Here is a 282293-nt window from a genome sequence, read left to right on the forward strand (position 1 = left end):
ACAGGATTAGTTTAATCTGAGTTCAAGTTACTTAAAGTTAGACCCAAAAGAGTGGTGCAAGATGAATTCCTCTCCAAAGGTGCCCATGTCCTTCCACTGATGATAGAGGAAGCAGATGCAAAGAGATCAGATCAGGGACTTTAACTTTTAGAGAGTGAACATCAAGTGGGATTAATCCCTCTTTAAACTTCTCTCCCCACTCCTAATGGGCAGGTAAGTAAATATATGGTACACAGGTGGGAAAGGCTGCAGAATTACTTAGAAGGAATATTAAAAACTGAAAGAAAAAAACCCCGTATTTTAAAAATAGCATCTGCACTCTTCAGCTAAATGAAGTCCCAGCCAAAGGGTAGAGGAGGTTGGACGAACATGAGTTCAAGGGAGACAGGCAAATGTTCTTTCTGAACATTTGTAAGACTGTAAGAAACAGCACAAGTCCACCACAAGTGTGGGGTGCTCGTGGTTGTATCAGCCGCCACACATTAGCTCTGTTAAATGCGACATCCTTCATCAGCTCCACCAGCTCCTCATTGCAAAGCCCCTCCATGTAGGAACCCAGACTTCTCTCACAGGACGCCCGAATCTCAGCTTGAGGAGCTCTTCTGCATGGCAAACCTGTCGCTGTACCTTAGTTACCTTATTTCTTAAGAATACCTTGTTTTTGAGAAAAGCCTGCTTTTCCTGGTGCGGTCTACCTAATGTCGTGGGAGCTTGTATCAATCTATCTCATAGAAAAGTAAAAAAAAAACCCAAAACTTAACCCCAAAACGCTTATCCCTTTAAAGGGGAACGTTTCAAGGATTGGCCATATTCTCGTCACAGTGCTCCTCTACCCTGGGCTTTCATTAACTGAGGCATTCCACTCAAAGCTTGAAGAGCCAGTGGCAAAGCAGTCAAAGGACGGAGGCATGAGTGAGCTGTGCCGCCTCACTGCAGGAGGCTATTTAGCTACCATCGTTATTCCAAAGCAAACATCAATTTAAAAGACCACGTTAAATTCAACAACAAATCCCAGTAATGAGAAAAGTGCTGCTCCTCCCAAAATCCATGCAACAACAAGACGGCAAACCACAAGCCTAACCCAAACAGGCTGAAAAGTCAGGATGTCCGTGAAGACTTCTTTACTGCCTTCCCAGAAAATACTCAAGATACTCAAAGCACAAGCTCTCAAGGTAGAAAATAAGTGGTCAAAATCTGATGAGCCCAATTGCTTAAAATCAGACTAAGTAAAGCTTTGGGACATGAGACTGTGAGGCTGGTTGAGAGGCGTAGGCTCCATTACTGTAGGAAACAACAAAGATTTGGCTGTCTACAAAGATTTGGCTGTCTACTGTGGTTTTGCCCCATGGATGTTAATGTCTGAGTTTCTCTGATGAATTGTGGACAGAAGAAGGACAGCAGGAATGTTTCCTCATTCTTACACAAAAGAATTTGCTGTGTGACTGGTGAAAACAGCCTGTGATCTCCACATTGTGTTAGAAAATCACCCTTGGCTCCTCTTGTACTTTATATGTCTTTGCTAGGAGAGGTGAGTGTTATTCTCCAAGAATCAAAGAGAAAGTTGAGCAGCACTACCTTGACTTTGGAGAGTTAACTTTTAGATATCTATATCAGACAAAGTGAATCTTACCAGCAATATTTGTTCTGTGCAAACTCTTAAAAATCTGTGGAGCTTTGGATTTCCTGAAGTATTGACACATTCCAACGCTGTTCTATTCCATCTTGAACTTCCAGCTTGGAGTAACAGCTATCTTAATTTTTTATTCCTTCCTTTCATGCCAAGGCATCACAGCTTATTTTCCACAGCAGTTGTCAGAACTGTTTCTCTCATCTGAATGCACCTGTAGTTTGTTTTCCCAGTTGGGTCACCTACATAAAGACTTTGACAGTGGCTTTGGGAACTGAATGCATCTTGTTCATTGGGTCATGCAAGGACACTGATTGCTGGAGCAGCTCGTAGCTTCCAGATTCCAGCAGGATGTTCACAGAGCAACCCACAAGATCTGTGTTTTGTGGAAACGGGGGACGTCTCAGCACTGGATCCTTGAAATTAATCCACTAAAATCTCTTTGGAGGATGAGAACAAATGATGTCGGTTTTATGCAAGAGCGATGGGTACACTAAAATATTTCCTCTCAAAGTACAAGGTAACAGACATTGCAGTTCTAGGCTTTGAATTGTTTTTATATGTTGCAGCAAAAATCTGGAAGAGGTGCTGAAGGACGTTTCAGTACCACTTTGGAGGGGCTGGGCAAACTGATCTTAGTTGTTTAAGGCTGTGCTACTTTTGCTACAGGCTTACCTGAATTCACAAGCTAAGCAAAATTGACTATGATCAAGTCTGAATAAAAGACCAAGACTAAAATTTATTCTAGAGCTTCAGCAGATGGCACTTCCCTACTGAAACCCTGAATTGGGGAAGAAGATAAAAACCAGATTGTTTGAAAATGCTGCTATGCAAACAAGGTGTAAATTTGCCATTAAGGTTCCATTGAAACGTGCTGAAATAGAAATTGTAATGTCATCGACTCATAATTTGAACATGGATGTTCTTTTCCTTCCACACCCATAAAGAGTGTAAAAACCAGAAGATCGCCTTGACAGGTAAGCAGTCTGCAAATTACATTTTAAAAATTGACTTTGGTCTTGAGATGCTGAGAGACTGATTACCTGAGCAGACATTGATGCTTGTATTTAAGTTAGTATCTTGGACTTCTTGTAACGTCAAGACAGACACAGACATTTCTAGGATACGATTCATCCAACAAAGTGCAGGCAGCTGCTTTACAATGACAGGAATTGCATCCCAGAAGCACACATTCCTTTCTAAAGCCTGTAGAAGTGGCCTCCATTCAATAATCTGCTCATGTGGGGCATCCACACTATAGATGTTTAATGTCAGGTGAGATGAATCTCACCTTAGGTTGCAAAGTTATTCATTTTTGCATCTTTTTGCCTCCCACGGCAGCCAGGATGTTATGGAGCAAGCAGAAAGCTCAAGGACCAGGAATCACTGATATGGAAGAGATCCTCACTCAATATCTTAAAACTTCAGAGATTCCTACTGGAGCTCTATGGGAGACCTTTTCAGTTCTTCTTAAAGAGCAAGAGGAAGAAGTAAAATTGCCCTGGGAGAACGACCGAGTACCAGCATCTTGTCTCACACGTGTCCATGTACGGTAAAGAGGAGTGACTAATTGTCATGGTGATGGAGACGATAGATCCCTTACTAAAGAACAGTAAATAAGCCATGTGCTAAATTATGTGCTTACATTAAACAATAAGCCATGTGCTTATATTATGGCTACAAAGACAAAGTTTCGAAGAACTTAAATGGCAGCATATTCTCATAGTGCCTACAAAACAACTAACCTAAGATCCTACCATGAGAGCACAGCCTGGACACAGCTAAGGGAAGAACATCTGGCTGTTAAAAGCCTGCAAGTTTGAAGGACATATTTTCTCCTGGAGCTCCTCAAGTAGCTAAATAATCTGCAAATGTAGCAATGGGACAGGAAAATAATTAGACTTTGATGATTGCTTAAACAGTTTTTGAGATTAGACCAAATGAGAAGCGAGCAGAGAATAGTTTCTTCAATTACATGGTACATATTTGGAAAGGAATCAAATGTATCTCAAAGCAAGTAGGCTGGAAATGGTGGTGCTAATGGATGGAACAGCAGAGCTAAAAGTTTTTGTCCAATGTCCCACTATCCCATCAGGAAGGCTGAAGCAACACTGGGCTCCAAGCAACATCTCCATTGGCAATTTCAGTCAAATAGTTCAATGTAGGGAAAGTCGGGACTGAAATGGTTGTATCAGAGTAACGATGTTATACATCAGCCATGCAGAGATAACCACACTGATGTTATCAATATTCATCTGTATTCCTCACTGATACCGACCTCTCTTTCTTGCATTGGCTTGAAATTCTCCATTTTAAAAAATGATGCCTATTGGTATAATGTTTAATACCAGATTCACTTCGGCTGTCTTTTTTCTCTGTGTAAACCAGGCACTTCTTTTCCTGAGAAAGGAGCTGTACCGCTCCATCTAGCGTTCTAGGTGAGCTCTGCTGTTTGAATTACCTATATTTGGCTGATATGGATCGAGGTTGCTTGTGCCATGATGTAAGGAGGGGCAAATGCAGTCGTTTTCTCCAATAAAAAAGTTTCATATTTATAGAAAAAAGTAATAATGCAGAAGCATCTGATGCACTGAATACAGGCCCTGATGGAGCGAGGAAATACAAGAAACCCAGAGAGTTGTGCAGACATCTCTTTACCGGATCTATGAACTCTTAACCCAATCTTAAATTGCCATACCAAATATCTACAAAGGGCTTGGTTGATGCAAATTCTTCCAGTGCTCTTGGCTATGAGTTTTGAGAAAGCACAAGGCCGAGTTCCTAGTAAGCATCAGAGCTGAAGAAGTATTTCAGGAAGAAGGCAAAGAATTACATTTTAAATCAGTCTAGGACCAGGGGGAAGCGATCATTCCCCTAGCCTCAAATATAAGAAATTATTGCAGGAAAGCGCAGCCAGCTCTGAAGCTGCTGAATTCTGCAGAAATATCTTGCTTGTCAGAAGGAAATGGACATAAACATGGTGTATTTTACACCATTAAAACTCATGCAGCACTGTGAAGTCTTTATTTATTTAAGTCAGTGTAACAAGGCCATATGCTCTCCTTGAGGCTCCGTTGGCAGCATAACAAAGAGAAGACATGGAGCAAAAGATTTCTGGGCTCTTCCTGGAACACACTGATCCCCTTCAGCTCCCATGGAAAGCAGGGATGGTATTTTTGGACTTAATAAGAAACCTTTGGCACCTTGCAAAGCTGAAGTCTCTTTCTTCGGTGTGTAACAGGGATAAGAACGGGGTGCAGGCCAGAAGGATGAAAAGGGCCACAGGAGTTTGTTAATGTGAGTGACAACGAAGAAACAAAATCCATTGTAAAACACTTCTAAACCCTTCCTAGTAATGTTTTGGCAGCTGGTGTTGTCTAAGGTAATACAAGAAGCATGGTTTAAAGGGGGAGTATTTTAATAATAAAATATATATTTCTAGTAAAAGATATTCTCTCTCCCTCAAACCTTGTCTTTCTTATTAAGCAGGGTTCTTGGTTGCAGGTCTAGTCTAATATTTAAAGTACCTCCTCTTGCCTATCACACCACAGCTTGTCATGCCATTTAATTAGCAGCTGGCTAATTAAGTTCGTGTTGACTATAATAAACACAACACTGCCAGGGTCAATTCTTTCTCCCTCTGACACTGTCCCTTAGCATCCAAGACAGGGTGCCCACATCCAAAGTGCCTGTTGTCTCCAGACTCCCAGCTAAATCCTCAAATAAGGGATTATTTGAGTTAATGCCAGCTGGACCCAGCCAAAACTGCGCCAAGGACCTCGCTTAATACTGAACAATATTGACAACTTAGTGCCAGTGCCTGTACCCACGTCCTCCACTGTTTCATTTATTAGTGTGGATGTGGACAAGGAACCCAACAGGAACGGGTTAATAATCTGTGGCTCTTACCAAGCCTAGATATCTTCAAAGCACATCTAAATGTTACTCAGCCCCTCGCTCTGCATCTCAATGGTACATAAAGGCTCTGCTAGATCATGAGGTGAGACCCTGAGCAAGTCCACCAGCAAAGTACCTTGGTTGTTCATCAAGAAGACTGAAATTGACTGGGCAGCATGATGCTCGTCTGGTGCCCAGGCAGATCTGTAAGAAATTCACTGCCAAGTGATGTCACCGGTGTTGAGCTAATGATCTAAAGATGGACTGGCACCAAGAAGATATGGTAGGTAGGTATGAGTGCCCTCGTACCTATTGCCATTGTCGCCTCAGAAAAGTAATTCAAGGTGCATGTTTTGAGACTCAAGCTAAGCCCAGAGTTGGGACAGGCCTACTGAGTAGAGGGAGGATTATCCTTTCAGCATCTACCAGCCTTACACCTCCTCTTTGTATATCTAGTTAAGGTTGTGGTCAAGCAGGACTGTGGACTGGATGGCATGACCGCTTTGGTAATTCCAGGCTAGTTCTCTTCAGGTTTAAGATGATCCATTGCTTGTTTGAACAACCTTGTTTTCGTGACAGTGTAATGGCCGTAACAAATAAAGCTTCACAGATGCCACCTCGGGCATTATGTCCTTAGCCCCCTTTGCTAAGTGAGTCTGTATTTCAGAGAAGGAATTTCAATGGGCTAAAATTGTAGCACTTTTTTCTATATATTTTAAGTTCTGGTTTCTTTTGCAGGATCTTCTGATGGTGCACTGGTCTCCGCTTCAGTGTATGAACCTGGTCATATGTCCTGATGCCCAACCATATAGCCATTAAGGCACCCAGAAGCCCTCAAACCATCTTTTCACCTTCATACCTTGGACACAAGTCTGCTGCTTAACAGCATGGACATCTCCCTCACCTGGTGCCACCCATCTTGACTTGACCTGAGCTGTGAGTGATCCAACTCTGACTCTGTGTGGGGCTCTGTGCCTCCAAACCTCAGGAAATAACCAAGAGAAAATAAAACAGAGTTCCACAGGCGAAAGCCTCTGTCAATACCCCGCTCTCTAAAGGATCTCAGGAGACCCCTGACGCAAATCAAATCTGTAAAGGCTCCATTGCCAGAACCTGCTCAACCCTTTATGCAAATCTTCTCTTTAGTAAGTAAAACAGCAGAAGACATTCCCAATGCTATTATATCCACTTGTTATAACCCATCCGTCATGCAACAGCCAACAGAGAGGCAACTCCTGCTCAAATAGCACAACCTTCTCACCAATGCCTGCTGCTACTCCATGCCAGGAGAAATGTTGGGTCAGCTCTGCTGAAGCTGGTAAAGGTCTCCCACATTTACAGAGTAAGGAGGAAATTTTGCTCATGATACAGCTGCCAAAATAAATGGGACCTTTATATAAATGAACAGTGCAGATAGCACAGCAGTGAGCACAAAGCTAGAAGAACCACTCTTTCCTCCACAGAGGTATTGCGCATGATGGAAAAGACACACAGAGCTACTCAGTAAATCAGAGCTGATGCTACAGCAGGACATACAACCTCAAAGTCAGCATTAACAAATACTCATGCTATGACCACAGTAGCAAAGCGACAAGAAGACGTGACAAGAAAATGCTCCGTGACCAAACCCAAAGGCATCCCACTAGCATCAGTGGAAATACTTGTGAGAGTAAGGGAAGAAAATCTGGGCTCCTTTCAGACAAAGAGATGAAGAAAAATAAATACTTAAGGCTTTCCCATTTCATCAAACAACTTGCTACCCCTCCGAACACCTCAGGACACCGTTAACGCTACTTCAGACATTTGCAACAAGGATAAACCTGGCCCCTCGGTAACATTGATCAGCGTGACCAGCTCAGATCCACAAACGATTTGCACAACCTAGTCCTTCACAAACCACATTTCACTGCAGACGTGATAAAAAACAAGCTGTCTCTGCCATGTACTGAAAAGATTCTTTGTCGCTCAGATCTCCTTTTAGATCTTCTTGACTTTACAGTAGGTCACAAAGAGAATAACCACTAAGTGCAAAATTCAACCCTATTTTTAAAGCAAATAAAGAACAAATAAGGCCAGGAATCCTGCACGATTTCTGAGCAGAAATTAAACAGCTGCATCTCTCCCTTTTGCCTAATGCAAGATGATTAATGAGCTGATATCAAGGATTATATGTTTCATGTCAAAATTTTGGGATTATAATGTTCAGACAGGCAAAGAATGAAATAACATAATGGAACCTCAAGAAAATTGTAACCATTTAACAATAATTGTGCTTTTTTGGTGTCTCAAAACGCCCAAACTTTGTGAAGTCTCATTATTTCAAAATAAACCTTTCAAAAAGCTCAGTAGAATGACAAAATGCTCCAATTCAAACACACGCTTTGGAAGCATACGTTTCATATAGATATTTTTCTCATTGTTAGATTTTCCTATTTTTTTTTTCAAATCAACTCCAACCTGCAATTCCATCTGCTATACAATCTCACGAACACATCTGTATTTCATTCCATATAGACAAAATACTACACCATAAAAATAGAAATAGCTGGGAACAGGCAACAAAAATCATAAAAACAAACCAAAAGCCAAGCCAGATTTGTACAGACACCAGATCAGAATGAAGAAAAGAAAATGCTGTTTGTACTGAACACTTGTGCCAATTTTAGAGTGAAGACTACGCAGAAGGGGCCTTGTGAAACCAACTCTAAGTATGTGCTTTGCAGTCCTGTCTTGTGCTTTAGGTGAAACCCAATAGCATTTTCTCCACTGAGATTTATTCATATTTGGGTTTCATTTCCTGCATTTTTTCTTTCCTGATGGAATAGCTGGATTTGAGTTCAGTATTATTTTTCCTTCTCACTTAAAAAATATACATCATACTCCATTTGTGTCTAATTCTTTCTGATTACTAAGTTTTTAATTGCTTTAACAAAGCAGTGGGGGGGAAATATTACTTTCCCCATAGTCTGGTGAAAAGGAAATGGAGAGGATTCCCCTCATTTTGCTCCCAGTAAAGTCAGTGTGTGAAATCCATGGAAATATTTTCTAATCAAGCAAAGAGTCTCAATGCCTATTATTTTATTTTCCTAATTCCGGGTGTCGTGAGCAGCATGAGGGTTGAGGAAGGATTGCACTGGGACGATGTGGGCTTTGTCCCCTCACATTTCTGGCATCAGGATCAAGCTGTGATGCTCTTGGAAAGGCTTTACTGGGAATGAACAGATGAGAGGTCCTGTTCACCTCAACAGTCCTCCCTGACACCCCTGTCCACGCTGTAGGACTCAGCCAGCATTTTGTGTCAGATGTTGGTCACTACGCTATTGCTGGCTCATCACTGGGTCCAAGGACACAAGCATAGGAGAAGGAGGTAAAGTCCTGTTCATTGTACCAGGAGCTCCCATCTTCCTCATCCCTTCCATTGACAGAGCACAAGGTACCATGTAGTTCAGAATAATGCCCATGACCAAAAATCAAGACAGTTTTCACTCAACAGGATGATATTTGTGCACTGGCAATGGGAATCCTTGACCTAGGTTTTAGACCATGAACCACCTAATGTGAGCTCATCTTCTCAGCTGTATCCAGAGAGATGGGGAGACACAGCTATCCTGAGGGAGATGCATCCCACATGTCTTATCTAAGTGTTTTAACATGCGTTGAATTGTCCTAGGGAAGTTTTTGTCTCTCCATTTGACAGAAAGGACCAAGATTAGTGATGCTGGGTCAATGAATGCCATCACACACACAACTTTTCAACAGTGGGAGTTAATTTTACATGAGTGTGGTCCTCATGCTCAGTTATTTCAGAGAATGAATCCCCTCTTGACCCAAATGGAAACAGATGAACATATTCTTCCTTCATCAGTTCTAACAGCCCCTCTTTTTTTGCCCCTTCTCCGCCTCCTGCCAAATTCCATGTTAAGATCAGACAAACTAAAATTGAAAGATCAGGACTGCAAATCACTTTCTTTCAATTTTGCTGTTTGATTCCAGTTACAAACAGGCTGTATTTGGGATGAAAAAAGGTAAACCAATTCATGTTTGACAATTCTGGTGTCTATCTCACATCTCAAAAATAACACTTAATTGGAAAAGTAACAGAAATAATAACCATTCACTCATGAATACAATATCGATTCTAGTGTACAGGAAAATAGGATCCAGACAGGATTTTACAACTAAGAAGGGAACATTACAATGAAGATTATGACATTTTATGAATATTTGTGTTATAGCTTTGAGCTTTATTGCAAAGCAAAAAATATATATTTGTATATATATATATATTTTTATCTACATATCACCTCTGACATTGTATACAACACTAAATCACAAGAAATCAAAGAAATCATAGTGAGGTAGATACAAAACAAAGGGATGTTGAAGAATCCAGCTGCTAAATTTGGCTTAACGCAACTGTCATTAACATATGTATATCCAACACAGCAGTGAGCTTTGATTCACAGCTTAATCAATGAATCCTACTAATATTGATATTGATATTAGAGCCCATTTAGAAATAATGCCATTCAGAAAGGGGGAGAAAAGAGGGTGGAAGTAAACCAGAAGTGTTTTCTATGAAGTAGTCATCCCCAAGGGAAAATTTTCCATTGATTTTTCATGACTTTTAGTATTGATAAAACAGCTCTGAGAAACGGCCTGTGGTCTAGTGGTGCTGGTAGTGCATGAGGGTAGACAAAGAGGGAGGACTCTACAGCAGGGGAATCTACTGGGGTTGATAAGCAAAAGAAAGATAAACCATTTTCCCTCCCTTTTTGATGGCCAAGGGGAAGCAGCACACCCTGGGAACGCTCAAGGCTACATTCACCAGTGTATGCTCATGGATATTGGCTTGGACTTGTTGACGATGGCCAACGAAACAAGGCTTCCGTAGAAGGGCAGCCCCTCAATGGATTCTGTTGCTCTTTTCAGGCAAGAGCAGATACGTGGCAAGAAAGGTGGTACCAGTGGAGTGACCAGGCACTGGTGTGACCGGTGTTGGGATCTGGTGGGATCTGGCTGCTTGGTCCGCACTCCCACAAGGAGACTTGTTAAGGCACCTGGTTGACTGGGGCTCTTCAGTTAATTCTCATCACAACATCTTGGGAGGGATTTGGAATAGCCTTGGGCTTCCTGGCTTTCAAATCTAGTCTATTAATTCAGGACAATGTGTACCTGGTGCTTCCAGAGGAGAAAAGACATGAAGATGAGAAGCAGCAAGTTTAACTATAGTAAGGGGGAACCAGGCTGGATACAGGAAAACCTTTCCAGTGATGTTGAGTGTAAGGATGGTTGGGAAAAGCTCTTCTTTGGGCCATGGGACCATCCTCTTCTATGAGATGGCATGTGCAGCAATGGAAGGGCATGACAGCCTCATATCCCAGGATGCAGGAGCCACATATTATCAGGGATGCGAGAAGCTCTCAGGTGCTTGACATGAAACACAAAGATAAGTTTGAAGCTCTGAATGAGGCAGCCCCTTTGCTGCTGCTCAAACATCTCCTAATCTTCTTGCAAAAGTAGGAAGTGATGCCCTGAAAGGAGAATAATTCCCCAGCTGTTCTGCAAACTGTGGCAATCCGAGCCTTATTCTCATGTCATTTACAATGCCACGGCTGAATTAAAGAAAACAAGAAGAATTGACCAGAACAGATTGCTAATGAGCAGGAGAAGAAGCCAGAGTTACCAGCTCGCCATGTGAATCTACTAAACAAGTCACTGTTACAGCTCAGATTATTCCTTTTGCTTTTTCACCTAGCCAAAGAATGACCTCATCCTTCAAGAAAACACCCAGAAGGTTATTGCTTGTGCGTTCATTTTTAAGTTTGCTTGGTAATTTTTGTGAAACCCTAAAATGACCAGAAGACCATCACCAAAAGTTTGTATCCCTTCAGAAAATCAAATGTCCCCCTCTCTTGAGCAGGTTGCACTCCGAATTGCAGCCTGAGACCCTCAGTCCTAGGAGGGGAGTGCCTGATGTCGATGTGTCAGCAAGCATGGAGCTATGCTGATGGAGATAACTGTGAATGTTTGTTGGTAGAGCTGAAAGAGGACAAGTCTTATGCTAAGCCACGGTGGGAAATAGTTTGGAAGCATAGTAAATCCTGTCCACTTCTTGTGGGATTCAACTCATCAAAATGTAACCAGCTAAAGGGCACACAACCGATCTAAACTGGACACCAATTGGGATGAATCCCTACCTGGAGGTATCTTGTTGTGTCTCTTGAGTATGGACGGGTCCTTGACAACTCACTGGGTACCCAGCTTTTCTAGCTAAATTAGATCTCATGCTCATACAGGCAGCAGGCAAAGTGCTTTGGACAAACAACTCCAACCAGAGGATGTGTGTGTCAAGAAATATGCTCTCTTAGGGTCTGAAAGCTGCAAGTGGCTTGTAATTGCCCAGAAAGCAAATGTCTCCTGCTGTTTGCCAAACACACTCCCAAAGATTTGTTTCTTTTTTTTATGTCGGAAAAAGGCATTGAATAGAAACACAGATCTGCTTTTATTTTAACCCTAATGGGTGCATTTCTTTGCTTTGAAGGGGCTGGGTAACCTGAAAAGGAAGAATAAAGTGCCAAGAACCCTCCACATATTTCTTTCCCTTACACAGATTTTCTTGGTGAGTCCTGGAAGGAAAAAGCCTTTACCATTTCCTCCCTTTAAGAAACTGGAGTGTATGAACTTAAAAGATTTTAGCAGCAAGATTATACATTGAGTCAAACTTGCCCTCTGGGTTCCTCCAGTCACGGAATCTACCAATTAGAAAAGTATCTTTTGGGTTTTTTTATCTCAAGGCTTTAGTACAAACTGCTAACTGGGACATAGGGTGACTCCACTTGGCCTCCTTAGGTGGGTGTCTCTCAACACTACATTTTCAGGGAAGGAAATTAGGTGTTCTGCCTTAAAGCGAGCCAGGTTAGGGAAATATTGTCTTATTTGTGTGTGGGATTAACCATTAAAACAGCCCAGAGATGCTGGCATCTTAACAGCAAGTCCAAGGGACAGCTATAGCTCCTGGCAAACACCAGCCACAACCTGTCAGTACAGGTAGATGGAAGAACCCACATTTGTGTAGGAAGAGCAGGTAAGTAGACACTTGAGGCAATGCATCTTATGCCATCAAATAGATTGTAATGTGTAAAGCTGGGTGAGATGTCCTGCAATAAGTGATTTAGGTGCGAATGCTGCTTTCTAGAGAGCTGAGTTACATGAAGCGCTCACAGGAGGTTTCTGAGGCCACCTGGATTTATAGATCGACCAACCGACTGCCAACAGCTGTAGCCATGAGGTTGTGCAAAATGGCAAGACTGCCCCCAGCTTTTCCACTACAGTTGTTTTCAAATAAATGTGGCTTTAACTTCAGTAGGAAGGCTGACATGAAGTTCTTGTTAAGGGTTCAAGCCCGAAAGACTGGCTGAAAGAAGCACCCATGCTGCCATAGACTGATGTGGACACTTGTGTTCCCGTTGACACATGGAAGAGGTGCCTCAAATCTCCTCATCCTTCTCTCTTTCACTGGCTCCAGTAAGAGCCATTTTTGTATCCACAGCTCTGTATGATAAACAGCCCAGATGTTTGTTTGGAAGAACTTCACTAAATCAGGTGTCCAATGAGTCAGAAATGGGGTTTCATCTAAAGAACTCGAGGTCATAGGATCATAGAATATCTCAAGTTAGAAGGGATCCCTAAGAAGTGAGATCATCAGGTGTGCATATAGTATGTAAGGCAAGGGTGGGCTAACAGCAGCAACCCGGGTTTTGCCCTTTGCCTAGTTATTTTAGAGGTACCATGGCTGAGGAAGGTCCAGATAAAGGGATTTGAAGAGTGTTAGTATGGTGTCCTTATATGACATAAGGAAGAAATTTTTTACAATGAGCATGGAGAGACACTGTCCCAGGTTGGCCAGAGAGGTGGTGGATGCCCCATCCCTGGAGACATCCCAGGCCAGGCTGGACGGGGCTCTGAGCAACCAGATGTGGGTGAAGATGTCATGTCAGGGGGTTGGACTGGATGACCTTTGAAGGTCCCTTCCAACCCAAACTGTTCTATGATTCTATGGCTCTCAAGGATGGGGAAGCCTTGAGTCAAAGGGAGGAGAAGAACAACAGTCCTCATTTGAAACATAACGATGAGGAGACGCAGGTCAAAGCATGGCCAAATGAGGCAGCAGTGGACTTTGCTGAACAGAAGAGAGATGGAGGACAAGGGGTAAGTTGGTGAAGATCTCACTGTAAACTGGCCTGAATCACCTCCCACTGGTATTGAGGGGGACCCTGTGGAATTTGCAGAGAGGGACCATGAGTGCAAAGTGCTTCAAGGTTTGATAAGCATCAGCAACCCCAGCTGGACAGGCACGGAGAAGGGGGAGTGACACGCTCTACGTTGCATGGTGAGTTGGTGGTGGGCATGGGACATGGCAGCCACAGCTTGTGGTCCCGTGGTTTCCTGAGCTCATCACTGGATGACCCTGTTTCCTCACCCACAATCTCTCCTTGGCACCCACTGGTAATCTGGAGTTGGGAAAGAAAGGCTATAAAGGCTAAATTCACACAGGAATACCCACTGTGAATAACAGGGGAGGACAATTCTCTACCTTTCCTCTAAGGACAGGCAAGAAGTTAACCCAGTAGAGCCAGGCTATTTATTATCGCTTGAAAACCTTAAAGAAATACAAACCCCTCTACTTTTATGGTCTAGATGGGCGTGATCATGTGTTTGGATGTGTGTGTATATTATACACACCCCAACATGGATATATGCTATTACGTATTTCTATAATATATAATATAGGATATAATACACACACGCGCGTGCACGCGTGTTAGATACTCGAACATCTGAACTCCCCTTAATCAAAACTCTCTTCTTTGAAGGTCAGGTAACACTCACTACATTTTCTATATAGACAACTTTGTACATACAAGTCGTAAAGTGCGTTAAAAAGCGCGTAAAATTTTCTATGTAGAAAACTATATACATATAGCACACACATGTACTAAAACACTTGAAGTTAAGCCAAATTTCACCTTCATCTTCACATCCCCAATACCTACGATACAAAACCAGAATTAAAAAAAAGAAAAGAAGTACATAAGGAAACAAATTTGAAAAGAAATAAATCCTAAAACCCAGGAGAGAGAAAAACGAACCAAGAAACAAAACCAAACTCAACAAACAGTCAATAGAAGCCTGGCACATGTAGAAAACATCGATTCACTTAGAGAACATAAAGAGGGTCACGTTTGAACCTCCTTTTTCTTAAAAACAAAAGCAAAGCAAACCCCTTTTGTTTGTCTGTTAGCTCCTATTGTTTGAGATAAGTCACAGTAGCACTCTCACCTTGAACCAGAGTTTGGAACTTATTGTGTTTCTTTGTACAAAAGGAAAAGCGGTTTAGGTTATGGAAAATAGTTGGGAAATTTGAGGTTGGAGAGAGGAGATAGAGAGAGAAACTGGAAGATTGCATAGTTGTGAACAGTGGCTTCTCATCAAGGTGAAAAAGTGCATCATCTGATAAAATAGCATTTGATTATTAGTTTTTGTTCGGTTCCATATGTTTGTTTTTCCTCAGTCAACTGTACATGTCACACATGAAAAGGTATATACAGCACACACACATGCGAACATTAAACGTCTGACATTGAAACAGCCATTCTTTAAATGTTCCATCAGGTTTGTTTTTTTTTTCCATGCAAATTTGTATTCTTTTTAAATACATTTTTTGCTACATCCTAAGATCACAAACTTGTCTAAGCCCATCTCATGTAATTTTGATCATTAGCAACACAAAAAGGGGAAAAGCACCAGAATGGCTCGGTTTGATCACCAAACCTCTGCTTTGACTTCTTTCTTGTTTGTTTTTCATTCCTTCACTCACTGCTGGTTATTTGCTTTTGATTTTCTTTCTTTTTCTTTTCTTTTATTTCCTTGTTATCATTTGTTTGCTTTAATTTTTCAGAGATGGGAAAAACACAATTGACTTTTGTAAGCATTCTTGAGGTAAGAGTTATGATCAGCACCTGAGGCAGGCAACAAAGCTTCCAAAAGCATTTGAGAAACAAAAGCGTGTGTCCAAACACCGCCACAAATGTCATAAACAACAAAACAAACCAAACAATTGGGATGCATATTCCAGGTTTCCGTGCTTGCTAAACTCCCACCCTCTTTCCTTTTCCCAAAAATCACAGAGAGAATTAAAAGGAAATCGAAACGACTCGGCACATTCCATCTTGCACCAGCCGAACGAAAAAGGACAGGTGTTGTGCATTAAAACTGATGCTTCAAAAGCTTTTCATGCTTGCTGCCCGCCTCAAGTGCATTTTAATATATGTCTGATCATTTACATTTATATAGGAAAGTCATATTTGTTACACTTTATACAGGATCACTTCATTTTTGTCCTCTTTTAACCTTTTCACTTTTTTGTTGTTGGTTTTTTTTTGGATAAAGAGTTGGTTATAACAATCTACAGTAAGGCTGCACAGGAAGAATTCTGTGTATTTTCTTTTATTTTATTTTCTCTAAGAACCGAAGTATATAAAATGAGGTTTTGATTCTAGCACCTTTTACAGTATTATTGGTGTTGCTCCCTTTAGTAGAAAATACCTTCCCTCCACATCTGCTCTATCATCTACCTATAGTTTCAGCAATACTTCATGGGTAACGACAAGGTGACGATTGACCCAACCCAGCAGTCCCTTGACAAAAAGAAGTCCCTCCCCTGAAGTCAGGCAGAACTACTCGCGTGAGCAAAGCAAACCACCTTCCCCAGCTTCCCTCCTCCCGGAGCGAGGGCTGCAGCCTCATCTCACGTGGAGCGACGTGGGAAACCGAGCATCCGAAGAGAAGAATAAAAATAACACCAAGTTGCTGTCTCGCTGGGGAAGCTGAGATGGAGAAGCTCGCTGGAGGGTGGTTTTGCTAGAGGGGAATAACACCGCTTGCGGCTTGGTGGGTTGCATCGCCTCGATGCAAAGAAAAGGCAAGGATGCTGCCCCAGAATCCTGCCCTGGGATGCTGTCCTGGGATGCTACCCTGGGATGCAGCCATGGGATGCTGTCCTGGGATGCAGCCATCGGATGCGGCCATGGGATGTTACCCCAGGGTGCAGCCATGGGATGCTGTCCTGGGATGGAGCCATGGGATGCTACCCCGGGATGCAGCCAGGGGATGCTGTCCTGGGATGCAGCCATGGGATGCTACCCCGGGATGCAGTCATGGGATGCCACCCCAGGATACAGCCATGGGATGCTACCCCGTGATGCAGCCAGGGGATGCTACCCCAGGATGCAGTCATGGGATGCAGCCATGGAATGCTACCCTAGGATGCAGCCATGGGATGCTGTCCTGGGATGCAGCCATGGGATGCTACCCCAGGATGCAGCTATGGGATGCCACCCCAGGATGCAGCCATGAGATGCTACCCCAGGATGCAGCCATGGGATGCCACCCCAGGATGCAGCCATGGGATGCTGCCCTGGGATGCAGCCATGGGATGCTGCCCAGGGATGCAGTCATGGGATGCTGCCCCTAGATACCACCCCACCATCCTCCTTTCATAGCAAGAGGAGACCTCCCCATGCCACGGCGGGAGGAAGATGTGGCCCTTGCAGCATATGCTGGCAATGGGGAGAGCTATTTGGAGAAACTGCTATGGTGCAAAACAGCAGCTTTCACGGAGTGCGTTTCTGGGAGCAGGGAAGGAGAAGGGAGCTGAAAAATGAACATGGGTCCTTGCCAAGGTTGGAATGCTTTACAGGACGTTGAGTTGTTGGTTTCACTCGAGCAGCGTATCATCCTGCAGGGGAATGGTCCATTCCCCATACAGCGGCATCAGAACCTCAATTATATATATATAATTATAACTATAGCAATATAACTATCTATCTATATTTATATATGTATACATTAAAGTCTGTTACTGCACTGGCACATCATACAGAGGAAAAGCACTGGCGCTGCTGTTCGATGCAAGTGGTTGCCTTGACTGAAGTCCTGTGAAGGGTGAGCACCACAAGAAAAGGCACCACAAGGTTTTGAGAATTCAGATGTCACTGCCCCAACACAGCCGTTGGCAACAAACACACAGGGCTTTCTGGAGTTAATGAGGGCAGGTGGGGCCAGGCCACATTATGGCCTTGCTGACAGCAGAAAAAAACAGGGAATTCCCAGAAAAAATAGTGGGGTTCATGCAGGGTGGCCAGTGCCTTGGTGAAATCAAGACCAGACTTTGGTCTTTGAAGGGGCACGTTGATTTTGCGAGCTCTTATCTAGCACTTTGGACACTTTCGAACAGCCTTTGCAAATTAAAATGGCAACGTCTTGCCATTTTCAACATGCTTACACCAGTGAAAGGAAAGCAGAATTGAACTTTAAATGCTGAAAGCATTATCTGACCTGACATGGACTTGCCTCCTGGGATGTGCTGGGTGCCTTCAGCTTCCACTAAACCAGGAGAAGTCGAAGGTGCTCAGCGAGTCTGATCTTATCCCGCTATGGAGCCCTGCCCTGAATATCTCAATCTGTCATGCCCCAGGAGCCCAGAGAAGAAATTGTCCTGGACAGAGACCACGATCTTGATGGATTTACAGATGTCCCACCAGACTGAGATGAAGATCAAAATCTACACACCTGGTTTTCTAAGGTCTTAGCCCACGTTTCTCATTCACTCCTTACTCCATCAAAACCTCTATTGCACTAAATAATCTGGGTAGACCCTTGCTCTAATTCTTTTGCTCGTAAATTCGCACATGAACGCGTGCGCACTTTGCCCTCCAAGATGTAGAAATAGAGGAAGATTTGGGGAATAAAACCGAGCACATACTCAGAGCAACAAGAAGTTGCTACAGACACTGTCTCTAAACAACGGGCTTCCCATGCGTAAGGTAATTGCTTGGTGATCGAAAAAGAAAAAGGAAAGACTCGCAGGCACTCTATGCCAAGTTAATAGCACCAGTTTTGCATCGTGTTGACACCTGTCAGCCCATACCATCTAAAGCACTCGAGCTCTTCAGACAGCTGCTGACAAGCCGCCTGCCCCTGCTCTCAGTGGCATCGCATGGCGACAAGGGCAAAGCCACCCAGAAATGTCCTCGCTGGATGCGAGAGAAGGGTCAGGTCTACCCTCGGCCACTTCGCTTGGCCAGCTCAGAGCTGGGGTTGTTGACCATCCTCGTATCTCCCGACAAGCACCATGTGTGCGGCTTGCTGGCAGCAGCTAGAAATGATGCTGAAATGCCACCTTGGGGAGAAAGGAGTTGTGTGTGGTAGGACTTAAGTGGTTTTCCTTGTTCATTCAGACCGACTTTTGGGGGTCTAATTGGGATCCCAGTCTCTCTAGACCCTCCAGTAAGGATGGCTCAGGTGCAGAAGTGACCTAAGAAGGAGCCAAGTCTAACTGTTGGATCCTTGATCCTAACTTGGATGGACAGGTATCTTCACCTGCAAGCCATGCTGGGTCAGAACGGCACTGGATGGATAACTTCAGATGAATGACCTGGGTCTAGAATGGGCTGAGTTTGGTTAATAAGGCAAGATTCAAGGCATGGGCATGACTGAGTTTCAAGCTTAGCGAACAAAAGATGTATAATACTTCTTACTAGGAAAGCTTAGACCATTATTTCTGTCTGATGTGCCTGATCGAGAGGGTCTAGGGTGAGCAAACCCTTTCTTTGGAAGATTTCCAGCCAGACAAGATTTAGGGTGGGAGAATAAGCCACAGAACTGCCTGTGGCATGGGCTCTTGGGAATGCACCTGATGACCCATATGCTCTTTCCATCTCTGCTTTCTCCAGCTCCACGACCCAACGGGACTGTGCTAAATCCTGACTTCCCAGTTGACTTTCCTGAATGCTTCCTAATGGGAGAGCGGAGCATTTCAGGGGATGGAGAAAAGTACTCCCCCAAAATGTAGCATGGTGTCTTGGATAGGTTTGTGCTAGTCCTGCTTGAGAAACTCAAATTCAGATCAGCCTGTCTGTCTGTCTCTGCTAGGCTGCATGGAGACATGGGAAAGGCTACATGATGCATTTCTTTGCCCTGCTCTACCCAACTGTCCTGAAGTGTTTTTGATGTTAAGGTCTTGAAGTACTCCATCAACACCTACTAAATAATTGGGAAACTGAGGCGCAGAACAGTTACACGACTTGCCCAGGGTCACACAAACAACCGCAGTGAAACTGAGGGCTGTTTTGGGGCAGACCCACATCTCTCTGTGTTTCGGTAAAGTGCTTAGCACAAGGAGGTCCTAAGCCCGGCTGCAGTGCCATTGTGCCTATTGCACGGCAAATGGAATATATTCAGTGATTACAGCTTATTGCATTCAAAAACATTAGAAAAACCCAGGGAATTTGTTCTCCTTGAATAAGGCTTATCTAAGGAATCAAATGCAAAAGTATTTTCCAGGTTTTGAATGTTAACGATGAGTTCCAGGAGCAATTAGTCAAATTTCGATGTTTATGGGCAAAGTGGCACTTCTGAAATCGAAGTGTTTAAATTGTGGTATTCTCTATGGCTGTGCCAGTTTTCCAGTGCCATCAAAATTCGCTAATCAAAAACGCTCCTAGGATGAAAGCTGATTTGAGAAGACACTGTGAACTTTCAATCGGAAGGTGCTCAAGAGCTTTGCAAGAAGTACCTAACTAGTCTGTTGTCCCAGCAGCTTCACAGGGTAGATGAGGATCCTTCAACCCACATTGCAACACCTGGGGCAACTACAGCAAGGCTGGAGATGGGATCAGTGATGGAACCCAAGCAACCATTCCCATATCATGTGCCCTGGGTACATATTACATCTACCAGCAGAGACAACCCTAAAATCCTCTTGGCTTTCCCAACCAACAGCCCATGGCAGAGATGGAAAGAGAATGTATATCTTCAGGCACCACGATTTTACCTTCCATGCATAATGGTGCATCCAAAAATATGCACACCAAAGGGATGATATTCCCATGCAATCAAAAAGTCTTTCAAATCCTCCAAAATGTATAGCTTTGCTGTGAAAACCCTGCTTTTAGGGCAGTTCCATGATGGGCCATGCTATACCATTGGCTTTAGTGGAATGGTCTGAAGTTGGTCCAGTGACATGAGTGGAAGCCACCAGGCCGAGATGTGAAATAGTCCTTCCCTGAGTAATTTAAAGACTTTCCAAACTACTTCCCATTCCTTGTTGGAACAAAAGGCTGCAATGGTAAAACAGTTTGCAGAGTGGACACATTAGCCAAAACCATTGCTTTTTTTTTTTTTTTAACTCATAGAAAAATGTTTTCTACCAAAAAAGTTTTAGATCCATTTTGGGGAGGGAGCACGTTTGGTAACTAATGGCAGAATTTGATGTTCACTGTTAAATCTCTTCCTTCTCACTCTCCTTAAGCAGAGAAGATGGGGGCCAAGAGATTTGGCTGTGATACCTATTTAGAAACCTTTTAAGAAAATACGCACCACAGCTCTCCTCCAAACAGCTACAATTGCACCCAATTTAAGGTTTGTTTAATTGCTTGACTAGTACTAAGATGTCTATGGATAAGTGCGAACAAGTCCACTTCTACTACTTATCCATCGTAAATTTGTTGACTGACACCCAGCCTCCGGTAATTGTTGAAAAAAGCAGATTATATGGGAATGGTGTGACACTGTAGTAATATGAGGGGGTTGCCTGGGGAACACTCGGTGTAGAGTTTCTCTTGAACCAGCGTCAGCTCCAAGAAAGTCCATTGAAATCAAGTGGCTTCAACGTCAGGCTACTGAAATTTCTGCAGGTGCGTGTCCCTGCATGTACTCGTATGCCCTCAAAAACTGGTATAAAATCCTGAAGCGAACAGATTGCAGGTGTAATCAGCTGGCATTTGTCCTGGATCTTTGCTACTTAGGAAGGAGCAGTGTTTGCCTTTAAGGTGGAGGAAAGTGGGGGTGAAGATGAGGTGGTGTTCAGCTGGGCCTGGCAGCAAGTTTTATTGGTAAATATAGCTAGAAACAAAAATATGAGCCGCTCGTCCTTGTGACTGATGAATGGGAATGACATCTGGAGAGAAAAAAATAATCATTCCCTTCGAGTGGCATTTGGCATTTGAATTCTAAGGGCTTTAAATCAGATTTGGAGAGGGTTTAATCCTTGCAAATGAGGTCCCATTTTGCTGCGTGTATTAACAGGGCTGTTCTCAGTGGTGATACTGGTGGAAGGGAAAATCTCAGGAAAGACCAGAGGCTACAAAGCTCCCGTGTGGGTCGGGGCTTTGCCACACTCAGATGGCTCTGCTTGGAAAGAAACTCCTGATTTTGTCCACGTTTTCCCTGGGTCTTGACAAAATCTACAAGCTAAAATGGGAAATCTATTCACACAGGTTAAGGAAAAAACCAATAATGCCCAGTTTGGGATCCCCTGGCACCGGCAGAAATCACTATTTTTAGCATAGGGAGTGTAATGAGGCACCTGGACATCAATGGAGCTTTACTGATTTATGTCGACACTGCTTTTGGCCCTCATTTTTGGTCTGATTTTGGCTTCCACATTTCTTAAGAAGTGGAAGATCTGGTGATATAGCATTTTCTCAAAAGGATCTTCAGCTTCTGATGGCCCTTTGCCCTCGTTTTTACTTTAAAATCCCCAAACAGACACAGAATATTTATTTCAACCCTGCTTGCAAACCCCAAATCGCTAGCACCTCGCACCAGAAACTACCTTCCTCATCTCAAAAAGCCCTTTGGAATTCACAATATATTAATATATATTAAGACATTTATACCGTTGCAGTAACACTGCATGTATGCTTTTCTATATTTCCACAGGCTTGTGTATATAGACACAGACATACACGTTGATTAATCCCTTTAATCCTGAAAATTCACAGCCACTCACTTCGCATCAGACCTGATATACAGTTGGAGGAGTTCTCTCTCTCCTCCCACCTTTTTACCTTTGCAGTTAAAATTGCCATTGAAGTGGGTCAAAGCTCAGCACCCAGGTGCAAGCACAGTACATTTTCAGGAAAATTAAAGGGCAATTTATTGATAAGGTGACATTTTTGTCCCTTTTTAAAAAAAAATATATATATATATATAATGCCCTCAATACCTTATAGGCTATATCCTATTTATTTCCACGAGGTGGGCGACAACGAGCTTTGAAAACAGCCTGCATTTACATCTTTTTGTTTGATCTCCTGGGTACACATCAGACTTTACTTGCTTTCAAAACCACACTTGCCCTCTCTCATCCCTCTCAGTCCATCCCAGTTCAAGACACAGATGTGTGGTGCTTCTTAGGACAAAAGAGGGGAAAATCTGTATGTTGGCCAGCATTTGGTTGGGTCAAACAAAGCAGTTAGCATAGCACCGAAGGAGTTACATTGCTGTTGTGTTTGTTTTGTTTTATTTTTACCCAGCTTTAAACTTTTTGGAACAGAAGCAATAAAAAGAACCCAGAAGCACTAAGCTGAGTGCTTAAAACAGGGCAAATAAATGCTGGGGAAAAGAAGAGGGAAGGGGCAGACCCAAAGCTGATGCACATGAGCAGTGGCCCATCTGCTAGAATAGGGCTTCTGAATTTGCTCTGCCTTCAGAGAGAAGATCTGCAGCTGCCTGGTTAGTCATGTGGAAGAGCCTGGCCCAACGTAGCCACAAGAATTTGAACCACCTCCCCATGGTGGCCACAGAAAAGGGACAGGGAAGGTATGCGGCAGGTCAAGATGGAGCTGGAGAGGAGGGTTTCCTAGCTTTGTTCTTGCTTCATGCAAGGCAAGCCTTGGGTTCGAGAAGACAATGGCCACCCTGAAACACCAGCTGGTTATTCAGAACAGGCCAGAATTCACAGTCCTTACTCAGGAGAGAAAACAAGACCCAACAACGAAACCCAGGAGTTTTGCCCGAGTAAGGAGTGCATGAGTAGACTTCAAAAAGCTTTTCTAAAAGGGAGCGGGGAGTCTTGCCTCGCATTGTGTTTCCAAAAGTGACATAATATAATGGTCAGGACACTTGGACAATAAAACCACTTGGCTCAAAAACAGAAAATAAACTTCCTATCACATGCTTGTTTTTTTTCTCCCTTCTGAATTATCTGACTAGTGGCAATTTTGGAGCGATGAACTGGATCCCTTCCCTCCTTCTAAAGAAAAGTTATCCTGGGGGTTCAAACCAGGGATGAATCCGCCTCGATGGATATATCATCGACAGTCAAAACTCCCGTGGACGGCAAGGGAGGTTCTGCCTGTGGGAGGATGGTGAAGGCAGGCCTGGTTTAGGCTCTCTGGATGTGGCACAGATTCTTCTCCAGGAAAGCGGGTACTCGGAGAAGAGTCGCACATGAGCGGCGTTGAGTCTAGTTTATCCTTTCACAACCCACCTTCACCCTTCGCGTAAGGAAGAAGTTCAAAAAGAAAAGCTACTGTACGACCAAGTGAACCGCAATTATTGTGCTGTCTTAGGCAGTCGAGAAACTTAAAAGGCAAAAAAAAAACCAAAAAGAAAACAAGATTTATCAGTTGAGACTCTAGTTTTGCCATGCCTACAAGAGTCCTCAGCAAACAGTATACCAGCCTCCCAAATAAGGTCCAGGCTATTCCAAAACAGCGTGAGCAAATTTTTCACTGTATTCAGATGGAAGCTGATGACTGAAAGATTAGTGCACATTAACCGTGGCTGATGAGAGCGACTTTTAAAGAAATTCAAGTATTCGTCAGTAAGCTGTTCGGTTCAGAAATACTTTTGTGATCTCTAGTTTCAAGTTTCCAGAAACAGAAAGGAAAAGGGAAAGGTCACCTGTTGTGTAAGAAAACAATATTGCAAACAGTGCTATTACACTTGACCAGGAAAGCAAGGCTATTCAGTTGGCGCACGACAATTTTCTCCATTCCTTGCTTTTTTGGGGGAGAGAAAAGACTTAAGATTGCTTTCTCAACACACGCAACGCACCAGTGGGTTTTTTCCTTGTAACAAACCCCTTTACTGCTCATTCCCGATAACAGCACGAACCCAGCAAGAACGTCATTTTTACGGCGCACTTCCAGCACCTCTCACACGCATTTTACTTAAGCCTCACAACACCCCTGTGAGGTAGGTAAATATTATTATACCCATGTACAGATGGGTAAACTGTAGGCACAGAAAGGTTAAATCACTTGCCCAAGGTTACACGGCAACTTCGTGGCAGAGCTGGGATCGAAACCCAGGAGTACTGTCACCCAGAGATCTGCAATGACTTTTAGACTGTGGTGACTTTCTACGCTCGCTGTAAATGACCATCTGACAAACACGGTGTTGCACAAATCCCAATAACTCCGCGCATTACAAAGTGCCTGATTTTCAAACAGTTGCCTTGCTGCATGTGTCCCAAAGGGAGGGGTGATAAGTGAAGTTTATGCTCTCAAATAATTCTTGTCTGCTTGAAATACTCGGTTCTGGTTTGGTTTGTTGTTTGGTTTGGGGGTTTTTTTTGGTGTTTAGATTTTTAATACACAACGATAGTCCACATCATTTTATCAACAACACCGCTTTCCAATTGGGTTGTGTGTACATCTGAATACACATTAAGATCCAGATGGTTTACGCAGATTTATTTTAATTGTCACCAACTGCCTCCCTCCTTATCAGTGAAGAGCCAATGGAACATATGCAGCTATCTGTCATCTCATTTTCTTGTTTTTCTCATTATCCCACTGTCTGAGCTTCAAGTAAGGAATAAGGGTTGAACACAGGCAATATCTAACACAGCAGGAAAGCTCCTACCTTGCTTCACATCGCACCTCAACAGAAAAGAGCCACCACATCACTATTCCCAAGTCCAGACACAACAGAACGATGAAGCGATTCCGAACGTGCTCATGGAGAAATAAGTGGATTGCAACAATCTCTAGCAGTACCCAAAGGTCTGGAAATGCGTTCTGCACACAGTGAAAGGTTTGCCCACGTCTATTTGGGATAGCCTCAAATATTCTCGTTCAAACCAGGCTGAGATTCTCTGCACCAGAATACACCTGAGCTCCAAGGAAAAATAAAACCAGCAATCATAACCCTGGGAAACTACCATCCCCAAAGCCCTGGGGCTTTAGACAACTGCCAAAATAACAACATGCAAGCTTCAGCGAGCAAAAGGTACACAACCGAGTTCACATCATCCCTACCATCTAACATCAACTACTTCAGCTTCGAACGGGATTGGCGTAGACCTTACTTTATTGTGGTTATTTGGGTTTTTGTATTCTGATTTTTGCATGACCACATTCGATCTGAATAGAATCCAGAGAAAAGCAAACCCAGTGAAAGGAAAAAAATCACAGAAAAACCTGTCTCCACAATTTTCCGCTGACCCCGGCAGCTTCCAAATTGTCTCTTGCCCAAGCTGCCCAGAAAACAGGCACTAAAAGGTTTTGCAAATGCACAGTAGTTAAGTTTTCCTTTTCAAAGCACCTCTGAGCTTCAATGAAATCGTGCTGGACACATCTCAGACCACATTTTCTTCGGGAGGTTTAGTCATGCTGCAGGTATGGGGGTGACAAGGTGCGCCATGCACTTGTGTGGAGGGATGACGAGTAGGGATAAGTTGTGAAGTGAAGCTTGTGTGCACAAAAATACACTTAGAGAGCACAGGATGACCATGGGATTATTATTTTCTGAAAGTCAATAGCAATGCTCCCCTTGTGAACAGCACTGGCCAGGTTTTAGCAGCCCGCTGGCTAAAGCTTGGAATTAATTTTGCCCTGTTTCATCTCGTCAGCTTTAAATAAAAATACATGCAAATGACTACTGACTTTTGGCAGGTGTGGAGAAGGACAGAATGAAGCAGACAATTAGCTCCAATCCGAAACACTGAAAATATCTATATTAACACTTGAAATCGGTGGCTTGCTTGCACTTTCCACTGCTAATTATACAGCACTGGCTTCACTCTGCAGTTCAGGTTGGATGTGCCTTGTGTGGGTGGCCAAGCATGACAAGGGCATGGGCAGGACCTTGTAATTTCTCTGTTTCCATTGTTGATTTGGTCCGGTCTGAATCATTCCTGTCTCCGAATTAGCAGCCTACAGATGTATAACAGTATTGTGCAAAGCACCCCGGCCAGCTGACATGGGTAGAAAGACGGATGGATGGGTTGACATCGGCACAATAAAAATGATGCTGTTTGCAAATAACCTCAGCAAAAAAAGAAAGAGAACAAATTGAACTGAAAAAATACCTTGTCCATTGAATCAGGCTGAAAATAGAAAAATGCCAGAGCAGAGCTGACGTGCTGAATCTTGGTCTGTGGCGTATAGGTACATCTTTATTAGTAAATTAAGCACTGCCAGGATCCATTCTGGCCACGAAGCCAACTGACAAGTGCTGGCCACTACTAGACACTTTCACCCCCAATATAGAGTGACTGCATCCAAAATGATGACTGGGGATGGTCTCTGGCCAGTGTCAACACCCACGCAAGCTGTGTCCGAGCACAGGACTCATTGGAGTGCATCAAAACCATGACAGGGAAGGTCTGAACAATATATTAGTGGGGATGGTGGAGTCCTCGTGCCCCGGCTTTGCTCTGGCACACTGTAGTTGTCTGGTTTAGATGATCCCAGGTTGAATCCAGCAGCACAAACATGCCAGAGAAGTTTCCCGCTGATCTTGTGATGTGAATAAATATGGACTCAACCTTCTCCATGACAGTGTGAAAAACCCCTCATGGAGTATCTTCTGGTAAGAAGGTGGGACATGGTACGACTAACCTACCAGGGAGAAGCTGAGGAGTTAAAAATCAAGTGAAACCAAAGCAGGTCACTAAGCGTCCTGCCAAAGTGCACACCAAAAATCAAAGGGACCCCGGGCAAAGAACCCGGGGAGGCGAAGACTAGACTCAGCATCAGGATTAGGACCAATAAAGAGCTGGGGGTAATTTGGCTCCCCAAGCTTTTGGCTTGGCAAAAGGCGCTGTTTGGCAACAAGATCACAGGTAATCCCAAGAAGAAATGGCCACCACACCATGAACTTGTTAGGTGTGGTGGTAGAGCACATGTTTTACGTTAAGGCTGTTAATGAAGTCCTTTGAAAAGAAATAGTTCCTCAGGGTTGACACAGGCTCTCATTGGAAATCTTTTGCTAAATCAAGATGCCAGTAGATGTCATTCAAAGAAAAGACATAGCGGAGGCAGAAAGTTTATGCAACTAAGCATAATGAAACAGTTTTAACACTCAGTTGAGGTCCCTGCCTTCATGGTTATTCATATCACGAGCCATGAAGAAGGAGGACTTTGGAGCAGGAGTGTGTCAAGCCCTTCGTCAAGCTGGTTTGGTTGTGAGAAGTTAGCACTGCATTGAGAGGTAAGGTCACTTCTAGAGTGTTTTGCCCTTCCACTCCCATAATGGGGTGGAGAGGACGGCTGTTGGTGTGGTGGTCTGGAGCAAGGGTACGTTCCTGAGGGAAGGCAGGCCGCAGATGCTCATAAGAGGCAACGATGAAGGGTTTCCTCAACTCCTGATGGGTCCACCTCGGCTCGTTGACTCATTTCACTGTCCTGGTACGAAGCGGCAGGGTCCAGCTGTTCAGTGGAGCCAGGGGGTGGCATCACATCTCCAAAACAGACCTCAAGGTTGACAACTTCGTGGAGGGTGGACCTTCTCACGGTGTTTTTGAAAAGGAGGACGCTGTCTCCTGGAGGAAAGGTCCCCGAGGAACAGCAGGGTTGTTTGCCATCCATTCCTTTCTCATGCTTATGCCAATGAGACGCAGATGTTGAGAGGATACCTCTTCACAGAAGGACCAAGGAGAGTCTTTACATGGGGCATGAGGCACAGGGAGCTGGATCAGAGTAAGTCTGCACTAGTGGTGCAGGTAAGTCAAAAGAAAGTCCTGGGAGGAAAAAGGTTTGTCTGTTGCTGTGTTTTTATGACTCAACAGCTGAGGACAGCAAGTTCACTTCACAAATTACCTCGTTTTACAGAGACAACATACTGATTAGGGAAGAAATAGAGTGAAATGTTAGTAGAACATTTGAGAAATGACTGGTTATGGGACAGACAGTAGAGAAGGGAAATGAAGGCTTTTCACAAATATATATAAGTATTTTTATATATATATATATATGTATTTATGTGCACAGTAAACAAGGGACTGGGAGTTTAGACGGGAGATGACAAGACAAAATCCCTCCCTTTGCATGAAAATGTGACCATCACGTTGGTTGTAATCAGAGCCCAGAAACAATTGCCTGAAATGGAGTTTGACTGGGAATTACAGTACCAGCGACAATTTGGCTTCTTATAAATTTTGCCGTGTGTCTATAGTTTGGCGTGAATCGGTCCTGCCCTCCTTGGAAGGGACAGACACCAGTTGAAAGTTTTCATTACAAAACAAAAGCGAAACAACAGAAGAAACCCCAATGTTTTCTCAGAACACTGCAAAGGATCACTGATTGACAAAAATGGTTCTCTTCAGGTATATTCAGGCGAAGAACGCATTCAGCTTCTTTAAACTGTTATATAAAATTGGTACTAGTTTCTTATAATAAAAAAAAATTGGTACTAGTTTCTTATAATAAAAAAAAATTCATCAAATAAAAAAAATCATAATAATAATAATTAAAAAATATCTCCCCCATGCTGACCTTCTCTTCGGAATAGATCAGCATGGGGGTTTTGCACCCTAGACAGTTACAGTATTTCTGGAATAAAAAATTGCAATTACACAGAGAAAATACTACAGCATTCACTTAAAAATATCTCATTTTGTTGTTGTTGTTTTCCCCCTCCCAAGCAGAGGGACGGTGGGATTGAAAAGATGCCCTGAAACGGGGATATTCCTTTAAAGGAGCAATACTCTCGAAACGGAAAAGGGTGTCGCGGAGAGACGCAAACCTGTGATTGAACTCGAAACAAGCGATTCCAGCACAGAAACAAGAACCCGAGAGATGTGAATGTTCAGACAACCGAGCGGGTTATTCGGCAATGTCAAGACAACCGCGCGACCCTCGGCAGGTGACCGTCTAGGCTTTGCCATCATGGGAGGTGGCAGCATCTCCTTGCGGTGAGAAGGCTAAGCTAAACCACGATGCTCTTGCTACGCTCTTGAGTTTCCTCTGGTGTTGTTTCTTGCCATGTACTTACAGCAGAGGGTGACACGAGACAGTTTTGTGGTTTTTTTGTTTCATCAGCAGTTCCCCACATGTACCGAGTTGAAGAATTCTCAGCTAAATCACAACAACAACATCAACGAAAATACAAAGCACCAAATCATCTCGAGACGTGAGTCAGTTTACAGGTTATTACCGTTTGAAGAAGTTTGTTGGTTGTTTTGTTGTTGTTTGCTGTTTTTTGTTGTTTTGTATCTTTTTTTTTGTTTTGTTTTAAATCCCGACTTTTTCATGTTTTGTTTTTCCTTAAAAACAAAACAGAACAAAACAATAAAATCAAAACCCCAAAACCCCCAAATGGAACGAAGGATGCTTTACAATCACTTTAAGGCTCGCACTGAATGAGACATGACAGGTCTTACACGAGATTACAAATAATACATGTATGCCTTTCACAGCCTTAAAATGATACAGTAGGTCAAATTATTTTGCCAGTCACTGATCAAGTATTGTGCCTTTAAATTGACTTGCTTTTTGCTACTATGCTGAGTTTTATTATTACTGAAATATTTATTAGATATGTATAAATGTACTTTAGTATAATGTTTTTGGTATATAATTTCAACGTTTCTTATTTTCCAGAAATCAAGGTGGCAGGTCTTATTCTGGGCTCAGACGGTTGATATTTGCTCCACTGAAGTCAGTGGTGCTTTAGCGTGTGCAATGGTCGGAAACAAGATCAGATACTGTAATACCACATTAATCTGGTGCAAACCGACCAGATTTGGCCGGTTTACACGAGGAAAACAGTTACATGGTGGGCTCGCCTTTACAACACAACTCGGCTCACAGGCTTGGCCAACTGGTGTTATAAACGCGTTTCCAAATTGAGTTACAGACCTGATTTTGTCTTTCAGCTGTTGGAAAAATCAAACTCCATTGGGGCTTTGCTTTCGTATCTTTAGACATTTGGGTTTTTTCTGCTCAATCCAATACGAGCGACAAAATTGTTTTCATACATTTCTCTCTTTTTTGTTGTTGTTGTTGTTAACTTTTTTCTTTTTTTTTTTTTCTTTTTTCTATTTTTTTTTAACATTAAGGATTGTATTTCGGTTGGTTGTTTTTGTTATATCTTTTTCCTGGCATATCATCATCAAAGAGTTTTGCATGAGAAAGGTGACAGTACTTAATGAAACTCAGCACCTAAGGGCATAAGGCAGTTGTAGGTTTGTTTGTTTGTTTTTTTATTTTTCAATCAGCACCAATCCCATAAATAATATTCTACACTTGGTGTACGATATAAAACTGATGTGGAGATGCCTCCTTCTCCACCTGTGAATCCTAGGTGTGGAAGTTGAAATACTCTTTCTTGTGTGTAAAAAACAAAAGAAAAGTTTTTCTTTTTGTTTTTACTTACAAAACATAGAGAATATCTTTTTTTTTTCTTTTTTTTATACATACAGCAACCAGAAAGAAAGCTTATCTGAAGGTTTGTGTTTGTTTCATGATCTGTGTTTACCGTAAACAAAAATAAGGTCCCCTCTTTTACTTTTGCTTTAAGGAGCTTTTAAAGTGAAGATTCATATTGTAGCAACTCATATAAGAGAGGTCCATCTCTATACCTAATACCTACAGCTGTGGGGGTGACATACTGGAGGATGTTGATAGTTCTTCTTAACCTCCTGTCTACAAAATGAGCATCCCATGCAGGGTATCTTTTTCTCGGGATGTCAATCTTAATGAGAGGCCCCTCGGGGGGGTAGGGTCGCCCAGATGGAGTAGATGGTACCATTGCTCTCACCTGGAAAACGGGCAAGCAAGTGTCAGCTGTGAGTTCCTCCTGTTGCTCCGTGACCGCTCTGGTGGGCGTAGCCTGGGCCCCCCGGTACCCAGGGGTTTGGGGTGCCATGGGCTCAACATCGGGGGGCAGAGGAATGCCCCAGAGCAGCTCGGCGCAACAGGAGCTGACTAAGATCTTAGCTCTTGGCCCCATGGGATGCAGCACACCATAATATAACAGCATCAAAGCTATCCCAGCAGCAAAGCTAAGAAAGACACAACACAGTGCTGGCACGGCATATGAGTCAGTAGTGTCAGGATCTCTGTAAAAATACCAAAGGAGCGTCAAGGCAGCGTTCTCCGTCAGGACTACCGTGTAATACGCAAACATTCTGTATCGAGTCCGCCCTTCCTTGACATTAAACCAGCAGAAAATGTACACAATCCCTACCACCATGTTGAAGAGGATCTCCTCCCACTTAGACATGCAGAAATCTGTCCCACCATGGATGATCCAGAAAGCCATGGCACACCAATGGACCACTACAAAGATCCCAAAGTAGAGCTGGAAGATGGAAGCAAAGAGAGCAAAAGAAATAACTCGGGATGAGATGGTGAAGAGGCGCCAGAAGACATGGATGAGGGCCCCTCTGTAGCTCATACTCTTCTTGTCGTCCCTAGAGTCCCGAAGAAGCTTGTGATAGGAGGCTAGCACCCAAGCCAGGGACATCAGGGAGGCCACAGAGGACACACCTGCCGGAAGACACACAGATCCACCGAGTTAGACAGGAGGTTTGGTTGAAAACATCATCTGCTCACTAAATTATTGCATCTGGGACAGGCTCAGTAGCCCAAGGGTTCAACTCACGTCAGGTTGTCCTTACAGTCTAGAGGAGAGAAATACAGAAATATCAGTGTGGGAATTGGAAACAGTGCTGCATTCAGGAGTTCTCTGACACACCACATGATGCTTTATCTTCATGAGCTGTTGGCTCTGCCACCCCACCCCAGCTCTGCTCGTCTTACAGGGAACAACCTCCATCCTCATCCCGATTAGATCCACATTTGAGAATCTGAAATCCAGATTCCATCTAAACGCTGCAGCCCAAGTACAAAGGTTACTTTCCGTAGCAAGGGGTCGACCTTGGAGTGTACCATCGCAAGAGCAGGACACCTATATTCCTTGTAACTGCATGGATCTTTTTTATTCTAAAATACAAGCAACATTCACATTGACTTGCACTTGATTCTGCCCTAATTGGGAAGCCCCATTTGCCTTTGGGAAAAATAGATGGTTGTTTCTTTGTCACCCTTGGTCCCATGAAGATGAATACACAAATACAGGGAACATCAACGCACATCAATACCCTCCAAATGGTCCCAAAACAAGGAATCTGATCCCTCCAGCATCTCCCCTGCCCTGTTTCCAGGATGGACTGAAGACCTGCAGGGGATCTCCAGCCTTGTGTCCTGCATGGACCACAGATCCAGATTGAAGTCACGTCTCATTCTACTCCTGATGGGACCCACCGGAGGGACCTGGGATCTGGTCCATCCCCTTCCCATGTTTGGGACAGCTTGGGGAGCCTTTACCAGCTCTGCCCAGTGCACCCAGACCCTGCGGTGCTGCTCCCATTAGTGGGGGCATTGCCTGCCTTGGGGTCACCCTTGGTTCCCAACTCACCCCCCTGCGCCCTGGCATGGGGCAAGCACCCCATGATATTCCCAAGGGGCCTCATCTTATTCCCCATCACAACCAACACTCAAACTATTTATTTGCTCCGATGATAAAACAGTGCCCCATCACACTCCAGGAACTATGTAATACTGTTCATTATGGCAAAAAAATTGAGCAACTCATTGAGCAAAGTATAATAATAAAAACTAATTGACAGATTCCTAGGAAAAGAAAAGGCCACTGGCATCTCATTCCTTTGCTCCCACTGCTGCTCACTGGACAAATGCTCTGCAGGTCAGGGAACAGACAATGGACTAAGATCCATTTCTAGGAAGCTCAGTAATTTGATAGCTGAACTTTGATTTGGCCTTTGCCAAAGATTTCACTGGGAGCATCGCCTATAAAATCTAAAGGAAAGATCCGAATGGTTTCAAGGAAAAAAAACAATATCAAATGCCCCTCCATCTCTGATGTGTAACATAAGCACTTGCTGCAGCTGCTCACGGTTAAAAAGCTAAGATATCTGAAACTCCTAAATTTCTTCTCCTTTATTTTCATATTTCTCTCTGCCCACAAGGACCTGGCTCCCATGGGGATGGAAGGAAGATCCACCGGCTCTTCAGACCACACACTACAGACTTTATTTTGAGGAGCCAACCCAACAGTGCCGTGCATTAGATTTACCCCTTCCAGCTGTGTCTGGAGGGCAACTGATGGAGAAGGTGGCCAGGAAGGATGACAGACCTCCATCTCTGCCCCTTGCCAAAGTTCTCCTAGCCTGCAGGTCCACCAAAACTATGCCTTTCCATCAGCTCTCAAGACTCTCTCCGAATACCTTGCCTTTGGGTTCTCATGTGCGTTGGTATTTCAAACTGAATTTTTTAAAGTAACAAACCACAAACCAGTAAGATCAGCGTCCTTATCACAGCAAAACTTTAGTCCATGTTTTTTAAGAAAACACAATTTTCCCCGAGTTCTAAGTCCTCAATAAGAAGCACTTGCGTATAGAACTTGGGGACTCTAACAGATGGAAACTTCAAAAGTGAATAGACTAAGCCTTGAATAGATACAAATGAGTTTTACCTTTAACCTACATTTTTGGTAGACATAATTGACAGTTTTGGAAAGCTGAGCAGTGCCGCACAATTCTTAAGGTAAGCCATGCTATTTGTATACGTGCTGCTTGTTGAAGTATTTTCTAGCTATTCAGTTTATAAACTTTGCATGCTTAGAAAATAAAAAAATCATGTATTGTCTTATTTTAGTGCTGTTATCCTGGAAACTTTTGTGGGATTAGATGTACCTGTATACCCACAAGGAGACAGATGTGTCACACTGGCTTGAAAATGTTTCTGTTGGGTTCATTTATTCTATAATAGAGAGAGGAATAAAACACACCAGAAACAAAACCCCAGTATACACATAAAGGCTTTTCCCACTGTAACGTTTTCGGTACAGAAACCTACACTAATCACAATCTCTGCTGTAAATTAGACAGAGCTGGCTGATAGTGTGTGCGTTGAGTCACTCACAGTGCATGGTACCACGCCTGCTGATAGTCATCTGAACATCTCCTCGAGTCAACAGAGAGAGGCAGACACCCCCAGAAAGTGATTCACCCTGTCCTAAGATCCATGTGTGGGACAAGGGGAGGTTGACTCATGCTCCCAAAGTGTCTGACTCCATCCCTTGACAGGAGCGCGGGGACTTGGAACACCAGCAGTCAGGTGGGATGAGTCCTACCCTTACAAAACAGTTCGTTGCCTCCTCATCTGCACTGAGATCTGAGGCGGGGAATGAAGTATCTCTAGACATTTCAGCATATTCGTGCTGTTGTTTAAAAATTAATGACTGTGGTGAATGCGAATGTTGGCATTCTGGTAACGAGTGGGATCTGGACCTGGGTGTCAAGGGGTGCGACCAGTAGGTGGACATCAACAGGAGCCATGGAACAATATGAAGACCTCTCAAGTACTTCTTACTGTGTTGCCACAGAAATTATTCCCTGGGTATTTTATACACACTTAAATGACAAGCATGGCTTGGCTTTTGTCATCTTGACCATGAGTTTCTCATTCCCATCTTTCCCTGTTACTTCTAGCCTGTGACATATTCATACAATGTTCTCACAGACTATGGGATAAACTGCTCCTTTCTTTTCCACTTCTCCAGGTCTTATTTCTAAGCAACTATAGCAATCTCTCCAATTATAACTAGAACAAAAAAGTCCTGGTAAGTCATATCACATGGGAAATATTTTTTTTTAATTTTGATTTTTGACTTTTTCACATGGTGACTGACGCACCTTCATCAAGCACGAGTGGGCTTCAACTCCTTTCCAAGGTTTGTTTATCAAAGGCTGGTTTAAAACTGAAGTCACTTCAAAAAACCCACTCCCACTCCTCCCACTCTGTGCTGAGTCTTGGGAATGGAAAATACCCTCCACGCATGGCCACATTCCAGTGGGCATCCTTAAACCAGGAGGACATCAGCTACCATGGGGCAGGAAGGTGATGGGATCTGTGGGATCTGTATCCCACATGCCCATAACAAGCCAGACTGGCAAGACTGGGGTTATCTCCTAACTCTCTGCACCAGGCTGTAAAACAGCCCTTGAACTCCTCCTGTCACCTGCTAGGAAGCAACGAGTGACTCACAGGCCATAGTCACCACCATTGAGGAGTCAAGCCCATGTGTCTTGAATGACACATCACAAGAATTCGTCCCCCAGATGCCTTTAGTAATGTGCCCTGAAGTCCTTACGATGAGACATCTCCTAACCTACGTGCAGCATGGTGAAGTAGAGCTTTACAACATCCCCGTTTGACAGAAGAAGTGCTAAGATCTGAAGGATTTATCCAAGGTCTCATACAGAATTCGTTCTAAAGCAGGTAACAGATCTCTTTCACATCACAGTGCACCTTGCATTTCAGACAGGATTCAGCTCCTACTGTAGAGACTCACCTTGGGGTGTCCACGGGCAAGTGATATCACTTAATGGAGAATTAAGGCATAGTGCAACCATCACAGATGGGAATCCAGCAACATTTGAGATGCTCTAGGATATTCCAGACCTCCATGTGGAGCTGGCAGATGTGACAAACTTGCACACAGAAAACAAGAACATTTCTGAACAGGGAGCTGGAGTGAGGCAGGGTACTCAGGGCATCCCAAGTGACACCTGGCAAGAGTTAATCCAATTGTCTCCTGAGTCATTGTAATTACTAGAGCCAGAGCTGTGTGAAGATTGTTGTTTAGACCCTGTGACTCCATTGCCAATGTCTCCACTGAACACACACTGAGCTTGGACACTCTTATTGTGTGGAGACACATCCATCAAAGACACCTTTGTTTAGGTGTCTGAATCTGGAGATGAACTCACCCATCATCTTGAACTGCTTTGATGCCGACTTCTTGCCTTGGTAATTTTGCCCTTCTCAGAGGGACCTAATGAACAGCCCACAGTGGTATAATAAATACACATGGCATGGAGACAAAGCAACAGTAAAGCATAGAATCATAGATTCACAGAATAGTTTGGGTTAGAAGAGACCATCAAAGCTCATCCAGTGCCACCCCTGCCATGAGCAGGGACATCTTCACCAGCTCAGATTGCTCAGAGCCCCGTCCACCTGGGATGTCTCCAGGGATGGTTCATCCACCACCTCTCTGGGCAGTGAATGGTGAAGAGAAACGAGAAAGCAGCAGCAAATAAAGCAGCTATATAACAGGCTAAACTTTCTGAGAAGAGTGTTGGACCAAGGAATAGAGTCTCTGAGAAGGAGAAAAGAAGAACCATTGCTTGTGATCATGACAACATGAGTGGACTAGTGTATAACGCAGGTAACGATCTGACACCCGAGGAGAGGACATGAACCATTCCGAGTTCAAGGGAAGGTCCTGGAGCCTTGCAGAAGCTCGCAGGGGCAGGTTGAATTTCAGCCGGTTTCAGTTGTCGTCCTCTGGTTTCTACTGATGGCCCAGAAAAAGAAAAGGACACCGCAGAAATACAATGAAAGTCTTTGAAAAATCCAGAGCCACAAGAGAGAATCAAAGCAATGACTCCCTTTAAATTGCTGCAGCTCTTTTTAGAGCCCATATATGTGCAGGAATAAAAACAGTGGATGGAAAGCCATCCCAGTCTATCCAGCCTATTCATGCTATGCAATTACACATGGTTTTACATCTAGTCTAATAAAGTCTGTAGACAAATCACAAGCACACACACACATACAAATATTTAAAATGAACAATATATCCATTTTCCCCTTACTTGCAGTGTTGTTCAGCTGAGGAGAGAGGTTTTTCACTAGGGGTATGTACGCCTTTCATCACAAAACCAGCTGCAGGTTATCGGCTGTGAAGTAATTTGAATGCACTCGCTGTAGCATATTCCCCAAGTATTTACTGTGGTGCCTGTCCCTTTAAAACTGAAAATGATGCTGAAAATGGTGCTCTATTTCTTTTTGACATTAATTCTCCTGAAGACTCTACTAAAACAAAATGGGAAGGTACCAACATTTCTCCCGGTTGAGCTGGACAAAAGAATATTCAGTGAGACAAGAAACCCTCCATCAACCCCTGTGAGGAGGCAGCGCTCGCTTAATGCCAAGTGTCACGTCTCAGTCCCTCCCCACCACCCCCTGGCTGCTCGGGCCTCTGTGCTGTGAACCCTGTTATGATATTTTCCCCTTTTGGGTGGCACATTCCTCCCTGGAGCTCACTGTGAACTGAGGAACAGGTTTTCATTTTGATACGCACAGGGCGAAAATGCATTTATATACAAAAGAGAGCCAGCCAGATTGTGCTTTTGTAACAACATTGCCTGAACGTTGCTCCTCCTTTCTTTTTAAGCTGTCTTTTATTTATTTGCACCAGAGTAAAAGGGATCAGAATCAGACCCCAGGTCTGATTTTTGTTTGTTCCTGCTGGGGTTTGATGCTTGAGCTCTTTTTTAAATTTTTTCCTTTCAGATGAGGCCATGACTTTTGTCTTCTTTCCTTCATTTTTCCTCTTTGTTCCTCACTTTGAACATGGGAAAATATGGATCATTACCAGCATATAAATAATAAAGGGCTGCGCAGACCATTTCACCATTCATTTTCCTCATAGGATTTCAGGACAGTTCCTTAACCAGTTTCTCCATTGTGCCACCAGTCCATTATATCACAGAGAATCCCAGGCTGGTTGGGTTGAAGGGACCTCTGGAGATCATCCAGTTCAACGCAGCTGCTCACGCAGGGTCACCAGAGCAGATCACACAGGTGGGTCCAGGGGGTTTGAATGTCTCAGAGCAGGAGACTCCACACCCGCTCTGGGCAGCCTGGGCCAGGCTCTGGCACCTCTCAGCAAACAAGTTTCTGCTCATGTTCACATGGAGCCTCCTGTGTTTCAGTCTGTGCCTGTTGCCCCTCACCCTGGCGTTGGGCACCACTGAACAGAGTCTGGTCCATCCTCTTGACATCCAACCTTGAGATATTTATAAACATTTATGAGATCCCCTCTCAGCCTTTTCTTTTCTAGGATGAGCACTATTCTACCTCTGGTGAACATCACTTCTAAGCCTGACCCAGGAATGTCCTCCTCACATCCATGAAACACCTCTGTACTCTACTCAGAGCTGGAGTGACCAGGGATGACAAACCAGAGCCTGACACTGAAGAGGCATTACACCGTGTCCTCTCCTTCATTCTTTTCTCATGAAAAATGCTGTTGGTAGCGTTAGGAAAAGGGTGAGTTTCAAACCCTCGGCATCCTCGCTAAGAGATCTTCTGAGACCTTCCTCCAAGGAGCATCACAGCCCTGTTCTCCGCAGGACCTGATGCCCATAGGACAGAGCATTGCAAGTCCATAAGAAACAGAAATCTGCTGGTGACAGTATGGGAAAAGCAGGAAGCAAAGATAAGTAACTCAGATCAGGGACCGATCTCCACATAGGTCTGGAGAATGAGAAGAAGGTCTTCTACCACTGAATCCCACTGGGACTTCTTGACACGACACAGCATTGAGTTTCTATATGGCATAGTCCATGTTCCAGCTAGCACAAAGAGGGCTCTTCCGCATTAGACTGGAGGAACATCCATTTTCCCCAAACTTTTATTGTGAAAGTGTGGAAATCCATAGCAATGCAACTTCAGAACAGCTTTCTCTCCCACCCCTTGCTAGTTAAAGGATGGCTCATGTCCTGAAATGTGAATGCTTCCTAAAACCTTTTCTTTTGGCTCAATTAAGATGCCCTCGCTGACCCCAGAAACATTGGATCTGTTTTTAGTTCGCCTCCAGCCTTAGCACTGCCTTGAGGAACCAAGGTCCACAGGTGCGCTACGAGTCGTGTTTCAAAAGGACTTGGTTTTTCTCCCCTTTCATCCTGCTGCCTTTCAGTTCTCCCAAATGCCCCTTTTTCTCTGCTGCTAGAAGAGGTGACCGGCCACATTCGTCTGATCCATGCTCTCATTATCTCGACTGCTTCTGTCATGTCTCCTCCTATTCATCTCCTCTGTGAACTTGGGAGCTGCCAAACTGGCTCAGGCCCCGAGGCCGTTTGGTCTTGTATCTTCTCCTGGATGCAAGCCAGCGACTGATCCTTCTCCGGGAGGCACAAGCACCCCAGGCCAAGCAGAAATGGGATAATCTGCCCTCTTGTTTTGGACTGTCCTTGAATACCCTCAGTCAAGTGTCAAATCTCCTGTTGAAAATGTTGGCTATCACCCACTACATAAGGACTGGCAAGGCTTCCCCATATTTTATAACACTCTTAATGAAGATCTTACTTCCATCACGTGCCTCAGTGTTTATCCTGCCCAAGGAGAACTGTCTGAGACATGAGTTGCCCTCTGGAAACACCTCTCTGTCTCTTCATTGACTTCACCTGGAGTGCGGATGATCACACGGAGGTGAGAAAACAAGTAGAAGTGAGTAGATGAAAATTACCCCACATAACAGTGGTCTGGCATCCACTTAATCCCCACAAGAGCTCACAGGAGATCCCTAAGTCCCAGCAAGGTGAGGAGAACCGAAAGGAGGCTTGGGGAGACTTGTTCCTGGCTCTGAGATAAGCAGAGTAGTCAGACCAAACATAGCATGGGCAAACTTGAGTTAGACGATGCTATGACTTGACACCACTGAAGACCAAGCAGGCAAAACAACTCCCCAACACCTTCCTGGTGAAAGAAGAGTGCTGTGACCAGTCAGAGGACTTAGTTAAGTTGCATTTCCATGAACACCCAGACAGACTTATCATCATCCTCAAGACAGTGATAGCAGAAAGATGAAAAGAAGAAAAGCCCTTTCTATATCAATGGAAAGAAAGCTGATCTCAACAGGCCATACATACTCAGTCCTCATAGGCATGTAAGTCCACTATTTGCCTTCTATCATTGGAAATTGGCCTTGTCCCTTTCCTAGGATGCTGACTGCAGGTACCTCAGGTTTTGCCTATTTATGTAAGCAAAAAAGCTGCTGACATCTGTTTCATAGCTGAAACATTTCTGGCAGCACTCAGCTGAAATCTCAGTCCTAGTATATATGCACAGGTCTTCAAACAAACCTCATCTCACTTGGCTAATCGGGATCTTTGATCTTGTATAGTGGCTTACACCAGATAACGGCTCATACGAAAAACCCAAACCAAACCAAACCCCAAAAATCCCAAACAAAACCAGAGAGGAGAAGGGCACATGGAAGCCCAGGCCTTGAGAGAACCTGAGTTACTGTGGTGACATCTAAACTAGAAAATTAGAAACAGAGCCAGGACTGTTCATTGACCCTGAGCCCAGCTGGCATAATCTACTGTGTTCATAATGTTAAACTTTCCTTGACTCTAAAACAGAGTAGTTGTATCCAATTTACCCTTGGGAATAGTCCCTGGCCTACGTGAAGTCCTTTTTCTATGCCTGGGAAGGCTTTGGGAAGGTTCTACCTGGCCAAAACTGCAACAGGTTCCATGTTAACAGAACCACTTGAGTGCCAGTGCTTGGGGTCCGGCACCATTTGCATTACAGGTATAGGCATAACCTGTGCACAGTCCTCTGCCTATCACAAACACAGTCATGTAATCCCCTTCATCACTTCAAAAATAACGGAGAAGACCTGTGGTTCAACTCCTGGAGACGGAGCCTCTCATATTACCAGATTTTCCAGGCTGGGCTTTTTGGAAGAGTAAATTAGTCCAAACAGCTCTGGTAAGCCCAGGCATGGTCTCTAAGGCTTAGATAAGGTGTAATTCAGACTCATAGACAGAATTATGCCAGCCAAATTTTATTTTTTCAGTATAGGTTAATCCTTCCAGGACTCTGGTCTCAGCTATGCTCTCCAAGCTATGTCTTGGGAAAATGCCAGCGTGACTCCATTGCAATAGCTAGATGGGCAAACCATGCCTTATGGAGAAAAGCCGCCTTCTGTTTTTTCATCCCTGGTCACTCCAGCTCTGAGTAGAGTACAGAGGTGCTTCTGAGGTCCCCAGAGTCCCTGATGGGAGTCTAATGGTGGAGTTAAAGGAAAATAACTACAAAATCATACTTTTCAGGGGGAGCAATGCATGACAGGTGTCTAAGACCACTTGGGAATCTGGGATGAGTTTGGTGAATAGTTTCAGTCCTAAAGAAGCTAAGAGAAGAAGAGAAGGAGAGGAGAGGAGAGGAGAGGAGAGGAGAGGAGAGGAGAAGAGAAGAGAAGAGAAGAGAAGAGAAGAGAAGAGAAGAGAAGAGAAGAGAAGAGAAGAGAAGAGAAGAGAAGAGAAGAGAAGAGAAGAGAAGAGAAGAGAAGAGAAGAAGAGAAGAGGAGAAGAGAAGAGAAGAGAAGAGAAGAGAAGAGAAGAGAAGAGAAGAGAAAAGAGAAGAGAAGAAGAGAAGAGAAGAGAAGAGAAGAGAAGAGAAGAGAAGAGAAGAGAAGAGAAGAGAAGAGAAAGAAGAGAAGAGAAAAGAGAAGAGAAGACATATGCAAGACTAATCTTGCTTTTGTAGCCCCTTTCGATGTGGCATTATTATGACATTATTTATGACATGGAGCTGTTTATTTTGAAATCATTCCTCCATTTTGAAACTTCCCATCGAGAAAAATATAAAGAAAAGAATTCACCATCTCCCTCTGGCCAAAAGCAAACAGTTCCACTTCAGTGGATGCTGTTTGGGAGGTGTTCATATAGAAAAGTTCTTTGTGATTTTTGGCCAGTAAATCAGAAATCTCATTCATCTTGCTGATGGTGTCCTTGATGCTGGTGTGGGGCTACATGTGGTGGTGTTTCCAACTAGAACAGCTGTTGTTATCACTTAAAAAAAAACCCAGGTTCCAGTATAAGTTGGGGAATGACCTATTAGAGAGCAGCATAGGGGAAAGGGACCTGGGAGTCCTGGGGACAGCAGGGTGACCATGAGCCAGCACTGGGCCCTTGTGGCCAGGAAGCCAATGGGACCTGGGGTGGGTTAGAAGGGGGTGGTCAGTAGGTCAGAGAGGTTCTCCTGCCCCTCTGCTCTGCCCTGGGGAGACCACACCTGGAATCTTGTGTCCAGTTGTGGCCCCTCAGTTCCAGCAGGACAGGGAACTGCTGGAGAGAGTCCAGCGCAGCCACCAAGATGCTGAAGGGAGTGGAGCATCTCCCGTGTGAGGAAAGGCTGAGGGAGCTGGGGCTCTGGAGCTGGACAAGAGGACACTGAGGGGGGACTCATTCCTGGGGATCAATATGGAAAGGGGGAGTGTCAGGAGGATGGAGCCAGGCTCTTCTGGTGACAACCAGTGATAGGACAAGGGGCAATGGGTACAAACTGGAACACAGGAGGTTCCACTTAAATTTGAGAAGAAACTTCTTCATGGTGAGGGTGTCAGAGCCTGGCCCAGGCTGCCCAGGGAGGTTGTGGAGTCTCCTTCTGTGCAGACGTTCCAACCCGCCTGGACACCTTCCTGTGTAACCTCATCTGGATGTTCCTGCTCCATGGGGGGATTGCACTGGATGAGCTTTCCAGGTCCCTTCCCACCCCTGACATTCTGGGATTCTGTGTGAAACTGGGGGTTGTGTAGCCTGGTAACCCACACGCCCTGCAGTGAGGACTCAGGCTATCTTACAAAAGTGCCAATATCCCTCCAGGATCTTCCCACCATCTCCTGGTGCATCCTTCCCCAGTGCATCCTCCAAAGGGCACACTGAGTCTCATGTGGACAGGGCTGCATTGATATTCATAGAGACGCTCATCACTAACAATGGTGTGCATCTCTGTCTTCTAATGCCACAGGAGTAAGAGACAGTCTGATCTGAGCCTGGACTAAATCTGTCCAGGTACCAATCACATGGGAAAAAAATAACCTGCAGTGGAAATGTTCTGGGAGAGCAGCGGCCAGGATTTCCTGGGCACAGTTTGGGTTGTTTGGAAATAGAGCATGAGAACTCTTATACATGTCTATTTTTGCCAAAGGCTGTATGAATTGCCAGTCTATTCAGAGCGAGGTACCCTCTGCACAGTCATCACTGTAATGAAGACTTCAGTTAAATTCCTGTTAATCCGAATGTCTTTAACTTGCCATCTCAGAATCACACTGAAAACGAACCCCATCCGAATCCTCGTAAGTGAATGGCCACAGACAAGAGGATTTGAAGCTCCTTGAGAGACCCCAAAAGATTTGACTTCAAATGCTCCACCAGGATGTCCCAACAACACCCCCAGCAAGGACAGTATTTAAATCTATGCGTGCAGAGCAAAATCCCTCTTTGTAGGCAATGTTACAAGGCAGTAGAGTCTATCACAGAAACCTAGTTCAACCTGAAAGGAACACAGCCAGCAGAGAAGGGTACAAATCATCCCTATAGACTTCCATTGCTTTTTCTTGGTGAACGTTCTGGTTCTTCTTGTGCTCACTTGCTTCTGACCTCTGTTCAGAAGTCAGATTAGCCTGAGCCTTCTATCTGCATGGCCATCACCGTGGCCTAGAGGCATCCAAATCTTACCAGGCACCTGAGATGGGAAAAAAGTCAACCTATGCTACCTTTATAGTAAATATGGAGAAATAAGAACCACCTTTAGCATGGATCTGCCACAGATCTTTAGAGTCTAAAGACACCCAAGTATGACTGTGCTGCTCTTGGTTAGATGTGCAGTGTTGTGTGGTTGTTCATTGCTGACATCTAGGTCTTTTCCCTCTACTACTTAAAATAGTCTTACCCAGAGTAACAGGAGAAAAAAAGCCCAAGCATGTGGTTACTTTAACTGGGAAAAATAGGATAGCAAAATCCAAGTGGAGTTACTTTTGGAGGAAAAATCATATTGCACATTCAACATCTGGTTCTTTGTGAAGGACACTTTCGACACAACTTTTAGTGGCCAATTATTTGCACAGATTCTTGAGTATGTTGAATATCTTCACAGACTCCAACTGAGTCACTCTCAATTTATACTGTGCAAAGATCAGAATGAACCTCCTATACTGAGATTTTTCAGACCTAACGATATTTGAATTCTACAACTAGGAACCTTTAGAAGAGAAAACACACCTTATCATACTACTATAATGGATTGAAGTAATGGGGAAAAAACCCCTTTGCTAAGGAAAACAATATATGGCTAGATTTAGAATAAAATCTTTCCCCACTCATTTCTGTGTTCTGGGTAGGGATAATTTGCACGAAACAACATGGCAAACACACACAATATACTTACATTTTAACTGTACATTTTATATTTTTTACAACATCTTTATCCTGGCATTCTTTTGAAATTCAAATTAGAACCAGGGCCATTGAGAAGAATTTATATATGCCTAGCACAAGCTGAAAGGATGTTATAACCTTGTAGGTAGGACTAAAACACTGTGAAAAATAGGGGAGCACACCAGCACTGGAAAGAAAAGCCCTAGGAGTTCTGCTCTCCGCTTCTGAACATATCCATGAGCATCTCTTTTCCCCAGCACAGGTCTGGGGCAGCTTTTGAACCTGGGACCTAGAGATCGGTAACCAAGCAAAGCCTAATTCTGTTGACTGCTACATCCATGTCATTATTCTGTCTCAGCCTCCAAAGCAGGGTGGCCCAATCCAGATTGCTTGTTGGGAATCGTCCTTGGACTGTGCTAACACCAGAGCCAAGCCTGGAAATTGTTTGGGTTGGTTCTAGCTGCTGTGGGCTAAAAATGTGCTAAAGACTGTGATGATAACTGAACCACTGAGATCTGGTGGCTGTGCTCGTGTTCTAATGTGTTTCAGTTTATTAGGGCAGATGAAACCCAACAGGCTCGTCACCAGATTGAGGAAGCAACATCTTCTGCCAGGGCTTAGTGAAGGAACATCCTGCTATAAATACAGCTCCCACAGCCAGCTCCTTGGAGACGAGGCAACATCAAGGCAATGTTTTAAACAGTCTGTGACAGTATGATACACGGATCCTGCAAACCACCCCTGGTCAATGGTTTGACCTGGACACAGAAAGTTTATAGGCCATGACAGAAATAACTCCATTGCAGTTCTGGAAATGCTTTTGACCTGATGGGGAAGAGGAAGGAAACTCAACTTGGTTCATACTCACTGGCCAACGTAAAGGATCTTTATTCAGTGTGTTTAGCAGAGATGCATCAGCAGCGAACACACTTTGCTAACCTTATGGTTTGTAAATCTTTGTTATTGTGTCAGGGGCCATTGCTGGAGTTGTCTCAGCCTAATTGCAGCTGAGAGGACTGGTCTTCTGAAAGATGGAGACTGGCCTACCCCTTCTACAGAGAGGTGGCATCATTAGAGTGAGTCTGGTAGAGCATTTCTGTGAGGGGGGGGTGACAAAGTGACAAAAATGGATGTGGTGCATCTGGTGCTGCCTTGCAGTGGGGAAATAGAAGGCACCAGGGACATTGATTTCCAAAGAAAACAGCAGGAACCTGTTTCTTCCTCTGCTTCCCGTGCTTTGTACACTCTGCAAATATCTAAGTGATGTGTAGCAGGCCAGAACTCAATGACACCCCAGTGTCCACCCATTAAGTCATGCTCATGTTGGCTTGTGTCTCCTGGGTCCTTTTGTCTTCTCAGAAGCTCATGTGTGTACAAGATGGGGTTGAGACTGCTTCTTCAACACATTAATGAACATCATCTTCCCCAAGGACAAGCTGAGATCCAACCAAGAATCCGTTCTCCTACTGCAAATGTCTCTTTGCACCTTGGGGTGTATCAGATATGGGTTCCTGTGACAGGGAAATGGCTGTGCCTGGTGGATGTCCCCCATCAGTGATCATCCGTGTGCAGATGTGAGTGTACTGAGGGCACTGAGAGCATGAGGTTGGTAAATGCCACTTGGGACAAAAGTCATTTCAGGAGATTTCTACTGACTCAGTAAATCTGCTGCACTCCCAGACTGAGGACTGTCACTCCAAGCTAATCATACAAAACAACTAATAGCTTCTGAAACAAGAAAGTCCTTTCCTCCAGCAGTCAGCGATTTTGAGCCAGTTGCATCAACCTGGACTGCTCCATCTACATCAAGGGAAGAAGTACAGAGAAGTCCTTACCCAGCATCTTCTCCATTTCTTCTGTCCACCTCAGTGTCTCTGTGCCCTCTGTTTACTCACAGTTAGCAAGCTCTCCTAGATGCCTGATGTTAACCCCAGAGCTACACACTAGAGTAACCTGAAGACAAAAAGAGTTGAATTTCCATGTGTTTTGCTAACCTATTGCACAGCAGCGTGCAACCACCTTCTCCTCTGCGCTCATCACCAGTCTGACATGAGATGTGTGTCTCCAAAAAGTCTGCAGCATAAAATCACCTGAAAAAAGTGCCTTAATTTCCTGGCTGGGATCTGCTTGGCACTAACTTGCTCCCCAGGAGCCTGTAGTATGGAGATGCTCTCCAAGACCTTAGGCTACTCAAACCTCTTCCTCTGTGCCTCAGTTTCCCAGCTGGCCTGCAGCTCCTCAGAACAGCATGGGCTGATGCTTGTGTAGTGCTCTGATGATGTAACCCTCTCCAAATGATTGCCACAGCCTTACAGAAAGCCTAAAATTGGCAGCACTGGCTACCTGCCAGTGCTGTCCCGTGAATGGTGACTCATCTTTATTGGCTGTGCCATGTCATACGTGTGACGGTGGCACGTGGTACGGAACAGAAGGTTTTTTTTATCAGCACCCCAAAATAACAAGAGCTACGGCAAGGTGGTGGATGGAGAAGCCGCAGGTGGGGATGGGCTAAGGGATGACATCTCTCTTTGGGTTTGCTCCAAAGCCTATTGGAATTTAGAAAGCTGTCACTGGTTCCAAAGGCTGCTGGGCCCAGTCCTTCCCCACTGCGCTGGGACAATATGGTTGATGATCGGGCACGCTTTCCCCGTGCCGCTCGCTGCCCGCGTGCCTCAGGCTTGGCCTGCTCTCAGCACGCCAGGGCAAGACGTCCTCGGTTCCCACTGCCAACTGTGGAGATGGCTTTTTGACGCTGCTGGGAACTGGCCGGGGATCAGCGACTCGCGTCAAGCAGGGCACCAAATTGCTATCTGTCATCTGGCTTTGGCGAGAAGGAGGGGATGGCAGGAACAGAGCCATATGCCCCAGTCTGGCAAAGTGCTTGAGTCATATGAGTGGACTCTGGGAGAGCTGCTTATGCGTCTGGAGCTCTCTGGGCATTTTGTGAGGTGCCTCCTCGGTCTGCTGATGAACATTTAAAGGGAAACTGTGGTTGAATCAGGACAGACTTTTAACACAGGTTACGCCGGTTCCTCTCTGCCAAGCCCCTTCAGCAAGTGCACAACTGGTGAGGTCCCTTGGCCCACATGTCAACGAGCAACTGTTGTTCTGCTTATGCAGAAAGGAAGAGTAGGCGCCGATCTCTTCTCTCTGCTGACCAACAATAGAGCCCAAGGGAATGTCAGGAAGATGTGCCAGGGGAGGTTTAGGTTGGACATGAGGAAAAGGTTCTTCACCCAGAGGTGCTGGACACTGAACAGGCTCCCCAGGGAGGTGTCACGGCCCCAACCTGACAGTGTTCAAGAAGAGACTGGACAACGTCCTCAGACACACGGGGTGACCTGTGGGGTGTCCTGTGCAGGGACAGGAGTTGGACTCAATGATCCTTGTGGGTGCCTTCCAGCTCAGGACATTCTACGCTTGATTCTATGATTTTATGCCTCTTCTGTCACAGGGAACCAGGGCTGGATGATAGGTGCTTCCCGTTTATTTTATTCCACAAGGAATGTCACAAGACGGAGCGAGAATATGTCTTAAACCCCATGGGCAAAATTTTAGCATCTTTTTTCTTTATGATCTGTCTCACAGCCCAAATCAAAGCCCAGAATGTGACTCTGGTAGACCTTTTACCCACCGCAACTCCTGTTACTGACAACCCTATGAGGCAAAGACTTTCTTAGACATACATTGCAGTTATCTTGCTGTATGTAAGGAAAAACACACTGGTCAGAAAAGGGAGGAGGAATTCTACTGCTGGAGGAAAAGGACTTTGCTTAGGCATGCATCAGTGTCTCAGCCAAACAGAGGATGTAGATGACATGGTGGTCTGTTTTGTACCGAGCCCTCTGGAATCTGATGTCTGTATAGAAAGGGTGAACCATGTCTTATTTAGAATTGATAACTCTGGTTATGGGACTCTGCACAAACAGGGACAACTTTGTGTAAATGATGTCACAGAGATTTGAATCTGGGGCTTTGGATTCATGTTTCAGCATTGTTGGAATGTCTATTTTTAATTACACCCAAACGTAAAGAAATCTGCAGAAAACAGGCAGCAGCACCCCACAACAAGCACTTTCCCCTTACACATATCTTTACATCCAACATGGCATTTCCCACCCATAGTCCTCTGTGGCTGCATCTCTACTAAGAACCGAGTATTTGCAGGGATTGTTCTCCAGCCCTGGGGCCAGCACGCACACCCAGGCACCACCCACACCCCATCAAACTGGATATTAGGAAAAAATTACTCATGGAAAGGGTTGTCAGGCATTGGAACAGGCTGCCCAGGGAAGTGATGGAGTCACCATCCCTGGAGGGGTTGAAAAGGTGCATAGACGAGGTTCTTAGGGACATGGTTGAGTGCTAGAGTTAGGTTATGGTTGGACTCGATAATCTTGAGGTTTTCTTCCAACTGAAATGATTCTATCTATGATCTCTTGCCATCCAAAGGTGGCCACACCCAACAGCCTGTTGGGAATGGTCTCTGGTCTGTGTTTACTCCTGAGGAGTCCTTGGGGCTTGTTTGGCTTAGAGTTAGCTGGTCCAAGCCAAAACCATGTCAGGCCCATGCCAATGGGGTAACAGCGGTGACAATGGCTGCCCATTGCCAGTGCCTCTTCCACTTGCATCCCAGCACTTCATTTCTGCTGGGCTGTCTGATGGATGTACCTGCTCGGCTCAGGACAGCTTGAAGGATCTTGCACCATCTTCTAGTGCTACTTCAAGGTTAGCAGTGTTACCTGCAGGATGAGCTTTCATATTTAATGAATGTCTTCCACTTTCTGTGGAGACACGGGAGTTTTAGTCTCCTCAGTGACATTCAGCACAGTTTTGATCACTTCTGAAAAACACACCCTTGAGCTGAAGGCTCCCTTTCTAACCTGTCTGCCCTAGCTGAGAAGGTTACTTTGATCTTTGGTGCCTGAATGGAAAGGGGACTGAGTAAAAAGCAACCCATTCATTTGTTGTCCTTTAGATATGGCTTTGTTTTTAGATCTCAAACCATTCCTCAACACGTCATGGTGTCTTGGGACATTTCCTACCCTATGAATATATCTAACATGACATTTCAGACTGTATGTGGTTCGCAGCATATCCATTATTCACAGCATATTATTGGTTAACCATCAGCCTGCCATCAGGTGAAAATTATCTGACAAATTTATCTCCACATTAGATTTAACTCGTTATCACCTACAGAGAAAACACCTTACTCAGACAAAGGACTGTTTAACTTTAGGTTGTCTCATCCCAAACCCGTTCAACTCAACGGGGAATTCCTTCTCTGGGCAGTGAGGACAATGGTTGACCCACCCCTGCTGCTTGTCCTCCCATAGCCCACAAAGACCCATTAATTCTCCTAAACTAAATGACAGCGAAAAGCATCTTGCAAAAAAGGACTGGCCCTGATCATAAATGGCCTCTAGACATAGTACAGAAAGAGTGAGGACATGGTGAAACAAATAAGACTTTGCTTTGGGACGGGCAACAAAATTTGGCTACATCATTTGCGAACTCCAAGATAACCCTTTAGCCCACACACATCTCTAGCTGAGATGTCTAAAAACTCCTTTTAGTGCACAGCTTGTATCACTCTGCTTAAAAGAGAAAAACTGAAGCTAGTATTGCTTTTTCTTATATATCCGAGCAGCTTCAGACTACTTATTGCCGGCTGCAGAGAGCGCGGACACCTCGCAAAATCCCAGAGGTTTCGACCAGGTTTATGCCGCAAAGGCTTACGCCACAAATCTCTTCCAGATTACCAGCAGGGTTATAGAGGAGATGGGCACAGCATCGGTGGATAGACAGTCCTTTTTATGGGGGAAACCCCGCGCTGAAAACTGCAGCCTCACACAGACAAATTCCCAGCAAAAACAATACGTAAAGTCCTCGTGACGTGAGTGGAAGGATGTTAGAGGCTCAGATAAATCTCATTAAGCAGCCACATGAAAAAAAATAAGTAAAAGGAAGCCTCTGTAAGATGAGATTTATGCTTAAAAACTGGAATCCCTGTCATCTCACTAACTGCCTAGAAGTTGGGTGTCTCTTTAAGCTGGTTGTATGAGCATCTATCCATTCAGTGCAGAGGAATAGTTGTCTCTGCAGGGTGAAGTGGGTTAAGGATGGTTTATTTTGAAAGAAGAGAGGTGGATTATCTGCTAAGAGTGATTATAAAATGAAGATCTGGGTTTCTGCTCTTTTTTGTTCTGGTTGTTTTTGTTTTAGTTAATATTATGTTTCCCGCTGGAAATACACTGTGTTATTTAAATCGGGGAAGTGTTCTGGCCGTTGCTCTCCAGGAATCTGAAAGCGATGGCCACCCTTTCATCCTGTCCTCTCCAAAATCTCAGGGACAGTTATCGTGAGCAAGAGACAGGGCTGCATCCTCTTCAAAGTCCCTTCAAAGTCCCATCACCTTCAGGTTGTTCAGCCTGGAGAAGACAAGGCTCCAGGGAGACCTTTCTGCACTTAAAAGGGGCCCATAAGAAAGACGGGGACAGACTTTTGAGCAGGGCCTCTTGTGAAAGGACAAGGGATGATGGTTTTAAACTAAAGGAGGGGAGATTCAGGCCAGACATGAGGAAGGAATATTTGACACTGAGGGTGGTGAGAGCCTGGCCCAGGTTGGCCAGAGAGGTGGTGGATGAACCAACTCTGGAGACATCCCACGCCAGGCTGGACAGGGCACTGAGCAACCTGAGCTGGTGCAGATGTCCCTGCTCATGGCAGGGGGGGCACTGGATGAGCTGTGAATGTCCCTTCAACCCAAACTATTCTATGATTCTAAGGAGAGGTCTGAGTGCATGACCTGGCTTCTGTCTAGATTTCCTGGAGCGTTTCATCTCACCTCCTTCAGCTGCTTTGGGTACAGGCTGATCCATGTTTTGGAGGCATCCTTCCTCCCTCACCTTCTGTTGACTCTGTTTCGGACCCAGACAGCTGTGGCTGGAGGAGATGAATCACTCGCTAAGGTCCTGCATACCAACACCAGCTCCTTCCATATGCATATTCAGGAGCTGATGACGACCCATTTGTCCCAGCAGCCGCAGCACAAAGTCCTCCAGCTCAGGCTCTCAGTGTGCACCTTCCAGGTCAGATCTGCTCACCCAACAGAGTACACCGAGTTCTTAACTTCTTTTGTCTCCGTGCTATTTTCTGCTCTTCCCGAGTCATCGGGTGACAGCAGTGAAGCTGAGATCTGCCTTGTGCTAGGGATATGTTCAAGGAACCAATCCTGACCTTTGTGAAATCTCAGAGGTGTTGTCCCAAGCTTTATTGACTTGTCCTCAAATTCCATCCCCAGCACTTCTGCTGCTGTTGGTGTCACACCATGCAGGAGACACTAACTTCTGCATGAGCAGGGTCCCATTAGTGACCCTGCTCTGTTCTTTGAGACCTGAAGAAGCAATAAACACAGGTCCCACCCAACCCTTTCAAAGAGGGTGGAATGACTCTTGGGAAGCCTGGTGAGGCTTGTCTTTCTTCTACCCACCCAATATATACAGAAAGCAGGAAATAAAGCATTAGCTTGATTGCATCCCCTCCTGCTAGTTCTCGCATTGCTCCTCTGCTCACTGCAGCCACCACAGAGAAGATCAGCCCTTTTTGTCACTGTGCTCCAGAGCATCGATACTCTGGTTTTGAGTAAAGACCTCCAGTATATTCACTCTTCTCTCCTCAACAGCTGCCTTAACATGGGAACTAGGAGAATAAAAGCAAAACTTCCTGGTAGGCATTCAAGTAACTCCCTTTCTAAAGCTCCTTAAATAGGATATGGAGACATTAGCTGACCCGTGTGGAGAAGACTGGAGTGTGGTTTGGCTTTCTGCACTGGACTTGGCATCGCAGATTTAAGAGGACTGGGGTTTGGAAGGGGGATGTATGCCATATAAAATGTTAAACTGACCTTGTCCCAGCACTCTATGAATCAGTAAGAGACTGTGTAAACCCTGTGGAAATAGCTGGAGTCTGGACGTCTTAGCGTGGGCTGTAATGGGGTTTATAAGCCCTGCTGTGGGCCGTTTTGCCAGTGTGCATCTCTCAGTGATGCAGCCGAGCATGTCCCTGCTTAGAGGCAAAACTGGCCTCTTCCTGTGACAAAACACGCTCACATACACATGATGCACCAGCAGAGACTTGATTTGATTTTTAAACACACTGCCTTCCTAACAATATCCATCCTCCTTTGCTTTCTGACTGCTCTAAGGGAAATCTCTGATGCTGCCTCTCATAATGGCTCCCCTCAGCATTTAATTTCCTTTTACATAATTAGGAGGAGGAGGAGGAGGAGGAAGACACGAGCACTGAACCCAGCTCTAGGAAACCTTGCGCCTGAGCCAGGAGCGCTGAGCAACCTCCGCTGCTCGTATCCCGAGATGCGCGACCGCATCCCTGGCACAGGCAACAGGGTGAAGAGGGTGCACTGGGGACCCCGAGAGCTCGGCTGCTGGAGCGTGGCAAGCAAAGAGCCCTCCAGGGCTTGAGGAGGCAGGCGGGGACGTGCATCGCCTCGGAAGAGAGAGCGCCTTGCCTTGCGAGAGAGAGCGGCGTGCTCGGTGTGGTGGAGGAACAGAGGAACTGCATAGCTGAAGAAGTGGAGGCGGGGAGGACTGGAAAATGATGCAGCTTGTTCGGTGGATTAGGCAGCCACGCCTGGAAGTGGTAAACTGAAAGAGCTGCAGATTTGGAAGCCTAAAGGGATTATTCGCCCGCGTCGGCCGACTTGCAGCACAGCAGAGGCCGGCGAACTTCACCCAGTGCTTTCTGCAGTGAGTCCAGCCATCTGCAAGCCTCTTAGGTTATGATTTGTACATTTTTAGTAGGGTTAATAGTGTTGGAAGCAGCAGGAAAAGGGTGCTGGCAAATGCGAGCAGTTCTAGGAGGAGTTGCAGAAAAGCGTGTTCATCATGTCAGCACTTTGGAGGCCTGGAGAGCTTGTAATGAGAGGTTTCAGAAAAAGGCTGCATAAAAAGGAGAAGGGAGGCCTCTAGAAACAACTGTGATGGACTTGCTTAAAGAATGAAGGATGGGAGAGCAGTTCGACTTATTGATGCTCTAGATAGTGGTGACCTTGGTCTAGACAGCTAAATCTAACCCTGAAGAGCTGCCCGGTTCCAATCCCAGCTCCAAGAAACTCTGCAGGTCTGACAGAAATGGTGAGCCACAAACAGGCTGGTTTTGGGAAGCCGTGTGTCATCCTTGGTGCGTGTATAGGACAGGAGCTGAATAACCCAGAAGGTCATCAACTGATACTGCTGTTGGTCCTTGGAAGGGACAATTGTCCCTTGAACTGGTGACTGCTGGCAGCCAGCATTCCCATGGGCATGGGCTGGTAGAGCTGCTCACCCCAGGGCTGGGACAGGGACATCTGCCTGTTCACTGGGGTGGATGCCCTGTGCTCAGGACATCACTTCACCAAAGGGCATCAGAACTGAAAAACTCGTATCTGTGGTTGCTTCCAAGCCTCTGCTCATCTATTTACCTTTGCAATGCTACCTGCACTACAACATCTCTGTCCCTACACAATCCCCTCTGCTGCCTTCTCTCCTCTTTTTTTCTTGGACATAGTACCAATGACTAAACCTTAATTTCTGGGCACTCTTCAGAAAAGGTTCTACAGCATTTAGCTACTAAAAAAACCCCTTACACTACACTTAACACCATCAGAGCATTGCACAGGCATTGAAACATTTGCCCTCACAACACAAATTCAAATTTGGCCAACGGTATCATCTTACTTATGTAAGGAGGGAAACTGAGGCAGAGAATGATTGTGTTTGCCCAGGGCCAGGCAGCAAACAAATGGTGACACTCGCCATAGCACTGACCACCTGCCTTCTCCTGACAACATCATAATTTCTTTAGTCTGGACTGGGTGTGGAAGAGCTGAATCTCATCTTTCCATTGATTTATTTTATTTTATTTTATTTTATTTTATTTTATTTTATTTTATTTTATTTTATTTTATTTTTATTTTACTTTATTTCTCAGCAGAACAAGCAGAAATTTTACCCAGCGAATGCAGCGCGGAGCTGGAATGAGATTTGTTCCAAGTGGCAGCCCCTTGCACACCAGGTTGCGTAGGGCGGAGGATTTAACCAAAGATCCATAGGCAGCTCAGGTGGGACCAGAGTGGGGAGTCCGGGAGGATGGGGAGGGGGACACGAGGGGGTCACTTACATGGTAATGTTTCTGCACGGTTCTTTTGGATCATTATGCAGAGCTGTAGCACCAGTTGAGGGGCGCTCTCGAGGAAAGTCTCCAGGAGGCGCAACATATTTACGTCTGCATATTCGTACATCATAGCCCAGTAGAAACGCCGCTGGTGTTCCTTCCGCCTCTGGCTCTGGATCCCCAGGTACATAGTTCGGATATACCTGCAGGGAAGAGGAGGAAAAGCTGAGCGTGAGATTTAGGCAGGCATCAAAATCTGAAGGGGAAAGAGCTGTGGGACAGATGCATGGGTAGAAGGATGTCGTCTGGGTGAAGTGGATTCTGGACTGTCTACACAGCTACATTTTGTGTGGCAGGAGTGGGAAATCTTTTGCTTGCTCCACCCAAACCATAGAATCATAGAATGGTTTGGCTTGGAAGGGACCTTATAATGTAGTTCCAACCCCCCTAACATGGCAGGGACACCTTCCACCAGACCAGGTTGCTCAAAGCCAAGTCCCACCTGGCCTTGAACACTTCCAGTGATGGGGCATCCACCACCTCCCTGGGGAACCTGTTACAGTGTCTCACCACCCTCATGGGGAAGAATTTCTTCCTTATACCTTATCTAAATCTACCCTCTTTCAGTTTAAAGCCATCACCCCTTGTCCTGTCACTACATGCTCTTTTAAAAAGTCCCTCTCCAGCTTTCTTATTGGCCCTTTTTAGGTACTGGAAGGCTGCCCTAAGGTCTCCCTGGAGCTTTCTCTTCTCCACGCTAAACTCCCCCGACTCTGTCAGCCTCTCTTCATAGGAGAGATGCTCCAGCCCTCTGATCAGCTTTGGGATCCTCCTCTGGACACACTCCAAAAGGTCCATGTCCTTCTTCTGTTGGGGGCCCCAGAGCTGTGAAGCATGGAGGTAGGAAATGCTCATGAAACATTTGCCTGAGAAAACAACTCTCTCACTTTGTTCTCAGGATGAGAAAAGTAGACACCACTTGACAAATGTTGGCCGTGACACTTGGCGGTGGCTTGACACGTCATTTAAGCCCCTTCAGCACTCTAGTAAGGAGCTTCCCTTACGGACCCCAGAGACTTGACCCCATTTCATCGCAGGTGGAGCAATGAAACATCACCTTCACCTTCAGCACATGTGTGACCCACAAATGCAAAATGCCACAGCTTGGTCAGCTATTGAGACTTCGTGCAACGTTGGACGAGAGGGAGGTACCTCATGCATGGTGAACAGGTACTGCTCTATCATCTGTTTCCATCTCACACATACAAGGAGACCTGTAAACCTCACCCTGGGACACAGCTTATTTTCAGGGAACATTTGTCCAACCATTGTAAATTGAGCTGATCAAGTCTGGGTAGCACAAGATGCCCAGATGTCACACGACTCATGGCATTTAAGACAAGAAGCATCTCCTAACAAGGTCCTTTCTAATGCTTGCTGATATTAATGACCTAATATTGTGGTTTTTTCCCTCTCGTCCTGAGCACTGGCTGTAACCTTGTGCTCTGAAATTCGGGATGGGAATCATTTCATTTAACACCGACCATGAAGTCAGTCAACTGAGCTGGTCAATGGAGAGAAACGTCCCCTCCCGAACTGTTTGCCTGTCCCAGCTCGGATGGCAGCACGACGGCGGGACAAAGTGCCTTCTGGAGGCTCTGGGAGGGGTTCACAGCACAAACTGGGGTTTCGCCAAAACGATTAGGTCATTCCTTGCCATTTGGAGCGAGATCACACAGCAAGAAAGAGCAGGAGGAAAGGACATGAGCCTCGACAGCCTCTGTATCTTCAAGTTACACCCAAAGACAGGGACCTAGGAGAGAAGCAGAGGTAGCTCTGCAAACCTTGCCCTTTTTTAAGCACCTTGTCCTTCTCGTTCGCCGATTGCAAGCACAGAAGAAAAATCCCGAAAGAAGACGCAAGGACACACCAAAAAAACCAATAACGCAGGAAAGCCACCAGATGGGGCTCGACACTCGAGAAAACGCCACGCCAGTCACATCTGACACTGGTGTGACATCCCCAGCAGAGCCCCAGTGGGCTGGAAATGCCCCTGAACCACCTGCTGTCCCATGGACACCAGTTCTCCTCCCACTCCCCAATATGCCCATGTATTCTTCATGTCCCTGGAAGATCCAAACCCAGAAACTGCAGCATGACACAGGGATCCTGCCTTCCCTTCACCCGTGCAACAAATCAAGTAAACGTAGTTTAGCTGGAAAGGCAAAGTTGGGCAGAACAAGATGTAATGGCTCATGGAGAAAGCCATGAAAAGGAGCATGCAACTGGTTTTTATAATATCACCAAAAAACAAGGTGGTGGTGCCCATAAAGTGCTGCCCATGGGGAAAGACAAGACAGCATCACCTCTGCCAAACTCTTATTCACCAAATCTGTCCTGTAGTCTTGCATGGTCTCCCCTTCCCTAGTCCTGCTCATACCTGAAACCTAAAGTCCTCTTCTGAATGTTAAGTCACTAATTCATCCTCATCCCATCCATGGACAAGGAAAAGAATTTATTCCTTTTCACCCTACAGCAGTTCTTTACCTGTTTACACATAGTTACCCTGTAAACCCTTCTTTTCTCCAGACTAAAAATACCCACCATATTTCTTTCAGTCCTTTTTCACAGCTCACATTTGCTAGACCTCTGCTCTTCCACATTGCTGTCCCCACCGCCTGTTTCCAGGTTTTGCTTATTTTTAAAGCCATATTTATTTTCCAAGCCCTCCAGGTTGGTACAATCACACTGTAACAACGACATTCAATCACTAAAAGAGATTCAGAAGGAACTAACAGAAGGGACACCACGTCCTGCGATGATTTCTCCTTGATCTCTAGGAATTCACCACCATCCACACAGTTTAAACATAAAGGTTTCAAGCTACTCATGGAGGTAGCACACATAAAAAGACTTAAAAATGCTTTGGATTAATTATTGCCTCTTCCTGTATCCATCAACAGCAGAACAATGGTAATGACAGCAGCCCCAAATTCTCTTGGCTGTTGAGGCTTTTGCAAAGGTCAACTTGTGTATTGTGGCACTTTCATAGATGGGGAAACTGAGTCACGGAGCACTAAGAGGGCTCTCCCAAGGTCTTCTGGCAGATAACCCAGATCTTTTAGTGCTGTCCCCAGCCTCTAAAGGCCACATCACAAACCCGCAAGTGAAGAGCCAGCTGCTGGTCCTCCATCCATGGTGCACATACTTCTTGATACCATAAAACCCAGTCCTGTCCAATCTCATCTGTACTGGGAGACCCAGCAGGACAAACCTGCCCTGATCCAGCTGCCACATGGGACGGTGACCTCGGGAATCCCTTTGGCCAGCAAAATGTCACAGACTCCCAAACAAACAGCACGCAAGCAAAACAGCTTCCAAGGACCATGTGGAGCAGAAGGTAAATGAACTTCCCTCTGTACTCACTTTTTGGTCCATGAAAGAATGTGGTGCTCTCTTCTTAGCATCCTTCAGACCCAAATCTGACAAAGAAGGGAAAGGGACGAGTGAAAACCCATTCCTCCTTGATGCCAGTTGATTGGGAGATTTTAGCAGGGAAAGCAGGAGGGGAATTGGGAAAAGCTGTGTTTCTACCTGGTAGATTTTCAACAACTAATAAACATCTGTCTAATTAATCAATATAAACTTTCACCCAGCTATAACATTTGCAATGCTCGATCTTATACCCAAACATGAATGTATAGCGCTGCTGTAAGCAGCTTCTTCTTTGGGATATTTTATTTACTTGTTTGAGGGATTTTTCCTACTTTTACTAACACTGGTTAAGTGTAGACAAAGTGTAGAAAAGAAAAAAATCAATGTCATTTCACTTCAAATTCGTTGTTCTCGGTCAAGCTGGTAGCAAACAGGATTCTATAATTAGACTTTCAAATCCATACTCAGGCCTGATCTTCAATCTTCAGCAACACGATGCTTCCTCTTATGTCAGTGAAAGCCATTCACCACCCTGTGCTTTTGAAAATCAGGCTAATTTATTTATTTAAGAGCTTAATTTTGGATACAGGAGTCTAACTTCAGGCTTTTTATTTTTTGAATGCCGGCTATTTTTATATATGAGTGTGTGTATTTGTGTGTACGCTCGTATTTTTAGTTCCAAGCCCCATCATGGCTTCAAGAGCTAGAACTAATTTGGGATTGGGACGGGGGATTCGGGGCGATTTTCTTTAAATGCACAAAGGATTGGCTGTCCCCTCTGTTCTGGCAGCGTTCCCAGAATTCCTCTCGTCTTAATTACCCTCACGCTTATTTACTACGTATGTCACAGTAGCACAGAAACTGCCCTGGACAAAGTCACTGCTGTCCCTACGCCAAAACACGTTTTTAAGGAGCCAAAGCCATCGGCTCCAGATATGTGGCCAAATAATCTATGGAGAGAGCTGGAGGATGCCACCAGGAGATGCTCCTACTGTAAAAACAAACAAACAAACACACAAACCACCAAACCACCCTAAGTGGCCTAAGAAGGCAAATGGTACCTGGGGTGGGTTAGAAGGGGGTGGTCAGCAGGTTAGAGAGGTTCTCCTGCCCCTCTGCTCTGCCCTGGGGAGACCACACCTGGAATCTTGTGTCCAGCTGTGGCCCCTCAGTTCCAGCAGGACAGGGAACTGCTGCAGAGAGTCCAGCGCAGCCACCAAGATGCTGCAGGGAGTGGAGCATCTCCCGTGTGAGGAAAGGCTGAGGGAGCTGGGGCTCTGGAGCTGGACAAGAGGACACTGAGGGGGGACTCATTCCTGGGGATCAATATGGAAAGGGGGAGTGTCAGGAGGATGGAGCCAGGATCTTCTGGTGATAACCAGTGACAGGACAAGGGGCAATGGGTTCCAACACAAGAGGTTCCACTTAAATTTGAGAAGCAACTTGTTGGGGGTGAGGGTGTCAGAGCCTGGCCCAGGCTGCCCAGGGAGGTTGTGGAGTCTCCTCCTCTGCAGACATTCCAACCCGCCTGGACACCTTCCTGTGTAACCTCATCTGGGTGTTCCTGCTCCATGGGGGGATTGCACTGGATGAGCTTTCCAGGTCCCTTCCAATTCCTAAAATTCTGTGATTCTGTGAAGTGCTATGGGAAAGGATGCTTCATGTGGATGACAGATGTGGCCCAGCAGTCTCAGCAAGGACCATAGCAGAAATGTCAGGAGACAGGATTATGGAGCCAGAAGCTCTGTCTAGACCATTAAACAAAGGAGACCAAAGACTGGCCTCTGTCCTTGGCCAGCTGGCATGACTCGACTCCGTGTGGCTATGTCCATGCTAGTTGGCCTTGGTCAAAATTGTCAGAGACTCTGGGCTGACAGTTTAACAGGGTGAACTATCACAGGGTCATGCCTGTGCCTTGGCACTGCTCGATTTACAGAGGTGGCTCCGAATATCACCAGCGGGAAGTGTAGGAGGATGCCTCAGGCAACAAGCTGGCTTGAAACAAAGAGGATGCTGGTGTGTAAGAGGGATGCAGGAGCACAGAAAGGCACATCAGCACAGGCCCTGGGCTATGTTTTGAGGAAAGAAGAGTCCTGATGGCCTGGCCCACACAACCACAAGCTGACCAAGGTCAGGAATTTCAGGTTATATCTCTAATAGTCAAAGGACAGGAGACTGATCACTTTTCCTGGGGCAAATGAGCCAAGACTGACCACAGAAATGAACTCTCTCATCCTCCAAAACCAAGTAGCTGCTTCATACTCTGCCTTGGGAACCATCCCTGGCCCCTATGGAGTCCTGAACCCTACCCAGGTTATGATTACTTGGGATAATGCTAGTAAGCCTTGGCCAATCAAGTGATTATACTCACAATTTAGCAGCATGATGAAGCGATAGTGCCCATGAGCAGGTCTTGAATTGCCTAGTTTACTAATACAGGTCTATGGAAAGATGGAAAGAAATAGGGTTTGGGATACTCATACCACTCCAAACAACTCCAGGTTGGGAAACTCTGAGTGCTTTCAGAGAAGAAAACCATGGCTTAAAAAATAGGAGAAGATGCTAGAGAAGCCAGAAATGGACCTCTAGGGAAAAAAAGAGTTGAGAAAATTAAGTCTGCTGAGCAGATTGCAACTTACACCTGAAGCACCCTTTGGATGAGTAGGATTTATCAAGACCCAGAGGGCTTCAAGAACAATACCCTTCCCAGCATCTCATTAACCTTCTCTGCTTCTCTCTGAATTAACCTACTTTGCCATGGCACTACAGGAGCGTGGTTATGTTCTAGGTGCTCTCCTTGGTGAGCAGCAGGTCAAGGGAGGTGATTCTGCCCCTCTACTCTGCTCCAGTGAGACACCACCTGGAGTTATATGTCCAGCTTTGGGGTCTACAGCACAGGACACACATGGACCAGCTGGAGAGGGGCCAGAGGAGTCCCAGAAATGATCCGAGGCTGGAAAAGCTCTGCTGGGAGGACAGGCTGAGAGAATTGGGGTGTTCAGGTGCAGAAGAGAAGCTCTGGGGAGACCTTAGTGCAGCCTTTCTGTATTTAAAAGGGGCCGATGAGAAAGATGGGGACAGACTTTTGAGCAGGGCCTGTTGTGATAAGACAAGGGGTGATGGTTTTTACACTAAAGGAGGGAGATTCAGGCCACACATGGGAAGAAAATGTTTACACTGAGGGTGGTGAGAGCCTGTTCCAGGTTGGCCAGAGAGGTGGTGGATGAACCATCCCTGGAGACATCCCAGATCAGGCTGGACGGGGCTCTGAGCAACCTGAGCTGGTGAAGATGTCCCTGCTCATGGCAGGGGTGGCACTAGATGAGCTTGGAAGGTCCTTTCCAACTCAAACTGTCCTATGATTCTGTGATAAGTGTCATGGTAGCAACGCACACCATATGGATAGACACCATCTCCCTCACCATCGCACACACCAACCTTCTCCCTGGTGCTCACTCCTGGAAGAAGAGGGGTGGAATGGGCAAGTTATCCAGCTGTCAGCTCGCCCTCCTGCCATCTCCTCCACAGACACCACTGCCAACTCTTGCATAGGGCCATTATCCTCATGTGCTAGAGGGTGTTCACGGATTAAAAGCCCACTCCTTGGAAGGGAGGAAATGAGGACATGTGTGACTGCTCAGCTGGAAGGCTTGCAGCGGAGGCTGCCTGAACGTACCCTTAAAATGAGGTTATGTCAGGCCAGATCTCAACTGGAGCGAGCTGGCATCCACAGGGCTCTGGCAATTTACACCAGCTGTGGCTTTGGCCCGCTTTTTTAATTTTAATGAATTATTTTCATTCTAACAGATACAAAAGGAATAGAAGACGCAGCACTCAAGCAACAGGGGAGCATGAAAGTAAAATGCCGCCTATTAAAAAAATCAAAAATCAAACGTAGAATTGCCATCGCAATTAACGTGCTCAATATCAACATTTGCTAGCGATTTTTTTTTCCCCCTTTGTTATAATGTTGCAAGTTAGCAATAAGGATTCACAGGTGGATAATTATCATTCCTAGTTTGAGTATCGAAGTAGTAACTGTGGGGTCCCATCCAGGTGCTGATATACATCAGCTTCATCTGGCTGCTTCCATGGCATTGAACTTCTCCAGAACAAGGAGCTGCATCCAAACCACCTCTGGGGAGTGATTCCTATCCTGGGCTAATCCTCAACAGTGTGCAGGACTTATTTATGCCACTGGTAGTGACCTTGGGCCAAAACCTTGCTGGGGACCATTGCTAAACTGGGAAAGGTCACTTGCCACCTCAAAAGCAAGAAAGGGCACCTTAAATCTTCTCATAGGACTAAGCAAGCAATGCTCAAACCCTGTAATCCAGCACCCTCATAGGTCATCCAAACCACATATCATCGTTTCGATGTGCCCTGATTTTCAGTATGGCAATTCTGAGGGCTTTCTGAAATCTCGCCATTTTCGGCATTTCTTTGTATGGTTTATACCTAAGAATGAATAAAACACAGCAAAAAGGGTGTTCATCAAGTGTTTCAGCCTTGTGGTTTCTGCCCTCTCCTGCCCACTAAACGTGCTTCAGTATACAAATACTCCTTATTTAGTTAATTGTTTCTATCAGCCCCTGCTAAACAATTAATAAACTCCGCTCGGTGCCTTGTCGTGCTTATTGGAGGAGAATGTCACTGAACAAAAAACAAGCTTATCCCATGCTTTAGAGACACTTAAAAAGTTTAAACGTGTGACACGACATCATCCATGAGTTGTATAGACTAGCAGGTCACAGGGGACACCGTCTTTCTTTTGAAACAGACTTTATCATCATCTTGGTGCCCAACCTGGGACTCCTATATGAGACGTTATCCACCTTTTCACCTATCACAACATCGCTGTGATCCAGGATCAGCCTCAGGAGTCACTCACAATAAGAGGAGACAACAGTGATTTCATCAAGGTGAGAAAATTGGATTACTTGGCTTATATTAACATTTTTTAGTAAAATTGTACCACAGTTTACTACATCAACCTCTTTTCACATTTTCTAGCATCCAGACATTCCTGTTGTCTCGTTATTTCTCTATAACTTCTCTATGAGTGAGATTCTCTCTGAGTGAGATCTGTTCCCTTTAAAGCCAAACGGTCAAGTCAAGTCAAACATTCTGAATACCCCTAATTCATAGACATGACAGCCACCACTTTGGGAAAATACCGGTCGTCATGTGAATTCAAACCCCTATTCTTTAAATGGATGTACTTGAGAGGGGATGATACTTGAACGTCCATTTATATTAGGACGTCTTGCTTTTTGCAAAATACTATTTGCAACTGAAATATCTACTAGAAAGAGCAATAGTGCCAGTCTTCTGCTGTGTGGGAAAAACTGTAATAATAGTTTAAGTTTGTTTTAAAGCATGGATGACTTTACTATAAACCAATCACAAAAAAGGCATCTGATTTATTTCATAAAACATACGCTGGGGAGGCTCACATCATATAGTAAGAGAATAATTTAGGCTGGAATGGACCTCTAGTGTTCTCTGGAACAAGAGGTTGGCCACGGCCTTGTGCAGTTGAGTTTTGGATATCTCCAAGGATGGGTACTCAACAACCTCCCAGAGCAACCTATTCCACCACTTAACCACAATCATTTCAGAAACGATTTTCAGCCCAAGATAATTTTCACTGTTTAAAGCCAAGTCTACAAATCACCCTCTTCTTGAAAAGAGTCAATTCCATGAAATAGTTGGAGATAGAGACAATAAAATCATGATGCTGCAGGATTTTTAGGATCCAGTTCCTGCAGCTTTGGTGTTTGCAGGCTGATTGGACTTGTGGCTGATAATTTGGGGGCTCTGATACACAAAACAGGGAGCTGTGATTGATAATTTCAGAATAACGTCCTCAGCTCCTCTGAAATTATTGCTTTGGTTGCAATGCCAGCCCAATTGGACATACACCTCTATCGCCTCCTCCGGGACATGGTCCACGGGCTTTGTTCAGTGCCTTTTTTTACTGATGGTTCCAGCAGATACTTGGGAGTGTGGTAACACATGGTAGAGCTGTAGGGGTGCACTTCATCCTGCCAGCAGATACCAAGGTCATAGCCTTCCAGATGCATGGGGCAGAGAATTGAGGCAAGGGCATCACCGCAGCTAAAGCCCCGGACACCAACAATGCTTGAGCTGCCTGTACCCGTGTTGCTCATCTGTGACTGATATTTGTGACTTTTCTCCTTTCCTGGCTACAGAGTAGTTTTTTGTGGCTTACAGACTGAATGATCACCATCAGAAGAAGAGAAACGAATGCCAAGAGGTTGTGGAGTCTCCTTCTCTGAGACATTCAAACCCACCTGGATCTGCTGTGTGATCTGCTCTGGTGACCCTGCGTGAGCAGCTGGGTTGGACTGGATGATCTCCAGAGGTCCCTTCAACCCCAACCAGGCTGGGATTCCTTGATAAAAAAGTGCGAGCTCTAAACAGCCCAATTTTCTGGCACTGATTTTCAAACTTCCACAAATCTGGACTGCTGCTGAAATATCCATGCTTAGCCAGAACCTGGCCAACTCTTCTTTATTTGCAAAACCAGTCATGAGCGTGTCATTGGCATAGTCATTGCAACCTTAGTTTTGCAAGCAGCTCTGCCTAGGCAGCCTCTCCTTGTGTGCGTCCCCATGGGCTGCGGGGTTCCCGGTTAGAGAATCCCTATTTCTATATCTTTGCTCAGTAAATCAACATAACAGAGAATAGCTTTGTAGCAGGAGCTACTACAGTTTTGACCCATGCAAGTAGAAATAATGTTTTCACTTGTCAATTATTTCACGAGGAGTCCTAAAACAGGAAAAAAAAAACCCAAAGACCTCTTCAGCAGCAGGATATGAACGCCCTTTTTTCAATTTTAATGTGGGAAGCATCTCCGTGCTGCTTAAAGGAGCAGGCAGGGTAACAGGGGCTGCTGCAGAGGGTATCAAAGTGACAGGCGCTGCAGAGACATGTCACAGTATCTATCACATGTGGGATGGTCTCGCATCCTAGTGCTGAACCAAATGCCCTTTTTTATCACAGGTTTCACCCCCAAAATTAGTTATGAATACTTAAGCCCCAGTCCCTTTCCTATTTTGCACATACTTATTTACTTAAAGTGTACTCCGACACCTACTGCTATCGCCTCCGGCAAAGCCTTCTGTTTTAAATCAAAGCTGTTAAATAGCATCACATGGAAAGAAAGAAGTTGAACTCAGACTGAATTTTTGCTTCAAGTGTGTTCAAGCTAATAGGTTTTAATGTCAGGACTTTCCTTTTGGAAATAAAACTGGTTCCAGTCCAGTAATCTCTACAGGAACAGATGCAGCCGAAGGCCTTGAAAGTAAGCGGAATCTTTCGATTGACTTGTCTTGGCTCCAAGCAAGGGAAATTTGAGGGCAAATCCAGAGAAATGCCTGAGGGCTCCCAAAATGTGAGTATTGAGGTTCGTAGGGACATGTATTAGAGGTGGAGTTGATGGTGTGAGGTTAACAGTTGGTCTTGATGATCTTGGAGGTGTTTTCCTAGCAAAACGATTCTATGATTCTGTTCCAGGGTATGATGCTACAGGGACACATGGGAATAGTCAACTTGTCCTTTCTATAGGAAGGGCCACATTGCAGTACTTAATCCAGATGGTCTTGGGAGGTGATTTGGCATCACATGGACTCACCAGAGCCACAGGATGTCACAGGAGAGGAGAAGTTTGCATTGCTCTGGGAGGCCAGTGAAGACAGGGACACGTCTTCACTTCCTCAAGCCTCCAAGATGCCTTAGTGGAGGATGCAGAGGAGCGGAGGGGAAAGCGATGGGTTTAACTAGCTGGGAGATGGAGACAGACTGTGGTGGTTTTCTCTTCTAAGGGTTTTCCACTTCCTGAGTGATTTAACAAACCAGTTTGGGGTAACAGGACCAAAGATATGAACAGAGACAGCAGGTTGCCTGAGGTCTAAACCCTCAAAAACTGATGTGGGCCCCAGAACCAAGGAGGAATATGACTGGGAGCTTGTCACCTCCCTCAGATGGATAAATTTCCTATTCCCAGGCTCTGGGTGCTCGGGAAGATGAGAGGGGTCATGTCTCCTGCTGGGAGATCAGGGAACTGATGTGATTGGTAGGATAGTATTCACTGAATTTACACTATTTACCCTCTCTCTGGTCATCAAGGTCACTGACACTGATGCAGGACCAGAAATCACTAGATAAGACATTTCCATACAGCAAAATCTCTCCAGACCCTCATGGATGCTGGATTTGTAGGGCTGAGAAGAGGAACATTCCAGGAGACACTCTGCCAGTAAAAGAAGATTTTTTAACAGCACGCCAGTAAAACACCAGCTAGGAGCAGTTTATGAAGAGAGGACCCTGCCTAGGAACAAAGGGGCTGAGGGACAGGATACCATCCAGAGGGACCTGGACAAGGTTGAGAAGTGGGACCATGTGAACCTCATGAGGTTCAACAAGGCCAAGTGCAAAATCCTGCACCAGAGTCAGGGCAACCCTCAGTATCAACTGAGGCTGGGGATGGAGGGATGGAGAGCAGCCCCCAGGAGAAGGACTTGGGGTGCTGGGGGTGACAGATTGGACATGAGCCGGCAACATGCACTTGCAGCCCAGAAAGTAAATCGTATCTTGGGCTGCATCACAAGGAGCGTGAGCAGCAGTTTGAGGTTGGTGATTCTGCCCCTCTGCTCTGCTCTGGTGAGACCCCCCTGCAGTGCTGGTCCAGCTCTGGGTCCTCAGCACAGGACACACATGGAGATGCTGGAGAGGAGCCAGAGGAGCCCCAGAAATGATCCGAGGCTGGAACAGCTCTGCTGGGAGGACAGGCTGAGAGAGTTGGGGTGTTCAGCTGGAGAAGAGAAGCTCCAGGGAGACCTTAGTGCGGCCTTTCTGGACTTAAAAAGGGCCAATAAGAAAGATGGGGACAGACTTTTGAGCAGGGGCTGTTATGGCAGGACAGGGGGTGATAGTTTTGAACTAGAACAAAGGAGATTCAGGCCAGACATGAGGAAGAAATTTTTGACACTGAGGGTGGTGAGAGCCTGTCACAGGTTGGGCAGAGAGGTGGTGGCTGAACCATCCCTGGAGACATCCCAGGCCAGGCTGGACGGGGCTCTGAGCAACCTGAGCTGGTGCAGATGTCCCTGCTCATGGCAGGAGGGGCACTGGGGGAGCTTTGGAGGTCCCTTCAACCCAAACTATTCTATGACTGTATGAAAAAAGCCCCTGCCCGCTGCGGAGCCGCCAGGCTCAGAGCTGTGGGTTTGCTGCCAGCTGCAGTGTGCTCTGCCCACCGCCGCATCCCCTTCCTGGCACACACCATTGCAGAGCAAAGCACGGGGGCTCCTCAGGGCCAGCAAATCTCCGGGCAGGGCTCAGCGGCGATCAGGAAAGCTGAGGTCCACCCCAGCCTTGCAAGGCACTGTCACAAACCTGGGACTATGGGTTTAGCAGCACATCCCCGGCTCATCTGTGCCGCAGGGGTCAAAGCCATCCCCGGAGCAAAGCTCCCGACGCGGCAGCTTAGCACGAGGGTTGAGACTGTCACCTTCGTTTTGCTATCCGTTTGAGAAGAAGGAGCTAAGAACTGGGTGAGCGCCTGTGAAATCCTGGAAGAACAGCCTCAGATCCCATCTATTTTTAGTTTCGCAGAAGCTGTGCATACATTAGCGAGGGCCTGCCTTCCTCTCTCGGTGTGCACATGGCTCTGAGAAATCGCACGGCATCTTCCCTGCCTGCCAGGAAAGAGTTTAACCCTTGTCGCCTGGCTGCAGTCGGCTCCATCCAGCTGCACCTTGGGACTGACAGTTATGGGGACCAGATAAGGGGGTAGAAAGGTCTTCACGACCATTTTGACACTAGCCAGCTAGAGGAAGAATTGGGGAGGGGGGGTCTTTGCCCCATGGCCCTTATATCTTTATATAATACCTGGTGAGAGGAGCAGGATTCTTTGGTATCAGCTAGGGACTGGAAGGAAATCTCAGAACAGAAATGGCATCTGTCACCTGTCACCATCAGTTCTTGCTGGGAAACAGCCGTGCTGTTCAGAGGGGTTCAGAGCACTTGCAGGACCCAAGAGTTGATGCCTCAACTCCAACGACCTGTCATGCTGGCCAAGTTGGATGACATTCTTGGACTGCCATGTTTTGCCTTCAATACACACACCACAACAGGTTGTCCAGAGAGGTGGTGAATGAACCATCCCTGGAGATATCCCAGGCCAGGCTGGACGCGGCTCTGAGCAACCTGAGCTGGTGAAGATGTCCCTGCCCATGGCAGGGGTGGCACTGGATGAGCTTTGAAGGTCCCTTCAACCCAAACTGTTCTCTGATTCTATGTTTCTATGAAGTGCTTAATCCTAATCTGCAACCTTCTAGCTATTCAGTCTCCTGGGAAACACGACCTCATCACCACACATGCTCCTCAGATGCTTGGCATTGCATCTCCATCCTCCCACTGGCTGCGTCTCCACTGGTCCAGACACATCATATCAGAAAAGCCATTGCTTGCACCTGTAAAGGGTCTGTTCAGCCTGGAGAAGAGAAGCTGAGAGGGATCTGGTCAATGGGCCACATCTGCAGTTGTGGGTCCAGTTCTGGGCTCCCCAGTTGAAGAAGGACAAGGAATTACTGGAGAGAGTCCAGCAGAGGGACACAAAGATGCTGAGGGGTCTGGAGCATCTTTGTGATGAGGAGACTGAGAGAGCTGGGGATGTTGAGCTGGAGAAGAGAAGCTGAGAGGGATGTGATCAGTGGATCAGTATCTCAGGGTGGGTGTCAGAGGATGGACCAGACTCTGTTCAGTGGTGCCCAACGCCAGGGTGAGGGGCAACGGGCACAGACTGAAACACAGGAGGCTCCATGTGAACATGAGCAGAAACTTGTTTGCTGGGAGGTGCCAGAGCCTGGCCCAGGCTGCCCAGAGCGGGTGTGGAGTCTCCTGCTCTGAGACATTCAAACCCCCTGGACCCACCTGTGTGATCTGCTCTGTGACCCTGCGTGAGCAGCTGGGTTGGACTGGGGGATCTCCAGAGGTCCCTTCAATCCCAACCGGGCTGGGATTCTGTGATAAAGGGGATGAGGTCAGGGATACAGCATGAGACCACAAACTCGACGAAATGCACGATGCCTTTCAACACACTATTAACAGAAAATAATTGCAACGTTTATTTCTAAGCTGCTTCCTTCACAAAAGGACGGAAAGCAACGCCTGCATGAGGTGCACGCAGACGATCTCCGTGCTTCACACCCTCCGTGCATGTCAGCTCCGCTGCCCATGCACTTTAACATTTTCCAGCTCTTTAATATTTATTACCTCTGCCGCTTTGTATTACTCATCAGCTATTCCTGGCCAGAGGAAATGCACTGGCGGGTTCCGAAGCGTGTACGTCCTCTGTTCTTTAAGGGGGCTATAAGTACAACAGCAGCCTTGCAAACACGCACACGCTGCGCTGTATTTGGGCACCACAGTCTCCCGGGGCTTTCGAGGCATCGGGTACAAGAGAATCAAATGAGCTGAACCATCCCCTCGCCGCGGCTTTTCAAAGGCCACAGGGATGTCCTAAGCCACCAAGGAGAGGAGACACAGCACTTTTGGAAGGTGTAGGAGCCCTCACCTCGGTGTATTTCTGCTGATCCCTGCAGAAGCACACCTTTCCCCCTCGGCATGCTTAGCAAGTCCACAGGAGCATCCTTCCCTGCTTTCCTTGCAGCTATTTTCCACGTCTCCTCCCAGCCCTGTGATTAACCACCAGCCTGCCAGCAGCTTTGCCTATTTGCAGTATTTCTTCCAGCTGCTGGGGGCTCAGGGGCTCCCAGGAAGGATATATAATACAATAAAGCAAATCAAGCTATTCAGGAGCCTATGGGTGGCTGCACTTGCAGCTGTTACATTTAATAGGTAACTCCTAATTAAGACTGACTCTAAACAACATTACAAGACTTTCTAGTGGTCATGGCCAGGAGAAGAAACAGCCTATGTACTGTATTACCCAGTATTTTTCTTTTTTTTCCTGTTCTACTCATTTAAAAGGAACTTTCTGCTTGAAGCTTAATAAAAGTGAAGCCACCTGACCACGTCCTTGCTCCACCACCCCCTGGGTACAGTTGAGCCTCCTTGCGCCGGCAGACAGTTTATCCAAGTGGCACAAATGCGGTCACAGGAGCTTTCTACCAGGGAACAGCATCTGGGCTGCGAGGTACATGATCCCGCAGCCCAGCCCAAGGGACTGATGTTCATGCACAGTTGGGTGCAGAAATGGGGGCTGAGAGGTTAAGCGACTGTTCCTGAGCTAGTGGGGGTATCACAGAATAATTTTGGTTGGAAAAGATGCCCAAGATCATCGAGTCTAACTGTTAACCTCACATAACCCATGTCCCTAAGAACCTTTGCATCTTTTAAACCCCTCCAGGGATGGCGACTCCAGCACTGCCCTGGGCAGCCTGTTCCAATGGCCAACAGCCCTTTCTGGGAAGAAATGGTTCCCAAGATCCAATCTAAACCTTTCCTTGTTCAGCTTGGGGCTGTTTCCTCTTGTCCTAAATATATCACAGGTTACACACCCAGGGAAAGAAATTTTACAGGTACCAGAGGATGCTCAGAGGCAACTCCTGCTGATGGGGTGGCAGAGTTCATCCCACCATCCTCCCACATTGTAAGTCTATCATTACTTGTGCTGGTGAAAGGATGCTGCTAATAAACCCAGAAGGACTCCAAAAGAAATAGTCTACTTTTAAGTATAAATCAACGCTTACACTGTCATCTAAAATATATCCTTCTGGATAAAAGGCACAAAAAGATTAATTACAAAAAGAGGCCAGCAACATGTAGAGGTTGGTTGGTTTTGTCCTCTTTTTTTATTTTGATTTGAGAGGTTCTTGTTTCCCTGTTCCTGCCAGATGGGCTCCTTTTCTCCTTTTGGAAATGCAAGGTGTGCGCCTAATACAAAAGAAAAGAAAGCCTTTCATTTTCACACACGTCCTTTCGACCTCCTGCTACTCAAAATGCTTCCCCAGCCCAACGCAATGCCTCTCGCATCCCTGAGACAGCCGACGCAGCTGCCTTGCACCACGCCGAGGATGTTCGCATTAACATTGACTATCGTAAACGCTTAGACGAGATATATCTCAGAAGCACCGATAAATTGCTGAACGCATTGATCCAGACGTGACTCAGGAGTCACCACTGAATAATCTCTTTAGGCACCTTCCTCGGGCTGAGTTTCTGCTCTCATCAGCAAAGCAGAAGTCTTTTCCATCTCGCACTTCTCCAGGGGAAGGCCAGCTTAAATGACACGTGGGGGCTATTGATTGCTGTAACGAATGAATGGATTTTCCCTTTCCATGCTCACACCACCCCGTTCCCTCTCCTGTGGCATAATTCAGTGGCTCTGTCATTTACTGCCCAAATGCCTGTCCCACGTGCAAGCACACAACCTTTCCCCGATGGCATTGCAGGCTGCCTCCAAAGCCCTGCCCTTGGCTTCTCTGTTTTCTCCTGCCTTTTCTGATCTTGCAGAGTGTTGCCTCCTGGAGGGAGGATTAACCTCATGCAGCAAAAAAATGCTGTGCTTGCAGCCCAGAAGGCCAATCGTATCCTGGTTGCATCAAAAGGAGCGTGGCCAGCAGGTCAAGGGAGGGGATCCTGCCCCTCTGCTCAGCTCTGCTGAGACCCCCCTGCAGTCTTCTGGAGCCACAGAAGCAGATCCAGCTCTCCTTGAATGGGATTTCCTTTCATCTCAGTGATCCTTCCCCTGTACTCTGCATTGGGGAGGCCACACCTGGAGTATTGTGTTCAGTTCTGGGTCCCTCAGCTCAGGAAAGGGATTGAAGTGCTGGAGCGGGTCCAGAGAAGAGCAACAAGACTGGGGAAGGGACTTGAACACAAGCCCTATGGGGAGAGGCTGAGGGAGCTGGGCTTGTTTAGTCTGGAGAGGAGGAGGCTTAGAGGTGAGCTCAGCACTCTCTAGAACTACCTGAAGGGCAGTTCTAGCCAGGTGGAGATTGGTCTCTTCTCCCAGGCAGTCAGCAATAGGACAAGGGGCCATGGGCTTCAACTCTGCCAGGGGAAATTGAGGCTGGCTATTAGAAAGCAATTCTGTGCAGAGAGAGTGGTCAGGCATTGGAATGGCTGCCCAGGGAGGTGCTGGACTCACCGGCCCTGGAGGTTTTCAAACTGAGATTGGACATGGCACTTAGTGCCATGATCTAGTCAATGGACTGGAGTTGGACCAAGGGTTGGACTCTATGATCTCTGATGTCTTTTCCAACCCAGTTGATTCTGTGATTCTGTGTGATTCTGTGATTTCCAGAAAGCCATTCTTTCCATCCCAAGATAAGTGTCTACAACACCTCCTACAGATTTCCTGTCTCCTTCCCTCAACTACAGAAGAGTTCAGATAACTAGCTGAGATCTGATGGCTGATACCATATGTCTCCCATCTCCTTGGCATCACTTTCCCATCAGATGCCTCACACCTCCTTGCCATCATCTTGATATGTCGTTTTGAGGATTCACTTGCACTGGATGCACATGTTGCCCCATGGAAGAGACTTGGGGGACAGGGAGATTGGGGCAGTGGCAGGGACCATGCTAACAGGTAGGAAAGGATTCTCCTGTGAGAAGTTTACATTAAAATTGAATGCATTCCCATCTGACAGCTGGAGCAGGAGCTCCCAGAGCTCGCTGTGATAATTTTTATCCCAGCCCTCTCTTGACTTGGCCACTCTTTTTCTTTGTGGGAAGATGACACATACCATGAATAGCTCTCATCTAGAACAGACCCTGTCCAATAGCATCCATGTCCACCCAGAGCAGCAGACTTGCCTTTCAATGAATGTTCCCACGGAGGACAATCCCACACACAATCCCCTAGATGGCTTCTCCAAGGCATCCCTGAAGAAACTGGAGAACAAGGGCAACACTCATTGGCATCTGAGACTGTTTCAGAGGGTATCAGAGGACATATTTCTCTTGGGGTTGGACTAGATGACCTTTTGAAGGTCCCTTCCAACCCAAACTGTTCTATGATTCTATGATCAGAGATGCCCACGGCCTGCTGGCAGGTAGGAAACAAGGCATGCAGAAGACCTGTGATCTTCTAGACCCAGAGCTGAGGGTGCACAGGGACACCCGCAGCATCTTGAATGGTGCTGGGTTTATGGTTTGGACAAGAGCACACAGCTCCTGGGTCTCAGCCCAGAGGGAGAATCTGCGACAGCAGGCCACCAAGCCAGATAGGACAACTCCACCCTGACAGATGAGAATGCAGGCTCTCCTTCTTTCCCATGTTATTAATTTCTTCATCTACACTTTGCCCATGGGGAGCCACCCAATTTATTCACGTCACGCCTGGAGATCTTGCCCTTCCCTGGCCCTGCTACCCACTGCACGCACAGCTGGAGGAAACCCTCGCTGTGAGACTGACAGCAGAGTCTGCATGTCCCCGCAAGCCACAACCACCGGGACCCTCTGTCCTTGCAACCTCCGGGGCTGCTGGTCCTCCTGTCACCAGCTCTGCCCTTTGACGGAGATGTCACTGCTCACTGCTTCGCAAAGAGAAGTGGCACATAAAGGAGGTTCAGGAGCTCGATAAAGGAGTTTTGTGGGCAGCAGAGAGTGGTACATGGGCAGAATACATCTCTCTGAACGACTTCGCTTATTAAAGCAGTACAGTTTTGGGCACCTCACGTCAGGAAAGCCCTTGAGGTGCTGGAGCGAGTTGAGAGAAGGGAACGGAGCTGGTGAGGGGCTGGAGCACAAGTGTGATGGAGCGGCTGAGGGACCTGGGGGGTTCAGCTGGAGAACAGGAGCTGAGGGGAGACCTTCTGATCTCTGACCTGCCTGAAAGGAGCTTGGAGCCAGGGGGGTCGGGCTCTGCTCCCCAGGAACAAGCGCCAGGAGCAGAGGAAACGGCCTCAAGTTGCGCCAGGGGAGGTTGAGGTTGGATGTGGGGAACAATTTCTTCCCCAAAGGGCTGTGGGGCATTGGAACAGGCTGCCCAGGGCAGTGCTGGAGTCACCATCCCTGGAGGGGTTTAAAAGACATATAGATGATGCTCTTAGGGACATGGTTTAGTGCTAGATTTAAGTTAAGGTTCAACTCGATGACCTCAAGCATCTCTTCCAACCAAAATTATTCTATTATTCTGACCACTATTTTTAGAGATGTTTTGTTCTAGCAAGGGGTAAAGTAACTTGTCCCTGGCTGCAATGCAGAGTTGAGAGACCTGGGCACAGAACTCAGGAGTCCTGGCTCTCAGGTATCACTGTTATTTATACTGTGGCAAAGCTAAAAGGCTTCTGCTGAGATCAGAGTTTGATTGTACCGAGTCTGGTTCATACACATAGCAAGAGACAGTTCTTGCCCTAAAGGATTTACAATCTAAACTGACAAGGACAGAAACACAGCAAAGGAAAGGATGTGTTATTAACAGCAGGGGACCGAGGCATTGAGAGATGCAATAAATCGCCTGCGGTCACAGAGGGAGTTTGCAGAAGAGCCAAAACCTGACCCTTGATTTCCCACCAATGCGGTCTTGTCTCAGCTGTCAGGGAAGAAGCACAGTGGGAATCCAGGTGAGTCGAGAACTTTGCTGATGGTTCAGGTGAGGCCAAGACTCCTGCTTAAAAACCCCAGCCCAGCACAAATGCGTCCATGTCCCTTCCCCATCCTTATTTGTGCATCACTAGGAGAGAGGAGAAAAGCCCCCTCTGATACCACCACCACCAGTGTCATTGTCATTCCCTTTGGTTCACCCCTCCGAGTCCTGTTGAAGTGGTCAGAGATGAGGCTGATAAACCAGTCCAGGTACTTCTACAGCCTGGCAAGAAAGGAAGGTGAACCTGAAATCACTTTTCCTCAGGGAAAACCTGCGCGAAAGGGTGGGCTTCAGGGGACACCTGCCTGAAATGGCAAGAATGGCAAGAAGATGTGCCAGGGGAGGTTTAGGTTGGACATGAAGAAAAGGTTCTTCACCCAGAAGGTGCTGGACACTGAACAGGCTCCCCAGGGAGGTGTCACAGCCCCAACCTGACAGTGTTCAAGAAGAGACTGGACAACGTCCTCAGACACACGGGGTGAACTGTGGGGTGTCCTGTGCAGGGACAGGAGTTGGACTCCATGATCCTTGTGGGTCCTTCCAGCTCAGGGCATTCTATGGTTCTATGAAAGAGTGACCCTCAGAAAGTTTGCCATGTTGGGCACAACACCGTGCTAAGACTCTGGTGAAACTTGTCGATCGTTTCTGAGTCTTGTCAGGGCATCTTGAAGCACGGTGAGTTTATCCCACCTGTCCATGCACACGCGCCCTACAACACTCTATGTCCACATATGTGTGAGAAAGCACATGCAGACAAATACACTCTGCCTACTCAAGCAGAGGCTAGTGCTACTTTTTGGAGATTTGACCACCGATATCAATTGTTTTTCCATTAACCTTTGACACGTAGGTATGGATTTGAACCATAGTAGTGATGCAAAGGAGATTTATACCGAAAAGCTATACCGTGGAACCCCCAAATCTGACGATTTTAATATAAGGTATGGAAGGATTTGATTTCAGTCGATATCAGTAAATTTAGTTTCTTGCATTGTCACATCCAGTCTCATGTCTCATTTAGCTACTCATTGTCAATTTGATCAGTTTTGGCCCCAAAGTGACTCAAACTCTCTAACTGTCCAGAAATTGTAATGGTCAGCCCTGCAGGGGAAGCAGCATGGTGCGGTTGAAGTTTGGACTCTCAGGAGTGACATACACCTACATAAATGGCAACCAAAATAATAAAATAGTGGTTTTGGCAGTTAAAGCTGTTTTTTTTAATGAAAATAAATGTCCAGTCCCACCGAAGCAACTTAAAATTTCAATTGCTGAGCCATACTGCATAGGAGGGGGTAACAGAAACTGAGAAATACGTAGGACTCTATCTACACCCTTCATGACTCGGCTCCAACGTTCCTGGCCCATACTATACATTTTATGGTCATTACACCGGTTTCCCTGCTGAAGTCATAATCATGAGGGGTCTAAGCCCTCAGACAAGCTATAATCATAGAATCATAGAATGTCAGGGGTTGGAAGGGCCCTGGAAAGCTCATCCAGTGCAATCCCCCCATGGAGCAGGAACACCCAGATGAGGTTACACAGGAAGGTGTCCAGGCGGGTTGGAATGTCTGCACAGAAGGAGACTCCACAATCCCCCTGGGCAGCCTGTTCCAGTGTCTGTTACCCTCGCTGTGAAGAAGTTTCTTCTCAAATTTAAGTGGAACCTCTTATGTTCCAGTTTAAACCCATTACCCCTTGTCCTACCATTGTTTGTCCCCAAGAAGAGCCTGGCTCCATCCTCCTGACACTCCCCCTTTCCATATTGATCCCCAGGAATGAGTCCCCCCTCAGTGTCCTCTTGTCCAGCTCCAGAGCCCCAGCTCCCTCAGCCTTTCCTCACACGGGAGATGCTCCACTCCCTTCAGCATCTTGGTTGCCCTATGCTGGACTCTCTCCAGCAGTTCCCTGTCCTGCTGGAACTGAGGGGCCCAGACGTGGAGCCCATAATGAAGGAAAACAGCATAAAACAGCATAATAAACAACAAAACCTGTATTTCTGAGATCACCCTTGTCTCCCTTTGGTCATCGATTTGTCCTGTTGCGTAACTGCAATTTTTTTGCTTGCTGCTCTGAAATCCACACTGGGTTAGAAATGGTTATGCTATCAATAAATAGCTTACTGCTGTGGGTGATCTCAACATCTGCATGTAAGCCTTCGTGCACAGCCACGGCGATGGGGAATTCAGACGATCTGCCTCACTTCATCCTCTCCTTGCAGCACGCCGTGGTGGGAGCAAACATTCCCATGAATTATTCGTGTCAAATCACAGCGTCCCCGCGTGCTCCCGAGCGCAAACAAGCACTCGCCTTATGCAATGTTTACGGAGCAGAGGCGTTAGGTGAGGAACGAGTAGTTTTAGGGCTTGTGTCATTTATCGGCCCAAGAAAAGGCATGGTTTTTCACACCGAGCTTTGCTCCAGTCTCTAGGGCCTCATATAAAGTAATTAACTAAACATTTCAAGGTCTTTCTCTCGTCCTGAGGCCAGCAGGCAGAATTTGGCGACGGCCATGCTACTGAACCCTCTGAGCCTTCAAACCAGGGTGGGAACATCCAGAGCTTGTGGGGAATAGGATGGGCAGGGGGGGCTCCAGAAAGCAGGGCAGCTGCTGCAACCAAGCAGAGTGCTCTCATAAACCAGGAAGGACAGGATGTAATAGCGCCTTACGTCGATTTATTGTACAGATTTAATATTGTCAGTCTTGCCCCACAGGAAAGCATCTCTGGCTCTGTGAGCTTAAGCCAGTCTGAGATAGGTGTTGCCTCTACAAAGCCTTAGTCTTGCACTACATCCTGTCCCAGGGCACTGGCAGACTGCTCATTCCTCTGACGAAGGGTAAAGCCTTCAGGTCAAGACCTCACAATTCATTACTATGGCTTTAGGAGGGTCCTTTGCCCTAATTTTCTCGACAACACAGGCTGCTTATGTGTGCATTGAGCTCCCGATGCATCCCAGCATCAAAAACCATCACCCTGGTTGAAGCGGACTTTGTTTGAGCTCAAGCCCTTGGCCTTTGCAATTTGGCCCCTGCCCTCTGCCTTGGCTTAGGCCACCCCTGGTGAAAGTTCATTGAGTATCCCAGCCTCTGAGTGGAAAATGTGGCTCATTTGGGAAGCACCAGACGGAGGGCAGCTGTCCATGGACAGAAGTGGTCACAAGGAAGGAGCAATCCTTCATTTTAGGGATATCAAAGACAAGTCCCCAGGAGGCAAAGCTGTGCCTGAAACTCTTGCTGTTGCACCGAGTGAAGTCAGAGATCTTAGTATCATAGAATAGTTTGGGTTGAAGGGACATTAAATGTCATCCAGTGCCACCCCTGCCATGAGCAGAGACATCTTCACCAGCTCAGGTTGCTCAGAGCCCCGTCCAGCCTGGCCTGGGATGTCTCCAGGGATGGTTCATCCACCACCTCTCCGCCCAACCTGGGACAGGCTCTCACCCCTCTCAGGCTAAAAAATTCCCAGGTGGATGTCACAGCACTGTCCCCACCAGCATCATTTCAATAAACCCCAAAGCAAACCAAGTTATGATAAAACGGCTTTTCTGCATGGACTGGGTTGCTCTCAATCAAGGTCTCTTAAAAGCACGTTCCCCAGTAACAGGACTCTACCATAATGGTGTCACCAAAGCCTGGCATTGTCACCCAACAGCCCGTGATCTTAAATAATGTATTTTCCTTCACAGCTGTGAAAACTGCAGTGCCTTCACCCATTCTCCTGAATAATGGGAGTATTTCTGCGAGCTTGCCATGGTAATTTAAAATCAATTTTACTTTTGTATCCCATTATAACTTTTGCTATAGGAAGTAAACGGTTTAGCAAATCATATAATGTCTGCAAAAACAACAAAGCGCATTAAATGGTGCACTGCAAGGTTTGGTTGGTTTTCAATGAGAAAAAAAAAAAAAAGATGTATGTATTTTAATTTAAATACGTAATTTTGTAGCACATCAGCTTTGAGAAACACAGGAAAGGCAGGTGAATCTGGAACGGGCCATGACATCCACAGGAGCCCCAGAAATGATCTGAGGCTGGAACAGCTCTGCTGGGGGACAAGTGAGAGAGTTGGGGTGTTCAGCTGGAGAAGAGAAGCTCCAGGGAGACCTTAGTGGGGCCTTTCTGTCCCTAAATGGGCCAATAACAAAGATGGGGACAGACTTTTGAGCAGGGCCTGTTGTGATAGGACAAGGGGTGATGGTTTTGAACTAGAAGAAAGGAGATTCAGGCCAGACATGAGGAAGAAAATGTTGCCCCTGAGGGTGCTGTAACCCTGTCCCAGGTTGGCCAGAGAGGTGGTGGATGCCCCATCCCTGGAGATACTAAAGACTGAGCTTGTCCCCAGCCAAGGCTGTGCCAGCCTGCACGTGTGGGTCAAGCAATGGGGCTGTGGGAGTTTAGGTGCCACCTGTACATATGTCCCCTTTGGAAGAGCCAGAATGGCCAAAGCACCAGCCTGTCATGTGCACGATGGTCACCGCCCCAAAACCCAGCGCTGTGGGGGGGTATTAATGGGTGGAGGTGATACATAAAGCTCACTGCAGCTTGTCCAACTGCAAATTGTGTTGGATGTGATCTGAACCCAGATCTTTGTCTGGCTGTCAGGTGGCATCACCAACTGATTGCAGAGTATAGTGGAGGACCCTGCTCATCCTCCTGCATTTGGGGAATGATGCTCAAACCCTCTGATGGTGCTGGTGTGAAAGCCAGAACTGTATCTTCCATGGCTAACGAGCTGCTCCAGCACCCCTGGACTTACGGGGCTGGGTTTTTGCCTGTTTTCCCACTGGTAAGCAGAAATTGCAGAGGGTTATCACTCACCTCCAGCCCCTTCCATGACCATCAATTAAAAAACATGCTAAAAAGGAGAAAAAAAAATCACCTGTCTGAGTTCCTCCATTTAAATTACTCGAGCCATTCAAAAGCAAGGTGTTCATGCTGTCCAAACCTACAGATTACCAAGCCCAGCTCTTTAAATGCACAAAAATAAAGGCATTAGGCTGAGCCTTCATCTCTTGTCCTGATGATGTCTGCTTTCAGCCCTTGCTGTCAGCAGTCCCCTCCTACCATCAGAGGAATTAAAGGTGGAACTGGCTCCTCCATGACAAGTAACAAAAGCGCTGGCTCTTCACTCCTGAGCCGCGAGTCATTAGGAAGTTTCTGCCTCTCTCCCAGTTGCACGTTAATGAGCGGAGGGAGAGCCAGGGATGGTTTTGCTCTGTGTTTGAGAATCAGCTTGGGAGATGAAACCTGCCGTTCTGTGGTTTGCACAGGACAAAGGTTCCCCTCTCAGGCTCAAAAAAAACCTCATCAAAACTATCAGGAGCAGCCTCATCCAAAGGATGGAGAAGGAGGGATGGGGATGGATGGCTCCTGCAGAGCCTGGTTGCAGAATAACAGAATCACAGAGCAGTTTGGGTTGGAAAGGACCTTCAAAGCTCCCCCAGTGCCCCCCCTGCCATGAGCAGGGACATCTTCACCAGCTCAGGTTGCTCAGAGCCCCGTCCAGCCCGGCCTGGGATGTCTCCAGGGATGGTTCATCCACCACCTCTCTGCCCAACCTGGGACAGGCTCTCACCACCCTCAGCGCAAAAACCTCCTTCCTCATGTCTGGCCTGAATCTCCCTCCTTTAGTTTAAAACCATCACCCCTTGTCCTGTTGTAATAGATATTCCTAAAAAGTCTGTCCCCATCTTTCTTATAAAGACCATATGGATCAGTCCATGCATCTCCCCTCATTTCCCTGGAGGCATTTTGTAGGTGAGGATGTGAATTTTAGTGCAAGTTGACTTCGGGATTGACACCAAGGGCAGCCAGTGCAATCGTCAAATGGGCAAGCCAGGGAGGATGTTTAGTGCAGACTTAACAAAAACCTCCTCAATGGTGTGGAGATCCTGGATGGGAGAGGACATCTGGTTTGCCTTCCTCATCTTGGCGGCATTTGTAATACAAGGGCAAGATGGTAAAATCATGACATATGGGACAGAAAGGAGATGTCTACACCTGCAAATTGCCTTCTACCTCTTGGACCCCTCTTCTCTGTACGTGCTAGGGCATGGGAGACACACTCCGTCCCCATATGGTCATTCTTGGCCTCAGCACTGGTGAGGCCAAACCTCAAATCCCGGGGTCAGTTTTGGGCCCCTCACACCAAGAAAGGCCTTGAGGTGCTGGAGCGAGTGGAGAGAAGGGAACGGAGCTGGTGAGGGGCTGGAGCACAAGTGTGATGGGAGCGGCTGAGGGACCTGGGGGGTTCAGCTGGAGAACAGGAGCTGAGAGGAGACCTTCTGATCCCTGAAATGCCTGAAAGGAGGTTGGAGCATGGAGGGTGTTGGTCTCTCCTCCCAAGGAACAAGTGATGGGATGAGAGGAAATGGCCTCAAGTTGCTCCACGGGAGGTTCAAATTGGATACCAGGACAAAATTCTTCCTGGAAAGGGCTGTTGGGCATTGGAACAGGCTGCCCAGGGCAGTGGTGGAGTCACCATCCCTGGAGGTGTTTAAAAGATGTGTAGATGAGGTTTGTAGGGAAATGTTTTAGTTCCAGTGTCTCATTAATGGTTGGACTCAATGATCTTGAGGATCTCTTCCAACCAAAATGATCCTATGACTCTATGGGATATAGAGCCAGAAGACCATCTTGGACCTAAAATAAAACCCCTCCAGTGAAAGCCTTTCCATCATCAGTGTTTTCCCACCCAAAACAGTTGCTTTTGACAAATGGGCATCTTCCCTTGGGGGAGAACGAGCAGCTTCACTGTAAAATGCCTTGCTTGAGTTAACGAGTTTTTTACCCAGGCACAAACATGCAGGAATCCCCATTCCTGCCATGTCAGTTGGTGAAAGCACAACTATATGCCTAGAGGTCTGGGCTCTGTAAAGCCTCTTTAGAGCTGGTGGGGTGTCCCGTAGGTTTCCTGGCGTACAGTGAGTCCTGGGGGATTACTCATGCGATGCGACACCACTAGGATGCTGTATGGGCAGGCACGTGGAGAAGTACAGTAACAAATGAAAACCTCCCTTGCCCCATCCGCTATCATCCCAAATCAGCGAGAGGCTGCCTGCGCCCGGGGTGCGATGTCCAAGACAATCACGGCTGACAGTGCCTTTGAGGGACACTGTCACAGAGTTTTAGGCTCACCATTCAGTGAGAGAAAGATTTCGTGACCGACTTCATGGGAAAAAGCCTCTTTGCAGACAAGCTGGGAGCGCGACCTGCAGCCGGTGTGGCTTAACCCCTGGTTCCCACAGCCCCACACGGCTGTGGGATGGTACCACCACCTCTGAGGGTGAGGAATGGGTCAAAGGGGCAGTAGGAGAGGTTGAAGAGGAGACAGGCAAGGATGAGAGGGTCTATGTAGAAAGATCTTATTAGGTGGATGGTGACAACGACAGTCCTGGTGGGATCATAGAATCACAGAATCATTTTGGTTGGAAAAGACCCTCAAGATCATCGAGTCCAACCATTAACCCAACACCATCACTAACCCATGTCCCTGAGAACCTCCTCTAGACATCTGTTCAATCCCTCCAGGGATGGTGACTCCACCACTGCCCTGGGCAGCCTGTTCCAATGCCCAACAGCCCTTTGGGGAAGAAATTGTTCCAAGACCCAACCTCAACCTCCCCTGGTGCAACTTGAGGCCGTTTCCTCTGCTCCTGGCGCTTGTTCCTGGGGAGCAGAGCCCGACCCCCCCCTGGCTCCAAGCTCCTTTCAGGCAGTTCAGAGATCAGAAGGTCTCCCCTCAGCTCCTGTTCTCCAGCTGAACCCCCCAGGTCCCTCAGCCGCTCCCATCACACTCCAGCCCCTCACCAGCTCTGTTCCCTTCTCTCCACTCGCTCCAGCACCTCAAGGGTTTTCTTGGCGTGAGGGGCCCAAAACCGACCCCAGGATTTGAGGTCTGGCCTCCCCCGTGCCCAGCACAGGGTGACGATCACTTCCCTAAATTATTTGCGTTTGCTTTTTCTTCCAAGAAACTCCTGCATGCTTTCCAGATGCTGTAAAATGTGGCTTCTATGTTGTAACAGCCCTTTTAAGGTATTGCACTTTATCACCTCGTGGAAGCTCCATGAATCATATACTCTCTTTAAGTCTTGTGGTCTTTAGACCTCTGATGACCATGGCGTAAAACCAACAAGGAGTCAAGAGTTGTACCCCAACAGTCACGTGGCCAGTGTGTATCAGACCTAAGTCTTAGAAGTGCCTGAAAGTATCTTGAGATATCAACTGCTCCATCACCACCTTCATTGCCCTTCTCTTAACTTGCTCCAATGATGCTCTTGGCTCCTCCTTCTGGTCCGTGTTTTTTAGTGGTTTGTGTACTACAGGTCAACATCTGGACAGAAGATGTTGGCAGCACCTTGGGTTTTGTGGTGAGCGGATAGTCAGTGCCTGCTCAAGATATCTGGCTATTCATGTCTCCAACATCAGATATCTGATGTCAACTGGGCTTCCACTGCAGCCAAGGGAGAGCAAGGGGCAACTACAGAAGGTGACATCTCACCAAATCAATCTTCTTCCACTGAGCCATCCTCTAGAAGAACGTCTCTCTCAGACGGAGAGTGGGAGGATGAGGTGGTACACAAAACTCATGGGCAGAGGAGCAGCAGTGGCTGCCAGTGCTTCCGACGGCTGCAGGGGATGGGGCTCCTTCCAGGTGGCATTTGGGGACCCACCACCCACACGTCCATCCAGTCTGGTAACACACGGTGCTCTTTATATTCAGCAGGAATAAAAAGGTGGTTGTCTTTTTTTACAGCAAGAGCCATCTGATGTGTTTCAGAGGCCTGCTTTAGGCTGGGATGAGTTATGAGTTTAATTATATACCTCATTTGGAAATATCTCCATTGCCAAAGTACCAAGTCAGGTGAGGTGAATCCCATCTTTCTCGTCCAAATCTGTTTTCTGACACTAAATCATAGCCCCACTTTGATCCTTCCCGGGATTTTGCCCACAAGCCCCTTTATGGAAAGACTCTGGAATGAATTTTTAAACAGTTTTGATTCTTTTTGTTTTTAAATTTATGAGCACCACACAGGACTATGTATCCCACGGAAAAATATATAATGAAGAAATAAACCACACACACATACACATACCCTTACATGTACCCTTAAATATACCCTATCTATAGGTTCACATATATGTATAAGATCATATGCATCCACATCTAGGCTTTTATACTGATTATAGGTGTACACACGTGTGTATATATATATATATATAGATAGATAGAGTTATATGGCATATATAAATAAATTAATAAAAAACTGATTTATGACCTATATATTTACATGAATAAATAATATGTGTGCATATATATCATATATATGACCACACATGCGGTTTATTTATTCATTCATACCTTTACACAAACAATCTCCTGCTGGTGGAGTACGTCAAACCAGGAATTGCTGTCTGATCTAAATATGGGAAATCACCTTTGAGGTCAAGCTGGAATAAATACATGAGTTTTCTGAAGATTTTGTGTAAAAGACTTTTGGAATGATTTGGGAGGATTAGGGAATGCCAGTTCTTGGCAAAATTGCTCTTCCTGGTTGTATTTTACTTGTAAAACTTTGTATTCACTGAATGCCACTCATAGTGATGGGTGGGATGACCCATTATGGTATAACATATTATCATGGGAAAATCATTTTAAAATAAATAAAATAAATAAAATAAATAAAATAGGGTGGCTGTAACTTAATACAGATTAAATCATTGTCTTTGGAAAGGCAAAGGATGTCTCACTGGTGACACAAGGAAGGAGCTATGTGCTGGTACCCCTTGTTGCAGCTGAAGATAAGGAGAAAAGTCACTTTATTGGGTTTCTGCTCCACATGGAGGCATCAAGTGACCATGGCCAAGCTCTCACTGTCCTTCCCCATCCCCACACTGAGGTGTTACATGAGCTGGACTTGCTCAGCCATCCCGTCCCTACATCCCCTTCACCCCAAATCCCACCTCCCAGCCTTTGTTCTGGGAGGTGGTGACTTTATATCTGACCTACAAATGAGAGTGGAAATGACTCATTTTGTTATATACATACACACACACATCCCAGGCTGATGTGTATATAAAGGAATGTCTTTCATATTAATTCATGAATCAAAAATAAGCTCAGACGCGGATCTGGCAAATTCAGTGGTTTTAGAGACATTCCCATCCTGCCCGCCCTGCCCTGGGATTTAGTTCAGATTTTGATAAACTCATAGAATAATAGGATAATTTTGTATGGAAGAGACCCTCAGGATCACCGAGTCCAACCATTAACCCACCCCTGGCACTGCCCCATGTCCCTGAGAACCTCATGTCCGTCTGTCCAACCCTCCAGGGATGGTGACTCCAGCACTGCCCTGGGCAGCCTGTTCCAATGCCCCACAGCCCTTTGGGGAAGAAATGGTTCCCAAGACCCAACCTCAACCTCCCCTGGTGCAACTTGAGGCCGTTTCCTCTGCTCCTGGCGCTTGTTCCTGGGGAGCAGAGCCCGACCCCCCTGGCTCCAAGCTCCTTTCAGGCAGTTCAGAGATCAGAAGGTCTCCCCTCAGCTCCTGTTCTCCAGCTGAACCCCCCAGGTCCCTCAGCCGCTCCCATCACACTTGTGCTCCAGCCCCTCACCAGCTCCGTTCCCTTCTCTCCACTCGCTCCAGCACCTCAAGGCCCTTCTTGGTGTGAGGGGCCCAAAACTGACCCCAGGATTCAAGGTCTGGCCTCCCCAGTGCCCAACACAGGGACGGTCACTGCCCTGGGCCTGCTGGCCACACCAGTGCTGGTACAAAAGGGCAGCTGGCCAGAGAGGCTCATTCATTAATGCTTAAGGGGGGAAAGCAGACCCAGAACATGGCTCTGGACCAAGTGCAAACCAGGGCAAAGAGGAACAGCTCTCCACCACAGCAAAGGATGGATGTGCCACCCTGGATAGCCAGGGAATGATGCTCCAAGAAGGGCTGAAGATGAGAAACAGCCAGGATAGAGCTCTTTGCCTCTCCTGGAAAATCACTAAAGCAAGCAATAGTAATTGGAGAGCTACTTGTAAACTGGGCATCTTCTCCTCTGCTAAAAGCTTTGCCTGTAGCACTGAAGGTGCAGCTTGTGATAAATATATATATATATATTAAAAACATCTGTTCTGACAAGCGTGAAGCTGGAGAGCAGAGAGGGAGGGAAGGAGGCAAGGCGGGTAGGAATCATAAATCAAAATGTTTTGCTGTTTCTAATTAAATCCACCAACCCGTTTGCGACAAAACCACGCTAGGTCAGTGGGAAGAGATGAGAACGAGAAGCTGCCACTGCCTGATGGCCATGGTGGACAACCACTCCCTCTGCAAAGCTCCACGCAGGAATATGGTGGCCTCGGTGTCTTTACACCATGTCTTCAGCTTCAGAAAAACCTCCAGTCGTCTGTGCCAGCCAGAGAAAATGGGAGAAGGCAGAGAGGAGAGGGGGAAAAAGCACTGCAGGCTGTAAAGGAAGGGCTGGACAACCTTCTCACCGCACCGTGTCCTCTCCAGCCAGACATCTGCAATGTGCTTCTGCCAGCCCTGAAGCCACTGTGGCTTGTTGCAACGCGGGAATGGGTCAGAAGGGCAAATCAGATAAAAGACAGGGCTGAGAAAGGAAGAAAACAAAGCAGAAATGATGCTTCTGGTTCACTGTCCAGGACGCTGTGTGATGTGTGTTTGTGATCCTCGCTCATCCCCAAAAGGATGGAGCAGAACTAGAAAAGGCTCAGAGAAGGGTGGGGAAGGTGATGAGAGGGATGGAGCAGTTTCTGTATTGAAAGTTGTCATACAGACCAAAACTCTCCACTTCAGAAAAGGGACAAATGATTTGATAGAAGATAAACAGCTGTAAAATCATGAGAGCCCTGCAATGAAAGATTTTCCTAGAATGGAGTAACATGTGAAATAGGTGACAGTTGAAATCTAGCAAAGAGAAGGCTCTTTTCCTTTCTACTCTGCCCAGTTAAACTGGGCAACTCCTTCTCCTGATGCCAAGCATTTTGGAAAAAATAACAGGCAAATTCAACCACTGAAGAAAATTCTGTTATTATAGTAAATCAACAGCACCACATCCAGCTCAGGAAGGCCCTTCAGGAGCATGCTGGGATGCAGCATTGAATACTTGCCTTGATCTTACACCATCTTGCTGTTGCTTGACCCGCGCTTGATGGGCTTCAAAGCTGCCCAGCCCAACACAACTGCTGTTTTTTTCAATGCCAAGCCTGGATCACTTTATGTTTCTCAGCAAATTCCACCCAAAAGTTGAGTTGGCATCTGCAGGGCAGCCTCTGCTGAACCTGCTGTTTGTGATTGCAGCAAAAGTACGAAACATTCCGAAATCTTGTGCAGTGGTGGATTTGCCCTGGCTTGCCCCTTGCAAGCTGCCCCACTTGAAGCTCCAAACTTGGCCAGGGAGCAGCTGTTAAGGCTGAGAGAGTTGGGGTGTTCAGCTGGAGAAGAGAAGCTCCAGGGAGACCTTAGTGCAGCCTTTCTGTACCTAAAAGGGGCCGATAAGAAAGGTGGGGACAGATTCTTGAGCAGGGCCTGTTGTCATAGGACAAGGGATGATGGTTTTAAACTGAAGGAGGGAGATTCAGGCCAGACATGAGGAAGAAATTGTTTGTGTTGAGGGTGGTGAGAGCCTGGCCCAGGTTGGCCAGAGAGGTGGTGGCTGAACCATCTCTGGAGACATCCCAGTCCATGCTGGACGGGACTCTGAGCAACATGATCTGGTGAAGATGTCCCTGCTCATGGCAGGGGTGGCACTGGATGAGCTTTGAAGCTCCCTTCCCACCCAAACTGTTGTATGATTCTATGAGCTGTGCTTTGTGCCCATCCCACCTTCTGCTTGCAAATGTCATCAAACACTCATTGCATGTTGGGGCTACATCATGAGCGGAAGGTGCTGGGAGGCATCAAAACCTTCTCCTATAGTCTTGTCAACAGGGTGTGGTGCATCAGTCCTAAAATCCTACAAACAACCTACATCTCTTTGCACTTTCTGGACCTTTGCTCCCTGCCTTGTGTGTTGGCTGCTGAATGGATTAGGGGACCTTTATCAAAGGCTGATGTTCTCCTAGTGATGGTATTGATTGTGATAAGAAATCTGTTGGCCTGTTAGAGAGAAAGAAGGAGGAGGTAAAAGAGCAAGCTCTGGAGAAACACACTGAGGTTACTACCACTCTTTGCCAGAAAAAAAGAAACACTGTGAAATTTCCACAGGCTGGTTGAGGTGCTACATTAGTGCTAAATATTGCTGTGAAGTGGGCAAAGGGAGTGTGACAATTAAATACTTAATAAATGACTGTTTGGGGTTTTTCTCTTCACAGATGCACAGACTGGGAGGTGGTGTAACAGGATAGTAATGAGCTTCTAAAGTGATTGCACCTAGGGCAGGGAATTTCACTTGAGAACATCATCAGATCCCTGTCTTGTGTTTTGGCTTCCAGAAAGCCATCCAGGTTTGATTTATCCATGCAAATAATGGGGAGAAAAAAACCCCTCATGGTCCCTGTTGGTGATCTGTTCCTATTGCTACCTACCCACACTGCTCAGAGACGTGGAACTTGTTTCAAGCTGGAATTTGACTGACATCGCTTTCCAAGCACGGGAGCTCACCAGGTGATCTTATCTCCTACAGCAGATATTGCCTTTCCCACAGCGAGTAACTCATGGTGCCCATTGAAGAACCGGCTGTGCTTTTAGAAATCAAAAGTTCACCCACTGAGGCTGTTCTGACTCGGGAGACAGGAGCCATGGGAACCATTGTTAATATTTCACAGTAGAGTGGGTTGATATTTTTTAATCAACATTTCCATGCTTTAACTTCACTTCTATTTTATTTTTATCCACCTCCTTTCTCCCTGTATTTTCAGAGAACAAAAGGAAAGGAAAAAAGAGGACTTTTTAATTAAACTTTTGAAGAAAAGTATAGTACGAAGCTGTTCTTTATATTGCAGGAGATAAATCATCGCAAACATTTCCAAGAGCCCTGCCGGTCCCTACTGTCTTTGGCGCCCTGTGTCAGTGCAATGACACATCAGAAGTGACTTGTGGCCCAAGACTGAAGGAGGCCACCAGATCACAGAATCACAGAATGGACTGGGTTGGAAAAGACCTCAGAGATCATCACGTCCAACCCTTGGTCCAACTCCAGCCCATTGACTAGATCATGGCACCAAGTGCCATGGCCAATCTCAGTTGAAAAACCTCCAGGGCCGCTGAGTCCAGCACCTCCTTGGGCAGCCATTCCAATGCCTGACCACTCTCTCTGCACAGAATTGCTTTCTAATAGCCAGCCTCAATTTCCCCTGGCAGAGTTGAAGCCCATGGCCCCTTGTCCTATTGCTGATGCCTGGGAGAAGAGCCCAATCCCCACCTGGCTAGAACTGCCATTCAGGTAGTTCTAGAGAGTGCTGAGCTCAGCTCTGAGCCTCCTCTTCTCCAAACTGAACAAGCCCAGCTCCCTCAGCCTCTCCCCATAGGGCTTGTGCTCAAGTCCCTTCCCCAGTCTTGTTGCTCTTCTCTGGACCTGCTCCAGCACTTCAATCTCTTTCCTGAGCTGAGGGGCCCAGAACTGAACACAATACTCCAGGTGTGGCCTCCCCAATGGAGAGCACAGGGGAAGGATCACTGCCCTTGTCCTGTTGACCATGCTAGTTTGGATACAGGACAGGACATCATTGGCCTTCTTGGCCACCTGGGCACACTTTTGGCTCATGTTGAGCTTCCTGTCCATTAGTCCCCCCAGGTCCCTTTCTGCCTGGCTGCTCTCCAGCCACTCTGTGCCCAGGCTGGAGCGCTGCAGGGGGTTGTTGTGGCCAAAGTGCAGCACCCGGCACTTGGCCTTGTTGAACTTCATCCCATTGGAATCAGCCCATTTTTCCAGTCTATCCAGATCCCTCTGCAGAGCCCTCCTGCCTTCCAGCAGAGGTCGACACTCCCTCCCAACTTGGTGTCATGAGCAAATTTGCTGATGATGGTCTCAATCCCCTCATCTAAATCATCAATAAAGATGTTAAACAGGACTGGACCCAACACTGACCCCTGGGGACACCACTAGTGACTGGCCGCCAGCTGGATGCGGCCCCATTCACCAGCACTCTCTGGGCCCGGCCCCCCAGCCAGTTCTTAACCCAGCAGAGAGTGGGCTTGTCCAAGCCACGGGCTACCAGCTTTTGCAGGAGTATATTATGGGAGACAGTGTCAAAGGCTTTGCTGAAGTCCAGATAGACCACATCCACGGCTTTCCCCTCATCCAGCAGGTGAGTCTCCTGATCATAAAAGGAGATCAGGTTGGTCAGACAGGACCTGCCCCTCCTAAGCCCATGCTGGCTGGGTCTGATCCCTTGTCCATCCTGAAGGTGCTGTGTGATTGCATTCAGAACTTAGTTGTCACCACCTGCTTATCAGACTAAGGAACAGAGACAAGGCACCGTGATGCTGGACACATCTTGGGTACCTCAGGCAACCGACGTGCATGTCACAACCATCCTTGCGTAGATGAGGTTCTTAAGGACATGGTTTGAAGGTGGGCTTGGCAGTGTGAGGTTAACGGTTGGACTAAATGATCCTAAAGGTCTTTTCCAACCAAAACGATTCCATTATTCTGTCATTCTGTGATCCTATCTTGATGAGTCACACAGGTGTGAAACAGACCCTCCGTCTGGCCACAAGATCTTCTAAACAGACAGATTATTTTTGTGAAGGTAAATCAAGGTCTTTAGACCGACGCTTTTTCATCTGAACTTCTTTACGACAGTTCATGCTATTGTTTTTGCCCACTTTTTAATAATTTTGTAGCAAGCTTCAGGAATTAACGTGGGCAGGGACATGGCCACTATTTTGGAGGGTAAAAGAGTTCAATAAAATGGATGTGTCCAAAAGGGTCTGTTTTATTTATGAAGTATATATGTAGCCAGAATTTCCCGATCTGCAACTCAACACGGTTGGCTTTCTCCCAGAAATATCTTCTTATAGTGACTGGTAGAAATTTTGTCTAGAAGAAGAACCAGGACTGGGATACACCTCTCAGTCACTAAAACTACTCAATGTTTTGAGGTCTGATCCACATTTTTCAAAGGAAAATTCAACTTTTAAGAAGAGAAAGCTTAAAGTCTCAAAGAAATGTCATCATATTTTTTTTTTTCTAGAAGCTGTGATTCAGATGCTTCATATTTTCAGTCTCAATAGGACAAGTTTTCTGTGCCTCCTCCCCTTCATGTGTGGCTCTTGGTGCAAGCAGATGGAAGAGAGGTCAAGTTTGTCCCTAAGCACAACATTCCAGTGTAGTCAAAGGGGGAGAAAAAGGAAGAAATGAAGGAAACCTGCAAGAAACCCTGAGGAGCCTGTAATCTACCCCTTGAGATAACTTTGAGGATGCCACCAAGCCTCCTCCTGCTGGTCCAGAAGGGCATGGGGCTCCCGTAGGTCCTATATCCAAACCAACATCCCCACAAGGACGTCTTAGAGTATCTCAAGTGATGCTTAGGTACCCTTATGTAGGCAAAATGCTGAAGCTGAAAAAACAGTAAGCAACAAATAAGGCAACAAGCTGAACTGAACCATAGGTGATTAAAATATGTGTCATCTTCTGAGTTAGTTACCCCAGGTCTTTTCTATAATCAACTGAGAAATGCATTTGTGCTACTTTAGATACGTTTCCCCCCATTAACTGTAAAGGGAGCCAAAGTAAGAGCTCAGAAATAAGTGTCTACATTGTGGTGGTTTTCCCCTGGTTAGATGACTCCTACTATTTTTGTCTTGTTTTTCCCAAAGGTAGATGTCCCTCTGCTCTGTTCACACTGTTTATCCAAGAATCCTAATTACTGTATGTTGTAGCCACCACTGCTTATGTATCAAAAATATGAATGCCCTGAGTTTTTTCAAAGCATGCAGAAAAATTATGCCTTGTTCTTGTCTATAGTGGAAGGCATGGGCTACTACACCAGATGAGAAGTGATCCCCTATTAATAATACCTTACTTTCTATTACACTTCTCACTTAGGGTGTCACTGTGGAGCTTCTACTGCTTCTGCTCTGCTGTCAGGGATGGGCCAACTCTACATGGGCTGAATCAACACCACCGAGAACTGGGATGGAGAACAATAAAGATGTCAAAGAGGAATATTTGAGGAGAAAATAGATAAATAAAAGGAAAAAAGTCCTCTGCTCTAGACTAACAGTAGACTAATGACAAAGGCTTCCTCCAATCCTCCTCAGTTGGCTCATTAAAAACCACTGAACACAATGAACTGATTAAACTCTTCTTCACCGGTGCCAGTGAGGGTCCCGTCATGCTTCCATGAGCTTTGGAGCAGCATTTGGGTCACCAGACCCAACTCTTCTAAGCAGTTTGGCAGCAGTAGCCTGGACAACAGTTGGTCCAGCTAATGGGCAAGACGGGGAGGGATGCTCCCCCTCCACACCCTGGCAAGGGAGATCCTTGGATCTAATGGTTCATATCTTGGCCTGCTCCCCCTTGCGCAGGAACATTTGCCTGTCAGATTAATAACGCAGTCAATGCAGCTTGTCACCATGCATAAGGTGAGCTGTGATAAGCCCAGCATCCGATAAAGCTGTCTTCAACTCTGACAGCCAGTGTAATTTCCCAGACTGTTGGCAGTGAAGGAATAGAAAGAAATGTAATGGGACTCTTCCAAAGTATTTCTTGGGCTTGCTGATCCCATCAGAAGTGGTGGGGAAAGAGGCAAGTGAAGATCAGGATCAGTAACAGGTTGCAGCGTGGAATGGCAGCCTGAAATCCCCGCAACAAAATCCTCCCATCTGCTTTTGCTCAGACATCAGGTTGGGTTGATCATAGAGTCATAGAATCAGCTTGATTGGAAAAGACCCTCAGGATCATTGAGTCAAATCATTAACCCAAACCTGGCACTGACCCATGTCCCTGAGAACCTCATCTATACGTCTTTAAAACCCCTCCAGGGATGGCGACTAAGGGTAACTGCAACGGACTTCTGCAAGTACTTGGCTTTGCGTCATGCAATATAGAATCATAGAATCACTTCGGTTGTATGAGACCTTCAGGATCATCGACTTCAACCACAAACTAACTGTAGCACTAAACCATTTCCCAAAGAACCTCATCTGTGTGTTTTCTAAACCCCTCCAGGGCTGGTGACTCCAGCACTGCCCTGGGCAGCCTGTTCCAATGCCCCACAGCCCTTTGGGGAAGAAATTGTTCCCCACATCCAACCTCTACCTTCCCTGGAGCAACTTGAGGCCGTTTCCTCTGCTCCTGGCGCTTGTTCCTGGGGAGCAGAGCCCGACCCCCCTGGCTCCAAGCTCCTTTCAGGCAGGTCAGAGATCAGAAGGTCTCCCCTCAGCTCCTGTTCTCCAGCTGAACCCCCCAGGTCCCTCAGCCGCTCCATCACACTTGTGCTCCAGCCCCTCAATATTCAGATGGAAAAGGAGCAAGAACACAGTGAAAAAGCTTTTCCTGAAATTCAGTCTGAACCTCCCAACATCTCAGAGAAATATCACTTAACTGAAAAACGGCTCGAGGGAAGGGAAGTGATGTGTGAACCTGGGTAACAGTTTTGCATTGGAAGTAAAAAGGCATCAAGAAAAGGGCAGGAAAAGTATGAGAATTCTAGTCTGACATTTTAAAATCAAGTGTTTTCATCTCCCCTGCCAGCAGTTCGCTCAAAATAAAATAGGAAAATCACCCTGAAACAAAAGAACTAAAGGAACTTCTTTATTTGTATTTAAATATCCAAAAGCAGATGGTGAGCTGCGCTGAACACAGCGGCAGTAAAATCAGGTGCGGATCGCCCTCTATTCATTTTTCCTCCTGAATTTCCAGCCCTGCTTGAATCCACCCCTCCTCTGCAAACCACGAGTTCCGCGGCCACACCAGCATTATGTCATCCTGCGAGGAGGAGCCGGGCAATTCTGCAGCCACTTCTTTCCTACCCCTTTTATTCAATCCCTTCTCGAACAGCATTGCTGAAGAACTGGAAGCAAAAACCCGCAGGGGAAGGGTTATTACAAGAGGAGATCCCACGCCAGGATCTCCCCCCGTCAGCATCCCAAAATTAACAGCGCTGCGGTGCAGGGCTGAGAGCGGCTGAACTGCTTCCCTGGCTGCTGTTCACCTGCCGCGTAAAAGCCAGATCGCTCTCGCTTGCAAAAAAACACCCAAAACAACAAAAAAACACCCCATGTGCAGCAAAAGGTGATGTCATCCTTTCCCCGCTCCTGAAATCCAGCTCCTTGCTGATCGAGGCTCGGCGCTGGTGTTATTAACAGTCCCTTTTGACACATCCTGTGCTCTGATGATTCCTCTATTTCTTCCTTTTTTTTTTTAATATTATTTTTTATTTTCTACTCCACTTTTCCCTTTTTGCTGCAAAGTGACCAAGCTCCTGAGAATCAGGTTGATTAAATTTCTGAGCCCGGCAGCTTCCCTGGAGTCCACATAATTTATGTAAATACGAGAGATAAGAAACGAGGGGGAATCACAGGAAAAATGGAGCATTAAGCCACCAAGATCCATTAAATTCTCCATCACCCTTTTCAGAATCTCAATGCTCAGCCGCACCACCCTTGTGTTTTGCCTCTGCCACAGCAGCACGGATCAAATTAACACACGTCGGGCTGAGGAAATCCACAGGATCAGCCTTAGCTCCTGCCTAACATGCGGGTTTAGCCCTGCCTGTAATGAATCAGTGCACATAACGAGCCCTGTTTGATAAAACAGGTGGTGCCGCTGGTTGCAGCCTTCTTGCCTCTCTGTATCGCGATGCGACGCCAAGCATCTGGAGCTCCCTCCGGGTAGAAGCGACACAGGGCACACCCTGACGGATTCATGAGCGGAGCAAGATCAGCAGGGCTGCTCCATTTTAGGATACTTAGAATCATAGAACCATAGAACGTCCTGAGTTGGAAGGCACCCATGAGGAGCAGAGTCCAACTCCTGTCCCTGCACAGGACACCCCACAGGTCACCCCGTGTGTCTGAGGACGTTGTCCAGTCTTTTCTTGAACACTGTCAGGTTGGGGCTGTGACACCTCCCTGGGGAGCCTGTTCAGTGTCCAGCACCTCTGGGTGAAGAACCTTTTCCTCATGTCCAACCTAAACCTCCCCTGGCACATCTTCCTGACATTCCCTCGGGTTCTATCGTTGATCACCAGAGCTCAGCCCTGCCCCTCCTGCTCCCCTTGTGATGAAGCTGCAGCCACCATGAGCTCTCCTCTCAGCCTCCTCTTCTCCAGGCTGAACAAACCCAGTGACTTGAGACCCTCCGCACTCCTTTGGAGTATATTCATGCTGTTGGGTAACGCGTCTTAGTCCACTGTCATGACCAGATGTAACAGTTCCTGAAGTCTGTCCAAAACCAGGCTTTCAACCCAAAACCTTGCAAAGCTATGCCAGGAATAAGGTCAGCAGCCTGTTGCCCTCCTTTGTGCAGGCTCTGCCCTTCCTAAGCACCTTGAGGAGCTTAAACCCCTTCTCCAGCCAGTTCATCCCTTAGTTGTGTAGCTACGGCTTCACAGCCAGCAAACATCTCCATGAAATAGTGCCAAGACATCAGCACTACAGCTCAGTGGTATATCTTGTTAAACTGTTCCTAGCACTGTATTGGCCCAGAGTAAGAAGCAAAGGAGGCGGCCTGGATGAGACACAGTTCCCAGTTGGCAGGTGGGATGAAAAGACTCTGAGATGATGTTTCAAGAAGGATGCCTGGAGAAGAGAAGGCTCCAGGAAGACCTTATTGTGGCCTTTCCATACTTAAAAGGGGCCGATAAGAAAGATGGGGACAGACTTTTGAGCAGGGCCTGTTGTGATAGGACAAGGGGTGATAGTTTTGAACTAAAAGAGGGGAGATTTAGGCCAGACATGAGGAAGAAATTTTTGACACTGAGGGTGGTGAGAGCCTGTCCCAGGTTGGGCAGAGAGGTGGTGGATGAACCATCCCTGGAGACATCCCAGGCCAGGCTGGACGGGGCTCTGAGCAACCTGAGCTGGTGAAGATGTCCCTGCTCATGGCAGGGGTGGCACTGGTGGAGATTGAAAGGTCCCTCTGATTCTACAACAGGAATAGGAGACAACAGTAATGGCATGGCCAGATTGCACAAACTGGCCTCAGGGCCAGAAAACACATCTGAAAATCTACTCTTAAGGCGCACATCGACTTGGTAAGTGCCATCCCAGGCATGGTGGCAGATGTCTACGTGGGGACACACACACCTACCACCTCTGCTGCTCCCACGCTGGGCTGAGCTCAGTTTGTGGAAGAGCAACACCACAGTCATCACGTCCACAGTCAACAGTGGTGCTCAAACCTGCTCTCACAAATGGCAGCTGAGAGCGTTTCTGACAGTGCCGGGAGCCTCGGGGCAGGCTGCGCCGTCTGGAAGTCACTCAGACCCAGACACCTCCTCCTATACACAGCCTCCTGCTTCCCCGGGATTTTCAGTCCTGCACAGAAAATACAACTTTTTATTTAAGCTTTGAGCTCACAGGCAGCACTTAGGATCATAGAATCATTTTGGTTGGAAAAGACATTCAAGATCATCACATCCAACCGTTAACCTCTTATTGCCAAGTCCATAATTAACCCATGTCCCTGAGAATCTCCTCTAGACATCTGTCCAACCCTCCAGGGATGGTGACTCCAGCACTGCCCTGGGCAGCCTGTTCCAATGCCCCACAGCCCTTTGGGGAAGAAATTGTTCCCCACATCCAACCTCAACCTCCCCTGGCGCAACTTGAGGCCGTTTCCTCTGCTCCTGGCGCTTGTTCCTGGGGAGCAGAGCCCGACCCCCCTGGTTCCAAGCTCCTTTCAGGCAGTTCAGAGATCAGAAGGTCTCCCCTCAGCTCCTGTTCTCCAGCTGAACCCCCCAGGTCCCTCAGCCGCTCCATCACACTTGTGCTCCAGCCCCTCACCAGCTCCATTTCCTTCTCTCAACTCGCTCCAGCACCCCAAGGTCTTTCCTGTAGAGACGTGAATTACTTTTCTTAACAATTAACTCTTAACTCTCCAAGAACAGTGTGATTTTAGGATGCTGAAGCCTGAGGAAGAACATTGCAAATCCTGAGTGGTGATGAAGTCCCAGAAGTCAGCAGCTCTCACTCAGCCCTGTCCCTAACCTGGATGCTGCAGCGCTACCTTGGGTGTTTCTGCTTACACGGCAGACCCAACCCTTGGTGCCTGTGCCCAGGGCACGGTTAACTACTCCAGTAATCAAATATCAAATTATAGATCTTTCAATAGTCATCCAGGATCAAGATCTAATTAATACTACAAATGAGCTAATCATGTGTGATGAAATCTTCTAAGAAAATCACGCCCAAGACTTACATTGTGTCTGAGCCGCAGATACTTTTGGCAAAGCCCCAAAGCATAGACTAAAATAATGAAGATTAGACGGAGTGATGGGCTTGAAAAAATGAAACTGCACAGGTTTCAAGGAAGGAAGACTACCTATAATCTGCAGCTGGATTATTTGAGACAAATTTGATTTGACAGATTCCCTTGAAATATCTAATAATTTTGCAAATTACTTTGCCCCAGCACTCAGTGACCAACGATTGAAAGAGACCGACGGAGTCTCTCCCTTTGCCTCAGCAAAATACCTTTGTTTTGAGCTGTGGGCACATGAAACACGCTACCAAGACCGCCCTTGATCACAGCCAAAAAAAGGCCAAGGAGAAGTGACAAACTGCTTGAACTTCCAAACCAACCACGGGAACAAGACAGCACAGTCTAAAGCGCCCTGTAAATAATGTGTGAGCCTGACATTTAGCAGAGTTTGAAAGGTCTGTTCCTTGGCTCCGTCCTGCCCCATGGATGCATCATTTGCTGTGCTATCATGCTAAAAATGACTACGGTCATTAGGAACAATTTATGTTTAGGAAAATAATTACGGTCATTAATGGGGCTGAAAGCAGACGCCATTAGGAAGCAGGAGTGGAGTTGTGACAGCCGACCGTGCACGCAGCGTGATTGACGTACACAGCAATTATGGTGTTCACATGATTAGGCATCCCCACTAGCTCAAGTTAAGGCTCAGAAGGAAGCCAATAAGTGATATGTCCAAGGGATGGCTGAGAAACACCAACAGGATCACAAAAAACCAAGACACGGCAGAGTCTTGGAGACCTGGCAGGACACACAGCATGGGTGGCACTCACCAACAGTCACCGTTGACCACCATGGTGTACAAAATGTCCTTGCAGTTTAAAATCTATTGAAAATATTCAGTGAATGGCAATAGTGACTCATAAATTAGGTAATGTCTGGATATCGGATCACAATTTCATGGAAATACGATGTCTGCCATACCTAAGCCAGGTATCTAATCAGAGAACCATAGAATGTCCTGAGTTGGAAGAGACCCACAGGAATCATTGAGTCCAACTCCTGTCCTGCAGATGACAACCCCTAATTCACACCATAGGTCTGAGGGCATTGTCTAGTCTTTCGATCAGAGAATCATAGAATGTCCTGACTTGGAAGGGACCCACAGGAATCATTGAGTCCAACTCCTGTCCTGCAGATGACAACCCCTAATTCACACCATAGGTCTGAGGGCATTATCTAGTCTTTTGGCCAGCTGATGGAGTAGGTAGGACTAAGCACGGGTAGCTGCATGCATGAGATGGCTTATCCTTTGGTGTAGCTCTTCCAGTGTTAAATGGTGAAACAAAATCTGCAAGCATCCCATCGGGATCACATCTTCAGGGCAGGTCACATGCTCTGACCCAGGAAACACTGGTCTGAGAAACTCAATGAGAAGGTCCTGCCTGGATTTCCTTAGACTCCTGTGAAAAGCATGGGATTATTGTCAGTTAATAAAGCTCATTTGAGTTGTCTGGACAGTCTCCTAAAGATTTGATCTATTACTTGACAAAGAGAGAATTTGGAAAGGATACTGATTAGTGAAGTTGGCCGATGGTTGATTGATATCTACACTAGTAATACAAATATGTACTGTTTTCATTGAGACCAAGTAGGAAGGGAAACTTATTTCAGCATATGGCTGTTCATATCAAAGGCAAGTCTCTTACATGCCTGAAACAGTAGCCTGAAGTTGACCTTGTTGGGTAACCTGGCCAAACATACAAGTTCCAGGACATGGATGGCCAGGGTTTAGCTCCACAGAGGACAGCAGTGACATTCCAAGGGTGATTGGACCATTGTGCAAAGCCACAAAGCCACTCAAGAACAGTCATGCTCATCCAGGTGCCATCCACTTCTTTACTACTCCATGGTTCAAAACACCTTCCTCTCCCTTAACTCCAAATCCAAAGGTCATCTACTCCCCTCAGTGTCCAAGTTATACTCTCGGGGACCAAATTTCCAGCTGCCTCTGTAAACAGACTGAAAAACATCCTATCCCTTCAGCAGTGAAACGATTGAGCATGTTTGTGCCCCTGCTCCATTGCAATGAAAAGGCACATAAGTCAGCTCAAGCTCCCCACTCTAATCATGTTCCTTACAAGTATCTGGTCTTGCATTGACTTCCAGGCTGAATTTTGCCAATTCAGCATCTTGCTGTGATTTAACTTAGAATCATAGAATCATTTTGGTTGGAAAAGACCTTTAAGATTATCTAATCCAACCATCAACCACGCACTATAAAGTCCACCACTAAACCATGTCCATGAGAAACCCACCTACACATCTTTTAAACCCCTCCAGGGATGGTGACTCCAGCACTGCCCTGGGCAGCCTGTTCCAAAGCCCCACAGCCCTTTGGGGAAGAAATTGTTCCAAACATCCAATCTAAACCTCTCCTGGCACAGTAAGTCCCTAAACATCAGAAGGGTAATGGATTAAGGATGCAAAGTGCTCAGATGTTAGCAAAATAAACATGGTGGTGCTTTGGACTTCAAGGTTGACTGGATCGGAGAGAGGATTACGATGGTTGCAGTAGGCATCATGTCAAGGTTAAGTCGATATTCAGGTGTTCATGCTGCCTCCCGGGCTTCAGAATTTCTATAAACAGTTAATTTAAAAAATAGGCCATTTAGTTTTGCAAACATGGAGCCCTTTCACACTGTATTCCAGCAGGTGGTACATGCAACATGGTGGCAAGAGGCAGCATCGCCAGACTTGCAACATGGGAAAGACTAATTAACAGACAAGCAAACCAGCATCCAGAAAGTGAATCTGAACTGGCAGCGTGGAGAGATTAAGGCAATCAGGAGCATAAGCTTGCCAGGGAGAAAAGCCCCCATACAGGCATGGGAAGAAGAACTGAGGCCAACTGCAGAGGTGAACATGGATGATAATGATATTTTTTTAAATGACTGCATTGTTGGGGACAAAGTTGTATAAGAAGTGGATAACAGTGGTGACAGTGATAACTCCCCCAGAAATAGCTATTTGACGATTTTGAGACCCAATGGCAAAAGGAGCAGTTGACTAGACAATCTCCCAAGGTCCCTTACAACCTCGAATACTCTGTGATTCTGTGAAATGCCTGTGGTGGAGAAGGTTGTGTCCATGGACTGTAGTCAAGCCCAAAGCCAAAGAGACACATAGAACCATAGAACTGTAGAACAGTTTGGGCTGGAAGGAGCCTTTAAAATTCATCTAGTCCAACCCCACTGCAATGCCCAGGGACATCTTCACCCAGATCAGGTTGCTCAGAGCCCCATCCAGCCTGGAACATGGGCTCAAGGAATCACTTGCAAAGCAATGGGAAGGCAGCTTCGTTTGGAAAGGCAGCCAAAAGTCTGAAAGCAAAGACAAAATGCAGGGAAATTCCACCAACTTGCTTCTCACAGTGAATTAGGCAACAGCTTAGCACAAAGGCAGGTCAAGAAGCAAGACTGTCCTTCCTATTGAGGTTGGCTCCTTGCAATGTGGCCACAGAGGCAGGTAAGAGAAAGCCGAACCAGCCAGGTTTGCATTAGTAACCTCTGGGCCCTGCAAGCCACCATTCATCTGCAAATGGAAAGATATTAAAAAAAAGAGGAAAATATGAATAAGGGAGGTGTAACAGCCCCTGTGGAGCACTGAGCAAGTCAAGCTGTAGAAGGAGGAGATGTCCTAAAGCTATCTGCCTGCCTGAGGCTGGAGACCTGTGTTCACTCCTGGCCGCCCAGAAAAGGATGTGTTTAGAGATGAAACTACTTAATTTTTAGAAGCATTAAGCCTTTTGCCATGCTGATGCTCGGGACAGACCAGGTGGTGGTCCTTGGTCCATGCATGCTAAGAAGAGCAGGTCAAGGTGGCATCTTCACAAGCCTTGTGGGCAGGAGAAGGTGGATAACTCCTTGTCTCTTCACTCTTTTCTGTAATTATATAAACATCAGGAGGCAGAACAACTTGCCAAGACATCTTCAAGCTCCAGTCTTTCCAAGGCTCCTGTTCTGTCTATCTGGATTGCACTGCTCCCACTTCCATCTCCTCCTGTCCCACACCCATCCCCTTGGCTCACCTGGAGCGAGGAGGCCTACAAAGGCACTTCGAGAGATGCAATGGGCACAGACAGCAGCAGTTGGACCACTCACAAGCCCCAGTTTTGCCATGGGGGGAGTAGATGTGCTGGAGAAGCATCTCTTGACATGGAAGTGCCCATCACAAAACAGGGAGCCACATGTCCCCCTTGGTCAGGGGTGTCAACCCAACTAGCGTTCCTCCAGATTTAGGGCAGGATTCTGAAATCATCCCCTCCTCTCTCCTCATAAGGAAGGATGGGGAGAGATGGGCTTTTGTGGATAGGGCTCTTTTTTTGGTGGGGGTATTTATATATTTGGCTGCTTAACCAAAAATATATGAGGGACGAGCTTTTCAAATTCTCTCAGAATCAGCAACACTCTGCTCCTTCATTGATTTCGGAGGTATAACCCCTGTTGACTGCAATGGCAGGTGAGATAACCCAGCACTGAACCGCTTTGGAAAATCGGTCCCTAAGAGCATAAATTCCATTAATTTTTTTTTAAAGATTTTTATAAAAACTATCACCGCACACATTATCACGGGCTTTCAGCATAGCTCCCACAAAGCCAAAGACATTTTCACTGCATCTTTTGAGGCGGTCATAAAGAACCTCCTGTCTGTGTTACTGAGCTCTTGTAGATATTTCTTTGTCCTGTACTTGCGGCTGTAGCCTAACAGTTGTGACAGATTTCATTTAAGGGCCTTTATTTACAGCTATGATGCATTCTCGTTTAATCTGCCCTGTCCATCCCACTTCAGATATTACACGTGGCTAACTCTACTCTGGCTGGTTTGCTGGTCTGCTGCTAAGAAAAGGACAGGAGACACAAGGAGCAAAACCTGGCATTAGAAAGTTAATGACATTTTCTCTTGCATGGGTGAGCAGTGGGTGTCACATTGGTTTCCCTGCTGTTGAGTTTTCCCCGGACACTGGGGCAGAAAGAGCTGAGCAGACTGCAAAGGTGGGCATCATAGAATCATAGAATGTCCTGAGTTGGAAGGGACTCATGAGGATCATCAAGCCCAACTCCTGTCTCTGCATAGGACAACTCCAAAATTCACACCATGCTTCTGAAGGAGTTGTCCAATTGCTTCTTTAATATTATCAGGCTTGGCGCTGTGACCACCTCCCTAGAATCACAGAATCAGAATCACTCCGGTTGGAAGAGACCCTCAAGATCATCGAGTGCAATCACAACCTAACTCCAGCACTAAAACATGTCCCTAAGAACCTCATCTAAACACCTTTTAAACCCCTCCAGGGATGGTGACTCCAGCACTGCGCTGGGCAGCCTGTTCCAATGCCCAACAGCCCTTTCCGGGAAGAAATTATTCCCAAGATCCAACCTCAACCTTCCCTGGTGCAACTTGAGGCTGTTTCCTCTCATCCTGTCACTTGCTACTTGGGAGAAGAGACCAACACTCTCCATGCTACAACCTCCTTTCAGATAGTCATAGACTGGGGAGGTAGACCCTGTCAGAGCAAGATGTAGTCTTGAGTCCTATTGCTGACCACATCTCGCTGGCACTGGCACCTCTCTTGTCCCTATTCCCATAGTCAAATTGACCAGAGATGGTGGGATGCCACAGACTGACGTGGTGTGGGCATCTCTCCCAATAGATGAGCAACCCTCCCTTGGTCATCCAGGATCTAAGCAGTGAACACCATCATATGAACATGAAACAGCAGGGTGTACAGTTGGACAATGTTCTGGAACACCTTGTTGCTGGAGCTGTAGTAGCAACTCATCCCTGCCCATATGGGAAGGCAGATCTGGCCAGTGTGAAGCACAAACCACCTGGACCACTTGTCATTCTCCTTAACCCAAGGGCCAGGCAATGTAGGATGCCCAAGTTGGTCTCACCTTGTAGGTGGTGTGATCATGATCCCATTGACTGAGATCTGGCAAAACTCCTGCACATACTCTGAACTGAAAGGACATTTCAAGTGTTTGAACCTGGGCCTCAGACTAAACTTTTGACGTGTTGCATTGCCTCCAGACTCAAACACTCAGGACTGGTGCTTGACATTCAACATCCCTGCCACTTCTGGCAGCTGCCTTGACTTAGGTAGGTGAAATGGAGATGCTGTTCAAATTTTGTCTACTTTCTGTCTGCTAAGACAAGGTCTCATCAAGCCACATGCCAGATGTGTCAGCACTTCAGGACACACACCGTTAGAGGAGTCACAGCATCCGTCTCCTCAGCCACCAGCTGCACAATGACTTCTGCTCCACACTGAAGCCACCAGCTTTGAAGTCTGGTGCGTTGCACCCCATCTTTTGGGACAGCAGAAAAGCTGTGTCTGGGGACTGCAGAAGTACGAGTTGGACTAGATGATCTCCAGAGGTCTCTTCCAACCCCAACCATTCTGCGATTCTGTGAGGTACAGAACATCAGTACAGAGGGAGTACCAGGAGAGAGACCAACATCTGCAAGTCTACTTGTAAGAGCTCACACGAGGAGGCGCTAAAATGGATAGTTCTTTTCTAAAGCTTGATCTAAAGCAAGTTTGGCAAGGCTAGTTCACCATCTTTGTGATTTAACCTCCATTCTTTCCAACACGCAGCTCAAATCTCCAAATCCTCTGAGCAAGCAAATCAAGCTACAATGAAAAATATAAGCAATTAGTCAGTGGGGCTACAGAGTTAGACCCTCCTTCCTGCCTACAAGCACCTTGTTCTGTAAAGTGCCTAGAGGTCCCCAAGGAAGAGCATCCATCAGAGGTGTGTGTCCATCGCAGCAAGCTACCTTTGCAATGTGGGTCTTGGGAGAAGAGCAGCCTACCCACCACTTCGGCATCCTCCATCCTCAAACCATCTCCCCTCCACTTCATGAGCATGGCTCCTCTTCTTGCTGCAGACCTGGCTGAGAAAGCCTGGCTAGTATCTTCACGTTAGCATCATCACCACAATCATTCCCCTAGGGAGCACATCAAGAGGAAGCTAATGTGAAGAGATGGGCCTCACCATCATCTGTTCCAAAAGTGACAAAGATCTCTGGTCATCTGAATCTCTTGAGGACTGAGTCCCACAGCCAAAGGGCAGCTACGCGAAAGGTCTGACCTCGCTGCATTTGAGAAGTTCACCCCAGGCCTCGTTAGCGCCAGTTTCCCTGGGGAGATGAGCTGTCTTGGTTGGTCACATCATGGGGGCAGAAGACAGATGATCTTACAGAGAGTTTTCCCTCCCTGACTTCATATATTTTATATTTCACTAATCCTGGTGCTTTCCCACTGTTCCAGAACAACCTGTGTACAACAGCTCCTGCCATTTCTTCAGAGCAAAACCTGGATGGGGTTTCAAACCATGAAGAAGCACTTTCGTCTTTGATCTTCCACCTTTAAAGTACCACCCCAGCACCACCCCTGCTCTGTGTTAACTCTAAAAGTGCACCTAAGAACCACTTGGGCCAACACTGTTGGTCCTGGTACTCCCTAATTCACCCATACACCTGTAGTCTGCAGGTGGCTCACCAAAATGATGGAGCAGTTGATATCTTAAGATACTTTCAGGCACTTCTAAGACTTAGGTCTGATACACACTGGCCACGTGACTGTTGGGGTACAACTCTTGACTCCTTGTTGGTTTTACACCATGGTCATCAGAGGTCTGAAGACCACAAAACTAAAAGAGAGCATATGATTCATGGAGCCCCCTTGAGGTGGTAAAGTGAAATACCTTAAAAGTGCTGTTAAAACATAGAAGCCATACTTTACAGCATCTGGAAAGCTTGCAGGAGTTTCTTGGAAACAAAAGTAAGCCCAAATAAATTAGGGAAGTGATAATCTCATTGTACTGGGCATTGGGGAGGCCAAACCTCAAATCCTGGGGTCAGTTCTGGGCCCCTCATGCCAAGAAAACCCTTGAAGTGCTGGAGCAAGTGGAGAGAAGGGAACGGAGCTGGTGAGGGGCTGGAGCACAAGTGTGATGGGAGCGGCTGAGGGACCTGAGGGGTTCAGCTGGAGAACAGGAGCTGAGGGGAGACCTTCTGATCTCTGAACTGCCTGAAAGGAGCTTGGAGCCAGGGGGGTCGGGCTCTGCTCCCCAGGAACAAGCGCCAGGAGCAGAGGAAACGGCCTCAAGTTGCGCCAGGGGAGGTTGAGGTTGGGTCTTGGAACAATTTCTTCCCCAAAGGGCTGTGGGGCATTGGAACAGGCTGCCCAGGGCAGTGCTGGAGTCACCATCCCTGGAGGGTTGGACAGACGGACATGAGGTTCTCAGGGACATGGGGTAGTGCCAGAGTTGGGTTAATGGTTGGACTCGATGATCTTGAGGGTCAGTTCCAACCAAAATGATTCTATGAATCCATGACCACTTGTTACCAGGCTCAAAAACAGATGTGGGTTGCTCTGTGTCTGCTTGTCCTCATGCCACTGATGCCCCACAGTTCCACTCTCAGAGAAATATTCACCTCTCTTCTCCCCATTTTTCTGATAGCAGAGTGATTTTCTTTACATTGCTCTGGAGCTGGAAACCTCTTTGGCAGAGAAGGGGGTTCTGTGTTCAGGCACTTCACTCCAGATTAATTACTGACAGGACCTCTTCTTTCTCCATCAATAAATCAGGACTCTTCTAGTCTCCTTTGGGACTGTTCAAAAGGCCCCTTCCTGCAGCCAGGCAGGAATTTGTTTAATTCATGCCAGTGGGGACTTTTTCCAACAAACAATATTGCATTCCTGTCAAGCTGAGGAACGAAACACGAAAGGGAAGACCCACTCCCCATGGTGGTTTGGCACATTTCTGTGGTAGCCAACGGAAATCACCAGGTATCTGCCAAGTTCCAAACTGTCGCCTCACTCACCAACATGATGTCTGATGCAGGGTTGGTGAAATGAGGGATTCAGCAATGTCCCTTCTGGTTCTGCAAGCTAAATTTTCCCAAAAAGCTAAATATTCCCAAGAAAATGTGCAGTTACCTCTCAGAGATGCCTCCTGTGCACTCGATGTGTTGGTTTTCTGGAATGATACCTACATATAGAAGGTGAATTAGTACTGACCCAAACAAGTCTCTAAATATGGACCATCCCCATCAGAGCTACTAAATAGGTTCTTTTTTAAAAAACATTCACCTAGATTGGTTCTTAGGATAAGTAGATTTGCTCACAGCGCCTGCTATGAAATTTCAAATTTAAAGATGATTGAGACACAGAGAAAAAGAAATCAGCAAAAACATAGATACACTAAATAGTGATTCATTAATTCGTACACCAAGCGTTAAAAGAATTGGTAAATGATCAGCACTACACACCCAGAAAAGAGCTCTCCCAACTCATAGGTTACTGATCGATGGAATTTTCTCTGCAGGTTTATTTTTGGGGGAATAAAATCACTCTGATTACAGCAGGAAGAGCGTTTAGAGTAGAAGAGCTATTTGCCAGTGGTCCTGGGGGCCCTTACACTATATCACATCATTGCAACATAACATATTACCACACATCAGCTGAGACTTGGTTATTGCTCATGTGTGTGTTTTTCACTCCGAGGTAGGAATTGCGATTGCTATATTGATATCCTCCTCTCTGATACGTAAAATTAAGCTGAATTCCTTTGTATTTTCTATGGGCTTGCCTGCCTATCCAGTTAGTCACCAAAGCTCAGCTGATTTGTGCTAATTTCTTAACCTGGTTTCGTGGCGGGGTCCCAGGTGGGTGAAACTAATTTGAAATAAGGTGTGTCTGATTCTAGAATAAGAGCATCAACACAGGGAATTAATTATGAGCCACTAATGTCAAGTACATAGTCCAGAATAAGTCCTTGGATAGATGAGGCTTAAGGCCATCTCTAATTTTTCTCAAAAGCAGGTTGGTTTTTCTTTTGGTCTGTCTCTTGATCTGTATATCAGGAGATACACACACACAGATATATATATATATTCTATATTTTGCCTTTGCCTCATTTCAACCTCTGATCCCTCCAGATCAGCTCTGTCAATGGGATGCTCAGTGTGCAAAGTCCCTCATACACTCCTGACTTGATCTTGCTCTTTAAGTCACTAGGTTAATTTTGTCTAAAAGAAGCTGCTCAGATCACAGTCCTCACCTAACCACAGTTTTTCAAGCTTTTGTAAAGACTGAGTCTATGTGAGCACCCTGAAAAACTGAACCAAACCAACAGAAAGTGTGATTTGCACAGTGAAATATTCCGCATTCAACCCCCTGTGCACACGCCCTTTCCCAGTATTATTTCTGTTTATTTTATTTCATTTTGAGTCTATTAGGGACCATTTGTTCCAAATATTTATATCTGGGGTTTTAACTCACCTATCATAGAAGACATTTGAATGTCTCTGCTGTGTCCACATGTAAATTCAACATCTTAAGTGTCACTAAAACTCATCTATCTTCAACCCTGGTTTCATTTGTATCATACAGACTATCAGTGGGGTTACACTGAGGTGGGAACCATCAAGAGCCTCCAACTTCAGACACAGCCACCCCCACCGAGAGGGATGGGGACATCTAGGGTTGGAGCTCCCTTTCCCAGCATAGGAGGTCCATGGGCAACCAGAGCATCTTGAGAAGATCAGGGAATGGTCCCCTCATTAGCTATAAGCCTTGTTCAACTCCAGGTCCAACCACTGCCCTGTCACAGCAACCTCTTGTGCTGGCCCCACTAGAAGAGTTTGCAACTCACATCAATGTAAGCCTGTGAAATTTAAACCTGAGAAGCTTTCTTGGCATGAGGACATTGGACTGTGGGTATGCTGGTTTGCAGAAACGACCCTTTTATGCTGGAAAGTTTCAGAAAGCTTGTTAGAGATGATGACGGAGACACAGTAATTCTGTTCAGTTTGTCATTTATTTGCTCAAATTGTTTTGAAGTTAGAGATGAAGTGCATGGGCAGTTCCTAATTGCAATATAACCCTGACAAAGTGAGGATACTGAACTCAGTTTGACTGGGATGACTCGTAGAGCCACCAAGAATGACACTGTGACATACAAATGTGGTAAAGACGTCCTTAAAAAAATCCATGTGGACAGCAGATAAAATAAAGGGACCATACTGGGCAGATCCTTTGGAGATCTCCCAGATGTAAGGTGAGGTTTCTGGCCCCTGTGTCAGACTGTGCAATTTCTAGTAAACTTAAGAACATGAATTATTGCTTTGACTTTAGCAGTAAGGAATCATAGAATTGTTTTGGTTGGAAGAGATCCTCAAGATCATCAAGTCCAACCATTAACCTCACACTGGCACTAAACCATGTCCCTAAGAACATCATCTATGTGTCTGTTTAACCCCTCCAGGGATGGTGACTCCACCACTGCTCTGGGCAGCCTGTTCCAATGCCTGACAACCTTTTTCATTAAGAAATGTTTCCTAACATCCAATCGGAACTTCCCCCGCTGCATCTTGAGGCCATGTCCTCTCATCCTGTCACTTGTTACTTGGGAAAAGGAAAGGTAATTCCATGCCTTGATCGCTGCTTAAGTAAATCTGTGATTCCATTTAATGGTTCTGGTGTCACTAGTCATAAATAAACCTAACAAAAGTAACAGTTAATTCAACTGATGGGCAACATCTATGTCTGCAGGTAGATGGGGTTGGAAGGGACCTCTGGAGATGCCCCAGTCCAACCCAGCTGCTCACGCAGGGTCACAGAGCAGATCACACAGGTGGGTGCAGGCGGGTTTGAATGTCTCAGAGTAGGAGACTCCACACCCGCTCTGGGCAGCCTGGGCCAGGCTCTGGCACCTCCCAGCAAACAAGTTTCTGCTCATGTTCACATGGAGCCTCCTGTGTTTCAGTCTGTGCCCGTTGCCCCTCACCCTGGCGTTGGGCACCACTGGAAAGAGTCTGGTCCATTCTCTGACACCCACCTTGAGATATTGATCCATTGATTACATCCCTCTCAGCTTCCCTTCTCCAGCTCAACAGCCCCAGCTTTCTCAGTCTCCTCATCACAAAGATGCTCCAGACCCCTCAACATCTTTGTAGCCGCCACTGGGCTCCCTCCAAGTACAAGCAGACAGAGGACACTTCTCTACAACAAATCCAGGGTAGCTCACCTCGCTCCCCCCTGTGACTCAGTTTCCCCTCATTTTCTCTAGTAACCTTCTCAATATCCATACGGAGCAGACATCATCAACCATCCGTGCAGCCTACAGATGCATTCCACCCAGGGACTCCAAACACTTACCAGTCTCCTTGAGAAAGTTCACACCTTCGGGTGACTGCCTTAGCACACATGGACTTGCTTTTCTCAAGCTTGTGTCACTGTCCCACCTCAACGCAACCCACCAGCCCCCAGTGGCTGAAGGACAGTGATCCAGGACAAGGCCATGGCACTACACCACACCACCAGGCACTGCTCTAATACAAAACTATAGACACCAGAAACCAAGAGAGCACTCAGCAGACTTAGATGAAATTCCTGAAAATAGAAAAATCCTGATTTTGGGTGCAAATTCTCCTACCCTAAGAACTCCGTAAACTTTGGTCTCTCCTCCTTCCCATTAACCCCCTGTCTTTTTTAAGAACCGAAAGACCGACAGAGCTTAAAAAGATGAATTACCTGATCTGCATACTCAATGAAGCTCAAACGGTTCATAAATGCGACATGAGTTTTAACAGCATTTAATGGTATGCATTAATTAATAATTCTTTCAAGATGTCAAACATTTGTAGATTTTAAGTTTATAACTTTCAATAAATTCAGTGGGGCTTAATGAATTCCTCCGGATTTATACAGCTTCTGAAACATGCTTCATCTCAAACAAATTCGGTAATGGATACAATTTTAAGACAAAGAGAAGAAGGAAGGAAGCAAGAAAAAGGGAGGGGAAAAAGAAAATGTATTAATGGGAAATAGACAAATCATTTTGGCATTTTATATGATATTTAATTGATTTTTTGAGTGGGTCTGTGGAAGAACTCTTGAGACAACAAGGGATGTGGAGCCCACAGTCTGAGCAACTACCGTCTGTGAAAAATTTGGGGTCACCCTTTTTAATAAGGGTGGGATGAAACAGTCCAGAATAGGGATTCATCCCTGAGTAAGCAATAGAGACCTGAAATGGTCAAACTGCATCCATGGGGTCAGGGTGGACACGGATCAACACTGGGCTGACCCAGGACACTTGTATTATCAAAAAAGAATCCAAAAGGTGAATATCTCACTTGTCAAAGGATTTTCTTCAGAATAGATACAGAATCTCAACTTCCTTCTCCCAGTCCAAGAAGAAATAAGAGCTGAGGAATTAACATTTACTCCTGGACAGAGTTTGATTTTCTGCCATTTCTGGAAATTTTAGTAATTCAGAAGGCGGCCTCTTTACGTCTCATTTACCAGTGCGAACTTAATTATTTGTGTTACGATAGTAGTTGCGTGCCCTTCCTTAGAAAAGGGATAACACACAGCTGGAGTCAGCCCTCCCCAGAAGATTTATGGTTATTAGCAGAAGAGATTAATTTACATCCTCCCGTAGCACAGAAGCACCCAAGATCTCAGCCAAGGTGCTACAAAGGGAGGTTTTCCAGCTCCCATCAGGAGTAGGAGTAGGAATCTGGGCAGGAACAACCCCAGGTTCCAGTGTAAGTTGGGGAATGACCTATTAGAGAACAGCGTAGAGGAAAGGGACCTGGGGGTCCTGGGGACAGCAGGGTGACCATGAGCCAGCACTGGGCCCTTGTGGCCAGGAAGCCAATGGGACCTGGGGTGGGTTAGAAGAGGGTGGTCAGTAGGTCAGAGAGGTTCTCCTGCCCCTCTGCTCTGCCCTGGGGAGACCACACCTGGAATCTTGTGTCCAGTTGTGGCCCCTCAGTTCCAGCAGGACAGGGAACTGCTGCAGAGAGTCCAGCGCAGCCACCAAGATGCTGCAGGGAGTGGAGCATCTCCCGTGTGAGGAAAGGCTGAGGGAGCTGGGGCTCTGGAGCTGGACAAGAGGAGACTGAGGGGGGACTCATTCCTGGGGATCAAGATGGAAAGGGGAGTGTCAGGAGGATGGAGCCAGGCTCTTCTCGGTGACAACCAGTGACAGGACAAGGGGCAATGGGTTCAAACTGGAACACAAAAGTTTCCACTTCAATATGAGAAGAAACTTGTTGGGGGTGAGGGTGTCAGAGCCTGGCCCAGGCTGCCCAGGGGGTTGTGGAGTCTCCTCCTGTGCAGACATTCCAACCCGCCTGGACACCTTCCTGTGTAACCTCATCTGGGTGTTCCTGCTCCATGGGGGGATTGCACTGGATGAGCTTTCCAGGTCCCTTCCAACCCCTGACATTCTGGGATCCTGTGATCCTGTGAGTGTACACCATGTTTTTCTGAATGCTATCCTCACCCTCCAAGGAGGAACTGCAGAAAAAAAACCCACGTGGTCTATCTTAGTCACTGAAGTGATGGGGAAGTGATGAATCATTTGAAGAACATCCCAAATCCCATGTACCCATGTTGTGCCTTGGCCTCAAGGATGCTGCTGCTCATCAAGCTTTGGAGGTCACTACGGATGGTCAGATTTCATTTTCCAACTGGGTGGTTGTCCACCCTCAAGGATAGCATTGTTAAAACCTGCTGTTTCACTGGAACATTCCCATCTTGAGAAATATCTGAAACCTTCTGTAATCAGGATAGGAGACTTCTTTTTTTTTTTTTTTGCATTAGGACTATTAGCTTCTAAGGTATTGCTTTTATTTTATATGTTTTGATTTTTTTTGAATCAGAAGGCTGCGATAACAGCAAAAAAAAATGGCAGCAAACATCTCAAAAAAATCAGTTATAATATGTGTATGTATATGTCTCTATATACATCTGTATCTATATTTTTATCCATATCCCCACAGTTATCCACATACACACACACTCTAATATACAAATTTTGCTAGTATGATTTCTGAAGCAAACTACTTCACAAACCCAATTCCACAAGCGCATCTTAAAGGTCGACTTCTTACATCTATTTGCTATGAATACAAAGTCTGGATATTCCAATTCCTCCCCACACCTTTGGTAATTAGAAGTGTTGGGGAAGTTCTTTGCACAGAGAAAAGCAAAGTGAGGGGGGGACAGGGCTGAAGGCAGAGGAAAGGAAGAGAAGATAACTCATCCTCATGGGTGAGCCACGCGTGTGAATGGGGTGTGATTTGAGCTAAAACAACTTCCCAAGCTCACGTCGGAAGAAAGACAAGAGGAACTATAAAACCAGTGAGTTTCAAGAGGGGAATGAGCTTCTGCTCTGGCTTGTTCAGGGAGTTATTGATTCTCCCATGCATCTCACCAGCCTTCTAGTTGAGATCACTCATCCCACTCCTACGACATACTGGATATATAAATCTCAGGGGACAGTCAGCGAAATGCTGTCCCTGCCTTCACAAAGGCCACTCAGTGAGGGACAAGCAAGTCCTGCTGCAGGGCATGGTGGCTGCTCTAAAGATGATGGGGTTAGAGAAGGAACTGCAGGGGCACACGCAGCCACTGCGGGTTTGATAGAGGGTTGGCGCTGCCTTTTCTGAGTCTCCATCGCCTCGCGGCAGAATCAAAACGGCACAAAAATCAGAGAGGAGGCCCCACAGAAAAATACGATGGTGCTCATGTCAGTCAGGATCTTCCCGCAGATTCACCAGTGGGGATATGACTGTGGTTCCCCAAGGTCTTCTCCAGTGAGTTCATAGAACGAATCACAGAATGTCCTGAATTGGAAGGACCCACAAGGATCACTGAGTCCAACTCCTGTCCCTGCACAGGACACCCCACAGGTCACACCGTGTGTCTGAGGACGTTGTCCAGTCTGTTCTTGAACACTGTCAGGTTGGGGCCGTGACACCTCCCTGGGGAGCCTGTTCAGTGTCCAGCACCTCTGGGGGAAGAACCTTTTCCTCATGTCCAACCTCAACCTCCCCTGGCACATCTTCTGCCATTCCCTCGGGTTCTGTCACTGGTCACCAAAGAGATCAAGTTTGCATGCCTAGAAAGGCAAAATGAAGAACTTGCTGGATTTGCACCCAATAACTCTTTCTGAGTGAGCCCTTGGATTTTGCATAAGAAAGATCCGAGAAGGTTTAAGACCCAATCTTGTCTCTGGAGAGACGTGTATGAAAGCGGGTTTGGGAAACACCCCTAGGAAGCTCGTGTTGGTTTTCAAGGGCCCGATTCACACCACAGGCTCCAGGACGAACTCTGTTAGGGGGGTTCAGGAGCACCTACATGAAAGTTAGGGGTCACTGTAATCTATGTGCTGCTTCTTCTCACTGTCCTCTGAGAGGCTCATAGAAGAGATAGCCCTGAAACCAAAGATCCATCTAGAGGTCACTTCTCTCCAGCAGTGACCAGCAGCAGGTGCCTAGGGAAGCTTTATAAGGCGACCTTCTCCTGTGCCCACCAGAAACTCCAAAACAGCACCTCAGGGACTCTCTAAGGTACAGGCTGCATTGGTATCCACCAATGGATGTGCCCTCCATGGACATCTGCTCTGTGTTCAAAGAGACTTCCAGTCCCAACCACCACAGCACCCTGCAGCACCAAGTGCCACCACACGACATCCTGCACCACCACGTGTTTTTCTGAGGCTTGTTCCTGGTCATTCTGCTGATTGTCCCTGGTCCTTTCACTGCAAACCTTCATGATTTTAGAGAACAGTCTCAGGCAACTCTGTTCCCTTTGATTCTTGAAGTCATTCATCCTAAAGGGAACTGAGTCTTCACAAGGCACCTGGTCCACAGCCCCAGGCTGTGAGCCCCAAATCAGACACGAGTCCCAGTCTCAAATTAGCTACTGACCTTCTAAAGAGTGTTGCTTTCCTTGTATGACCCGAATCCTTCAGGACAAGGATTATAACGTGTGCTTCTGTCTCTAAAAACGTAGCACAGCAGGGCTGCAACCTCAGCCTCTGCAAGCTCCTGTCACGCAAACCAAACCCTAGCAGATGCCTCTTCGGTTTATCGTCAGGTAATAAGGATGACACCTATGGCTTCTTTAAAGCAGGTACAGACCATATCTAGCTTCAGTCCTGATTTTCTTCCCCAAACATTTCCCATTTTCAGTAACCTATGCAGTCGCTTGCCCATGTTCTCCACCCAGCTGTGTCCACCATCACACACCTCAGTGACAAAACAGGCCAAATTCCCGGTACAAAATGCCCTCCTGTATTCTGAAACCTTATTCCCTTTTCTCCTCTCATTTTGTCCCCACTCCTGGTCATCACTAGTGACAAGAAGAAAGGAGCAAAGCTGCTCTGGAGCCTGTATCCCAAACTGGTGCACCTCCTGTGCCTGTCCAATGCAACTGCTGCAATGTAGGGTCTGTTGTGATAGGGCAAGGGGTGATGGTTTTAAACTGAAAGAGGGGAAAATTAGGTTAGATATGAGGAAGAAATTGTTTACACTGAGGATGGTGAGAGCCTGTCCCAGGTTGGCCAGAGAGGTGGTGGATGAACCATCCCTGGAGACATCCCAGGCCAGGCTGGACGGGGCTCTGAGCAACCTGAGCTGGTGAAGATGTCCCTGCTCATGGCAGGCGGAACTGGGGGAGCTTTGGAGGTCCCTTCCAACCCAAACTGTTCTGTGATTCTATGAACCTGGTTGTGTGTCTGGCTCACTCCCGTCACTCCTTGGCTAATGCAGATCAGTTGCTTGGACTTGCAGCATCCTGGGAGCTTCTTGGCTACCAGCTTAACTGGGCAGGCTGAGTTAGGAGACAAACAGAGGAAGCGAGTCTGTAATTGCAACAGAGGGGAAAGCTGCAGGGGAGTTTGTCTCTGAATGACTAACAGGAGCTGTAAAGGGAAGAAGAGGCTGAGGGAAAACCGATGAACAGGAGCTTGACCTGCTTCATTGCACGGGCTCCAGCCACGTGCTCTGGAGAAGGGGAGGCAGGTCTCACTGCTCACCCCTGACTTGGCACAGCAGCACCAAAGCACTTTGCTGTGGCCACCCACTTGCCAGACCTGGCCATGCAAATCAGACCTGGTCGGGAACTGCTATTGAGGAAGATCTTGCCAAGGCCAGAGCACCCTGATATTTTCTCTCTGGCCACCAATGATAGAACCTGAGGGAATGTCAGGAAGATGTGCCAGGGGAGGTTGAGGTTGGACATGAGGAAAAGGTTCTTCACTCAGAGGTGCTGGACACTGAACAGGCTCCCCAGGGAGGTGTCACGGCCCCAACCTGACAGTGTTCAACAAGAGACTGGACAATGTCCTCAGACACATGGGGTGACCTGTGGGGTGTCCTGTGCAGGGACAGGAGTTGGACTCCATGATCCTTGTGGGTCCTTCCAACTCAGGACATTCTGTGATTCTACAATTCTATGATTCTATGATTTTGGGTTGCTCACCTTGCCTAAATTCAAAGGGATCACCCTGAGGAAACATGACTGGTCGGAGGCACCTAGGAAAGGAAAGCTTGAAGGGCTTTTGGGAAAGAGATCAAAGTTTTCCTACAGCGCCTTTTTCTGCCCTATGTTCCCTGTCCCCCTTGAAGGCTTGGGTACGCGTTGTTCTGAAGTTGGGGCGATAAAAAAGAGTCTGTGGCCTTTTTGGATAATATAATAAGGACTTTGATGCTTTTCGGACGTCAGCTGCTGCCAGTAATCAGCGCTTCCCAGCTGCTGAGTCACAAATAGCTTGAAAAACGTTTCCAGTCCTTGCTTTCGTGAGAGCTAATCCCAGGACAGGCAGTCTTAAAAAAAAACAACCCCCAAATTACCAGAATGGCCCTAGAAATCTCTTTTAAGGAGATTAGTTAGATATCAGTTCTGGATTGTCTGTAGCTCGTTGCTTTCTTCACTATGTTCCCACCTCCTCTCTTTTCCCCGGACATCTCTACATGGTTGGAAAAGGTCATTCTTCTGTCCCTCATCTTGTCGTTGTGCTGGTAACAAATGTGGCCTCAACCTCCGCACCAGCCTCATCTCCAGCATCTCGGGACCTGGAATTACCTCCTAGAATTCCCTCCTGGAATGGGCTCTGTCCTTCTGCTCCCTCCCATACCTGCCCTGTCCCCTCTCAGTGTCTGTCCCTGCCAGAAGACCAGATAAAACATTTCATAAGCACAAAGATTGTGCTTTTTTGCTTGTTCGGTTGGTTGGTTGGTTGGTTGGTTGGTTGGTTGGTTGGTTGGTTTTCTGGGGGAGCAGAGATCTTTCTGTGTGGCGTTGTCCACAGATTTTTTAAGTCACCTTTCAAACCAAATATCAAACCTTGGCACATTTTTCTGCAAGACATTGTACCCCAGTGTCCAAAGGACTCATCTAGGTTTGTCTCAAGCTTGTTCAAAATTGGTTTACCAGTCGTACTAAGAAGAAACAGAAGAAAGAACCAGCTCCATTATGACACTTTAAGTGAATGCCAAGCATGCTGCAAGACTTGTCATCATTAATCAAGCAGAAAAAAGGCCAGCTGAAACCAACACAAGCATGTCCATGCAGCTGTTTGCATCAGTTTGAATAAAGATATACATATATTTAGAGCTACTTCTCCAGCTCTGGCCCTAAATGCACTTCCACACCACCAAATCCTCACTCAGCAAAGTAGCGTGGTTGCAACAGAGCTGGACATTGGAGTTGGCCCTTGGACTGGGATAACCGCCAGACTCAAGCCAGCATCCACTTTGGTTAGTCTCTTCATCCAGGTCAAAGTTGTGTTAGCGACCATGGCATCATTTTCGTAGAGTGGATGACTGAGCTCCATAGCACCTCTTAATTTGCTCATGTCAGTGAAATGAAGCCGATCTCCATCCTTCAGGTAGGGCAGGAGATGCCAGAAGAACTTTAGACCACTGCAACCCCATGTTGTCATGGTGGAAACTACACCTGATCAGCTTGGTCCCAGTTAACAGCTACTATGGCTGCCTTGGTTGGAACTGCACAGCCCCAGTTAGAATCACAGAATGGTTTGGGTTGGAAGGGACCTTCAAAGCTCATCCAGTGCCCCCCCTGCCATGAGCAGGGACATCTTCACCAGCTCAGGTTGCTCAGAGCCCCGTCCAGCCTGGCCTGGGATGTCTCCAGGGATGGTTCATCCACCACCTCTCTGCCCAACCTGGGACAGGCTCTCACCACCCCCACTGTCAAAAATTTCTTCCTCATGTCTGGCCTGAATCTCCCCTCCTTTAGTTTAAAACCATCACTACTTGTTCTATCGCAACAGGCCCTGCTCAAAAGTCCATCCCCATCTTTCTTACTGGCTCCTTTTAAGTCCAGAAAGGCCACACTAAGGTCTCCTGGAGCTTCTCTTCTCCAGCTGAACACCCCAACTCTCTCAGCCTGTCCCCCAGCAGAGCTGTTCCAGCCTCGGATCATTTCTGGGGCTCCTCTGGCCCCTCTCCAGCAGGTCCATGTCCTTCCAGACTCTCCAGAGTTAGACTGAAGCTGCCCCAAGGCTGGGAAAAAGGGAGAGGAAAGCTCAGCCTTCCGGGGCAGGTCCATAGCACTAAACTCTCCTTCCCTCTGACAGTGTCTGGTTGTATTCAGACCACTTTGTGGCTACAGTCATGGTGCCCGGCCCATGCTTGAACATTATGTGGGTCAGTGCTCACAGGCCTTGCCCAACCAGTGCCATGATAAACGAGCAATGGAAACAGTCAAATGGCAAGCCCTGTGTCAGGGTCCAGACGCTGCTGGTTTTAACGGCACAGACACCCTATGTCTCTCCCCATGTCCCTCTGGATGACCCACTGATCTTCCCCTCTCTACTTGTGACCCCAGTTTTCCCGTCCCAGGTTGTCCCCAGGTCCAGAAACCTCATATTCCTTTGTTTCCCAAGGATTCAACATTTTAAGCAAACCCAGGACATGGGAAGACACGAGACATCCACACGGAGACAGCCCAGCAAGAGCAAAAGCCTCTATAACTCAACAGAGAATATTTTTAACATTAACAATAATAACCGGATGGCCTGGCCTACAAAATCCTGCCACAGGGCATCCATCCCAATGTGGCAACGCTCCCGAGTGGCTGCTGGGACTCTCTGAACTAAGTTTAGCCCTGAAATGAGCTCAGACCCCTTGCTGAGGTCTCTGACTCATGGTCTCCCGGCTGAGCCGATGGAAGAAGTTGCTGCTTCCCCCTCCAGCCTGATGTCCATGACTCCCTTGCCACGGGTGGACTTCTCCGTGCCAGAGCAGAAGATGCAAATGCACCCACGGGACGTGTTGTGGGCTTCACGTCCACCTCGGGGTGACGGCACGAGGCTCTGCTTGTGCTGGAAGTTTCAGGTCCAAGGGATAGGTGACTGCCCTGGGTTGCTCCCCACTCTGTTTTTGACTTTGTTGCTCCCATCTGCCTGTTGCATGTGAAAAAAATATAGTGGCTGGAGTCAGATGGCATGGAGAGCTTAGAGCTGGGGTTTTGCCCAGCATCACCCACCCAGGACCATGGCATGTCCTTGCTGGACCCTGGTCAGGGCTTGCAGCCAGTGCCAGCCCAGCAGGAGATGTCCAGGGAAGGGTTTTGCTGTTCCCCAGTGGTGCTCCTGGGCGACACCCCAACATCACCCTGGGGATGGGGATGCCCATGCTGTGCTCATCCCCCTGTGGCTGTCCTGGCTGTGACTTTCCACATGGAACATCAGCTTGGCCCTGTCCTTCCCATGTCACAAATCACAGAGTCATAGAATCATTTTGGTTGGAAAAGACCCTCAGGATCATCGAGTCCAACGGTTAACTTCACACTGGCACTAAACCATGTCCCTAAGAACCTTGTCTAAACACCTTCTAAACCCCTCCAGGGATGGTGACTCCAGCACTGCCCTGGGCAGCCTGTTCCAATGACCCACAGCCCTTTGGGGAAGAAATTGTTCCCCATATTCAACCTCAACCTCCCCTGGTGCAACTTGAGGCCGTTTCCTCTGCTCCTGGCGCTTGTTCCTGGGGAGCAGAGCCCGACCCCCCCTGGCTCCAAGCTCCTTTCAGGCAGTTCAGAGATCAGAAGGTCTCCCCTCAGCTCCTGTTCTCCAGCTGAACCCCCCAGGTCCCTCAGCCGCTCCATCACACTTGTGCTCCAGCCCCTCACCAGCTCCATTCCCTTCTCTCAACTCGCTCCAGCACCTCAAGGCCTTTCTTGGTGTCAGGAGGTGCCCTAATACCTGGACAAAGTACTAATTTGAAAAGCCCGAGCCTCTAAGAATGAGTTATTGCCATGGTCAGAGTTGAGCTCTGCCCCTGTGCGAGCTAAGAGCCGCCTGGGAGGCCCTCAAGGACATCTTTACAAATGAGATGTGGATAATAAGGAAACAAATAAGGTATATATTGGGGGGGAACACCCCAGGAATCTCACAGCCATCACTAGGAACATGCACAGGCCAAGGGGAAGGAGGGGCAGTGAGGAGCGAGCTTGCTATTTTAAGGACAAGCTCCAGTAGTAAAGTAATCATCTCCCGAGCAATGCTATTTTCTGGATCCGTGCCCTCGAGTCAGCACGAAGCCACCACGCTTTCTATTCCAGTCACACCAAACGCTTCTCACCAATCTATCCATCTTAATCCCAGCCCAGCAGCCGCACAGCCCCGCCGGGGTGAAGGGGTGCCCGGGGATGGGGGGTGCCAAGCTGGGTGCATCCATCCCAGCCCACCCTTGGTCACACCAGACCATCCATCCCCTTTTCTCCAGCTATGCGAGATGCTTCTTTGATCTGCATCCTCGCTGCTGCTGCTGGCGCTGGACAAAATGCCTCACACGTAATCAGCTCCCAGCCTCCCTCTCCTCCTCCCTCCATCCCCTCCTCTAGCGCACCGCTGCTACAGATAAAGGGATCGGTCCTGCAGCGACGCCGGGGTCATTTCGGGAGCCGTCGCCGCTGGAACGGCGTGTTTTTGCACGCACAGAAATCCCGTCCCCGCTGCAGCACCGAGTGTCGGGCCACGGGCAGCCAAGGTGCCAGGATGCTTCACCCAATTTATGCACCTGCATCCGTCCCCGCTGCAGCACTGAGTGTCGGGCCACGGGCAGCCAAGATGCCAGGATGCTTCACCCAATTTATGCACCTGCATCCTTCCCCGCTGACACCCCGGCACCCCGCAGGCTGTTCGGACACCATGTCCCCCGCCTTATGGGGGTGAAGAGCCTGGTCTGATGTCAAAAAGACGCGTGCATGACCCGAACACCCGCTCGGCACCCAGACACACGCATGGCGCAAAGCATCCTTCATCCCCTCCATCAGCACCGCGTCCCATTCCCGCATCCCTCCCCGCGCGCCTCCCAGCCCATAGCATCGAATAAACCCGTTTTCCTCTCTTTTAATTAGCGGCGCGAGCGCGCTGCCTGTATAATGAGGCAGGAGCCGCACTTCACGCTGCAAGGATTTCCCCGCAAACTTCACCTTCAAAAGCCCAAGTCCCCGAAGCCCTGAGGCACAAGGTTTCCTTCTGCTTAGCGCTAACAAGTGGTCAGAAGCTTGGTTTTTTTGTACTGTTTCCTAAATATAATGTTCCTTCAGAAGCCCCAGAGATTAAAAGCCCGGCTGGCATCTAAAAATGATGTTTATAGGGAGCACAAAAGGATCTGGACTTTAAATAAGCGTATATACACACACAGATGCAACATGATTCCATGTAAAAACACACAGAAGGACCTTCACGGATAAAAATTAACCTTTATTTATGCTTCAGGAGGAAAGCTGCCCTGGGGCTGTGTGTTTCCACTCTACCCAGACAATACCCAAGTGGTAACCATTGCAATAAAAAATATACCGCATTGAAAAGCCTGATCCACCCAGGCAATTTTGGTAGGTTTTGCACCCCACTTCGAAGCCCATTTTTTACCATCAGAGTGCCCAAAAGCCCCAAGCTCTAAGCCGTGCCTCCCTCTGTGCCTCAGTTTCCCCAAGCTCACTCTGTGCCTCAGTTTCCCCAAGCGCCTCACAGGCTCAGCCCCAGCACCCAAGTCGGATGACATATCGTCACATATTTGCGACATGTCCAAGACCTATTTCTGCTAAAATAAATCAAAAATCAAAACTGAGAAAATGCTCAGGGCAAGATGATTTTTCTTTGAGGGGGGATAATTTTTTATTTTTGAGAATTTTCTGAAAAGAACCGTTCACAAGAGATCTAAAGTTTAAAAACATGAGCTCAAAATTCTCCCCAAAGCCGTGGACCAGCTCAAATAGGGACATTAATCAACATTGTTCATCAAGAGCTTTGCAGCCCTCAGGTGATTCAGATTTGGTCTTTACATTCACTTCCCCATTTGCACCTTTTTTCCCCCATTCCTCACCCCACGAGTGAGGATTTAGGTTCCCTAACAGAGTACATATAGATACATATATATCCACAAATGATCCTGCTACAGTCATTCCAGGTCCCCGGGACTAAATTGGAGCAGGTCCCCAGGAGTCACTTGAGCAGCAGAGGCAGAATGCTGCAAGTTCTACACCCTGCAGCTGGCAAAATAATAATAACAGTAATAATAATAATAAGCCATGTCCAATCAGCCCTAATATCCATCACCACCATCAGGTTCAATGCGAGGATGAAGAGCTGGAAGCGTATAAATATGCCTGTGATTTCCACCGCATTTAGAGCCTGATTGGAAATCCCAGCGGAGACACGTTTTCCAGCCACGGCTGCAGCTCAGCCGCTTCTCTGAGCCGCTCTCTCGTCTGTCCCAATGTCTGACCCTCCTCTTCCTCACCTCTCACCTGAGCTGTGCTCCAGGGGTCATGCCGGGCTGCAGGCCAAGCCATAGGGTCAAAGCCCAAATGTCTCTTGCATTAACAAAATTAAGGACTTGGCTCTACCCTGTGTTAGTGACCCCGACTGCCACGGCGCGGATTTATCCTGCTGAGGTATGGGCACGGAACCACGGGCTCAGGTCAGCAGATAATGCTGCTGTACCTTGAATCCTGGGGTCGGTTTTGGGCACCTCAGGCCAAGAAAGGCGTTGAGGTGCTGGAGCGAGTGGAGAGAAGGGAACGGAGCTGGTGAGGGGCTGGAGCACAAGTGTGATGGAGCAGCTGAGGGACCTGGGGGTTCAGCTGGAGAACAGGAGCTGAGGGGAGACCTTCTGATCTCTGAACTGCCTGAAAGGAGCTTGGAGCCAGGGGGGTTGGGCTCTGCTCCCCAGGAGCAAGCGCCAGGAGCAGAGGAAACGGCCTCAAGTTGCGCCAGGGGAGGTAGAGGTTGGATGTGGGGAACAATTTCTTCCCCAAAGGGCTGTGGGTCATTGGAACAGGCTGCCCAGGGCAGTGCTAGAGTCACCATCCATGGAGGGTTGAACAAACAGAGATGAGGTTCTCAGGGACATGGTGTAGTGCCAGAGATGGGTTAATGGTTGGACTTGATGATCCTGAGGGTCTCTTCCAACCAAAATGAGGATCTCTTCCAACCTCAACCTCCCCTGGCGCAACTTGAGGCCGTTTCCTCTGCTCCTGGCGCTTGTTCCTGGGGAGCAGAGCCCGACCCCCCTGGCTCCAAGCTCCTTTCAGGCAGTTCAGAGACCAGAAGGTCTCCCCTCAGCTCCTGTTCTCCAGGTTGAATGCCCCCAAGGTCCAACCATAACAAAATTAGCTGTTACTGTTGGTATTACAGCATCTTCTGGTGGGTGATCCGTAGAATCATAGAACAGAATCATAGAATCATTTTGCTTGGAAGAGATCCTCAAGATCATTGAGTCCAACCACAACTTAACTCTAGCACTAAACCATGTCCCTAAGAACCTCATCTAAACGCTTTTTAAACCCCTTCAGGAGTCATGGGGATGGGGACAGTGAGAATTTGGCTTTACTTCTCCATTCCTCTCTCTGGATTCTCTTTCTTTCCTCACAAAGAGCCTGATTTTTTTTTCCTTTTTTTAATTTCTTTTTCCTTTTTTTTTAATGCTACAGGGAGGAACGGGTTGACTCGAAGAAGAAGCCGTGCAGACAGATCCATCAACTTCATCCTTGTCATGGGGAGGACCCAAATCGGCCAGCAACCGAGCCCCGGCGTGGAAAGCATGAGCAAGATGTCTTTGCCTTCAGGGGACCTTTGCATTGAGGGACAACAGGAGAAGCCCTTGGTTCCCCTGCCTCCCCAAATCCTCCTCACTCTCGGCATCCCCTCTCCACCTCCGCACCAACTCTCTCGTTACCGTGACAACGGTTGGCTCACACGAGCGTCTCCAAGATGCAGCACTCGCCCACCCCAGCACAAAGCAGAGCCCTTGGTGTGTGTGCATCCTACGTGGGATTTTGTGGCGCCACCAGCAAGCCAATGCCCTTGGGCTGGGTGCTTAGAGGAAGCTCCAAACCGCAGTTGAGTCTTGGAGCAGAAAGAAGCTTGTTAGGTTTGGGAACATCTCCTTTACCCAGCTCCTATGAAAGACTATCAGAAGGGATGGATGCTGAGAGCAGTTGGGATGCAGGAAAGGCAAAATGGCAAGCACTTGCAGGGTTCAGGGAAGAGCTGATGCTGAGATTACATCTCCACAATGGAATAAATCCTTGCTGGAGCCTGGTATCCAGCCCTGAGGCCTGGCCATGTCCACACTATCAGTCTTTCTCACCGTCCTAAGACAGGTGGATGCAGCCCAGCCATTTGTTGGGGATGGTCCAGCTCTGGGTCCTCAGCACAGGACACACATGGACCTGCCAGAGAGGGGCCAGAGGAGCCCCAGAAATGATCCGAGGCTGGAACAGCTCTGCTGGGAGGACAGGCTGAGAGAGTTGGGCTCTTCAGCTGGAGAAGAGAAGCTCCGGAGAGACCTTAGTGCGGTCTCTATGGAGTTAAAAGGGGCCGATGAGAAAGATGGGGACAGACTTTTGAGCAGGGCCTGTTGTGATAGGGCAAGGGGTGATGGTTTTAAATTAAAAGAGGGGAGATTCAGGCCAGACATGAGGAAGAAATTTTTGACACTGAGGGTGGTGAGAGCCTGTCCCAGGTTGGGCAGAGAGGTGGTGGATGAACCATCCCTGGAGACATCCCAGGCCAGGCCGGACGGGACTCTGAGGAACCTGAGCTGGTGCAGATGTCCCTGCTCATGGCAGGGGGGGCACTGGATGAGCTTTGAAGGTCCCTTTCAACCCAAACTATTCTATGATCCTATGGTCCCTGGCCCAAGCCAACTCCTGAGCTGTGCCAGGGATGGTTTGGGTAAGTCTCAGCTGTTCAGGGCTAACACAACTCTAGGGATGGCAATGAGATTGTAAGAGAGAAGACTGAACCCAGCCCTTGTGTCCTGACTCTGTTTCTTTTACAACTTACAATAATCAATCACTCAGCCACGGCAGGGCCTGGGCAAACCTGAGCACATCTCCTGGCAGCGCTTTTAATTCATCGGTGCCCTGGCTGATTATCAGGGCAGGTCCCCAAAGCAGCAGCAGTGTCTTTCATCAACAAATGAATTTAGATGTTGACTCACATAACACCCTTTCAGTTGCTTGCCCTCTGCTCCACGAGATAAACTGGAATCAGAGAATCATAGAATCATTTTGTTTGGAAGAGACACTCAAGATCATTGAGTCCAACCATTAACCCAACTCTGGCACTACACCATGTCCCTGAGAACCTCATCTCTGGTCTGTCCAACCCTCCATGGATGGTGACTCCAGCACTGCCCTGGGCAGCCTGTTCCAATGCCCCACAGCCCTTTGGGGAAGAAATTGTTCCCACATCCAACCTCAACCTCCCCTGGCGCAACTTGAGGCCGTTTCCTCTGCTCCTGGCGCTTGTTCCTGGGGAGCAGAGCCCGACCCCCCTGGCTCCAAGCTCCTTTCAGACAGTTCAGAGATCAGAAGGTCTCCCCTCAGCTCCTGTTCTCCAGCTGAACCCCCCAGGTCCCTCAGCCGCTCCCATCACACTTGTGCTCCAGACCTTTCACATACTGTCTGCTTTGGCTGAAGAGTCACCGAGGACACAAAGACACCTCTGAGGACACCGCTAGAAGTGTTTGCAGTGAGCAAGGGCTATGCCGGGCAAAGCAGACAGATAGTGGGACAAAAGAGCAGGGAGGATTTGGATTAATGTAGCTGGAAAAGGGACAATGAAGAAGTGCTCAGAGTCTGAGACAGGATGTGCAAGTTATGTGGAGCAATCACCAGCTCTGCATATACCTGAGTGATGCCAGGGAGGATTAAGCAGGGAAGCACCCTCGCCCACAATAAGCACAACTTGTTAAGTCATATTGCTAATGATAAAAAAATGTGGGAGCCTTGAAACCTGCAGCACAAGTCAAGGAAACATCCCAGTCTTGCAGGACTTGTCCCCATCCTTGGCTCCTTGGCACTGAAGAGGTGTAAGGAGGACTTTGCCAGCACCGTCCTTGGCACAGTCTTGGCCCAAACCAAGTGCTGTCCCAAACTGTCCCACCACATGGGTCCAAATAGGACCCAGGACCTGGTGCTACACAGAGCAAACATGGATAGGTTGTCCATTTGGTTTCAATCTTCCATCTCCACAAACATCACCAAAATAGGCAGATGGGTAGAAAACAGAAAGGGAGACAAAGGGCATGTATTTCATCCTCCTCTTCCCAAGGAAAAGACTGTGCCATGGTCTCATCACTGCAGAAGGCAACAGGGAGTCCAGATGGGATGGAGAGCACTGAACAAGCTTCATCTGAAAATTGCACCTTTTGGAAAAGCTCATCACAGTAAGTCTGGGAAACCAAACCCAGCCAGAACACTCTGAGACAACATTCTGACCTCCACTATAGCAAACACAGGAACGGGAAAGGGGGAAGAGCAGGATGTGCTGAAAGGGAGGTGAGATCCACAATAAAGATGTGGGTGTAGGACGGGGTATGATGATTTATTATTCTCATTCCCATTGCTTTATGCAAACCTGATGTGGAGGAAAAATCCCTCTGCTTTATAGTTAGGGCTCAGGGCTGGACACCAGCAATGAGGGAGTTATCTATACCGCTGCCTGCCCTGGCCTATGGAAATAAATCAATGGAGAGGAAAACACAGCTCAGTGTGAACCTTGGACCATTGGAGAGGGAGCTAATTAGCCCCCCTGCTGCTAATTATTGCCATGAGATCAAGCATTTTGTGCTCTTTGGAGAATGCCAGCCATTCAATGGGAAGACAAGGAGGGGTCGGAAAGCAAAAATAAACTAAAAAAAGCAATGCACTGTAGCTGTTGGAATTTGTTTGCAAGACCACTTTATTGGTGGCAAGAGAAAAGAAGGTTCTTCTGCACTGCAGGGGTCCTCATCGCTCAGCTTACTAAGAGGCAGCTTGCTGGCGGTGAGGCTACTGCTGCCAGCTGAGGTTGTTGTCACAGAATGGTTTGGGTTGAAGGGACCTTCAACGCTCATCCAGTGGCACCCCTGCCATGAGCAGGGACATCTTCACCAGCTCAGGTTGCTCAGAGCCCCGTCCAGCCTGGCCTGGGATGTCTCCAGGGATGGTTCATCCACCACCTCTCTGCCCAACCTGGGACAGGCTCTCACCACCCTCAGTACAAACAATTTCTTCCTCATGTCTGGCCTGAATCTCCCCTCTTTTAATTTAAAACCATCACCCCTTGTCCTATCACAACAGACCCTGCTCAAAAGTCTGTCCCCATCTTTCCTACCGGCCCCTTTTAAGTACAGAAAGGCTGCAATAAGGTCTCCCGGAGCTTCTCTTCTCCAGCTGAAGAGCCCAACTCTCTCAGCCTGTCCTCCTAGCAGAGCTGTTCCAGCCTCGGATCATTTCTGGGGCTCCTCTGGCCCCTCTCCAGCAGCTCCATGTGTGTCCTGTGCTGAGGACCCAGAGCTGGACCAGCACTGCAGGGGGGTCTCACCAGAGCAGAGCAGAGGGGCAGAATCACCTCCCTACATCTGCTGCTCACACTTCTTTTGATGTTTTAGCATGTTTTAACATGCCTTGGGAACAGAGTCCACTTCGAGATCTGGACCCTTGGCCTTGGTGGGAATACGGGCACCAGTGAAATGTGGAGCTGACCTCATCAACATTGAGAGAAAAGCTCAGATTCACTTGGTTGCCAGAACAAACACTGTGCACCTGTACTTAAGAGCGTGAAGATACACCTATATATTACATACATACACGCACACACAAAGTCATCCCTAGCATTAAAATTTCATTACAAGGAGTGTACCAGGAATAACCATTATCAATTATATATTACACGCCGCTTTACTCTAAAAGAAACCTAATGGCTTGAGGGTTCTGCTGTGAGAATGAGTCTCTCTTGCAAGGTTTGAAGCTGGTTGCACTGAGGAGCTTTGAGATTCACTACACATCTGCACCCGTCCAAGCCCCTTTCGGTACGGTGGGGAAATCCAGCCCAGGAGGATCATGGTGGACCATGGAATGTGATGCCCAGGACAGGACAAGGGCTGTGGTTTAGATCTTATGGCTTCCAGAGGGGTTATTCCTTAAAGCGCTCACTTCTCTGTCCAGATATGGCCACTGTGCCACGGGTCTCCAGCCCAAGTGGTCCTTCCACGTGGATATTTTGCATCCTGGCCTTCACGGACAGCCTTGTAATGGTACCAGGTCCTCATGAGTCACTTGGTCACTTGAGATACCACCTACAGCCAGGGGCACCTCCAGAGGTGGCTGTTCCTGTGTGTCTTGGCCACCTCTCGTGGGTGGGATGACTGGAGGTGCCTCCACTGCTGAAAATAGGTCCTTCGGTGACCACAGTCTCCTCCTTGAGATACTTTGGTCTAAGCACAAGACAGGACCCATATGCAACGTGTCCATGAATTTGCCCCATAGCATTTTCCTCTGAAAGCAGTGACAGCATCTGCAGCCACCCAAACCTCCTTTTTTTTTCCCCAGTGAATCAGACTGAGCAGCTTTTAAAAACCCAAAACAAAAGAGACAACCCCCTTCTTTCTGGATGTGCTCCTCAACCCCGCTCCTGCCTCCAACCACTCATCCCTGAGCAGCCCTTGACCTGTCCCCATTAAAAAGCCCAGCTGGTTTCCACATCTCCACATCGAGGAATAAATGTTTATGTTGTCTGAAGGCTTTCCCAGCCAAACGATTCCCAAATCCTCCTTCGCGGATGGCAGACAGTGAATAATCCCAGGGTCCTGATAGATGCCGTCTAATAAAAGATAGTGACAGGGATGCTAAGCCGCAGTGGGGTGGAGGGAGGGGTTGGCGTGCTGTAAAGTCTTAATGCTGATATTTTAATCCAATTAGTGCCCCTGTGCATACTAAGGCAGTGGGAATCTCAGTGTAAAGGCAGCCGGGTGGGTAACAGCAAGGCCAAGGGGGATCTGCAGGGCTTTGGCCACCCCCTTGATGCTTTGGGGGGAAGATGGGGAGGGGAGAAGAAGGAAATTAAACTGCAAAGCCAGCCCAGACCCTGTTGAGTGGTTCACAGTGAAAAGGAGTTTGACAAAACACGGTAAAAAAACCCCTATTTCATTCGTTTTGGGGCAAGTTGGGGGGTTGCTAAGCTGGTAGAGGCATTATAGCATGATGGGAGAGCAAGTTCAAGCCCAGTTCAGGAGTAGGATAAGACAGAGACCATTGTCAAGAAGCAGAATGGACCTGGCCACCCTGATGAGTGGGAGACAACAGCAGCAAGGAAGGGACATGGATTGTGTGGACATCAGCTGGGTTAACACTAAGGCAGGTCCTACATTTCTCTGCTGCCAATGAGCCCATCGCTGTGTTTTCCAAGCCCTGTTTCCCTTCCCCATTCAGGAGATTGTGCCTGAGAAAGTGATTTCTCAGGACGCAGATTAAAGCAGAACAGCAGAGAGCCCCCCCAGTGCAATTATGAAAAGGAAGTCATAAAAAACAGTAATTAAAAGTCGTATATCTGCTGGGTAAATGCCTGGGCAGGGTTGGGAGCTGTTGGGGAGAGGAAGATGCCTGAAAGACAGAAGATGCAGTGGAGGTAGAGATCGGACAGAGAGGCTGTGTCTGACCCATAGATGACACAGGCACAGGGACTGCACCATCCCCACTGTTACCTGTTGGCACAGCCCCTTGCATGGTTTTAATCCAGAAAAATAGTCCTGGTGGGCAAGACTGGGAGACAGCACAGGGAGTGTGGGTGCATCCACCCTGCTACGATGGGCTATGGAGGGGTCAGTTCAGGATTCCTGCAGAAAGAACAAGAGGTCCTACAGATAGAAGCTCCAGTGGTCACAGGGAAGGGGATGTGGTAGCTGAGGATCTCCCGCTGGATACCGGTCTCTGCTGCGACCTGTCTGTGCCTCAGTTTCCTATTGTATCAGGCAGGGATGAAAACATGTCTGTTGGATGTCCTGTCTGCATAGATGGAGTGGTGGTGGGACCTGATCTATTGGAAGATGTCTTTGCTCATTGCAGGGGTCTTGGACTAGATGAGCTTTGAAGATCCCTTCCAACCCAAACTATTCTGTGATTCTATAGAAGCATTTTGGTTGGAAAAGACCTTTAAGATCATTGAGACCAACTGTTAACCCAACGCTGCCAAGTCCACCTCTAAACCACGTCTGTTCCAGTGTGGCTGCTGAACTGGAGGTGGGGAAAAAGCAAAGCAATTTGGGTGGGATGGAAGAGGTTTCTCTCACTGAAGTGGAAACATGGGAAGATTTTTATGTGGTTCAACCCTCAAGTAAGCATGTGTGGCCTCCTGGATGGCCAGGGTGTAGCCCAAGGGCATCTCAGGTGGCATTTGGTACCTATGTTTGCTCAGGGGAAGCACTAGTAAAAGCCCCCATGTAAAGTCAACATCCACATATGTAAATTAACCAGACCCTCTTTTCTGAGGTCCTGAGGTCTTCTGCTTGGGCTGCCCAAACTGCAGACACTCTTCCAAGTCCTGATCCAGCCACAAACGCAAGGATCTTGTACTGCTTGTGGTGCTTCCTGCACCCTTGAGGGAGATGCAGCACTTCTGCCCACTTCCCAAACTCACATCAGCCCCTCGGGCTCGGGCAAAAAGAGACATCCTAGCAGGGGGTCTGCAGGGGATTGCAGTTATAGAACCAATTTGGTTGGAAGAGACCTTCAAGATCATTGAGTCCAGTTGTTAACCTAAAACTGGCACTGAGAACCTCATCTCTGTATCTTTTAAACCCCTCCAGGGATGGTGACTCCACCACTGCCCTGAGCAGCCTGTTCCAATGCCTGACAACCCTTTCCATGAAGAGTTTTTCCCTAATATCCAATCTAAACCTCCCCTGGTGCAGCTTGAGGGCATCTCCTCTTGTCCTATCCTTGTTTCTTGGGAGAACAGACCAACACCCTCCATGCTACAACCTCCTTTCAGGCGGTTGTAGCAAGTCCCAACATGCTGCTCTTGTAAACTTCAACCAAGCTCTTGCCATAGACGTAGAGACAGGAGAAGACTGCAATGAGACCTTCCCAGGAGAGGCTTCACGCACCATCCATCAGCCCGTGTCAGCTGCAAGGACACGGCACCAACCCCAAAGGGATGATGAGGCCCTGACCACAAAGAACTTTTTGGGAAACGCCCAAAAAAACCCTACAGTCAACAACATCAAATCCCAGTGGGATTCTTTGCCTTCTTGCAGCTGAATCACCGGCGATGTGGGCGGCGGGAGTTAAACAGAAGAAATAAGAATGGAGCAACAGTAAATGGAGATTGTAAATGCGAGACAGATTAAAACCTTAATGGGTCTAAGCAGGCACTGGGGAACAGCAGGAATGGGAGGGAATGGGGTTGGGAGGGAGAGTGATCTGGTTTTCTGTTGGGTGGAAAGGGCTGTGGCAAGATCAAGCAATCTTGCTGCACTCTGGGGAGAGGAACCAGGAGCTGGGAATGCAATTACTGTCCCCAACACGCAGACAAGGTCTTGGAGGAAATCTGGAGAGAGCTGAATGCAAGACAAGATGGAGGTTCATGACTTCCACCATCCCACCCCTGGCTGCGGTCCCCACACGGGTTTTGGGGCACAGATTGATGAAGGCACTTTGAGGGATGATGGAAAATTATGCATATGGAGAAGGAAAAGGTTTTTCAGTCCTGTGTAAGTCTTCCTGTGACAAAGTGGAGATCTGCTTATGGAAAACAACCTCTTCAGTTCTCCCATGAAAAGGACGGTGCTCAGGCCAGCCCAGGATGAGCCTGGTGGGTGAGACATGTGCCTCAGATGTGGAAGACTGAGGCTCAGATCCCTAATGTATTTACTTCTCCATGGTGCAGATGACTATCCTAAGTAGGACCTTCCAGAAAATCTAGCACCTCTGGGGTTTGACACATCACAGTCTTCCCATAGAAGAGCTGTTTTATCCACAGATCTCCACCTGGCTTTATGCCACCATTGATTCCATCAGCAGCTGTATTTTTTTCTGGGTAGACCTGGAAGCAACGTGCTCCAAAAGCTGGAGTTCAACCTTTCAAAGGATGTCCAAGAGCCCCCGGGGGGTCTCAACCACCTCAACTAGAAGAGCTCTACAACTACTGTTGGAAGAGGGAATGTTTTTTCGGCAACAACCTGATGAATTTCCAGCTCTCATGTTTTTTATTCAGACCAGGGATGGGCCAGATCTGGTGGCAAGAAGGTCCTTCAGAAGACCAGATGAAAGGGCCATGGGTGTTGTAGCTCTCCAGAAAAGCTAAAACAAAGACTTCCCTGGTGTGACTCCTCCTGATCCTAAATGCTCTACCTCAGGTCCCTCGGTGTCTGAAAATCTACCCTTCTGGTTGAAATAAGAAATGCTTATTCAGAGAGCAAATATTTTTGCTGGGAAATATAGGATTAAGACCCACGTTGCAAGTGCTACTTGTCCCTCATGCTCAGGGTTCTGGGAGCTGGTCAGAGCTGGCAGATGAGAAGTGTGCTGAGCATCAGGTCCAGAAGAGATCCAGCTTGGACCCCTCGAAGCTGCCTGAGCTTAAGAAAGTTCAGAAAGGATGAGCAGATGTGTGGGCTTGGAGCTCATAAGCTTCTTGTCTCTCTCTTACTGTATCAGACAGTGTAACAGAATCATAGAACCATTTTGGTTGGAAAAGACCCTCAAGATCATTGAGTACAACCATTAACCTCACACTGGCACTACCCCATGTCCCTAAGAGCATCATCTCTGCATCTTTTAAACCCCTCCAGGGATGGTGACTCCAGCACTGCCCTGGGCAGCCTGTTCCAATGCCCCACAGCCCTTTGGGGAAGAAATTGTTCCCCACATCCAACCTCAACCTCCCCTGGTGCAACTTGAGGCCGTTTCCTCTGCTCCTGGCGCTTGTTCCTGGGGAGCAGAGCCCGACCCCCCTGGCTCCAAGCTCCTTTCAGGCAGGTCAGAGATCAGAAGGTCTCCCCTCAGCTCCTGTTCTCCAGCTGAACCCCCAGGTCCCTCAGCCGCTCCATCACACTTGTGCTCCAGCCCCTCACCAGCTCCGTTCCCTTCTCTCCACTCGCTCCAGCACCTCAAGGCCTTTCTTGATGTGAGGGTCCCAAAACTGACCCCAGGATTTGAGGTTTGACCTCCCCAGTGCCCAGTGCAGGGGGAATAATAATAATAAAACCAAGATCCTTCCCTCCAAACTTCCCCTCCATTACAATTTCTATAACCGTACTTTCAGTGCTGTGCATAAATACACTTCAGGTTTCACTCTGCCATCCACAAGAAGTGATTGAAAATGAAAGCCATAAACAATCAAGGCAACATCAGCTTTACTATTATTACAACTGTTAGGAAATTTCAATGTTCTTGCAGTATCCCAGGGTTCAAAAAAACCCTGCTTTTCCCATTTTGTCTCCCAAAGTGTTCTCTTTACATGCTCTAACATGAAATCACTACCAGGCCTCTCCCTATGCTATAATGCAGCTAAGAAAACAAATTGCAAAACTGTAAAAGAGCAAAGCAAGGTTGGTTTCCAAGGGATGGCGGGTTCTCTAGTGTCCAATATAGCACGAACTCCAGCAAAAGATTTACCCAAGGCTGTGACATTTGTAAAATGTCTCCAACGGGTGGTTTTGCTGGAATTTAAGAAGGTGGATGCTCCTGTGCTGCTGAAGATACAAACTGGTCCCTCCTCTCTATCCCCATATCTGGTTGCATGAAACTGGTTTATCCTGGTTTATCCTCTGCCAAATTAAAAGATGTGAGGGGTGCTTGGCTGCTGGCAGCCACCCTCCATTGCTACATAGGTCTGGTTTCATTTGGAAATCAAAGTGAAGTTTGTGACAGTCGCTCTGGTGAAAGACGCTGCACAAAACCAAACGTGAAACCTTTGGAAATGGATTTTTGCATTTTACGGGCATTGTAAATGTCTCTGAGGTGAGAAGACTTGGACATTTTCCTCCAGGCTCTAACAACTAAAGGGAAAAAAAAAAATAAAAGGAATAAAAAAACCTGAATGCTGATGATTTTTCCTCTGCTTGCCTGGTTTTGTCTGCTGAGGGCCTGATGTGCATCCTGGAGAGCCCGATATTGGCAACGCCAGAGGAGAAGCCGCTACAGTTCAAAATCACAGAATCAGAATCCCAGAATGTCAGGGGTTGGAAGGGCCCTGGAAAGCTCATCCAGTGCAATCCCCTCATGGAGCAGGAACACCCAGATGAGGTTACACAGGAAGGTGTCCAGGCGGGTTGGAATGTCTGCACAGAAGGAGACTCCACAACCCCCTGGGCAGCCTGGGCCAGGCTCTGACACCCTCACTGGGAAGTTTCTTATCATATTTAAGTGAAACCTCTTGTGTTCCAGTTTGAACCCATTACCCCTTTTCCTACCATTGGTTGTCACTGAGAAGAGCCTGGCTCCATCCTCCTGACACTCCCCCTCTATATATCTGTAAACATTAATGAGGTCACCCCTCAGTGTCCTCTTGTCCAGCTCCAGAGCCCCAGCTCCCTCAGCCTTTCCTCACACGGGAGATGCTCCACTCCCTGCAGCATCTTGGTGGCTGCGCTGGACTCTCTGCAGCAGTTCCCTGTCCTGCTGGAACTGAGGGGCCACAACTGGACACAAGATTCCAGGTGTGGTCTCCCCAGGGCAGAGCAGAGGGGCAGGAGAACCTCTCTGACCTACTGACCACTCCCCTTCTATGTGGGGGAAAGAGCTGGTTGATCACATCAGTTTGAGCTGCTGACGGTACGGGGACTCAGCATTCATCTCCTGAGTGGTGGTGACCAAGTTCTCTCCCTGCTGTGCCTGTCACCCCAACCCGTCTGTGAGACCACCATGTTTTCCATGATTCTGTAGCATCATCATGCAGATCTCAAACACATCAACTTTTCTGGACATTTTCTGAGTTTGTACGTGAGTCACCTTCTCGTGTCTTCCTGCAGGAGGAGACCACAGCCCTGCATGGGTGGCCATGGAAAGTGGGGACATGCAGGACGTCACCTTGTCTGAGCATGCACACATGTTGGCTGTGCGTTTACACCTTTGTCCTCACATAAGCTTGAGCATGTGCATACGTGCTCAGGTCTATGCATGCATTGTGTTAATGTATATATGTTCACGCACAGGTGTGTGCATGCATGTTTTTGCACCTGTGCATACATGTCTGGGTGCACGCGAGATGGTTTTTGCAAGCATGTGAACAGTGTGCTCATGCAATGGTTTATGCACACACATGGGGACAAACTGGAGGTGTGTTTGTGTGCACAGGCTCGTGTGTGTGTCCTGAGCATGAAGGGTCTGTTTGTCCCCAGAGTGTGCAGCAGTGTCTGTATCTGAGTGCAAGGGGATCATAGAATCATAGAACAGTTTGGGTTGGAAGTGACGTCCAAAGCTCCCCCAGTGACCCCCTGCCATGAGCAGGGACATCTTCACCAGATCAGGTTGCTCAGAGCCCCGTCCAGCCTGGCCTGGGATGTCTCCAGGGATGGTTCAGCCACCACCTCTCTGGACAACCTGGGACAGGCTCTCACCACCCTCAGTGTCAAATATTCCTGCCTCATGTCTGGCCTGAATCCGCCCTCTTTCAGTTTAAAACCATCACCCTTTGTCCTATCACAACAGACCCTGCTCAAAAGTCTGTCCCCATCTCTCTTCTCAATCCCTTTTAAGTTCAGAAAGGCCACACTAAGGTCTCCCCAGAGCTTCTCTTCTCCAGCTGAACACCCCAACTCTCTCAGCCTGTCCTCCCAGCAGAGCTGTTCCAGCCTCGGATCATTTCTGGGGCTCCTCTGGCCCCTCTCCAGCAGCTCCATGTGTGTCCTGTGCTGAGGACCCAGAGCTGGACCAGCACTGCAGGGGGGTCTCACCAGAGCAGAGCAGAGGGGCAGAGTCACCTCCCTCCACCTGCTGCCCACGCTCCTTGTGATGCAGCCCAAGATACGATTTACCTTCTGGTCTGCAAGTGCACATTGCCGGCTGATGTCCAGTCTTTCACCTCCCAGCACCCCAAGTCCTTCTCCCGGGGGCTGCTCTCCATCCCTCCATCCTCAGCCTCTGTTGATGCCAGGGGTTGTCCTGACCAAGGTGCAGGACCTTGCAGGGATGCACTGGATGCACTGCTGTGTGCACACCCAAACCACCTCCTTCCACGCAGATCCTTGGCCCTCCGCAGAGCTGGGCTGAATCACCCCTGGCTGGGCCATTCTGACCTGGACCACATGAGGTATTCACGAATGGTAACGGGATCTCACCGTGACTCATCATCAAGGATCTGACAAACTGTTGATCCCATTGATAAAAGCCCGGAGGGTTCAGGCACCCAGCCAAATCCCTCCACTTCATTCATGGAAAGGAGGGGAGGGAAAACTGGCTGGGCTCAGCTCCAGGGAACAGAAGCACAAGCAGCTTTGGCTAATGCACAGGGCCCGCCGGTAGCCATGGATGGAGGCCAGAGGCATGGGCAGGAGCCGGGAGCTGTAGCCATCCCCACGCAATGAGGCTCCAGCCAGAAAACAGCCAGGCAGTGGTGTCCTGGGCCATAAATCCTGCTCGGGGAGGGCAAAGCCCTGCCCTGGGAAAGGCTGTGTCCTTCTGCCCTTGGCAAAGCCCTCATGCAGGTGTCATTAACCCAAGCAATGCTGTTTTCTCAGTCACACCTAGAGCCAATCTCCAGTCCCATGTGCCAGAGACCCCACCAGCGAGACAGGTAAGGGCAAGGAAGGGGTGCCCATGGGTGCCCTGGGATGCCCAGGCTGCAAATATCCCTTGTGCATTCACATCTTTGTACATGCCCAAGCTCTCCTTGATGCCTCCAGTGTTGGAAATCAGATGTGACAGTTCCTTATAGCTTTTCCTAACCACTGCTGAAGAGGCATCTGGAACAGCCAGACCATCCACCCCTTATGAACGATCATCTTGAGGGTCTCTTCCAACCAAAACGATTCCATGAGTCCTGTTCTTCCCAGGCTGGCAAGTTTACACAGCAAATCATGGAGAGAAGTCTCTTCCCAATGGGTGGAGTAGAATCATAGATCACAGAATGTCCTGAGTTGGAAGGACCCACAAGGATCATGGAGTCCAACTCCTGTCCCTGCACAGGACAACCCACAGTTCACCCCTTGTGTCTGAGGACGTTGTCCAGTCTCTTCTTGAACACTGTCAGGTTGGGGCTGTGACACCTCCCTGTGGAGCCTGTTCAGTGTCCAGCACCTCTGGGTGAAGAACCTTTTCCTCATGTCCAACCTAAACCTCCCCTGGCACATCTTCCTGACATTCCCTTGGGTTCTATTGTGGGTCACCAGAGAGAAGAGCTCAGCCCTGTCCCTCCTGCTCCCCTTGTGATGAAGCTGCAGCACCATGAGCTCTCCCCTCCGCCTCCTCTTCTCCAGGCAGAAATAACCTCTAGACAAGCACCAAGGCCATCAGATTATTAACTCAGAGTGCTCCTTCCTGCTGGAGACTTTACTGAAACAAATACCCTCTCAGAAAAGGGATTTTTTTTTGGCTGAACTGGTGTTTTCCAGCAGGGTAATACAAATTTGCCTTGAGAAATCCCTGGCCGGCTTTCTCAGGAGCTTCATGAAACAGCACAAACAAGGTCACTGAAGAAATGACTTATGCATCAGTGCAATCTGCTTGGAAAAGGGTTGAAGATGCAGGAAACCCTCCTAGTTGCCTCAGGCGGTGCTGGACACGCTGCTCTGACCCATCAGTGAGGATCTACGGCCTTAGTGCTCCAACCCTGCGCACAGCTGCTCTCAAATGTCTCTGTTGAACAGGGAAGCTTAGCTCAATATGCAAAGGAATGGGTTTATTGCAAACCCAGGGCTTTTTGATAGATTGGCCCAAGAGGGTAATGACATGCGGCGATGCTCACCGACCTCAGGAAACAATGAGTTGGAGCAAGGTTGGGCTACCTGTGCCAGGGAGAACCTTTCTCACATCTCAGTAGCAACTTGAAAGAGATCATGTCGTGTTCCAGGGGTTAAATGAACCATCTTACATCGATAGCATAGTAACTTCTCAATGGGTTTCTTTTCAAGTGTCAGGTCAAGAGACCTGACAGCCAACGCTATAATATTTTAAGCTGTGGGGATAAGAACTGAACCACAATCCTCTCTCAGAAGGTAACGCATGGAGGACCCAGCCTTGGAATGGCTGAACACATCCTATTTTCACTGATAGCATCTCCAGGTCTTAAGGATGAACTGCAGAGAGTGACAACCTGTCAAGGACAAAAGACTATTCAATATGACCCCACCTGGATTTTGATCCCTGGCCAAACCTGCTGTAAGAATAGGAGAGATGATGGCTGATTTGCTTTAAAACTTGCGGCAGGGGCTTAAGTCAGGCCAGCCCCCAGACTAGTGTTGGATTAGTCTCACTCCACTGCTTTAATGTGTCTGTAAAGGTTAAGTGCTGATTCCTGAAGGTGTTAACCACACAATGGGGCTGTGCTGGAAGGAAAAATAGACCTCATAGCTTGAAAGCAAGTGTTCAGGTTTGGGCCTCTCATGCCAAGAAAGCCCTTGAGGTGCTGGAGAAGGGAACGGAGCTGGGGAAGGGTCTGGAGCACAAGTGTGATGGGAGCGGCTGAGGGACCTGGGGGGTTCAGCTGGAGAACAGGAGCTGAGGGGAGACCTTCTGATCTCTGACCTGCCTGAAAGGAGCTTGGAGCCAGGGGGGTCGGGCTCTGCTCCCCAGGAACAAGCGCCAGGAGCAGAGGAAGCGGCCTCAAGTTGCGCCAGGGGAGGTTGAGGTTGGATGTGGGGAACAATTTCTTCCCCAAAGGGCTGTGGGGCATTGGAACAGGCTGCCCAGGGCAGTGCTGGAGTCACCATCCCTGGTGGGGTGGAGATGAGGTTCTCATGGACATGGGGTAGTGCCAGGGGTGGCTTATGGTTGGACTCGATGATCTTGAGGGTCTTTTCCAACCAAAGTAATTCTGCGATTCTAAAAGGCAAATTTACAGTGTTGATGAAGATACTTCTGAAGAGAGCGATGTTGGGCTGGTACAGCACCCAGGAGGGAAGGGGACTCAATACCATCAGCCACGTGGAGCTGATTTTGCCAAATATTCGATCCCACCGGAGAGAGAGAGGAAACTTAAGAAAAATTGAGTCTAACACAAGGCAGACATGCAACAGCAAAAGCAAAACGCCTACAGAGATCCCAATCCTGCTGCTCGAACAAAGCAAGCAAACCCTTGGAGTGTGATCCTCCCCCTCTGCTCTGCCCTGGGGAGGCCCCATCTGCAGTTGTGGGTCCAGTTCTGAGCTCCCCAGGTGAAGAAGGACAAGGAATTACTGGAGGGAGTCCAGCGGAGGGACACAAAGATGCTGAGGGGTCTGGAGCATCTTTGTGATGAGGAGACTGAGAGAGCTGGGGCTGTTGAGCTGGAGAAGAGAAGCTGAGAGGGATGTGATCAATGGGATCAATATGTCAGGGTGGGTGTCAGAGGATGGACCAGACTCTGTTCAGTGGTGCCCAACGCCAGGGTGAGGGGCAACGGGCACAGACTGAAACACAGGAGGCTCCATGTGAACATGAGCAGAAACTTGTTTGCTGGGAGGTGCCAGAGCCTGGCCCAGGCTGCCCAGAGCGGGTGTGGAGTCTCCTGCTCTGAGACATTCAAACCCGCCTGGACCCACCTGTGTGATCTGCTCTGTGACCCTGCGTGAGCAGCTGGGCTGGACTGGGGGGTCTCCAGAGGTCCCTTCAACTCAACTAGCTTGGGACTCTGTGATCTATCCCATCCCCTCATATTCTCACGTTACTTCCAAGCCTTGATGCAGAACTCAAAGCAGCACCTAAGTACTAGTGACTTAACTACACCAAGCAGAGAGGAAAATGAGCACTTTGGCTGTGTGCTGCAGCATTAGTCACGAGCTCCCGTGTGCGAGCGAAGTCGATCCCCGTGTTGTGCTCTACCCACACGAGCAGCCCCATTGAGAGCCAGAGCTACTCAAGCGGGGAACGTCAAGCAAAGCGAGGATGTGTGGGTAGCTCTCACGGTGCTTTTAAGGTAACGTTTGAGGTTGCCATCCAATTTTTTCCTCTTTAAATTCACTGAGCAATTTTCTTCCTCTCGTAATGCCTTTTTTTTTTTCGAAGAAACAAACTCAAATCTACATTATAGAGAGAAACGGCAAGAAACTGTAATTGTAGAGGAGGGGAGCAAATGCAGAGAAGGCAGCTGTATTGACCATCTGCTATACCGCTAAAAAACACCCACTTAAGTATCTGTTTACAAATCAAGTTGCCTGTGTTAGTAGAAACAGAGGCACTTGCTTCAAACGTATCAGACAATTGGCTGCCAACACGCTGAGTTTATTAGGCGGCAGGCTGGGCCTTTGTGAAAATGTGTGGTAGGAAGAATAAAACCAAAAGCTGTTCTTAACAAGGAAATATTGAGAGGAACATGTTAGAAAAGAAAAAAAACCCAAAAAAGAACAAAAAAAACCCAACAGTGCCTGCAAAGAGTGCCCACTCCTGAGCCCCATCAACCCACAGCTAAACATGAGGTGGATCTTAAAGTCCTAAGCGTGATGTACGTCTTAAGAAATATCCTAAACATGAGGTGTATCTTAAATAAAGAAATAAAAGTGGTGATAATGATGACTACACACAGCTCCAGATCCAGCTTTGTTTCTCTTGTTTACTAAGGGCCATGTCCAAGAATGCCATATTGCCACCGAGACATGTTGTGGTTGGGTCATAATGCTGTTAGCAAAACTATTATTCCTTTAAAAAATTGAAGCTCCCAATTATTGTAATTTTTCTTGACATGACTGTCTTCTTGGAGTGCTCAGAATCCCTCAGGAATGTGATATGTACCTTTCAAGTGCTTATCTTAAGAAATGTCCCATGAACTATTATTAAACTAATACATGTGTGATATTTTGTGTTACCATGAAGTGTGGTTTGACCACAGACCCTGGCAGTCGTGATTCTGTTTCAGCAAGGTCTAGAAAGGCTTCTGAAAGCCTGAGCTTGAATGCTTTCAAATTAACGAGCCCAGCAAATAAGGTCCCGTTCTCTTCTTTCTACAGAATCTGAAGACCTTTGTGTGAACACTGTGAAACTGCTGCTGGGTTGATGTTCTCTCAGCCCCAAAAGCCAGTTCATTTGCTCCAGATGCTGGATCCTTTCTACAACAGGTGCCCAGTGAAAAGCACGTTCCTCCATTCCATGGAGTTCCTGTTAAAAGCCCTGACTTCAAAACGCTTTGGTGGAGACCAATGACAAGAGTGTGACTTCGAACCTTCCACACCACCTTTCTGTGGAATTAAAACTCTGGTTTTAGGAGCACTGGAAGACTGCAAATGAGATCAATTATATGGGGTTGTGCAGGCACCTGGGAACAAATAGTAGAAGACACGTGGTGATGGAGATCCCTCAGTGCAGGACGTGGATGTTGGTGCACGGTCACCCGCTCTAATGTAGATACGTAAAATAAGTTAGATGAACTGAGTTCATGCAGCACCAACTCATGCTTGTTGCCTGTAGAGCAGAAGTCTTGCCTGAAGACTGTCCAAAGAGGTTCTCTCAGATGGAAACAAATGTGGACACTACCAGCACAACTCACTTTCTCGTGCATAAGCACCTCCTGCTATTTGAGATGTCCTAAGGGAGCTCTGACACCAACACATGTCTTTCTGGAGCAACACTCAGTGGACTGATAGATCCTGGTGCCATCTCAAACCTCAAGAGATACTTATTGTTGGGCAACCAAAGCAATCCCCGATGATGGGAGCCAGGTCCTGACTCAGGAACCTACACTCATCTAGCAGGTGGCTCCATTTGACCAACAATTTGTCAGCAACTCAAGTTGTCCCATCTGCCTCTCGCTGTTGCTCCAGCCTGCCTGGTGGCACATCCAACAGCTTCATGAGGATGTTCGGATAACCTGGTTTGTCTTCAGTGGCACTAGTTACCCACGTGTGAATAAACAGGCTGCCCAGGGAAGTGGTGGAGTCACCTTCCCTGTAGGGATGTAAAAGACGTGTAGATGAGGTTCTTAGGGACATGGTTTAGTGCCAGTGTTAATGGTTGGACGCGATGACCTTGGGAGTGTCTTCCAACCAAAATGATTCTATGATTCCTAGTGTCACCAAAGCCAAACGCAGCACTTAGGTGAAGGACCAGAGGTGTGACTTCCAGGAGAGACCACCTACTCTGCCATTCTTCCCCCTTCGGACACGTGCTGCTGTACCCTGACTGCAGAGGAACCTGAATGCTTATCTGGTGCCGTTGCTTGGAATTTCACATCCATTTTTATACAGAAATGTTAAACAAAAAGCCCCCAAACACTTTCTAGAGGTGTGTTTAATCGCAGCGTGGATAATGAAGCATCCTGACCCCTAATCATTGCTCATAAACGCCTAATGATGCAAACAGTTTTAAAGATGTGTTGCTCACCGATTCATATTTCCATCATCGCTCGAGAAACAGGTGCAGAAGGATATAGTTATTATCAGAAATCTCAGGGCAATCCAGCAATAATGTCCTGAAGTCAACTTGGGGAAACAAAGCTTTTCTCTGATTACAGAAATCACACGATAGGACTTAAAAAACCAAGAACAGTCCAGATAGAGTTGTGTTAAGACTAACCGCACTGAGCTCTCCCAACTCCAGTTTCTGCGATTCTATAAAATACAAAACCAGGCACTTGCTGTGTTGGAAACATATCCAACGTAGTCAAAAAGTTGCAGGAGAAAGATGTTTTAGATGGCAGATATCAGTTAGTGAATGTTTAGAAGTATTCCCGACTTCCAGCTTGGCCGCTGCTGGGCACACACGGCAACAAGTGGAAATGAGATGTGCACGTAGCATTTATTTCATGGAACAGGAGTCATTTGCCTTCTTCTGAGGTGGCTGAGTGCTATGGACATCTTTGCCTCCTATGCAGTGGCACCAAGACAGTCCCTTGGTTGCAACCTTTGACTCCAGCTCGTCACCAAGGGGGTCGCAAATGTAACATCAACAGCTTTATTGAAGCAGGTGTGATGAGCTACTGATGGGATTGTTTTGTCAGGGAGAAGATCACTGGCATGTGGATGGGATTTTAGGTGGTCTAAAATGGGCAGTCACTGCAGATAAGTCAAGCAGAACTTCAGAGGAGTTTGCCAGGACTTTCTACAGCAGGAGTTAAGATGGAACTGTGCCATCCGCCTTAACTGGGGGACGGACTTTTGAGCAGGGCCTGTTGCGATAGGACAAGGGGTGGTGGTTTTAAACTAAAGGAGGGAGATTCAAGCCACACAGGAGGAGAAAATTCTTCCCCATGAGGATGTTGAGAGCCTGACCCAGGTTGGCCAGAGAGGTGGTGGATGAACCATCCCTGGAGACATCCCAGGCCAGGCTGGACGGGGCTCTGAGCAACCTGAGCTGGTGAAGATGTCCCTGCTCATGGCAGGAGTGGAAACAGATGGGCTTTAATGGTCCCTTCAACCCAAACTATTCTATGATTAACTTTTCTAAGTATCCCTACCAATGTTTTCATACTCACACTTCAACCCCTTTCTTATGCCTAAACTGGAGTACAAGCCAGATTGCCCATGGATGTAAAGAAAAGCAAATTGACTGACTTTGATGGAGCAGCTTTGATTTACAACAGTTGTGGTTGCCTTGGACATCAATGTTGCCACCACTCATTGATTCACAGTTGTGGAAACCAGATCTCAAGGGATACGATTTATTATTATTATTATTATTATTATTATCATGATCATCATCATCAGTATTATCATTATTATACTCTTGTTCCTTTTTTATCCACTTCCCTTTTAATTTGTACCTTTATCTCCCAGGCCTTGAACATGTCAAGAACTGAGTGATTACTATGGCGTTGAGTCACCCCTGGCTAAATCAAACACCACTTCAAGCAATGAGCGTCTGGCTGGGAGCAGTTCAGGAAGGACAGGGAGAAAGGGAATGGTTTCTGCTCCTTGGATGGGTAGAGGGAACCATGCTTTTGGGTCAATGGAGAGAAGGAGAAAACATCCTTGTGCTGGTTATCCCCATCCTCTGGGACAACAGGGCTGCCCACAGTGAGGTAATTTGGGTAAGAGGGTCTGTGAGGCAGTTGGAACATGGTGTGAAAACACATTTAGAAGAGAAAATAAGATAAAATAATGTGGAGATCAAGGTAAGAAGTTAAAAAATAATCAGGGATGTTTTACGCAGGCCTGTAGTGATAGAACAAGGGGTAACATTTTAAACTGAAAGATGCTGGATTTAGATTAGACAGAAGGAAAAAATTCTTCCCCATGAGGGTGGTGAGACATCCATACCAGTTGTCCATTCTTTGTTCTATTTCTAGAGCTAAAGCTCAATGCTTCAACTCTCTGCTGGAAGAACAGCTTAACCCAAGCCACTAAGGAGGACAACCTGGACACATCCACTCCCTGAGAGGACCTGATCTTGGTCATATGAAATACGACAAGGGGTGGTGGTTTTAAACTAAAGAAGGGGAGATTCAGACCAGACATGAGGAAGAAATTGTTGACAATGAGGGTGGTGAGAGCCTGTCCCAGGTTGTCCAGAGAGGTGGTGGATGAACCATCCCTGGAGACATCCCAGGCCAGGCTGGACGGGCTCTGAGCAACCTGAGCTGATGAAGATGTCCCTGCTCATGGCAGGGGTGGCACCGGATGAGCTCTGATGGTCCCTTCAACTCAAACTATTCTGTGATTCCATAACACCATTGCCATACCAGTGCTGAACACACTGTTACCAACACTGAACAGCAATGCAGATATTTCAGGTTGCTTGCAGATGCCCAAACCTGAGCTGAGTTTTCTTCAAGGTCAGTTCCTGCCTCTGCTCCCACCAGGTGACACTTCTCCGAAAAGCTGGTGCACTCCTTCTGCTCCACTTCGTGCCATTTTACATTAGCATCAACGCAGAGAGCAGCAAAGCCCCGCTCTTTATTAATTCAGCAGGGCTGTTCATCCTCCTTATGTAGATGAACACCAAATACATTCTGTGAGCAGCACTGGGAATCAGTCCCCCACTTCAAAGAGCAGTTTTGGTTAACACAGAGATCTATAAAGTCTGGAGAAAGGCATCATTTTAGGAGCTGTGTGGTTTGCAACACGTCAGGTATGAGCCAGGATCCCTGTAGTGAAGGCTGCATTTATTTGGATGTGTCCTTGTCACCCTGGTGGCAAGGTGGAGTTTCAACCACAAGTCTAGAGTCACAGAGCAGTTGTGACACCGTCTCTGGGCCATTATCAGCCCCTTGGAGCCCAAATGCTGCTCCCACAGCTGTGTACAGTCTTTTGTACGCTGTGCACTATACATTACCATGCTATCATATACTTTGAACATTCAAGACACTTCCAAAGTGGGGAAACATTTAAAGCCAGGCAGGACGGGGCTCTGAGCAACCTGAGCTGGTGAAGATGTCCCTGCTCATGGCAGGGGTGGCACTAGATGAGCTTTGAAGGTCCCTTCCAACCCAAACTGTTCTATGATTCTATAAAATCCAAATTCACTTGAATTGCCTAAGCTGGATCAAATTGCTTAAGATCTCTAAAATGGTTGGGCTTGATGATCTGAGACTTTTTTTGCAACCTCAATGATTCTATAAATGAAACTGCTGTGGTGGGTCAGGCTTAACCATTTTCTGTCTCCAACAATAGCCGATAGCAGATTGCCAAGGAGAGCATAAGTATTGAATAAATTGGTCGTTTCCCAATTATCTCATAGGCACAACCTCCCTGCCATGAGCAGGGACATCTTCAACTAAGTTGCTCATCCAGTCCGTCCTGGGATGTCCCCAGGGATGGGGCACCCACCACTTGGGTGGCTGGGAACTGTGCTGGCTGGGTCAGCCTTAGAATCATAGAATCATTTTGGTTAGAAAAGACCCTCAAGATCATCGAGTCCAACCATTAACCCAACATTGGCACTGACCCATGTCCCTGAGAACCTCATCTCTGTCTGTCCAATCCTCCAGGGATGGTGACTCCAGCACTGCCCTGGGCAGCCTGTTCCAATGCCCCACAGCCCTTTGGGGAAGAAATTGTTCCCCACATCCAACCTCAACCTCCCCTGGCGCAACTTGAGGCTGTTGCCTCTTGTCCTGTTACGTGTTATTCGGGAGAAGAGACCAACACCCCCCTGGCTCCAAGCTCCTTTCAGGCAGGTCAGAGATCAGAAGGTCTCCCCTCAGCTCCTGTTCTCCAGCTGAACCCCCCAGGTCCCTCACCTGCTCCCATCACACTTGTGCTCCAGCCCCTCACCAGCTCCGTTCCCTTCTCACAACTCGCTCCAGCACCTCAAGGCCTTTCTTGGTGTGAGGGGCCCAAAACTGAACAGAGGATGTGAGGTGCTTTGATTTCATTGCTGAACAACACTGTGCACACCCTGTTCTATGAGGCCGGGAGCAGAAGAGCTCCCAGATAACAAAGCATCATTCCACGTGCTCCATCACACAACTTCTTGCTCACATCCTCTGTAGCTCTGCAGCAAGAGCTTCAGCTGTGTGAGAAGAACAGCTTTAGTTCTGTGGTCTTCTGCCCCGTCTCCGCAACACATCTGAAAGGCTTCAAATCTGTCCTGAGGGGACATTTATTATTACAGCTTTCACGTTTGTATTTTTAACCTCCTTGAAGAGTTCCCAAGGATAGCCAGAGGAAGGATACTATTTTAAGTGCGTGAAGCAGATGAAAAAAAAACCCCATAAAATTAGCACTTGATGCATTTAGCAAGCTGGCAAGTGGAGTGTTTGATCCCATCCTCCGGTTGGATTTCCCTTCACAGAAGATGGACATCACCCTCCTCCCAAACCAAATTTCAGCCTCCAGTACCACCAGCTCGCTGGCCACAATTTCCAAGGATGCTTTTAAGACCCTGTCTTAGGTGAACACACACGCACTGCAAGAGCGCAATCGCACAATCACATTAGCTTAATTAGAAGCAGCGCTGCTAGAAAAGCTCCAGTGCATGCTGGCAAAACGTCGGCAACCCAGATTCGCGATAGCATCAGGTTTAAGGAGCTCGGGGCAGACAAACAGCCCCTGCAGAAAGGCGATGGGTGTTATTTTGTTTTGCACGCAATCTTTTTGTGGCCGGGAAGTGTTACCAACCCTACGGCGTTGGAAATGGTGAAAGGAGCTGAGAATTTTCCCCAAAGACATCGTGGAGTCTGGTGCTGAGCAGGCAATTGAATGCGCTCCACCAACCGCTTCTAAATCAGAAATTGCCTTGTGAGCAATGTAAACTGATGGACATCGAAGTGATGGGAAGAAACAGCACCAGCCAAGCAACCTCACAACCTGCTATAATATTTATTGTGTTTTCCTCCAATCTAGGCTGTGAGGGACGGAGGGTTATAAGACAGGGGAGAGGGGGAGGGTGTTTGATCATGTTTGATAACAAGCTCTGTTCAGTGGTGCCCAACGCCAGGGTGAGGGGCAACGGGCACAGACTGAAACACAGGAGGCTCCATCTGAACATGAGCAGAAACTTGTTTGCTGGGAGGTGCCAGAGCCTGGCCCAGGCTGCCCAGAGCGGGTGTGGAGTCTCCTGCTCTGAGACATTCAAACCCGCCTGGACCCACCTGTGTGATCTGCTCTGTGACCCTGCGTGAGCAGCTGGGTTGGACTGGGGGATCTCCAGAGGTCCATTCAACCCCAACCACTCTGTAATTCTATGATATTACCCAATATAACAACTATCTTCTCAGGTTCTCCACCCTTGGCAGACCCACCACTGGCTGCTGACAGAGCTGTTCCCGTGTCTCAGGAGCTGGGGTGCTACGCTGTGGCTTTCAGGCCTGAACTCTTGTAAACGAAGACCACAATAAAAGAATAGCAGAATCATAGAATCGCTTTGGTTGGAAAGGATCTTTAAGATCATTGAGTCCAACCATTAACCCACCCCTGGCACTAACTAATGTCCCTGAGAACCTCATGTCCGTCTGTCCAACCCTCCAGGGATGTGACTCCAGCACTGCCCTGGGCAGCCTGTTCCAATGCCCCACAGCCCTTTGGGGAAGAAGTTGTTCCCCATATCCAACCTCAACCTCCCCTGGTGCAGCTTGAGGCCATTTCCTCTTGTCTTTTCCTTTTTTACCTGGGAGCATGTTCCAAAGGCTTTTCTTTATTTTCAAATAGATTTTGGTGCAGATCCCAAAACGTCTCACAGAAACTACTCATACACACAACCAACCAGTCAAGAAAATCTTTAGATTTCCATTCCAACCCAAACCATTCTGTGATTCTATGGAGATCAACCTGAGGTTAGCGGGTCTAACAGAAATAACTTCATTAATCTGAATTCGCAATACATCAATTTGTCTTTATGAGAGGATCACTCTTTCTAGCCAGCACATCCTTTTCAGCTTGTAATACAAATGCTTTTTGCAGCACAGCATTGTGATGATGACAACATCTGCAAGAAGATGCCAAAGAGCAAAACGAGCAGCAGCATCGCTGAGAAGTGCTTGGTGTTGGTAGATTTGCTGGGGACGGGCAATGTGCTGGTGGAGAAAGGCTGGAGCCTCCTGCTCTGCGTTTCGGGGAAGTCCGAACCTGTGCAGACACTTCACATTTTCACTTTTTTTCTCCTGGTGAAGAAAGAGTGTTCACCCGTAACTCCTGGAGAGGACAGACTTTCTCAGAAAACAATATACAGAATCACAGAATCCCAGAATGTCAGGGGTTGGAAGAGACCTGGAAAGCTCATCCAGTGCAATCCCCCCATGGAGCAGGAACACCCAGATGAGGTTACACAGGAAGGTGTCCAGGCGGGTTGGAATGTCTGCAGAGAAGGAGACTCCACAACCCCCTGGGCAGCCTGGGCCAGGCTCTGACACCCTCACCCCCAACAAGTTGCTTCTCAAATTTAAGTGGAACCTCTTGTGTTCCAGTTTGAACCCATTACCCCTTGTCCTGTCACTGGTTGTCACCCAGAAGAGCCTGGCTCCATCCTCCTGACACTCACCCTTCCCATCTTGATCCCCAGGAATGAGTCCCCCCTCAGTCTCCTCTTGTCCAGCTCCAGAGCCCCAGCTCCCTCAGCCTTTCCTCACACGGGAGATGCTCCACTGCCTTCAGCATCTTGGTGGCTGCGCTGGACTCTCTGCAGCAGTTCCCTGTCCTGCTGGAACTGAGGGGCCACAACTGGACACAAGATTCCAGGTGTGGTCTCCCCAGGGCAGAGCAGAGGGGCAGGAGAACCTCTCTGACCTACTGACCACCCCCTTCTAACCCACCCCAGGTACCATTGGCTTCCTGGCCACAAGGGCCCAGTGCTGGCTCATGGTCACCCTGCTGTCCCCAGGACCCCCAGGTCCCTTTCCCCTACACTGCTCTCCAACAGCTCATTCCCCAACTTACACTGGAACCTGGGGTTGTTCCTGCCCAGATTCAAGACTCTACACTTGCCCTTGTTCTATTTCATTACATTTTTCCCCGCCCAGCTCTCCAGCCTGTCCAGGTCTCTGATGGCAGCACAGCTTCCAGTGTCACCACTCCTCCCAGCTTGGTGTCACCAGCAAACTTGCTGACAGTCACCCTATTCCCTCACCTAAATCACTGATGAATATATTGAATAATACCAGCCCTGGTACTGACCCTTGAACACTGCACTAGATCCAGGCCTCAACTGGACTCTGCCCCATTGACCACGACTCTCTGGCTTCTTTCCTTCAGCCAGTTCACAGTCCAAACAAAGATCTTTAGGAAAATGAGATACCTGATGAAAAGCTATGCCCCTACCTTCCCTCCTAATTATTATTTAAGTGCTATAGACATGAAATAAAATATTTTTATTAAAATACCAGCAAGCAAAGAAAAAATCTGAAGAAATATTCCACACCAAAGCCAAAATCAACTCCGAAAAATTGCTAAAGCAGAAGAGCTAACCCCCAGACTGTAATTTCTTTCCTAGGGAGACAGCAAAGCCTCTAGAGCTCTCTGTACAGAGGGACTGCTGCAAAGTCTGGCATTATTTGATTATATTGTTTTCACTTCAAAGTAATAACAGCCCTTCTCTAAGACTGGGAACTGGATTTGTCCTCATAATATGACCTTTTTGTAGCCTCTAAGCAGCGGGAAAAGGACAAACCCTGGCAGCAAATGGACAAGATCTCTGGCTTTCTGCCGGTGGAAAGTCGGGTTTTATCATGGAATCATAGAAATATAGAATCATTTTGGTTGAAAAAGACCCTCAAGATCATTGAGTCCAAATATTATCCCACCCCTGGCACCTCATGTCCCTGAGAACCTCATCTCTGCATCTTTTAAACCCCTCCAGGGATGGTGACTCCAGCACTGCCCTGGGCAGCCTGTTCCAATGCCCAACAGCCCTTTGGGGAAGAAATTGTTCCCCACATCCAACCTCAACCTCCCCTGGCGCAACTTGAGGCCGTTTCCTCTGCTCCTGGCGCTTGTTCCTGGGGAGCAGAGCCCGACCCCCCCTGGCTCCAAGCTCCTTTCAGGCAGTTCAGAGATCAGAAGGTCTCCCCTCAGCTCCTGTTCTCCAGCTGAACCCCCCAGGTCCCTCAGCCGCTCCATCACACTTGTGCTCCGTTCCTCAGCTCAGAGCTGCTCCGGAGACTGTTGGTCTCCATTCATCTGCCATTCCCAGAGCTCCTGCTGGTAACCTGGGTCAAGTCCCCAACGTGGTTTTGCTTGTCTTGCAATGGTTGAACGATCTCTCCTTGCTCTCCAGGACCAGAAAGAACCCTTTTCCTTGCTAGACCACCACAGCAGCCTTCTACCTTTCCCACAGACACCCACAGCCTTCCTGTACTCCTGGTGAGTTGGCCATTCCTTGCCTGGTAGGAAGGACCTTGAAGGTTGCATCATTCTGTAATCATACCCACCCTATTCACAAACACCATATTTTGGTTGAGTTTGTTTTGTTTTGTTTTGTTTTCTCCAAGAGCAGAAGGAATCACAATACGCTGGAATATGCAAGTGTCACTGCTCAGGTTAATCCATCCAAAGTCTTTCATCTCCTGCAATGTTCCAGCCAGAACAGACATTTCCAACGAAGGGCTTTCTTGCTCAGTCCCCTGATGGGATTTAGTATCTCTTGTAGTCAACTGCTCCTTCATTTCACCTAAGAAAATCCCTGGAATCGACCCACTTTCTGTTTTAAAAGGTGAAGACGCAAAGGAAAAAGGTGAAAAAGCAAAGGAAAATGGTCAAGTACTGAAGAAAGGAAGGAGAAATTGCTTCCTTGGGTGAATCAGAGCAGGTAAATACAGGCTGATCTACCACAAAACCCAGCCCTTCACATAGAGCTAAGGTGACCTGAGGCTCCAGTGGTGGGACTGCCTCATCCCTTAAGGTTATTAGTGAGAATAAAACCCTTGCACTTGGTTTTCAAACACATAGGAATCATATAATGACCTGAGTTGGAAGGGACCCACAAGGATCATCGAGTCCAACTCCTGTCCCTGCAAAATTTTATATGGTGCTCATCTGAGAAACAAGAATAAGATACCTTTTCAATGAAGCTACAAGGAGAGGGAAAGGGTCAGACAAAGGAAACTTATCTTGGTGTGTAGGAGGCCTGAAGACCGTCCCATACAAACCAGCTGGGCTTGAAATGTCAGGCAAATCCTTACTCAGGGAGCGCATCAGTAGGTACATCAATCAGACCAGCCTTTCTTCCAGCATGCACATGAGTGAGCGGATACCTCAATTATGGCTCTGTGTTTCACTGCACATTGACCTTAAGAGTCCAGTGCTTTATATGAAGGAATTTAATTCAATTAGCACACCCATGGGCTTTTCAGCCAGGCTGCTAACTGACCCGCTGATGTAGGACATTTAGAGGTTGCACAGGGCACTGGAGTTCAAATGTATCTTCTTCCCCCGCTTTTCATTTGCAGTCCAACCAAAAAGGGTGTCAATCCGAGCAGAGGTGGTATTTGTTGCAAAAAACATCCTAACTTTTGTTTTTGTGGTTTTAAAAGCAAGAAATATTGGCTGCTGTTCTGCAGGCTTTCAAAGTATATTCAAGCATAGATGCACGTCATCCATAAAACAAGGAGCAAGCCAAATCCATAGGCTGCCCAATGGAAGAGTCTTGTATTGACATCAAATACAAGAGGCCAAATGGCCTCTTCTTTGCTCAACAATTCACTGGAGAAGCTTCTTTGCAGATTGCAGAAGACTCATTCTCATATGTGTCAAACACAGGTGTTTATTTTTGCATTGAGAGAGGAGAGTTTTGTGCTGGACAAACATCGAGTGTTGGACAAGGGAAGGTTCATGGGGTCACTCATGACCTCAACCATACCAGTTGTCCATTCTTTGTTCTATTTCTAGAGCTACAGTTCAATGCTTCAACTCTCTGCTGGAAGAACAGCTTAACCCAAGCCACTAAGGAGGACAACCTGGACACATCCACTCCCTGAGAGGACCTGATCTTGGTCATATGAAATATGACAAAGGGTGACGGTTTTAAACTAAAGGAGGGAGATTCAGGTCAAACATGAGGAAGAAATTGTTGACAATGAGGGTGTTGAGAGCCTGGCCCAGGTTGGGCAGAGAGGTGGTGGATGAACCATCCCTGGAGACATCCCAGGCCAGGCTGGACGGGGCTCTGAGCAACCTGAGCTGGTGAAGATGTCCCTGCTCATGACAGGGGTGGCACCAGATGAGCTCTGAAGGTCCCTTCAACCCAAACTATTATATGATTCTATGATTCCATGATTCTACGATTCATCTTCACCCTACAGACAGGTCGCTCTGGCAGGCTACAACACAGCTCCGACATTACTCCAGATACTGAACAGAAAAGACCACAAAGATGATGATTACAGCACATCAGGGCTACTACTCGGTCATCGAGGAGACGCAGAGCCCGGCACTGTGTTGTGTGGATACATCCAAGTTTGTGCATTGAATTTCTTCATGTTTGCTGGGAGCGGGGAGGGAGACAGCCATGGGGAAATACAAACAAGGTCACTTTAGCTCCAGAACATCTGCACAAGGGACACTGTCTTTCCCCTGTACACACCCGAGGATGACTTGACGGGAGAGGCAGTGTAAATGCTAATTTGGAACACCAAATTCCACTTCATTTTAAAAAAATGGCGTTTGTTTGGGTGACGTTAAACTGCAAGGTCAAAAACTTTTGAAACACCAGCGACACCACAAACTTTGTTAAAACCAGTGGCTCCATCCCACTTCTCCCCCATGTAACACATGGGTAACGCTGCACCCCTTCTCCTCGGCCAGATCTGCCAGCACAGACGCATTTGGGGTGTCCTTTACATTGTGCACGTGTGAGTGACCAGCAACGCCTGCTGCACCTCCACCTTTGCACAGAATCCCCCTGGATCTGGATGTGCAGGGGGACGATGCATCGATGCTTTGTGCCCAGGGAGGTCTGTGCTCGCAAGGAGGGGAGACGAGAGGTACAGAGAGCACCGAGGAATTTCAGGGAGTGGTGGGAATTATCGAGGTGAACGTGAGCTGAATACCCAGAGGAACGGGCAGATGGGGACTAAAAAATCAGCAAAGCTCCAAAAAACTGGAGGCTGGTTCCAGGTGCGTTTGCTCCGAGGATGGCGGGGATGCAGCAAGGGAGTGCACCTGGTGAAGAAGGGAGGCAGGGGCACCGACAGCTCTCATCCCTCTCCAGGGTATCTCAGAGATGCTGGAAAAATAGATAATAAAAAGGAGAAAACCCATCCAGCGACCTCGCTGAAATTAGAAACTTCACAACGAACACGCTCCACATACAACTCACCCGTCTCCGTAGCCATGGAGACGGCTACAAATCTGTGTCAGCCGCAAGCCGCTCTCTCCGCTTCCTAAAATTTAGAGGGAAAAGGAGGGAGCGAGGGCTGGGAGGCGGGAAGGGGGAATTCCTCGGTGCTGTTCGGCTTTGATGTGCATCGCGTTTAAAGGCACAAGGGATTATCCGAGGCTGTGTAGCAGCTGATGTGTGCTGGCCACGTTTCCCCTCCAGCGCAGCATCTCCGTGAATATCTCGGATGAACCCAACGCCGTGGTGTTCCCAGGAGAACGCAAAGCATCAGCATCACCCTGGAGGCTGAAGCAGCATCTCGGAGGGGATGGAAGGACCAGGAACGGAGAATCCAAGGGGTAGGTGCAAGGCTTTGGAGGGGAAACACCCAAAAAGGAGGTTGGTGGTCTCTGCGCAGCACAAAAAGGCAGAGGCGGAGAGGAATTTCTGCTGCCAGGATGGCCAGAGAGAAGGTGAAGCACGGAGGAGAAGGATGGGACCAGTGATTTTGTTTCTCCTGGCCGCAGCTGGGATTTAGGACATGAACAAAACAGCCCAAGTTTGGCATCTGGCTGGTTGGCTCTGTCTGCAAAGCAGCAGAAATACAGATGTCTACATCGCTGGACAAGATTTACAGACTCTTGGAGTTGTAAGGAGGTTCACAAATGAGGAGGAGTGGTGCACTGAAGCTGTGACTTTATAGAGAGATCATGGAATGTCGCCCTTTCAGCCAGGGGATATACAGAATAAAGAACAGGCGTTCTTCAGACCTTCACGGAGAAACTCTCCCCTATCTTGGCAAAATACAACCAACACTCCCACACACCCACCCACTCAATCCCCACCCTGACAAATACTATTATTTGGGTCATTTTTACCTCTTCTGCATTTCCTTTTATTTTTTCATTTGCGTTACCCTTGGTTGTTTTGGCTCATTATTGCCACTGCGTACCCGAATCCTAATTCTGCTGCTACATGGAGTTGAAGGCAACATATTGTATGAAACTAAAGGGTTGCGGGAAAATCAGTAGTATGAGGAGAGATTAGAGGACTTCGAAACTCTTACAGCAATGAAATAATACTGAAGACTAATTAATATGATGCCATCATCAAACCACGGGTGATCTACTGAGTTACAAAGCAAAGAAGAGCTCAGGGCTGTTCTCAGCCCTACATCTCTAAAGACTCCTTGGGGAGATGCTGTAGGGTTTCCCATCAAGGTCAGCAGGGAACGCTGGAGGTGTCCATTCAGAGCAATAAAAGAGATATAGAGTATTATGACCAGCTCTATTTGTTCCAAGGGCTCACTCATTAATTATCCGCAGGTCATGAGTGCAGAAGCAGGGTGCAATTTGAAGCCATGATGATGGAGAAAGCAAGCTCAGTTCACAGAACCACAGAATGGACTGGGTTGGAAAAGACATCAGAGGTCATCAAGTCCAACCCTTGGTCCAACTCCAGTCCATTGACTAGATCATGGCACTAAGTGCCATGGCCAATCTCAGTTGAAAAACTTCCAGGGCCGCTGAGTCCAGCACCTCCCTGGGCAGCCATTCCAATGCCTGACCACTCTCTCTGCACAGAATTGCTTTCTAACCTCCAGCCTCAATTTCCCCTGGCAGAGTTGAAGCCCATGGCCCCTTGTCCTATTGCTGATGCCTGGGAGAAGAGCCCAATCCCCACCTGGCTAGAACTGCCCTTCAGGTAGTTCTAGAGAGTGCTGAGCTCACCTCTGAGCCTCCTCTTCTCCAGACTAAACAAGCCCAGCTCCCTCAGCCTCTCCCCATAGGGCTTGTGCTCAAGTCCCTTCCCCAGTCTTGTTGCTCTTCTCTGGACCCTCCAGCACTTCAATCTCTTTCCTGAGCTGAGGGGCCCAGAACTGAACACAATACTCCAGGTGTGGCCTCCCCAATGCAGAGCACAGGGGAAGGATCACTGCCCTTGTCCTGCTGACCACGCTAGTTTGGATACAGGACAGGACACCATTGGCCTTCTTGGCCACCTGGGCACACTGATGGCTCATGTTGAGCTTCCTGTCCATTAGTCCCCCCAGGTCCCTTTCTGCCTGGCTGCTCTCCAGCCACTCTGTGCCCAGCCTGGAGCGCTGCAGGGGGTTGTTGTGGCCAAAGTGCAGGACCTGGCACTTGGCCTTGTTGTTCCCATCTATTTTCACATGACTGGAGGGTTCTCTTGGCCACAAATTCAGGATAACCCACCAAAATGAACTTCATTTCTTCCTGCTTCATTCCCTGCTCCACCATGTTCCCACTAATATTGCAGGGAGATTTGGGATGGATAAGCTTGAGAGGCAAGACGATGTTCTCCAGCAGAGGAAGACGCTTGGAAAACCATCTCTTGGGCACGGATGCAAAAGAGAAACACACCTCACAGCGACTGTAATAACAGAATGACCTACAACTCCTAATTCATTAATCACTTCCGTGGAATAAGACTTATTCCAACGGGGGTGAAATTACCCATCTGTCAAATAGGTTAACACTTGATTAAGGTCCAAAATGTGCATGGACGATTTATTGAAATGGTCTCATTTGCTGCAATGCAATTAATTAGAGATACATTCCCAGCCAGGTATATTTTAATGCTATCTGATCACTCTTGAAAAAAAAAAATAGGAATGACAAAGGAAGAAACAAAAGGGCAAGTTTAACTCATTTTAAATGCGGAAATTAAATGTATCAATGTAACTCCACTTTGCAGAGCACCGGGGTTCTGCTTTTCCTTTCTAAGAATACCCTTCGGAAGGGGTTTTTGCTGAATCTTGGATTTCTCCCACCAGCGAATCTGAAAGCAGCACTTGGACTGTAAGGCAGAAAGTAAATGTGAACACACAAAGTAGCCTGTTGAACAGAGACACGTCAACACCCCACTCTGACTAATTAGCAGGGCTCTACTCGGCTTGTGCAGTACAAAAACTTCCTAATTAATTTGTTCGTATTTGCAAAGCCATTGAAAGAGGTTAAGCATTAAATATAGATGCTAAATAAAAGGGAATAAATAGCAACCAACACTTATCTCTCCAGGTTTCCGGGCTCCATCAGCAGGGACATTCGCTCGCTGCCCGGAGCAGACTCCTTAACTAAGACCTGGAAGTGCATTATTAATTTTTCAGCAGGATCTACCAGACCTAATGAAGACTCAGTCATGCCACGAGTGAGGACTCTGCCCAGATAAGCGCTAAGATCTCCAGCCTCACAGCTGCTTGGGGTCACTGCTGATCTACAACCCAGCCATGGGATGGTCCGGGCACAGACCAGTATCTCCTTTGCAGCCCTGAGTCCTTCTGCTGCCCATTTGCATGTTCCCAAAACACAACACAACCATCACCCATCCTGCCTCCCCCAGTCTGGACTCTTCACTCAATGGTTTTGGTTTTGACTCTTCTTGGTGCTGATGGTTGCAGCACCAGGAGTGAACTAGAGCCAGGGACCTTTACACAGCCTTCAATGTATAGATCTCTGCTATTAAGCTATCTTGGCATCCAGAAGAGGGTAATCACATCCAAACTGCCCATTGGGAGTGGTCCCTGGTCCCACTGGGCATCAAAACAGGCAGTTTGGATGTGGCTGGGATTTCTTTGAGATGGTGGTACTAGTATGGACATGGTAAGGACATGACATACTGTTCATAGAATCACAGAACATTTTGGGTGGGAAGCGATATTCAAAGCTCAACCAGTCCAACCCCTGCCATGAGCAGGGACATATTCACAGAGAATCACAGAATCCCAGAGTGTCAGGGGTTGGAAGGGACCTGGAAAGCTCATCCAGTGCAATCCCCCCATGGAGCAGGAACACCCAGATGAGGTTACACAGGAAGGTGTCCAGGCGGGTTGGAATGTCTGCACAGAAGGAGACTCCACAACCCCCCTGGGCAGCCTGGGCCAGGCTCTGCCATCCTCACCATGAAGAAGTTTTCTCTCATATTTAAGTAGAACCTCCCGTGTTCCAGTTTGCACCCATTGCCCCTTGTCCTATCATTGGTTGTCACCAAGAAGAGCCTGGCTCCATCCTCCTGACACTCACCCTTTCCATATTTATAACCATTAATGAGGTCACCCCTCAGTCTCCTCTTCTTCAAGCTCAAGAGCCCCAGCTTCCTCAGCCTTTCCTCCTCAGGTTGCTCAGAGCCCCATCCAGCCTGGCTTGGGATGTCTCCAGGGATGGTTCATTCACCACCTCTCTGGCCAACCCGGACCAGGCTCTCACCACCTTCATCGTTGGCTGGATTGTATGGGAGATCTCATCATATTCTGGATTGTATCTAAAGATCCCAGTTGAAGCCAGGCACTGGTGATCAGCAGGACCCTGTCATCATGGGGAAAAGCCTGAACGGAGGATTCAAAACCAACCCAATGGCTCTCAGCAGGCAACAAAGGCCACCCCTACTGAGAGGACATTGGTGGAGATGTCTTCTTTCAGACTAACGTGGAGGTACATCTCAGAGTTGGGCACCCTTGCAAAGACCACACTGCCAGCCTTCCCTTTCAACACTAAGAGGGAATTTCAGCTTGAGCACGGGGTCTGCATTGGTGGCATCTCTAGCAAAAAGGCATCAGTAAATACTTTAAGACACCTTAAATTTAAACAGAAGAATTTCTGTTTTCCACTGCAGCCCACAGTTCCGGGCTGAGCACCAGAGGAGGTATCAGCTCCCAAATTCCATCCCCAGAGTGCCTCTCATGAAGGCCAAAGGGTTTCCAAATTGGCTCATCCATCCCTCGCTCACATCGCCCACTGTCATTTCGTCACACATGACAGCATTCAAACAACATCCTCTTTGCACGTCACCCACGACCTCCAGGCGTTGAGGAGACAGCTTTATAATCTGGTTTAGGATTACATCAATTATCTCTATTCTCAGGCTTGAGGGTAGAGCTCTATAGTCCACAACAGGGGCAAACAACTCCCAGAGAAGCATTAACATATCTTTATACTCCAGTCTTTGTTAAGCTCCATGAGGGATCCATCAAGAAACAGAAACCTACCAATTTCCAAAGTCTGGAATATTTCCAGGATTCAGTTCTGCTCCAACTCAACTGTTTTGGGTTTTTTTTTCACCTTTCTTTTTCTTTCCTTGTTCTCTGTTATCCACGACAGTTTATTCACCTCAAAGTACCTCCTTGTACGTTGCTGAGCTTGTGCCATTATTATCCTCCCTGCAGAAATCCTTGTATGGGAGGTTTAAAACGCGTGATGCGTTTCTTCATTTGTGGCTGCATCCCTATTGCTGTCAGCAGCTAAAACCCACATCTTATTAGAACTTTCCCTTTGATTAATAACATCTTATTAGAGTTTTCTCTTTGATTAAGCTAATTGCTTCCTTGCTGACCTGCCCCCAAGACTCGCCCTGAGAGTCCTTGTGCAGATCTTGTTTTTCAAGTCATTATAATTTATCTGTACAAGTGTTGTGAACTCTGTGCCGGACACCGTGTGACAGAGACCACTGAGATGGGCGGGGAAAAATTTTAATGAAATAGAACAAGGGCAAGTGTAGAGTCTTGAATCTGGGCAGGAACAACCCCAGGTTCCAGTGTAAGTTGGGGAATGAGCTGTTGGAGAGCAGTGTAGGGGAAAGGGACCTGGGAGTCCTGGGGACAGCAGGATGACCATGAGCCAGCACTGGGCCCTTGTGGCCAGGAAGCCAATGGGACCTGGGGTGGGTTAGAAGGGGGTGGTCAGTAGGTCAGAGAGGTTCTCCTGCCCCTCTGCTCTGGAATATTGTGTCCAGTTGTGGCCCCTCAGTTCCAGCAGGACAGGGAACTGCTGCAGAGAGTCCAGCGCAGCCACCAAGATGCTGAAGGGAGTGGAGCATCTCCCGTGGGAGGAAAGGCTGAGGGAGCTGGGGCTCTGGAGCTGGACAAGAGGTGACTCATTCCTGGGGATCAATATGGAAAGGGGGAGTGTCAGGAAGATGGAGCCAGGCTCTTCTCGGTGACAACCAGTGACAGGACAAGGGGCAATGGGTTCAAACTTGAACACAGGAGGTTCCATTTATATTTAAGAAGAAACTTCTTCATGGTAAGGGTGACAGAGCCTGGCCCAGGCTGCCCAGGGAGGTTGTGGAGTCTCCTTCTGTGCAGACATTCCAACCCGCCTGGACACCTTCCTGTGTAACCTCATCTGGGTGTTCCTGCTCCATGGGGGGATTGCACTGGATGAGCTTTCCAGGGCCCTTCCAACCCCTGACACTCTGGGATTCTGTGAGATGCACAAACAGGGACACCAGAAAACCTCTGAATGATGCTCTGGCTTCTTCACAGCCTCCTTTTTGATACAGCAATACCAAGACACAGGATTTGGGAGCGTGGCAAGGCAGGTGGGTTACGCAATTAACTTCCAAAACTCGAGTTTCAATGTCACAAGGAGCTTTCTCGCGCATTCACCTTTCCTCCGTGACATCATTTTGCATTTCAAGGGCAAAAAAGCAAAGAAAAGAGGCTTTTGAGCCATTCCACCACCTGGCTGTCCTCACTTGGCCTCCCAAGCCTGTGTAAAAGGACAGCTCACAGCAAAGATAGAACAGCAACCGGCACAAAGCCGCCACTTCAAGAGCTTTTGGACATCCACTCTCTAATGCTACGTGGGATGGGGGACAATGACGGGTCGTGAGAGCCCAGAGCTTTGTTATTTCCATGAGAGAAGCTGCGAAGGAGGACAGGAGAACAGGAAGGTTGGTGGTTGGAAGTGGCCTGGAAAACATGCCTCAAGATGGGATGAGTAGCTCTCTGCAGGTCAAATTCTCTCTGCTAAGCACGTGTATGGGTGTGTTCACTAGTAGAGACATAACCTAATGCAGTTTTCTTCTAGGATTGCACTGGACTGAAGTCAGGACTGCAGGTTATAAGTAAAGCAAGATTAGAGGTTCTCTAGGCTGCAAGACAGTGGGTGCCCAATTTCCACCTCTTGTGCTCGGTGGCTCCAGCCTCCGAGTATAGAAATGGGGAATGGCTGCAGGGAACGAATCACAGAATCATAGAATAATTTGGGTGGGAAGGGATGTCTCAAGCTCATCCAGTGCCACCCCTGCCATGAGCAGGGACATCTTCACCAGCTCAGGTTGCTCAGAGCCCCGTCCAGCCTGGCCTGGGATGTCTCCAGGGATGGTTCATCCACCACCTCTCTGGCCAACCTGGGACGGGCTCTCACCACCCTCATCCACCACCATCCCAGGGAGGTTGAACTAGATGAGCTTTGAATGTCCCTTCCAAGCTGAACCATTCTATGATTCTAAGATACCCACCACTGAAAAGATCTGTGGAGATCTCGCTGAAACCAGGACACCTGAAAGAGGCAGTACTGGGGTGGATGAAGCCACACATGATGCTGCAAAGCTGCATGACATCTGCATTACATGACCTTGAACATCAATAATCCACCAAGTCACACCGAAGAGGGGCAAGTTCTAGCCCTTTCCCTCCCGCCTCCGAAAATCTGTAAATGGAGTTATTTAACACTGCTACAAAACTAACACCCAGACGGCCCTGCTGTGCCAGACAGAGCACAAATATCTAAAAGGTAACTGATCTTGTCCCCAAAAATGTATCAGGAGATTATTCGGCAGGTGAATTCTAGAGCCACATGGCCCAGGACTCAGTGGAGTATTTGATCCTGCACTGATTGTCCCAGCAACGTGGAAAAAGACTTCCCTGCCCACAAACCAACCCAGCAGGAACTTCTAGAGCAGGAAAGCACAGTGGAAAATTAATAGTAAAAATCAATGCAAAATGAGCCTTTTAGCAGAATGAGCAGAATTCCTTTTAGAAGGAATTCCTAGTGCGGAAGGAAAGCGGAGCCCACGCTGTCGCTCAGCTGCCTCTGGACTTGAAACTCCCTTTGATAGCAGAGTTGGTACAAAAACAGACTCTCACTTGGGGTTTTCTTCCTCCACATCTCGCCCACGCTGCTGGTTCCCGAGGTCCCGGTGGGTCTGACCCGCACACAGAGATAACGGGTTGAGCCTGGTTCTCATGGGATGCTCCTGGCTTTGCACCAAAAAACAAGTTTCAGTGGTGGCACATCGCTCTGGCACCTAAACATGCTTTTTGGATGGGCCAAAAAGGCCAATATCAGAATAGTAGGCCGATTGTACACCTTGTTGCTGTCTACAACTACCTGAAAGGAGGCTGTAGCTTGGAGGGTGTTGGTCTCTTCTCCCAAGTAACAAGTGACAGGACAAGAGGAAACAGCCTCAAGTTGTTCCAGGGGAGGTTTAGGTTGGATATTAGGAAAAAACTCTTCATGGAAAGGGTTGTCGGGCATTGGAACAGGCTGCCCAGGGCAGTGCTGGAGTCACCATCCCTGGAGGGGTTGAAAAGATCCATAGATGAGGTTCTTAGGGACATGGGTTAGTGCCAGTGTGAGGTTAATGGTTGGACTTGATAATCTTGAGAGTCTTTTCCAAATAAAACGATTCTATGATTCACCAAAGCAAGGAGATGTTATTCCTGGGAAGGGCTGCATCCCACCGACCTGCAGGTGTCCATGTCCAAGTCCACTGTCCAAGCTCCTGCTGCAGACAATGGAGATGCCAGAGACTGAAAACAACTATGTTTCAAACTTTGAGGCAAAACCAGTTCATCAGTTCATCCAGCCTCAGGAGACGGGACATTGTCAGAGACAGAAAAGAATCACGTCTCAAACATTAAGAAGAGTGTGAGCAGCAGGTCAGGGAGGTTGTTCCTCCCCCTCTGCTCTGCCCTGGGGAGGCCCCATCTGCAGTTGTGGATCCAGTTCTGAGCTCCCCAGTTGAAGAAGGACAAGGAAATAATGGAGAGAGTCCAGGGAGGGACACAAAGATGCTGAGGGGTCTGGAGCATCTTTGTGATGAGGAGACTGAGAGAGTTGGGGCTGTTGAGCTGGAGAAGAGAAGCTGAGAGGGATGTGATCAATGGGATCAATATGTCAGGGTGGGTGTCAGAGGATGGACCAGACTCTGTTCAGTGGTGCCCAACGCCAGGGTGAGGGGCAACGGGCACAGACTGAAACACAGGAGGCTCCATGTGAACATGAGCAGAAACTTGTTTGCTGGGAGGTGCCAGAGCCTGGCCCAGGCTGCCCAGAGCGGGTGTGGAGTCTCCTGCTCTGAGACATTCAAACCCGCCTGGACCCACCTGTGTGATCTGCTCTGTGACCCTGCGTGAGCAGCTGGGTTGGACTGGGGGATCTCCAGAGGTCCCTTCAGCCCCAACCAGGCTGGGATTCTGTGATTGTGGCCTAGTAGCAGGAGCTGGGACATTGAGGATAAGTTGAATTGCAATTTACGTATCTACAGCAAGCTAATGAGCCGCAGACAAAGGCCAGTTGGCTGATACAGGAGGTGGGGGACGTGTTGAGGGGCACATAGCCCCATCTTATGATAGGCCCAGCATGGCACGAAGGGAAAAGACTGCCAAGACCCTTCATTGTGGTCCTGGACCCTTTGAGACTTTTCCATCTTTTGCAATCACCCCCAGTGACCTGCACTAAAGATGACGCAAGCAGGCGATCCAGAGGACTGCAAGAAGCCAGCTGTGCAAGCACTGGCAGTGTCCACCCACCAGTGTCACCGCATGAACTGAACAAGGCACCGGAGGATGCCGCACATCGATGGATCTGAGTCTACAAACCCCATCATACACAAAGCAGAGCCATAAGGATGGTGAAATCTATTTCTTTTCTTTATTTCCTATACTTCTATTATTTTGCTTTCCTTTTTATAAGGAATATAGTAACATCGAGTCAACAGACCTGCATATACCACAAACTCTATAAGTTTACCAGTTGAACCTAAAATAACATAAATCCTTCTGCCACCAAATCATTTGCCAATTAGGACAAGCTGCAAAATAAAATCCTCTTGTTTACAGACCTTAAGTATTGTGTGCACTGTTTTCCAGACAAGGGGACCCACAAGGTTGAGTCACCTGTCCCCAACTCATAGCTCTGGGTGGGATGTGACAATGGAGATCTCTGCACACAGGCAGCGGAAGCTGCAGAGGTTTCCTTCCCTGGAGCAAACTCCTACGTGTAGGTGTAGGTGTAGGAGGAGATGGATACAATCCCAGCCTGGCTGGCTGAATGCCTCTTTTCTATCCTTATTCCACCCCTAAATTCACACACAGCTCCATCTCCGGGAGGTTTTCCCCAGCCGATCCGCTCCTTGTCTGCTTTTTGCCACGGAGACGCGGCTTCGTGTCCTCGGTGGCTGATCAGCCAAAGTCACCAGTGTGTGAAGGGGCTGGAGCACAAGTGTGATGGGAGCGGCTGAGGGACCTGGGAGGTTCAGCTGGAGAACAGGAGCTGAGGGGAGACCTTCTGATCTCTGAACTGCCTGAAAGGAGCTTGGAGCCAGGGGGAGTCGGGCTCTGCTCCCCAGGAACAAGCGCCAGGAGCAGAGGAAACGGCCTCAAGTTGCGCCAGGGGAGGTTGAGGTTGGATGTGGGGAACAATTTCTTCCCCAAAGGGCTGTGGGGCATTGGAACAGGCTGCCCAGGGCAGTGCTGGAGTCACCATCCCTGGAGGGGTTGAAGAGATCTATAGATGAGGTTCTTAGGGACAAGGTTTAGGGCTAGAGCTAGGTTATGGTTGGACTCGATGATCTTAAGAGTCTCTTCCAACCAAAAGGGTTCTATGAATATATGATTCTGGACCATGGCATTACTAGGGTTTGCAGCAGGGCAAATGCATAGCGTACTGGGACTTCATCACTTCTGATGACATCTCTTCACTGAAAACAAACATTCTGGCATCAGAAAAAGATGGGAACAAACACCTGAGCTCAGCAGTTCTTCCCGCAGCGAAAGCGACAGGTTCAGCAACAGGGGGAGCGAGTCGGTGCTGGATTCCCACCGGGTTTCACTGAGCGATGGGTCTCAAATTGCATTAGTGAGTGATATTCTCCCCAGAGGCCTCAGAGTCAGGAAATCCTGGGGCCGAAGGGAATACAAGGACCAAAATCCACCTGGGAGCTCATTGGCAGCTACACTTGCTCTGGTGTCACTCTGGTTGTCACACGTCCCTGGAAGAGCTGCTGGTCCCCAGGCTTGTGTCCCTGCTGTTGTGGATGCTCTGAACTGCTTTACAATGAAGCACATCCTCTTTTTGGGCAATACTGATGAAAATCTCCATGCCTTTTTCTCATTCCAGAAGACAAAATGTGCACACATCAGGTTTCTGGCATAATCTGAGGTTGCCTTGTCTGCCCATCGCCTTCCATTTAACTGCAAGCTCTTAGAGAGGCACAGCCTGTTCATGGTCGCAAGCACAGCTGGGAACTGCTAAATCCTATCAAAATCCAGCATCTAACAAAGGAATCAGAGATGTTTCCAAGCTGTGAGAAAGACTTTGGTGATGCTACAGCTCTACTCTGAGAAGCTGAGCATCCCAGCTCACTGATGGCAGGGGGAGAAGAGCCCGGCTGCCACGGCTTGTTCTGCTCATCGCCAGACAAGAAGTGGTGGAGGTTCACCATGGGCACTGCGGTTGGGTTTGATGTTCCATCTGGACAGATTGTTGGCAGCAAGAGACCACACTGTTTCTCGTTACCATTCCTGAGTCCTATATGCTCTCGGACTCTTGAAGCCTGGTTTCAGTTTTGGGCCTGTCACAACAAGAAGGACATTAAAGTGCTGGAGCGAGTGGAGAGAAGGGAACAGAGCTGGTGAGGGGCTGGAGCACAAATGTGCTGTGCTCTGAGCAGCTGGCTGGACCAGATGAGCTCCCTTCCACCCTGGATTATTCTATACTACCATGAAATCCATAAAGTCTATTGAGGGGCAGTCAACACAATGACAGAGGTCCATGACCAACTCAGCAACCACCAAAGCTCAGAATGGATGGATTTCCAAACGCATGATAATATATGTGTGCCATGTTCTTCCACTGTTCCAAGCATCAACTATTCACCACTGTCAGACTGAAGACACTTGATTAGGTGGGTCCCTGCTACACAGGGAACAACAGAGATGGGGAAGGGGCTGGAGCACAAGTGTGATGGGAGTGGCTGAGGGACCTGGGGGTTCAGCTGGAGAACAGGAGCTGAGGGGAGACCTTCTGATCTCTGAACTGCCTGAAAAGAGCTTGGAGCCAGGGGGGTCGGGCTCTGCTCCCCAGGAACAAGCGCCAGGAGCAGAGGAAACGGCCTCAAGTTGCGCCAGGGGAGGTTGAGGTTGGATGTGGGGAACAATTTCTTCCCCAAAGGGCTGTGGGGCATTGGAACAGGCTGCCCAGGGCAGTGCTGGAGTCACCATCCCTGGAGGGGTTTAAAAGATGTGTAGGTGGGGTTCTCATGGACATGGTTTAGTGGTGGACTTTATAGTGCGTGGTTGATGGTTGGATTAGATAATCTTAAAGGTCTTTCCCAACCAAAATGATTCTATGATTCTAAGTTAAATCACAGCAAGATGCTGAATTGGCAAAATTCAGCCTGGAAGTCAATGCAAGACCAGATACTTGTAAGGAAAATGATTAGAGTGGGGAGCTTGAGCTGACCTATGTGCCTTTTCATTGCAATGGAGCAGGGGCACAAACATGCTCAATTGTTTCACTGCTGAAGGGACAGGATGTTTTTCAGACTGTTTACAGAGGCAGCTGGAAATTTGGTCCCCAAGAGTATAACTTGGACACTGAGGGGAGTAGATGACCTGTGGATTTGGAGTTTAGAAGATGCGGAGATGAGGTTCTCAGGGACATGGGGCAGTGACACTGTTGGGTTAACAGCTGGACCTGATGATCTTAAAGATCTCTTCAAACCAAAACAATCCTCTGATTCTATGTCTTAATCTGCTTGACCAGAGCCATGGGACTGCTAATTGATGCAGCCACACAAGGCATCATCAGGAGATTTTCCCCTCCACCACCCTGGCCAGTACTCCCTGTTGGTTCTCTTAGATGCCAGAAGCCTTTGGGAGTTTCGCCCCAGCGATATGTGCTTATTTATGTATTTATTTGAAAAGGCAGCGCATGGAAAGGCAAAGACTGGGGAATGGCTGTTTAGACCAGGCTCTAGAAGGCCCCAAGCCGTGGCACAGATGGCAAGAGGTGCTTCAGTTGGGGCCAAGCAGCTCCTCATGGTGCTCCACACCCTTTGCAGCCCTTGGGCACAGTCAGGTGGACTTTGGGCACGGTATATTTGGGATCCCTGACCACCAAGAAGACGCCAGCTATGACCACAGCTAAGGAAGTAACACAAAGCTTCTTGGTCAAGTTGGATGACAGCACTGGTGGCTTCACAAGGTTCAGGTAACTTCATGGCACCATCAGAAGGGACCAGAGGTCTGGAGGCTATTTCAAAGCCTACAGGGACTTTGTAGAGAGGAGCTTGCCTGGGTTTGAGGGGAGAGAAATCTTCCTGCCCACACACCGAAAAAGTGCTGCAAAAATGCTTTGAAAGCTGTTAAACTTCCCTCCTGGGAATTTCTCCCCAGGTTTGAGTTGTTTTCCTTTCGTATATAAAAAGCACGTTTTTGTGGCCATGGAATCTCACAACGGGGCTGTTCTCACATCAAAAGGTTTCAAAACTCACTTGAAAAAAGGGAAGGCTCATTTAATAATCACATTTGCAGTTTGCAAAGCTACTCACGGTGAAGAAAGGATGAACGCTTTACACAGAGGAGAAGACATTCACAGGAGAACAAGCTCCATGCAGCAGAGGATTGGTAGACATCTCCCCCTGACTTTTACCACGAGCTTCTCCTGCCACAAAACCTACTTGTCTCAAACCAGCTCTCCATGCCATGAAGGATTAGGTGAGAGTAGACTTGTCTAGCTGAGAAAAGACACAGCGCCTTTCCGAATCACGAGGTTTTGCTGTAAACTTGCCTTGAGCTCCTGGAGCTGTTAACGCAAGTGCTCCTTCGCACAAATAATCTCTTCTAGTCAAAAGTGAAGGTGTTTTTAAATTGGTTTGAGTGGCAGGGCTGTGGCTTGCAGAGGAACTGGGGGAAACAGCCTGTCGAGGGTTAAGATTGCAGGGTGACGATAAAACCCTGGCAGATGTATTGTTAACCCTCTCTCCCCACTTCCCACTCAGGACAGGCGGTCGAGAGGGAAAGAAGGACAGAGAGAAGAGAGTTGGGAAAAATTAAAGACGTTTTACTAATGCTACTAATAAGAATAGAGAAAATAATACAAAATATACAAAACCAATCTCAAAAGTCTCAGCAACTGCAGAGCCAGCACCCGAAGTCCTGGACTGGACTCTGCAGCCAATGGAACTGGATTCAGTCTGTCACTGGCCTCAGTTCACAGGGACGACTAACAAGGTCCTCTCCTAATGTCGGCCATAAGCAGAAGGGAAAAGGGAAAGGCAAAAAGGGACGAGATCCTCGTGATCTCCCACTTTATATGAAGTATTCACGTGAATGGAATGTTATACACAGTTGGTCAGTGTAGAGTGAGATAAGGACTAAGCAAAACAAGTCGATTCAATGTGAATCACGCTAAGCCATTTATTACAGAAACAAGTCTCCTTATATACGTAACTATATTCTAATCACGTGTCCACGCTCCAAGCATGGATTCATTAAATGAGTATCGTGGGCTGTCCGTGCGCTGGAGTCTCACTGATGATACGTCCGATGATTCATGCCACGCCAGGACCCTGGTGATTGAGGAACGCCCCTCTTTCTCACAGCAGACTCTGTTCTCGAAGTGGCCTTGAGATACCTTTGAGCCTGACTAATTCAGCAATAGGTCTTAATCTATCAAAATCCATCCACAGGTCAGTTTCTTGGTCACTTGTTTCTCGTCGCCCCTCTGGCAAGATGTCCATCCATGCTTATCAATAAGTTTGCATTCAATTGCTAGGTTTACCAAAACATGTGTCTGGTTCTCCAGGAAAATGCAGTTAATATGAAGGCTTTAGCTGACAGGAAAAATTCACTGAAAGAGAAACTTGTTTTTAACAAAACCAGGACAGAGCCACATTCGCAGAACTATAGAATTGTTTTGGTTGGAAGACACTCTCAGGATCATCGAGTCCAACCATAACCTCACTCTGGCACTAAGCCATGTCCCTAAGAACCTCATCTAAACACATTTTAAACCCCTCCAGGGATGGTGACTCCAGCACTGCCCTGGGCAGCCTGCTCTGGGGTGTGGAAAAGGGAGATGTTGGCCTTTGGGGCCATTTCACAGTTCTGCAAGTGTCTGACAGGAGTTGGGCTCGATGGTCCTTGTGGGCCCCTTTCAACACAGGACATCCTATGGTTCTATGACTATCTGCACCGTGCCCCAGCTGACAGCAGCGTTCAACCACCAGAACCCACACTCGGACTAGATGATTGTTGCAGGTTCTTTTCAACTGGCACAATTCTATTCTAACACACAAATGCAGTTTCAGGTTACCTTGAATGGGATCAAAATTTCCAGAGCTCCCCGAGTCAAAGCCCCAACCCAACATAAACTCACCCTGGTGAGGCCCCACCACGTGCCCTTCACTACTTAAAAGGGTCCTATAAAAACGATGGGGACACACATATGAGCAGGGCCTGTTGCGATAGGACAAGGGGTGATGGTTTTAAACTAAAGGAGGGAGATTCAGACCAGACGTGAGGAAGAAATTGTTTGTGCTGAGGGTGTTGAGAGCCTGTCCCAGGTTGGCCAGAGAGGTGGTGGATGAACCATCCCTGGAGGCATCCCAGGCCAGGCTGGACGGGGCTCTGAGCAGCCTGAGCTGGTGAAGATGTCCCTGCTCATGGCAGGGGTGGCACTGGATGAGCTTTGAAGGTCCCTTCCAACCCAAACTATTCTATGATTCTACCATCCTTTAAGCCACCACATCGAGATGCACCAGCCCTTGCTCACAAGAGAAAAAGAAACTGGCACTTGGATGGATAAGTGGCTTCTCATGAACATTTCCCAAATAGCCAAATTTTGTTCACTACTGGAAGCTCCCATTTCTCCTGCATCTTAGATTTTCATTCTCCCAGGCCATACATGTGGCTCAATACTGTACGTAAGGAAAATAAATGTATTTCAGCAGAATCAATGGGGAAACAGCCTTGATTTCAACACCACGATCTCTCGGCACCCCCTTCCTCCTCTGTGTGTCCCCTTTTTATGCAGATCCAGCCTCAATTCCAATGTCTACTTATGTTTCTACAAACACTGTGTTTCTCATATAGGGTCTGACATATGCTTGGAGTCTTGCTGTAGAATTGAGGTGAGGGAGCTCTAGATGGCACAGGAGCTTACAAAGGGAACAACTACACCTTAAAAGTGTGTAACTAACCATGAGAGTCATTCAGTTCAGAGAAGAGCCCGGTAATTACGCTGCAGATGGAGAAAAGTTATGTCAAGAGCATGGTTCAAATCGCTGTTGTTTAAATAACCTCCTCCAGGCAGCTTTGGTAAACATGATGCCATAAAGAAGCCATTCTGCTGCCCACGGAGAGAGTCTAAAGTCAGTAGGCGATAGCAATCGCTATCTTCTGCTCATGCTTCTCAAGCACCCTGCTCCTCTCATATAGGTGGGATGCTCAGAGAGAACAAAGCCTGGTTGATATTCTCGATCCAGAAATCCACCGCTGTAAACCCCAGGGAACACTCCTCGCCAGCTCAGGGATGCTGTGAATCAAGGCTCAGATCTCACACAAAACATGCAACGACCTTTCAGTGATGCTTAGTCCTCCACTTCTATTCTCTTCCCAGTCCTCAGAAGGAGCAACATCCTTGACCAGCTCTGCAAGCAGACCTGGGTGCATGCCCTGGCCCCCATTAAGCACCAACTCACTCTCGTTAGCTCCAGCATATCATTATTATTTTAATTGGCCCAACTTAGGTGCCTGAAATACCTTTATTTGATTACACTTGTTCCCCCCGGCGCCAGAAGTGGCAGCTTGCTTTAATAGGAACAGCGCCGAATTTACGAGCGGCCACCACCAGCCTCAGCACCACGCAGCCTTTTTCATTACGGTCTCACTCGCTGGGGTTCTCTGAAAATCCTTCCTGTTGATCTGAAATTTCCTGTGGCCCGGAGTGATGCTGGTTGAGGGAGACGAGGGAAATCTTCAGGCTCCGAGTTGTAAACACAGGCAGGTTGCAATGCACATCTGGCGAGCTTGCTGCACACCTGCTCTGTCCTGGAGGTCTCTACCTTTGCTGCAAGGCATCATAGAATCACAGAATAGTCTGGGTGGGAAGGGACCTTCACAGCTCATCCAGTTCCGCCCCCCGGCCATGAGCAGGGACATCTTCACCAGCTCAGGTTGCTCAGAGCCCCGTCCAGCCTGGCCTGGGATGTCTCCAGGGATGGTTCATCCACCACCTCTCTGGTCAACCTGGGACAGGCTCTCACCACCCTCATCCTTCACTGGAAACAGCCGGTGGGGAAACAGAAGGCTCCTGACCACACGACTTGCAGCAGCAACTCTTACCCATCTTGATCTTTGCAAGTCAGAGCCCAAATAGAAGGGGATTGAACTGCCTGATGCTATTAAACAGCCTTCCCAGCTCGTGTGAATACTTGAACACTGTGTTCAGTTTTGGGCTCCTCATCATAAGAAGACATTGAGGTACAATTTCCTCATGGAAAGGGTTGTTGGGCATTGGAACAGGCTGCACAGGGCAGTGGTGGAGTCACCATCCCTGGAGGGGTTTAAAACGCACTTAGGTGAGGTTCTTAGGGACATGGTTTAGTGCTAGAGTTAGGTTAGGTTAGGTTAGGTTAGGTTAGGTTAGGTTAGGCTAGGCTAGGCTAGGTTAGGTTAGGTTAGGTTAGGCTAGATTAGGTTAGGTTAGGTTAGGTTAAGGTTGGACTCGATGATCCTGAGGGTCTCTTCCAACCAAAATGACTCTATGTGTGTTGGGTCTTTAGGGCAAGGAAACCTTAATAGCACTGAGCCAGTTCCTAAAGGGATTGAGTGTACAGGGGAGTGTTAAGAGCCCACACAGGGGAAAACTTGGCTTAAAGGCCAGTAGCTTGGTCCACTCACTAAACAGGAGAGCAAAAGGGATCTCCATACTCACTTCTGCAAATTACGGGGCAGCAGGATCTGCTCCTGGAGGGGCTGGTGCTGCGGACGCGTCCTTCGTTAACTGCACTGCATAACGAGGCTTCGGCACCTCCCCACAGAGCATCACTTATTAATAGGGCTTATTTTGGAGAACACGGTAGAGCAGATACAGGACAGCACTGCACTGTTTCTGCCCCGTGAAACTGCATTCAGACAAGTTAATGCCGAAGGCTGTTAGTGCTTGTACCCTAAAAATCACAGCGGAACCCTCAGCTTGAAAAGGGTTGTATGGAGGGAAAATGTCAACTTTTCTTCCCCAGGCAGGTGACCGTGGGCTGTTCAACGCAGTATCACAGTATCACAGTATGTTTGGGATTGGAAGGGACCTGGAAAGCTCATCCAGTGCAATCCCCCCATGGAGCAGGAACACCCAGATGAGGTTAAACAGGAAGGTGTCCAGGCGGGTTGGAATGTCTGCACAGAAGGAGACTCCACAACCTCCCTGGGCAGCCTGGGCCAGGCTCTGACACCCTCACCCCCAACAAGTTTCTTCTCAAATTTAAGTGGAACCTCCTGAGCTCCAGTTTGTACCCATCACCCCTTGTCCTATCACTGGTTGTAGCTGAGAAGAGCCTGGCTCCATCCTCCTGACACTCACCTTTTATATATTTATAAACATTAATAAGGTCACCCCTCAGTGTCCTCTTGTCCAGCTCCAGAGCCCCAGCTCCCTCAGCCTTTCCTCATAAGGGAGATGCTCCACTCCCTTCAGCATCTTTGTTGCCCTGCGCTGGACTCTCTCCAGCAGTTCCCTGTCCTTCTGGAACTGAGGGGCCACAACTGGACACAATATTCCAGATGTGGTCTCCCCAGGGCAGAGTAGAGGGGAAGGAGAACCTCTCTCGATCTACTGACCATCCCTCTTCTAACCCACCCCAGGTCCCATTGGCTTCCTGGCCACAAGGGCCCAGTGCTGGCTCATGGTCACCCTGCTGTCCCCAGGATCTCCAGGTCCCTTTCCCCTACACTGCTCTCTAATATGTAATTTCCCAACCTACACTGGAACCTGGGGTTGTTCCTGCCCAGATGCAGTAAATGTGCTCCAGGGAACACTGAGCACCCCCTAAGTAGAAACCAGCTTCACACTGGTCACATTAAACCCAGATTTCTAAATCCACCCTACGGGATGGAAATAACGGTGTCTCAACTTTTGAAGGCACTATGGCCTCACTCTGTCACAACTGAAGCAAACACCATGGTCAGTGTGTATTTTAGAGTTTTAATACTTCCAAGACTGGTTTTCTTTCTTTTCCATTGCAACTCCACCTTCGGGATTAGCGATTTTATTTTACGATGGGATATTAAGAGTAGGCAGCCAGCCCTTGTTTTATTTTTCTTTTCTTCCAAGCCAGTATTCAGAAGGAATAGATTAAATCATTAAATACACACAAGCACAGGAAACACTGGAAACTCTTAAGCCATTATCCTATGAAGTGAATGCCAATGCAAACAGTAATAAAATATTCTTCACTGAAATCAACACTAATTTTCCAAGGCAATCAAATCCATACCCGTGATCCCTCCTCCCAGGGAAAACAGCCAGCACAGCTAAATTCAGATCTGTGTGGCTCCATGCTTAAATTTGGCTCAGACACGCTGCAAATCAATGACTCCAGAAGGGTTCACTAGGAAACATTCCCAACAGACAATGTTTCCTACAGCACGTGGCGCCTCTTCTGACACAGCAGCAAAGAGAACAACGCTGCATCGACCTGGGGCTCCAGCGGGGAGCTGAACATGGGGAAGAAATTGTTTGCACTGAGGGTGGTGAGAGCCTGTCCCAGGTTGGCCAGAGAGGTGGTGGATGAACCATCCCTGGAGACATCCCAGGCCAGGCTGGACGGGGCTCTGAGCAACCTGAGCTGGTGAAGATGTCCCTGCTCATGGCAGGGGGGGCACTGGATGAGCTTTGAAGGTCCCTTCCAACCAAACTATTCTATGATTCTATGAAGGCTGAAGCTTCAAACTACAAATTTGTCGAGGTCACATTGACTATTTGGAGATGGCTGTGTGGCATCAAAGGGCCAGTCCCCAAAGAGAGCTCGGCCACGAGGAGCACCTCTGAATGCTCCACCAGCACCCCAGGAACACACCAAGTCTTTCACAAAGCCTCCCCCTTCCCAGTCAACCCACAGTGGGGCAGAAGGATGTGCTGGAAAAAAGGGCTTGAATAGCTGTGATCAATAACCTGGCTAGCATTAGGGCACCATGTCATAGAATCACAGAACAGTTTGGGTGGGAAGGGACCTTCCCAGCTCCCCCAGTGGCACCCCTGCCATGAGCAGGGACATCTTCACCAGCTCAGGTTGCTCAGAGCCCCGTCCAGCCTGGCCTGGGATGTCTCCAGGGATGGTTCATCCACCACCTCTCTGCCCAACCTGGGACAGGCTCTCACCACCCTCAGCGCAATTTCTTCCTCATGTCTGGCCTGAATCTCCGTCCTTTAATTTAAAACCATCACCCTTTGTCCCATCAGAACAGGCCTTGCTCAAAAGTCTGTCCCCATCTTTCTTATCGGCCCTTTTAAGTCCGGAAAGGCCGCACTAAGGTCTCACGGAGCTTCTCTTCTCCAGCTGAACACCCCAACTCTCTCAGCCTGTCCCCCAGCAGAGCTGTTCCAGCCTCGGATCATTTCTGCGGCTCCTCTGGACACAGGAGCCCCTGCACTGATTTTACAACATACTCTGCCTTTTTACAGCTCAACACCCCAATAGGGGACGTGCAGTGAAATCCGCATCATCGGGCTCAGGAACAGCCAAGCACCTTCCATAAATCCTTCCTCGTGACAGCGGCTGAATCATTTCTCCTTTCTGTATCCACGGCACAGGATCAATTAACCTTTGCTATGGCTCCTCCTGTGAATCACTTAAGAGGGGTAATAGTTAAACCGCTTCATAGGAAGCAGTTTTAAAAATGCCCTGCTCTGCTCTGCATAAGATGAGAGAGTTTGCCACAGAGAAGGAGGAAAAGAAATTCAAGCATGTTCAGCATCTTATGGATTAATCCTAGGCCTAGAGCCAGGATAATTACTGCCAGAAGGAATAAAAGTAACATAAATATAGGCTAACACACAAAGGATCCCGTTTGCAAGGTTTTATACACCAGCAGCTCCAAAGCGGATTTGTAAATTTAATTATAGAAAGATTATAAAAGCAGGTAATACCCAGAGGGCCGTAAAAATAATTTTACTATAGTAATGAGAACAAAACAACAACAACAACAACAAAGAATGCAAACATTTTAAATTAAGTAGGGCATCCAATGGATCTCTCAAAGACCTTGTGTAGGATTCGGACCGGAGTGCTCGCCGGGGATGTGCAGGTGGCATATTCACCACTGTCCTCAGAAGTGTCATTTTTGAGGGAGAAAAGTCACTCTGACAGCTGATTTACCTAAAAACATCTTTGTTTTTTTCAATAGAAGGTGTTCTTGGTGACAGGAGCACGCAATGGTCGGGTCAAAGCCACATTAGGATGGAAGAGGATGCTTCCAAACCCACCTCTTCTGCACGCGGAATTCATAAATACGCCGATTCCCATCAGGATTAACAGCATTTCTCTGCCAAGAACAGCATTGGGGAAGGAGGACAGGCCATTAAATGTCGTCACGAGGGATTTGGGTTCTACCCCGTGACAAATCCAAGCAGCTCAGCTTGGTAAAGCAAGAATATTCTCTGCTGTCCGGGCCGCACGAGCGTGGCCTTTGTGCTGCTAAAATCTGTCTGAAATGCATATGTATTTCCAAGTGTCTACACGCACTAATTTACTGTAACATAGTTAATCCTGTAGATGATCTGGGGGGAGTGGGGGGAAAGTAATCCCAGTGTAAACAACTCAATATTGAGGTTATCTACTGTATTCATCTTTTGTCATCTTTCCACTTGCCCTCTCTCCCTTCTAGAAATGCTGCCGGATTCTTTTCCTTGCTGCCCACACTCTGTAAGAAAAATGGAACAATCCCTCAAGGTGTAAATAAAGGGCAGGAACAGAGATGAGGGTTCAGTTCTGATATCCCAGAATCACAGAAATCCCAGAATGTCAGGGGTTGGAAGGGCCCTGGAAAGCTCATCCAGTGCAATCCCCCCATGGAGCAGGAACACCCAGATGAGGTTACACAGGAAGGTGTCCAGGCGGGTTGGAATGTCTGCACAGAAGGAGACTCCACAACCTCCCTGGGCAACCTGGGCCAGGCTCTGCCACCCTCACGCCCAACAAGTTGCTTCTCATAATAAAGTGGAACCTCCTGAGTTCCAGTTTGAACCCATTACCCCTTGTCCTATCACTGGTTATCACCCAGAAGAGCCTGGCTCCATCCTCCTGACACTCACCCTTTCCATCTTGATCCCCAGGAATGAGTCCCCCCTCAGTGTCCTCTTGTCCAGCTCCAGAGCCCCAGCTCCCTCAGCCTTTCCTCACACGGGAGATGCTCCACTCCCTTCAGCATCTTGGTGGCTGCGCTGGACTCTCTGCAGCAGTTCCCTGTCCTGCTGGAGCTGAGGGGCCACAACTGGACACAAGATTCCAGGTGTGGTCTCCCCAGGGCAGAGCAGAGGGGCAGGAGAACCTCTCTGACCTACTGACTACCCCCTTCTAACCCACTCCAGGTACCACTGGCCTTCCTGGCCACAAGGGATTTCTCAGGCTTCCCTCTAAAATACAGATACCCGTAGCAACTTGAAATTTTCACTCTTGACCCATAAACCACTTTTTTTTGGTGTATAAACCGTATTTCTGACCCACCCAAGACTACCTACTTCAGTTCCTCAGATGGGACTGATATGGGTGTTGACCTAACATGGCTCTGAACAAGCTTTTGTCAGCGCAGCAACACACGCCCTTGTTTTTAAACCCGTCATTCGTGTACTTAAAACAGATCATGCGCTTCAATGCTCCGCTGGTTTGCGACCGCAATGCCCGGTGCGTCTAAGGAGAAAACATTCCGTGTGATGGCAACACCGAACGCCTGTAAAAAGGCCCTTCAAAGGATCACAGACACGTATTTTTTAAGCCTGGAAATACACATTTATTAAAATGAAAGATTGTTTTACATACTCATCGTGCGTAAAATGCAGCGCATGAAAGAAAACCCTCAGATTAACCATCTAAACCTTCTACTTTGCTGGAAAACAGTTATATGACCCTCCTCGTTGCCTTGATTAGCAATATTTCTGCACACATGGCTCTTTTAATGTTGTTTCACGCCAGTTGTTATTGTATTTATACACAACGAGTAGCACTGGACACTACAAGCCCTTTTGTATATAAATACATTCAACAATTGGAAGACCTACGCATAAGTCATGCACAGTTGTTTGCAAGATCGGGGTTACAATATATACATATAGCTTGACTACAGTGTGTAGTGAGCATGTAAAATAGCACGAGGACGATAAGGATCCATATGCCTCCGAATGCCGTGTGCCACAAAGCAGTGACATTATGTATACGGCACAGGATGAAATGGGATGCGGTAATGGAAATGCAAATTGAATTTCGGTCTCTCAAGTAAGTACCTCTAAATCAGAGGCTACACCACGCAAATGTTTTGCAGGAGAAGTCGTAAGAAGCCCCAGTCCCCCGAGACGTGTAAAAGTGGATTAGACATGAACTTCAAAACCAGTATGACGCGGAATAATCCTATGCTGGCAGAAAGGGATCAAAGCTCATTTCTCCGACTTGCTTAATCTTCTGCGGAGATTTCTGAACTCGGGATACACAGCAGGGTGTAAGTTGAAAACCTCTCTCTTTTATAAGGCTTCAACTGGAAACAGAGCAAGTTAAATAATCCGGCGAGCAGAGTTATTTTTAATGGGCTTTTTATAAAGGAATCATATGGCCGGGGACAGCAGGTCTGCAGCGAAGGAAAAGCATCTTTACAACTGTTATTGGCAGGATGTCATTGTGCACATCACAGAATGGACTGGGTTGGTAAAGACCCCAGAGTTGATCAAGTCCAACCCTTGGTCCAGCTCCAGTCCATTGACTAGATCATGGCACTAAGTGCCAAGTCCAATCTCAGTTGAAAAACCTCCAGGGCCGCTGAGTCCAGCACCTCCCTGGGCAGCCATTCCAATGCCTGACCACTCTCTCTGCACAGAATTGCTTTCTAATAGCCAGCCTCAGTTTCCCCTGGCAGAGTTGAAGCCCATGGCCCCTTGTCCTATTGCTGATGCCTGGGAGAAGAGCCCAATCCCCACCTGGCTAGAACTGCCCTTCAGGTAGTTGTAGAGAGTGCTGAGCTCAGCTCTAAGCCTCCTCTTCTCCAGACTAAACAAGCCCAGCTCCCTCAGCCTCTCCCCATAGGGCTTGTGCTCAAGTCCCTTCCCCAGTTCTTGTTGCTCTTCTCTGGACCCGCTCCAGCACTTCAATCTCTTTCCTGAGCTGAGGGGCCCAGAACTGAACACAATACTCCAGGTGTGGCCTCCCCAATGCAGAGCACAGGGGAAGGATCACTGCCCTTGTCCTGCTGACCACGCTGGTTTGGATACAGGACAGGATACCATTGGCCTTCTTGGCCACCTGGGCTCACTGTTGGCTCATGTTGAGCTTCCTGTCCATTAGTACCCCGATCTCAGCCCAGAAATCCCAGGATGCTTTTATTTTTATATACATATATATATACATATATATATTTGCTCATGACAACTCTCCCAGAGGACCGCGGGTGCTCAGGCAGAGGATTTAGCGCTTTGCTGAGCCTGGCACGCAGGGAAATTAAAAACACGCTTCGGTTCTCCGGCCGAGGGGCGAAATCCCAGTGATAGCCGAGCCAGCAAAACTCCCCCTGTGCCGTGTGGTGTTCGGGACCTCACCTGAGGCTTCACAACCTCTCCTAGATTTTCCTTCTTCAGCGCCATTCACATCGTTGCAGAAATCTTGCTGAATCTCGGGCTATGGTGAGTTCCAGCTGACGCAGAACTGCTGGTGAAATAAATCCCCTGCGTACCAGTTTATTTCTTGAAAGTTGGCTTCTTTGCAAAAAGAAGCTGCATTTGGTCTGCAGGTGGGTTGTGGTTTTAATCACACTTGGTATAGATCGAGTTTGAGCAACTCCTTGGCCAAATGTTCCCCTTTCTACTGTTCTCCTTGGGGTCTTTCTCTGCCCTGGGATGGTTTTATTTCCTCTGTGGTACATGTTCATATATGTAGATATAGCTCATCTGCATCTGCTATGCTGGCTTATAATTAGAGAGATGTAAAAAAACCCCACAAATATTAACAACAAAAATAATCCCAACCTTAAATGAAACACATTGATCCAAGCACTGGAACATCTCACCACCCATAAAAACCTTCCAGATCTAAAAAAAAACAAAAACAAGAAAAAAGAAAATAAAAGAATTAAAGAAATAGTAATGCTCAAATATTAACTAAGCTATTATCAATAAATTAAAGATGAAATGGTGAAATAAAGATTAAAATAATGCATAAGATCTACAGGAACTGAACCACTTTACAAAAACCTGCTTCTAAGTACAACGGGATTTGTTTTTTCCACTTGATGTACTCTGATGTTCCCATTTATTGAAGGAAAAATAATCAGTACAACTGGAGGAATATAGTATTTTCTTGACAAAATAAAACTAGGGGAATCCTCGGCATCCCCACAATACTTGTAGGGGTTTGGTTTTATGTTTAGATGCACTAAGTCTGAGTGGAACACAACCAAGGAGACATGAGCTGATGAGCTTCAGACCTGGCAGCAAGAAGCACGATTGTAAGGGACAGGCCCAGCTGGAAACTGAGCTTATTTACCCCACAACTGACTTGTCCTTGGGGTTTGGCAAGTGGCACCTCAAGGAAGACCCATAAACCACAGAAGGCAAAGCCAGTGATGAAAGCCTTTCCAGCAATTTCAGTGAAGAGAGGATTTTATCCTAAAAGAACTAATGTTTTTTTGACTTGGGGAAGGCAGGCTGCCGGCTGGTGGTGTGGATTGAAGTCAATATTGGCACACACCCCGCTTTGAGGATTACTGGCCACCCGGCTCTGATCCAGGACAAGGTGCTGGGTGGGAATGAGCACACCGACCTCCTTGCTGTGCCGGGAACCCCGTCCTCTGCAGCTCTGTGGGGGATTGAATCATAGAAGCACAGAATCATTTTGGTTGGAAGAGACCTTTAAGATCATCGATTCCAACCAATAACCCAACACTGGCACTGCCCCATGTCCTTAAGAACCTCATCTATGTGTTTGTCCAACCCCTCCAGGGATGGTGACTCCAGCACTGCCCTGGGCAGCCTGTTCAAATGACCCACAGCCCTTTGGGGAAGAAATTGTTCCCCACATCCAACCTCAACCTCCCCTGGCACAACTTGAGGCCGTTTCCTCTGCTCCTGGCGCTTGTTCCTGGGGAGCAGAGCCCGACCCCCCTGGCTCCAAGCTCCTTTCAGGCAGTTCAGAGATCAGAAGGTCTCCCCTCAGCTCCTGTTCTCCAGCTGAACCCCCCAGGTCCCTCAGCCGCTCCATCACACTTGTGCTCCAGCCCCTTCACACACTGGTGACTTGCGCTGATCAGCCACCGAGGACACGAAGCCACGTCTCCATGGTAAAAAGCAGACAAGGAGTGGATCGGCTGGGGAAAACCTCCTGGAGATGGAGCTGTGTGTGAATTTAGGGGTGGAATAAGGATAGAAAAGAGGCATTCAGCCAGCCAGGCTGGGATTGTGTCCATCTCCTCCTACACCTACACCTACACGTAGGAGTTTGCTCCAGGGAAGGAAACCTCTGCAGCTTCCGCTGCCTGTGTGCGGAGATCTCCATTGGCTCCGGGTGGGAGCTTGGAGAGGGGACTTGGACATGGACACCTGCATTTTGGTGGACTGTGACCCTTCTCAGGAACAACATCTGCTTGCTTTGGTGAATCATAGAATCATTTCGGTTGGAACCCTCCAGATCATCAAGTCCAACCATTAACCCAGCCCTGGCACTACCCCATGTCCCATCTCTGTCTGTTCAACCCTCCAGGGATGGTGACTCCAGCACTGCCCTGGGCAGCCTGTTCCAACGCCCCACAACCCTTTCCATGAATACATTTTTCCTAACATCCAATCTAAACCTTCCCTCATGCAACTTGAGGCCGTTTCCTCTCATCCTAAATATATCATAGGTTACGCACCCGGGGAAAGAAATGTTAAAGGCACCAGAGGATGCTCAGAGGCAACTCCTGCTGATGGGGTGGTAGAGTTCATCCCACCATCCTCCCACATTATAAGTCAACTGTTAATTGTGCTGGTAAAAGGACACCTCTAACTAACAAAGCCAGAAGGAGTCCAAAAGAAATAGTCTACTTTTAAGTGTAAATGAAGTCTTACGCCCTCATTCATATTGGATAAAAGGCACAAAAACTTAAGTACAAAAAGGCTAGATCACATAAAACAACAATTAGCCATAAGCAGATACATTATATCATACCCATCTTCGCTCTGTTCAATATTAATTTAAATAGACATATTTTAAAATGCATATATTTATAACATGGATTAGCACCTTTTCTAAGAAGAAAGCAACTCCTGTTACTGAGCAGGAAAAGAAGAGCTACAGAGAAGAGCAGAATGAGGCATTTCATGCAAGAAGGAGCCCAAGAATGAGAAAAATATACGGTACAGTAACCCGATACATAGAGTTTTCTGGTATGGACAATAACCTTCTCATGAGCATATACCTATATGCATTCAGTGTGACACTTCTAACTTAATTCCTTTTTACAGGAAGGGGTGGTTTTGCTTTTAATCTTGAATGCAAGGTGCCTAATATCACAGAATCCCAGAGTGTCAGGGGTTGGAAGGGCCCTGGAAAGCTCATCCAGTGCAATCCCCCCATGGAGCAGGAACACCCAGATGAGGTTACACAGGAAGGTGTCCAGGCGGGTTGGAATGTCTGCACAGAAGGAGACTCCACAACCTCCCTGGGCAGCCTGGGCCAGGCTCTGACACCCTCACCCCAAACAAGTTGCTTCTCAAATTTAAGTGGAAACTTTTGTGTTACAGTTTGAACCCATTACCCCTTGTCCTACCATTGGTTGTCATCAAGAAGAGCCTGGCTCCATCCTCCTGACACTCCTCCTTTCCATATTGATCCCCAGGAATGAGTCCCCCCTCAGTGTCCTCTTGTCCAGCTCCAGAGCCCCAGCTCCCTCAGCCTTTCCTCACACGGGAGATGCTCCACTCCCTGCAGCATCTTGGTGGCTGCGCTGGACTCTCTCCAGCAGTTCCCTGTCCTGCTGGAGCTGAGGGGCCACAACTGGACACAAGATTCCAGGTGTGGTCTCCCCAGGGCAGAGCAGAGGGGCAGGAGAACCTCTCTGACCTACTGACCACCCCCTTCTAACCCACCCCAGGTCCCATTGGCTTCCTGGCCACAAGGGCCCAGTGCTGGCTCATGGTCATATGACATATTGCTGTCCTCCAGAACTGTAAGATTATTCGCTTTGAAAAGATTACTCCAGCGAGCATCGAGTGTCGCTACGCTAAGACATATTCTCTCTTTACTTAAGCTGCAACTCCAACCAGATGCGTCTGTCACTTCAAAATGTGAAGAAAGTTCTTTCAAAAGCTTCACGCACACCCTCTAAATAGATCTGGTGCCACAACACAGCAAACACTGCCTGTAATAAACCAATCTGTAAAGCAATTTCTTTTTCCGCTTCTACTTTCAAGGAGTACTTGGGTTTACTCTCAGACACGCACTCGACTATGAAGTGAAATATTGACTTAAGCACATGCCTGCGTTGTTGATTTACAGACAAATTTGCTACTTTTGCCAATTATTTGTCTATATAAAACTTTTGCATCATTCTTAGTCATGTACCGGCTTTTGGGGGAGGTAGAGGATGCCCAGGACTATGTGCAAAAGGAGATCCCGCAGAAAAGCCACGTAAAGAAGGAGCAATTTTGTCTAAAGTCCGAGAAACAGAAGAATGACAGCACAGCATGAGCCCTTTTTATTCTCGTTACCATTGTGTTGGTGGCTTTTCGGCGTGACGCCGTCCTACAGCACCTTGTGTGATGAAATCAGGCGATGTCAAAATAACCCCCGTTCAGCCCGAACGCTTCACGGCTTTCGCTTAAGCTAAAAATAAAGATACACATGGATGATTATGAAGCGGCAGAGATGAGAAACTGAAACTAATGCTTTGTTTCACCATTCTGGGTTACCATGAATTGTAAAATAATGAAAAAGAAAAATAATCAAGAGACAAAAACGCTTGATCTTAAATGATGGATATAATGTATATACGTTATACATACATTGGTGTATTGAAAACACATAATTGAAATAACAGCTAAGAGATCGTATTGTTTTTGATGGAAATGAAAAGAAACCTGCTTACAGGAGCAGAAAACACGTTTGCAGGGTGTATTCCTGATTTAGGATACAGGCATTTCACCGGTTACGCGGCCGCAATTACGATCGTCTTGGACACAAACAACAGCGTTATTTGTCATACTGAATTACCTGCCATATATACGTGTGCAGAAGTACCAGCTTAAGCACCCAAACAAGATACCTCCAAGAAAAGTCATTGTTATTGTCATTGTCCCCGACTTCACAGTCGGGCTGGCAACATCTACCGTATGGTGTGGTTTGACGAATCCACACTGACACGACAAGAAGTAATCCTATTATTCCCTGAACGGCATCTGAATAGGCATTTTCCAAGTGCCGCTTCTTTATTGTAACTTTAACCCACGTGTTAATTCTCTGACTGAGATCTCAAGCCGCTTTCTCTAGAATCGGAGATTTAGGGGAATAAAATCCCTTCTATTCAATTTCATACTTAAGAGACAAACGTTTTAAAATTAAAACCTGTTTGCCTTGAAAACATCGCTTCTCTTTACAAGGCATTGGAAAATATCTCTAGAACCCATTTTAGCATGCAGAAAATAAGTTTTAAGCGCGTCTCAAGTTTAAACCTGACAGCAGAATCCCAGAATCCCAGAATGTCAGGGGTGGGAAGGGCCCTGGAAAGCTCATCCAGTGCAATCCCCCCATGGAGCAGGAACACCCAGATGAGGTTACACAGGAAGGTGTCCAGGCGGGTTGGAATGTCTGCACAGAAGGAGACTCCACAACCCCCTGGGCAGCCTGGGCCAGGCTCTGACACCCTCACCTCCAACAAGTTGCTTCTCATATTGAAGTGGAACCTCCTGTGTTCCAGTTTGAACCCATTACCCCTTGTCCTGTCACTGGTTGTCACCAGAAGAGCCTGGCTCCATCCTCCTGACACTCCCCCTTTCCATATTGATCCCCATGAATGAGTCCCCCTCAGTGTCCTCTTGTCCAGCTCCAGAGCCCCAGCTCCCTCAGCCTTTCCTCACACGGGAGATGCTCCACTCCCTTCAGCATCTTGGTGGCTGCGCTGGACTCTCTCCAGCAGTTCCCTGTCCTGCTGGAACTGAGGGGCCACAACTGGACACAAGATTCCAGGTGTGGTCTCCCCAGGGCAGAGCAGAGGGGCAGGAGAACCTCTCTGACCTACTGACCACCCCCTTCTAACCCACCTCAGGTACCATTGGCTTCCTGGCCACAAGAGCCCAGTGCTGGCTCATGGTCACCCTGCTGTCCCCAGGACCCCCAGGTCCCTTTCCCCTACGCTGTCCTCTGATAGCTCATTCCCCAACTTACACTGGAACCTGGGGTTGTTCCTGCCCAGATTCAAGACTCTACACTTGCCCTTGTTCTAGTTCATTAAATTTTTCCCGTCCAGCTCTCCAGCCTGTCCAGGTCTCTGATGGCAGCACAGCTTCCAGCGTCACCACTCCTCCCAGCTTGGTGTCACCAGCAAACTTGCTGACAGTCACTCTATTCTCTTATCCAATTCACTGATGAATACTGCAGTTTATGCAGCTGCCTTTAAGTAAGAATCAGGAATATATCACAAAAAAAAAGATGTTCAGAATGATTTTAATCACAATTTGATGAGTGAATGACCAAGTGGTGCTCCAGGAGAGTGAATTATTTCCTACGACTGCAAGACCGCGATCCCCCTCCAATAAACCACAATATTCAAAGGTGATCGAGTGGGAAAGGATTTGGGCACCACAGATTCCTCAGCAGTCGCTTCCCTTGGCTGAAGAAATTGTTGAGCTCATGGTGCTCAGGGGAAGTTTTCCATTCTGTAATCAAATATTAACATATGAAGCACAATAAACATCTTACTCTACACACACACAGACTTTCTGGGCTCCCCAGCAAAGCCACAATAGCAGATTTGCTGTGGGTACGCAGGAACTTATAGGTAGCATATTAAATATTGATTAAAAATAAATCCAAATAATTAGGCTTAAATTTTAATACCCATGTACATTTCTTTATAATTCATCACGAGCGGAATTTTATAAGGTTCCACGAGAGGCTCCGGGTTTAATTTTAATTATGCATTTATTACATAATTCACAAAATTCAGTAATGTGCAATGAGTCTCCCAACCATTCAAGTGAGTAACGAGATTTATCAGCCCGGTTTGTCACACAACAAACAGGATTCGGAGTGGTTATAAAGGCGGGTGATGAAAGACACGCGGAGGGAGGGAAGAACCAGCGGCAGCTTTATTGCCATGTAATAATGCTAATAATATGCAAATAGTTCCCCGTCTTAATGAATACTTGAGATGAATGGCACGTTCCAAACGGGGACGGCAGCCTGAGAGCTGGTGGTGAAAGGGGAAACGCGGCAGCTTGGCTGCTCTGAGTTTGCAAAGCTCTTTTGAGGTTACGATGCCGGTGCCACCAAGAATCCGTCCATCCCTACGTGTCTCAAATGCTGCTGTAACTCAGGAGATATTGAAGCTCCTCACGCTCTGTTTTTAAAGAGTGATGATCACCTTAAAAATGCATGTAATTTTCAAGGTATGCAGGGATCCACAAGTACCTCCAGGGGTCTACATTGGGCTAGGGAGCATCGCTCTCAGGGTGCACAGGAGGGGATCTTAAATGTCCAAATCTCCATTAGACTCGGGACTTGCTCTCCTAAATACTTCTGGTGAATTTCCAAACTTGCATTTGGAATTTTTTCTCAAATTTTCGGCCTGGATTAGAATCACAGAATCATTTCATTTGGAAGAGAACCTCAAGATCACCAACTCCAACCATCAACCTAAATCTGGCACTAAATCACGGTACTAAGAACCTCAACTAAATGCATTTTAAGCCCCTCCGGGGATAGTGACTCCAGCACTGCCCTGGGCAGCCTGTTCCAATGCCCCACAGCCCTTTGGGGAAGAAATTGTTCCCACATCCAACCTCAACCTCCCCTGGTGCGACTTGAGGCCGTTTCTTCTGCTCCTGGCACTTGTTCCTGGGGAGAAGAGATCAACACCCTCCATGTTACAACCTCCTTTTAGGTAGTTGTAGAGAGTGAGAAGGTCTCCCTTAGAAGACTAAGCCTTGCTGTCTTTCAATTAACATCTTAATTAACTGGTTTTTTCCCTCTCCCAAGCTTTGGCAAACCTATCCCTTTCAGTGGGTATCATCTCAACACTGGTACCAGCTATTATACCACCTTTGAGCTACCATTCTTTTGCACGCTCTTCCCCAATTATTTTACCCTGAAACATCTTCAGGGAACTCAAATATTTAAGACTCAAATATTAAGACTCTCAAGTCGCTCACAAAGCAAAACCACTCCAGGTCTGCAGCATCTCTTCCCACGTTCTCACTTGAAACCCATTTATTTTGTTCCTGCTTAGGCTTGCGTTTCATTCAGCTTCCCACAACTACACGTGTCCTCTTCCATTTCCAGTCCATCTCGCCCTCCAGCAAACCCTTAGGAGAAGCACGGACCTTCCATCCGCTCTCCAACACCCAATCCAAGGCTCAGACCCAACATCCATCATGAGAGACACTCATGGACAACAAGATGTTGTGTTCTCCTCACAACCAAGACCCTTCCTACTCATCTCCAAGTTTTCTTCAAGAAGACACCTCCCCCCTTGCCTTCAGTCTTCACCTCTAGTCACAAACTGGTCCAAATTTACCTTCTTAACACACAAACATGCAAATTACTGTCACTGCCAAGTCCTCTCTGAGTTTATCAGAAACATTAAGCTTTAGAAGCACGTTTCTTCTCATTCTTTGACAATTTCCACGGCATTTGGGAAACAGAAAATCAACACTGCTCTGCTGCAGCTGGATGGAGCCTCTTCACCCACCACCGAGATGCTTCAATCCGTGAATATCCATGAGGGGCTTTTGCTCCCACTTCTTCCAGAAATGCAGTTTTCTTGGCATTGGAATGGACAACGTGACAAAAACGCCTTAATCATGGGATTTAAAACCAGGTGGACGTACCTGGGGGGTGTGGTACTTTTTACTTCTTGATTTTCAGCATTAAAGACTCATACACGCCAGCTGATTTTTTGTGACCAGACTCAGGAGTGTATCTAAACATACATAAGTACAAACTGAGGTTTGTTGGTTTGTTTGTCTTTTTTCCTCGGGTGATCACCGCATATTTGCAACTGAAGCTCTAAAAGGAAGAACAAATGCTCTCCCAAATAATACCGTTCAGAGTTAGCAGCTCTATCTTCCTGCACAGCTGCTGAATCAGGAATTTCACCCTCCACAAGAGTCACCTGCACTTTTCTTTCCCCTTTATCAGGGAAGTGCATGATGAGCACGGGTGATTTCTAAGGGTACTACATGGGTACCCCCTTTTGAAAGCACCAATATAGATCTATTTTTATGCATGTATACATTCTTTTTATATGTCTACATTTAGACATATTTGTACACTTCTGGGTATTTATCTATCCTGTTCTATATTTATTCACGTAAAGTTTAATCCAACATTGCGACTCCGGTTTTAAACGCACAACAACGCGTTTATTTCTCCTCAAACAGTTACATTTGCCACACTACAGCTCAGAGTACATTAGAAGAACAAGCTGGCTCGTGTCAACTTCAGTTGTCGTACAAGTTGGTTTAATCTTTTTAGGTTCCTTTCTTATGGACAGATAACTTTATCTGACTATATTGTATGTACACCACATCAGAAGCGATCTTAAAGATAACTTGCGTTAATCATTTTCTAGAGGTTTTATAGAGATAGAAGGGAGACTGAGTTCCCATGGAAGATACAGGCCCAAAATTAGTTGGAGCCCACCCAAGATCACCCTGATGACCGGGCCCAAAGAGTTGTGGTGAACAGAGCCAAATCCAGTTGGCTGGTCACAAGCGGTGTCCCCAGGCTCAGTATTGGGGCCAGTTCTGTTTAATACCTTTATCAGTGATCTGGATGAGGGGATTGAGTGCAACCTTAGTAAGCCTGAAGATGGCACCAAGCTGAGTGGGAGTGTTGATGTGCTGGAGGCCAGGATGGCCATATAGAGGGATCTGGACTGGCTGGACCAATGGGCTGAGGCCAGTTGTCCGAGGTTTAACAAGGCCAAGTGCCGGGTCCAGCACTTGGGTCTCAACAACCCCATGAACGCTACAGGCTCAGGAAGAGCCTGGTGGAAAAGGGCCTGGGGGTGTTGGTGACAGCGGGTGAACATGAGCCAGCGTGTGCACAGGTGGCCAAGAGGCCACCAGCATCCTGGCTTGTATCGAGAATCGTGTGGCCAGCAGGACTAGAGAAGTGATTGTGCCACTGTACTCGGCACTGGTGAAGCCTCACCTTGAATACTGTGTTGAGTTTTGGGCCCTCATCATAAGAAGGACATTGAAATACTAGAGAGAGTGTAGAGGAGGAGACAAAGCTGGTGAGGGGCTGGAGCACAAGTGTGATGAGAGCAGCTGAGGGACCTGGGGGGTTCAGCTGGAGAACAGGAGCTGAGGGGAGACCTTCTGATCTCTGAACTGCCTGAAAGGAGCTTGGAACAAGGGGTTGGTCTCTGTTCCCAAATAGCAAGCGATAGGACAAGAGGAAACGGCCTCAAGTTGTACCAGGGGAGGTTTAGATTGGATATTAGGAACAATTTCTTCCCAGAAAGGGCTGTTGGGCATTGGAATAGGCTGCCCAGGGCAGTGGTGGAGTCACCATTCCTGGAGGGGTTTAAAAGGTGTTTAGACGAGGTTCTTAGGGACATGGGTTAGTGCCAGAGTTAAGTTATGGTTGGACTCGATCTTGAGGGTCTCTTCCAACCGAAATGATTCTACAGTTCTGTGATTCTGAATGGGGCTGGTGGACCCTGCTCCTCTGTCATCCTTGGGGAAAGACAATAGCGTGACCTTCTTCTCTCCTGGATATTGAATGATCTGCACAGAAGCCCTAAAAATAACAGAGAAAACCTTTCACAGGCCTGAAATACCCTCCTGGGGTCCAGAGCAGCCGACCGTAAGGCACAAGCCCCTGGGACGCCAGGCTTTGTTAGGTCTGGCACTCACAGCTACTCCTGAGACATCCAAACTGCAAACCAACAAACCAACAAACCTTTACCAACCTCCCCGCTCCGAAATCCCCAGCTCCGTAAGACTTCACCCTGAAAAATCACTGGCCCTTCAAATATTTTGCTTATTTTAAGCTCAAACGCAGGGGGTGATCTGCTGCTTTCACTGCAAGGTGGGACCAGCAGAGATGGGATTTCTTCAGCGTCTGGTCCAGCATCAGCAGAATGCATAGTGCAATTTCTGAACGAAAAAAGAAACTCATTCCTCATTTTTCCTTTAAAGGATGCATTTAGACACCCTATAATAGTGTCCTGTTCCTAGATATATCCTGCAAAATAGCAAAGTTGCTGCAGGGAAGAAGAAATCTGGAGCCAACGCAAGAACCAGCGACTCTATTGCACCCACTAGAAAGGCATCATTTCCAAAATAAAGATTGCACATTTGACAGCAACCAGGCCATCGGTCAGCAGAATTGCTCAGGAAAGATGCCATCTGAGTCTGAAATAAGTCAAATTATGCTTCATCGTTCCTCTTCCATGCGTGTCATGGGCAACACGAGGGTGAAGAAGAGGTGGCAGCTGTAGGAAAAATCACTGCACTGACAACAGGACAAGATGATTCCAAGTGATACCATAGATTTCCAACTACCCATGGGACCTTTGATTCTTCCCCCAAATCACCGTTGAGTAGATCCAAGCATGTGAAGGAAAACAAGCAGGAACGAGCCTTGCAGGGACTGTTTCAATTTGCTCATCGCTTACAGAACCCAAATAAAATAAAAGAAGAAAGATGGACAAATAACAACCAGAGCAGCACGTCGAAGTTACCAGGTGGGGGAATATCACTTTAATAAAAGAGTTTTGTGGGCAGCGCTAGAGCTGGAAACGGTTATTCTTGGCCTCTACAATCACCACTTGAAGTATTCTGTTGACACAACATGGCTCAATTTCAAGCACCGTTGAGGTTGAGTAATTTCAAACATCTTTTAATGTTTGTAGATAGTCCAGGGGGAAGCTGGCCGAAAAGATCTCCAAGGCAGCCACATGAAAATAGATACAAAAGCCTTCAAACCATTACGGTGCCAGGCAGGAGGGAGAAACGGAGACTGAAGAGGGAAAGGGGGAAAGGTGAAGATCCAGACTTCCAGCTAAATTGCTTAAAGCATTTATTTATGTCCGGTGCCTTCATTACAAGTTTATATTATGCCTTGGGGAGCAGTAACAGACCAATTCCATCAACCCGGACTGGTACTTCAGAAGTAAGATTTTAAGTGTAATCCAAACTTGTCTTTCTTCTCACGGTATGAATGCTCACATTAGAGGGAGGTCACTTGCTTGTTTTCTTCTGGGTAGCAAAAACATTGCATGAGAAATCAGATAAGATGTTAATACAGCCGGACTTGAACAGAATATTACACACCAAGGCACCGGCACTTTTAGTGAGTATCTGGGAAAGTGTGCTGATAAATCGGGGTTAGAAACAAAGCACATGAGGGAAAACAGGCAAATAGATTCATCAACAGAGCTCCCCCTAAACTCAGGAGATCAAGGGAGTGCCCTTTAAAAGTCTTAATTAAATTTACATAGGACAAAATTAGCTGTTACTGTTGGTATTTCAGCATCTTCTGGCAGGTGATCCATAGAATCATAGAACAGAATCATTTAGTTGGAAGAGACCCTCAAGATCATTGAGTCCAATCATAACTTAACTCTGGCACTAACCCATGTCCCTAAGAACCTCATCTAAACACCTTTTAAACCCCTCCAGGGATGGTGACTCCAGCACTGCCCTGGGCAGCCTGTTCCAATGCCCGACAGCCCTTTCCATGGGGAATTTTTTCCTAATATCCAATCTAAACCTGCCCTGGCCTTGTGCTGAGTGGTAACCAAGTGTGGTAGAAAGACATTTGGGGCAAAGCACAGGGAAACCAAGGCATGGAAATGTAAAGGACCTCCAGTACCTCAGTATCTTCTAAATCAAATCCATGTCTCAAATCGGGCTCTTCGGATACACAAAAGTCAACTGAGAAGAGCAAAAGAAGTTAAAACAAATGTAAATGTTAATGAGCTGATGCCCACACCAATTCAGTCGTGTATGGAGGTGGCTCCATTTTTATGGTGGGAAAAGAAAACACACCGGGACTGAAGAGAAGTTGCTAAATGAATGTATACTGTGATTAAGTTATAAAAGATGTACCCATCATTAACTAATTGACGTGATAAATGCTTTCTGACCACCTGCAAAACGAGGGGATATTTTTCAAGTTTCAGATCCTTCCTCACAAGAGGGAGATAGAAGATTAAGTAACACATTGTTTAGAAGCAGAGTGCTTAGTTTATATTTACCTAATACTTAAAAAGAAGTATTGTAAGTAAGAAACGAATCAATTATAACTAACTCCATCGATTACTTCTTGGTATAGATATATTGTATGTTAAAAATTTCCTAAAAGTGTAATGCCTATGTAATAATTATGGGAACATAAGCAACGCAAGAGTGTCCAGTTGTTGGAGCGCTTAGGGAGGATGATCCCCAATGCTCCCCAGTGCTGATAAAATAAAGAACGCTGTTTAACAGTATAATTGACTCTGCTGTTAAGTTTATTTCTTCGTTTCAGGACCATGATTTGCTTTAGAGTCAGAGATGGGGATGACTGTGCAGTGTCAACCTGAGTCTTTGGACATTTGTCCACTTGGCTGTACCTACCGCTTTGAGAGCCTCTGACACCACCACTGTTAGAGTTTCAAAGTCAAGTTACTATAAACCCTTCCTACCCATTTGCAGCAACATAATCACTGTGCTTGCTCCAGGAGATGAGTCATCCCCTTTGTATACATCCCTTGTATACGTCCAAGGGGTCATCCCAAATGAGGGCAGGACACCACTCTCCCAGCACTGTACAGCACTAAGTTTTATGGATATTCGACGGGTGAAGAATGAAAAAGGGTGAGAGCGACAGCAAAGGCGCCCTCATGGATAGAACCATAGAAACATTTTGGTTGGAAGAGACCATTAGATCATCAAGTCCAGTATCACCTTAGGGAGGAGAAGGAGCCTCAGAGGCCACCACATTTCAAGAGCACCAGAAGCTGCTCAAGATACTTCTCCAAAGCCAATACCTAAATATTTGAGCCTGAAATCGTTTCCTAAAGGAAGATTTTCCTCTATGTGGCCAAGCAGAGCACAAGCTACTCCACCAAATTTACCATTTGCTCGTACCCAGCAGAGAAGAGGAGTAAATCGGCACTGCTGTAGTTTTGTGACAGACGCCGCACGTCTCCTAGACAGACAGACCGTGAGTGCTGCCCTGCTGGGACACAGCACATGAAGAAGGTCACAATTCCAGCATTAACCATGTGAGCACTACCAACAAACAGTTGTTTTTCAAGCCAGATTTCCCCAGCCCACACAATTTCCTATTTTGATGTGTATTCTTACCATAAGCAAACTCACCACAGCCCAGATAACTTTGTCCATCCAACTCAGACACCAAATTTGTTCATACAAGACCGCGATATACAGATTTCTTTAAAAACATAAGGAGTATCAGCATTTTTGTATCACTTTTCTGGAGCAAAAGTGACGCGTTGAGATGCAGAGATGCCACCAGGCAGCACAACCACCCCAGCCAGGTCAGCATCCTCCAAGCACCCAAAATTCCCTCCTGTGTTACTGTTTAAGCCTTTTCTTTAACAAATTAATAAAGCAGTTTGTCTTTAAATCGAGACAGTCGAATTGATGTGCCAAGGTAACCCCAGCTGTCAGCATCCTTAAAATCAAGGAGCTCTTGACATTCTTGTTGAGCTCCCACAGGACCGAACCGATGTCCCATCCTTCTTGGTGCCGGTGAATGATTTAACTCCCCTCATTCCAAAAGCAGCAGCGAATTGAAAGAGAACTCCACTTGGTCACAGAATCGACTGAGTTGGAAAAGACTTCAGAGATGATCAAGTCCAGCCCTTGGTCCAACTCCAGTCCATTGACTAGATCATGGCACTAAGTGCCATGGCCAGTCTCAGTTGAAAAACCTCCAGGGCCGGGGAGTCCAGCACCTCCCTAGGCAGCCATTCCAATGCCTGACCACTCTCTCTGCACAGAATTGCTTTCTAATAGCCAGCCTCAGTTTCCCCTGGCAGAGTTGAAGCCCATGGCCCCTTGTCCTATTGCTGATGCCTGGGAGAAGAGCCCAATCCCCACCTGGCTAGAACTGCCCTTCAGGAAGTTCTAGAGAGTGCTGAGCTCAGCTCTGAGCCTCCTCTTCTCCAGACTAAACAAGCCCAGCTCCCTCAGCCTCTCCCCATAGGGCTTGTGTTCAAGTCCCTTCCCCAGTCTTGTTGCAGTCTTGTTGGTCAGGCCAGGGTGAAGTCGTAGATGCATTCAGCGGGTGGAAAAGCAGTTTTTAAATGTGTTGCAAGGGTCAGCATCGCTGGGAGAGCAGAAAAGGATCCTCACACGTTCAGGCAACGCCAGGCTCCGCAGCAGCTCTATATTGCCTGAACGTAAAGTAATCTCAGCTGAATTTCGCTAATTCCTTCAAAGGCTCTCTTACACTCATCTCCACAGATTATACAGCTTTAAGAAAGCACTCTAACCCCAACAAGGCTATTAAAAAAATAAGGCTTAACCAGCTGACCTCTGATTATGTTCAGCTTTTCACCCATCTGTCTGCAATACACAAATTGCAGCCTCAAAGCAGCGTTTCCTTAACGTGTTGCAACTGGGTGTTAAGAGTTACAATGAACTGGTGGCATGAAAGTATCCAAACTGTCCCCCAAAAAAAGCTCAGCAAGGGCCCTAAGTGCCACATCCCTCCTCAATGTCACCGCGTCAAGGTATGGGACATTTAAGCAGGATTACTGCTCCCAAGTGCCAAAGCCTCAGCTGATAAATCAGCACCATCCCATCAGGATGTGGCCCACTATGTGCAAGTCTAAGGCTTGCACAAGATTAACTCAAGATGAACCCAAATCCTTAAATGTTAATTAACTCCCGCATGATGACTTTAATAAGAAAACTTTCCAGAAACTCCGCACTTTGTAGTGACAGCGTTTACAACATTCGGGAGCTGTGAACACAACTGGAATCGCTCAGCTGCAGCTTTAATTAAATACAGAAGCCTGTAAATTAAGGGAAATTTGACACACGCAAAAAATTAGTCAATTATTTGCCTGATGGAGGCAAAGGTGTTGGTGTCCTCCTCCAGGTCCTTCTTTTTCCATCCACTTCTTTAACACTGCAGGAAATTTAAGGGCTGCCCCAAACCTGCTGGGGTACCACAAATTTGTCCTTTTGCCTTTCTGTCCCAGGTTATCGTCTTTAAGGCTCACTCACCTTTAATTACAGCCACCAATATGTCAGAGGAGCTGGCAGTGGCAACAAGCTAAGGGGATTTTTTTGTACATAATAAGCTTATTTTCAAGTGTTCGGTCTGTGGGTGCGAATATTCCACCACACACCAGAAGGGGAAGATGGAGCAGGAGCCTTGAAATGGATGCAGCTTTTTAGGAACAGGAAGAGTTACAATGAACTGGTGGCATGAAAGTATCCAAACTGTCCCCCCAAAAAAGCTCAGCAAGGGCCCTAAGTGCCATATCCCTCCTCAATGTCACCGCGTCAAGGTATGGGATATTTAAGCAGGATTGCTGCTCTCAAGTGCCAAAGCCTCAGCTGATAAATCAGCACCATCCCATCAGGATGTGGCCCACTATGGGACACATATCTGGCAAACAAAAGACCTTTGAGAGGCTGATTATGGCCTTGATAAGCAATCCCTGCTCAGGGCTGGAGGAAAAGGAGCATCAGTGAGCAAAGCCAAGCCTGGGAAGAGTTGGAGTGAAGTAGTTTGGGACAGTTTGCTGCTTTCCAAGAGCTACAGGGACTTCTCCTGGCAAGCACTGGAACAGGCTGCCCAGGGCAGTGGTGGAGTCACCATCCCTGGAGGGGTTTGAAAGATGCCGAGATGAGGTTCTTAGGGACATGGTTTAGTGATGGCGTGAGGTTAATGGTTGGACTCAACCTTGGGGTTCTTTTCCAACCAAAATGATTCTACAATTCTACCCGTGACTTGTGAGGAGCGAGCGTAGAGCTCTTGCCTGTGGAAATGAATCTTGGCTCAGCAGCGAGACAGCACCGTTAGAGAGGAGGAAGCGCCTACATGCAATTACACTGCCTTAATGAGTTTAAGGAAGATGAATATTTTATCGGTTTTCACCCTGAATATTTGGAGGGTTTTTCATTTCAGGAGAAAAGGAGGATGCAGATTTACGCGGACGAGACGTTGGGGCATCCAGCTGGTTCAAAAAGAGCTGCGGACCTTGGTCTTGCACCTCCAAATCCAGTTGATGTAGCTGGACCATGGACGCAGCAAACCAGGTGAGATGTCACCTCCCAGCCATCCTCTGTCACCAGCAGTATCAGGTGAGCTGCAATTTTGAGATACCTTATTTTGGAGAGCACAGGGCAGAGGGAGATTGGGTGAAGTTGTAGCCACCTCCTGGGTTTATAAAACAAAATTCTCTGCTCTTACTCACGAGCTCTTCTCTCTGGCAACCAACGATAGAACCTGAGGGAACGGCAGGAAGATGTGCCAGGGGAGGTTGAGGTTGGACATGAGGAAAAGGTTCTTCACCCAGAGGGTGCTGGACACTGAACAGGCTCCCCAGGGAGGTGTCACAGCCCCAAGCCTGACAGTGTTCAAGAAGAAATTGGACAACACCCTCAGACACATGGTGTGAACTGTGGGGTGTCCTGTGCAGGGACAGGAGTTGGACTCAATGATGCTTGTGGGTCCCTCTGAACTCAGGACATTCTGTGATTACCCCATGTTTCTCCATCCTCCAACACGCCAGCTCTCAGGTTTACCCGTGTCCACCTCTATTTCTTTTTTATATATACATATTTTAATTTCTACGGCTAAGCGAAACTGAACCGCAGTTTGCCTCCGAGGTGAGCTGATTCCCCTTCTCCTTCCAGTGTACGACTTAAAAACTGCTGACAATTGTTTTAAGAGCTGATTTTCAGGTCGGGCCTTTTGTAACTCTGCGGCAGGAGGAAGGTATTGTTAGAAACCAAAGGAACGGAAGGGTTGCTGTCGCTCGAGGCGGGAGGAAAGGGTGCTTCACTGCTGGAGAATACTACTTTTCACTTTAAAGTGCTTCTCCTACACCTTCTGATAAGGCACTCAAGAGTTTGCTTGGCAGCCATCGGACTGAGATGGGAATATTATCAGGAGGAGGTTTGAAACAAGGGCTGGGGTGCAGAAGGGACTTGCTTCAATGGTCACTGAGCAACCCAAGGTGCTGGGGGAGAAAATGAATTGCAGAGATTTCCAAGGGACTTGAGGAAAATTGAAGGGGGACTATAGAAAAAAAATATTGCCATGTGCAACATGGAGGAGTGTTCATTATTTTTTTCTCAAGGTGTAAAAGCAGCTGGTGTGTGGGCGCTAATTGCTTAGGTGAGTGCGTTTCCAATGCTCCCCTAATTTAGCACGTCCTAAAATAGCACAAAGTCTGTTAAATGCACGATGTTGCTTTGAGCTTTTGTGTTTGAGCACATTGGAAAAGCAGGTTCTCCCATTCGCGTGTACGCTGAGGAGCGCGAACAATGCAGAGCGGTTACGTGCTCAGAGTTGCTCTGAGCAGCGAACAGAAATACATGACAGTCCTGAAAAAGCAGCGATTAATGGCCTGGGTTTGTGGAAAAAGAGGACAAGTGCTCTTGCTTCGTGGCCTGAAGCCCCGTCCTCGCGAGGTTACGTCAGGTAAAAGCTGCTGGCGGACACAAGCACAAGGGAAAGTGTAAAGTATTACATCTAGGCAGGAACAACCCCAGGCTCCAGTATAACTTGGGGAACAACCTGTTAAAGAGCAGCGTAGGGGAAAGGGACCTGGGGGTCCTGGGGACAGCAGGGTGACCATGAGCCAGCACTGGGCCCTTGTGGCCAGGAAGCCAATGGGACCTGGGGTGGGTTAGAAGGGGGTGGTCAGTAGGTCAGAGAGGTTCTCCTGCCCCTCTGCTCTGCCCTGGGGAGACCACACCTGGAATCTTGTGTCCAGTTGTGGCCCCTCAGTTCCAGCAGGACAGGGAACTGCTGCAGAGAGTCCAGCGCAGTCACCAAGATGCTGAAGGGAGTGGAGCATCTCCCGTGTGAGGAAAGGCTGAGGGAGCTGGGGCTCTGGAGCTGGACAAGAGGACACTGAGGGGTGACTCATTCATGGAGATCAATATGGAAAGGGAGAGTGTCAGGAGGATGGAGCCAGGCTCTTCTGGTGACAACCAGTGACAGGACAAGGGGTAATGGGTGCAAACTGGAACACAGGAGGTTCCACTTAAATTTGAGAAGAAACTTGTTCCCGGTGAGGGTGGCAGAGCCTGGCCCAGGCTGCCCAGGGGGGTTGTGGAGTCTCCTGTGCAGACATTCCAACCCGCCTGGACACCTTTCTGTGTAACCTCATCTGGGTGTTCCTGCTCCATGGGGGGATTGGACTGGATGAGCCTTCCAGAGCCCTTCCAACCCCTGACATTCTGGGATTCTGTGATTCTGTGGATACGGCTTTTTAGAAGAAAACACAGTGAAAAAATAAGCAAGAAGAACGCTCAGACTTGTCTCTCTGCCTGGCGAGCAGTGGAGGAATGAAGAAAGACCAGGGCTCTTTTTTTTCTATTTTCTGTGCAATTGGAGACTCAAAATCTGTGGTGAGCACATTAACAGACATTGAATTATATAGCATATATTTAGTGTTTTTTTCCTGAAGGATCCTAAAATGCTTTACAGACACTTTCGTGTATCAATACACAAGTGCAGCTGCTTGTGCTTCATGCTCAGACTTAAATTGAGGTGGAGGGAGAGAATTTTGCCAAGGTAAAGCAATAGATGCATTCAAATCAATTGCTATGGCCAGGTCATGGTATGGTCTACTGATACCTGTATTTTTAATTATTAGACTGTATTTTAAGGAGTTATACAACACATATAGTTCAGGAGAATATTAAGGTAGGAATCTTTAAAGATCAACCAACCATATAACCATAGGATTTTTTGTATAAGCAGACCTAGTAACCATAGAATCTTTGTACTTCGTAATCATACCCTATTCTTAAAATTGACATAGATTTATGACATATTCTTTTAAAACAGGTAACTGAGAAGCATACGAATGTTGCTTAGCATTGTGTTAGAATAGGCGTGGAATATGTTAATGGTTTCCAAGAACCGTAATGAATATGTAATTTTTCCATCAATACAAGCCATGTATGACCAACTACGTGGTTGCAGACCTACGTAGGGACACCCCCGGTGCTGAATAAGAGATGCTACTTTTCAAAACCTTAAAATGTGGTTCTAAGACTCTGTTACTTGGCCAGTTTTACGGTATCACCACCACTCTGTAGGGAGAGCTGTCAGTAAAAATCCAGATCAGTGGGTGCACAAAGGAGCGTGTTGAGCTGTTACTACCACATCCTGCTGCAGAAAGAGGTGGGTGCTCCGTTCTATCACAAGATTTCTTTACAGGAGGACAGTCCTGAGTTGGAAGGACCCGCAAGGATCATGGAGTCCAACTCCTGTCCCTGCACAGGACACCCCACAGGTCACCCCGTGTGTCTGAGGACGTTGTCCAGTCTCTTCTTGGACACTGTCAGGTTGGGGCCATGACACCTCCCTGGGGAGCCTGTTCAGTGTCCAGCACCTCTGGGTGAAGAACCTTTTCCTCATGTCCAACCTAAACCTCCCCTGGCACATCTTCCTGACATTCCCTGGGGTTCTGTTGTTGGTCACTGAAGAGAAGAGCTCAGCCCTGTCCCTCTTGTTCCCCTTGTGATGAAGCTGGAGCCACCACGAGCTCTCCCCTCACCCTCCTCTTCTCCAGGCTGAACAAACCCAGTGACATTAGCTGCTCCTGATAGAGCAGACAGATGTTCGCAACACACTCTCAAACAGAGCAAGACGGAAGGTCTTGCAGTTGCTTTGTGGGACGACAGTAGATGTTAAAAAACTGCTTTGACCTGCTGTCATCAGGGGAGAAGGAAAAAGAGGAGATGTCTGCTAATTACAGGGCAAAACGCCGTCTGTAAACTAGCTGTAGTTGTCTTAACCAGCTGCGCGCCCAACCTGGGGAGGTTCCAGGAGCTGCGAAACGCACATCCCGGCTCACAGCTCAGCTCTGACCTCCTGGGGGTCCCGGCAGATCCTCACCTGCAAAAGGTGTCGCAGGAACCGGGTGAAATCCTTAAAAGTCTTGGAAGACAGCGTGCTCAGATTTAAAATGTTCGACCAGCACAAGGCAACGATGTGTAACTGCAACGGGGCTGCAAAGTGCTGGCGGGATCACGGAATCCCAGGCTGGTTGGGTTGAAGGGAGCTCTGGAGATCCCCCAGTCCAACCCAGCTGCTCACGCAGGGTCACAGAGCAGATCACACAGGTGGGTCCAGGCGGGTTTGAACGTCTCAGAGAAGGATGCAGGTACACAAAAGCACACGCTGCGTTCATCCTGCTCCGAACACGGACCTCTGCGTGTGCCATCTACAGCGCATCGAGGATTTATTTAATTTGAATGCACACACTGGCAGGGGTCCAGCAACAGTTCTGCGACCTTCGTTTTCTCATTGCCCAAGTGTGTATTTCACAGGCCAACATATTATATATCCCCAGGTAATGAAAGCACATTTATAATCTGATAAACTACTATCCCTAGCTAGGCTCAAATGAACAATTTAAGAACTCTAATGTTACCATTATTTTTTTTTTCCAAATGGAAGATTAAACCAAGAAATCATTGTCTATTCCTTTTTTTCCACTCTCAAGCACTAGTGCATGTTGCACAGGATTCAACAGGTACCACGTTCACAGAATCACACAGAATCCCAGAATGTCAGGGGTTGGAAGGGACCTGGAAAGCTCATCCAGTGCAATCCCCCCATGGAGCAGGAACACCCAGATGAGGTTACACAGGAAGGTGTCCAGGCAGGTTGGAATGTCTGCAGAGAAGGAGACTCCACAACCCCCCTGGGCAGCCTGGGCCAGGCTCTGCCACCCTCACCCCCAACAAGTTTCTTCTTAAATTTAACTGGAACGTTTTGTGTTCCAGTTTCTACCCATTACCCCTTGTCCTGTCACTGGTTGTCACCAGAAGAGCCTGGCTCCATCCTCCTGACACTCCCCCTTTCCATATTGATCCCCATGAATGAGTCCCCCCTCAGTGTCCTCTTGTCCAGCTCCAGAGCCCCAGCTCCCTCAGCCTTTCCTCATATGGGAGATGCTCCACTCCCTTGATAGTTCAAGACCCCAAATTCCTGAGAAAACTGAGAAATCTGCTTAAGGAACACGGCAGCATCACAACGTTTTCACACCCATGTATTTTTCGATGCTACTCTCAGAAAATGTTTGCGAAATGACCATCCGGGATTCCATTTTTATTATCTTAATGCCATCAACGCCAAGTAGATTTTGCCTCTTAGTAAATGCAGAGTAATATTTAGAGGCTTTAGAGTTTCAAGAATGGAAAGCCGCTTCAGTGTTAAGAGCCTTCAGAAGGAATAGATCATAACATTTCAAAACAGAGTTGTTTTTGACTCCAGTATTACTGAGCTGAATTACTTGTACTATTAGAGAAAAGTAATTCCGCGTGTGAGAAACGAGCAGCAGCACTTTGGCGATAAGGACAGAGAGATATTTGTGCTAACGACGAAATGTAAGCTCCATTTTAATGCAGACTCGCTGAGGCTGTAACTCTGGAGCCGTTCGCAATGTCTCCTGCCTTTCTCCAGGGACCAACTCTGTATCACTATCACATACTTCTCCGGAGTGATGAAAGCACTTTATACCCTGATAAAAGGCAATCTGGGGTATTTCTTACAGGCCTCCGAAGATGAGCAATGTATTAAAAAGAGCTTTCCAGGAACCTGGCAAAAAAAGACCCAAAACGTTCTTCATCAACACCTCACACCAAATCCATCTTTCCTGAAATGAATTCCTAGAGCCGGTGCTGCGAAGTCGCTCTTCCCTAATTGCGGCCGTTCCACGTTTGCAAATTACAAGCGGTAATTCCTCTTCGCCTGTCAGCAGAGATTTTTCAACCCGCTGCTGTGCCGAAAGGTCAGACGGGTAAATCCAAATGGTAGTGATTTGGGCAGGAACCCCCTCATCTCTGCCCGAGCTGTCCCACTGATAATAGCCCACAGAACCGGGATGACACAACGTGTGACAAAACAATCTAAATCATTAAAAGCAAAACCATAATTATCAAGGTAAAAGAACAAAGCAGCTCGGAGACGTAAAGGGTTTTGCTTTTCTTATCCTTATTTGCAACAGGTCTCCCAGGCGCTGCTGTGAATTAAGAGTAATGAAGAGATGCTCCCGGGTTTGGTTAAAGGCGGCTGCGTCCAGCTGTGCATCCTTCATTGGAAAAAGAGGAAAGCACCAGAAAACGGAGGGTCTGATTCTCACCCACCACTTTAAACCACTCCGGCAGTGTAAATGTGAGAATAAATGACACCCACACCTCCTCTAACAGCGGCGTAAATGAGCTGTAATGTAAACGACGATCCACCTGAAGATTTCAAGTTAAGAACTAAAGGAAACGTGGAGTCCAGATGTTTGGATGCCTCTTGTGCAAGCGCTGCCTTCCGCGTGGGATGGAGGTGTTCACCTGTTGTTTGAACATCACCCTGGGAGCTGCAGCATCACGCGAGACGCTGTAAAAACCAGGCAATAAAGCCCAATAAATGAACCATCCAAAAACCGCATTTACTGTGTCGGTGCCTTCACTGATATAAAAACCTCTCTCCCGGCCCACCTGCTGCCGTAACGCTCTCCAGTTCACCCACAAGGCTGGGAAAAGCTTAAGCCAAGCCCCTCGGTGTGAAATCAGGTGAAATCAGCTAAATCGGCCAAGTCAAGTGAAATAACGGGGCCTTGCGTTGTGTGTGAGGAACCCTGCTCCTTACCACTATATCTTTATTCATCGCGACTCCCACCGCTTGAGTTCAGGCACGTTATTCCTCTGGCTTCACAAGGGACGCTGCAGATTGAGTGATGCCTCCAGTCGTTTGCACTGACCGGGGTCACCACCCGACAATTCATCCCTTGTAGCAATGTGTCATCCTCAAAAACCCCCGAACAAGAGGTGACGTGACAGCGATGGACTGACAGGGATGCAGGAGACCAGGGCAGGAGGAAAAGTCCAGAACAAGCATCAGGAACAAGCATTAGCATCATCCCAGGTTCCAGTATAAGTTGGGGAATGACCTACTAGAAAGCAGTGTAGGGGGAAGGGACCTGGGGGTCCTGGGGACAGCAGGGTGACCATGAGCCAGCACTGGGCCCTTGTGGCCAGGAAGCCAATGGGACCTGGGGTGGGTTAGAAGGGGGTGGTCAGTAGGTCAGAGAGGTTCTCCTGCCCCTCTGCTCTGCCCTGGGGAGACCACACCTGGAATCTTGTGTCCAGTTGTGGCCCCTCAGTTCCAGCAGGACAGGGAACTGCTGCAGAGAGTCCAGCGCAGCCACCAAGATGCTGAAGGGAGTGGAGCATCTCCCATGTGAGGAAAGGCTGAGGGAGCTGGGGCTCTGGAGCTGGACAAGAGGACACTGAGGGGGGACTCATTCATGGGGATCAAGATGGAAAGGGGCAGTGTCAGGAGGATGGAGCTAGGCTCTTCTGGTGACAACCAGTGATAGAACAAGGGGTAATGGGTGCAAACTGGAACACAAGAGGTTCCACTTAAATTTGAGAAGAAACTTGTTGGGGGTGAGGGTGTCAGAGCCTGGCCCAGGCTGCCCAGGGAGGTTGTGGAGTCTCCTTCTCTGCAGACATTCCAACTCGCCTGGACATCTTCCTGTGTAACCTCATCTGGGTGTTCCTGCTCCATGGGGGGATTGCACTGGATGAGCTTTCCAGGTCCCTTCCAACCTCTGACACTCTGGGATTCTGTGATTCTGTGATCTTGCCCTGATGTCTTCCCACCACTGCTCGCTCCAGCACCTGGTGACCTTAACAGGAGCATTAATATCACTTTTTCTATTCTGTTATTTATTTTAAAAGCCTAAGACTAAACATAAAAGACGTTCCCATGTGGCTCAAACACAACATGGCCCAATAGCAGCGTGGCAAGTTCAAGTCACCCTGTGATTGATCAATTCTGGGATGTCTCCCTTCCCTCTTCCATCTCTCATTCTGCTCCAGAAATCAGTTATCCATACCCTAGACCCAGTCCTAAAGTACTTAAAACCTTTTTCTCCTTTTCCTCCAATAATTTGATGGGATTGTAAGTCACCAGTGAGACTAGAATATATAATCTAAGTCTGTTATAGTGGACTGAGAGCAGAAAAATGTCAAAATACATGTTACAAGATTATACTATCAAACTGGACTGGGTAGGGTCAATATGTTTTGGTAGAGAAAGGTTTCAGAAGCTCATCTTTTAAATTATACCGCGGTGCTGACAGCGAGCAGCACTCGGCATTTCACTCAAAGCCTAATTCAATTTTACTCTGCCTCAAAATAAGAAACCAGCACATTAAATCCCAAATCCCGTAAACACAGACTTGTGAACACTCTCCACCGCGCTGAGGAGGGTTGGCCCGTGTTTTCAAAGCCTGTGTGAAAGCAGATGGGAGCCACCTAATTCGGATTCAACGCAATCTGCTGCTGGTGGGGGAAAAAACCCATCTCGACTGCCTCTCCTACAAATGTAAAACCTGGGAAGTTCATCCCACTTGGTAGTTTTGTGAGATGTTTTGTAACAGTTTTGCCAACAGACCCAGCTATGCTCGGGGAGAACACATGCTTCTTGTTCTCAGCTTTAACTCGACAGCAAAAAAACCCTCAGATAGATAATTCTGGGAATGGGGAGTTGTCTGTTTGCTCAGCTCTTAGTCTGGCTTTGCACCCTCCACACACACCACTCACAATGTGATACAGACAGACTGATGCAGCTTATCAAGCTCGTTTTTTATCACAGCATCTCAGATCTTACGGAAAAGACAAATGCACTACATTTAAACGCTTTTTGTCTCAAAAGCAAACTGTGGCCCGCTGGGGAACTCCCTCCGGATTATTGAGGTTGTTCTTGTACTGTGGGGCACAAAAGTGGAGGCAGGATTTGGTGTATGATGAGTAGAGGGGGTCAAGTCACTTCCCTCGATCTCTTTGAAGAGCCCAGGATGCTGGTGGCTTCTCTTGCTGCCAGTGTCCAAGGGCACGATGAGCTTGATGGTCTCTTCAGTCAAAATGATTCTCAGATTCTATGATTCTAACCTGCAAATCCTTTGCAGCAAGATGCTCCTCAACCAGCCTGTCCCCACCCCGGACTGTTGCAATGGGTTCTCCAACCCCACCGCAGGACTTTGCATTTGTCCTTTCCAAATTTCATTAACTCCCTGTTGGCCTATTACCCCAGCCTGTCCAGGACCCTCCAAACAGCAGCCCTGCCCTCCAGTGCACGTAACTTCTGCCACCTCCAAACTTAATCACAGAATCCCAGGCTGGTTGGGTTGAGGGGACCTCTGGACATCATCCAGTCCAACCCAGCTGCTCACGCAGGGTCACAGAGCAGATCACACAGGTGGGTCCAGGCGGGTTTGAATGTCTCAGAGCAGGAGACTCCACACCCGCTCTGGGCAGCCTGGGCCAGGCTCTGACACCTCCCAGCAAACAAGTTGCTGCTCATGTTCACATGGAGCCTCCTGTGTTTCAGTCTGTGCCCGTTGCCCCTCACCCTGGCGTTGGGCACCACTGAACAGAGTCTGGTCCATCCTCTGACACCCACCCTGACATATTGATCCCATTGATCACATCCCTCTCAGCTTCTCTTCTCCAGCTCAACAGCCCCAACTCTCTCAGTCTCCTCATCACAAAGATGCTCCAAATCTATCACCATCTTCGTAGCCCGCCACAGGTCTCCCTCCAGTAATTCCTTGTCCTTCTTAAACTGACAAGTACACTCCATCAGGTTTACAGAGATGCTAACAGGAAAGGTCTCAAGATAGACCCTGTGGTGCTCCATGGGTCCTCCAGGTAATGTAGGACCCTCTGAGACAGACCATCCAACCAATTTTTTACCATTTACTTGTCCACTCGTCCTCACTGTAACACCCCAAACTGGATACGGGGATACTGTAGCAGACTGTGTTCAAAGATACAGTCAAGGTAAATGGCATCTGCTGTTCTCCCCTCACCTGCAAATCCAGTCATTTTAACCCAGGAGACAATAAAGTTGGTCAGACATGATTTACCATTGGTAGATCCACGCTGACTATTCCCAACCTCTTCCTTTCCCTGTGCATGCCCAGAAATTTATTCCAAGAGGGACTAAAGTGGGGAGACTGGACTGCAGCTCCTTGGGCTGTCCTTGTGGTTTTAGGAAACGGGTGTAATATGCACCTTTCTCCCATCATTGAGGGCCTCCTCCAATCCCCAGGAGTTTTCAGAGATAACAGAGAGTGGCCTTGCTTTAACATCACCCACTTCTCTCACCACCTGCAGATGGAGCCCATCAGGTCTCACGGACTTGTGAGTAATCCCTCAAATCACAGAATGTCTTGAGTGGGAAGGGACCCATAAGGATCATTGAATCCAACTCCTGCCCCTGCACAGACAATCCCACAGTTCACACCATGCGACTGAGGGTGTTGTCCAGTTGTTTTTTGAATATTGTCAGGCTTGGGGCTGTGACACCTCCCTGGGGAGCCTGTTCCAGTGTTCAGCACCCTCTGGGTGAAGAACCTTTTCCTAATGTCCAACCTGAACCTCCCCTGGCACATCTTCCTGCCATTCCCTTGGGTTCTGTCATTGGTCACCAGAGAGAAGAGCTCGGTACCTGCCCCTCCTGCTCCCCTTGTGAGGAACCCGTAGTCACCATGAGCTCTCCCCTCAGTCTCTTCTCCAGGCTGAACAAACCAATGACTCAACAGATCCCCGACTCAACTCTGACCCACTGCTGACGCTCCTCTGCATCCCAAACCCCTTCACTAACCACAAAGACCAGGGAGACCTTCCTGGTGAAGGCCAAAGCAAAGAAGACACCGAGCACCTCAGCCGCATGTGTCCACCGGTGCTAAATCACGCTCCCCATTCAGCAACAGCCACGATGTTCATCTTGCTGCCCTTGACATCCCCTTGCAAATATCAGCTCCAGGTGAGCTCTGGCTTTCCCAACGCTAACCCACCACGCCAGGACAATGTTTCTAACCTTCCACCCTTGCAGTCAGACTCTGCTTCCACCTCCTGCTTACTCCTTTTTGCATACTGAAAGCAAGATGAACGACACTGCCCTGCTGTGCCTCTAACAGAGGTCACAACGTGATGAAAAACCTCTTCAACGCCACTCAAAACTCAACGATTTGATGGGTTTTCTCTCCAAGAGATGAAAAACTGGCTAACGCTGCTAGTGATTAGTGAAGCCCCTTCACAGCAGGCTGTAAATAACCCCGGCTTGACACAAATGCCACTGGTCACAAAGCTTCAAAGTCCTTCTTCAAAACCGAGCGATTTTACTTGACTGGGTTTCTCTGTGCAGGAATGAATTTTGGAGCTTGATTCTATGTGATACAATCAGGATGTTTTAGTTCCCGGAGATAAGATGACACTTCTCCTCCTACCCACAGACATAAACTTGAGAAGCGTGACACAGATTTCCTATAAACCTACAAATGTTTGCTTCATTATTTCAGCAGCCTCAAAGTGCATTAAATGTATTAAAAAATAAAGAATCACTAACCTGAAGTTACAATACTTCTGTGATCCTTGATGGTTTATAAACATTCAGTGAAGCTGAAGTTGATACCATCAACCCTTCACCCAAATGACATAGGGGATGAGGTGATATGGGAAGACTTTTCAACGTAATTGATGCATTTTCTTGGTGCATTGATCCAAGTTAGAGAAACAAATGCTAAGAGTAAAACCTATGCCTGAACTTTGAAATTATTCCGTATCAAAGATTTTTAAAGTTTTTATTTCAGCATTAAGTTGCTCATAAAGCATCAATATCCACCTTCAAGACACTAACGGAACCAACGGAAGAAAATGATTGAGAGAAACTGCATTTCTTCCTCTTGGAGAACGTGAAGTCCCAAATACGACCCTAATTTGGGTCAATCCCTTTTCATGTCTTACTTCAACAAGTGACATAGTACGTGCATTACAGGCAACACAAAGTATTAATATATCAGCCCCATTGCCCACCATGGCTCATGTCCCTTGGCAAGGGACCAAAACTCTCCAAGAGGTGGAAAAGGGACCAGTTCACCAGCCACCCCTTCCACTTTCCTCTGAGCAGGCCAATCTCTAAAAACTGCCCGCAGCCTGGAAGAACCTGGTACTGACTTGTTCCCATGCTAAAAGTGAAGGCACAAAGCCATTTTAAACTCATTTAGATCCATCAAACCACATCAAGATCACATCAAGAGCAAGAACATCCTTTCTCAAGCGATGCAAAGTTTTGCATTTTGACTTGCGCTCGTCTTGGAAAAGCTTCTTGTGGCTAAACCTCACCCAAATCTATTGCTGACAAAGATGTTGTTGTCCCCCGGCCTCTTTCGCCACCACTCGTCCCAGATTAGGAACTTTGGGGACAGGATCTAAGCCAGCAGCCAGTGCGGAGGGGCCGCGCCAACGTTTAATCGAGGATTAAACCAGGTGATGCTGCGCCGGTGCCAAATCGCGCTCTGCCAAAACTGCTCTGGAGAGACCGTCTGCAGCCTTAACAGCACAGAAGGAGCTGAACCGGGGTCTGTGTTCTCCTTTGGAGATGGTCTGGTTGCTTTTCTTGGTTGAGAAGTCATATGTCACCCCTTCAGGGATGTCACTAGATGCTGGACTGGTGCCCACCCTCAGGCTCTATGCAAGCTCAGCCCCTGGCAAGCCAAGCCTATACTAAATCCAGCTCAACGCTGTCACTGTGCACAGCATGGGCTTGAAATTACGTGCCAGCTCTTGACCCATGGGGTCATCTCTTAGATGGTATCAAGATCAGGGGCTGAGTTTTAATGCCCTGGAGCCAAAAGAGAGTGCACCCTCTGTCTCCTGACTGTAATTTCACAGAATGCATCTCTCCACTAGCACTCTCACTCACTTTAAAGGTTAGACGTGGATTAACAAGATTCATTTTCACGAAATGAGATATTTATCCTCCTTTTTATAACTCATCCGATCTCACAGCATACTTCAGCTATAACATTGAGTGCATGAATTCACACATACCCCAGCAGAGATGTTAAAGAGCAAACGCTCAAGAAGTGGAGAACGATGCTCAGGCAACTATGAGGGATACAGAGGGATGCTGAGCTTAAGAGCATCACAGCGTCTTGCTTAGAACAGACGACAGGCACAAGTCACCATCTTTCACTAATCATATGAAAAAACTTTGGGAAAGATCACAGAATCACAGAATGGACTGGGTTGGAAAAGACCTCAGAGATCATCAAGTCCAGCTCTTGGTCCAACTCCAGTCCATTGACTAGATCATGGCACTAAGTGCCATGGCCAATCTCAGTTGAAAAACCTCCAGGGTCGGTGAGTCCAGCACCTCCCTGGGCAGCCATTCCAATGCCTGACCACTCTCTCTGCACAGAATTGCTTTCTAATAGCCAGCCTCAATTTCCCCTGGCAGAGTTGAAGCCCATGGCCCCTTGTCCTATTGCTGACTGCCTGGGAGAAGAGCCCAATCCCCACCTGCCTAGAACTGCCATTCAGGTAGTTCTAGAGAGTGCTGAGCTCCCCTCTAAGCCTCCTCTTCTCCAGACTAACCAAGCCCAGCTCCCTCAGCCTCTCCCCATAGGGCTTGTGTTCAAGTCCCTTCCCCAGTCTCGTTGCTCTTCTCTGGACCCGCTCCAGCACTTCAGTATCTTTCAGATAAACAAATCAAAGAGATAATTAAAGGACCATTTTTGAAAAGCAACTGATAATCCAAATGCATAAAATCCGGAGCAAGGGCTAAAGTCACCAGCGATGTATCCTAAATGCAAAGATAACAGCATTTTGATCCTGGACCTACAAGCCTTAGGTTTGCTAGGAGGTTTTTCAGAAAGAAGGGAAAATTAAAAATATTGGGAAATAAATTCCTGTCGCACAAAAGGTCAGTGCAAAGGGAAAGCAGAATATTTGGACACAGTTCTTTCCTTCCAAGCGTAGATCAAGTTCTCAAATCTCTGGAAGCAAAGCGGAGCTCTCCGGGCTTACCCGATTTCCAGTGAATCGATCGCAAGGACACAAAGAAATCAGCAGCCATAATTATTACGGGTTTTGTAAGCAGATATTTTGTTGTAACTTGGACAGAAATTACACATCGGTGAACAGTAGGTGAGATAATATTGTACCTCTGACTACTTGTCCTAAATAATAATGTCTGTGTGGGTCACAGCAAAACAGGGAAAACCACATTAATCTAAAAAGAATTCAATCCACTGCTTCAAAATGCAGTTTGGGCCAGATCTTAATGCTGTGGAAATTACATTTGCTTCAGCAATCAAATCTCCTTCTCATTACTTCACTGCTACCAGGCTTCTGATATAATTGATACGATCACTTGGAACTGTTAGGAAAGTTTTGATTTTAGAACAACCAATCTTGCCCTCTTTTTCCATTCTTTAGGCTCATCCATTTATACAATCACTTTTTTCCACATAAACACTCCTTTCTGGGAAAATAAATTCAAGATAGTTCAGATTTCTAAGTAATTAAGATTCTAAATAGAGTGTAAGGCACAAAAAGAGATGGTGAAATGACAGAAGCATTGTTTTATCACCCAAGAGGATCAGGCTTCCTGATTATTTCAGTCTGCAGAGAGGTTTGTCCCCAACACAGTGACATAGGGGAGACCTATGGGGAGAGGCTGAGGGAGCTGGGCTTGTTTAGTCTGGAGAAGAGGAGGCTTAGAGGGGAGCTCAGCACTCTCTAGAACTACCCGAATCCTCCAGTTCACCCCTGTCGATCACGGCTCAGGGACATGACAGCCCAGGCTGTGACCTGTCCTGCTGGCCACACTAAATTCTGGCCTCCAGAAACCCTTTTGGGCAATAAAACAGCTGTTATAGAAATATTAGGTCGATAGAGGTTCTCCTGCCCCTCTACTCTGCCCTGAGGAGACCACAGCTGGAATATTGTGTCCAGTTGTGGCCCCTCAGTTCCAGCAGGACAGGGAACTGCTGCAGAGAGTCCAGCGCAGCCACCAAGATGCTGAAGGGAGTGGAGCATCTCCCGTGTGAGGAAAGGCTGAGGGAGCTGGGGCTCTGGAGCTGGACAAGAGGACACTGAGGGGGGACTCATTCCTGGGGATCAATATGGAAAGGGGGAGTGTCAGGAGGATGGAGCCAGGCTCTTCTGGTGACAATCAGTGACAGGACAAGGGGCAATGGGTGCAAACTGGAACACAAAAGTTTCCACTTAGATTTAAGAAGAATCTTGTTCCCGGTGAGGGTGTCAGAGCCTGGCCCAGGCTGCCCAGGGAGGTTGTGGAGTCTCCTTCTGTGCAGACATTCCAACCCGCCTGGACACCTTCCTGTGTAACCTCATCTGGGTGTTCCTGCTCCATGGGGGGATTGCACTGGATGAGCTCTCCAGGTCCCTTCCCATCTCTGGCATTCTGGGATTCTGTGACTGTGATTTCTCCCAGCAGTGAGAACAAGGCCGGTTCTTATAAAATCCCATCCCACTAACAAACAGTTCTGGTATCAAGCCTTGTCATCCTCTTCCAGCAACTGAGGCACAGAAAACTTGTAGAATCACAGAATGGTTTGGTTTGGAAGGGACCTTCAAAGCTCATCCAGTGTCCCCTCTGCCATGAGCAGCGACATCTTCACCAGCTCAGGTTGCTCAGAGCCCCGTCCAGCCTGGCCTGGGATGTCTCCAGGGATGGTTCATCCAATACCTCTCTGGCCAGCCTGTTCCATTACTTTACCACCCTCATTGTAAAAAATTTCTTCCTTATAGCCAGTCTTCTTATATCCTCAGCTCTCTCGACTCCCATGTCCTTTTCACACAAACGCCTCATCCCTTCAACAGGGACTACTACAGGAGTTACACATTCCTCTGTGCTCACAGACTTACTCCGGCACTGCTCAAAACCAGGCTGGCTGAAAAGACAGCAAAAAAAATTTAAAACAAAGCACCTAAAGCTTATACATCTGAAATTTCCTCTTAACACCTCTTCAAGCATTCACTGTTCACTGAGCCTTTCACTCCCTTCTCAAATAACCTCCCACTGAGTTAAACCAACACAATCGAACAGAATCTCAGTAACCAGGCCAACTTGTGGAGCTCACATCTATCTACAAAGCACGGTGAGATCTGTCGCACACCCTCCCGTGGCGCCGTGCTCGGCGATGCCTCGAGTGCCGCGTGTCTGAACTGGGATCGACGGGAGGAAAACCAGGGCCCTGGACTCAGATTTTGGCGTCACTTCTGCCAAAGGTTGAGCAGGAAAAGATCAGCTCCCTGAAATGGCCAGATCTATGAGCAAAGGGTGTGATGATGCTCAATGCTGTGGATTGCTATAATATCTCCTCGTGAACTCACTCATGAACTCTCCGACACAACACGTGGCAGCTTTTACTCCGTGGGGATCATAATAGGTTTTTATCTCCTTTTTTCCCCAAGATTCAATCTAAACATCCCCTGGTGCAACTTGAGGCCACTTCCTATTGTCCTACCACTTGTTACTTGGGAGAAGAGACCAACACCCTCCATGCTACAACCTCCTTTCAGGTAGTTGTAGACAGCGAGGTCTCCCCTAAGCTCCTGTTCTCTGTTTAAGTTACTTACAGGGACTGCCTCTGTCTGCTGCACACATGTTGATCATCACGATAACCACCAACCAATTTAAAAAAAGACTAAAGATCACACATTTTATGCTATGTTTTTTCATGATTTAGATTCATTTTCTAGGGGGGAAAAAAAAAAAGTAATAGTACATCAAGAAAGTAAGTTAAATGTCACTATGGAAAATACTAATCAGGTTTTCTCCTAAGTTTTTTTAAGATGTAGAATAAATGCAAACATCATTTATTCTAAATATTGGTCACCCTGTTATGCAGACATTTGAGAAAGTACCATTGGCAAGGATCAGCCATACTCCTCTCTGTGTACCAGAAGAAAACCTGGGTGCACCAAAGCTTTGATGACAGCAGGGTGACATTGTCACAGCAGTGACAAAGCTCCCACTAGCGTGCTGGGTTCATTTCACACCGCAGCCAAGTTTATACAACTTTTTCTTTCATTTGAGCACACCACAATCTTCTTCTGGGTCCTCTGCCACATAACTCAGTACAGACACTGGACATTCATGGTCCGGCCTCCCCACTGTCCTACATCGTGGTCTCAGTTCTGTGATACATCCTTCCCCAGAGCTCCAGCTTGTGTATACTTTACCATCCACGTCCTGAGGAATGTGGTGCCTTCAAAGCGCTTATTTTAAGCAACTCAAAAGCTGTTCAGATCTATGCAAAACAGCGAGCCACAGCCTGCTTCGGTTTCTGCACCAAAACAGGGCACCCCTGGGACTTGTGACAGGAGCACTGAAGATCCCACAGCCACCTTCACGCTCATTCCGGTCTCCATCCTTCTCTGGGCACTGACAGGTTTCCTGGAAGCTCAAAGAGGACACCTGTATCACAAGAGCACAGTCAAGAGGATGGACCAGACTCTGTTCAGTGGTGCCCAACGCCAGGGTGAGGGGCAACGGGCACAGACTGAAACACAGGAGGCTCCATGTGAACATGAGCAGAAACTTGTTTGCTGGGAGGTGCCAGAGCCTGGCCCAGGCTGCCCAGAGCGGGTGTGGAGTGTCCTGCTCTGAGACATTCAAACCCGCCTGGACCCACCTGTGTGATCTGCTCTGTGACCCTGCGTGAGCAGCTGGGTTGGACTGGGGGATCTCCAGAGGTCCTTTCAACCCAACCAGTCTGGGAGTCTGTGATTCTGTGATCCATTCGTCTGCTGCAGTCTTCACAGTGGCAAAATTTAGACATGCACATTTGTCTCTTTCTGGTGAAAATTCCTCTGCTTTACACACTAAACCACAGAAAAGTGGTTGTGCCCAAGGAGCAGGTATAGCCTCTTTGGAAAGGGACGTGGTACGAGCCTGATCTTCTCTCCACAGGGATGTTGGGTGATGCAGCACTCTCCTAATACCAACCAAAGTTCACGTTTAGCATGTACAGAGAAGCTTCAAGTAACACAATGTCAACCAACAGGAAGATGTGCCAGGGGAGGTTTAGGCTGGACATGAAGAAAAGGTTCTTCACCCAGAGGTGCTGGACACTGAACAGGCTCCCCAGGGAGGTGTCACGGCCCCAACCTGACAGTGTTCAAGAAAAGACTGGACAACGTCCTCAGACACATGGTGTGAACTGTGGGGTGTCCTGTGCAGGGACAGGAGTTGGACTCGATGATCCTTGTGGGTCGTTCCAACTCAGGACATTCTATGGTTCTATAAACACCATCCTCTGAAACACAACTCGCAGACTATTTTCTCCTCACACATCAAAACCACACGCAAAACCAGGTACAATTCCAAAACGCCACTGCACGTTTCCCGCTCTCCTCCCACCCCACGTATCCATTTGCAGAAGATTTTGAGTGAAATAAGACTAGATCCAATCTAAACTAATTACAACGAGATCTCTCAAGTTCTACTGACACAACGATTTCATATTCTGGCCGCAAGACACACAAGTCTTTGGGCTACAAACTCTGCCAAGGCAACACATGGATATCACAGGGACCCTAACAAAGCCTGACAGCAGACGCTTTCCTTATATTCTCTGCCAGGTCTTCTATGTGCCAGGACATTTAACCATCTTCATCCCCATTCCTGAGAAAATTCCCCCCCCGTCTCTGCTTTACCCTAATTGATGGGGAAAGTCAATTTGCAGAACACCGATGGGCAGAAAGCAGCAGCCCAGGTTACACCAGCCAGCACGGATGCTTATTATTTCCATTATTATTTCTATACATTATGGTCTGAAGCTGTACGTAACGGCTGCTGAGCAAAACCTGCAGAGCCTGGCACGAGGAGCTCCTGCTTTCTCCGAAAGCCAGCAGTTAATGGCATTCAGCTTGAATCTGGAATCATGGAAATATCTTTATTAAGCATGTCAGAAAACGTAGCGAAAGTGCTGTGTCGAACAATTGGCCGTAGCGATGCTACTCAGTTCTGCAAAGCGAGTCTGTATCGCATCTGATGTGTTACATGAAATGTATGTCAGCGTTTTCCTGGCAACAACAATCCAGCAGTTCCTGAAAAAAACGTAAATAAAATATTTGCAATGCACGTGGAATCGTGGCGACTGTGCAGCTTGATACACCCAGTGCTACACTCACATATCTCAACAGCCTGAGAAGAACAATGAATGAATAAGCCACCTTTTCAAGGTGTAGACACCGTGCTGAGTCTTAGTATCACAATATCACAGTATGTTTGGGATTGGAAGGGACCTCAAAAGATCATCCAGTCCAATCCCCCTGCTGGAGCAGGAACGCCCAGGTGAGGTCACACAGGAAGGTGTCCAGGTGGGTTTTGAATGTCTGCAGAGAAGGAGACTCCACAACCCCCCTGGGCAGTCTGTTCCAGGCTCTGACACCCTTACTGAGAAGAAGTTTTTTCTCAAATTTCAGTGGAACCTCTTGTGTTCCAGCTTGATCCCATTACCCCTTGTCCTATCATTGTTTGCCACCGAGAAGAGCCTGGCTCCATCCTCGTGGCACTCACCCTTCATATATTTATAAACATTAATAAGGTCACCCCTCAGTGTCCTCTTCTCCAAACTAAAGAGCCCCAGCTCCCTCAGCCTTTCCTCATAAGGGAGATGCTCCACTCCCTTAATCATCTTTGTTGCCCTACGCTGGACCCTCTCCAGCAGTTCCCTGTCCTGCTGGAACTGAGGGGCCACAACTGGACACAATATTCCAGATGTGGTCTCACCAGGGCAGAGTAGAGGGGAAGGAGAACCTCTCTCAATCTACTGACCACCCCCCTTGTAATACAGCCCAGGTACCACTGGCCTTCCTGGCCACAAGGGCCCAGTGCTGGCTCGTGGTCATCCTGTTGTCCACCAGGATCCCCAGGTCCCTTTCCCCTACACTGCTCTCCAATATGTAATTTCCCAACCTATACTGGAACCTGGGGTTGTTCCTGCCCAGATGCAGGACTCTACACTTGCCCTTGTTAAATTTCATCAGGTTATTCCCCGCCCAACTCTCCAGCTTGTCCAGGTCTCTGATGGCAGCACAGCTTCCAGTGTCACCACTCCTCCCAGCTTGGTGTCATCAGCAAACTTGCTGATAGTGCACTCTATTCCCTCCTCTAAATCGTTAATGAATATACTGAATAATACTGGCCCCAGCACTGCCCCCGAGGCACTGCACTAGATACTGGCCTCCAACTAGACTCCACACCATTGACTACCACTCTCTGCCTTCTCTCCTTAAGCCAGTTTGCAACCCACCTCACTACTCTATTGTCTAGACCAGATCTCCTCAACTTAGCTGTGAGGATGCTGTGGGAGACTGTGTCAAAGGCTTTACTGAAGTCAAGGTCTTCTATATTTCAGGTACAAAAGAAACATATTCGTGTTTAGTTCTGTCTATGCATCCTGCATATAGGTATATGGTCCATGGAAAAAAATAACACATGAAAGCAAGGAAGCAAGGCCAGTGTAAGGAAAGAGACACAAGCAACATAGGCTTATTTATGAGGTTTAAAAACTGCTGTGATTAGTCAAGCTATGATTCGATTCTATGATTCTATGATTCTATGATTCTAAACTAAGAAAGAAAACAGGAACATTTAGAAAAAGATGGATGGTTCACGTAAGGACAAGAGGGAAAATACTACAGCAAGGAGACAGGGAAATAAAAAACAAATAGAGGAGTGACTTTAAAATGAGGAATACTATTGCTTGGGGTCAGAGAAGAGCACCAGGAATGTACCCTCAGATTTCATCAAACCCAAGATTTCTGCCTGGAAATCTGTTCTGTTGGAGTTCTTGTTGCTGTCTGTCAGGAGGGTTTTTGAACCATCCGCTGCTCATCATCAGCAACACATCCTCATAGCACGTTTGAAACAAAACCAGCTGCTTTCAGCACTTGGGTGGATGGAGAAATCCTCCAATTTAACCACCCAAGCACCAACCAACAGAGGTGGCCTCCTCTGACTTCTGGTGACCAGACCCTATGGGGCAAATTCCAGTTAACAGTAGCGCTCCCACGGACTCCAGTGGGGCCAGGATTTCACCTCCTGCCATTGAAGGGTCTGAGCTCTGAACCCCATTGAGGTGCTGACACCTTAGAGTTGAGCCCCGAGCAGAAACCTCCTCCAAACACACATCCCCATCCAGCCTCACTGGTCTCATGGCCAAAAAAGCTTCTACTGCCCATCAGCCTGATGCTCAACAGCGATATCAGTAAAAATCCCTCTGGCAGAGAAGGAAAAAAAAAAAAGAATAAAATACAATTTAAACTGAAAAAGATCACACAAGCACATTGCACCGACCTGGCGCTAGTTCAGATTAAATTCAGCATTTAATTCAAGTGAGGAAACGGCAAGAATTTCTAATTTTTTATGCTGTATTATCCTAGGAGCATCACATACGCATTTCTGGAGCAATGAGAATTGTGTACTGGATACCCCCTGCTCAGCAGCACCAACGAGAGAAGAACTGGGCTGGTGTGGGGGTTGTGCCGTGTTTCATAGAATCATAGAATCATTTCAGTTGGAAGGGACCCTCAGGATCATTGAGTCCAACCATAACCTAACTCCGGCACCAACCCATGTCCCTGAGAACCTCATCTACGTGACTTTTAAACCCCTCCAGGGATAGTGACTCCACCACCGCCCTGGGCAGCCTGTTCCAGTGCTTTACAACCCCTTCTGGGAAGCATTTTTTCCTAATATCCAATCTGAACCTTCCCTGGTGCAACTTGAGGTTTCCTCTTGTCCTTTCAACTGCCTTTGAAGAGACGGACACCACCAGAAACAAAGCACTTGTTGGTGGGGTTTTTTCAGTGCAGTTATCCCAGAAGAGCACTTCTGAAAGGTTTAGGAAGCCTTTTGATTAGAAGGGAAACTAGAAATCCTAGCTACAGATCCTAACAGGCAAAAACCTGCTGTCACCAAAATCATCCAATTAATATTATTAGTTTTTTTCCACAGCTCTACCAGTAAATGAGTTAGACGGAAAAACAGATTAAAGAGAGGAAGAACAGAAAGGGCTGTTAGTGCGGTGTCGCTACAACATCCACGGACGCTCCCTACTCCAGGTAATTCCATCTTTGCCTAAGCCTGCCCAGAGAAACCACCACGCTCAGCTGTTTTAACTGTGATTTCTCTTTAGACTGGGTTCTGATTTTGACGCGTGTCGACACCTATCAAGGCTCCTGATCTTATGAGCAGCTCAAGGTGCCTCTCCCACCCTTTCCAGCTCCGCTTCTTCCTTGGAAAACTGCCACCAGGCAAGGACTTAGCCCTAAGCCAAACATCTTAAATTAGCGAGTCCTCCTAGTGAAGGGTGGTATCCACACAGGTTTGGTGGTGGGGTGGTTGAGGGAAGGGAAGGGAAGGGAAGGGAAGGGAAGGGAAGGGAAGGGAAGGGAAGGGAAGGGAAGGGAAGGGAAAAGAGAAAGGAGGGGAGGGGGTAGAGGAGAGAGGAGGGAGGAGAGAGGAGAGAGGAGAGGAGATGACAACAGATAACTAGAAAGCTGGACCAGTCTTGGGCCAGAACAGCCTTCTCCGCAGGTCCCCTGGAAGGCTTTGCAGTGTGAGTACCAGCATCCACACTACAAAGAAGCTGGTGTGTTAATAACTCATTAATAACTCATCTTGTGCAAAGGACAGTGGTTTCCAGGTCTGTCTATAGCATCCTGGGCAGAGACTCAGCTCATCCTGGGACCTGGTGGACCAGGTGGGGACAGCAACGGGCTCTAGAGGCAGAGATAAAAAGGCTTGAGGAGGTGAAGCTTTGCAGGAGCGTGGAGAGGTCTGGCAGGCTCATTGGAAAGGCAAATTTGCTTTTCTTAGATTATTTAGGGTCTCCCCCTAAATCTTCCTTGGCCATGCCTTGTCTAATGCTGGCCATGCCAGAGACACTAATTTTCCCTGCCCCATCTGTTTGGATTTGCTCGCTTACTAATTTATACAACGTCTAGCTCCATGGTGGCTAAGCATTTTAATCACAGTGATTAACACACTGAGCAAGAACAAAACAAAAATGGTTAATCAAAGGCTATTAGCAGTGTTTGAATGTCTAGACGCTGCCTTTTACACATGAATGCTGGTTAACGATCATCTCCCCATAAGGTTCACACCGTTGTTCTTCTGCCAGCTCTGCAGTTTGCCACAACCACATCAGGGATTTTGACCCATTTGGCACCAGGAGAATACAAAGCAGGGAACACTCAGACTTTTCAGCCTGTCTGAAGTGTTTGACGCCACAAGCCATCACAGGCAAGAGAAAAATGTCATGAGAATGAGCACATTGTGCGTCAGTGCAGGACGACACGGTGGAGATGCAACCTGCGCGATGATGCGCCAAACTCCCCATGGTCCAACATTAAGAGGATCCTTCCTGAATCAAGGAGTAGGACAGATCTACAAGAAATGCCAAGAGCTGGCGTTATTAGATGTACAATGCCCTAAGTAGTATTTGTCACAACAGGAGTATTAGTTATACATACAGAGGTGGGTATTAATCTAAGTCTGGGCTTGCTCCTAAAACCATTACATGAGTTGGCAGATCAGCTCCTGGGTGAGGTACTCGCCACCCCCAAAACTATTGCTGGCATCAAAAAGGAGCCCAGTGCACACCTGGGAATCAGTGGTCTCCTGGACGAAGCAAGGCCTGTACACAAAAAACCAAGCTCTGGCTCAAGGATCCCTCATGGATGCCAAGGAGAAGGTACATGAAGGATCATAGAAATGATAGTATTGCTTTGGTTGGAAAAGACCCCCAGGATCATTGAGTCCAACCATTACCCTCACACTGGCACTAACCCATGTCCTAAGGAACCTCATCTCCATCTGTTCAACCCTCCAGGGATGGTGACTCCAGCACTGCCCTGGGCAGCCTGTTCCAATGCCCCACAGCCCTTTGGGGAAGAAATTGTTCCCCACATCCAACCTCAACCTCCCCTGGTGCAACTTGAGGCCGTTTCCTCTGCTCCTGGCGCTTGTTCCTGGGGAGCAGAGCCCGACCCCCCTGGCTCCAAGCTCCTTTCAGGCAGGTCAGAGATCAGAAGGTCTCCCCTCAGCTCCTGTTCTCCAGCTGAACCCCCCAGGTCCCTCAGCCGCTCCATCACACTTGTGCTCCAGCCCCTCACCAGCTCCATTCCCTTCTCTCAACTCACTCCAGCACCTCAGGGGCTTTCTTGGCATGAGGGGATGTCCTAATACCTGGACAAAGTACTAATTTGAAAAGCCTGAGCCTCTAAGAATGAGTTACCTGGACAGGGAAAACATGTCTTATCTGTGTTTGGAAAGCCCTGTGTAAATGAACAGCCGTACACAAACAGGATTTAAAACAAAAATACAAGTGCAACTACAGGGTCTATTGCTTTAAATACATCTCCAGTGGCTTACACTGTGGACACAGAGCTGAATGGCTTTATCTACAAGTCACGGCTGCTTAAGGTAAAGCATAAATGTAGGTTTGTTTGGGTTTGCTTTAATAGTTCATACAACTAAAAGCAGCCAAAAATTTTGGCCACTCTTCCAAGCTTTCAATTCAGCTGCCTTCAACTCGTTCTCCTGCCACCTGGGTCACCAACCACTTTCTGAGGCCCCTTTGGCCAAATGATGAGTTTTATTTTTCTTATTAAATGGGGAACCACGGCTGCAGCACTGGGCTCTAGGCTGGTCCTGGGTTCAAAAGCCTCCAGTAAAAGCTGAATATTGGGTAAATGTCCATGATAACCAGAAAACGCTTCAGTCCAATGATGCACAGACATTCATCTTTTTCTTGTGATAATGCAAGGTCTATTTGTTTGCAAACTAGAAGGAAATCAAATGAGCAACACCAAGAAATACCGTTGCTCTGCTTTGTTTTTTACCCCCCTTTTCCAACAAATCACCACTTCAGGACCATTAATAATTTTAGGTGTTTGTTGGCTTCATTAGGAGTGTATGTTTACAGCAAAATAGCAGTTTTGAGGTTGTTATCTCGGGGTGAAATCCTGTGGAGAGGTATCCAAAGTCATGGTGCAGTGCAACAGCGAGGAAGACAGTCGTCTCAACATAGACCTCAATTAGCTCAGTCAAGATATGTCTCCAGTCACTTAGGTCTCTTAATACAACATTATTACCAGCCACAGAAAGTAATAACCACACTGAATCTGCGCATTATTAATTTAAAAAGGCTGGCTGGTAGATCCTTACATTGACTGTCCCAGCTTTCCACCAGTCCTACTCCATCGTCGACTGATTATTTATTATTTACTATCTAGGTGTCTCTGGGACGACTTAATACAGTAAGATAGTCTCTCATCTCTTCCTTGCTAATGAATGTAATAAATAACTACAGTAAGCATTACAATCAATATTACACTCTGCTCGCATTCCGGAGAACACGAGGTCTGTGGCCTGAAGTCCTGCTGGAGATGAAAAGGTCTCGATGGGACACAGATCTGCTTCACGCTCAGATAGAGATGGTGAATTAGCAGCAGCAAGCTGGGGTACCAGGGGGTGTCCAAGCTCTCTGGAGGGCTGGGAAGGCACCACACAGCTGATGGTTTCTTGGTTTGGATGAGATATGAAGCTCAAATCACGAACCTCGAAAGCAGCAGTAACGCTGCCAGTGCCCCACGGGAAACGCGAGAGGAGGGGGCTTGGAAACGGAAAATACAATAAAAATAAACCAAAAAAGGTAGGAAGAGACATTGAAAGTTTATGCACCAAGTAAACCTCAGCAAAGACTCCTACAGATTCATTTCTGTTTTGAGGAAATAAGTTACTTTAATGGGAAAGGGCTATTAACTGCACGATATGATCAGGCTGGAGATACTTGAAATTTTCCTTCCTATAAGGAAGGATCACAGAAAGCTCTTGAGATACCAAATTCAACCGCTTTTTCACTTTGTTTCCCGCTCTTACGAGTTCAGAAGAACCCCAGACAAGGTGTCACGCTGCCACTTGTTGAAGCAAAGATATTCCTCAATTCATCCACTAGCCCTTCACCTCTTCCTGACCCTCCCTGGCACATCTCATGCTCCAAGGCATGAGCCAAACCATGTTATCTAGAAATTGAAATCAGAAACAAGCTTTACTTTTTAAAACAGCTCTCACCTTTGAGAGCAGTTATTACATCACTTGGTAGCCTTCCAGAAAGTATGTAGCCAACATATCTACTTGCAATGCCCATGCTCCAAAGGGCAAAAAAAGAGGAAAGCGGAAGAAACCACAGCTTAACAGAATCACAGAACCATGAATAATTTGAGTTGGAAGGGACCTTCAGAGCTCATCCAGTGCCACTCCTGCCATGAGCAGGGACATCTTCACCAGCTCAGGTTGCTCAGAGCCCCGTCCAGCCTGGCCTGGGATGTCTCCAGGGATGGTTCATCCACCACTTCTCTGGCCAACCTGGGACAGGCTCTCACCACCCTCAGTGTAAACAATTTCTTCCTCATATCTGGCATGAATCTCCTTTCTTCTAGTTCAAAACCATCACCCCCTGTCCTGCCATAAGAGGCCCTGCTCAAAAGTCTGTCCCCGTCTTTCTTCTTGGCCCCTTTTAAATCCAGAAAGGCCGCACTAAGGTCTCTCTGGAGCTTCTCTTCTCCAGCTGAACAGCCCAACTCTCTCAGCCTGTCCCCCAGCAGAGCTGTTCCAGCCTCGGATCATTTCTGGGGCTCCTCTGGCCCCTCTCCAGCAGCTCCATGTGTGTCCTGTGCTGAGGACCCAGAGCTGGACCAGCACTGCAGGAGGGTCTCACCAGAGCGGAGCAGACGTGAATGACTTGGCCAAGAACACATCTTTGCTGCTGAAGCTATTCCTGGTTTCACACCACAGCATCTCTGTGTAAAATCACCTCAGGAACCCTGTTCATTAACACATTAGTCCCAGCTGGGAGCTGGTGTCTGATCCCGAGGGGGTTTTACAGCACTCATGTCCTGTTTTCAGAGCTGGGTTGCCCACATCCTGAAAGGTCCTCAGCTCTCAGCTGTAGAAAGCATGGGCATTTTTCAAGACAAACTCACCTAGGAAATCCTTCACATAAAACACAATTCCCTAATAAAAACAGCAAGAACACTAGTTTTCCATATCTTCTTCAACCCAGCTTCTCATCTGACTGTAGTCCTGGTACTAACTCTAGACAGGAAATATTACACATCTAAACCCTAGAATCATAGAATCATTTTGGATGGAAAAGACCTTTAAGATCATCAAGCCCAACCATTAACCTCAAACTGTCAAGCCCACCATTTATCTAAGAACCTCATCTAGAAACTGCAAAGACACCTTCAAGTCTTTTCAGTATAAGACTAATATTAGGCTGTTGATATGGCATCTGGAAAGAACTTGGTCATCCATGTCTACACCACATAGAAGCTGTAAAACTGACTTTGCAACATTCAGTATACTGTTCCATTAAAAAAATGAGAGTCTCCACAATTAATCTATGAAAAGGTAATTCTCACATGGGAATTTTCTGCCTCTGCAAGGGGCAGAAATTCACCCCGCTGGTTTCAGCTCTTCCAGGATAACTTGTCTCCAGCTCAAGTGATTGAACAAGATTCCCATTGCACACGTGGATTTGCATTCGGGAAAAAAAATGAACACTCTAAGTGTCCCATCCTCAATTTTTCACAGAATCCCAGAATGTCAGGGGTTGGAAGGGACCTGGAAAGCTCATCCAGTGCAATCCCCCCATGGAGCAGGAACACCCAGATGAGGTTACACAGGAAGGTGTCCAGGCGGGTTGGAATGTCTGCACAGAAGGAGACTCCACAACCTCCCTGGGCAGCCTGGGCCAGGCTCTGACACCCTCACCCCCAACAAGTTGCTTCTCGTATTTAAGTGGCACCTCTTGTGTTCCAGTTTGTACCCATTACACCTTGTCCTATCATTGTTTGTCACCGAGAAGAGCCTGGCTCCATCCTCCTGACACTCACCCTTTATATATGTGTAAACATTAATGAGGTCACCCCTCCGTCTCTTCTTCTCCAAGCTTAAGAGATTTTTGCAGGAAAACAGTTTCAAACTTTCAGAATTCACGCCTTTACATGGCAATCTCCCAAATCAAAACTGCAAGCAGACGCCACATGAAGCAAATTTTTCTAAACAGCACTGAAGAAAATTTTGCCAAACTTCAAAAACCCTCAAAGGAACCATTAAACACGGGCCACGTCCTGCGAGGGAACTTCCTAAGCTACAAATGCCAGATGACGGCGCGATAACCTGGAGGAAAATCACAACACACCTGTGTGGATCCGGTGCCTTGTCCTAGGCCACCTGTGCTCTTTTCTGTTTGCCGTCAGACACGCGATAATGAGCCGCGCGGCGTTCTGGCCTGAGATCTCTGAAGATACAAACGCTTCAGTTGCACTCTCCGATAGCTCCAGAAAAGCTCTTTCAAGCATTGTGAACTGTTTTCAATAAGTGGTAGCGTTCAAATAAAAAAAAAAGGTGTTTTATACTCAGATTGGAACTCCATTAAACACACTAAACGTTGATGCTTCTCTGTGGTTTCTTCCTTTCACTCGGGCAGTCATTACACATCACAGGCAGCTCCACACAATAACTAGTAATACATGTCACCCTGAGCCCTGACTCACTCAGGACACCGAGTTATTGCTTTAATTCACCAAAGACACAACCGAACGAATGCAGGACACCCCATCAAAGCAAGAAAACCCAGTGCCGAGTTGGGAAGGACGGAGCAGCAAACAGCTTCATTTAGATAATCCCGCAGGTTTGACCCAAGGCGATACAATCTTATCAGATAACAGAACTCCTGCAGGGGGGGGGGAAAAGAGGCATGAGATGATAAACTGATAAAAGCCGTCTTTGCTGACTGAATCCAGAGGTTTTAGATGGATCTGAGTCTTCACGCTTGCACATCAGCCCCTTTGCTGGGGTCTGTGCAGCTTCGGAGATGCGCAGAATGGGAACCGGTGTGGAGAGCTGGGTAAACAGCCCAATTTAAAGCAGGGATTTATTTTCAGAATTCCACTCATATGATTAGGAAGAGTCATATATATCCTTTAACGGGCAAATACAGCCATTTCAGCGTTATCGTTAGAATCATGGAGCAAAGGATGCATGAGCAAATTTTGTTTGGGATGGTAAATTTTCATGGTCATTCCCTGCTCCTTCAAATGTGCTTTTCTGAAATGTAATATAGTGCGTAACAGCGCTTCCAGTAAAAACAGCCTTAATTTGTCAGGCTTTAAAGTTGCATTTCTATTACGAACCTTCTCTTTTGTCGCTCTCTTCTCAGCCAGTTCGTTATTATTGGTGGGAAGATGACTCTAAATGACTTCTCATGCAATGAAGGACTCTTTAACTTAAATCACTATGAGCTTCTCTGCCTCCAACACTTTTCAAAACTTACCACCTGTAGAGTTACACTCCTCCAATTTTGGGTTAATGTTGAGGGCCCTGAGAAGAAAGGCTGCCTGCTAAACACCCAAGCCAGGACTATCTAGGGTTGAAAACTCAGCCTAGCAAGGCTGCACCAAAGTCTGCTGGCGTTCAAACCTCTGTATGAGAGGTTGAAGACTCCTTGGCTAAGAAATTATAATTACCACTGGTTTTCGCCCATCATGCCTGGTGCTGGATGGGCTCAGGTGGGCTACAAGGCTATGGGCACTGCCAACAAGGGCAAGTGCAGGGTCCTGCAGCTGGGGAGGAACAACCCCAGGCACCAGCACAGGTTGGGGTTGAGCTGCTGGAAAGCAGCTCTGCAGAGAAGGACCTGGGAGTTGTGGGGGACAACAGGGTGACCGCGAGTCACCAATGTGCCCTGTGGCCAAGAGGCCAATGGGACCTGCGGTGCATGAGGAAGAGTGTGAGCAGCAGGTCAGGGAGGTTGTTCCTCCCCCTCTGCTCTGCCCTGGGGAGGCCCCATCTGCAGTTGTGGGTCCAGTTCTGGGTTCCCCAGGTGAAGAAGGACAAGGAATTACTGGAGGGAGTCCAGGGAGGGACACAAAGATGCTGAGGGGTCTGGAGCATCTTTGTGATGAGGAGACTGAGAGAGCTGGGGCTGTTGAGCTGGAGAAGAGAAGCTGAGAGGGATGTGATCAATGGATCAATATGTCAGGGTGGGTGTCAGAGGATGGAGCAGACTCTGTTCAGTGGTGCCCAATGCCAGGGTGAGGGGCAACGGGCACAGACTGAAACACAGGAGGCTCCATGTGAACATGAGCAGAAACTTGTTTGCTGGGAGGTGCCAGAGCCTGGCCCAGGCTGCCCAGAGCGGGTGTGGAGTCTCCTGCTCTGAGACATTCAAACTGCCTGGACCCACCTGTGTGATCTGCTCTGTGACCCTGCGTGAGCAGCTGGGTTGGACTGGGGGATCTCCAGAGGTCCCTTCAACCCCAGCCAGGCTGGGATTCTGTGATTCTGCATTTGAGGTAAGTAAGGGGAAGGTACACAAGCCCCAAAAAATTCAAACTTCATGAGGGTCAATGTCTGGATGTAACTCCAGCAGATGATGCTTGAACAAAAGACCCAACAAAGTAAGCAAGGGACAAATAAAATACTGAAACTTAAAAAAACAAAACAAAACAAAACATACTGCTGTTCGCTGGTTTCTACCACTCAGTTCCATAAATACTGCAGGTAGCCAGCAATTTAATGCACTGATTACACAGAAATCACAGGTGTGAGAACAGGTAAGAGTCCAAATAAACCACTTGGACCTACCTCAGCAATACTGAAGAAAACACCTTCCCAGCCAAAAGTTGAATGTGCTCCCACAGAAGGAAAATGGGTAAAAAGTAGAAAGTAAGATGAGCAATGCCAAGGGAGGAAGACATTGCTCATCTTGGAGCGCTTGACGGGTATCAAGAACCACACCTGCTGTGCAAAAATCAGTGTAAACTCACACTTAGAGTTAACACAGGTTAAGTGTCTGACCGAATGGTTTCCTCTTGGAAAAGGGACTGAAAGAAAGATAATATTCTTTAAAGGTGACTGTTCCTTAAGCCTAATGGATAAAAATCCACATTTTTACGATGGTGAAATTGCTCCTAAGGACGTGGATCTCTATTTCGAGTGACTAACAGATGTTTTCACTGAGGATTTAGGACAGGAGGAACACAAATGCAATAATAATGGCAGCCTAATGAAGTTTAGTCTTCAGCTAATCCACGCAGCCAATTAATACTATACCCAGTGGAAAGTGTTTACCAAGGCAAGAACCCTTTCGTTGGCCATAAGGCTCAATGCGAGGCAAAATATCCAGTGTAAACACGTGCAACTTAATTCGTTATTAGGGAGGAGTAAGTTTACTACCTGAGGGATGTGGTCTTTTAGGACCAGAAACTTCACAGCATCGCACAAAGCACCAGATCCCAAACCAGAATCACTGCCCCTAGAAGCCAAGTTTTAGATGTGGGAAACAGCACTAACGAATTTGCAATCAGTACATCCTTGTATTTAAATTCCTATGTGAAATACTTCAGCAGCTCCCCTCCAAAATAAAAATACGATTTCGCTTTTCCTCTCTGTTTCCCCCTCAAAATGTACTTTCAGGACCATAAAAGCAATTCATTCAAAGGAAACCAAAGAGATGTGACCCTCCCGGCTTTTTTAGACACCTTTGTTAGGAGTGCTGGTTTACAAATCCCCTAATCCCCTGAAAAGAAAGGGGAAAATAATTCAATCCCAGGCAGAGAAATCAGCAAAGCATCAGAAATTAAACTTAAAACCTAACTCAAACTCCTTGCTGCAGTTACATAGATAATTGCAGTAGCTTCTTTTGCTCTGAGGACACGGTTAAATACCAACAAGAAACACATAAGGGTCAGAAATAATTTGTCCTCGCTGCTAAAAAACTGGACCACAAAGAGCCGGTTCCCGGTTAAAGGAGCAGCACAGAATTACAGCGAGATCCGCGTGTCCAAAAAGAAAATCCAGCGGTTCGTTCCAGGCAGAGCTTGATCACAACAAGGAAAATAATGAGAACTGTTAACGAAGCTCTAACTGGGTTACAAGCCATACCAGGAAAAAATTTTAAAAAATAAGTTTTTATGAATGGAATTATCAAGCTCCAGAACAGTAAAACAAAGACTAAAACCAAATGTACAAATCACAGAATCCCAGAATGTGAGGGGTTGGAAGGGCCCTGGAAAGCTCATCCAGTGCAATCCCCCCATGGAGCAGGAACACCCAGATGAGGTTACACAGGAAGGTGTCAAGGTGGGTTGGAATGTCTGCAGAGAAGGAGACTCCACAACCCCCTGGGCAGCCTGGGCCAGGCTCTGACACCCTCACCCCCAACAAGTTGCTTCTCATATTGAAGTGGAACCTCCTGTGTTCCAGTTTGAACCCATTGCCCCTTGTCCTGTCACTGGTTGTCACCAGAAGAGCCTGGCTCCATCCTCCTGACACTGCCCCTTTCCATATTGATCCCCAGGAATGAGTCCCCCCTCAGTGTCCTCTTGTCCAGCTCCAGAGCCCCAGCTCCCTCAGCCTTTCCTCACACGGGAGATGCTCCACTCCCTGCAGCATCTTGGTGGCTGCGCTGGACTCTCTCCAGCAGTTCCCTGAATGGTAATGAAGCACCAGTTAAGGTGGTGTTTTGAAGCACACCGGTAGAAGGACTATTTAGGTAAATGCTAGGTCACCCAGGCAGAGTTTTAGTACTAAAAAACAGTGTTTAATCTTATTTTTCACATATTCACAGGGAAACTATTCCCTTTCCTTAGGGTCAATTTATATTTTCTTATGAGAAAACGTAGTTTTTTTGAGCCCATCTCTGCAGACTCTTCCGCACGTTCTGAGAGATGAGGCATTATCAGAAAGGACCAAAGAATTAAAACCATCCTTACAGGGTTCATTTGTCTCTCGTGCTCGTTGCCTGACAATCAGATTTCACGCTGGTGTTTCCATTCTGATCAGAGAAGCCACAACAATTTTAGCGCAGCCAAGGAAATGCCTGAGAACGATTGAACTTAGGGACGCCAAGGTTTGCACACAATAAAACTGTAGCACATCAACCATAAATTTGTGCAAAATTACACATGACACCTGGAGTCCTGGTTGTATTTATCTACTGAAGGATATTAAGTTCAAAATCTACAATTACTTCTAATCTTAAACAACTGATAGGATTTTATCTCCTAACATACAGTAGCTAAAATGTGATTTTACTGGGAGCTTTTTGAAACCAATCAATAACTATTAAAGCTGGATCCCATCAGCTACCACCAGGTATTAGCCACTTTCTCAATATTTCAAGTATTCAGTTATTCTTAGATACAGTTAAAGTAGTAAAATGAAGTGGTCTCATACTGACACTGCGATAAATAAGAGATTAAATATAGAACAAATTTATTACTCCCTGAAGTCCTACCGAGTGTCCTGATTTTTCCGTGCCCACAACAGCACAGATCACTTTGATGTTTTATCATCCGACATCTAAAGTTCACAATCGAACAGATAAAGTCCAGCTGGGTCTGGGTGACGGTGGGTGACCTCAGAAATCCACGTTTCTGCCCTGTGCTCCCAGTGTGGTCCCAGTTTAACCCCACCAGGTCCTCATTGAATAGCAAAGCATGAAGAAAGGTGCAGGAGCGATGAACCACGTCCTACCCCATCATTGTCGGAGCTGGATGGGTTCACAACGCCACAGGCGTTTGGGTCTCAGATAGATGGACATGCCTAAATAATTCTCCTTTCTCCATCGCTTACCGGGGTTACACCCTTAAGCGTTAATACTAAAGTGACCCAGTGAATAGAAATCGCCCAAAGGTGATAATTTACAATCTAATTCAATGAAAGGATCTGAGCTCCACTACTGGAGCACACAATGGGACATAAAACAGATTTAGACCCAAACATGTGGCTACATCCGAAAGCTGGAAGTGGATTTTCGCAGAATCACAGGATGGTTTGGGTTGAAGGGACCGTTCCAGCTTCCCCAGGACCACCCCTGCCATGAGCAGGGACATCTTCACCAGCTCAGGTTGCTCAGAGCCCCGTCCAGCCTGGCCTGGGATGTCTCCAGGGATGGTTCATCCACCATCTCTCTGCCCAACCTGGGACAGGCTCTCACCACCCTCAGCACAAACAATTTCTTCCTCATGTCTGGCCTGAATCTCCCTCCTTTAGTTTAAAACCATGAAAGGTTTAATTACCTTTTAATTAATCATTAAATGAAGAGGGCTCTATGTACACACATTAGGATTTTGTGAAGCTATTATTTGAGAAAGGAGAGGAAAGCAATGGGACAGACCCACAAAGAGTCTCCTGTATCATTCAAATGCAACTGTACCAGATTTGGGGCTGGAGCCATTCCTGGTGTACAACACATTACGTCAATATGTGAGAGCAGAACCAGACTGAGAAAGACTAAGGTAAGATAAAGTGTTTAGGAGAAAAGCACGTCCCTCACGAAAAGAAGAGTGTGAAAGTCTGTGGCGCTGCTTTTCGGCACAGCCTCAACCTCCAGGTCTCATGTCCACAACAAATATCTGAAGGTTGGATGCCAAGAGGATGGAGCAGACTCTGTTCAGTGGTGCCCAATGCCAGGGTGAGGGGCAACGGGCACAGACTGAAACACAGGAGGCTCCATGTGAACATGAGCAGAAACTTGTTTGCTGGGAGGTGCCAGAGCCTGGCCCAGGCTGCCCAGAGCGGGTGTGAAGTCTCCTGCTCTGAGACATTCAAACCCGCCTGCACCCACCTGTGTGATCTGCTCTGTGACCCTGCGTGAGCAGCTGGGTTGGACTGGGGGATCTCCAGAGGTCCCTGCAACCCCAACCACCTTGTGACTCTGTGATTCTGTCACTTGGCAAGGTGCTCCTGCAGCTTTCCCCAAAGAAACCTTTCATTCCCCAGACCAGACATAACAAACGCTGGGACACAAAGCATTAAAACAACCTCTTGCTCTGTCGCCAAGTCAACGTCTCAGCATGACAGTGTGTACACAGTGACTTCAGACCCCAACACGAGTTCACACCTTTCCCCTAAGTCCCCAGCGAGGGAGGAACAGACTCATTTCTGCAGTCGGTACTTCGAGAGTCATCGCTGCGCGCAGTTCCAAATTATTTCCATTCCTAATTAATACTCACAAACGAACCACGATACTGCGCTTTCAATCACTCATCACACGCCACCCATGCAAGATCAAAGGACAACTACATGAGATAAGACGTTTATTGGATCAAAAGTCCCATTTAGACAAGGAGACAGCTCTTGCAACGGCGTAAAACCGATAGCAACCCATCGCGGGTGTGCGCACCGAGGACGTATCACCAAATGTCCCTCTTTAAACCAGAGATTCAGCACAGCGAACGCACAACACAATTATTATGCTAATTTATCTGCATTTTTCTGTCTGCTTGAGGTTGGAGCTGGAGGTAGGAACTTACGTTTGAAAAGCTGGTATTTTGCATCACCAAAATTGGCTACTTCAAAAACCCCAATCAACACTCAATGATACCATCACCAGTTCAAGTTCAACTCCCCATCGCTGTTGTTGGCATCACCGTCCCACCAGTCTTAAATGATTTTGGGCAAGGACTCTGCCCTTCAGCTTTTGCTTTTACCTGCCATGTACATCTTGCTCAAGCAAGATCCAAAGGTGGTTTTCGTACCTTCCAACCCAAACTCAGCCTCAGCAGCAGAAATCAAGGATGTGGCCTGGGGATAAGAGAGTGGCTGTAGCTGCCAAGCGCTAGCCCTGCGTGGTCAATAAATTAATTAAAAATACACCTGCAAATCACATAATCCCACGTATGGTGACAGAAAGCATTTAATTCGTAACACTGCATTCCCCGCTCCACCAGACGGGGAACCAGTATTTCCCAGTGACAATGATAAGATGGTTAAAACATGTTTATTGCCCACAGATTTCCAGAGCCGTTCTGCTCCCCAACCACGAGGGACCGAAACGGTCTGCCCAAGGAAAAAGAAACATATTTACACCCATTGCCAGAAAGGGGATGTATAAATATTTCCAAAGCTTTATGAAGGCTGGTACTTACAGTCATGCTTTGAAAGGGAAAGAATAAAGCAAAATATTCAATTAGAAAAAATTACTATAATTGCAGGTTCTATTTTATCCCCTCCATTAAAGCAATAAAGTGCCTTGAAATATTGCTGAGCTGGGATACAGAGCTTAGTGCTGCTCAACATTTTAATATACATCTAGGGGGGCTAATTTAATTTAGATCTGCGTGAAGGTCTTGTCCCTGGCCCCTATTGCCTCCCCATACACTTCTTAAAATACGGCTGGATATAAATACATGTTCTTCCCATACCAAGGGATGTATACACAGCACTGAGGCTGGACATAAATTCTGACACTTGCTAGGACACCCCAAAACCAAAGAGAACATTGAGCACACACACGCACAGCTCCACACATATAGTTGCCCAGTGTAAAGTGTGTTTGCCGCCACCTGAAAGCTCTGATGTCTGATTTATTATTTTTCTATTTTATTGGAGGAAAATGTCCAATTTTTGCTCCCCGAACATCAAACAAAATCCTCTTGGAAATGTAAAATCATGCCATTTTGCTCTAATAGCAAATTAATCCCATAGGAAGGGATTTGTTATAGAAAGTTGCTGAGCAAGCAACTGCCGAGGTTGAAGAAGGGGGCTCTTCCTCCCACTTTCTCCACGCTACAAGCCACAGTTTTCTGAATATAACCCCGTTCCTCCCTACAACAGAAGATAAGCGAATCTTATTTTAGGGAGCCCTTCATCCTTTTAATTAAACAAATTAATATCGCTTCTCCGTATCTCATAGCCTCTATTATCTTTTGTGAACTCCTGCAATTCTGTTGTAAAGATATATTGAAAAAGCGCTAATTGAGATAATCTCTGGAACTCAAGAGTTGGTGTATTTTTAGCCATGTTTTAAAACTATTTTCCCTTTGTTTCTGGAATGCCTCCCATCCTTCCTCCCATGCCAGACTGTTTACATTATTTAAATGCCTTCTGCTTATACCACTCTTTACAATTTTTACTTCAACAACATCGGCCTCCGTTGCTCTTTTTTTCTCCCTCACTTAGACATGACTGGGATGAATTCCAATCCCAAACTCAAAACCACTCCTGGTGCTTTACTGCTGTCGTCTGCGTTTGGTACATCAGGCAACGCGGCACTGCCAGTCCTGTCACCCCGGGCTGCCTGTGGGGGGAACCAAGCGCAAGGAGTTAAAATGTTCTTTATTTTAGAATAGAAATCGGGAAAATGGTGATTTTCCCAGACACTGGAATTCTCTGCAAACTCACGTGGATACTTGTCACCCTTGTGTTTCGGCAGACAAGCTTGACCACAACACTGGAAGGATGGGGGAGCCCACCACTTCTTTATTTTTACCAGTGTCCATCATTGGGGATCTTATCGATGTTTATGGGGATCTGATCAATGTTTATGGGGATCTGATCAATGTCTATAAATATCTCAAGGCTGGATGTCAAGAGGATGGAGCAGACTCTGTTCAGTGGTGCCCAACGCCAGGGTGAGGGGCAACGGGCACAGACTGAAACACAGGAGGCTCCATGTGAACATGAGCAGAAACTTGTTTGCTGGGAGGTGCCAGAGCCTGGCCCAGGCTGCCCAGAGCGGGTGTGGAGTCTCCTGCTCTGAGACATTCAAACCCGCCTGGACCCACCTGTGTGATCTGCTCTGTGACCCTGCGTGAGCAGCTGGGTTGGACTGGGGGATCTCCAGAGGTCCCTTCAACCTCAACCAGTGTGTGCAAGCAGAAGCACTGCTAGAGTTGGGTTAGGTTATGGTTGGCCTCAGTGGTTCTGAGGGTCTTCTTCCAACTGAAATGATTCTATGATTCCATGATTCTATAAGCACGGTCCATCAGACCAGCCCTATAGAAAACCCCATGGAGTGAGACCTGCAAGCTGAAGGAGGCTCCCGTAGATGGCCACACTCCTCTGTCGCTCAGATTTGGTTTGCTTTTTCTGCAGGTTTAATTAGAAAAGGTGATAAAGGCAGGTCCAGGTGCCAGAGCCTTTTGCATTGCGGCTCCTAAAGAGTTTTTAATAAGAGTTCTGCCCAATTGGTGGGGGTTTTACAGCAAATTTTTCCTGCATCAATACGCCCTGCAAAGGCTGAAAGGGCGATATAGCACAACAGCCGACTGAGTTTTTCCAGCATGAGTGTAGACCTTCACAGTATTAATTTAAGCCTGTCCACAGGCTTGTTTTTCTTAGACCCCATTCACAGACCATCTACAGCAGAGCACTAAGGCAGCATTTACGATGCACTCCTGCCTTAGTCCTATTTCCCAGGCAGTTTTGGGACAAGTGAGAACACTCCTATTCCCTCAACCCACCCCATGCAAAAAGGGATACAATACCCAGGTATTTATTTGGGATGCAAAAATCCTCCACTGTAAACCAAATCATCACAACGCGCAAGTGCAGGGGCAGAGCAGAGGATGAGGAGGTCTTTGTGATAAAGGCTCTGGGTCGAATACAGGAGGTTTCAGCAAAGCTGCCAGTTCTGCAAAAGATCTTCTGTGCAGCTGAAGTCACTTAAGGACAGACTGTGAATATTTCATAGGTTAACCCGAGCACTCACAAATTTCAGAAGAAAGGAGACGTGAGGAGAAGCGCAGCCTTCAGGTCCCATTATAGTTTTGGGGACACATGTAAGGTTGCCTTTTGCTCTAATTTTTGTCTCTTGGCCAAGATCCGATTTCGCTCTAACGCGGCTGCTGGTTCAGCTGGAGCTTCGAGATGCTGATGGAAGGAATAACACACCCATTTATACTGAAATAACAAAAGCGGACGCAGACACATAGCTTAGCCATCCAAGCATGTGCATACTTTAAATGGAGCACTCAGTCCACGGGGCAGATTTGCCCAAGGGCGGACAAATAGCAGCTCCTGAGACTCCTCCTGAGCAACATGAATGTGGCTCCTACGCTACAGTAGCTACATAGAACCAAATATAGGCTAAAACTGGAATATGGCGTGATGGGCAATACAAAATCCAGCCATGGGGAGCTGCACACACAGCCAAATGCTCAATCCCACAACCCAGGAGATTTTTTGGAGCATCCTTGACACTGGGGGCACCACCAGTCCCCGAGGCCATGGGATGCGCCTGTCACCTGCCCGGAAAAGCTCACGCTGTTCTGCTCCACAGGGTTAGAATTTCAAGCTGCTCCTTCTGCTAAGTTTCAGGATTTTCTGAAGATCCTTCTCCCCAGGAAAGCTCTTTCCCCATTTTCTTGGGATCCAGTTTGGAAAAGCATCTCAGTTCCATCACAGCAGGTCAGGGTATCGGTCTGAATCCCAGCACTTCAGCAGAAGGTGCGTGAATGAAGCAACAATATTCACTACGTGTTATTTATTTATACCTTTAATTACGGTTAAATTTTATCTCTAGCTACAGCAAAGCATTACTCTGATTCACAGCTCCTCCTGCATTAAAAGCTTTCAGGTGTTAAAACATTGGCTTATACTACCGCTGATTTTCATGATGGTGAGGTGCTAAAAATCAAGTCAGGATTCAAGGAAAATAAAGCGAAATGAAACTACAGGGAGAAGTTCTGTGAGGGATCCAGACTTCTCCATAGGCTCACCTTCATTCCTCACGGAAAATTACACGTTTGACGACCAATTTCTGTTCCTTGCAGTGTCAAGACAGCGCAAGCAGCTCTCCTCCAAAGAGATGCTTTATCACCATCAGTTCTACCTCCATCCTTTTCATTAAAAGAAATGCTCCCTGAATAACCTACATTTGTACTGAGGGGAGAACCACTGCAAGGAATAAAGCTCAGTGCAGCTAAAAGCAAAATGGAAGTGTCTAGAAAGGTGGAAAATAGAGAGGTTATAATTTTAACATACAAAAAAAGGTGAGACGTCCTCCCCTCCACCAGGAAAAAAGGCACTTTCAGGTTGCCACTGGCATTAGAGAAAAATCTCTAGGGCACCTGGAAATAAAAGGTACAACCGTCTTTTCTAGAGTTGGGTGTGAAGCCTGAGCAACTGAAAAGGGATGTTCTGCAGCATTTAGTGAAGCAGCCTGCAACCCAACTCCAAAGAACCACCGTCCCATACAGTTTTTGGACTCCTGGAGATGGTCTCTTGAAAATACGTAGCATCAGTGTCACAGTATCACAGTATCACAGTATGTTTGGGATTGGAAGGGACCTCAAAAGATCATCTAGTCCAATCCCCCTGCTGGAGCAAGAATGCCTAGGTGAGGTCGCACAGGAACATGTCCAGGTGGGTCTTGAATGTCTGCAGAGAAGGAGACTCCACAACCCCCCTGGGCAGCCTGTAAAGTGTATCCTCACCTTGAAAGCCATGGCAACTTTATGCTGGTTCCAATAAGGACAAAGTCAGGTCACCAAAGCATTTCTGATTCCCCTTTCTCCTCCCCATGTACCATGATGGAGAGGTGCCCACCAGCATCCCAACATCCAAGAGGAAATCAAATCCCAGTTTCTCTTCCAAATCCCGCTCGGCCGCCCACCCAAGCCACGCTGTCACTTCAGAAACCCCGAATCGCATGGGAAGGTGGGTTCCCACCACGTCAAGGCAACGTTGTCATTTCTCCCAAGGAAAGGTTTGGAGAAAACTCTGCCCTCCCAAGGCTGGCAGAGCAAGATCTGCTTCAACATCTGTGGTTTGACCCCCTCTAGTGGGTAGCGCTCACCAAGACACAGCCTCACCAACCACCCGGCAAACAATGGAGAAGACCCTACTCAAGGGATAAAGCCTATTTTCATTACCATCATGGTGATTATTATCTTCACGCACACACAACCTACTGACCTTGCATCGCAGATTCAATGTCCTTGGACCTCTACACCCACAGCCCAGCACTTACTCACAGAAACCCCATTAAAAACTCTTAGAAAAGGGGGCAGAGCGGGAAAGGTTTTGGGAAGGAAGAACCACCTCGCTAGAAATAAAAGAAGTTATACCCCAGACCTGATTTTGTAGGGAGAACATATTTATCATCTATCCCAGAATGTATTCCCTCTGCCAACTTGTCAAAAGCTGACAAAACTCCATACTATAAAAGCAAGCTGTTAAAACTTGGCTAAAGGGAAAAACTTAGCTGCCAGACAAGCTAACCAGGAAAAGCTGAAAAGAAAATATCCCAATGTGCCAGGACAGGCAGTAAATTTACAGAAGAGTCTCTATGGAGCTGAACATCCCAAACCAAGACAACAAGGTGGTGTTAGGTCAGCAGCTTCGTGTTCATCTGTCATTTAACAAGCAGATGTCTCCCAATTCAAGGGACTTGAGCGGGTCTCTTAAGATTTGTAGGTGCCTGTGTTTCTAAACTATCCAAAGTAGCACATATCAAACTCACAATACATCCCAGAACAAAATATTTTAGTAGAGCCTCAACCCACACCCATCACGTAGTCATTAAATACCACATATCCCATTTAAACCCATTGATTCATCCTTCCACCTCCGGGCATGCTGAAAAGATGAACAACTCATAGATTTGGTCTTTCCATTAATAACCAAAATGTCAAGTCTTCGCCTAAATTTTAGGATTTTTTTCTTTTAATCACACACATGCACAAGATGGTTTTAATGTCAAAACAGGGTTGTCCTCATTTGGTTGGCTGGGGTTTTTTTTTACAGAATGTTTTTCTTCTAATTTTGTATCCAAATCAAGTTTTAAGAACAAAACTCACAAATATATTACATTCAAGTCACGAAACTTACTGACAGTTCAACAGACACAGAGACATTTCCAGCTGATCAGCATTCATTTTAGCTCAGACTCCACATATTGTTAATCCAATGGAATCCAATAATGTTTTCTTTAATAGCACGCCGCAATGGAAAGGATCGTTCTTTATACTCTAAACCTCATATTCCAGGGCAGCAATCATGACCCACTAACCCATTTACAACAGAGGTTAAAGAAAGGTACACCAGGCACAGAAGTCACACTCTTAATTGTCATTAATACACTTTGTGCGACTGTCCAAGATACAAAAACTTCAACTCAACGCTATTTCTCCGGAATTTACACAGCTGAACAGCTTCAGCAAAAGCAACAGCCTTGGCAAGCTCTGATGACCGACCCTTTTTCAGCCTATTTCCAGCAAAACCATACCATGACAACATCCCTCCCCAATGAACTGCCCTCGATAGTGAGCGTAATGTGCCCCGACCTGCACTTTTTACTTTTTGGGCAGTCTGGGCGGATTGTTCTAGTCCTTAAAATAAACTGGGAGATTTGAGATGAAAGGTGAAAACTGTAGATTTATAAAGCTGGAAAGCCCAGGCGCTGGGCTGTATCAGTGGGAATGCCACTTAAGATCATACTACTTCAAGTAAATATAATATATATATATACACCTAAATATGTATACACACACACAAGTTTTACAATGTACATGTATATTTTCTTTCAAGCAGCCACTATAGGCGGGCAGTATGAACACAGGCTTCGGTTCTCAGCTGACCAACAAAACAACCACAAAAAAGCAGGAATACCATTCAGCCCCCCACTCAGTACTTGCGCTGGCCCCCATTCACAATTCCACGAACATGAACAAAAGACAAAGCCCCCCCAGATTGCCCAAAAACAAGCAGCTACTTCTCCCACAATCCCGACAATATGAAGAAACAATCTTGCTGCAACAAGAGCCTGATGTATGTTGATATTTCTGCCATAAATCATTTTATTGGCAAGTCTACCCAATACTTAAGAAGCCACTACAGGAATTGTGTTATCCCCCCGAATCAAAACTCGAATTAGTAACGTTTACCAAGCCCCTCAGCAATTCAGGACGAAGATTTCTCTACAACTCCCTCTATTCTATATGACTTCGCTTCCAGCTGCTGAGCAACAGCCACCACAGCCCCTACAGAACATGAAATCCCGGTTACACTACATGCGGGCGCATCACGTACCCTATATGCAATCCATACCGCACTTATTTCATCCCAGGTCTTCCTCCTCCATCCCCGCGTATGAACTTCTTCCCAGCATGAAGCGATTTAGCTGCAGGCAAACAGCGCTTTCCGATATTAGTCCCATCACCGCCTTCGAGATTAATTTTAATGGTGTTCGCAATAGGTATAGTGGGAATGGAAAAAACAAAGAGTCCCTCGCGGACGGCAGCCCCTGGATGCCGTGGAGTTAATTCTTGCTCTGGTCAGATTTTAGGAGTCAGCTCCACGCCGCCCAGCGTGCCTTAAAAAGCAGGAGTTGTGTGCTGGTGGGATTAGGGATCAACAGGAGAGAAAGCTCCTTTATTTCACCTAAGGTGATCCAGCCCGCAGAGCTTCTTCCCATCCCCTCCAGCAGTCCCAGCCTCGCAGGACCTCAGCACGAACGTTTTCCTCCGTGTTAACAAAGTCTGGGCAACTTGAGCTTTGCTTCTTCATATTCCCCCTCCCAAAAATATCACCCCTCCATGTGCATCCCCTCCCTCTCTGCTTTGGTGTCCCCCTCCCCACCTGTTTGCTCAAACGTGCCACGGCACGGAGTGTTTTTGCCAACGCTGGCTTTCACCACAGCTAATACACAAGCGTTTCTCTTTGCTTGCCTGCAAGAGGGGGGAAAAGGGAAAAATCTGACTTGCTAGAGAAGCATCTGCATCGAGAACTGCTTTTTACTAAGGGGATCAGCACTCGTGAGCACCAGGGAAAGGAGGAGAAAGGGTCGTGTACCAATTCATCATCCTTGCCTGCATCACCCGCAGACATCCCCCCTCCCGCCGTCCCCCAGCCCAAATCTCAGCCGCAAAAGAACAAACCAACAAAAAAAAACCCCAAGAAGTTGAGAACAAACGTGCCACACGAATGACATTGAAGATGCAGAAGAAATATGTATTTGCTGTTGCGCTGTGCGATTTCATGGGTATATATTTCACGTACCCTTCCCACACAGACCCCTCCCCCCCCTCCCCTCCGACCCCCTCGGCTTCTTTAAAAGAGAAAAAAAATTAAGAATCTTTGATGTGTATATTCGTTTCATCTCGGTGTCCTCAGAAGAGGTGTCAAGGCCCTCCCCTCCCTCCACCCACACACCCCTGCCAGGCTCAACCACGCTGTCTCCATCTTAACTCCAGCCACTTCTTCCCCGATTTCATTAGGCAGCAGAGTTAACCCCTTCGGCTACCCAGATGCAGGGGATAAAAAGGACTTCCCCATCAATCTTCATTTTCTGCCTCCCCCTTCATCTTTTTTTTTTATCAGCCAAAAAAATCCTGAAATCCACCGGTGAGGTTAGTTTTTGCCCCATTAATTCATCTGGGAAATAGCAATGCAGCGATATTAACCCTTCCAGTGAGCCCCCCCACTGCTTCACCATGACCATCTTCTCCCATCTTAAAAAATAATTTTAAAAAATCAGCGTTTTCTCCCAAAGCTACAAAACCCAACCAACCCCATCTGCAGCCTCTTCCCTACATATCAACCCATCGGTGGGGAGGGGAGGGGGGGGTGCATCCACCACCCCATTGACGTCCCTCTACCCCCCCTGCATCTCACACCCCTCCCACGTCCCATCCCATTAAACCCACGTCCCCTCTCAGAGGACGCCGGACCACGCCGGGTCTTCAAAGCTGTCCTTACAACACCCCTTCCCGTAAGAGCGACATCTCTGTGGCGAGTGTTTGCATCTACAGGCTTTCATCCCGGAGAATCCCTCTCCCTGCCTCCTCCCACAGCTCTTTTTGGGGAGGATAATGCCATTTCCAGCTTTACTCCGGAGGATGCTTTTTTTTATTCTCTCTAGTCACTTCCCAGACCCCTCGTTCACCCCAAAACGTCTCCTGTGGAGGGGAACGGTCCCCATCCCTGACCTTCAGTCTCACATCAGCAACCCCAACGTCATCCCCACTCCCCGTCCGCCTCGCCGAGAAGGTTTCTTCTTTCGCCAAAGCCACAGCCCAGGCATCACGCTGCGTTTTTTGCACTCCCACAACCTGCTCCTTCATGCGGGGGGGGAAGGGGGTCAAAAAGATGGGGGGGCTCCCCTTCCACACCGTGGGGAGAGGCTCGCGGGGATGGATGCAACCCACACCCCCTCGTCATCTCCAGGGGGTTCAATCCACACCAGGAAGACATCGACCCTCTGGAAACAGCACATCCCAGTACCCGGCAAGCTGAGGGTCCACTGTCTGCCCCCCCTCTCTGGAGCAGCCCCCTGTTTTCTTTCCCTTGCCGTCTCCCCTCCCAGCTCCAGAAGGGGAGAGGAGGGACATGCCCTCCCCAGTGCCATGGGACCTTCATCTGCAGCGCTGCTGACGTGGGGGTCACCCCCAGCCCTGGGCTGCCACTCGTGGGGTGTCCCCCCCACCAGCTCCTGTCCAGAAAAGCAGCTCCATGACCCACCAACCTCATCCTGCCCCATGTCTGTGGGGCAGCAAGAGCCCACCCCATCCCTTGAGGCACCATCTACACATTTTGGGAGAACTTCTCTTCCCCTTGGACCTCCTCTCAGCCTAAGGGAGGCCCTCCCACCTCTTCCACTCGTGGGAGCACTGACCCATGGCCACCTCGGGCCGTGAGGTGACAACAACCCCATGTCCCCCACCTCAGCCCCATAGGCTCATTTTGAAGAATCTCTCCTCTGTTTGGGTCTCTCCTCACTCCAAGTGCGAGTAACCCCCAAATCTCCCCTCCTTCTCCACGTGGGGGACACTGCACTGATCATGACCACCTCAGACCACGAGGTGACAATGACCCACGTCCATCTCAGACCATGAATTGACAGTGATCCCCATCCACCCCACCTCAGCCAGGGGACAGTGACCCAACTCCACCTCAAACCACAAGATGACACTGACCCATGTTCACCTCAGACCACGAGGTGACACTGACCAACATCAGCCCCACATCAGCCAGGGGACAGTGATCCAACTCAAACCATGAGGTGACAGCAACCCTCATCCACCCCTTATCAGCCATGGGACAGTGACCCACCTCCACCTCAAACAATGAGGTAACACTGACCCATGTCCACCTCAGACCACAAGGTGACAGCAATGCCCATCTGCCCCAGCTCAGCTAGGGGACAATGATCCACCTCAGACCATGAGGTGACACTGACCCCCATTGGCCCCATCTCAGCCAGGGGCCGGCAACCCCCATCAGACTCAAACCACGAGTTGACAGTGACACCCATCTGCTCCACCTCAGCCAGGAGACAGTGACCCACCTCAAACTATGAGATGACACTGACCCATGTCCACCTCAGACAATGAAGTGACACTGACCCATGTCCACCTCAAAACACAATCTGACAATGACCCCCCACCTGCCCCACCTCAACCAGGGGACAGTGATCCATCTCAGACCATGAGGTGACACTGACCCACACTCACTTCAAACCATGAGGTGACACCGATCCATGTCCATCTCAGACAATGAGGTGACACTGGACCACATCCAACTTGGACCAGGATCTGACAATGACCTGTACCTGCCCCATCTCAACCAGGGGACAGTGACTCACCTCAAACCATGAGGTGACACTGATCCACACCCACCTCAGCCCATGAGGTGACACCGACTCATGTCCACCTCAAACCATAAAATGACACTGACCCATGTCCACCTCAGACCATGAGGTGACACTGACTCACATCCGCCTTAAATCACGAGGTGACAGTCACCCATGTCCATCTCAGACAATGAAGTGACACTGACCCATGTCCACCTCAGACAACGAGGTGACACTGACCCATGTCCACCTCAGACCATGAGGTGACACTGATTCACGTCCACCTCAAACCACGAGGTGACAGTGACCCACGTCCATCTCAGACAATGAGGTGACACCGACCCATGTCCATCTCAGACAATGAGGTGACACTGACCCATGTCCATCTCAGACAATGAGGTGACACCGACCCATGTCCACCTCAAACCATGAGGTGACACTGACTCACGTCCACCTCAAACCACGAGGTGACAGTGACCCACGTCCATCTCAGACAATGAGGTGACACCGACCCATGTCCATCTCAGACAATGAGGTGACACTGACCCATGTCCATCTCAGACAATGAGGTGACACCGACCCATGTCCACCTCAAACCATGAGGTGACACTGACTCACGTCCACCTCAAACCACGAGGTGACAGTGACCCACGTCCATCTCAGACAATGAGGTGACACCGACCCATGTCCATCTCAGACAATGAGGTGACACTGACCCATGTCCATCTCAGACAATGAGGTGACACCGACCCATGTCCACCTCAAACCATGAGGTGACACTGACTCACGTCCACCTCAAACCACGAGGTGACAGTGACCCACGTCCATCTCAGACAATGAGGTGACACCGACCCACGTCCATCTCAGACAATGAGGTGACACTGACCCACGCCCACCTTGGACCACGATCTGACAACGACCCCCACCTCAACCAGGGGACACCGACCCACCTCAAACCACGAGGCAGCGGCAGCCACCCCACCCCAGCCAGGGCACAGCGACCCGCCCCCCGGGCACCCCGACCCACCGCCATGTCGGGCAACGCGCCGACGGCCACCCCCGCTCCCCACCCGCTCCGGGGGGGGACACACGCAAGCCGGCCGCCCCCTTACCTCCAGACTTGCCCCATCTGCAGCAGGTGGATGACGGACTGCCAGACCCAGACGGAGATCCTGCAGAGGCGCTGCGCCCCGGGGGTGGCGGGTCCCCCCCGGCGGCCGACGGCCCCCATCATGGGCGGCCCGCGGCTGCTGAGGCCCTGCACGGCGCCCAGCCCGCCGCCCGTGTAGTCCTGCACGAACCAGCGGAAGCTGAGGATCTGCACCAGCACCGAGGGCAGCAGCACGAAGGCCAGCGTCAGGCCGCACCAGAGGTAGTCCCGCCGCCCGTAGTGGTGCAGCGCCAGCCACAGGTCCGTGCCCACGTCCCCCAGCAGCACCAGCAGCGCCAGCACGATCCACAGGCAGTCCAGCCACGGCCGCTCGCCCGCCTCCCCGACCTCCGGCGCCGGCGGCGGTCCCTCGGCGGCGGGGCGCGGGGCCAGCGGCTCGGCGGCGGCGGCGGCGGCCGCCCGCCCGAAGAGGCTCCGCAGGCAGGCGCTCCGGCAGCCCCAGTAGCACGACGACGTGTTGCAGCAGTGGCAGATGTGCAAGGAGCTGCTGCCGCCCGGCTCCTCCGCGCCCTCGGCCGCCGCTGCCCCGACGCCGCCGGCGCCGCAGACGCCCGCCGCTGCCGCCGCCGCCGCCGCCTCGTCCAGGTTGTGCAGCTGGGCGAAGCCCACGCCGCCGCCGCCGCCATCCGATTTGGCCGCCATCTTGCTGCCGCCGCCGCCGCCGCCGCGTCTCCGGCCCCTTCGCCGGGCGCGCTCGCTCGCTCTGCCCCCCCCGTCCCCGCTCCCGGCACCCCCCCACCCGCCGCCCGCCCGCCTGCCCGCCCGCCGCTTCCGGGGGCGGCGCTTCCGCGCCCGCGCAGGACGGCCCGGGCCGCCTAGCGACCGAGCGGGGCAGCGCCGCGGACACCCGGGCCGAGCCGGGCCGGGCCGCCGCAGGGGAGCGGCCCCGGTCCCCGCCGCTCTGCCCCGCTTCCCGCCGCCCCGCGCTCGGCGCTGCTCCCGCCCGGAACCCCGCACAGCGCTGCCCTCTGCCCGGCTCCCATCGCACCGGTTCCCATCACACTGACACCCACTGCTGCCCGTTCCCGTTGCACTAGTTCCCATTGCACCAACACCAATTGCTGCTCTGTTCCCACTGCCCCAGCACCCACTGCTGCCCGTTCCCGTTGCACTAGTTCCCATTGCACTGACACCCACTGCTGCTCTGTTCCCACTGCCCCAGCACCCACTGCTGCACCGTTCGTGTTGCACCAGTTCCCATTGCATTGACACCCACTGCTGTCCGTTCCCACTGCACCAGTTCCCGTTGCACCAGTTCCCATTGCACCAGTTCCCGTTGCACTGTCACCCATTGCTGCTCTGTTCCCATTGCACCAGCAACCACTGCTGCCCCATTCGTGTTGCACCAGCTCCCACTGCACTGACACCCACTGCTGCCCGTTCCCATTGCACCAGCACCCACTGCTGGGCCATTCCCATTGCACCAGCACCCACTGCTGCCCCATTCCCGTTGCACTAGCTCCCATTGCACTGGCACCCAGCACTGCCCCGTTCCCATTGCAACAGCACCCACTGCTGCCTCATTCATGTTGCACCAGTTCCCGTTGCTCTGACCCGTTGCTGCCCTGTTCCCATTGCACTGGTTCCCATGGCACTGGCAACCACTGCTGCCTTCTGCCCTGCTCCCATTGCAGCAGTTCGCATTGCAGCAGTTCCTATTGCAGCAGTACCCACTGCTGCCCCATTCCCATTGCACCAGCTCCCATTGCACTGACACTCACTGCTGCTCTGTTCCCATTGCACTCACTCCCATTGCACTGGCATCCAGCACTGCCCTCTGCCCTGTTCCCATTGCACCAGTTCCCATTGTACAGACACCCACTGCTGCCCCATCCCCATTGCACCAGCACCCATTGCTCCCCGTTCTCATTGCACCAGTTCCCATTGCACTGACACCCATTGCTGCCTCGTTCCATTGCACTGGTTCTGGTTGCGTTGACACCCATTGCTGACCTGCTCCCATTGCACCAGTTTCCATTGCACCAGCACCCACTGCTGCCCCATTCCCATTGCACCAGTTCCCATTGCACTGGCACCCAGCACTGCCCCGTTCCCATTGCAACAGCACCCACTGCTCTCCATTCCCTCTGCATTAGCACCCATAGGATCCATTGCGCTTATTCCCCAACCCCCGTGTGCTGACATCAACATCCCCCAGACCACCCTCAGCTGGACCACTTCTGCTGACCCCGTTCCACTCCCAAACCAGCTCCTCAGCCCAGTGCCTTGGCCCTAAAACCCCTACTTTGCAGTGCAGCCTCCCTGTCTCTGCCCACCCCCAAATCCCAGGACCACTCTGCCACCCAGGTCACTGCCAGCCCTTCCCAAGCCAGGCTGTTCTCCCCTTCCCACCTCCAGCATCTCCCTGGAACCTGCCAGGTCCAGACTCTCCTCTGGGTTTGTCTTTGCCTTTTCCCTTCCTATGGCCATGCTGGGGAAGGGGAGCTCCTGTCCCACAGCCATCCCATCAATCACACAGCAGCAATCTCCAAACACACCTCAGCACCCCGACCTCAACTCGCCCTGGGATGCCCCCTCCTCTGTCCTCCTCTGTACTTGTCCCTTCCTCTCACATTTTGGGGGACCTTTCTCCACCCACCCTGTTCTTATGGGGTCAGGCAAACCACCCAGCTCCTCTCCCTGGGTCCCACTCCTTGCTGGGGGAGATAAACCTCCAGCAAGCTGAAGAAGCAGCTCCCAGCTCCAATTTTGGGACCTGAGCTTCATCTCAGGCAGGTGTTTGACTGAAGGACCTGCTGGCAGGTGGGGGAAGGCAAATTCAAGGTCCTTCTCCCCTACTTCCCTTTCTACATGTTCATTTCTACATGTTCATTTCCCCTTCTTCCCTTTCTACATGTTCAGTTCCCTTTCTGCATTTGTTCATTCATTGTATCCACCCTTTCTGTGTTGTCTTGTGCTGTCCTCTGTAGGTTACAATCTCCCCTCTTTTCTGGTTTGTTTTTCTTTCCCATTTGATGTGTGCTCCTTCCAGATGCTCCTTCTCTAGCAATTTTACTCACCCATGGGCTCTTATTTCTGCCTCTTTCTGTGTGAGGTTGAATTCTGCTCTGTATTTATTTATAAACTTTTTTGCTTTTTTAAAAATTGTGGTAAAGTATCAAGTCTGATAGATTCAAGGCTCCAGAACTGGCTACCAAAGTTGTTGCTTTGCACAGTTTAAGTTTCAACAGGGAAACAAACAAACAAACAAACAAACAAACCAAGCAGGTGGAAATGTGCCTGAGTGCATGTAAAATACTTTTTCCAGGGAGGGAATATGAATTTAATCTTCAGAAGAGTGAGACGACTTGCGTATATTAAATAACCTGTCTGGGAAGCACATATTTGGCCTTTCCCAGTGATGTTGAAGGAGTTTGAAAGTTTTGCAAAGTCTGAAAGATGCTGCTGGTACTGAAATGGTTGGATCCTCATGCAGCGGAGGAACAGAAGAAAGGAAGCAGAAAGCAAAGCTTTGTGCTTTGTCCAAATGAATGCACTCTGATGCGCGCCCATATGTGGCCAAATCAAAGTCATTTGTAGCGCGTGAAACTCTGGCACAAAGTTCTTCAAAAGGAGAAAACTGGTACTATAGGTATAACGGTACTGGAAAGGACATGATCCCTCAGCTCCCCATGATGCTGAATTCGCATGTTTTAAACAGTCCCCTATTTTCTGCCAAGTTAAGCTGTGGCAAGAAGCATGAATATGGAAAGAAATGAGACAAATGCCAGCCCTCAACTTGACCAAAATGAATGCATGTGCATAAGGCATGTATTATAATATATATTTAACATGAAATCACTCTCCTGTTTGCCACTTTAAAATCTAAGCAGTAAAAATAGAGAGAAGAGGGAGAGGAGAGGAGAGGAGAGGAGAGGAGAGGAGAGGAGAGGAGAGGAGAGGAGAGGAGAGGAGAGGAAGAAGAGAAGAGAAGAGAAGAGAAGAGAAGAGAAGAGAAGAGAAGAGAGAAGAGAAGAGAAGAGAAGAGAAGAGAAGAGAAGAGAAGAGAAGAGGAGAAGAGAAGAGAAGAGAAGAGAAGAGAAGAGAAGAGAAGAGAAGAGAAGAGAAGAGAAGAGAAGAGAAGAGAAGAGAAGAGAAGAGAAGAGAAGAGAAGAAGAGAAGAGGAGAAGAGAAGAGAAGAGAAGAGAAGAGAAGAGAAGAGAAGAGAAGAGAAGAGAAGAGAAGAGAAGAGAAGAGAAGAGGAGAAGAGAAGAGAAGAGAAGAGAAGAGAAGAGAAGAGAAGAGAAGAGAGAGAAGAGAAGAGAAGAGAAGAGAAGAGAAGAGAAGAGAAGAGAAGAGAAGAGAAGAGAAGAGAAGAGAAGAGAAGAGAAGAGAAGAGAAGAAGAGAAGAGAAGAGGAGAAGAGAAGAGAAGAGAAGAGGAGAAGAGAAGAGAAGAAGAGAAGAGAAGAGAAGAGAAGAGAAGAGAAGAGAAGAGAAGAGAAGAGAAGAGAAGAGAAGAGAAGAGAAGAGAAGAGAAGAGAAGAGAAGAGAAGAGAAGAGAAGAGAAGAGAAGAGAAGAGAAAGAAGTTCAACTGCCTGACCACTTCAGGGCTGACCCCAATTTACAGTATGTTGTTAAGTGCATTGTCCAAATGCCTCTCAAACACTGACAGGCCTGGGGTCTCGACCACCTCTCTGGGAAGCCTTTTCCAGTGTTTGAGCATCATCTTGGTAAAGAACTGCTTCCTCATGTCCTGTCTAAACCTCCCCTGGTACAGGTTTGAACCATTCCCATGTGTCCTGTCATTGAGTACCAGGGAGAAGAGCTCAGCACCTCCCTCTTCACCATCTCTTTCTCACGAAGGTGTAGAGACCCATGAGGTCGTCCCTCAGCCTCCTCTTCTCCAAACTAGACAACCCCAAATTCCTCAGCTGGTCCTCACAGGACATTCCTTCCATCCCTTTCATCAGCTTTGTTGCCCTCCTCTGGATGCAGAGGATGTTAATTCTCACAGCACTAAGAAATAAAGACTCCAGGACTCGTATTCTTGGGTGAGAGGCACTCGTATTGAGCTTAAACTTTTGTTTTTGCAGCATGATGAGATATAAATGGAAGCATTCCTCATTTCTCCAAACTTTTCCCTGTAGCAAATTTGCTACATATGATTTGAAAGGGGAAAAAAAAAAGGCAAAACAGCACAGAAGTAATAAAACAATTTGATATTATTATTTAAATAGAAGTGTAGGTGCACATTGCATTTTGTGAACCAATAAGGGGGCAGGAGAGTCATCTGTTTTGATACAAAAACAACCCAAACTTGTGCGATGAGACATACGGGTGGGAGAAGGCAGCAGTTAAGGAGTTTAGCGTTGGCACACTAAATGAGATAAGCAGTTGCTTGGGCAATATATGACACGATAAAATATACTCTTGAGACTGCCTCTGGATTTCTCAGTGCAGTTGTGGCCAGCTGTGCCCAAGGAGGGTAAATTCAGGCTGGAATACGTCCAGGGGAGACCCAGGAGTTGATCAGAGGTCAGGACATTCTGTCTTTCTACTGTGGACTGAAATAATTTGGCTTGTTTGGTTTAGCAAAATGAGAATGGAGAGGGAATGTGTTTTCCGTCTATAAATACATCCTGGAAAGTAAATGCGAGCAAAGGGAAAGGCGTCGTGACACTGAAGAGCGGCAGCAGAAGAGTAAATGAGTAGGAACTGGCCGTGAATATATTTAGTCTAGAAATCGGAAGATCCTTCCAGTAGGAGTAACAGAGACTTTAAAAACAAAGTTTAAAAAAGTAAAAACAAACAAACAAAAAAAGAAGTAGTAACTGGTTTTAACACATAGCTTTGTAATTTTATAAAGGAAATTGCGTGCCAATATGAAACAATGAACAGTTGGGATGAAAACTCGGGAGAGGTTTCCCAGCCCAGACCATCTCTCCTTGGAAAGAACTTGTCCATTTGGATGCGTGGTACACGACGTTCCTTCCTGCATCAGGCGATGAGTCACGCAGACATGACTCCGTGGGTGGCCAGAAGTGATATCTCCACCGCTTACATCTTCATTCCTGATTATCCCATGATGTTCTCCAGCTCCCGCTCGCTCGCTCATCGCACAGCAGAGATGTGGCTGTGTCCAATGCACCCCACAAATCCTCACATCGCTGGGACCCACGGCCACCGCTGCCTGGTCACTTTGGCCAAGGACATGGGAAAGTCGCTTTGCCCCTTCGATCAAGAAGAGCTGCATCTCGTTTTGTTGTAGCGCTGGCCCTTATAGAGAGCTGAAAGACTCATTAGTCAGAGCCTGTTTCTTTTATTAGCCAAGAGTTTATATTTTTAAGGTTTTTTTGGAAGTTGTGAGTGTCAATCACACCCATGTTGAGATGTCTCTTAACTCCTATGAGAGGAGAAAGCTTTTCTCTGTGCTAAGTGGCGACCCACGCTTCCATCATACTGAAGACACTTGTGTCCAGAGCTCTGGGTAAACTCTGGGTGACCCTGAGATCTGTAAGTATTTATAAACCATGTTTAGCAAAGGGTTTTCCCTTGAAGCACTCGGAGCTGATCAGTCTGTGCCTTGCATTTCATGGGTTTTCTGTTCTTCAGAAGCACCAGGGAGGGAAGGTATGTTTGGTGCTCCAGCAGCACCCAGGAAACCAAGGCATGGGATCATCATAACCTTCTTGTGCCAGCTGGTTAAAGGCTTTTTTCAGCCTAATCAATACACTAATTGAGCTGTGTGGTCTTCTGTCTTCCAGGCATTTATTCAGATCAGGGGAACAAACACTATATATAGAGACCCAGAATCAAAGTAGTGTAAATCTGGAACTCCCTCATTTAAATAACTGGGGGCTGGATCCAGCTGAGTGTCTGGTGTATGTGGAGTACTCTGCTACCAGCACAGATAATTACAATTAATGGGGATTTACTTTAAGCAAGTAGGTCAGAAAAATGACATCTTATTGTGTCATTAGGTTCCATCAATTACTTCCATGTTGTTTGCTCAGTTCCTGAGTCAAACGAGTGCGGGCTGACAGCCTTGCAAGCTCAACTTGGTATTGTCTCTAAAAATCAAACTGCATTATTTCTGCCTCATGCATCATCACTAACAATAAAGCATCCACCGCTGGAATATAGCAGGTGGCTTTGTTATTCATGCATGAGGCAGAAAAGACTCCAGCTTCCTTTGCCACGATGTTAAGGTCTCTGCGGTATTAAAAGTTGGATGTTTTGGTAAACTTAATACTATGTGAGCTTGACTGAGAAAACACACTTAGGTCAGTCCTTCTCTTGACTAACTTCTGTGGTTTCTGTTAGATTTTTTGAATGCTACGTGTGTGTATCAGCAGAGGATTAACACGATGCTGCTGTGGCTGTTGTTTATCTCCCTGTGACAGCACTTGGTGACATTAGGCTCTCTAGGGAATGTGCAGGAGGTGCTAAATGTTATGTATTGAAAAGCCACCTTGCAGTTGTCCTGAGAAGTGCCTCTAAGAGCATCTACGAAATGTTCCAGCAATTTATTATTATTATTATTATTATTTGAGAGCTTAGTTTCTGAGCTTTCGCTTCAGCAATGCGATCGACTGCTAAGTGTTATCAGCGACTGTCGATAATCACATGTTAGTTCCTACTGATATCCTGAAACAACTGAACGTGGTGGGTTCTCACTGCTGGACCAGGTGCTTGACTTCTAATCCCGGTTCCTTATAGCTTTATAATTTCACATGCAACCGAGTAGTTTTGAATGGCTTACACTTTCCAGGAAATACATCTAATTAAATAATAGTTTAGGCTCTGGTAGTCCAACCAAGGATAAGTCCTTTTAAAAGCAAATATTCCTGCAAGCCACACTGGTTTGTCTCACTGAGGTTTTAGCAGGATGGGGCTATCAAACCTGAAAGCATCTGAAACAAGTGGCTATTGCTTAAAAATGAATTGCTCTTTCTGGCTATATTTTTGGCAAAATGGAGTTACTGATATAACCTACAGAGGTTGTGAAGCTTGTTTAAAGTTGCTAAAACATGTTATAGTTCTCAAGTGTTACATTATAAAAACTGGATAACAATTCTCTACTAAATATGTAATTGCGTGAACACCAAACTTTTCTCTATTGGCCAGTAATATTATATTAAATCACTTTACACCTCCTGACAAATTTAAGAATTAATATGGTCTTGGGAAGTATGTATTAGCAAACTTCATAGTTCCTATTATCTACATCTTACCAGCAGTGACATGGTTTATTCAGCTCTCCCCAGGCTTCCTTTAATCTCCTGGGAGCTGCAAGTGTTTTCATTTATTCCTGTGCATCAAAAGGAACCTCTCTCCCTGCTTGCAGAAACGTGCCTTTGCAGGACACCTTTTAGATGCAATCACCCGAACAGGTGACATTGGATGTGGGATCGCAGGGCCACCCGGGGACTGGCCTGTGCAGAAGAAGTTACCTGCAAGAAGCTTTCTGACCTGCCTTTTCTTTGCAAAGCCTGGCTTTGCAGCTTTCCTGTTAAACCGAGCACAAGCTACTCTCCTCACTTATGCTCTTCAAGGTACTGGTTACCCAGAAGGAAGAAGCAACATGACTTCATCAGCCAAAAAAGGTGATGAACGTTGCAAGGAACTCTATGTTTCTCCCCTTGGAAAAGCATTAACAGCTAAGACCTCCAGTCTGATGGACTTGCTTGGTGCTCTTCCAAGCTGGGATTTAGGAAAAGCAACTACGCAGCATTTCCAACTTCCCCCCATGGGGCTCCAATGAGTTAATTGACCATGAAGGGCAGGGATGTATCTCACAGAGTAGCTGGTTGCTACTGTCAGCGTGCCACACTGCTCTTTGGAGCTCAGTGAAAAATAAAGTCATCAGGCAATGCTTCCCCTTCTGAATGGGGTGTATGCAAAGGTTGGTCAGTGTTCCAATGGGACCTGTACATAGCATAGAGCTTTTCTGCTCTTCTAGATCACTGGGAAAGCCAATGTTTAGCCATTGACCACAGGAGGAATCACAGAATGATAGAATGGTTTGGGTGGGAAGGGACCTTCACAGCTCATCCAGTGCCACCCCTGCCATGAGCAGGGACATCTTCACCAGCTCAGGTTGCTCAGAGCCCCGTCCAGCCTGGCCTGGGATGTCTCCAGGGATGGTTCATCCACCACCTCTCTGCCCAACTTGGGACAGGCTCTCACCACCCTCAGGGTAAACAATTTCCTCCTCATGTCTGGCTTGAATCTCCCCTCTTTTAATTTACTAAAATATTAAAATATAAAATAAAACAGAAATTTGGATTTCACGCCTTAAGTAAACTGCAACATGACTTACCCTTCCCAGACACATTCCCTGATGCTCACTTTAATACCTGAAAATGCTGTAAACCCCCTCCAAACCCAAGCATGTAAGAGAATACAGTATTTTTCTGCAGTATTTTTTAATGCTGTCACTACAGAGTTGTTAATTAAATGCATGACCTTTTCTATCAATCAAATAGAGACAGAAAGTTGCGCTAATCCCAACCTGCCTGGGTTTCACCGTGGAAGACAACAAGGAAAAGGCTGGTGGTGGCAGCTGCTCTGGTGACGGTAGCTTCTTCCATCTCCTTCTAGCTGAAACATCAGCCCAAGAACTGTCTGTTTCTAATGTGGACTATTACACCTTATTGTTTCTACTTCCCCCCCTTTGTGGTACTTCCTTTAGTCAAAGTAAGGCAGAGAAACCATGTTTCCCTGGTTCCCCATGGATCTTGTGAGATTCTCCATGGATCATTTTCCCACAGTTCAGTCCACACCAAGTCTCCTTGGTTTTGTCTCCTTTTTCCTCCCAAGGGCAGAATTCCCTTTCCAATTTTTATTCCTGTTATTTATGCTGGTTGCATCTTTGTGGCCCTCCTCACCATGAACCATGTGGGATTTCTCACTTACATGTCCTTCTGCACTCAATAAGTCTTTTACACCCTACCTTGGATCCACTACAACCACCCTTTCTATAGCTTTGGTCTTGAATAAAATACCTTGATCTGGTAGAGCCCCAGTTCTAAGTCAGTACGAGCTGGACTCGGCTCTGAACTGAGACATCTGAGTGTCTGCATCCATGGGTGAGTTTAGTGTCTGAGTTCCCATCATAGTCAAGAAGGAGCTCATCAATGTGTCTGTTCAGTTGCCCACATGTAGACATTTAGTGGCACTTGAAAGCTTTCAGGAAATCCCAGGAAACAGGGTTACAAAGGTTATGTGGGATCTGGAGCATCTTTCTTATGAGGAAAGGCTGAGAGAGCTGAGGCTGTTCAGCCTGGAGAAGAGAAGCTGAGAGGGATCTGATCAATGTGATAAATATCTCAAGGTGGGTGTCAGAGGACGGACCAGACTCTGTTCAGTGGTGCCCAATGACAGGATGAGGGGCAATGAGCACAGACTGAAGCATTGGAGGTTCCATCTGAATAGGAGGGGAAAATTCTTTCCTGTGAGGTGCCAGAGCCCTGGCCCAGGCTGCCCAGGGACATTGTGGAGTTTCCTTCTCTGGAGACATTCCAACCCACCTGGTTGTGATCCTGTCTGATCTGCTCTGGTGACCCTGCGTTAGCAGGTGGGTTGGAATAGGTGTCTCCAGAGGTCTCTTCCAACCCCAACCAGTCTGTGGCTCCATGAAATCTCCCCTGGCCTCCAGCTGATGTTTCAAAAGGACTTTGGTCTCCTGTATCTCCTCCATCATACCTGTCAGTCTTGGAGCAGAATGTCCCAGCCACCTTGGTGCATCTCAGGTGAGAGGAGACATTGAGAAACTGCATCTAGCTCAATTTGCCACTTGTTTTGGTAGGAGCAGGGTTAGGCCCCCAGTGCACACCCACATATACCTATTACTGTTGTTGGTTCTAGACACGGACAAGATCTGTTCTTCCTAAGAGCTGCCAGCTTCTTCTCAACAGCAGCAGAAGTAACCAGCTGGCTTCTCCAGGAACCTTTCCACCCCATGTCCATGTCCCCATCTGACTCATCCTCTCTTGGCAGGGGCAGCCTCTTCTTTCAGGCAGCAACATGGCCTTTTCACCTGTTTTGAAGAGAACTGTTTGCCTGGCTTTGCCACTTGGCATTAAGTGATGTAATGAGATGGGGCATAAATACTGTTTATTCCATAAATGAGCAAAGATCGTTTCATAGGATATCAGAAATGCTTTATATCGTCCTTCCATTTATTCTCTCACTGTATTAAAAGCATCACTATTTCCTTTTCTCTATTTTTTTAAAATGCCTTTAATTAATTCATCTTTGCAAAGTTCATTTAATATCTCAGGGGAAAAATGAGATTTGCCCAGCTTGAAATGGACTCTTAAGGTCTCATCTGTATGGTAAAAATTATCATGTGGCTATTTCAGACAATGCTTAAAAATCACGTATTTCTATTTTGAAGCCTTGGTTCAGGCACACACTGTGATTTCTAATATGTGCACATCACCAGCATATCCAGCCTTGGCAAGTGCTCTTATCATATCTTCCATCTGCCAGCACAAACAATATTTCTGAATCTGTTAATTAAGGAACTGAAGTTTTGCCCTAAGATACCAGAGTAACTGGTTTAGTTTCTTTGCAGCAAAAACTAATGCTTGCCTTGTCCATAATTACCTAAATTGTTGAGAAAAATGATTCTGCTTTCATGTTGATTCACTTTTGTAATTTCATTGCTGAGGCTAAGTGTGGTACCCATTTAAATTATCTCCTACTCTCATTTTGCTCAAGACATGTTATTTGCTAACAAAGATTCAATATAGAAAAATGGGAAGGTGACAACTACCTCCTTCATCAATGCAAATGACAATAATCTCCTCTCCTCCCCCATGTAAAAATAAACATTGAATCATCCCAGACAGAAATGCCCTTCTGCATTTAGAAATGTAGATATGGAAAGGCGACACCTGCTCTCATTTACGTCGTCATAAAGCTCAAGTTTATCTAGTGATTCCATGGCAAATACTTGAGAAGATCAACAACACTGAGAGCTCAGACTACAAGTGTCCCCTGTGGTTTTCCCAAGAATATGCATATTCTTCACTCTTTGGTTATACCTACACTTGAAAATGGAAGATTACCTATTGTTCCCGTTAAATTGTTGAGATTATTTATACTAAAAATCATCCAATACTATAAGTCTGCTACAAATTCCTGCTTTTGATAGTTCTCTAAAATTATTACTAGCCTCCACATGGCTTCTAAAGCAACAGGTGTTGTCCAAAATCTTCTCAAATGTTGTGAGGTTTAGGGCTGTGACTACCTTCCTCGGTAACCTTTTCCAGTGCTCCACCACCCTCTGGGTGAGGGACCTTTTCCTAATTTCCAATCTAAATGTCCTCTGACACACCTTCCTGCCATTACCTCGGAATAGAAACACTTACTTGAAGGTTTTTTCAGTGGCTCTGGGACATCCTCTGTGCCTGATGCCAAAAATGCATCTCCTCCTAGTGTAGTTTTCCTAAAAGAGTATCTTCATATGCTGACATGGACCACAGGGATCAACTTGGTGGTTTGCAATGGAAGGACCATGTACAAGTACATGGGTGCCTTCTGCAGAACATGGAGCATTTGCTCTTGGGAACACAAAAGGGAGGTTTCTTTATCTCACATTTGATTAAAAAGAAATCCCTGATCTGCCACAGAAAACCACTTTCAATGTCTTAAATCCTGACCGGTGCTGGACTCTGCAGTCTTTATCCAGGATAGCAAATGGGTTTGTGTCTTCAGGGAGCAGGATGAGTGAGCAGAGGTTCGGATGTGACAGGGTGGTCACCAATGTGAGGATGTTCAAGAGGATGAGTTCGTGAAGAACTTGGATCAACTACCTGAATGGAGATTGTAGCATGGAGAGTGTTGGTCTCTTCTCCCAGGTATCAAGCGGACAAGAAGAAATGGCCTCAAGTTGCTCCAGGGAGGGTTTAAATTGGATATTAGGGAAAATTTCTTAATGGAAAGGGTTGTGAGGCATTGGAACAGGCTGCCCAGGGCAGTGGTGGAGTCACCATCCCCAGAGGGGTTTAAAAGGCATTTGGATGAGGTTCTTAGGGACATGGTTTAGTGTTAGAGTTAGGTTATGGTTGGACTCAATGATTCTGAGGGTCTCTTCCAAACAAAGTGGTTCTATGATAAAATATGATATTATTATTAGGCTTATCATATGGCATATAACTCCAACTATCAAATGTACGTTTCTTTAACCACGTGCATGCACATCCACTTGGCTTCAGATGAAGGCAGACCAAGTTTTGAAGGGGATCGTGAAAGTCTGTCACTTCCAGAGGATAAGCTAACTGCAGTGCCCTCTTTGCCTCCTAGAACCCTGTGTATCCTTTCACTAAGACTGAGCAAACCGCCCCAAAAAGGTCAATGCCAATGTGGTTTTAGCACAAATGCTGCAGGACCCACAGCCCCCTTTTCCTCCCTGGCTATTAGAAGTGTATGCATCAGTGGACATCTTTGTAGGACATGGGTCTGAAAGTTATTTTCATAGCATCATATAATCATTTTGGTTGGAAGAAACCCCCAAGATCATTGAGTGCAACTGTTAACCCAACACCAGCACTTTGTAGACATGAGGATCTAGTTGCTGTGTAAAACATCTTTAGGGAGCCAAAAGTGCAAACACTTTGTCAAAATCCTCAAACAAGATGGGGAAAAAATGCTAGAAAATCAACCTGGAATAGATTTGGGTGAATTGTGCCATAACTCACCAAAGCAGAACAGAGGAGGGGCTTTGTGAAAGCTACTCACTTGTGGAAGGGCCAAAAGCTTTTTGCGTAAGAAGCTCGAAAGTAACTGTGTAAAACAACACCATGCTTCTTCTCAGAGATTATAACAAATTTGGTAGAGCAAATAGTTTTTGCAAGAGTTTTTTAATTTTTGGAATGTCTGATTTTGTGGCCATGACCTCAGAAGGCCATCTGGGGCCAGAGGAAGATTCTGGTGATCCTGGGTTTGCAATAGCTCTGTTGTGTGCACCAGGTCTGGGGGGCTCCTGGGGGCTGCCATGGACAGGCAGCATGGGCAGAACCAGCAGCTCCTTCTGCATTTCTCCTCTTCATACTGGTTTTCAGCCCCTCACAACAAGAAAGCTCTTGAGGTGCTGGAGCGAGTTCAGAGAAGGGAACAGATATGGGGGGTCAGGCTCTGCTCCCCAGGAACGAGCACCAGGAGCAGAGGAAACGGCCTCAAGTTGCACCAGGGGAGGTTGAGGTTGGATGTGGGGAACAATTTCTTCCCCAAAGGGCTGTGGGGCATTGGAACAGGCTGCCCAGGGCAGTGCTGGAGTCACCATCCCTGGAGGGTTGAACAGATGTGAAGATGAGGTTCTCAGGGACATGGGGCAGTGCCAGGGTTGGGTTAATGGTTGAACTCAATGATCTTGAGGGTCTTTTCTGATCAAAATGATTCTGTGAAACTATGGGGCATATCTTGCCTCTATTTCCTAAACGGAACTGATAAATAAAACCTGCACGCAGCTCCTTGAAGCTTGCACAGAAGACAAAAGCCAACTACTCGAAAGGCAATTCTGCTCTCACCTTGCTGACAATACAAATTCTCCAGGCTCTGCTGGCTTCTCTTTTGATGCCCCCTTGTGCTTTCAGCCATTCTTCTTTTCACAAGGATGAGTGTTAAGATGCTCGGCCTCTAATCAGCCGCAATTACAACCTTTTCCAGTATCTTCTGTTGCCAAATTGGAGGAGAAAAAAAAAAGAGAAAAGGATTTTTTTAAAAAAGAGAGGGAGGTTAATGCTTAAGAAGACATATGTGTTTAGTGTTGTTGGCAGATTTGTAAACTTATTAGTGCCTCCACACACCATGTAATTAAGATCTACCGGTAATTAGTCAATAGTTAAAAATAGGGGTTGGTACTGTGCTACTGAAAACGCCTACAAAATAATGTGTTCTCTGCACTCAGGATGCAGTTAATGTCTCTAGAAAATATTAATTTAAATAATACGTATTTGTTTTAGCAAAGTAGATTTTTGGCGTGTGTATGTGTGTGCACGTGTGTGCTCAACCTATTTATCTTTGTGCATTTATGCATGTTTGTGTGATGTCCAAAGAGACCGACTGCGTGTTTCATCTCAGATAAAAATGTTAAGCTATAAAACTGCAGACTTGACAAAGCCATGGAGGGAACAGGAGCTTTTCTCATTTGTAGATTTCCATCAAAATAAACCTGTTCATCAAAGGAAATTGTTCAAAAATCCACAGGAATGGCAGATGTGCAGCACCATGGGGCAGATGTCTGATGTTTGGAGAGCCGTGCATGTATTTTCTAAATATTCAGGGATTACCACGGTCTACAGATATAATCCTTTAGTAACCCGAAATGTCAAAGACAATGGAAAAGCTCTAATGCCTTGTAGCAGACGTTTGGCCAAACCGCCCGTAAAAACAGGTATTCCCACGCACATTTGAAGTCACTTGTCCTTATCCTATAAGAGAAGACCCAAAAGAGGTGATATGTTTTTTAAATTTCTTAACTCTTGCTTTATTACGTGGTCCAGAGCTGTGTGTGAGTTGCTGGGTGATGTTCTGAAAGGACGTCTCATTTGGCTGTCATAAGCAATCTGTGGTGATTTGTTGTGCAGACAGGCATTTGTCTCAAGTAATCCAAAGGGCTTATTTTGATTGCTTGATAGATCCAAGGAACGTACAGTCGACTCAATGGGGGATTCATTTATTATGCTCCCAAACCACTCCTAAATCTTTCCTTATGTCATGTCGACGGATTTGTCAGGCCACCCTCACACAGCAGTGATGCACTGGTGGGGAAAATTTACCCTTGCCAAGCAGAGTCAGTTGCTGTGTTTATAGACCTGTTTCTGAAGTACCAGGGAAATTCTGCTGCAGGAAATAAACTGGACATTGTTTCATGCCCTTGAGAGAAGCACCTTCTGTTGATCTTAGAAGAAAATAGACTCCTACTCTAAATCTATAGTAAAGCAGGAAAGACCAAACCTAGAGAGTCCTCCTGCAAGGGCCAGCGAAGTTATTTCATGGGTTGTTCATGATACACACGAGTTAATATCTAGAAAACCCTCCAAGGATGCCTGCTACACGGATATGAGGTATTGCTACCTTTCAGTTCACGGTCGGATTCATAGTAATGTTTCTTTGATGCTGAAAGTGAATTCCAGTTTCATTGTGTTCAGCTCTCAAATTTATAGAGTGAGGTTTTTGCTCAAACAGCTGAATAGCCAGGGAAAATAATTTTCAAATAGGTTTTTTCAGGTACAAATGTGTCCTTTCTCCAACCTGTTCCAATGTCTTCTTGCCTGACTGGGTAGGTATGATAGTTAACCAATGCATGATAAATACTTAGGGAATGTCATAAAGTTAGTCACATTGAACTCACGAGCAGAGCAATACTGTATGACGATAACTGGAATATATAAACGTATATAATCAGTGATGTTGTTTGTTTTTAATCAAAGAAAATAACTGATTTTAAAAAAATCTAAACAAAATGAAACCAACCACCTTTGAACAAGAAATAGGTTTAAGAATTGTAAAACAGATGTGTGGGGGGAAAAGACAGACATTCGTTATAAGACTAAATCAGTTTTATATAATGATGTGTTACATTCTGGTGTGGAATTATTTTTATTTTTGAATTGGAGAGTTAATTACCAGTGACTCTTAGAAGACGGGAGATTCCTCTCTCCAGGATTACTCTTCCATTGGAAAACATTGGTTTAGGAATAAATGAACACCATGGCAGAGGGACAACGCAGGAGACACCCTTGTACGCAGTGTTTGCCATATTGTGCAACAGCACTGCAGAGAAACCAGATGGAACCCTTCCTTCAGAGCTGTGCCTGTCGTCTGTTGCCTTGACCAGGAGAAGACATTAACTGGATGTCCCTTCTCCCCTTGGGATCTCTTAGAAACTGGCCAAGGGGTGAAGGAGTTATTGGAAGGGATAGGAGCAACAAGTACACAGAAAACCAGAGATGGGCACTTCGAGGATGAAATATCCCAAGCCTTGTTTCCTCAAGAAACCAGAAAGACATAAAAACCCCTTTATTCCCTTTGCTCTTTTCTGCTTCACTGCTTCAAGCTCTTTTATAAACCACCATGTCCAAGTCTCACTGTCCAGCTTGGGCTCACTTGGGACTCAAAGTCAACGCAGCCTGCAGAGTCACCTCGGGGTTGATGCACATTTCTTTTGGAGTAAAGCTTCATTTGTCAGCTGATCTGTCATCGCTGGGGACCACCAGCCGATCACTGGTCATGCCAGTGCTCGGAAACGAGTCACTGCATAGAAAACTGCCAGAGCATGAGAACCTTTGGGATGCTCAGCCGCTGAGGTTGGTCAGTGACAAACCTCACTGGTGGGACTCCTGACATGTTCTGCATGGACTGACCCAGAGCTCCGTGCAGCAGAGACCGCAAAATCCTGGAGGACTTGAGAACTGTAAATAGTGACTGTCTCTTCCAGACTGAAATCTAGGAAGAAATGCCTGTTGCAGACAAATAGCAACAGGTTCAAGGAATCCCCTGACCTGAAAATTAATGAGAAGTGGGAAATCAATAGGTGTAAGTATGATATGTGCTTGCCCTGTTCTTACTTTTCATATACGGTCCTGCTAACGGCCAACACTGGGGACAAAATACTAGGGGTGAATCCTTGGTTTGAACCAGCTGTTGTGATGCTCTCGAGGCAGACAAGTCCATTAGTTTGGCCCACTGTGAGATGAGACTGGACCAGACACCCCACGCTACCACCTCTGCAATATGTAGTCCATTGGGGTTTGCTTCACAGTGATGTGTTTTCTCCTTGGTTAGAAGTTTTGCTTTGAAAGGCATTTCTGATGACTCTGATTTGTGATGACAGCAGCTTCAGTGGTGTTTAAAAAGACTGGAAGAGATAAATAAACTTGAAGATTGTTTAATAAAGCAATGGAAGAAGTGCAAAGGTTCTTCTATCAACCGTTCTTCCCTATAAGATTCCTAAATACTAAGCCAGTCACGGGAATTTGTCTCACCTTCTTTTAGCTTCTAAAAGTTGGACACCTTGTTCAAGCTGGTCCTTCAAAGTTTCTCCACATGACCTGAAGAGGATGCCAGCACATATAGAACGCAATTCTTCTCCTTGTTTTAGGTGTGCATGTTGGAATGGGAAGAACCACGCTCTGGAGATGCCCATCCTCTTTCTGCTGACTGTGGGGAGAGTGCTGAGTTGAGAGAGCCCTGAGGTTGAGCGAGAGGAACCCAGACTAGGCAGAGTGAACAAAGCCATGTTCAGAGATACAGCTGTTCCCCCAACAACTCTGAATGCTTTGATTAGGTGACACGTCCAGTCTTGCTTCTTGGGTTGCTGGAGCCTGAGAGCCAAGAATGGTGTGCTTGTTCTTTGGGCAAATGTCACAAAATGCTCCTTGTGGCGTCTCCCATGGGAAACCCAGACAATACCAGAGAAACCAGCCTCCTGCTCCGCTCAGGTGATGGTCAGAGCAATACAGAGGGAAACTCATGGAGATCAAGCAAAGCTGCAGCTTAGCAAGGACTCCTCAAAGAGAAGCGTGAGGAACTCAGTCATCTGCTGGTTACGCTGATAAAAAGGGGCACGGGGGATTCTGCAGCACTAATGCTCAGGTTGAATCTCTGAGAGGATAACAAGCTCTGGCATTTTTAGGGCAGAATGAAAAAAATAAAGAATGAAAGAAGAAGCTGAAACAGCAGCAAACAATAACTCTTGATCTGAATCTTACAGATCACTGTACTTGCAATGAATCCAATGGGGCAGCCACCCAGGTAAGGATAGAAAAATGGGGCCTGTTGGATGAGACCTACCTTGATAGGACAAGGGGCAATGGGTACAAACTGGAACACAAAAGGTTCCACTTAAATTGGAGAAGAAACTTGTTTGGGGTGAGGGTGGCAGAGCCTGGCCCAGGCTGCCCAGGGGGGTTGTGGAGTCTCCTTCTCTGCAGACATTCCAACCCGCCTGGACACCTTCCTGTGTAACCTCATCTGGGTGTTCCTGCTCCATGGGGGGATTGCACTGGATGAGCTTTCCAGGGCCCTTCCAACCCCTGATATCCTGGGATTCTGTGACCCAAGAACTTATTAATTGTCTTTTTAGCTCCACTGGAGATTGTGCAGCCTTGATTAGACACTCCTCAGCTCCTTTGGTATTTCACAGAAGAATTTCCATTCCTCTGAGACATAAAAAGAGCCTCAATTCATAGACCTGAACACTAAAAGTAGTTCTCCTGATCCTGCATGAGACAGGTCAGAAAATCCAACCAAGAAATATCTGCATTAGAAAAAACATTTTCTTCATGAGGAATGGCATTCATCACGCTCCCAAGTAACCACTGCTTACTGCTTCGCAAGGTGCTGTGAAGATGCGACGCGTCTGTTGTGCTAGCTACTAATTAATTAACATTCAAAAGAGAAGCTGCTGGTTCCACTTGTGCGAGCAAGTTGCTCTCAGCACAATGTGCTGGAGCTAACAGAGACTTTGGTGCAAGGTGGCAGCTGGGCTGGGCCGCCCGGGTGCGAGACAGCTAAATCTTATTTTCAGGAGCTGTGGTAGTGTTGTGACACACCAGGGACTAGTGCACACACACCGGCAGACACTGTTTCTCACCCCACGTTCCTCACAGGGGATGCAAAACTGTGGTGTTGTTCACATATGTGCTTTATGGAATCATGGAATTGTTTGGGTTGGAAGAGACCCTCACGATCATCAAGTTCAACTGTTAACCCATCTCTGGCACTAACCCATGTCCCTGAGAACCTCATCTCTGCATCTCTTCAACCCCTCCAGGGCTGGTGACTCCAGCACTGCCCTGGGCAGCCTGTTCCAATGCCCCACAGCCCTTTGGGGAAGAAACTGTTCCCCACATCCAACCTCCACCTCCCCTGGTGCAACTTGAGGCCGTTTCCTCTGCTCCTGGCGCTTGTTCCTGGGGAGCAGAGCCCGACCCCCCTGGCTCCAAGCTCCTTTCAGGCAGTTCAGAGATCAGAAGGTCTCCCCTCAGCTCCTGTTCTCCAGCTGAACCCCCCAGGTTCCTCAGCCGCTCCATCACACTTGTGCTCCAGCCCCTCACCAGCTCCGGTCCCTTCTCTCAACTCGCTCCAGCACCTCAGGGGCTTTCTTGGTGTGAGGGGCCCAAGACTGAACACAGGATTTGAGGTGCATTTCAGTATTCAAAGAATATTTCAGTACAGATATTCATACCACTGTTTCCACCTCTCTGTCAACAGATCTTTTACCAGGTCTTGATTAAACAAAGCATTTGAAACCTTATCCCTATTTAAGCACATGCTCGACACATGCCCGTGTGGCAGAATATTTAAGCAGTAACTTTCAGTGCCACTTCAAGGAGCACAGACAGGCTTCAGATTAATTTTGTGTGCAACACTTTGCTGAATCAGATCTCTGCTTTTTCTATTGCAAAAGGCAACCATCTGGGCACAGAGAAGTGCAGTGCAAGAAGACATCCCATTTGTTGCAGCAGGTGCAAGAAAAAACTTTATTTGCCAGAGCAAATGTGAGTAGAAGGACTTTGCAGGTTCCTCCTAAGCCTCCAAGCCTATCTTGAATTGGTTAATAAAGGTTATGGTAAAGGATGACTTGGTAATTGGGCCTCACCTGAGAATGAAAGCCATATATACACTGAACTTTAGGAGAGATCTCTTATTTTTTGCTGACACAAAGCAGAGCTTGCGTCTCAACAGCTGAGTGTGTAGACTGACACACACTCCTTCGGGGCCATTGCCACTGGAAAAAAGGGATGAGTAGCTTCCCATCCAGATCATTACTGGTGTCTGCTGAGGACTGTCCTCTTGAAGAGTGTGAAGAGTGCAGAGCTCTGCTGTGGCAAGGTTTTAAATAAGCAGAGACCTTGGTTTAAGTACCTGAGCTTCACAGCAGTGGGTACAGATAAACCACAGTGTGGCTGGGGTTGAAGGGACCTCTGGAGATGCCCCAGTCCAACCCAGCTGCTCACGCAGGGTCACAGAGCAGATCACACAGGTGGGTCCAGGCGGGTTTGAATGTCTCAGAGCAGGAGACTCCACACCCGCTCTGGGCAGCCTGGGCCAGGCTCTGGCACCCTCAGAGGAAATAAGTTTCTCCTCATATTCAGACGGAGCCTCCTGTGCTTCAGTCTGCGCCAGTTGCCCCTCATCCTATCATTGGGCACCATTGAAAAGAGTCAGGTCTTGTCCTCTTGATACCTACCCTTGAGATATTTATGAGCATTGATAAGATCCCCTTCTCTTCTCCAGTTGAAACCAAGGAAACACCAGTGGGAAAAACTTGAAGCCTGATGATCTTCAGATCTTCCCTTCACTGGGACATGATGGATCCATGCAATGCCTCTTTGACCAACTTCAGTTTGTCACTCAGCATTCAGAAAATGTTGTTGAATAACCTGTGGCTTCCTCGCTATTTTCCAGGACCCATCTTATTTTCTTACTTCAGAAGAGTTTGGATGTGTCAACAAAAAACTTGCACTATGAGGTTGGTGAGGCACTGGAATAAGTTGCCCAGAGAAGCTGTGGATGCCCCATCCCTGGAAGTGTTGAAGGCCAGGTTGGATGGGGCTTTGAGCAACCTGGTGTAGTGGAAGGTGTTCCTACCCATGGCAGGTGGGTTGGAACTAAATGATCTTTAAGGTCCCTTCCAAACCAAACCATTCTACGATTCTACAAAAGATGCTGGACTGAACAGTCTGTATGGGCTTTATGAACAGAAACGATGGGTGAACATCACAGTCGACTGCCAGCACTGCAGCAAAGCTTATTTTCTTTAAAGCTGTGTGAAAAACGTAGTCGTAGGAGGCGCTGGACAGAGACTCGAACCCTTGTGGGTTACTCTGAGCAGTATTTATTGTAGAAGATTCGCAGGAACAGCAGCGTTGGGTCACCTCCTCAGAGAGTGACAATCATACAGCAGTATAACTGGTCATTATATAGGGTTCTAACAGGTATTATGCAACTAAGCAAAATTTATCACTGTCCAGTGGAATTTTCTAAGTATTCATGATGTCCTTAGGTTCCTTCTGTCCCAGTGGTCTGTGGGTTCCACTTCTTCTTTCTTGTTCCATTATGGCAAGTACCGAGCGAGATGTCATCGGGTCACAGGACTAGCTTTGTCTGAAGTTCTACCTGTCTTATGTGTTATCTATAGTTCATCAGTCTAGCACGGAGGTCAGCAGTCCTAGAATAGCATCTATCAATGTCTCAACTAAAGGTACAAGATAAGCATTTCAGGTAACCACGCTTGTGATTCTGGGTAAGGGCTATACAGAGGACAAGCTGAGACTTCAGCCTTAGCAGCGTAGCTCATCTTACTGATACAAGGTGTAGAATCCTAATTTCCTATTTTCCTACAACACTGTGTGTACTTTAACGCAGTGCTCGGTGAATTGTGAAAGCGAGGGCATTTGACAGTGCGACGGCAGTGTCACAGTCTGGCGGCTGGTGCCCCAGTGGGAAACCTTGTGCCTGGCTCGTGTTGCTTTGCTACACCAGGGAGCTGCCATCACGACCAGAGGTGATACCTTCATTTTCAGGTGCAGCTGCTCTTTCAGCTATTTGCCTTCCAAAATCACTCTTTATTGCTATGTGTGAAAACCTTCAGCGCTGCGCAAAATTACTGCGTATCAGATGGGAACAGTTACCTGGCATTGGTTTTCAATAGACTATTTCACAGCTTAGGTTTAGGTTTGAAGAGCACTAATTCAGCATCCCCTGTACCAGCCACAGAGGGAATTTTTGTCTGACCAGTGTTCATACTGCTGGATAATGCAATTTTATTCAAGATGCTGTTTGTCCACGCCATCTTCTTGCCACCAAACATCTCAACTTTGCAGTGGCTTGTTCCTGTTGCAACGTCAGAGAATTGCCACATTTCTTTATTTCTCTCTTGCACCTGTTGGACATTTTAGTTAGGATAGGCCTGTACAGATTCTGATTTCCAAGATATGCATGTAGACCACAATTTTTGACCCCCAGCATGGGACCCACTAGGGTTTTATGTTTCTTCTCTGGTTTGTGGTAGTGGTAGCACCTTGGCTGGGCTTTTAATTGTCATTAATATAAATAGCTTGCCACGAGAAGTAGGTTAAGTGTTTCAGTGTTCACTGAGGACCCAGGGCTTCTTCATCCGTCCTCATTCTTGAACTGGGCGAAGTGCCACCTGAAGTTTCTGAGGATATTTCAGACTCCATTGCCTAAGTGCCCTCTGGTCCTTCCTTGATGTTCCAGACTATTGTTTGCAGTAGAGTCTACCTCCTGAACCACATATATTCCCAAATGTGGCAGCAAAATGGCTCATTGTAGCACATCAATCACACACTTTCCCTTTCGTGATCTCCCCAGCTCTTGCATAGGAATTGCCATACCCAGTTAGACCACCGGCTCATCAAATCCTGCTTCCTGCCTCCAGCGATGGCCAAAACCTGAGGCTTCAGAGGTTACTTCCATAGCACACCGAACTAACTGCACAGTTCTGGGTGCATGGGTAGAAAACCTCTTTCCTGGCTGCCACGGAAGATCCACTTATGCGCTGAAGCATGAGATTTGATTACCTTTATTACAGGATCTTCGCATGCAGAGCTACAAATGTTCATGGTCATGCAATTATCCAGTCACAGCAGTTGACTCGGTGACCTTCTTTGGCAATGAAGTCCATAAATTTGCTATATAGAGTGGTGGGATGTCTGATTTCCTTCACCTCCATTGAACTTTGCCTTCACCAAGTGACACCCAGGACTTATATTATACAGGGTAGCATAAAATGAAAAGAGAGTTTTAGGCCTGTTGTTCCCTTTTTTCATTTGAATATCCTCAAACACTTCTTTTGTGTTTATATTTCTGGATTTTTGACCATTTTCTTTCCTCAAACAAGAATATACTTGTGCTGTTCTTCAGGCTTTTCCAGCACCCTGGAGCAAAGGTAGTTATCACCTATGAAATATCCAGCATATCCTTTGGCTTGCCTGGGTAAAGTTCTCAGGTATGTCTAGGAAAAGAGCATGACTACTCTGCAAATGCACTAAGGAAGGTAATTTCAGGGGCTGACATCACCTCAAGACCCAGAAGAAGAGGCAAGATGAAGAGCACACCCAGTTAAACTTTCAGGGGAAATTTGCAGACAAGAAGAAATTCAATGGTTCAAGGAATAATTTGGCCAGAGATCACAGTTCACAATGAAATTATACCAGGTATCACAAGCAACAAGATGAACAGCTATTCAGGGAAAAGGAAAAAAAGAATATCTTAGTTTTAAGCGAAACAGTGCCACAAAAAGCATTTAGCATCTCTTCAAGCACATGCTACCGCAGCCTTGAGTGCAAGGAGCCGTAAAAGTGACTAAAGCAAGAGTCTCGAGAGCGGATTGCTGAAGTGAAAGGAAGCTGGAATGAGATGCCAGCCAGCCCTGTCGATCCCTCGCTCAGCGCTGCTCAGAAATACCTGATGCTTTCTGACTGGATAGCCAAGGCTGGAGTAATTACTCGATTGCGGCATTTTCACTTTTACAGTCAAAAGGAGGCTCATTTTCTTTGCATGAGTTACAATTTAGCCTCATGTTTCTTGAGCTGACAGCGTTGGTGAAGGTCTTTGCTATGTGGTCCTTCTGGTTTGCTCCTGGCCTGGTCATTAAGGCCATGTGGCCACTGTCCCACTCTACCACACTTGAAGCTGAACTCCTTGGGGCTACATCTGTAACTGGGAATTAAACAATTTGGGGCACAGACAGTCACCCATACTGCACCCAACTCTTCCTGTCCAGTGAAACACCAAACCAGACCAGTCCCCCAGGGCCACCCTAAAATCCTCGTGGTCATACAGGCATTGGATGAATTGTGTTCATGCCATGACACCATTGCTCCCTCCATTTTTTTCCCCTCTTTAAGCCACAGGGTCCAGCATCTACCCAACCCTTCCCTGTGTCAACTCCTGAGATACTTATGAAGCCACCACATCTCCTTGGTTAATGCAACCTTCCTCTTCATTACTCTGGTGATGTTCTGCACCTGGAACCCCTCCTGCCTGCACCTCTCCCTGCCCTTGCTCACCACTCTGCTCTCCTTCCCTCCTCCATGTCTCCCTTTTGTCACTGTGCTCCTTCCTATGGTCCCATCTCCTAGCCCTTGCAGAGAGAGGTGAGAGTTGAAGGACTTGGCTCCAATGCTATTGCCTGCAGACCATCCCACCTTGGGACTTCCTACAGAAGGGAGGCACCCCATATCCTAGCTGAAAAGATGAACGTATTTCTGGGCAATAGCATCACCTTGTCTCTTTTCCACCTTCCCACGCAGCCCGCAAATCCTTCCCTCCTACCAGACCATACTCTCCCAAAGTGGATCATAGCCACCAGCCCCCATGATACTCTAAAATCTGGCGACACTAAGCTATTCCCCATCCCTTTATTCCAGTCACCTCCCCCACATGCTTTTCTTCTCTAATCCTCAAGGAGCCACAGCTTAGGAGCCCTAGCTTAGCATGGCATGATATGCATGTCCCATTGTCGCCCTCTAATAGCATAAGCCCTGCATGAATCCCCTGGATTTTTAGGGCACAAAGTGTTACTGAAATTCCTTGCCTTGTTTCTAGTGTTTTCAATTCTGTATTTGCTCTTTTCCATTACTTATTTTCTGAATATTCAGAACATGGCAAGATGCATTATTATTTAGATTTTTGAGGCAATATTTGCTTTCGATATAGATAACAAAGCAGGGGTGCAGCAGAGGGGCAATGATCTCATGCATTGTCTGAAGGCAAAATTTGGGTAACAAGTAAAAGTCATCAAGAAAAAAAATCCTAACTCTTACTGTCTGGGTCAGATATTCCCAGCATTGGTCAGCTTGACCATCCTCCTGTGCTACGTACGGTTGAACAAGCTGCTGATCTGGCTTTGGGGCACTCTCACTTTATTTGTATTTGATGCTTTTAGAAGTCTAGACTTCAGGTTTCAGCTTGGTCAGAGATGGCAGAGTAGGTCAAGAAATGGAGAGGTAGTGCTGCCAGGCTTAGAATCACAGAATGGTTTGGGTTGTAAAGGACCTTCAAAGCTCACCCAGTGCCACCCCTGCTATGAGCAGGGACATCTTCACCAGCTCAGGTTGCTCAGAGCCCTGTCCAGCCTGACCTGGGATGTCTCCAGGGATGGTTCATCCACCACCTCTCTGGCCAACCTGGACCAGGTTCTCACCATCCTCAGTGTAAACAATTTCTTCCTCATATCTAGGTGGAAAACCCTGGAAGCAATGGGTATTTTGACTCTGACTTGATTTGAGTTTTCACAGGCTGATTAAAAAGTTCTGTATACTTGTGCATTGACAGATCCTAAAAACTGTAGTATTGGCTCGCTAGGTAAAGACAGTATGGGACTGGGGAAAAAGGCTCACTTTGGGATATCGCAGAGAAATGCAGCAGAGAGGAAAGGGATTGCAGACTTGTAGAGTCTTTTTGGCCATGTGAAGCAATTCATCTCCCTTCGTCCGCAATAGGGCAAATTCTTTACTCCTTCATGCCCGTGGAAAGGAGGTGAGCAGACTGGATGCACAAAAAGGAAAGAAAACAGATGATGCATCCATAAGAAATGCTTTGGTGGGGGCATAGCAGTGGTCCCAGCAGGGAACCATTTGTTCTCGGAGCGCTCACAAAGGGGCTTTGCCCAAGACATATTTAAGCAGCTTATGGCCATTAGACAAATGTTTAATCTGCAGGAAATTGGGCCACCGGGCGGGCAGGTGCTCTGATGCATTTAAGGCCATGGAGCATCTGCGAAAGTGAGACAGAGTGGTGGAGGGGACCCAGGGGACAGGTTATCAGAGGATTGTGGGACCAAGGTGGCTGGTATCAGAGCTTACATCTCAGGGGTTCCAAAAGCAGGTATAGCAATTGCAAACACCAAAATACATTTCTGTGGAAGGGTAAAAAGAGCCCTTGAAGTCATCTAACAACAGCAGGTATAGGCAGTGAGAGCCCCAAAATTAACATACCAAGTCTAGTTGCACTTTTTCCACCTGCATCCCCCATGATTCTTGTGGGACCTGAGCCAGCCAGGTGGAAGGCAGCTTGAATATTGCCCTCCAGATGTGCAGCTCCATCCTTGCAGATGCAGCCGTTGCTGAAGGGCATGAAAGGCCAGACACAAAAACCTGCCAGATCATTTCCAGACCTCATCCTAGTTTGCCCTAAATAAAGCTCTGTATCGGTCTGTGGGAGGCAAAAGCAGAGCAGGAATAACATCAGTTGTCTGTGGCTGCACCTTGTACTCCAAGAAAAAGGCTTGAGCTGGCATCCCTCGGGTCGGTGAGCAGCATTACCTAAGCAGGTGCCGTTATTTTGCAGTTATCCAAAAGATGGCAGCCTTCCCCAAATCTGCTTCTTTGCCAGCTGGCTGGACTCTGACCAGGAGATGCGTGTCTCACCTTGGCTACTGACACTGCAGCTGGCACGGCCGCTGGGAGACAGAGCTCAAAAGCTACAAAAAAGCTGCTAAAAGCCGTGCTTTGGGTATTTCGCTAGTGCCTGGAAGAGTGGTCATGCCTGCCTCATCCTGGAAGAGAAATTTGGATTTCCTCTTGGTTTTATGAGAGCCAAGTTTCGTTTATGCTGGCAGACCCAGCAGCTTGGGTTGCTCCTGAAGTGTTTCCTCACCATCCATGGTGCCCAGAGCATCGCCTTTGGGAGGCGGTGGTTGGATTAGGAACTCAGGGGGGAAGAAGCTGTAGGAGCCAGGAATACACTGGCTGGTGGCCTCCACTCCCTATTCTCAAATTGTCCTTCCTTGCAGAAAGACACCATAAGATAGTGGGGTGAGCTCTACAAGCCCGTGCCTTCATGTGGCAGAACACACTGTGCTGCTGGTTACCCACCCACAAAAGATGAGTGTGTCCCCTCACCAAATGCCCACTTCCCTTCCCAGAGCTTTCCTCTGCCTCAGTTTCCATTGCAGGAGCTCCTCAGGATTGGAAACAAGGTCTCCTACATGTCCGTATCCAATGCATCTCTATTCTCCAGGCTTTATCTTTGGAAGCAGAAGACCAGGAACACAAACTTTATTTTCCAGGCATCCCTTTTACCACCTCACCCTTCTATCCACACTAGATTTGCGGCATATGGAAATCTGCAGATAGATGCAAATACAAACCAACATCCTCAGCTCCATTTCCCCCTACTCTATTTCTTGGAGTTCACCAATTCAAGAGAAATAAGTCATGCATCGTATTCCTGGCTCTGCTTCTGTGGCCCTGGACACACTGGAGGCATCTTCCAGTCAATTAAACAGTGCCAGGACCTGTTTTCTGGCCCAGAGGCCAACTGGCACCACCTGGCCATGTCCAGACCATGACTGGTGTGTGAGCAATCCCCCATCCTTTCACTGTCCCCTTTCCTCACCAGTGGGCAGCTTGGCTGTTGTCCTCACCTGGCCCCTGCAGCCTCCCCGCCAGGCAGGAGATGTCTCCACTGAGTAACCAGACAGGCAGATGTGGGCTTAAACTTTTGGAGGTAAGTATAACTTTTGGATATAAAATAATTGACTTTCTGCTGAGCTGGTTTTGGTGATGAAGATTGAGAGTCTTCAGCTTGTGCTGACTTCTGCTGTCTTCTGCTCCTTGACTGTCCAGCACTCAGTGTAACAAGGGCACAGGGATGGAGATCACTTAGAATCATAGAATCATTTCAGCTGGAAGAGTCCCTCAAGATCTTCATGTCCAACCATGAACCCAACTCCAGCACTAACCCATGCCCTTAAGAACCTCATCTAAATGCCTTTTAAACACCTCCAGAGATGGTGACTCCACCACTTCCCTGGGCAGCCTGTTCCAGTGCTTCACAACACTCTCTGTGAATAATTTTTTCCTAATATCCAATCCAAACCTCCCCTGGAGCAACTTCAGGCTCCCACAGTGATAAAAGCAATAACCACAGCAATTATAATAATGAAAACCCTAGAAATAAGCACTGACTGTTGTTGGCTGCAGCACTTGGTCTGTGCGGTGGGCAGGACACACGGGGAATCTCTCCAGGGTGCTTTGCAGCAACACTGGTGGGCTGGAAATTTCCTTTATGTGCACCCTTAGGTACATCCAACCAGCAAAGTTGGGAGGGAAGTGCATCACTAATACCCGCGTCCAAGTCAGATGGTGACAGCCCTGTTGATTCCAGCCTCACTAAAAGCTGAAATAACCATTATCCTCGGTGTATTTTGTGTTACCTCAGGGGATGTTGGACGCAGGAACCAGCAAGCTGGGCAAGGCACAAGGAGCTGGTATTACTCACACTCCCAGTGCAATGAGATGTTCCTGCGCCTCCTAAAAGGTCTCACTACAGCCCCAGGAATGCAGATGGGGAGCAAAGGGGGCAAGAGCTAAATGGCAATATGAGAGCAATACTATTGACATTTTTCCATAGGAAAGAAAAGAATTTCTTTGAATAAATGTTCCATCAGGTGATATCAGGATTGGTGGAGGACAGCTGGGCTAGGGGAAAGATTTGGGTTCAGTTGAAGTGTTTTCTCAGATAAAACTGCAGTGATCTATTTTTATTTTTAGCTTTTAATTCCTTTCCTTCTGCTGTGCATTAAAACTGAGTAAAAACATTACTGCTTTCCTCTCAAAGAGAGATGGGGGAGCCTGGATACCTCTGTGACTGGGACAGCTGCCCTGTGCCTTGTAGGTGGTGACACTGGACTCCAGAGACAAGGAGACTAATGGGAGTGAAAGGAAGAATTGGCCTCAAATATCTGCAGAAGGCAATACCCTGGGCCACAGTGAATTCCTCTCCAGGAAGCCCACCCAGGCTCCCCTCAAACCCAGGTGAAGTTTCAGCATCCACGGTACCCTGCAGCAGCCATTTCTAAGTGCCCACCCTGGGGACATTGCTGGGAAGGGAGAGAAAACCCCAGCGATGAATGGGAGCTGGGGTCAGCGATGCATGACGCTGATTTGGGTTGTTTTATGCTTTGTCTTCCAGGAAAATGCTGAGCAAAGAAGAGCCCTGGGTATTTCCCTCTTGTGTAGCTCAGCTCTGCCTCCCTCTGCAGCACCGGTGCATGCCCCTGCTCGCCGAACCGGAGCAGGGCATGCGGTGCATTTTCTGGTTCACTGGTGAGCCCCAAGAATTGAAAGAAAATTGACTTTGATGTATTAAAAAAAAAAAAAAAAAGAGAAAGTTTTTGCTTCTTCAGTTTGTCCAAAAAAAAGAAAGAAGAAAGGATTCCGTTGAGAACAGGCAAAACATTTCCTTTCATGTCTGGGCATTTAAAATCCTTGTTTAAATAAAAGCACAGGACAAAAAAGGAGAAGGCAAGGGACCGCGAGGAGGACTGTCTGATTCATCCAACATGGTCCCACAGCAGTGAGGGGACATGGGGACATTCATGGGGAACATGCAAGATGGGAAGAAGCCTTATTGCTCTGAGGTGGGAGGGAGAAGCTGAAAGAGGCTGCAGAAGATTCCCAGGTTGTGCCTTAGAAGCTCCAGGGAGACCTTATTGTGTCCTTTCGGGACTTAAAAGGGGCCCATAATAAAGATGGGGACAGACTTTTTAGTAGGCCCTGTAATGATAGGACAAGGGGTGATGGTTTTAAACTAAAGGAGGGAGATTCAGACCAGACATGAGCAAGAAATTGTGCTGAGGGTGGTGAGAGCCTGTCCCAGGTTGGCCAGAGAGGTGGTGGCTGAACCATCCCTGGAGACATCCCAGGCCAGGCTGGACGGGGCTCTGAGCAACCTGAGCTGGTGAAGATGTCCCTGCTCATGGCAGGGGTGGCACTGGATGAGCTTTGAAGGTCGCTTCCAACCCAAACTATTCTATGGTTCTATCACATTGACTGCAGAATCAAGTCCCTACCCTAGTCCAATACAAAGACTTTAGCAGGAATTTCCTGCCTTCACATGACTCTTGTTTTGAGCAAGTAGGCTCTGAGCTCCCTGTGGAAAAATGGTGGAGAAGAATCGAAGGCAGCGTCAACACTATGGGATGCAAATGCTTTATGGAATTTGTTCCCAATGTATTGGCAGTACAAGGTGCTGAGGGTTGGAGTTAGGAAACCCAGATGCCCATAAGTTTTCCCACACATCAGAGGTATCCTCTGAAGTAATCCAAAAGGGCTTGGAAACTAAAACTATCACCTTCACAGGATTTTGTCTGGGCTGCTGGTTCAAATTGTCTGGACCAGAAGAAAAGATAATGAAAACCTATGTAGGGGTCCCTGGTCCTGCAAGGCAAACATGATATTTGCAGTGTGCTTCAGACCTTGGTGATCACAGGTCTCAGCCAATGCTGCCTAACCTCTCAGATAAAGGGTTGTCAGGCATTGGAACAGGCTGCCCAGGGCAGTGGTGGAGTCACCATCCCTGGAGGGGTTTAAAAGGTGTTTAGACTTGGCTCTTAGAGACATGGGTTGGTGCTAGAGTTAGGTTACAGTTGGACTCGATGATCCTGAGTGTCTCTTGCAACTGAAATGATTCTATGATTCTATGATAACTCTGTGGGTTTGTGGGACCTGCGGTGGTCAGCTGGCTGGTACCACAACTTGGGCAGCGAGGAAGTCTGAGCTTAAAGGACACAACTCAGAACTATCAACAGGAGCATGTTTGGTGGTGGATATAGTGAACATGCAAAGCCCTGGTCATGGTCATTGCTGATAGATCATCTCAGTCCAAGTGTGAGATGGACCTCTGGAGAACAGTGATGGGGCATACAGTGGATTTCTTTCTGATACCACCCCACTGTCTCTGCTCCTGCACATCCCTGCAGGATCTGAATCCCACAAAAGCACAACTTCATATGAACAAACTACTAAGAAACTCACTTATGACTCCTTTTGCGATGAGGCTGGTATGAGAAAGTGCAGTATCTGCATTTGACCATATCACCTCCACAAACGCGAGCTTATCTGGCAATACTTACCACATCTTTCCTGATCCTCTGCATATAACTTCTTGGAAGACAATCAACCACACTGCACACTTCAGGGTGAGAATTGGTCTTTTTTAATGAGAGGAGCAAACTCTGTTTCTACCAAACAAGAAGAAACGAATGCAAACATCACTGTTTCCTTCCTCCTCTCAGCATCAAAAGTCTCTGCTCTACTTCTTTTTCCTGTGTGCCAGGCAGCAGTACATCCTTCCACAGTCTTCAGTATGCTCCTCCTTCTCTCCTTTGGCACATGTCCTGGAACAATACCCACTGCAGCTCTTTTTGGACTTGCTTTTGCCTGCAGAAAGAAAGAAAGGGAACTACACCTGCACTGACTGGTCAACGGCACAGAAATCCCACCACCACACAGTAAAACCTCTCCCTAAAACAAAGTGTCCACATCCACACTGATACTTGGGAAGAGACCCTGGCTACTGCCAGTGTTCATCTCAGGAATGGCTGGAGTCCATGCTATTTGACCAAAACTGAGCCAACGACAGTGCTGACAATTAAATAGTGTGGAAGGCTTAGTTCAAACGTTGAGCTGAGACCTCAGTCCTATCAGTATAGTCATGCCCTGGGTATCTAGCTTGAGATGAACTGACTTGCTCTGACACTATTGACCAGTGTGCAACGACTGTGATGGGATCCAGTTCACATGGAGACCCCCAGATGCTGGATGGTGAGCTCTAGGATGGTGTGATTCTGGAACTGAAGTCCAATCCAAAAGTCTCGTGAGCTGAATCCAAACAAAAACTCTATACAAGACTCACCACCCACACCTACTTTACTGTAACTTTTTAAATTTTTCTTTTTTAACCTTAATTCCTTATGGTCTGTTATTATCTCTCATTTCTGCTCCGCATAATTTTCCACCTTACCTGGGGTGGCCATCAAGGCCATCAGAAAAACAGCAAACACAACATAGATGATCCTCATGACTGGATATCCACCAGGATCACAGCAGGTTGGGGATGCAGCCTTGCAGGATCTTGAATCAGTCGCTAAGAATAAGGCTGGAGATCCTAATATTTATAGTAATTTCTTGACAGCGAAGACAGTGTTAAGGAGGAACGTGACTTCACTGTTGTCCAAGGACACATTGTTCGCTGCTTAGTGGGACATTATGTCACTCCAACCCAGTGGCCATCTGACAATGAGACATCCACTCTGTGCCTGTTTGTCTTCAACTTTTTGAAGGCATCTCATGTGGCCTGTGCAGGCATCTCTCCCTTGGGAGCTGGGCTCGTCCCAGTCTGGCTGCCAAAGCTTTTAGCACAGACAATTGGGACTATCAGATCCTGGACAGGGGACTTGGCATTGGCTTGTAGGTATGTTTGTGGTGGACAGTGTTACAGAAACAAGTTTTAGACCCCTTCTTCTTCCCTTCAAAACAGAGACCTGAGAGGACTGGTACTACACTGGCCAATGCATTCTCAATTTTATGTCAAGATCCAGATCCTCTACTAGGATCCAAAGTGCTGTGGCAATGGACATGCAAGTTGTTATAAAGTAGAAATATCTTTCCTGCAAAAAAACTCTGTCCCTAGGTGAGGCCACCAGCCCAAGCTCATCATCTAGGGCTCAGTATCACGTGAGACCTCCTGAAAATTCCCAAGTTTCTCCTACTCATCTCATGTCCAAGAGGTTCATAAACCACTTTCTGCAGGTGGGACAAACAGAAATTCCACTCTAATCTCTGAGTGTTGGACTTTGTAAACATAACCGAACAGAATCCAGCGAAGCGTTAAGTGCTGAGGTGACCAAAGAAGAGTGGCAAGTAGCTTATGTTTCTATTTGCCCACGTAAAGTCTCTTTCACCACCACCTGGGAAGAAGTCCGACCATTTACCTTTACATCAGCTTGTGACTGATGTATTTCTACCCTCATTTCCTTCTCCCTTGAGGAGAAGCAAAGAAATAGCTGCCACAGCACGTCCAGTCCAAGAAGAAACCAAAGCTAAGCAGAGACACTGTAGGTTGTGTTCCCTGGCATTGAGTGAATGCTTCAAACTGAACAATATTGGCACTGTGTTACACCATTCCCTCCAGAACTGCCTGAGAGCAGGCTGGGGCTACCTGCCCTAGACAGCAACAATTGCAGAACTTGCTCTAAGTTTATCCACTCTGAGTGGCATCAATTTGGAGATGAATACAGCTATATTTTGAGTTCTCATATGGGTGTCTCCTTTTATTCTGGATACCTACATTTTGACAGTGAATGGAGATGTACTCAATATAATCCATGGATCTGGGAAGATCCCTTGGCTTACTGGCCTGGTTTCTATTTAGCATTAGTTGAACCATACCCTAAACTCTCTACACTGTTGACTGGACTGACTCAGTGACTCAGACATCTTAGGTGCATATTTGAGATGTCCTGCCTGGTCTACAGCTGTATTTCTAGAAGGTAATGGTCTCCCATAGCTCCCATACCATACCTGCCAGTGACATATAGATGTCCCAGGTACTCATTGATGCCTCAGATGGCACTAGACATCTTCATTTAGGCAACACAATCAACCACTAGCATGTCTGTAGATAAAACTATGTAAACACCTTAGTTTAGTTCTTCCTAATCTCTGTTTTAATCTCACCCAGACAGTGCCAGGTGGACAATGGCCTCAGGTTGCACCAGGGCAGGTTTAGATTGGATATTAGGAAGGGGGATATTAGGAGGGGGAGTGATGGAGCGGCTTTTGGTGGGCACCTGACATGCATCAACTCACCACAGACTCTTATTCCCTGCTTACATCCACATATCCATACTATAGCTGTACCTTCACACCTAAAGCTATATTGTAGAAACAATTAGATTTCTTATCGAGAAACACAAAAACTGTGTTGTGTCTCCTAGATTGGTGTATTGATAAACTACTGCCAATCCAGCGGTGAGAGTTTCTCAACGCTTTGTGCAGCGGTGCATGAGTGCTCCTGATACAGAGCTTGCACACACCTCTGGTCACCTTCATGTCTCCTCTCCATACCTTTTCTCCTCCAATACACCCAGTTAGAGGCAGGGAGACCAGAAATCGAGCCCTAAGGACATTGATCTGCAAATAAAAGAGAAGAACTGACTGAGCAGTCTTGGGACTTTGAACAAAAAGGACATAAAATCCATTGCACAAAGTCTGTGAGGGCTCATTGTCTTCTCTGTTGCCCAACTCCGGGGGGATGCTGAGATTTTCATGGAAAGAGCACTGCCCTATGCTTAGAGGAGATATTGCTGAACTACTTACATTTTTTAAGACATCTGCAGGTAACCTGTAGCTGAAAAAGCAGTAAGGAACATAAAGATTCTCTCTTGTCTCTAGATGGCTGTGTTCAGGGCCATGGAGATGGCAAGAAGGAAAATGACACCCATTCTTCCCAAATCCCCACCCCATAAGACCACTGTCTGCTCTGCAGCTTGTTATCAGTGGATGTTCAGGCTTTTTTGGTGCCCTTGGGTTGGGCTTGGAGAACATGTTTTAACATTGGGTCACAGGGACACAAGTAACAACACTGCACACACCAGAGCTATATCTCCTTTTTTTCCCTCTTTTTAATTATCGAGAGGAGGGCATGACAAATGGGTTAGACAGTTGAGAAGCTGCTCTCAAAGCCACCGCGGTGCCTCCTTTTCCCCAGATGCTTTCTCTTCAGCTCCTATTTCGCCTTCCAGCTGTATGGGACGCAGCAGAAGGAGGACTTGCAGTCAGAGGAGAGGGTCCACGTGTACATCTTGTCACACTTGCTGGCGCAGTGCCCCTCCTTGGGGCAGTACGTCCAGTACTTCTTCACCTGCCCATAGCCTGCAAGGGGGAGACAGAGGGAGAGCGGTTGGGTCAGGGTAGGTACCTCCATGCCCCACTGACATGCCATCCCATCACCTCCAGGCAGTGAGCAGAAGGACAAGACCCTGCTGGTTGGAATGTCTTGGTCCCTTCTCCTACATTTTCTCCTTCTCCATGCTCCTGCCCAAGTCCAGCCCCAGAGCAGGAATGGACCTTGAAGAACAGAAGCCTGAGAGACTCCTTGTGCATCCCTCTCCCCCTAGCTGATGACTACAGGGACAGCTGGTGGCACAGGTTCAGTTTGGGAAAGAGATGCTCTCAAGGAGAGCACATTCATTTCCCACATGAGAAGCAGACCAAAGGCAAAGTTCATAAAGATGCGCATCTGCGTGAATGTGCATTTCCTTGTCTTCTACCTCTCCTTAAGGAAAAGGATTTGTTTTCTCAGAGCAAAACAGCAAAAGCCACATCAAACTGGTTCCAAAAATGCACATGTCCACTCAGCTGCCTATAGTTATATTGTTATTAAAAATTGTTCTCTTACTCAGAAATGGCTGAAAGGATGATGCAAATGTTTTGAAAATGGCCCCACAGCAGCCTTGCATAAAATATTCACTGTGGTGGTTAAATGTGGGACATGTAAAGACTTGGCCCAGCTGGATGAGCACTGATATCTGAAGGGGGGTTCTAACGCCTGTTCAGGAGATGTCAGCCCAGAATACCCTTTTGACTCCTATAAAGGGACCAGAAAACCTTAGAATCTCAGAAAAAGGCATCAGCAGCAATAGCTATGTCACATCAGTAAATCAAATGTGCCCAGGACTGAGCCTTGGAACGGAAAATGAGTTGTATAGAATATTGCTCTCTGGTACTATGAAACCCTATGATTCCCCGAGAGAAGTACCCACATCCAGACTCTTGTTTGGAAGTTATCTGGCCTGAGTTCAGTCCCAAACTGGATATTGAAGTTTTAACCCTAGTTATTCCTACACAAATCTCTCTGAGGTAGTTCTTATTTCATTGCCCCTTGAAAGAAGTCACTGATGTCCCTGGCCAGGTTATAGCAGTCACCTCAGATGGCAATAACTACATTTTCAAGAGCTAAAGTTACTTTAGAAGAATCCCAGGTAGTATCAATATGAGTTCATTACTCTCCATCTTACCTGGGGTGGCCAGGGAGACCAGCAGGAAGACAGCGAAGACAAGGTAGAGGAACTTCATGGTTGGAGTCAAGCTGGGATCTCAGCAAAGCTGGAGAGAGGAGTCTTGGAGAGAGCTCGAAGGGAAGAGGTGGTATACATTGAGCCTGCGAGTGTTGGGTTTTATAGACCGTTTCCCTGTAGAGCGGAGGATGCTGGGGAGACATGGGAATTCATCCAAGTCTTGCTGTTTGTGACTGTTCTCATTGTGGCATGAGAACCATAACTTCTGAAGTGTGCCCAAGTGTTCCAGCAGCCACCTCCTTCCTTAGGCTCTGGTTACTCAATATCAGATACAATTTCAGCATGATGACTTTGATGAGAGCACAAATGAATAGGGCCTGTCAATAGCAGAGTCATTAGGCTGGGGCTGATGGGTCAGAAGGACCCGATGGAGATCTGCAGGTATAATGATGAGTGGAGAACAAGATCAGTATCACAGGGTTTCGGGCCTTTTCCAACCTCTGGCAGAGATGCAAGTGGATGCAATAGGGCTGAGTTGTGGCCATGATGCACCGATAACTCTCTATTGTCCGGACTGGTCACCATATGGGGCTGTTGCCTTGGAAAGGACCCATGTTCCCATCTCCACTTGTGAAAGGAATCATGTCTGCAAAATCTCTCTGATAAATTTAGCAAACATCATGTTCAATTTAGTCTCCTTTGTTATCCTCTTTTGCCCCTTTGATAGATAGACAGGAGCACTGAGGCTGAGAGCTTCCAGGAGCCTGGATGAGTCAACCACTTGGAGACACTTTGATCTCTTCCTCACAAACCCTCTGGACAGATCTGGGGTTTCAAACATGAGCAGAGCTCTGCAAAGGAGCTTTTTCAACCCCAGTTCACTGGGCTGTTTAATAGCTTTATAAACAGCCAGAAAAAAAAGAGGCGACTGGTGAAAGGACAGAAGATGCTACTGATGCAAAATTACTGAATACTGTCTAACCTAAACCTGCAAAGAGCAGCAGAAGGATCTTACAACACTGAGTAACAGGGTAGCAAAATGTCAAATGCTGAAGGTATCAGTTTAAAGTTGTGAATTTGGAGAAATATATCATCTTTGTACAAATGATGGGTCTGAATTACCTAAATCCTCTTAGGAAGAAGGTTTGTGAGTCCTTGAAGAAAGTGCTCTGAAAACGGCAGAAAAGAACCAAAAAATGGAAAACTAAGACAAGTTCAGAAAGCTACTAAGACAAAAGAAAACATCGCATCACTGCAATGGGGTATCGCACTGTATTGTGTGCACCACTCATCCCCCATCCCTGATGGCCCACAGAAGGGCAAGAAGGGGTTAAAAGAAAGGTTGCAAAGCTGGCGTCTCTTCTCCATACAATTAAATATAGTGGCACTTTTCAGCTCAGGGAAGAAACATTTATTGGAGGTGCATCGCAAGGCTGTAAAAATGTTAGAGTCTTAATGAAGAGAGAACTCTGGTTCTCCAATTTTCATCATCAAAGGAATAGGTGAAATTAAATGGTAAATCATGCATTTATTGAAGAAATAACCAAAAAGAGTCTGCTTTCACACTGAGTATAGCTGAGACGTGGAAGAAGTTGTTTGAGAGGTTAAAATGACAAATATATTGAAAAAGCAATATATAAATTAATGAAACAAGTAAAAAAAATTAAAAAATAGATATAAAATCTTCTTGAGGAAGTCACCAAACTTTATGTTACTGGAGGGTGGGGAGTTTTACTGAGTAAAACAGGTAAACAGGTTTACCTGTTCTTGGGCTCCTTCCCAGGCTCTTTCTTCTGGCCAAGCCGGGCTCTCCGCTATAACTTGGCTCAGCCTCATGTTCTTCTCTGTGACCTTATTTGAGTACATGAGCTGAGTAAAAGTAAGTGTGGGGGGACTGTGCGCCAAATCTGTTTCATTACCCCTATTTCTAAGGGTCATTCTCAGTATTTTTTTCTTTAAGACCTTCAGCAGTGGTGTTTCCTCACTCCCCCTATTCAACCCTTTCTGCTGCTGTACAATCTGGTCATTACGATTTTTTTCCTATATCTCAAGTTAGGACCTCTCACTGTGACTGGAGTCACTGACTTCTCATCCTGAGGTCAGTTTTGGGCCCCTCATGCCAAGAAAGGCCTTGAGGTGCTGGAGCGAGTGGAGAGAAGGGAACGGAGCTGGTGAGGGGCTGGAGCACAAGTGTGATGGGAGCGGCTGAGGGACCTGGGGGGTTCAGCTGGAGAACAGGAGCTGAGGGGAGACCTTCTGATCTCTGACCTGCCTGAAAGGAGCTTGGAGCCAGGGGGAGTCGGGCTCTGCTCCCCAGGAACAAGCACCAGGAGCAGAGGAAACGGCCTCAAGTTGCGCCAGGGGAGGTGGAGGTTGGATCAGGGGAACAAACTGGATGGATGCACTTTCCAAGTTGTACACAGTGCAGTGGGTACGTCCCTGTGTTTTACAAATTCAGCTTTTGTTTAACCTTATAGGACAATCGGTGCTGGTTTCTCAACACCATGACGTTGCTCATTTGTACCTACCTATGATCTACTGCAACCTAAATTTTCCCTGCAAAGCTGCCATGCAGTCAGAAACTCATTGTTCTTTATTCTCCAGCTAATTATTTGTGTCTGTATAGACATGGTAACTTTCCCTATTACTTAATTATTTCTTTTTCGTCTCTTCAGCATGAGAAGATCCATTGCAATTCAAATACTGTCTTTTAATGCTTTGCCATCCCTTTCAACTTCTTATTTGTGAATTTAGTAACCACACTCTCTAGAGAACCATGAGAATTATCAGGCAGGATAGCATTGGACTCAGAAACAGATTTCTGATCAGATGTGGTGTGGAAATTCATTACCTCAGCTTCATTTACATACTTGCCTACATCCCTTTTAATCAGCATCATAGTGCTTTTGGAAAGATTTAAGCAAAAAACTCATATAGGTCTTGGGCCAAATGAATGTGATGAAAATCAGGCCAAGTGCAAAGTCCTGCACCTGGGTTGGGGGAACTCTGGTATCAATCCAGGCTGGGAATGAAGGATGGAGAGCAGCCCCCAGGAAAAGGACTTGGGGTGCTGGGGGGTGAAAGATTGGACATGAGCCAGCAATGTGCACTTGCAACCCAGAGGCCAATTGTATCTTGGGCTGCATCACAAGGAGCGTGGGCAGCAGGTTTGGGAGGTGATTTTGCCCCTCTGCTCCGCTCTGGTGAGACCCCCCTGCAGTGCTGGTCCAGCTCTGGGTCCCCAGCACAGGACACACATGGAGCTGCTGAAGAGGGGCCAGAGGAGCCCCCAGAAATGATCTGAGGCTGAAACAGCTC

The 282293-nt window shown here is 47.3% G+C and overlaps 1 protein-coding gene across 1 annotated transcript; it reads right to left on the reverse strand.

Annotated features, from left to right (window-relative positions):
* Window positions 1–30236: 30236 nt before the first annotated feature.
* On the reverse strand, window positions 30237–242828 carry XKR6 (XK related 6; the record flags this gene model as incomplete). The annotated part of the gene is made up of 3 exons (XM_080342557.1): window positions 30237–32094; window positions 54834–55030; window positions 242128–242828. 3 exons carry the CDS (start codon window positions 242826–242828, stop codon window positions 31130–31132), a joined length of 1863 nt encoding a protein of 620 aa, XP_080198683.1. The 3' UTR covers window positions 30237–31129.
* Between the last annotated feature and the right edge of the window lie 39465 nt (window positions 242829–282293).

Source organism: Nesoenas mayeri, assembly GCF_963082525.1.
Source record: "Nesoenas mayeri genome assembly, chromosome: 3".
Classification (NCBI taxonomy): domain Eukaryota; kingdom Metazoa; phylum Chordata; class Aves; order Columbiformes; family Columbidae; genus Nesoenas; species Nesoenas mayeri.